Here is a 288,358-nt window from a genome sequence, read left to right as displayed (position 1 = left end):
TTTTAAGATTTTATTTATTTATTTGACAGAGAGAGACACAGTGAGAGAGGGAACACAGTAGGGGGAGTGGGAGAGGGAGAAGGGAACCTGATGCGGGGCTCGATCCCAGGACCCTGGGATCACGACCTGAACCGAAGGCAGACGCTTAACGACTGAGCCACCCAGGCACCCCTGCACTGCCATTTTAGAAGCATGTTCTCTATCCCTCTCTCCTACTAAATTCAGTGGGGAATCCTGCCCACATTCCAGGTTTCAGAAAACTTCAGCTTCCAGATCATGTCCTTTGAACTACGTGAACCCTATCACTTCACAGACCACATACCTACTGCTAACAGAGAACCTACAACCCCACTGTTTACTTCCCTATATACCCTTACTAGCTACTCATAAACTAGAAGAGCGAAACTGTATCCTATTCAACCTTGTATCCCTGGTCCCTAGTACACATAGTATGGTGGTTTGACTAGAAAGCTCAGTAAATATTTTCTGAATGAATAAAGAAGTAAATATTGAAGTTAATAAATAAAATAAATCACAAAACAAATCATTGTTTTGGTCAGGATGAACTAAAGAAATTTTATATTCCTTTGATCAGAGGGGAGCATGCTTAATGATATCTTCACTTAGAGACTCAGATTGTTGGGGTCCCTCGATCTGGAACTTCACTGGCTATCATAGTAGAGAAGAAAAAGATGTAAAATATATGTGGGAGTTTAAAGGCTGTCCCTGGAAGTGACAGACACAACGGCTGCTCAGATGTCACTAGAATGACACAATTCTACTCTGTCCCCAAAGGAGGAGAAGTAAAACCACAGAACACCCTGTTATAAAGTCACCTCCTACCACATTAGACTGTGAGCTCCTTACGGGCATAAAATACATTCTATGAATCTATGTATATTAAAAAAAAAATGTTGCCCATAGCAGTTACGCAGTGCAGGTTTTTGTAATGAGAGAGTAAATAATCTCACATGGATCTTAAACATCAATGCAAATAATGAGATGATTTCAGACCAAAAAATATATTCATAGGGGCATGTAGGTGGCTCCATCCATTAAGGTCCGACTCTTGATTTTGGCTCAGTTCATGATCTCAGGGTCATGAGATTGAGCCCCATGTCAGGCTCTGTGCTCAGTGGGGAGTCTGCTTGGGATTCTCTCTCCCTCTCCCTCTGCCCCTTCCTGCTTGCTTGCTCTCCCTGTCTAAAGGAAAAAAAAAATATGTATATATATATATATATATATATATATATATATATATATATATAATTAACTAGTTCTAAAAGACTTCTAATTTAATTAAAATGTTGACTCACTTCACTTTGATTTCCCACTTCCTTAAATTTCTTCACTTCCAATGAGGGAAACATGAATTGTATTATCTGGAGCCTCCCCCCAGTGTGCAATACAAACACTCTGAGACTTTGCCTGAGTTCTTCCTCTGTCCTTACTCTGTGTAAACAGTTGAACTTGCTACAGTAGAATACCATTATCCACAGATGCTCATTGTATGGGTGGTTTCAGAGAACTTACTTTCTCCATGGGAAGTCAGACGCCATGTTTTCACACCACGCTCATTATCTGCAGTGTGCATGTTTTCATCCGTTTCCATCCTCCCTAAGCACAAACCTCCCTCTGACATAACAGAACTTTCGTGCACTCAAATCTATTTCTGCAGAAAAAATTACTGTTGCTGAATACCCGCTCTTGATTCCTTGCAGTGGTTGTCAGTTTCTTGACCCCACTGAATGAGTCCAGGGTGGGTAGAACCTTGACCCCACTGAATGAGTCCAGGGTGGGTAGAACCTTGACCCCACTGAATGAGTCCAGGGTGGGTAGAACCTTGACCCCACTGAATGAGTCCAGGGTGGGTAGAACCTTGACCCCACTGAATGAGTCCAGGGTGGGTAGAACCTTGACCCCACTGAATGAGTCCAGGGTGGGTAGAAACTTATGGAAAGGGAAATGAGAGATATTTCAAAGTATTAAGCCTAAACATTGATGCTGCATAAATACTGTGCTGTGACAGCATCTTCTTGATATAAAACCCGGAAAATGTTCAAGTTATTCAGGAGATATGAAAAGTACAATAAAAGGAGGAAATTATAACATTTTTCCTAAATGTCATGTGTGAATGTCATATAAACATACAGTAATGCAGAGAGGAAAAGTAACCGTTAAACACTTTTTTTCCCTAAGTATAGACTATCCTGTGAGAGTCTCTTCTCTCTGACATTTTATTCTGGTAATTTAAATTTAAAATGACACGGCTGTTATGCCATTTCTGATTCTGCTACCTAAGTAGTCAGGCTGCACACAAAGCCAGTGATAACATGAAGAATATTATGATTTTGGTCTCATTTCAAGTTCACTTTTAAGTATTTGCAGTTAAGTTATAGTAGCTTAGTTCAAGGAAAAATTGGATAATATAAACTTCTTCCTTCTTCCCCAATAGGGTCCTCTTTTCTCTTTAATAAAACTCGTTTCCTTCTGGGGACTTGTACTCTGTTTGGCTCCATTCAGAATTGGGGGATAATGACATAGCACAAATAATATGCTTGAACAAAGAGACAAATATAAAATTTACCATACAGTATGCCAAGAACAGACTATTTTCAAACGTTTGAGCACTGAGAGAAATTGACTTTAGTAGTCCAAAACTGAACCTCATTAAATTCTAATTAACATTACATAGAAAACATACTCCAAATACAATTTATTAAAAGTAAAACCACAAATAAGAACACTAATTATGTAAACCTCAATATATCTGGAAATTATAGGGGCACCTGGGTGGCTCAGTTGATTAAGCATCTGCCTTCGGCTCAGGTCGTGATCCCAGGGTCTTGGGGTCAAGCCCCACATCAGGGTCCCTGCTCAGTGGGGAGTCTGTTTCCCCTTCTACAGCCCCCCTGCTCCTGCACTTGCACTCTCTCTCTCTCTCTCAAATAATAAAATAAATAAAATCTTAAAAAATATATATCTGGAAGTTATAAATTATATTGATCAGTGACTCTTAGGTCAAAAATCAACACATTACAGCTATTAGGAAATGGTTAGAACTGACCATTAAGGGAGATCTCTGCAGGCTAACATTTGAGAAAAAGAGGGAAAAAAAAAATTTACCTTATATATTCCATACAAATTTACTCTTTTGTATACATTCATCAGAAAATGAATTATTAAAAATATGGATAAAGAGAAGCACTTGGCTGGCTCAGTTGGTAGAGCATCTTGATTTTGGGGTTGTGAGTTCAAGCCCCAGCTTGGGTGTAGAGATTACTTAAAAAAATAAAAATAAATAAGAGTTTAAAAAAATATATGGATAAAGAGCTAAATGCTTTTTTTTCCTCCAGAGCAACTGGACAAATGTCAAAATCAAGAAAGAAGACAATAATAAATAGGAAAACTCAAAAAAAAAGAGAGGATGAGCAAAAAAGGAAAATAACATTCAGTAAAGAGAAATAATAAAACTAAGAGCTGGGTCTTTGAAAAGATTAAACAAAAACTAACAATATAGATCAGCCTGTTAACCAAAATTGATCAAAATAAAATATAAAAATATGCAAATAAATAAATACAGAAATAAAAAGGACATCCAGAGCTAACAGACTGACAAAAAAATAAAATATTACTGGTTACATACTAATAAATTTGGTAATATTTGGAGAAATGGATATATTTCTGAAACAGAATAAAATGCTGTAGTTGTTAAAGAAGAATTAGGGACTTCTAAAAACAGATCAATAATCTTTTAAAAAATTGAAATAATGAAGAACACCGCACTATCTCAAACCAAATATACTGATATTTTTCAAGGATATTTTTTCCAAGCATTCATGAAATAGAATCTCTCTATTACAGAAAGTATTCCAGGGTATACAAAAGAGATAGAAAACTGATCAATTCATTTTATGAGACTCAAAAAGAAAATTACAAGCCAATCAATCTCAAGATAATGGATTTACACAATCTAAGTAAAGAATATTTATAAAATCTAACTGCATAGTACATCAGGATCAAATTAATTTTATAATCAGAAATACAAGAATGATTCAGCATCAGAGAATCTACCAATAGAAATCACATTAATGGTTACATAAATGATAATATTTTATGATTATGTACTATTTCCAAGAAAAGCATACTATAGTGTCATTTACGTCTTTATGACAGAACATTCGGGAAAGTGAAATAGTAGGATAGCTCATTCAACTGATAAAACAAATTGCAAACTTCCCAATGTTAACAGAGAAACTTTCAACTTATTTCTAGTAACATTCAGGGGTGCTATGGTGTGAATGTTAGTGTTCTCCCCATTCATATGCTGACATCCTAATTCTGATAGGTGATGGTGTTCGTAGGTGGGGCCTTCGGGAGGTGCTTAGGTCATCATGAGAGGAGCTCCCCAGACCTCCCACCATGTGAGGATACAGAGTGGAGGTGCAGCTATGAACCAGCAAGCTGGCAGCCCCCAGAACTGTGAGCAGTACATTCCTGCTATTCCCAGCCACTCCCTTGGCAGTATTTTGTTACAGCGACCAGAATGGACCGAGACAAGGGACATGGCAAGAAGGCCCAATTCAGTATCTGCTTTTATTTCCAACCATGAATGGAAAAAATGAATACAGCTAACATGCTACTCCTACCCAAAATAATCTATAAATTTGGTGCCATACCTATAAAAAAATCCCAGTGTTTTTTTTTTTTTAATCAACTCAATAAAGCCAATTTCTGAAGGTATAAAGAGATACAAAGAGCCAAGTTTAAAAGGACAAAGAGGAGAGAAGGACATATAGCATTCAAACTCATTTCAAAATAAATGAATTTTTTGGTAGACATGATATTGGTTGAAGAACGAAAAAGCAAAAGGATGGACCAGACAGATGATATTTAGAAATATGAGATACGATCAAGGTTAACACCCACAAAACATGCGGAAATAATGTATTGCTAAGTAGATGGTGTTAGAAAAAAAGTATGCTATCTTTTTTTACTTTATGCCATGGATAAACTGCATCCCTTTACAAATTGATGGAAACCAAGATATTTTATTAACAATTTAAAGCCAGAAAATTAGTAAAACCAAGAAAGCAGGGGAAAACAACTCCTGGAGAATGTAATTTTAACGAAAGAGAAATGTCTTGTTAGAGAACACGCAGAAAGCACAAGCCACAGAGCAGACTGTTGATGCGTATCACTACATCATTTGTAAGGAGTTCAGTTCGATCCAAGGGCACAACAGACAAAGTCAGCAAACAGATGACAACCTGAAAAAACGCACCTGCGGGACTAAGCCAACAAATAATTCGCATCTATTAAACTGAATCATGCCACCCTGCCATCTAATTAGAAGCCACTCAACAACCACAAATAAGGCGAACATTAGAGAGCAGCATAGCATCTAGCACTGGCTGGGATGGACGGAGGCAAAAAAACACAGTTCTGCTGGCGGGGGGGAAATGTACCGGGAAAGGCATTTTGGAAAGGATTACTGAAGTTTAAAATGCATAAACACGAGTCAGTGATCTGTCTTTGAGATACAGATCCTAGAAAAAATCCTGCAGAAGTATATATTAAGACAGGTATAGATAAAAAGATATTTATCAAAGCATTGTTTGTGATAGAAAAGAGTTTGATGCAACTTAGTTTTCCGTAATGGGGAGACAGATAAATAAACATGGTAGATGCACACTATGAAACGCTTCTGTAAAATACAGCAGCAAAAACGATGGTAAAGATAAACACATAGCGATATAGACAGGCCTTAAAAATAAAGAGTTGAATGAGAAAAAGTAAGGACATAAATATGACTTGTTACATGGTACTATTTACTGTTAACTGTTAAATACTGAAGTTGGTTGAAACACATGTAATCACAAATAATACCACCTAGTATAAAAGGACATGTTCATATGCAAGGCGTAACTGCAAACCATTAAGAGTGATTTGGTCATGGCAGATGGGGTAATTCTTAAGAATCCTTTCACTGAAAAGAGACTACATCAAGTGGACAAATTTTCATGGACAAAAAAGCTATTCTTCTTTGTTTTTAAGATTTTTATTTATTTATTTGAGAGAGAGCAAGAGAGCAGGAGTGGGAGGAGGGGAGAGGAAGAGGGAGAAGCAGACTCCCTGCTGAGCAGGGAGCCCGATGCGGGGCTCGATCCCAGGACCCCAAGATCATGTCCTGAGCCGAAGGCAGACGCTTAACCAACTGAGCCACCCAGGTGCCCGAAAAAATATTATTCTGAGTTGACGCCACTTTTACGGATCTGATTGAAGGTACTGGAGGGAATGTCAAGGCAGAAGAATACGGTGCCTGGAAGTGGGCAGCTCTTAGACAGCTTTAGCAGAATCCAATGGCCAAATGGCCGAGAATACAAAAACTAAATGTACAGCCTTAGGAAGATGGGCATACAAAAATGCAGATTTCAGTCTACATCTTGGAGGAGGAGCTGTGGTCACCAGACTGGCTATGATCAAGCTCCAATCTGCTCAGGGAAATGTCAGACAGCCACCCCCAAAGGACTGCAGGCCAAAGGCTGACGAAATGATGCAGGCCGACCCCCACAGTAGGTCTCCAAGACAAGCAGACTGACAAACAAGTTGCAATAGCAAGGGCCACCTCTCAGCATAACCCTGAAATCACAGGAAGAAGGCTTTGCAAATTTCTGTAGCTTTAGGCACGGAGGGATGCTCTAAACAGAACTCAGATTACTCTAGAAAAATCGCTCATGGGTACAAAAAGCTATCCTAGAATCTTGCCAAATGAATTATTCTAATGGATTCAAAGCCAATGGATCCCATATTAGAAACTTACCTAGTGAAATGTGGACGCTAGAATCTAACCAAAAGCCCTCTCCTCCCATCTAGTGATGAATCTGGAGAATGCAGACTTCAACCCCCAGAATGAGAATGAAATGCAGAATGGTGTACAATGGGAGATGCGATGCGTTAAAAGTTCAACCCAGAAGGATGAAGTCAGAAGTGCTGCAATAATTTTGCCTCTGAAACACACGATCAAAATAACCTCTCAGCAAATGTTTGCCTAACACTGGACATCCCAGAAACTGTTCCTGCAAATGCCAGTAGGAACCTCAGTTAGTCTGATGAACACACCTGGACACCCAATGCAATACACACACTTTCCTTCCACACGGTCATTTAGTCTTTTTCTTACTTCGTTTTTGTTTTCATTTGTAACAAGGTCTTGCTGAGGATGAATTCTGTGCAGACCACTCTAGTTGACCGTTCTCACATAAGCTACACCTAGAGCTTTCTTGGCAATATTTCCATTGCTCCTTTTCGGCGCTTTCCATATCTTCTGAATGTCTATGAAAATGACAATGCAGCACAGAATTGACCTTTTTCCAAATGGTTGTTCTAATTAATAATTCGTTCCTTTGTTCTAATAATTCCCTACTGTTGAATAATAAATAATCTGGACTAACATTAATATGGAAGGATATTCGTCCTTTTTGTGATTATGAAAAACTAGAAGCTAAATAATAATCAGCTGTTAAATAAATCATACCTTCCATATAATTAACAAAATCATAAAATTATATTTTTTATAACATGTGAATATGCTCTTGATATAGTAAATGAATAAAAACCAAGATGGACTGCTATATGAATCCATTTTATAATATGTAAAATGTATGTATGGGAAATACAGATGTGTCTATAAAATATATGTATGTACACATATGTAAAGCATGTAACTGAGTGACATAAATTTGCATAAAAAAGGGTAAGAGTAAACATACAATGATGTTAATACACTGATTTTCTCTCAGCTGTGCTATTACGAGTGATTTTTGGACTTTTTTGGTACTTTTTTCGGTTTTTCAATTATAGGTATATATTAATTTTAGAATGGAAAAAGAAAACAAGAGAAATTTGATGCCACCTTCTGCTATCAATCCATCTTACAGGAGATGAAAATTAAGGCCCAAAGCCACACAGGCAATTGTTGGAAGAGCCTGCGCTTGAATTCCCGTCTACTGACCCCCGCGTGCTGCGGGGTCTCCAAAACCAGGCTGTGAGCCCTGGCGTTTGGATGTTTGGTTTTGTGATCCTCTTCTGCATCCATTTATTATTTGACATTTTCCCCTGAAATACTAACAAACATCGCTCAATGCTGCATCTAGCAGCTGCTTTTCAGGGGACAGAATAAAAACTAACTCACAGCTTTTCAAGAGGCCACCCATCATGAGCTACTGACATCTCTAAGAACCGCCACAAGCTTAAATCAAACACAGTCCCCTAGAAGGGACAGCTCTCCAGAGACTCTTCTTTAGCTCTGAGACCTGCATTTCACAATCCTTCCAGGCACCATTAAAAGCGGAGTGTAAAAGCGTTGAAAACTCACTTGCTGTTTTCAATGTATTATTTATGCAAGAGAATATGTAATTTGGGAAAAAAGTGAATCTGAAATCTGAATAATTTAATATACACATCTTTGTTAAAAATTTTAAGTATCCTTTTCCCACTTTAGCCATTATTAAGTAAAGAACTATGAAATGAACTGACAGGGCTAGAAGGACAGGGAGACAAACAAAAGCAAAGATTATTTACCATTCTTCGCCTGATGGAGAGAACTGTTCCACTATTTCACTGAGCACCTTATTCTGTTGGTTCTAAATGTATGCTGCTGTGTGGGCCCCCTGTTTTCAGCAGCATCTCCATTTTGGTACAGAAACCCTGTCTCAGGCTAAGATCAGATACTGGAGCTGAGGGGCCCCACAAGACAGAGACTCTTCTTGATCCCTCGCTTAAGGCAAGTCATATAATATTATAATGAACTGCAGGTGAGTGAACTGGAAGTCCATACAGCTCAAGTGAAATAGTGAATGTATCGAAAATAACAAGTGGACAGAGGGAACCCTGAACCCATGCCTCCTGCCACATTACTGTTCAAACCAGTATACGCTGCTCCGTATTTTCAAATTTCTGTAACTTCAAAACCCAGAGTAGAGTACTGATAACAAAAGATGAATTTCAGCAGGAAAGACAGAGCATGAAAATAAAACATTTTTTAAGAAGGTTCAGACTCCTCTTTTTCCCTAACAACATACATTTTTTAGAAACAATTACGATAGCATGTTGAAGACCGTCTGAACACTTGAGAGTCATGCAGAGGTGGAGAAAACTGTGATGTGGGTGGGAAGCCGAGAGCTCACAGGTACGAGTTCGGCATACTACAGTGTTCTCAAGGGTTCCACTCCTGTCTGGGCTTGGAAGGGATCTGAGACGGAATGAGCAAGCAATGACTACTATATCTGCGTTAATATTAGCATTCATGTGGTCATAGCCCCGATGCGAGAAACCCGGGGAAAATTGTCAAGAAAGAAAACATCTACCTGTAACGACGAAGTTGGACCATGAATGAGAGGATTAAATTTTTCTAGGAGATGCGTAGTTCTACGTGACAGAAACGAGAGAGGCGTATTTTCTAATGGAGACATCGTATTAACTAAAACAATGTGCATATGCGTCGTGTGCATCTACTGTAATCTCCGTGTTTTTTCACCAGGACTGCTGTGCTATCACAGGCTACGAAGAGGGAAACGACACAGATCTAGCCGCTCTGCTCACGGAACTTAGATTCTGAACAGAGATGGATGTCAAACTAATAATCGTACAAGTGAGTATAACCAAAATTAAATACTCTGGAGGAAGCTAACTGCTTACTATGAGAGCAGACAAGAGGGAAACGGAGTTTAGACTCGCGGGAAAGGGCAGCTCCTACAGACTGAGGAGACATTAGCGGGTCAAGTGTGCGCCGGATGTGTGTGGGGGGGGCGCCACACTTGGGGCAGAAATGAGAACGTCCCCATGGGAGGGCACCTCGCTCAGGAGTCGGAACCCGGTCTGCTGGGAGCGCAGCTCGCATCTCGAGTCTTCTGAGGCTGAAATGACAGGCAGAGCGCAGACTCCGCAAGACCCCGTGGACCATATGGGAATCATTTAATGCTGTGCCCAGTGATTAGGAATTTCTTAAAATTTTTTTAAAGGAGGGGTTGTCTAAGTCATAGTACAGCTAGTTATCGTGGTGCACCTACAGACCTTTCTTGGAGGACAATCAAATTTTGCGGTGGGCAAGCAAATCAGTAATTTATAAACTATGCAGCCACTTCCAAGTCACTTCCCTTACGGAGAAGGGAGCAACCCACACCCGGACACACACTGTCACTATCAGCCATGGAACTTGTCCCAGGAGGCTGACTCCCCAGTCACACCAGTAAGCTTTCAAATGAGAGAGGAAAGATTCCTGGAAACAGCATGCTATTGGAGGGTCTGAGGACTATCTCTTGTGACAGGTGAATTTTGACAGTTAAAAAAATATAATTCCATCATTTGATTCCCTGAGAAATAAAATTCAAAATAATGTCATTAGTAATTCACCTAGGGTACAAAACAGGAAAAAGGTAAAGCACAGTTTGCTTTGTTAGACAGGAGCATTATAAAATATACTGTTTTGATGTATAAACAGAAGGGGATAATAAGAATGTGTATGGTGACGAGGGAATGACGAGTCACATTTTTCGCTGTGAGTAGGATGACTAATAGCTTTGACTTGCCCAAGAAATTTGCAATTTATGCCTAAGGTCTTGGCATAATTATTAATAAAGCCTTTATTCTCAGAAGTTTTGCCGTCTGGATTTTAAGCTGTATGGTTGCTGTGATGGTGAAGTATGTGGGTGTTCTGCAAGGCTACAGTATATGTATGTATATATGACATATCGGTTCTGTTTCTCTGGAGAATTCCGGCATATTTACCATAGCTATGAACATATGACCATTTGGACAATAATAATTATAATATTAAAAACACTAACTATCTTACTACTAACTGATGATTCCTATTTGCCAAAGTTTGCATTAACAAAATGAGTAAATTAATTCCTACCTCATAGTCTGTTTATTATGAGTATTCAATGAGATCCATTTTGTGTCTGGCCATTCTGCACTCAAAAATTAAAAAATGAAGTTATTTTTAGGAAAAAACCGTTAAGTTGAAAAAGTTTTTTTTCCATATATATTGAAGCCAGATATACATCTCCTTGAGTCAAAGATCACTCTTCAGTTTATGCTCCTTCTATGGGCTTCTCTCATAGGAGGTCAGCTCTTCTTCTGGCCGAAGTGGGGTGGTGCCCTCCCCCTCAGGCTTCTCCCCCAGTTCTGAGGAGAGGGACCTCCATTCACGGATGTGACTGCAGCAGGGGACACAGTCCCTGCACCAATCTCCCCTGGGACTTCTGTCCACTTTGTTCCTTGTTCTAAAAGCAGGAAGTACCATACTCAGCCTTAAGAAACATGTCTAACAAGGGGCCAGAGAGAAAATGTCTCTCTTCAAAAGCTTCCAGAGGTGCATTTTAGTTCCTAATGGATTTTGAACTAAGAGTAGCAATAAAATCCCCAGCTAAAAGCTCAAACATAAGCCAGAAAGTAGTGTTTCCTTAAAACCATAAGCACTTAAGGCTATTTCTACAAATTCTATTTGATAGAAATTTAGCCAATTGGTGAATTTAATCACAATTGGTCAATTTCATATAAAATATTCATTTAAAAAATAAGTGTTCATCCTCTACTCCATGAAAAGCACTTTACTTAATACTCAGGGGTTAGGGGAAAAAAAGCTCAAGTTGTGGCTCTCACTCCAAGCCCTAAGTTCAAATAAGGTGGAGAAAGATTGGTGAAAATCACTGTGATACAAAATAGAGATAAATGCCATGGGAGTCACGAAGATCAAATTTAGTGCTGTTCAGAGAGAGGTGATTTGTGGCTGGAGTATTTCATTAAGGAGATGGCATTTAAGTTGTACCTTAAAAAATGGGTAAATTTGAATGTGTGATGATGAAGAAGAAAGACATCACAGTTGGAGGGTACTTGCACACCTCAGAGTCAAGAAATGAAAGGAACTTATGGGAGAACCACAGGAGCTCAGTGTTACTTGGAACCTGGAGCATGATACAAGGGGTAGTGGGGCCCAAGGTGGATCTACCTCTGTCCCGGCATACGTCTGTAGCGTGGGTTTTCAGGAGGTGACAGAAACTCAAATGAGGTTCTGGTTTTGGTTTTGTTAAAGCTGCTACTGCTTAAGTGACCACAGAAAGATAAATATGGTGACAGTGTTTGGAACGTCTTGGGCATTTGAGTCTTATTAAAGAATTGATCAGCTTCTTTCCAAGTCCATGTGACACAGAAAATTTGAAAGAGGAAGACGTCAGGGGAATGGTGAGAGGAACAGTGATTTTATAAGACCACAGACAAAGAGTAAAAAGAATATGGGAAGGGAGGAACTGTAAGATGATTTCACTGTTGTAATCCTCAGTAAGGGCGAGAGTTTCATCTGAAAGAGGGCAGTCAGGACAATGGGTGGGTGAGTTTTGTGCAAGGGGGGCGTGTGATGGCGAGAGAAAAGGAGGTCAAGGAAAGACAGTTATGGCATTTAAAAAGCAGGAGCATTAATGAAGGTAAGATGGATACACAATATGAGAATTTTAGAAAGTAAAAGGAGAACGATATCTGCAAATTTTGGAAGTAGGGAGCTTCACAAAAGAGAAACATTTATTTGCATATGGTTAGATGCAAAGGGGAAACATCTAGTCATTTTTTTTACTCTATCAATTTATTTTTATTAATCAATGGCTTTATATAACTTGCAAGGAGTGAATTTATGTGAAAATAAGTTCAAGTCATCTAAAATATTCTGAACTTGCTTTTGGGGAGGTATTATTCTCTTAAGTATAACCTTTCATTTTACACATATTTCAATTTTGAATATTTTATTATTTCTTGCTAAGTTATCACCCATGAATTAAAATGATCTCTTCAAATGTTTGTAAATATGTAAATGTAGAGATATATTTGTCTCTTTTTTCCATTTATATTTTATTTTCATATTATCTAGAACCTCTAAGCAATGTTAAATATCAATGCTAATAGTAAGATACTTGCTTTGTTTTTCCTCTTAATGGTTTGTAAATCTTCATTTGCCACAGAGGTTGCTCTTAGCCTTTTTAGGTTTGTAACTATATTTTATAATTATTTTCCTAGACTGATTTGGTCAGTGATTTTATTAGGTAGGGATGGTTTCTATTTTTTAATCACTCTTGATATATGCTGATATCATATTGTTTTATCTCATATTTGTTATATTACTTCACATTTGTTGTACTCATATTTTGATGGACTTTGCCGTGTCTTCCCCATATGCATGCTCCATGTTACACCATGGTAGTTTCTCCTGTTCAGGAAATAGCAGGGACATTCTCTCTCTACTGCTCTAAGAATAGGATGAAAGAATCAAATGTAGAAATCAATAAAGTTAAGACTTTGCTCCTGTATTTTAAAAGTCGAAGCTCCAAAAGACCCAGAGCATTAGCAGTGATTTCAGAAAAACAGATAAAGAGATGGTTCTTTCATTCCATGGCTAAATGAGACTCTCTGGAATAAGGGAAATACAAGATTTGCAGGGAAATAGTGAAGTGTGTCCTTGGGAAGGAGGTCTTCCTACCCTCCTGGGTCAGGGGATGTGTGTGGTGCAGGGTAAAGCAGGCTAGGGATGGCCAAGACAGTGGACAGCCCACAGGTGCTTCAGCTCAGAGGGAAAGCATACCTTGTTTCTCAGAGTCTGAATACCTATGTGACTACCTGTGTTTTCCTCTGCGAAGGGTTCCATAAATAAGAGCAATGAACAAATAATAGCTTAGAGGAGAAACCTCTGTGCACATGAGAGAAGAGAAAGTCCTATTATAAATACACAAAAGGTATTCAGAAGTTGATGAGGCAAAGAGAAAGATCAACTCAGAAGGACAGACGATCTGCATGGGCAACGGAACAAGGGGAAGTGACAATGGGCAATAAACATACGACAAAATGTACAGCCTCACTAGAGGTGAAGAGATGCCAATTCATCAACATGAAATAGGTTTTCGCTTGCCGAATCAATACAGATAAAAAGAATTAAAGAAAAACCATAATGAACTTTACTCCTGGCAAATTTAGAGACTAGACACTCCAATGGCCTTTCTATGACAAAACAAACAAATTCTGGATGAAAACCAGTGTTTAGGTATTGTTGGTTTCACAGTGGTGTCTGAGAGCCCCTGCTTCCCCAACTATAGTGAGGAGCAAATAGAGCACCATTCAAGCTAGAAATGCAGTGTTGGCCTAAAGGCAATCACACGGATCCCTGTTGTCACAGGACGTGGAACCTCACTGGCTACAAAGAGAACTCTAGCTGAGACTGTGACCTGAAGGGTGGATTGAATCCCAGATACCTTGCAAACCCAAATCCCCCTGAAGCAAGTTTAAATGATCTGTGGAAGAAAGTATCTCTAATCAGGCTCCTGGGATTCTAGAGATTTCAGTTAACTAAATATGAAGTACAACAAAACTCATTCAAAGTTACAAGGAAACAAAATACCATGAGCATCAGCAGACTGCAAGAGAATGAGAGCCTCCCAGATGTGACAAATGGATATGATCTCATATAAAACATAAACATATAAAGAGAATAAAATGTTTATAATACATAAATGATGGACCATCACCAACACATAAAAATATTAAAAATAATAGATGTATGTGAAAAGGACGAACATCTAAAAATAAAAATTAAATGTCTGAAATGTAACAAAACTTTGTGGAGAGTTTCACCATTGCATCAAACACCGCAGGAGACAGACTTGTAAACCACATGATCGCCATGAGAAACCTACGTGGAGTGGGTCACAGGGAGACCGAGAGATGGAAGCTGGGAATGGAACGAGCTGTGAGATCAAAGGAGCAGGATGAGGAAATGGTACAGCGCAGAAAGGCCGCCATGACAGCCCTGCCACCTAGAAGCTTGGAGAAAGCCATACGCCCTTTCAAGCAGAGACACTAGAGATGCTACAGCAGACAGTGGAAGAAGGGATTAAAAAAAACCCACAGTTAAGGATATGCTAGAACAGAAATGCCACCTACGGATGACGGTCGTCCATGTTAGCAGCTCCTCTAACGTGTTCACCATGGCAACGAGAACTGCTTGTGAGCCGGTCCTCTCCAGGTCAGGATTAAGATGAGATGAAATTACTGAAGCTGCCACCCAACTGACTCAAAGGAGGATAAATTCCAGAAATCACAGAGGCCAGGAGGCAACATTGAAGCGTTAGGACAAAGTCAGTTTCCATCATCACAGTAAGTGGCAAGGTTAGAGTAGGAGTCAGGCACACTTGACCCACATGGAGCTCTGGAGATGGGGAACGTGACATATTTATGGGCAAGATGGATACATATCCAGCCAATGAGGGTGTTTTCAGTCTATCCAGCTAGAATAAATGAAGATTCTATGATCAGGTGGCTGAGGACGCCAGTCCAGTAACGGTCACAATAGCTTGCTGTCTGGTTCCCTGACCTGTGGGATAAGAGATATAGAGAGATATATGTCATGAAGAAGGTCAAGTGGAAGCATCTGGAGCCAAGAGAGGAAAGGAAAAAAAAATCCTATTCTGGAAAAAAACGCAGGAGTTAACTTACACTTAAACACCTGCAGAATGCAGGGATGGGTGAGTCTCATCGCGTTCTTATTTCATTCACTAGTCTGGTCCCTGCACAAGCCAGACAGATCCTAAAGGATCTCAGTGGCCTTTTGCAAACTCATCCAAGTAGTAACCCTCATAGCATTTATGCACCAACTTTGCTAATATATATGAAGACTGCCTCATGCACATGCTAGGTAGCCCACTGATCTAGCAAATGCACCCCTTTCTAGCCCTCTCACAAATTAAAACCAGAAACAATGTGCTTTCTCATGGGATGGATGAAAGTATACACCTCTGGTCATTTCTTGAGCCTCTGTTATTTTTCCAACTCCTGTGATGCTATAGGCAAAGGGGATATGGACGACTTGGCCATGCAAAAGAATATCATACCTGGCTCACTAAACTATAGCATCATGTTATACAAATCAGGTGAGCCAGGTGGTTAAAACATTGGAGACACTTCCCCAAAGGGAACAGTGGGTGTGCTACTGGGTCCCAGCAGAGACGGAGGGACTGAGTGGTGGTGAGGCTGAATCGGCCCATCGTGAGCTGGCTTCTGTCAGACCCACTAGGCTATAAGGCTGGGCCATCCCAGTATCAATCCATGGTAAGATGTACACGGTGAATGCATGTGCAAGTTCGAGCCCAGACTCTCATGCCATCCACCATTATTACACCAGCCCCTCTCCTTCCACTCCCAGCATGGCCATATGGGAGGTGTCTCAGCACCAGCTGATGGATGAAGAGGACTGTGAACCTTCACACACAGGCTGGCTTAGTATCTGGGCACCTGGACTGTGGCTGCATTACAGCCTCACTCACGGCACTCCCTAAAGACACCACTCCCAACAGGCATTCCTGCAGATGGTGTACATACTTATCCACTTGGTATGCAAAGAGAACTAGCCTCAGATTAGAATGGGTGTATGACTGGTCAGGGACTTGGTTGTTCAGAGGCTTGGAAGGAGGACAATTGGAAGATCGAGAACAAAGCATGAGGATGAATCTGAAGAAGTGGGCATAAAATAGGAAGGTTACTTTTTGGTTTTGGTTTTTGCAAGTTCTATGCTTATGTCAATCAGAGCACATCCACTACAGAAGAAGGAACAACTGAGGGGACAAAGAGACTTGGCCAGTAGACATCAGCTGTCGGCTGTAACCACTACCCTAGTACTAGCACAACCATGGATGGGCTGCCCACGCTCACAGGAGTGGAGGGTATTTATAGACGCAATAGCATGGAGTCCCACTTGCTAAGTCTGATCTAGTCTCTCTTGCAGGGATGCATTCAACATTCCATCAATGGAGCTCAATTGTGAGCCCCTGATATGGTGGTGTTCTAAAAGACCAACCAGACAGTGGGTAGCAAATCGACTTCTGTGGACACCATTCTCCCTAGAAAGGGTGATCATTTGTGCTGACAGTGGTCAACACATATTCTAGGTAGCAGTTTATCTCTCCTTCCTACAAACTACTTTTCTTGCCACAATAGCTAAGGACTCTGAGAATGTTTTGCCAATGAAAGAGGATCCCACATAACATAGCATGGGACCAAGAGATCCACTCACAGCGAAAGAGCTCTGCCATTTGTCCTATCAGCTACCATTCCTCTCAGTGCCTCATCAACCAGAAGCTGCCACACCAAGAGAGCCGTGTGCTTACTTACTGTATAGCTGAGGTGTCAGCTTGGAGAATGTACCTTTAAAGATGTTTCTCTAAATCAATTATCATCATATGGGATTGCAACTCTGATAGTTAAAATGCATGGCCTGTCACAAAAACAGACACATAGATCAATGGAACAGAATAGAGAGCCCAGAAATGGACCCTCAATTCTATGGTCAACTAATCTTTGACAAAGCAGGAAAGAAGGTCCAATGGAAAAAAAGACAGTCTCTTCAACAAATGGTGTTGGGAAAATTGGACAGCCACATGCAGAAGAATGGAACTGGACCATTTCCTTACATCACACACAAAAATAGACTCCAAATTGTTGAAAGACCTCAATGAGACAGGAGTCCATCAAAATCCTAAAGGAGAACACAGGCAGCAACCTCTTCGACCTCAACCGCAGCAGCTTCTTCCTAGAAACATTGCCAAAGGCAAAAATGAGCTATTGGGACTTCATCAAGATAAAAAGCTTTTGCACAGCAAAAGAAACAGTCAACAAAACCAAAAGACAACCGACAGAATGGGAGAAGATATTTGCAAATGACATATCAGATAAAGGGCTAGTATCCAAAATCTATAAAGAACTCACCAAACTCAACACCCAAAGAACAAAGAATCCAATCAAGAAATGGGCAGAAGACATGAACAGACATTTTTCCAAAGAAGACATCCAAATGGCCAACAGACACATGAAAAAGTGCTCAACATCGCTCGGCATCAGGGAAATCCAAATCAAAACCTCCATGAGATACCACCTCACACCAGTCAGAATGGCTAAAATTAACAAGTCAGGAAATGACAGATGTTGGCGGGGATGTGGAGAAAGGGGAACCCTCCTACAATGTTGGTGGAAATGCAGGCTGGTGCAACCACTCTGTAAAACAGTATGGAGGTTACTCAAAAAGTTGAAAATAGAGCTACCATACGATCCAGCAATTGCACTACTGGGTATTTACCCCAAAGATACAAATGTAGGGATCCGAAGGGGTATGTGCACCCCGATGTTTATAGCAGCAATGTCCACAATAGCCAAACTGTGGAAAGAGCCAAGATGTCCATCAACAGATGAATGGATAAAGAAGAAGTGGTATATATATACAATGGAATATTATGCAGCCATCAAAAGGAATGAGATCTTGCCATTTGCAACGGCATGGATGGAACTGGAGGGTGTTATGCTGAGCGAAATAAGTCAATCAGAAAAAGACATGTATCATATGACCTCACTGATATGAGGAATTCTTAATCTCAGGAAACAAACTGAGGGTTGCTGGAGTGGGGGGTAGGGTGGGAGGTATGGGGTGGCTGGGTGATAGACACTGGGGAGGGTATGTGCTATGGTGAGCGCTGTGAATTGTGCAAGGCTGTTGAATCACAGATCTGTACCTCTGAAACAAATAATGCAATATATGTTAAGAAAAAAAAAAGAAGAAGATAGCAGGAGGGGAAGAATGAAGGGGGGGAAATCGGAGGGGTAGACGAACCATGAGAGACGATGGACTCTGAAAAACAAACTGAGGGTTCTGGGGGGAAGGGGGGGTGGGATGATGGATTAGCCCGGTGATGGGTATTAAAGAGGGCATGTTCTACATGGAGCACTGGGTGTTATGCACAAACAATGAATCATGGAACACTACATCAAAAACTAATGATGTAATGTATGGCAATTAACATAACAATAAAAAATTTTATAAAAAGAAAGAAAGAAAACCCAGAAAAAAAAAAAAATGCATGGGCCTGGGACTGAATAGTAACACGAGAGTCACCTTCACTTTCCATCACTCCCAATGACCTGCTTGGAGAAGTCCTTTTTTCTTTTCCACGATATCTAGGCTTTTTAAAATCTGTGGCCCCCTTCCTCTAAGCCTCCACAGTATATGGGAAACGCTCCCAGGAGACACTGCAAGAGTCCCACAAAATGTCAAACTATGGCTATGGCTTGCTCACTTTAAACTCCTTGTGCCAAGCATCCACCATGAAAGGTTCATTAGAAGGAGGTAGCACTTCTATCAAAAAGAAGGTAGGGTAAAATATGACTGCCACCTGGCAATCCACTTGGGCATCTCTTCCAAGCACCTTGCCCAGATTTGATGAGACATGAACAAGTGTGGTAGCCATGTACTGATCAGAGCAAGGGGACACGTGGCTAAGACACTTCCAGCCCACAGGTCCAGATGACCTACGGAGAAGTCACTAGGACAAGCCTAAGTGCTCACCAGGAGCGAGGGAAGCCTAGGATGGATGGTGAAAGAAGGAAATGTTGAGTGGCAGGCATGTCTGGAGCAGTTTCAATGGTCTTTCAATTCTTGCAGCTCATCGTCCCCCTTTATCTATCACGGCTTCCTCATGCCCACCAGGGTTTGATCCTGAAAGCACATCCCACAAACTTCCTGCACATAAATCTCTTTCAAAATCTGCTTACCCTGTGACAGAGATATACCTCATTCAAGTGTAAGATTTTATGTAATCAGGAAATAATTTCTACCCAAATTGATCTATAAATTCAACTATAATAAAAATACGAAAGCACACTGAGAAGAACCAGACCTATTTAAGAATGCATTAGTAAGACAAAAGTTCAAGAACAATCAAGATAGTCCTTAAAATGCAAAATAAGGAGGATTGGCTCTATCAGATATTATATGTAGATATGTACATTTAAAGACACAATAAACAATAACTTAAAATTAATTTAATACAATTATTTAATATTTATAAATTTTTATAGAGCAAACAATTATAACCTGGTGATAATATTTTGGAATAGGAAGGAACCTTCTGAACATTCTTTGTTAGGCAAAGCATTGGGCTTAGTTCCAATTCTTCATATTTGATCTGTGGTGCTGAAGATCATACCATGCCTGTAATTCATAAGTGCAAGCTAGCATCAAAGGCCTCTTAAGACAGGGGTGATAATGAGATGATATGTAGATACACACAGATACTGGGGCAGTTCGAAGGGATGCAGAAGTCAAATGGAGGAACTCTCAATGGCTATAGCTGGAATAAGCTGATCAACAAAATAAATATAAAGTAGTACTGGATTCTAAGTCAAAGTATAAAAAGGTGTCCATGACTCACACTGATATAACTAAGTAATTGAATAAATAAAACTGAACTGGATGCTAGATCAGAAAAAGAACATTAGGTAAAAGCCAAGGAAGTCTGACTATAGGTTGTAGGTAATAACCATTTATCAGTATTGGCTCATTTGTACTCTACTAACTTAAAATAACTTTTAATAACGATGTGTGGTACAAAAAAACTGTCTGTGTTATCTCAGTTTTTCTGTAAAAATAGTTTATTTTTTATTACCCACAATGTCTTTTGGAGCTATTATAATATCAATACATTCTTAAAGAGGAAATTATTGACTTTTTTATATAATAAATTTATAAGTATAACCTGAATAGAGTTTCTCATAATATCCATCAACTACCAAGAGACAGCTTTGGGGCATCATGCATAGATTCCATCCCCCCTTTTTGAGGAGAAATAGTGCCACAGAAAATAATAAATGAGATTCTACATAAGAATCCAGTCATTGATGTCATAAATCTACATATGGCTGAAAATTTTGAAATACTATTTGTTTTTGAATGGTGAATTCTGGAATATATGTATTTCAAATAAAAATCTACTTGTAACTGACTTTATGAAAAGTCAGGGCATAACTAAGTGGACATCTACAGACTTGGTAGAAAGTTCACATGTAAACATCCCACTATCCCTTTATTGCATGCATAAACTAGTCAGTCATTCTCTGGCTTCCCCACTGATTTCACTCATAGTTCAAGAATTATTATGGTGTTCACTAAACCAATTGCTTTAAGTCACTAAGTTTAAGGTAGTTTGATATATGGCAAAAGATAACTGGAACACAAACTAAGTTGCCATCCACTTTATATATATATATATATATATAGAGAGAGAGAGAGAGAGAGAGAGAGAGGACTTTATTTTTACAGCAATTTTAGGTTCACAATAAAATTGTACAGAAAGTACAGAGAAGGGCGCCTGGGTGGCTCAGTCGTTAAGTGTCTGGCGGCTCAGGTCATGATCCCAGGGTCCTGGGATCGAGTCCCACATCAGGCTCCCTGCTCAACGGGAAGCCTGCTTCTCCCTCTCCCACACCCCCTGCTTGTGTTCCCTCTCTCGCTGTCTCTCTCTCTCTGTTGAAAAATAAATAAAATCTTTAAAAAAAAAAAAGAAAGTACAGAGAAGTCTCACGTACCCCCTGCCCCTCCCAGCACACACAGTCTCTTTTCTTTCTCTTGATGTTATTTTTCACAGAGCCGTTTTTAATTTTAATGAAATCCAGCTTATTATTCTTTCACTAATTGTGCCTTTGGTATATTAAAAAGAGTCACTGCTGTACCAAGGTCATCTAGATGTTTTTCTTATTTTATCTTCTACAAGTTTAATGATTTTGCATTTTATATTGAAGTCTATGATCCCTTTTGAGTTAATTTCTGCAAAGCTGGAAGATATGTGTCTACTTTGATTTTGTTCACATGTAGATGTCCAGTTGTTCTGGCACCATTTGTCAAAAAGACAATATCTTCTCCATTGCATCGTCTCTGATCCTTTATCAAAGTTCAGTTTACTGTATCTGTGTGGGTCTATTTCATCTTCTTTATGTTCCATTGACCTATTTGTGTATTCTTTTGCCAATAGCACACCGTCTTGATTACTGCAGCTTTACAGTAAATCTTAAAGTTGGGCAATGCCAGTCCTCCAACTTTGTTCTTGTTCCCATTTGTCTTGCCTATTCTTAGATTTTTCCTTCTCCACATTTACTTTAGAATCAGGATTTCAATATCTGCAAGATAACTTGATGGGATTTTGATTGGGATTACACTGAATCACAGATCAAGCTGGGACAAATGGACATCTTGACAATATTAAGTTATCCTATCCATGAATGTGGAATATCTCTCCATTTATTTAGTTCTTTTTTGAAAAATTTCTTCTTTCAGCAGAGTTTTGTTGTTTTCCTCATACAGATCTTGTACACATTTTGCTAAACTTATATTTCATTATTTATTTTTGTTTGGTGCTAATGTAAATGGCATCATGCTTTTAATTTCAAATTCCATTTGTTTATTGCATGTATAAAGAAAGGTGACTTTTATGTATTAACCTTCTATCCTGGGAACTTGCTCTAAAAGCTTACTGGCTACAGGAGTTTTTGGTGGATTCATTAGGATTTCCTACACAATCATGTCATCCGCAGACAAAGACAGTTTTATTTTTTCCTTCCTAATCTGTACGCTTCCTATTTCTTTTCTTGTCTTATGACATCAGCGGGGAATCCCAGTATGATGCTGAAAAGGGATGCTGAGAGGATTATCCCCGCCTTGTACCTGATCTTGGTGGGAAGCTTCCAGTTCCTCATCATGGAGCCAAATGTTAACTGTAGGGTTTTTGTAGGCACACTTTACCAAGCTGTGACACTTCCCCTCTATTTCTGGTTTGCTGAGTTGGCTGTGTATTTGTCATTTATCTGGACTCCCTTCTCATTTCACTTTTGCCATGGTACAAAATGAAGATGGAAGAGGAGTCACCATCCAAAAATATTAAATGGTAAGTATATGAAATCAGCACTTAGGTCCAAACTTAAAACAAAGGCCCTACTAACCCCATATATGTTGATCTCCTTAAAATCTGTTCGATATACAGTATCTCACTTGGGTGAAAGAAGTTATGAAATGCCTAGTTCTTTTAATTTGTTTTATGTAACTTATGTTGTGCATTAATCTGGAAAGTTAATATTTGAATACACTCTTGGGGCTTTAAAAGCTAATATAACTTTCCTTATTTCTCACGCTTCAAAATGTCTAGTTGAAATGACATAACAAACAAGATGATTTATTAAGCCAGAGTGTTCATTAGTTGCTCAATAATATGCAGTTTTCTGAAAGTAACCAGTTTTCAGAGGATGCTCATCAGGGCACAGAAAACACATCTGGCCAAGAGAACAGAGGAGACAGAGAGAGAGAGAGAGTGCTCAAGGACAAAGAGCTGAAGCATCATGTACCCTGTCTTGTGGAAAATGAGCAAGGAGCCAAAACTATGCAAACTGTATTGGAAGGAAGCAAGTCCTGCTGAGAAATCAAATTTCCCAGACTGTACTAAAAGTACTTACTTCCAGCAAATCTGTAAAGACTGAGGACATTCTGCCTCTAACAAGGCCCCTGAAGCACTTGTTGGTATTGAACACAACAGAACTAGGAGGATTTGAATTGGAATTCAATCTTCAAAATTCAAGAAGATTGAATCCAGTTCAGATCAGAACACCCCCCTCGGTCATATTCATTAAGATCTGTCACCAGCACTTGTTGGTATTGAACACAAAAGAACTAGGAGGATTTGAATTGGAATTCAATTTTCAAAATTCAAGAAGATTGAATCCAGTTCAGATCAGAACTCCTCCCTCAGTCATATTTATTAAGATCTGTCACCAAGTGTTCAGTGAAGAACTAACACATCCTCCAAGGGTCAACATACACATGCATGAACCTGTATTGTTTAGCATACAGGTTCACGCATGTAGATACGTTATCAAAACAATACATTACCACCATGCAGTTTGAAGACCATAACTCTTCACAAACTATTTTCACACTCTTACAAAATCACACAAGCGCATATATACATCATACATACATACACATGTATAAAAAGTTCTTCAAGCATTGTTGCATATCAGAGTTCTAGGTATAGACCACACAGTCTGGTACCAAATTCAGCAGCAAAATTAGGTAAGCAGCCCTTCATGTGAAATCTTGTCTCAGGAGGGATTTGTTCTTTTTCCTGCATGATTTTTTTCATATCTTGTCTGTGATGTCATATAAATTTTTGGGGTCCTTTTATATGCAGACCATTTATCCGACGTAAAACAAATAGGTAGTTAGACAATAATTTTAATATAAAATTTCCCATTTTTCCTAAATATTATTAGGCAGAAATAAATTTTCAGATATATTTACTTATATATACCTACATAGAAGTAAATCTTTGGCAGGCTTTGATTTATAAAAATTTGTACATATATTCTTCATCTAATTATGCTTAAATTCTTTCTTACTTACATTATTCTAACTACCACTCAAAAGGAAATTGTCAATTCCTAAGAAACAGAGCCCCACTTTGAACAGAGCAGAAAAATTAACAACTTACTGTGTAAGACCTATGTTCACGATGAGAAAATTTTAAATGAGGAGGCAGAGCAGAGAAAAAAAATCACCAGTTCTGAAAAGACAGAGAACCCAGGGGAAAAAGCGATTTTCAGCTTCTGAGGGAAATGGTCCCACATAAACTCGAGGTGATTATAACAGATATGTGTTTCAGTTTTTGTTCCTCAGAATATAATTTTAAGTTTTAAAATGTGTATCCGGCCATCTCATGAAAAATATCTTAAAATTTTTATGATATTATATTTTGGCTCCATTTAGGGCATTCTACTGTTTATTAGTTGCAAGTTTTCAACTTTGTGTATCACCAGGGCTCAGAGTGGGAAGTGCAGTCCCATTTCAGGGCAGCGACTGTGTTCTGTTTCTGCTGTGATTTCAGAAGGCTCCTGTACACAGTTACGCCAGCCGACTCTAACATATGCACAAGGACCTCTCGCATCTGTCCCCACATGGTCGTACTAATCACAAGCACTGGTATCGTTTTCAGGCTTCTTGAAAATCCAATTTGTAATTCCTTAATTCTGTAATTCTTCTGTAATGCTTTTAACAGCCCTATGATAGATGTGATTTTATTTTACCCATTTTTACAAATGGGGCACTGGAAACACAGAAAGATTTAATAAGTTGCCCAAGGTCATACAGCCAATAAGCTTCAGAACCAGCCTCAGAGGCAGCTGTAGCTGAAATGCGTGCTCTTAATGACCATCTTACGTTGTTCTTCTGATGTGACCTGCATTCCTCTAACTGCCTCACCTAATGTGATGTCAGTTACCATATTTCCTCTCCAGCAAAATGCCAACAGTTCTAAGGAAATTTAAGAAGATATTTTTAGGGGGGAAAAGGGAAAGAAGAAAAGAAGGAAAAAAGAAATGAATAGGAAGAGAAGAGGAAAAGAGAGAATGGCCAACAAGTTTCCTCTGATGTCAATTAGAAAATATATTTTTATTTAAAAGCATTAAAATTAATATGCCAACAACAACAACAACAAAATACATGCTCTACTTTCCTTTTTATACTAGGTTCCTTAGTGAAGAAATAGGAAAGGAAACCATTGTTGTACTTGGTATTTGGGTTAAACTATTATTTGGATGAGCCAGGAGCTTAAAGAAAAACAACCTTAAATTTCATAGTACATATTGAAGGGAGCAGATTTATGATGGGCGGGGGGGAAGGAGGAGGAGGAAGGAAATTTAAGAAGAAAAAGAGCCTCAAGTCGTCACAAGATTTTGGTTACATCAGAGGATTACTGTAATATTACTTGACCAAAAGGTGCATGATACAAACATCATGCTCCAATTTTCAGGATAACAAAAAATTAACAACCGCAATAATATTCAGGAGCCATGGTGATAATAAGCTGAAATCCCTATCGATACAACAACACAGGTATACTGTGGATGTGACTGAATGAAGACTATACTTCTATATGGTCTGTCTCTAGCATTTCTACTGTGTCTTCAACATAATTCAGCCAGTGTTTTCCTGTGAACTCTAAGGCACTACACCAGAGAGAGACGCACTTGCTGATGAAGCCCAGCGCCTGGTGAAAAGGCTCCTTTGAGACCCCATCATTTGTTTGGATGTGGGGGCCACCTCTGAGATGTGGGGGTCACTGTTGTTTCCTTATCCCTGAACCTGTTTTCCTTGTAGGATGGGGACCGGCAGAGAGCACCCCCTGCCCTCACCAGGCACTCCAAAGTTTACACACACACACACGTGCGCGCGCACATGCACATGCACATGCACACGTACTTCCCTTTGGGGGAAGTATTTCTCCATCTCCTAGCCCCTGTCATTTTGATGGCATTCAGGGCAAGCCTGGCCCCTGATTGTACTTTTTTCCCCACCTTGTCTGACTTCACACAAGGAAAAGCTGTCTGCAAGAACAGCAGGTAAGAAGAGAGAGGTAAGAAGACAGAGAATCTCTCCAGTCCCTATTTCATATTGTGTGAAAGGCCGCTCCAGCCCGAAGTCTCCTAATTACATGACTCTTCAAATTCATTGTTCCTCTAGTCCTTTTGTCACATTTAATAAAAGGGAGGGAACAAGAAAGAAGGAGAAGACAGATTACTGTAATGTTCCTGGCTAACATTAATACTTTAATTTCTTTCCCCATATTTGTCTGCCTAATGTAGTCCAACATTTAGGAACTATGCCAAATTAAAATGGCAACAAAACAAAGCCCGTGGATTTACTCTGATCTTAACAAAACAAAATTTAGCATTAGTTAGTACTTTTTCTTAACCGCACATTCTGAGCTATTTCAGATTTCCGTGGATTCCAGGCCACTTCCAGCAGATCTCAGATGGGGCCAGCCCAGCACTCGGAATACACACAGCACAACTGAGCCCAGTATTGGTAGGTGCATCCAGATCTCTGGTTGCCTCATCACCCAGAGAGCACAAATGCGGAGTGCCACTACAGATGACGTGTCTTCAAATAAAATATTCAGACTCAATCAGGGTGTGTGTCAAAAAAAAAAAAAAAAAAATCTGAGAAGAATCTTAAAAGCACATATCCCTCAGGCCCTACCCAAAACCTTCTGGAACACACCCTTTCACGGGTTGGACCCAGGGATTTTTTTATACATCTTCCAATGTGACTGTGATCTTCACATCTGATTAAGAATATCTGGCATTTTCTCTTGGTACATGTGGCTCAGCAAAGCAAAAAGAGGTTCACTTTGCTCTGGGACTAGCAAGACTCTATCATGAATGTGATAATCTGGATTTCAGCACAATGGTGGCACACAAAAAATACGTGGTATATGCATGAATGAATGAGTGAAGGAGTGGTACGTTATGCATCACAATCAAGCTGCCTAAACTGGTTTGTGAATTTCCCTAGCAGACAAGAAAGGAACACAACTCCTGTTACTGTGAAGGGTTTCTATAAAGGGCAACACTGGCCCCTAGCATAATATGGCATTTTCAGTCTCTTTTTGTATCAGGAGAAACTATTAGACTCTAAGGCACCTTTTAGTTTAACAAATATTGACTATTCACCCGCTTGGATGACACATTTTAGAGGCCTTGGCAGAGTACGGGATGATGGCAGGAGCATAAAAGTGGCTACAGTAAGGCCCCGGATCCCACAGGCTTATCCTCATGCATGACCCTCAGGATGCTATGATGAATCAGTTTACTGGGGCCATAAAAGCAGGGTAACATTATCATCTACGTCAGTGTACTTTCAAAAGGGAAAGGAAACGGGGTTAAAAATGACCTCATAACAGTAAGCATAAACCAGAACTGCTCCAGGAAAACGAAGAGGTATGCTCCCTTTACCAAGAAAGAAAGTAAAGATGCCTGGATTTTAAGGCAAAAAGGCTCAAGCTCAAGTGCGGAGTCTGTCAGGGAATGCTATTGAGCAAATCACTTTGGTACTCAGAAATTTCGTTTCTTCACTCAAAACATGGAGATGACCCTTTTTCTCTGATGAAAGATCAAATGATACGTGGGCTATAAATTGAGACAGCTCTAATTAAACATTTAAAACTGATGTGGGAAACAAAGGCAGAAGAAAAATTATTAAATTTGCCTATTACCTACAGCCCACCAACAAGTCCTGGAAACAGGCAGAGTGACCTTCCTCTAGGGACTCAGCTGCCGCAAGCAATGTTAATACTTTGCTAAGGACAAAAGGCAATCCTAGCCTTAGCCCCTTTTCCCCCTACCAGGATCCTGTAAGTCCACTTTAAGGTATAAAAATTCCCTTAGAAACTTCCTTTATCTCTAAACCCCCCAAGATACATGTTGGCAATCACCCCCCAAGCATATGACCCACCGATATACATCTGAAGGGTCTCAGGACTAAGGTTTTATTAGACGGTAAAAAATGACCTTTTCCCAACAATAGCTAGCCCCTTCAAGGTCCTGGAAACTTTGCTTCCAAAATTCCTTAGAGACCTATGCTCTCCCTGACCCCCTCCCAACTTGAAAGTCTATAATGGGCCACTCCTCATGACCCCTGTGCAGCTCTGTCTACCCCATGGTCCGGTCCCCGTGCTTTAATACAATCACCTATTTGCACCAAAGACGTCTCAAGAATTCTTTCTTGGCCATCGGCTTTGAACCCTAATAACATCTTTCCTACACCAAAACCACAGCAGATGTCCAGACAGAAGCCCCTTGCTCCACATTTTCTCTCTTAATTCCACCCAAACTGGAGCTTTATAGAGATGGGTCCAGATGTCAGATGCATCACGACTGCACGAAATCTAAGAAGATATCTTTCTTCAGTTTATACTTACACAGTATTTCTAAACATTTCTGGACATTTGTCTGGACAGGACATTTCTGAATTAAATGAAGACTTTCAGTGAGGGATTTCAGTGGGCTGAAACACTCCAGTTCAATAAATTTTACGTTTTCATTAGTAACAGAAAATGTACATTAAGTCAGAGGTCTGATAAGTTTGAAATACGCAAGCCATAGGCATTCCATGGCAGTCCCAACAGAGGTGTGGTGAAATTTCAGGGACATTCTGTCAGGAAGCTGAGCTGGATTTGCAAATGCGCAACAAAGTTTAACCAAGTGTGTGCTCCCCAGTATGCTATGATTCTCCAGTCCCTTAATTAAAGAGTTATTTGACTATTTGGATGAGGCCCTCAATTCAAGGATGTTCATCCAGCTCTTACCAAGTGAACAGTACCTAGTTCGAAAGAAATCCTGCACAGTTATTCCAAGCAAACACTTACCAAAAAAACAAAGATCTGTCCTTTTTCCTGATTTGTACATAGAATTGATATTGAGCCATTTCGGCATAGTTTTTGGATACTACCTGTCACTCTCACATCTCCAACATGTACTCACTTCCTTCATATGACTCACGGGACTCCATAAATTGTGGCATCCTCTGCTGCCCTCGATGATGGGAGTGGTAACCATTCACCTTGAGCTTTTCCCATATGCTTCACCACTAAACATGTTAACTTTTTTTTTTTTTATAGCAGATGGCATAAAATATATATTCCTCAATCTAGATGAAATTAGCTTTTTTGCAGTCATCTCTATGAGATAGTTTTCCTGAGATATCAAAGTGAATTTTTTAGTTACTGAACATCGCCATATTATTTTTCCAACTACATTTTAACAAGGACATTAATTATTACTTCACTGATTTATATTTTAGCATATTTGCTTCACTCAAAAAAAAATCCCTTTTCTCCTTGAACTTTCTTTCACCTATACTTTGCCTTGATCACACTATGCGATCTGCTTACTTCAGGGGCAGCTTACTAAGGGCATGCCTGGCCACAGGCTGGGGAAATCTGTGCCTTAAGAGCAAAGCTGGTTTAGGTGCAGGCTTTCCCAGGGCGTTTCTGTGCATCAGGTGCCCCTGTTTCACACACTGTGCCAAGAACAATTATAAAACATGTTCCCCAAGCAAGGACCCTGGAGCAAAAATAACCTCTTGACTGTGGATTGCTGCGTTGAAGCTTTAAAGAATGTGAAGGTGACTTACCTCATTTCAACACTAAAAGGGTTTTTAATACAGACAATGTTTTCTCCCAGAATATTAAAGAAAGGTCCTGAAAAAGACAAAGTTAAGTGAGGGGGAAATAAAGCATGAAAATGCTGCTTTAAGAATAGAGAGGATATTATCCCAGGACGGTTTTTATTAAAACATTTTCCTTCACACTATAATATTCTCTTTATGAACAAAGAAGTAGGCTTGTCATTGGCTATCATCTGGCTTCATTAGTAGGACATTCAAGGTCCCTCAGGAAATGTCCTGATAAGCACCCAGAGTTTCATTTTTTTTTAAATTTCATGCTCATAAGTCTTGCTGTGTACCTATGCTTGTGAATGTTCATATGTATGTCTCAGTTTAATGTAAGAAACAAATTCTTTGCAGTTCCTCCAACACACCATTTTATGTCTCTCTCAGGCTCTATCCCTTCTCTCTCTGCTCCCTCAGTCTTGAAGAGCCCTCTCCTACCTTGTCGACAGGTAAACACAACCGCCTTTTCAAGACTCGGCACAAATGTTACCCTTTGGGGAAGTATTTTTACCCCATTACCCATTTTGTCCCTGAATAAAATGTAACCACTCATTTACTTCCTATCATGACACCTGAAATTTTTCAGTACACTAGTACGCTTAACCTGCCTCTCCCTAATGGGAACACAAACTCTTAACGGCCAGTTCACTTCGTTATTGTATGGCAGGGCATACCACAGTGCCTGACAGACAGCTGGTATCCCACAGTTCTAGAATGAATAGAGGTAATATGAATGCCATAACGACATAATGATAGGTAAACTGGTTTTCCCCATCATTTTTCTTCTCAGTGTGTTTGTTTTTTTATTGTTGAGTTGCAGGAGTTCTTTATATGATAAGGCTATTAACCCCTTTTCGGATATATGATTTGCAAATGTCTTCTCCCATTCAGTAGGTTGTCTTTTTGTTTTGATGATGGTTTCCTTTGCTGTGCAGAAGCTTTTTAGTTTAATGTGGTTCTATTGTTCATTCATTTTGTTTCCCATGTCTCTGACATCAGAGCCACAAACACATCGCTAAGACTGATGTCAAAGAGCTTACTGCCTACGTTTTCTTCTAAGAATTTTACAGTTTCAGATCTTACATTCATATCTTTACTCCAATTTGACTTAATGTTCATGTATAGTGAAAGCTAGTGGTTTAGTTTCATTTTTTACATGCGGTTGTCCGGTTTTCCCAGCACCATTTATTGAAGAAAAATTTATCGAGGAAAGACATTTCAGTGTATGTTTTTGACTGCTTTGTCATAAATTAATTGTCCACATGTACGGCTTTACATCTGGGCTCCCAATTCTGTTCCTCTGATCTGCTGTCTGTTTTTATGCCAGTCTCTAAAGTGCTATGGTTCTGACAATTCTTTTCTTTTTCTTTTTTTGTCATTTTGTAGAAGTAACAATTCTAATACTTAAGTATAGTAGCATCTTTTTTTTGAGAGATTATTGAGTGGAAAGCAACAATATCATATTTATAAAATAGATGAAGATGTCTAAGCCTTGGTCTTTGTACACAGGAAAGCTGCCATTTCATCAATGGAAGATGAAAATCCTGCCTTAATGGTTTGTATTCCAGGACCTGCTCTACCCCAGCAATTCCAATAAGGTCTGGGAAAAATAATCTGGATATATATATATTTTTAAAGATTTTATTTATTTATTTGACAGAGAGATAGAGAGAGAGTACAAGTAGGCAGAGCGGCAGGCAGAGGGAGAGGGAAAGCAGGCTCCCCACCGAGCAGGGAGCCCGATGCGGGACTCGATTCCAGGACCCTGGGGTCCTGTCCTGAGCCGAAGGTAGACGCTTAACGACCGAGCCACCCAGGCGCCCCTAGAAATAATTTCTTATAAAGGAATAGCTCATGGCACCTATAGGTCAGTCTTAATCACATCTGCTTATAAAAGGTTGTTTGCCATTTATCAGTGTATATTATAACAATAGTGAAATTTTGAAAGTTTGCCCTTAAAGCAAGACTTTGACAAACACTTTTCAGTTTCTGGTTTTTTCCTAGCTTTTTTTCATATTACAGTTTTTAAATATTCTCCACATCCTACCTTTTTAAATTTTTTTGATTTGGTAAAGTTAATTGGGTAATACTGTCATTGAAAATTCCATTAAAAAAACTGTTCATTTTCACCAATTTTGGAAATTCATACTAAGTAAAATTGTTTAGTCATATTAATTTTTATTACTCTGTTCTAGTATTTCATTTAATACATCTTTTCTCAAAATTTTCCAGAGACTTGGGGAGTAAATTATATTAGCTTAAATCAACAAATATTACTATAATATTGATTTAAAAGTGGGGCGCCTGGGTGGCTCAGTCGTTAAGCGTCTGCCTTCGGCTCAGGTCATGGTCCCGGGGTCCTGGGATCGAGCCCCGCATCGGGCTTCCCGCTCGGCGGGAAACCTGCTTCTCCCTCTCCCACTCCCCCTGCTTGTGTTCCCTATCTCGCTGTGTCTCTATCTGTCAAATAAGTAAATAAAATCTTAGGAGAAAAAAAAATATTGATTTAAAAGTATAATTATCAATGCCTTTGTCCAAGAAACATAGATTTCCATAAGAAAAATAAGAAACCCAAAAATATACAAACTAGGTAAATTATGACCTCCGTAATCCAGAGATATCTGACAGAAATCAACACAAAGAAGAGAATAAAGGTGGCAAAAATCACTTACAAGAAAGAGTATGATCCAGTGAGAAAAATAACTGAAATTTAAATAGCATTTTCAAATAAGTTAATAAGGTGCATGGAATATATATATATATGATATATATGACAAAAATGATATATATGATGATATACATACACACATATATGACATATTTATATATTTATACAAATTTACATACACATAATTGCTAGTGTGAAGTGTAAGTATATTTAGCAATGGAGAATAATGTTTTACAAAGTTCACTTGAAATTACAAATATTGGTTGTTTCCTAAGCCATTTCCTTGATATAAATAGAATGTAAGATAATATGTTTCTGCTAGAATATTGAAAGGCCAATAATTATTGTCAACTTTTAAAGAAAATTTTATATTTACCAAGAGTTGGGTTAAAAATATCTTGGTCATATATTAAGTACTGCCCTCTAGTTACAGTCTGGAATATCAATTCACCTAACTATTTTATAAATTCCTAGTCAATTTAAATTAAAAATAAAACACAGTTGAAGAATTTATGTTCTAATACTATGCAGTCCAATATGGTAGACCCTAGCCAAGTATGGCATTTAAGTCAATAAAAATTTAATAAAATTAAAAATCTACTTTCTCATTTGAACTGGCTATATTAAATGTTAAGTAGTCACATGTGAGTAGAGACAGCACAGATATGGAATATTCCCATCCATTCTACTGGGTTGTTCAGGTCTAGTAAGAGACATGCATGCCAACAGTTAATCACAATACAATATAACATGAATGATACAAGCAGGTTTAAGGTGCCAAGGTAGTACAGACATGAGCGAACACTGAATTAAGCGGACAAATGAAGTAAAGAATAACATCAGAGAAAAGATAAGTTTAAAACTTTAGAGGAAAATAGAAACATAAATCACGCTTTGTTTTAGGTTGTATGTTCTCGAGAAATGGCAGAACATAACTATGCCACATTGATCGAGATTGTGCTCTTTTAGGAACAAAAGAAAATCCTTTAGGGGAGATAAGAAAAAATGCGTATCAATTATGCCAAATTTGCACCAACATGATTACAAAAGAATGTCTTGGGTAGGAATTTATTACTGCGGTAACATAACATGAATGGACTTTGTTTTGCCCCTTTGTGTGTGAAACATCTCCTCCAGAGGAAACAGGATGTTAAATCAACTAACCAACAATATAAGATTTCTCTTGGTATCAAAGTTGCACATAATAAGCAAGAACTTTACATTTTACTATATATTTCTAAAATCTGCTTTATAGCATCAGATGGAACAGAGAAAAAAGTATTCTCTAAAATAAAAAGTGCTTTAATTATATTTGCTTTGGTAAATAAAAATGCAAATGGAAAATATTTGTTTTTTTTAATATCTTTTTGAATAATTACCATTATTTACTTATATATAATTATTACCATAATTACTTTCCATTACACAAAGATTTGTTAAATTGGTTGTAACTCCATCTGCTTTTATTTTTCAGAACACTTGTGTTTTTAAATATTTCTGCATATTTACACAATGGTTATAGACAGCCAGGTTCTCAGAGACAAGTGGCAAATTACTCTATTTCTGCTTCTTCATATAAAAAAATAGATATGCTCTGAAGTCACTTTTCCCCAAAATTGTATGAATTTATCTAGGCTGTAAAGCCCTATTTTAAATATTTACAAAATCATAAATTTCATTGGCCACTATCAGTCTTGTTAATCACAGCTTGTTTTCCAACTAACCAGTGGTGATGGAGAATTTGAGGAACCTGAAGTTTTCAAGTAGGAGCTCAGCATAATATAGTCCTGAAGAATGTGGGCTTGGGGCCAGATGTGGGGTGGAGACCGGGTACCACTCTTACTGATGGTGTAATACTGGGCATGTGACTGAGTCTTTGTGAGCCTCACTCTTCTCACTCTGAAGTGGGGAGTCCATCAGTCATCCAACCAATATTTATAAGGACCTATCTATGCCAAGCACAGTGGAAAATGGTGAGATGATAATATGAATTAACTTACAGAAATGTAAATATGAAAAAGTCAAAGTCACTCAAAATGTTACTTTAACTAGGGTTAGCCAAGGCAATAGGTAAAATTAGGAAAATTCATAAAATTTTCAAGTACCATGTGTTCACAATAATTCTCAATTGTCTTAAGTTTTTGCTCTCTTTACAGAAACTAAAAATGGCTATCATAGGTTATAACTTATAGTTTTTTAATGCTAAAGAGATTGTGGTGATATCTAATCAGCAGATTCACTTGGAAGGAAAGAGCTTGTTTCGATAGACAAATAGTGGTGAATGAATGACATAAATTTAAATATAATATTGCAGAAGTAAATGCCTTATAAGTTCTTGCTTTAACTGTTTCTTTTTATCCCTGGGCTAGAGAAATACTGGTCTTCCATTCATTTGCTGGGAGAGCTCTTATCTGAGGTGCTTATCATTGTGCCCAGAGCATAAGGTGTGCTCACTCTGTGCGATTTTAGATTTTTGAAAGACGTGTGCTTCCTAAGGTAGCTACGGTCATTCAGTTGCTGGTGAAGTAACTCTGACTCAGTGCATTTCCCTGCTTAATATTTTATGTAAATTTAATGTATGCGTCTACAAAACTGAGGGTCCTTGGTGTTGTATCTCCCTCCCTTATGACAGCCCACTTCCAGCTTGCTCGAACATCAACCGCACATCCGCACATTATGCCCTTCTGTGTCCCCAGCTTACGTGGAATATTGAGACAGAAACTGAGGAGTCAGAGATTACGTGGCAGCCACAGTTTTGTATAGGAATGCAGAGCATTCCTTACTGCCCAAACCACAGCCAGGAGCACCCAGCAGAGGCAGTTCTTCAACCCCTGTGCCCTCTGGGGGATGGTGGGGGCCCTGTGTTCACCGGGACAATCTGTGCCATTTGTACCACATGGTAGGAGCCCCAGAATTCCACGGCTTCCTTAGAGTGTCTGGACATCTGCTCGCCTCCCTTGTGGGAGGGGGAGAGAAGGAAACAGGGGAGGTGACCAAGAGCCTGGGGAGAGAAAGAGGGAGGGGCAGGGAGAGGAGAGACCCTAGTTCTGGATGTAAATAAATCCTTTCTGGAGGGGGATGCAGATGAGAGAGGAGGGAAGGTTCCCGGCTTCCTTCCCTTCACTCACCTGGAATGTGAGCAAATGGATGCTGGGAGAAAAACCTGAAGTCCCTCTGGAGGTTTCTATCTCTAGGGCTGCAATGAAATCATCCCTTAACTTGTGCTCTTTACCCAGAAAACCTGGACTGTACACCCAAGCTCATTCCTTCTTCCTCAACTTTCTTGGCAGACTTGCTGTCCTTTATTGTACTGGGGACATTTCTTCTCCCTGCATGGCTCCTTGTCTCTTTAAAAAAAAAAAAAAAAAAAAAAAAGTTTTTGGTTCCCTCAGGAGAGGAGTAAAATAGGATCCCAGTTTTCTGCGGTTCTATCTCCCAAAGATCATGGCATAAGGAAAAAAGGCAATCTCAAATGTCTCAAATATATACTCTGCATCTGGAACTGGTCTAACCATTTTATATCTCGTCTTATTTGACCTCAATCATTATGAAAGACAGATGTTATTTACTTTTTGTTAAATTGCTTTTGTGAAGTTACATACTCTTGAGACTGGGAATTGCAGGATTCCAATCCAATTCTTTGGAGAATATATTTTCCTTAACTTGAAAATAAAGAACAATGTATCCCAAACACAAAGGATTGGTGATATTTACCAATGATAACTCAAGATTAAATGTTACAAATCCCACTTGTAAGAAGGGAAAATGTATCATTTGTTCACTTTTCATGACCTCTCAAACTATTTATTAAAACTTTCAATGTAAAAGCTGAAGAAAATTTTGATGGTTTTAGGTAAACATACACAAGCTTGTCATCATAGATGTATGTGTTCAATATGACTTAGAAAACACAATTAATTTTATGATTCCAAGAGAGATCTATAAAAACAACTACTCATTGACATTTGAAACAGACAACAATGATTTGTTCAATCTGGAGAGCCAACACAAAATTTAATGATGCCCAGAGCCTAGTGTTTTTGTGCAATGTAATCAAGGGGTCCATTGAGGACTGCAGGATCTTCAGGACACAAGCTCAGAGAAGCTGTAATGAGGTGCTTGCCCTGGTTCTGACAACTAAAATAATTTTCCTGAGAATCAGCCCACTTTCTCTTCTACTTCACAACTGTACTCTTTGCCTCACAAAATGACTTCTCCACGGCTGACCCCGTTTCATCATAGTTGTTTGTGGGCTTCACTGAGAGCATAGCACACAGCTCATGGCACGGCCTCCCTATCCACTCCCCGCTTCTCAGGGATGGTCGGTGCCGACTCTTCAGCTACCTCTCAGGTCTCCACAATCATGATTCTACAGCTTTCATGTCATGTCAACATACTAACTTCTCCTTTAATTTCAGGGTTTGGTTATGACTCCCCCTGTTATAAAGGAGGCCTGACCTCCACAACTGTCCCCCTCCATGGGAAAACACACACACACACACACACACGCACGCACGCACGCACATATCTCTCTTATAAACCTTTCTAGTATGGTCCCAGTATAATTTTAATTAGGTAAGAATTAAAGATTGCATCATTATGTGTAGTAAACACTATAAAGTATTTATTGTAGGATGTATTTTGTTAGCATTCTTGCGGGGTGCTTCTAGGTTTAAGTGCAGTATTTATAGGCAGTATTTAACTCCAAATTCTGCCTCATTTGGACAAACTTTTGTGCAGTATATTAAAACAATCAGGTATTCCATCAATTTAATCTTCTTGAAGAAAATTCACCTGAAACTCAATCTCAATTTTTTTTTGCACCAGATGAACATTGCTACTTTGGAGTATCATTTAAACACTTTCCAAAGGACCCCCACTTTCTGTGTGTGTTGGGTCCCCTGTATCCTGGATATCATGTCTTCCTCCTTCTTGATTTATCCCCTTTGTTGTGGGGATTATATCCACCAGTAGTTTCCTGAGAAAGAGTACATGAAGAAGATGGGAACGTGTTGAGGCACCGTCTGAAGCTTAGTTCTGTCCTAAAGTTAAAGAACACAGTTTGATGAAGTATGTGTAATGAGAAAAGGATCAAGAGCCAAAGAGCTCACACACGCGACTTGCAGAAGCTCTATTCCTGAGGCCAAACCCATGAGGATGAGAGGTTCCACGTCGCTGTCTGCATTCCAGTTCCACATACAGCATCATGGCTAATGTGGGCAGTGGGCTCTGGGAGAAGACTCTCAGCCTTTGGGTGTGAGGCTTGGAAGCTGCATTACTGGGGAATCAAGCCCCTGCCCAGTAGGGATCACAGCTAGGGGAAAGGAGCACTATAACATGCAAGAATCTTGGCTTCATTCCTTCTGGTAAGCTTACTGTTCGTGGAAAAAGAAGCACTAAACCCTCACCTGGTAGGATCCGGGCATGAGGGTCTAAGGGCAGTGATTGGCCGAGATTAAGCACTAACAGGTAACTAATTTAGATCTTTATAAGAGACGTGCTCCTTCTTTGGGATATCAGCCTATAGGAGATCTGTTTTGGATAGGTTAGTCCTTATTTTGAAGTCCTCTTCCATAACCTGAAAGGCTTTTCTCCAAGCAAAAGACACTCAGAACCTATAAAAGCTGTGGCATTCCCATGAGAGGAACTGGAAGGGGGTTTAGACATTGTCAGGTGGCCACTGCCAGTGGAATATCAGGGGCCACTGAGGCAAATGGGAGAGAGGGCTGTTCTTCATTTCCAAGTGCCTGGATATCTCTCCAACACTCCAACTGTGTGTAAGGGAATCGACAGTTGGACAGTCAACACTCCTGCATGAGCATATGAGTCAAAAGATGACTCTGAGGCTACAGGACAGGGATGGTTCATTCCACCAGAATGACTAGTACCACCTTAAACTCACTGGGAGTGGGTGCAGTGTTGGGATCCTCCTCATGCATGTCTTCGAATAAAATGTGTCCTCTCCTAAGAGCCCCTGCAGCCTGTGGAACGGGTGCTGAGTCTGACTGCACACATCCTTGGGTAATCATGAGGGGGGCATACGATATCCTGTGTGTGTGTGTGTGTGTGTGTGTGTGTGTGTGTGTGTGTGTGTAAGAGAGAGAGAGAGAAAGATACACTGGATTATGGCTTCTGGTTCTTCTTCCTTTGATGGAGGAAACGACTCCATCCCAAATAGTTAATAAACAAGGAACTTTCTTCCATTCAACTAATTCCCTGGTTCTCATATTTCTTGAGAAGAGTGGAAGTTCATTCCTGTGAACAAGCAGAAGTTATACATTCCAATGGTTGTGTACTTAGCATCTAATAGACATTTCAATATCCAAGTTTTTTTTTTTTTTTTTTTTAAGCTGATTCTTTCATTTGTTTTTAGAAGCATATGTTGGGTGGGTACCAAGAAAACTTCCTCATTGCACCAAATGTCGTACATAAGGAACATATGGCAATATGGATGGTAATACCACACGTACATGTCAGATCTGCTGAAGCAAGGTTTCTTAAGAAAAATTCAGGCAGATGGAAGAGTGAACAGGTCTGTAAGTTTCTCATTGCCCATTGCTTTCCAAAGATCACCCAGGACTCGGTCTGGCCTGGACACCAGGCATGGACAAGGGAACCCGCCCCCAGGCTGCAGGGCTTAAAGCTACAGGGCCATGAACACCAGACACTCAGCTGGTGTGACCAGGTGCCAGGATACGACAGTAGTGTGATACCACAAAACCTTTCTCCAGGCCTACAGAGCCAGATGGACATTCATGGCTGCTGAGCATCGATGTTCCCTAGTGTGGCTGGAAGCTGGAGGCTAAAATGCAGAGCCTTAACCCTTGGGCCATGGAGTTTTGCAGGAAAGCAGTTTCCTCTCACGGAGGCAAGCCATCCGGTGATCAGTCCCAGAGAGACTAACCCATATTTAGCCGTAGAGAATTTATGCTGGAAGACATTTTTCATCAAAAACCCAAAGGTCTTTTTCCATGGTCTTCTGACAATGTTCTTTTGAGAAGTGGGATTCTGTCGACTCTTCTATTTTATGTGGCTTTCTTTTCCTTCTTTTTGGAAGCCTACAGGATACTTTTCATGGAGAACTTTTTGTTGCTAACGATCTTAAATTGCACAGTGATATATTTTACTATAAGCCTATTTTTCCACCAATGTGCTGGATAAAAATAACTTTTCCAACTGAAACTCCAGTTTGTCAGTTTTTAGAATTTTACTCAAACCAGACTTTGATGGTTTCTCTCCCTCCACTTCATTTCACTCTTCCTATTACTCAGTAATTACACCCAGAATTAGCCCTCTCTTACTTTATCTTTTCTTTCCTAGTTTACATCCGGGTACGCCAGACTCTCAATTCATCTTCCAATATAGACATCTTCAATTTTGCTTTCATATCTTTAATGTTCAAGAATGTTACATTATGTAACTATTTTATATTAAGTATAGATATTGTTGAATGCAATATCTTCTCTAGGTCTATAAACATATTTTGGATGATTTTTGAAGTTTTCTTTCTCCTGCATGATCTGTTTCCCTCAAACTGTTATGCCCACTTATCTTTGCTTCTGATTTCATAAACATCTAATGATCTTCAGTTGTCTCTTCCTAGTTAATGGTTGGTTAATTAAAAGTAGAGTGAAGTGTCCAATGCACACTTTCAGCTAACTGACTCAACACTGTGTTTCACTGAGGGATCCAGTACCATTTACTCTTTTCTCCCACAATAATGAAGTTCTCTCCCCTACTTCAACCATCAAGAACATTTATTTTTCCTTTCCCTACATGGAAGACAAAAGCCTACACGATGGCATTTTGGAAACCAAGTGAGAAGAGATGGTGTGCGTGTGTCATAAGACTCAATATTCACTATATAAACTTTCACTTTGTCCTCTTGTGTTCAGTGCAGCCCCTCTAACTTCAACCATGATTTCTGATTCAACATAACTTATGTTTCTGGTCTCTAGACAAGAAATCTCCAGTCTTCTGCCAGGGTGAGAGGGGCTATCAACCAGGATCTCAGAGTGCAGAGGGTTCCAGGTGGTCCCAGGTAGTCTTTTTTTTTTTTTTTAAGATTTTATTTATTTGCGAGAGAGAGAATGAGAGACAGAGAGCATGAGAGGGAGGAGGGTCAGAGGGAGAAGCAGACTCCCTGCTGAGCAGGGAGCCCGATGTGGGACTCGATCCCGGGACTCCAGGATCATGACCTGAGCCGAAGGCAGTGGCTTAACCAACTGAGCCACCCAGGCGCCCCGATCCCAGGTAGTCTTTTAATCAGATTGCAAAAAAATCCTCTTTTACCCAACACTTCATAGAGACTGGATGTCTCCAATCCCTGGGCTTTTTGGGGATTGTAGACTTGACTCATTTAGCCTTCATTCAACTGAAGAGCTGAATCAGTCAACTCCTCCATCTGCTTTGTGATTCCAAATTATCATTGCCTTGTCCCCCATTTTCTGTCCTTTTTGATGTCCATCATATGAAAAGCCCTTTCCTCCTACTTCAGTGAGAATCTGAAAAGCCAAGGTGGAGAATTATCTGGTATATTCACCATCTTTGCCTAGAAGTCTTGGCACAAACGCCAGAATAACATCCCCCACAACATTTGCAAAGAGATCTGTGGACCAAGATCCCTGAGCTTACAACAATGTGCTTTAGAGAAGCTGCAGGTCTAACTGTGAATTCCCCACGGGGCTGCCACAGAAAAGAGGACTGTGCGCACTTCTAAAATGTGCATGGGAATCCTCCACTAAAACTCTTTTAATCTACCTGTTTTACTCTATCTTTTAAAAAAGGCAGATCCATAGGCTTCCTCACGCTGGTGGGGATAGGGTGGTAGAAGGAAAAGCTTGAGTTACAGAGAGAAGGTCACATCCAGCACCTTTCAGCACTACTCTCTTCAGAGTGAACTTAGGGGGCACCAGCTGTTGGTGCCAGTTTTATTTCTCATCAACAGAAGGGCAGATATTCATAACCCTGCATTATAAAAACACTACATGGTGCTGTAAAGGGCTAACAATGCATAATTTGCATGGGTTCTGAATATTTTCATTCAGTGCAAACAGAAACTTCCTGTAAGGTACATTTGTCAAATGTTTTCATTGATTCCACTTCTTGGAAGTTATACAGTTTAGATTCTGAAATAATGTGCTAATAGAACTTTGAACTATGAGAAAGCAAAAATGGAGCTGAGTTTTGGCTTATGTGATCTTTAAAACTCTAGTCAATTCAGCAAAATAGAAGTAATATCATGTAAACATCAATCTATTTTTCTTATGCAGCAATTATGCAAAACATTTATTTAAACTTTGTGTTTTTCTTTTTCAATTGATTGCTCTGGCTTTGTAAAAAAAGGCATAGCTAGCCTATACAAACTTTAGACTAAAAGATGCTGATACTTCAAATCATACTTTTTTTTTCCTTCCTGCATGTCATATTCACCAGCAACCCTTTGAAAAATGAAGCCAAATTACTCGGTTAGATTTCTTCACTGGCTAGGATTTTGTGGTGGGGTCTCTACAAGAGAAGATGATTACTTAGGGCATACTTAAAAAGAAAATGTCAGTGTGTCACATATTTTCTTTCATTTACGAAAATTAGTTTCAATTGCAAAATGGAGGCTTCCCAAAATGGAAAAATTATCATTCGTGTTGACACACCTGACATTGAAGTCCAGGAAGGCAAAGTAGCAACCCAGGCATTGTACGTATGGCTGGGGGAACGTACAAAGGGAATTTTCCATGGGATTCCTTTTTCTCACCTATCAGTCATGCACTGTTGTGTAAAGTGTCAACTCGACTAAGCTGGTACCACATTCCCAAGAATCTTCTCTCCTTTATATTTTGGGTTATTTGAGGAGAACTGAAATTTGTGAGATTTGGATGACAGAAGTGAAGCATTAGAAGATTCTTCTCTCTGGATGCCATGATGGTTACAGGCAGCAACTGGCCAATGCACACACTGGTGAATTCCATTTTGTCCCCACTCTGCTACACTCCACAGTAAACTCCTCCCCAGCCGTCGCCTGCTGGCAACAGTGACCCCAGGTCCCCCAGCAGGTGCAGAGGGGACAGACTTCCACGGGCCTCACCCGTTCTTCCCCTTCCCCCTCTGGGAGCCAGATACACCTGCCTCCTGGGCTCTGGTCAGTGGACTTTCATCTTCAAATTCCAGTTCCAGACTCCTACACCCATTGCTCCCACAATGCGTAAGCCTATTCTCGCAATTTTATTTTTCCAGAATACTCATACTAGTTCTGTTTCTCTAATGGAACCATAATAAACACAGAATTCTTTAAATACCAAAACTGTGCTTTACTCTATATCGGAGGTAAATCACATATCAATGAGATACACGATAAAGTTACAGGGAAAATGTCCTGGTACAGTAATTTATAGCAAGTGTAGGACTCCTCAAAAATTTCAGAATAGCAACCATGCTGACCCTATCCTTTTCCTAACTACCAACTACCATGTCCTTTATTTAGATCTGTCTCTTATTTGATATCTCCATTTTTTGCTACTACTATGGTCATCCTTTGTTACTAATTTCTCATTTTTATTGCAAGTGCATACAGCCACATATCAACTTTCCTTTAGAAAGGAATTTCCCTTAGAAAGGAATTGCTCCATATGATATATATTAGTCCATATTCCAAGACAAGAAAATTTTAATATAAATAAAAATATATTAACTTTTAGCAGTTTCAGAATTCAGAAGTGAATTGCAGGGGTGCAACAAGGCACTATGTTGGTAGCGGCTTCTAAAACCTTTACCAGTGAGCCCGCCACACTACCCCTGGTTCAGCTGTTTCTTTCCTTGAATTAACACCAATGAACATGACAATTATGTGGTCTTGCTTCAGTGTTTTTCCCTCTTGCAGTCCACCTCTTTCACATTCTGGAGGAACGATGATGACCTTTTCCGAACCTTGACCGCCACCCCCTCCATTCTGATTAGTCAAAGAACTATTCCTGCTCTAAGCTACACCACTGTATGTCATTATTTTCACAAATTTCTATATGTCTAAAAGAATCATGTTTCCTAAGATTTTAAAACTGAATTAACATTTAAATGCAATTCAGTTTAATGAAAAGAAAAATCCTCAAAAAAATTCTATTTCATTTCTAGCAGTAAAATTGGGGCTATCGGACTATATTAGCCATATAAATTAAAGCATTTAAATTAAGTGCAATATATTTTTGTAAAATGCTATCCATACACTGATAGAAAATGGTTACTTTTCATAGATCATGTATCAAAGTAAGCCAGGTCAGTGTCTTATAAGTTAACTGCCATAAAAGGGGGAAGGAGAGAAACATCCCACCAAAGGAAATTACATCTCATGGAAGACAAAGTCTATTTTAAACTTTTGAGGTTTTAGAGAAAAATAAATCTTTTGGATATTACTGATGTAAAATTACTGATTTATATTCTAATGTTGCTTCTATAACTTCTAAATGGACAGACCCAGAAAATATATGTATGTGTACTTAAACCTGTAGACAATGGACAGACTCTAGGTGTCCCATTCCCAAGCTCTATCTCTTGGTGTTTGTGCCTTTGTGTGCATTCCCTTCCCTTGAGTGTGGACAGGAACTATGAATTGCTTCTAAATGAGAGAATGCAGCAAAGGTGATAATGAGACTCCATTTGCTTGCAGACTCGCTCTTTTACTCCTGTCTGGCCTTGAAGAAGCAAGCCGCCATATTGTAAACTGGTCCATGGACAGCCCACATGATGGGAAAATGAAGGCAGCCTCTAGGAGTTGAGGGAGACCACTGGCAACAGCCAGCAAAAAACCGAAGCTCTCAGTCCCACAGCAGCAATAAACGTATTCTGCCAACACCCGGGTGAGCTGAGAAGTACTTTTTTTCCAGTGGAGCCTCTAGATGAGAACACTTCCTGCCAACATCTTGACTGCAGTCAGGTGAGACCCTAAAGCAAGACCCAGCTAAACTTCCCAGACTTCCGACATACAAAAGCTTGAGACAGTAAATATTTGTGGTTTTAAGTGTTTAAGTTTGTGGTGATTTGTGGCACAGCAGTAGATAATGAATACACTTAATACACACATTTGTATGTGTATCCATGAGTTCATACTAATACCTCCTATTCCAATCCAACACAACAGAGATGATTCTAGCCTTCTTCCTGTCCTCATTGTAATTCCTTTCTCCTATGGTGAGAAATGTGACCCTCATTGACCACTGCATATTTTATTTGCCCAATTTTATTATACACATAAGGTTTCAGAATTTCTAACTTATAAACTACACAAAATGCAAATTTACTAACTATAGCATAATGTCTAAATAGTTATTTTTATCTTTAGCCTTATAATATTCTGTCAAAATACTGTTTTAGGAAGTTTACTTAGGTCAGTTCATCTCTTTTTCATCCATTTTACTGTGGTTATCTTGTTACCTGTAACATAGTTAGGTTCATTTGTTATATTTTGCATACTATTTGGGGTTTTCCTTATATCCTGGTTGACATAAATTACTCATATACTCTTTTTGAGTAAGTGAAACAGTCCCATGGTATTAAGAGTCAAACCTGGACTAAAGGTTATCTCAGTGTCACTGCCTTATTATCCCTACTCCATCGTTCCCATGCCCCCCATTTTTGCATCCCATCCCCACCCACTCCCTACTGGTAACCAGTTTCATTAGTTTCTGGATTATCATTCCTGTATTTCTCTTCTACAGATGAGTAAATACACCTGTATTTTCTTATATCTTTTTCTTTCTGTTTTTCCTTTCTATACTATTGATGTTTTTTTGCACTTGCTTTTTTCTTTCTTAACTTACTATACACAGGGGCTCATTCAATATTAAGTTTATACAGATCTTTGATACTCTGTTATAGCCACATGGTAATCCACTGTGTAAATCTGACAGAGTTTAGTCACCAATTCTTCTAAGTATATGTATCTAAACTGTTTCCATGATTATGAAATTGGAAACAATACTACAACAAATATCTATGTGCATAAGTGTTTTTGTGTTTTTGGAGGTGTATCTTCAGGGTAGTGTCCTAGAAGATCAATGAGTCAAAAGGTAAGTGCATATGTCGATATTTTTAGCTACTGTCAAATTCCTCTCCAGAAAGAATGCTACCAATTTGCTTTCCATTAGAAAATATTGAAAATGTCTGCAGACTTTTGTAATATATTCTTATCAATCTTATTAGGAGAAAAATTGTGCATTTGTACTGTTTTATTTTGTATATATTTATGAATAGTTTAGAATTTTGATATGGTCAAGGGACATTTTAATGACCTTCTTGAGAAATATCTTATATATTTTTCCTCATTGGGTTTTTGGTCCTTGGTCCTTCAAATGATAAGATAGACACACAGACACACAGACACACAGACACACAGACACACAGACACACACACACACACACACACACACACACACAGATATTAGCCCTTACTCTCAGTTTTAAGTTACACACATTCTTCTCTCAGCTTGTTAGGATTTTTTGTTGGCGGTGGTGATCTGTTTTGGGGTTTTTTTTTTTGCTTATTTGCTTCTGGAGTTGATTCTTTTGTCATGGAAAATTTGTATCACTACTATATAGTCTAATATATCAATCTTATGTTGACTTGGATTTTGAGTATTAATAAGCAAGGTTTAAAATACATGGGTTATAGAGAAATTCCCTCAGTCTTCTTATAGAACTCAATGGTTTCACATTTAAATGCCTAATCTATTTGGAGTTTATTCTTGAGAATAAAGTGAGGAACAGAGCTCACTTAATCTTTTTCTGAAAGGTTACTCAATTGTTCCAGTACCATTTATTAAATAGTACATCATCGTCCTAATGTTTTGAGATGCCATATTCATGATATATTAAATTTCCATATGTTCATTGGGTCTATTTCTTGGCTTTCTTTTCTATTTCACTGGTTTGTCTATTCATGGAAGAGCATCACAATGTTGTAATTACGATATGCTTTAATATCATAATGGCTGGTCTTCCATGCAGTTTAACTTTTCCAGTGTTTTCCAAACTATCTGCGCATGTTTATTTTTCAGTATGAACTTTTGAATCACGTTGTCTAACTTCACAAAAATGCTTGTGCATACTAATTAGGATTCCATTATGTTCATAAAGTAAGGAAAACCTTCCTGTTTGTGATGTAACTCTATCCCATCTATGAACAAAGAAAGCTCTCCATTATTTTAAATCTAGTCTTTCAGTAGTGTTGGAAGGTTTTCTTTAAATTTTTTCAAATTTCTTATTAAATTAATTTCAAAATAGTTAATTTTTTGTTGCTATTGACAATTGTTATCATTTATGTAAATGAGGGCTAATAATTTTTGTTTCTATTTTATCTGCTCACTTACTTTATTCTTTTATTGTTGGGGCTAGTTTTATCATTTGCACTCTAGGGTTTCATAAGCAATTATTATGCCCCAATTGGTTTATCTTATCTAATTGCATTGGCTGATGTCACTATGAAAATGTTGAAGTATAGTGGAGAAAGTAGGCATCTTTTCCTTCTTCCCAATCTTACTGGAAATGCCTCACGCCTCTATTTCCCCTGATAATTTAAATACTAGCTTTGGGCTTAAAGTGTGTGTGTTTGTGTATATATATAAAATTGAGAAGTTCTACTTTTCCTTGCTATGAAATAATTTATAGAGCAATGAGATGAGCTGTCTTTTTTTTTTTTTTTTTTTTATTTATTTGAGAGAGAGAGCGAGAAACAGCATGAGAGGGGATAGGGTCAGAGGGAGAAGCAGGCTTCCACTGAGCCGGGAGCCCGATGCGGGACTCGATCCCAGGACTCCGGGATCATGACCTGAGCCGAAGGCAGTTGCTTAACCAACTGAGCCACCCAGGCACCCGAGATGAGCTGTCTTTTAATGTTTGGTAGAATTCCTCTGTGAAATCATTCTGGGCTTGGTGTTTTTGTGTATGTGTGGAGTAACTCCTTAATAATTTTCTTTTTGAAATTAAAAAAATGTGTTCTTTGGTTATATATTCCTCTCCTCAGAACTCAGAATATGATTTCTTTAGGGATGCGGAAGAGCTAAGGGGCAATCTGTGTCATAGATAGTGCTGTATTTTTAAATGTTGCTTCACTGTTACGCTGAATCATTATCTTTAGATATACTTAGAGCTAATATATTTTGTCTTCTCCAAAGATAAACTGATTCTTCATTTAAATATGCAGCATAGCCTCCTTCATATATGCTTAGATCATGAATTTTCAGGCTAGTCAGAATTTATCCTACTGCATCTCTCAAGAGTCTGTCGTTAGCCTCCATTCAGACACTGTCACATAGAGTGAAAGTACGCCATTCTCCTCTGCGAGTCTGAGCACAGTGAAATGGGAGATGGTTAGAATGAAAAGTATGACATCTAATATTCAACTTGAACAAAATAAAAAATATAGAAAAATATAATTAACATCTCAACCAACCAGCAGTAGGTTGAGTAATCCATTTTTTTTAATTTTTTATTGTTATGTTAATCCCCATACATTACATCATTAGTTTTAGATATAGTGTTCCATGATTCATTGTTTGTGCATAACACCCAGTGCTCCATGCAGAACGTGCCCTCCTCAATACCCATCACCAGGCTAACGCATCCTCCCACCCCCCCTCCCCTCTAGAACCCTCAGTTTGTTTTTCAGGGTCCATCGTCTCTCATGGTTCTTCTCCCCCTCCGATTTCCCTCCCTTCATTCTTCCCCTCCTGCTACATTCTTCTTCTTTTTTTCTTTCTTAACATATATTGCATTATTTGTTTCAGAGGTACAGATCTGAGATTGAACAGTCTTGCACAATTCACAGCGCTTACCAGAGCACATACCCTCCCCAGTGTCCATCACTCAGTCACCCCATCCCTCCCACCCCACTCCCCACTCCAGCAACCCTCAGTTTGTTTCCTGAGATTAAGAATTCCTCATATCAGTGAGGTCATATGATACATGTCTTTCTCTGTTTGACTTATTTCGCTCAGCATAATACCCTCCAGTTCCATCCACGTCGTTGCAAATGGCAAGATCTCATTCCTTTTGATGGCTGCATAATATTCCATTGTATATATATACCACCTCTTCTTTATCCATTCATCTGTTGATGGACATCTTGGCTCTTTCCACAGTTTGGCTATTGTGGACATTGTTGCTATAAACATCGGGGTGCACGTACCCTTTCGGGTCCCTACTTTTGTATCTTTGGGGTAAATACCCAGGAGTGCAATTGCTGGATCGTATGGTAGCTCTATTTTCAACTTTTTGAGGAACCTCCGTACTGTTTTCCAGAGTGGTTGCACCAGCTTGCATTCCCACCAACAGTGTAGGAGGGTTCCCCTTTCTCTGCATCCCCGCCAACATCTGTCATTTCCTGACTTGTTAATTTTAGCCATTCTGACTGGTGTGAGGTGGTATCTCATTGAGGTTTTGATTTGGATTTCCCTGATGCCGAGCGATATTGAACACTTTTTCATGTGTCTTTTGGCCATTTGGATGTCTTCTTTGGAAAAATGTCTGTTCATGTCTTCTGCCCATTTCTTGATTGGATTCTTTGTTCTTTTGGTGTTGAGTTTGATGAGTTCTTTATAGATTTTGGATACTAGCCCTTTATCTGATATGTCATTTGCAAATATCTTCTCCCATTCTGTCGGTTGTCTTTTGGTTTTGTTGACTGTTTCCTTTGCTGTACAAAAGCTTTTTATCTTGATGAAGTCCCAATAGTTCATTTTTGCCCTTGCTTCCCTTGCCTTTGGCGATGTTTCTAGGAAGAAGTAGCTGCGGCTGAGGTCGAAGAGGTTGCTACCTGTGTTCTCCTTTAGGATTTTGATGGAGTCCTGTCTCACATTGAGGTCTTTCAACCATTTAGAGTCTATTTTTGTGTGTGGTGTAAGGAAATGGTCCAGTTTCATTCTTCTGCATGTGGCTGTCCAATTTTCCCAACACCATTTGTTGAAGAGACTGTCTTTTTTCCATTGGACATTCTTTCCTGCTTTGTCAAAGATTAGTTGACCAAGAGTAATCCATTTTTTTTAATCTTAGAAATCCTTCTAAGTTCAAATTGAAAAAGATTTGGACTCTGGAGTGCAGAAAAAATATGTAACATATTTCAAAAGCTGTGCTTTTTTTTCTCTACATGACAGTATTTCCTTGAGAGCATAAATCACTTAGGATATTATTTTATTCCATTGGGGAAAAAACAAGATGACTTGTCTATACCACCTTTTTGCAAGTTAATATTGTCAAGCAAATACTAAATTATCTGAGGAAAGAAGAAAATGTAATCATCAGTGGTACAGAGTCACTAGGATTATTTATATAATCCAGTAGTAAAAGGATCTAAGAGATTTTTTTTTAATATGCTAATCCATAATATATGATGCTAAATGTCACCCACTATCTCTATGATCCCAAGACCCTCTACTCAGAAACCCTTTCTAGTTTCTCAGAAACTTGTTACATGCTCAATGAGTGAGGATTTCCCAAACTTTTAACTCCTCTAAATAAACAGAAAAGCTCAGCCAGTCTCTTGGTATTGTTTGAAATTCTAACCTAGCATAGTTTAAAACTAAAAATAAATAAAAGTAACAAGAGAGATGTTATTTTGTTTTCCACCCTCATCTTTGTTAGGATTCCCAGTAGCAGAACATGACTCAATTCTGAGCTGCTGTTGTCTTGCTTTATTTGTAACAATCAGAGACAGAAAAGATGTTTTGGAATGAGGAGAGCTATAAGAGCAAACAAAGCAGGAGGCAGGAGCAAGGTGGGTTTAGAATTTCCAAACCAGACAATTAGCCAGAGTACTCTACTATGTGGGCACAGAAGGAATGATAGTGAAGAACAAATTCCCAATCCCCAAACTCAGTATTAGTGAGAAGACATTGTAATGTGCTTGCCACAGAGATACAGCATTCCTAATTCTTCAGCAACTTCTAGTAGAATGCATTAAATACATTAAGCCTACTACCCCAAACACACCTATCTCTATCCAAAGTGCTCAAGAGCTTAGAAAGAAGTTAGTTCCTCATCTGCTCACCTGTGTGAATTCTGTTTTTCCTAACAAAGATCCTGCCCTCTGAGGAAGCTGTTTGGTGTGAGAATTAAACCATACATAAAGTGGAGAATATTAAATATTATGAAGAAGTAGATACAGAGTACAAGTGATTATGCAAAAATAAACATAAAGGATGAACTAGACAAGATGCATCCTCTATAATAAATGAAGTCACAAGGTATTGATTCTATAAATTGCTTCACCGTGTCATGGGAAACAAATTCCCCAATGAAGTAGGAAGAGAATTTTTAGCATTTGATGAATCTCATTTTAAATCTTGATTCTGCTATTTAGTAGTTGTTGGCAAATTACTTAATCGTATATGCTTGAGTTTTTTCACCTGAAATCGAGGGTAATGTTTACATTATAGTGTTGTGGTGATGTTTAAATGAAGTAATGAATGCATTTCAAAGTCCAGACAATGGTTTTACTCTTAATACTATTGTTAATGTTCACATTCTCAAGTTTATATATCGTTCCTATAGCCCGTGGACCTCAGTGACTGAAGACAACTTCCAAGAAACAAGGTGATAACACATTAGTGAAAGTAGAGAGGGAGAAAAACACCCCAGTATTTATAATATTATTATCCAAATGCCAGGCGACCAGGGAATAGTTTCAACACTCTCATCAGTATGTTAATAAGGAGAAGCAATTTCAGGAGCAAGGAAATGAACCTAAGTCTTGAGGACAAGCAAAGAGGTCATCTTCTAAAAATCCAACGTGGTCACTGCTCTAGCCAAGTCCTACCACCCACCTGCTCCCTCCAGGAGCTCTCTAAGCTGCTCCCACTGTCAATGGGGATAAGATGCTGCTACCAAAGGTTCATTTAAATTGTTGATGTGAAAGGTACTAAGTCAATGCAAAGTATCATCTTACGTAACTCACAGATGTTATTCTCAGATAATCCTGATATGGTTGAGATTTCAGAATATAAATTAATTTAAATTTAAATTAAAAATGACAGATTGTTAAAAAATACTGATAAGATCCATTATAATTCTAGATTTAGAAGGAATCTAAAATTCTGTGATTGTAGTGCTCAGATTTAGAAAGTGAAGTAGCTATATATTTCAATTATATATAACATCATTCAGTTCAGGCCTATAATTCACATTCAATACAATATGTGAAAATTCTACAGATATAATAATTATTATATGAACATGTACTTTATTAAAATAGTCTTATAGGCACAATAAATCATAAATTGCTATTTGTATATTAAACTCAAATATTGCTACAGTAGTAAGTAGATTTTTTTAAGTAATGGAATATTATATTAATGTAATTCATTATATTAATTGTATTGATTATTTTAAAGTAATTTAAGTAATGAAATATGAATATATATAATGGAATGATTGTTCTATACTATATACAACATCATAAATATTCCAACTAGTTTTTTTTCCAAAAGCTAGGTTGGCACTAGCTAATAAATTTTAGGGAGTAGGTATTTATTTACTTAATTCAAATGTCAAATTGGAAAGCAAATGTACTTTCAAAGAATATATCAGGGTATAAGCAAAATATTGGGATATCAAGTGATGTGACTAATTCTCATTCTCTCTTCTTACTTACACACATCAGTTCTGGGCTACCTGTGACAACTTCCCAGTGACCACCCTAAAATCCCCTCAGTAAAGTACAATTGAGTTTATAAGTCGGAATGTGATAAGGGAGAGACCACCAGACCCACCGTGTTTTGTAGTTTATCAGAGTGCAAAAATTGGGGGGGGGGTTTCAAGGGTCTTGCACCTGGATGCAGGTGGAATGAAGGGGGGTCTTATATGGGGATGCAGGTGAAATGAAGGGGGGTCTTACATGGGGATGCAGGTAGAATGAAGGGGGTCTTACAAAGGGATGCAGGTGGAATGAAGGGGGGTCTTGCACCTGGATGCAGGTGGAATGAAGGGGGATCTTGCACCTGGATGCAGGTGGAATGAAGCGGGGGCCTTGCACCTGGATGCAGGTGGAATAAAGGGGGGGGTCTTGCACCTGGATGCAGGTGGAATGAAGGGGGTCTTACAAAGAGATGCAGGGGGAATGAAGGGGGTCTTGCACCTGGATGCAGGTGGAATGAAGGGGGATCTTGCACCTGGATGCAGGTGGAATGAAGGGGGGTCTTGCACCTGGATGCAGGTGGAATGAAGGGGGGTCTTGCACCTGGATGCAGGTGGAATGAAGGGGGATCTTGCACCTGGCTGCAGGTGGAATGAAGGGGGTCTTGCAAGGTGGAGGCCTGGCACTGATTGGACAGCACTTGGAACAGAACAGGTCCTGAGAGCTCCTGAGACAGGGCTCTTGAAACAAGTGTCTGTGAGCAAACTTGAAGGAATATCTTTATAATGAAATCTTTAAAGCGTGTTGTTTTAGTTAGCTCACAGCCTTATATTGCAGGAGGGAGTGTGTCTTGGGAGAAGTGTCTAAGTTAGTTTTGTCTGGCCTCCTACTGTTGTTAAACATCAGGATGTGGAAGTGCGCCTGACACAGCGACGTTTAACAGAGGTGCAGCCAAGTTAGTTCTGATCTCATTATGTTTTCAAGTTATTTAACAGCTTTACAGAGACTGAAATCCTGTCTAAAGTGTGCAGTTCAGCGGTTTGTTGGTGTGCTCCCAGAGTTGTATGATGGCGAAACAATTTAACTTCTAGAACATTGTATTCACCCCAAAGGAAACTGGGCAGTGTGCCTTGGGCAGCGCTCTTCCCTGCTCTCCTTTGATGGATCACACTTGTGAGTAAAATTTCTGATGGCAGGCTTTTCAACCCCTTGAAGAATCATATTCTCCCCATTTCTTATGCTGAAAAATCAGTGGTTGGATCTTTGGATGGGTCAGAGGTTACGCAAGAGCATTTGAGATCACACCTCTGAGCAATGAAACACAGAAAAATACTAAAATTGCTGTTAAGGTCCAGGTGCCAGGAGTGAATTAATTAAACTAAGAACAGACCCCCTTTGTCAATAGACAGGCTGCATAAAATAGGCAGTATTGACCGAATTACCAGGTTTCGTGTATTCTTTCTAGCTTTTATTTTTAGTAACAGCAATGCTATCAGAGGGCTGTGTGGCATTGTAAGTACATTTTCTCCCTGAAGCAAAATATGTTATATCTCCAGTGGCCAATATTCTACTGGAAAGAAATTCTATTTTAAATTGTCTCCCTTCCAAATTTATGAAACTCTCAGGAAAGACGTTTTATGGTTTTAGCAACATTATTAGTATTCGTGCCATTTTCTAAAATATATTATCCTGATTTTTCATGCTGTTTGTAAAGCATGAAATTAAGAAGCTTCAGGACAAAAGAAAGCAGAACAAATTTCACCTGAAGGCATTAAAGTTGTTACAGTGGAAGTATGTGGCCCATTTTCCATAATCCTTGAATTAAATAATCTTAGAACCTCTCGTTTCCAAAGATAGCAATATGAAGGGCTAAAATATGCCCTATATGGGTTCCTAGATCAAGAACTATCCTGATTTAAGTGCCCACCCCTATCTAACTGGTGGACAGTAGCTTTTGTACTGGAACTAGGTACCATTATTATGGGCCATTATTTTTAGATTAATAAATAATAACATAATTTTAGATTAATAAATAATAATAAATAAAAAAACAATAACCTTATTCAATTATGGAATAGTGTTGCCATATTTTGCAACAACTCATCAAAAGTGAATTTCAGTGTCAGGGATAAAATAGTAAAAGAGCAATCACTGGTGAAATCTAAAACAAAAAAGGTTGGGGGACACCTGGGTGGCTCAGTCCATTAAGTGTCTGCCTTCGGCTCAGGTCATGGTCCCAGGGTCCTGGGATCGAGCCCCGCGTTGGGCTCCCTGCTCAGCGGAGGGCCTGCTTCTCCCTCTCCCTGCCGCTCCCCCTGCTTGTGCGCTCTCTCTCTCTCTGTCAAGTGAATAAATAAAAAAACTTAAAAAAAAAAAAAAGAAGCTTGGGATTGAGCCTAGACAGTGAGTCTTTCTTGTAAGGTCTGTAAAATTGAGACCCCCTCAAATATATTCCATCTGCTCTTTCGCTCGATCTCCATTGAAGTCTGATTACGAAGACTAGCTCCTCCAAAAGGTCCCAGAGTGTTGTTTATGTAGAAACTGTAATCTTTGTTTCTATATATGTGCTGTTAAAGAGTTTTAGACTTCTGTATGTCTGGACTGCTATTTTGTTTTCCATTTAAAAATCTAGTTAGTCTCAAATCTAATCACCAAGGAAACGAACTGACTGCCAAGAAAACCGGATGGTTCTCAAAATAATGTGAGTACAAACCCCACAGCAGGTGGGAGGGCATATTTTAGCCAAGTCATAAGCAAAATGAAGTCAGGTGTGGAACTCTCATACCAACATGGGAGTAAGGGTGCACAAAGTAATTTAAGGATAGGATATTTGTAGCTAATCATAATTAAAAAGTAGCAAATGTCTGTTAACATGCAGAAACCATAAGCCAGCAAAGAAGAAAGGCAAATTTTAAAAGCTAGAAGATAAGCATTGCAATAATTGTCTTTGGTTATCTGGATCTTATTTGTGGGTCCTGGGTAGAAGTTACCTGAAAATCTTGGGTGGATGACTATCTGATTCTTAAGTATCCCTAAGCCTCCTCCACTTGAAACCAGTGGCTAAAGAACTATTCCAGGGAGAGGAGGTTTGTGTGTCTCTTGCTGCCATACCAATTGCTAACAATATATTCTAACGTTCTTTCCACTGGGGTTCGAAGACTGCCATTTAATGACGTCACTAGACACAAGGAAATGACATCTACCTGTGAACCCTGAGATGAGGCGTGTGGGCTGAGCCCCTCTGCGGCATTTGGTTGTGACGACATACGAGCACACAGAGTTCAAAACTGAGATGTTCCTAGATACATGGGCTCACCTGTTACTAACTCATAAAGGGAAAGATGCCAAACCGCAGAAAGAAGTTATTTCTTTCTCTTTAAAGCCAATGGCAAGACTTCGGCCATAAACATTCAGGCAGCTCTGGGGAAGTATTTGCGGCTCAGTAGTTTGGTTCTTGTTGTGTGGCTTATTTTCTCTTGTGAGCTTTCCTTTCTTACTGCATAACTCTTGCCTATCTGGTACGGGGAAGCTTTTTACAAGGTAAACTTCCGAGAGCTAGTCAAAAGCGGGAGCAGATAACCTGAACCAATATATTCAGTAACCATTTTATTAAACAAAGTTATAAAAGCTAATTTTCAGTAGGACTTTTCATAAACTAAAACACTCTAAATGTTATTGTGATTGTCAAGGAGGGAGACTAAAAATGTTTGATCATAAAATATTTTATTTCATGGATAATCCTGAAGAATATATAGTGCATGGGAAAGGGAAGAAAGCAATTCTATGGTTTGGTCTATGATGGCTCATCTTCACCTTACCCACCATTCAGGGTCAGCTCAAAACTCCATGAAGTCGAGATAAATCTGGTCCCCATTGACCTCCTCCTCCCCCATCTTGCCATTACCCCTGGTTCATTCTTTCCCTGGAGTATTCTTGAATTAATTTGCATGAGTAAACCTCTTTCCAGTTGTTGTAAGATCCTTGCGACCATCCTGTTTAGTGTAAGATGGTGTTCACAGATCTGGATACGTACGGCACACGTTCCACCTCTGTTCCCACCGCCCTCTCTCTGGACCCCCTGACTCCATATGTATGCTCTGCCTCCAAATTTCACCCTTCCGTGTCCAGATGTTCAAGCCGTATTCATCCTTCCATATTCAGCAGACAGGCACTCTGCAGGTGCAAGTCCCTCCCACCCCCAGAATCTCTAATCAGGGATAAACTGTCTTGGAAGCAGCATAGCCGGCTTCTCCTCTTCTGACACACATCTCCTTTTAACTATTTACTTTTGCTTGGATGAACAGAAACTCTCATTAGACACACTTGGGCTACACGGGGCAAGAGCTTGGCTGAGTGCAGTGACGTCGCTCTGCTGAGGCAAAGGCTAACCTGGTTTGGAATAGTGAGTACATTCTGAAGGTCTGCGCCAGAGATCAGGTGTGGCTAAGGGGACGAGCCTGGGAGACAGGACAAGTGACCACTTGAGTAATTTAGATCATCCCATATAAAGATTCCTGGAACATCTTCTCCATCTCTTTGGGAAACCTCAAGTAAAATCCACATTAATCACTACTGCCTTTGCAATTTGATGTGGAATACGGGGGGAAAAGGAATATGGCAAGGGGCTAACTCAATCCTTAAGGTTAGCATAGGGCCAAAGTAATCTGCCAGTCACATGGAGATTATGTATGATTATTTTTTATCTGTATATAAATGTCAAGTACTGGAAATAAATTTCATGTCTAAAGAAATTGTGAATTCTTCACATCTTTAGCATCTTGTTTGGAGATAACATAATACTAGCATTTATTAGATACGGAGACTGTGCTCAGTATATTCTGAATATATTATGTGGATCAGTTCCGTTAATGCTATGAGTTTGGAAATAACATCTCCCCATTTTACAGAATACAAAACTGAGGCCATGAGTCACCAAAGCTGACTTATCTAGTCAGGGTAAGGGGCGGGGTCAGGACCCAGGCAACTAGGCACAGAGCCCAGTCACTCAACCACCAAGTCACAGTGATTATTAGCTGCTAGATAAATGAGAGGAATATATTCTTGCTGCCTAACAGATACTTTTAGTGAGTACCTCCAGGGTTTATTTTTGAGCTTTGGAGGTAAAATCATAGAGAAAAATTAGGACTTCTTCTCAAAATTTTTTCATATCAGAGACAGCACGTTGGGCCAGGAAGAGCTATGGGTCAGAAAATTGGGGTCCTGACATTTATCTCTTGTTTTGGAGTTTGGAACTCAGCCTCAGAAAACTGACCACATTCACACTCAGACTGTCACCACCAAGAGGACATAATAGGCAGTGAAGACAGGGCGACCTTTCGGTGTTCAGCCAAAATGGGGAGACAGGAGCAAATATGCAGATTCGGGAACAGCGGCAGTACCGCGGTGGGTATCAGTCGTAAGTTGGCTGTGGGATGAGTGGGACACTGGGTGGTGACACTGAGGCACAGATGAGAGCTGTAAATTACCACCTTTCCTTCCCTGTTGTCACTTACCTAAATATTTCTAAGAAGTGAAGAATCAGGGCAGAATGCATCCAACAGAGAAAAGAAAGAAATCAACTCAGGAATGGTATGAATCAAATAGAAAAGAAAGCAAAACAAATGACAGGAAGTGAGAGAAGATCTCATTCAGATCTGCAGGACTGAAATTAATTAAAAAGAAAACAGCTCAGCTGAAAACAAAGCCCTGCTGTTCTTCCTGATTGAATTCACAGTCAATAAAAGTCATTAGGAGAAGAACATAAAAATATATGTATCTTTTTTGGGCTTGCGTTGATGTGCTAAAGGAGCAAATACAGTTTACTATCAAGAAAAAAAAAATCAAGCTTTAAAAGCATGGAATCATGGAAGTAAGAATAAAATCAAATAAGGGGGGGGGTGGAGCAAGATGGCGGAGGAGTAGGAGACCTGGATTTCGTCTCCTCTCAGGAATTCAGCTGGATAGGGATCAAACCATTCTGAACACCTACAAATTCAACAGGAGATCGAAGAAAAGAATAGCAACAACTCTCTGAACAGAAAAGCGACCACTTTCTGGAAGGTAGGACGTGCAGAGAAGTGAATCCAAGGCGTTATTCGGGAGGATAGACGGCGGGGGAGGGGCCTCCGTCGGCCGCTTCTGGCAAGTGATAGAGCCACGGAGCACAAAATCGGAACTTTTAGAAGTCTGCTCCGCTGAGGGACGTCACTCTGGTGGCGAAGTGGGGGGTGGAACCGTCGCGGGACAGTGTGGTCTCAGGACCCTCGGGATCACAGAAAGACCGGGGGTGCCTGAGTGCGGCAGAGCTCCCAGGTATCGGAGTGGGGAAGCCGGCTGCAGAGACGGAGCCCAGGCGCGGGCTGTCAGCTCGGGGTTGCTATAAACCGTGATCCGCGGCACAGTCGGGCCACTGCTCCTCCAGCAGGGACCCAACAAGCGGCAGATCCGGGGAGACTCACCTTCTTCCCCCAGGAGGAGAGGTGAGGGAGCTCACCGCGGAGATCTGCTGGGTTTGGATACTCCACACGGGGTCGGGTGCCAGATAGAAAGGCACGGTCACAGGCCGGGTGAGCGCGGAGTGTGGCCGGAAACCGGGGAGACGGGAGTGACTGGCTGCTTTTCTCTGGGGGCTCGCTGAGGAGCGGGACCCCGAGTTCTCGGCTCCGTCGGGGCGGAGACTGGGAGGCCGCCATTTTCACTCTCCGCCTCCAAAGCTGTACGGAGAGCTTGCAGGGAACAAAAGCTCCGGAGAGCAAACCCGAGCAGATTACTTAGCCCGGACCGGCAAGGGCGGGGCAATTTTGCCTCCAGCAAAGACATTTGGGAACCACGGCAACAGGCCCCTCCCCCAGAAGATCAGCGAGAACGGCCAGCCAAGACCAAGTTTATCAATCAATGAGAACGGCAGAACTCCAGCGCTAGGGGAATACTGCACATAGAATTCATGGCTTTTTTACCATGATTCTTTAGTCTTTCAAAGTTAATTATTTTTTTTAACTGTCTTTTTTTCTTTTTTCCTTTTTTTTTGAATTTTTCTTTTTCCCTTTTTCAACCAACATCTTATCAATCCCTTTTTTAAAAAAAAACATTTTTATTTTTCATTTTTAAAGTCATATTCTATCCCTTCATAGTAGTTACCCGTATTTTTGGCATATATATATAAGTTGTTCTCTCTTTAAAATCTTGAGATAGTTTCTTCTAACAGATCAAAATATACTCTAAATCTCTAGTGTATGGTTTTTTTCTACTCCCCTGCCTGATCACATTCTCTCCCTTTTTTCTTTCTTTTTTTTTTTTAATCCTCTTCTTTCTTTTTTCAAACAACTTATCAAATCCTTTTTTAAAATTTTTTATAATTTCCATCTTTACAGTCATATTCCATCCCTTCATCATATCAACCCTTATTTTTGTACATATATAAGTTTTTCTTTCTTTAAAATTTTGGGAGGGACTTTCTTTTAACAGACCAAAATACACCCAAAATCTAGTGTGTGGCACTGATCTATAATCCAGCCTGATCATATTTGATCACATTCTGTTTTGGTTTTGTTTTGTTTTGTTCTGCTTTTGTTTGTTTTTATCTTTATCTTTATCTTTTTTCTTTCTTTCTTTCCTTTTCTTTTTTCTCTCTTTCCCTTTCTTTTCCCACTGCTTCAGGTCTTTTCTGATTTGTTTAGAGTATATTTTCTGGGGACGTTGTTACCCTGCTAGCATTTTGTTCTCTCATTAATCTATTCTCCTCTGCACAAAATGACAAGACGGAAAAAATCACCTCAACAAAAAGAACAAGAGGTAGTACCGACTGCCAGGGACCTACTCAATATGGACATTAGTACGATGTCAGATCTAGAGTTCAGAATCATCACTTTAAAGATACTAGCTGGGCTTTAAAAAAACATGGAAGTTATTAGAGAAACCCTTTCTGGAGAAGTAAAAGAACTAAAATCGAACCAAGTAGAAATCAAAAAGGCTATCAATGAGGTGCAATCAAATATGGGGGCGCTAACTGCTAGGATGAATCAGGCAGAAGAAAGAATCAGTGAGATAGAAGACCAAATGATGGAAAATAAAGAAGCTGAGAAAAAGAGAGATAAACAACTACTGGATCACGAGGGCAGAATTCGAGAGATAAGTGATACCATAAGACGAAACAACATTAGAATAATTGGGATCCCAGAAGAAGAAGAAAGAGAGAGAGGGGCAGAAGGTATAATGGAGCAAATTATAGCAGAGAACTTCCCTAATTTGGGGAAGGAAACAGGCATCAAAATCCAGGAAGCACAGAGAACCCCTCTCAAAACCAATAAAAATAGGTCAACACCCCGACATCTAATAGTAAAACTTACGAGTCTCAGAGACAAAGAGAAAATCCTGAAAGCAGCTCGGGAGAAGAGATATGTAACCTACAATGGTAGAAACATTAGATTGGCAACAGACTTATCCACAGAGACCTGGCAGGCCAGAAAGGACTGGCAGGACATATTCAGAGCACTAAATGAGAAAAATATGCAGCCAAGAATACTATATCCAGCTAGGCTGTCATTGAAAATTGAAGGAGAGATAAAAAGCTTCCAGGACAAACAAAAACTAAAGGAATTTGCAAACACGAAACCAGCCCTACAACAAATATTGAAAGGGGTCCTCTAAGCAAAGAGAGAGCCTAAAAGCAACATAGACCAGAAAGGAACACAAACAATATACAGTAACAGTCACTTTACAGGCAATACAAAGGCACTGAATTCCTATCTTTCAATAGTTACCCTGAATGTAAATGGGCTAAATGCCCCAATCAAAAGACACAGGCTATCAGATTGGATTAAAAAACAAGACCCATCGATATGCTGTCTGCAAGAGACTCATTTTAGACCCAAAGACACCCCCAGATTGAAAGTGTGGGGGTGGAAAACCATTTACCATGCTAATGGACATCAAAAGAAAGCTGGGGTGGCAATCCTTATATCAGACAAATTAGATTTTAAACCAAAGACTGTAATAAGAGATGAGGAAGGACACTATATCCTACTTAAAGGGTCTATCCAACAAGAAGATCTAACAATTGTAAATATCTATGCCCCTAACATGGGAGCAGCCAATTATATAAGGCAATTAATAACAAAAGCAAAGAAACACATCGACAACAATACAATAATAGTGGGGGACTTTAACACCCCCCTCACTGAAATGGACAGATCGTCTAAGCAAAAGATCAACAAGGAAATAAAGACCTTAAATGACACACTGGACCAAATGGACTTCACAGACATATTCAGAACATTCCATCCCAAAGCAACGGAATACACATTCTTCTCTAGTGCTCATGGAACATTCTCCAGAATCGATCACATCCTAGGTCATAAATCAGGTCTCAACCGGTACCAGAAGATTGGGATCATCCCCTGCATATTTTCAGACCACAATGCTTTGAAACTAGAACTCAATCACAAGAGGAAAGTCGGAAAGAACTCAAATACATGGAGGCTAAAGAGCATCCTACTGAAGAACGAATGGGTCAACCAGGAAATTAAAGAAGAATTTAAAAAATTCATGGAAACCAATGAAAACGAAAACACAACTATTCAAAATCTTTGGGATACAGCAAAGGCAGTCCTAAGAGGAAAGTATATAGCAATACAAGCCTTTCTCAAGAAACAAGAAAGGTCTCAAGTACACAACCTAACCCTCCACCTAAAGGAGCTGGAGAAAGAACAGCAAATAAAGCCTAAACCCAGCAGGAGAAGAGAAATAATAAAGATCAGAGCAGAAATCAATGAAATAGAAACCAAAAGAACAGTAGAACAGATCAACGAAACTAGGAGCTGGTTCTTTGAAAGAATTAACAAGATTGATAAGCCCCTGGCCAGACTTATCAAAAAGAAAAGAGAAATGACCCCAATCAACAAAATCATGAATGAAAGAGGAGAAATCACAACCAACACCAAAGAAATACAAACAATTATAAGAACATATTATGAGCAACTCTATGCCAGCAAATTAGATAACCTGGAAGTAATGGATGCATTCCTAGAGATGTATCAACTACCAAAACTGAACCAGGAAGAAATAGAAAACCTGAACAGACCTATAACCACTAAGGAAATAGAAGCAGTCATCAAAAATCTCCCAAAACACAAAAGCCCAGGGCCAGATGGCTTCCCAGGGGAATTCTACCAAACATTTCAAGAAGAATTAATACCTATCCTTCTGAAACTGTTCCAAAAAATAGAAATGGAAGGAAAACTTCCAAACTCATTTTATGAGGCCAGCATTACCTTGATCCCAAAACCAGACAAAGACCCCATCAAAAAGGAGAATTACAGACCAATATCCCTGATGAACATGGATGCAAAAATTCTCACCAAAATACTAGCCAATAGGATCCAACAGTACATTAAAAGGATTATTCACCACGACCAAGTCGGATTTATCCCTGGGCTGCAAGGTTGGTTCAACATCCGCAAATCAATCAACGTGATACAATACATTAACAAAAGAAAGAACAAGAATCATATGATCCTCTCAATAGATGCAGAAAAAGCATTTGACAAAGTACAGCATCCTTTCTTGATCAAAACTCTTCAGAGTATAGGGATAGAGGGTACATACCTCAATATCATAAAAGCCATCTATGAAAAACCTACAGCGAATATCATTCTCAATGGGGAAAAACTGAGAGCTTTCCCCCTAAGGTCAGGAACGCGGCAGGGATGTCCACTATCACCACTGCTATTCAACATAGTATTGGAAGTCCTAGCCACAGCAATCAGACAACAAAAAGAAATCAAAGGCATCCAAATTGGCAAGGAAGAAGTCAAACTCTCACTCTTTGCAGATGATATGATACTTCGTGTGGAAAATCCCAAAGACTCCACCCCAAAACTGCTAGAACTCATACAGGAATTCAGTCAAGTGGCAGGATATAAAATCAATGCACAGAAGTCAGTGGCATTCCTATACACCAACAACAAGTCAGAAGAAAGAGAAATTAAGGAGTCGATCCCATTTACAATTGCACCCAAAACCATAAGATACCTAGGAATAAATCTAACCAAAGAGGCAAAGGATCTGTACTCAGAAAACTATAAAATACTCATGAAAGAAATTGAGGAAGACACAAAGAAATGGAAAAACGTTCCATGCTCATGGATTGGAAGAACAAATATTGTGAAGATGTCAATCCTACCTAGAGCGATCTACACATTCAATGCAATCCCCATCAAAATACCATCCACTTTCTTCAAAGAAATGGAACAAATAATCCTAAAATTTGTATGGAACCAGAAAAGACCCCGCATAGCCAGAGGAATGTTGAAAAAGAAAAGCAAAGCTGGCGGCATCACAATTCCGGACTTCCAGCTCTACTACAAAGCTGTCATCATCAAGACAGTATGGTACTGGCACAAAAACAGACACATAGATCAATGGAACAGAATAGAGAGCCCAGAAATGGACCCTCAACTCTATGGTCAACTAATCTTTGACAAAGCAGGAAAGAATGTCCAATGGAAAAAAGACAGTCTCTTCAACAAATGGTGTTGGGAAAATTGGACAGCCACATGCAGAAGAATGAAACTGGACCATTTCCTTACACCACACACAAAAATAGACTCCAAATGGTTGAAAGACCTCAGTGTAAGACAGGAGTCCATCAAAATCCTAAAGGAGAACACAGGCAGCAACCTCTTCGACCTCAGCCACAGCAACTTCTTCCTAGAAACATCGCCAAAGGCAAGGGAAGCAAGGGCAAAAATGAACTATTGGGACTTCATCAAGATAAAAAGTTTTTGCAAAGCAAAGGAAACAGTCAACAAAACCAAAAGACAACTGACAGAATGGGAGAAGATATTTGCAAATGACATATCAGATAAAGGGCTAGTATCCAAAATCTATAAAGAACTCATCAAACTCAACACCAAAAGAACAAAGAATCCAATCAAGAATGGGCAGAAGACATGAACAGACATTTTTCCAAAGAAGACATCCAAATGGCCAACAGACACATGAAAAAGTGTTCAATATCGCTCGGCATCAGGGAAATCCAAATCAAAACCTCAATGAGATACCACCTCACACCAGTCAGAATGGCTAAAATTAACAAGTCAGGAAATGACAGATGTTGGCGGGGATGCGGAGAAAGGGGAACCCTCCTACACTGTTGATGGGAATGCAAGCTGGTGCAGCCACTCTAGAAAACAGTATGGAGGTTCCTCAAAAAGTTGAAAATAGAGCTACCATATGATCCAGCAATTGCACTACTGGGTATTTACCCCAAAGATACAAAAGTAGGGACCCGAAAGGCTACGTGCACCCCGATGTTTATAGCAGCAATGTCCACAATAGCCAAACTGTGGAAAGAGCCAAGATGTCCATCAACAGATGAATGGATAAAGAAGAGGTGGTATATATATACAATGGAATATTATGCAGCCATCAAAAGGAATGAGATCTTGCCATTTGCAACGACGTGGATGGAACTGGAGGGTATTATGCTGAGCGAAATAAGTCAAACAGAGAAAGACATGTATCATATGACCTCACTGATATGAGGAATTCTTAATCTCAGGAAACAAACTGAGGGTTGCTGGAGTGGGGAGTGGGGTGGGAGGGATGGGGTGACTGGGTGATGGACACTGGGGAGGGTATGTGTTCTGGTAAGCGCTGTGAATTGTGCAAGACTGTTGAATCTCAGATCTGTACCTCTGAAACAAATAATGCAATATATGTTAAGAAAGAAAAGAAGAAGAAGAAGAATGTAGCAGGAGGGGAAGAATGAAGGGGGGGAAATCGGAGGGGGAGAAGAACCATGAGAGACAATGGACTCTGAAAAACAAACTGAGGGTTCTAGAGGGGAGGGGTTTGGGAGGATGGGTTAGCCTGGTGATGGGTATTGAGGAGGGCACGTTCTGCATGGAGCACTGGGTGTTATGCACAAACAATGAATCATGGAACACTATATCTAAAACTAATGATGTAATGTATGGGGATTAACATAACAATAAAAAATTTAAAAAAAAATCAAATAAAGTTGGGTGCCTGGGTGGCTCAGTTGTTAAGCGTCTGCCTTCGGCTCAGGTCATGATCCCAGGGTCCTGGGATTGAGTCCCACATCGGGCTCCCTCCTCGGGGGGAAGCCTGCTTCTCCCATCTCCCACTCCCCCTGCTTGTGTTCCTGCTCTCGCTATCTCTGTCTCTTTTAAATAAATAAATAAAATCTTTAAAAAAAAAAAAATCAAATAAAGTTTAGAACTTAACTGAGCCCGACTTTTCAGCTTTACAGCTCTATCTTCTCACCTGCTGCTTTTCTGGACTTTCATACTCATGAAGAATTCACTTCCAAATGGATAATTTTTATTTTCTTGATCAAAAAACCAAACTATAGGCATAATTTTCAAAACATGCTTTCCATAAAATTTAGAGCTGCCAAAGTTCAGAGAAGGGGCTGTTTTCAGAGAATTCAAAACTGATTCAAATAAAATAATTGGCAGGAAATATCATTCATGATTGATGGCAAGGTATTTTCATTTCAATTCCTTGAAAGTGAATCACAGTAAAGTCTTCCAAGCATTGTCTTATTCAGGATAATCTGCAATACAGATGGGCAAGAGTGGAGGCTGAAAATAATGATGCAATGTAACGAATGATCAGCCTTCGCTACAAAGAACCTGCCAAGTGCCTAGACTTGGAGGGCAATCTTCCTCGACCAGATAACCCTGCCTTGTCCGGGTACACGGCACAAGGCAGGCAGACCGTGTCCTGGGAGGACTGGTGAGAACATCTGCCTACAGCTGGTCTTACACCATCTGTTTCTTCCTACAGTTTTGATCACAAACCCATTTCTGTCTGTATTATGAATACAGCTCACACATCTTATTTCTCTATCACAATCATAACCACATCTCTATCCGCGTCCTCTCTTCATTCTGGATCAATGAAAACAACACCCAGTTTGCCAGTTAAAACACAAATTAGCTCTTGTCTCAAAACCTGGCCTTCCTTGACTTGAGGCTACACACACAGAAAAAAGTGCCTCATTCATTATTTTGAACAAATGGAAAAACTATCGCTTTAGCTTCACTGATGACAAAAGATCTAAATCAATCAATAACATCAATACTTGAGATAAGTATCAGCAGTAACTCATCACCCTTGAACTGCTTCATGAGAAGCCACCTGCTTGGTGCATATTAAAAATGCATATTCCTGGGCTCCAGCCCAAACCCACTCTGTCCAAATGTGCATTCAAGTCAGCTTTTTGGAATTCATGGGAAAATGGAGTAACGTTGTATTTATACTCCAACTATAAGCAAGACACTGAAAGTTGTGTGGTGTCTAGAAAAAAAAATCATTTTCTATGAATTGAAAGAATTCAATCAATACCTGGGAAGCAAAAAAAAAAAAAAAATCTCTTGCTGCAGAGGCAACGCTATATATCATTCAAAGATATTAATTTATCAACACAGAGAACGTACATCCTGAAGGCAGTGACCAGTATTAAAAAAGTCACTAAGTAATACTAATTAGGTAGCATGCTAATCTCCACGATCACACTATCATTATCTTGGACACGTTTAGGGATGCAGAAAATTACCATGGAGGCTTGTCATTCAGCTTTTTAAGGTTTCTTAAGCAAAGGTTGAATTTGAATCTTAAGCTGGATCTCAGAGTATGGCTAAAAATATCAAGGCTAATATTTGGTGCTCTCCTAATAATTTACTCAACTTCCCTAATATCAGTGCCGGTGATATTAGAGTGAAAGAGAGGGACCAGGCCCTTGCTCTCATGGATGGTAAAGTAAACAAACTGCAAATGAATAAAGCAATATTCATTAATTAATAATTAGCAATAAATAAATATAGATCATAACAAGGGGTAAACAAATGCAGTGCTAGAATGGAGTGCTTATGGTTGGGAAACATATTTTGGGTTGGGTGGCAGAAGGAAAGATCTAAGAAAGGAAAGGCCTAATAAAACCTCAGAAGGAGAAGATCCAGATACCAGCCAGTATCCTGGAAAGAAGGTTACAGGCCATGAATTTTATAAAGGATGACTGATGCCATTTATTAAAATATCTGCACGCAGGAAACAATGAGGATAGTACCCTCTGGCTGAGGAACTTCACTTCCATTCTTGACACGCCTCTTTCATGAGTTCTCTCCACAACATGAGAGGGACCCAAGATCCAACCCCCTCCCCAACTATCTTTCTAGAAATTGTCTTGAAACAAGTAGAGAAGGGGGCCCTCCTACTCACAAGTCAATTCGCTTCTAATAAAATTTGACAGAAATGTCTACATTCTGCAAACAGAAATAGCAACAGTAAACAAGTTAAAATAGAAATTTTTAGAGAGACGCAAATACACATGAAGAACAGAAGTCACTGTAAATAAGTACTATGCCTGAAAGGAGATAAACACTTGAAAAGTACACATCATATTATTAATTCATAGTGTTTAACTTTTAGAATATCTGACATGCAAAATTTTATTTATTATGAAGGCAGAGCTATAATTTTTTCCATCATCTGCATGATTGCCAGGGACATAGAAATCATAAACATGCTTATATATTTATGAGGCTTTCAGTATACATTTGAAGGACTATATGAAAAACACATGGGGGACAAGATGTGAAAAGGTGAAGGAGAGTTTTCATTCAAGATTGAATCAAACTACAACTATAAATAAAGGATCTTTGCTTTCCACAGTTAGTGTTAGCCTAGCATTTTCTCAATTTTTACCTGTATTCCTACTAGTATTTTTCCTGTGCTCCATGCAATTTTTAAACACTTTCTTGTGGTCTTCACTTAGTTTTAAATCCTTCATCTTATCTTCTTGGATAAAGCTGCCAGGTAGTATCTGAAACTAAAGGTTCCCTCTAGACTTTTTGTGTTTTCAGTATTGATTCTAAAATATGCAGCAAGATAAATCTCATCTTGTTTTGAAGCAGTTTTGTTTTGTTGCCCACAGGTTTCTGGTACATTGTGAAGACCCATCTTGTGAATGTGAGAGAATTACACCATGTGAAGAGTTGGGATAGAAATTTGAAAATGTAGGAAATAACATCTGTAGAGGCCTTGAAACAAGAGAGAAATTAGCATATTCAACAAACAAAAAAACTAGTGGGCCTGTAGTAAATGAGGGAGAAGGGGGGTTGCGAGAGATGGGGTTCCATCTCTTGAGGCAGTTTCACAACATGCAGGCCAGTAAAAAGGGCAATGGAAAAACAATGCCTGATTTACAAATTAGATCAATCTTTATACAGTTTGTGGACTAGACTGAAGGCAGATAAGAACAGAAAGGAGACCAGAAGGTTTGTTTGCCTCTCTAATCTCCCAACACACACACATAAACACAAAAAGCAAAGAGAGGAGCAAAAGAAAACAAAACAAGCAAGCAAATAGGAAACAACAACAAAACCCTAAGTGACAAAGATGAATTATGTGGCAAGATACGTGAAAAATAGCTTCAAGAAATCCAAAATATGAGCACATAAGGCACAAACAACTACCTTGTCCAGAATCACCACTGTCTTGAGCAATATCTCCTCCTTGTTTCCTGCCACAGTTTGCCTCAGTAAGTATCAGAGCATGCCTAAATATTTACCAGTGATCGTGCAGAACCATCAAGATACAAGGAGTGTATGATCTGCGGAACACCTCTCTGCAGGACAGTGTTGAATATGTCCTAAAATTGACCCAGAGATCCACCTGAGTAGACTCCCCACAGCCGAACAGACTCGGAAGGGGCAGCTCATTATCACTTCATTACAAGCCAGAGAAGAAATCTGGACTCAGTCCTTTAATATACTCTTTGGTTCCAGCTGCTTGATGTGAAAGCTCATACTTTAATGGCTTGGAAGACTGAGTGGCAGGCGAGGCACTGGGAAAATCTCAAAGGGAGATGTTTTGCCACAGAAGGGAGGAAGCTCTCAGGAATGTGATAAAGGAGGAAGGAAATTTACTTTTCTTTACATGTTTCTTTCTTTCTTGGGTCCCCCCCATAAGGACTTCCCATTTGCCACATTGCATGCAGCAAACTGATCTGATAAACACATTCATATAGAAGATACTTAAAAAGCCAAAATACCCAGGGAAAATTAAAGTGGAATTTCTGGTGTCTATGTGGATATTATTTTTAAATAATGTGACATTATAGGATTGACTTAATATAAAACCCTCTGGAATAGAAGTGACATTCCTATAAGTGCTAAAATGAGGGGAAAGCAGAATTTTAGCAGCTGGAACTTTTCAATGAAAAGTTTTGTATGGTCTATAACTAATGTAGACAGCGTTGGCTGGTGGTACAGAGCACAGGACCTGGGTGTAGACAGTCTGGTCTGCTGTGTGTTACTGTGGACTCAATCTCTCTGATCATCAGTAGAGTCAGAGGAACGACCTCACAGTCATTTATGAGGATTACATGAGCTCACAGTTTGTAAAGGACTTGGAACGGTGATAAGCAGGTGGTGGTCACAATATTAACCAAGTGACTCTGTGCTAGACCAGCACGAGCTCTCGCATGTCAGCAAAGTGTATCAATTTTTTATCGTAATATAAAACCACTCTTCTCAAATACTCCATTTGAGCCATAATTTTCCTACTGAAACTATTAAAAACCATAAATGATTTTTGTTCAGATACTACTAAATACCCAAAAAGCAGTGGAAGAAGGAGGAGACCAGAGGTTTCTAAAAGCACGGTACTGATCATCTGTGCTCTCCTGAGCAAAACCTCAGATAACTTATCTGTAACACAGAAACAATGATCATTTTAACTGCCAATGACCCTTATGGGGCTAAGACCACCAGAATCATTTGATAATCAAGTAAAATTGGATCTATCATCTACTGCAATAAATGCCAACACCACCTGGACAGAGCCTTAGCAGATTTTAAGAGGGATGGCGGTCAGGGCACGGGGCTGGCTCAGTCCGGAGAGCATGAGACTTGATCTTGGGGTTGTGAATTCAAGCCCCACGGTGGGCCTAGAGCTTACTTAAAACAAAATAAAGTTAAAAAGAAAAGTGATGGGGGCCAGGTATTTATGGCTTTGGGGATTTGCCTCAAGTAGTTTAAATGGGCCTTTCAAGGGGTGTCATGAACTTTGGCAAAAATTCATGGTATCGTAGATGGGTTGACACAGTGAGGGGAGGATCCTGAAAGGAGTCTTAATAAGCAAACAGCCACTTGATGAGCAAGTGATTTGCCTATTAGAACGATCTACTGTCCCCAGACAATAGAGGTTACTTGCCCAGATGAACAACTACTGTCCTTGGAAGAAGACTGTTTGATCAGTCTGCTAGTGTATAAATTGATTTTTAGCCAGCCATCGCAGCCAAAAAGACATTTACTAGTTTATAGCCTTATCTTCCTGGGCAAGGATTTCCTGAAACCAGGAATAAAGTCACACTGATGAAGGCCTCCTTAGTTGTCAGCCTCAGAGGTAAGCTGTGTACAGATGCAGACAGTCTCCATTCTCACTTTCCAAAAAGGAAAATAACTTTACAAGGCAGAAACACATAAAAGGTAACAGAATGGAGGACGAGAATGGGACTTTGGAAATCACCTCATTCACATCAATCTCCTCAAGCCCCGACTGATGGATGAAGAAGATGACAGTCGGAGAAAAGCAAATGATGTCCCCACGCTTTGCTTCCGGAGTGACACAGTTATGTCACCTCTCCGGCAAGACCCTCCTGGTGGGTCCCTGACCTCATTAGCTAGTCCAAACCCATCATCAAAATCCAAACTCCCCACACAACACTGCTGCTCTTAAAAGTTTCATCTCTCCCCAGCTTCCAACCAGGGACAAGGTTCCAATATTTATCAAGCAGAGAGCTGACCACAGGAACTAAAGATGCACAGCTGTGTGCAAACAGGGCCATGTGCATGCACACGCATATGCAAGCACACTAATTCAAGAACATCCCAAGAAGCCACACAGAAATTTAGATGAGCAAAATCTGCATTCAAATTAAACTAACAGGGCGATATTCTCAGAGTCAGCCTCCCTTCCTCACCAACTACAGAGTTGATCAAGATTCAAAAGCACTGCATATCCAGGAGTTTCCTTTCACCCCAAATTGCCTGCCAGAAAAACAAAGCAATTTGCATTTTGGCAGATTGTTTTACAGAGTTATTAGGGCAACTGAAAATTCAAGCCACTAAATTATGCATAATAACCAAACAGCTAAATTCCCATCTTGATGATAATTAAGCTGATTATAAATAAGCATCCACTCTTAAGTGTGTATTTAAGGAAAGCCCAGCTTTTCTTACAGAATTCTGTTACTTAATCAGACTGGAAATGCACTAGGTTCTAACCAGTTCTTCCTTAGATGTTTATTTTACGAACTAACTGTGGTTAAATTTTTTATCTAAAAGGTTTTTTTTTTTTCATTTTTATTTATTATTTTTTAAAGATTTTATTTATTCATTTAAGAGAGAGAGAGCAGGGGTGGGGGAGGACAGAGGGAGAGGGGGAGGGAGAGGGAGACGGGGAGGGAGAGGGAAAGCAGATTCTCTGCTGAGCACAGAGGCCAACTGAGGACCCTGGGATCATGACCTGAGCCAAAGACAGAAGCTTAACCAACTGAGCCACCCAGGTGCCCCCTTTTTTTTTCAATTTTAAACTCAGAGTGGTTGATCAGAAAGTACTAAGAGCCATCCCATTTGTTCTGTAAGGAGGCCACACACCCAGTGGTTAGAAGTGGGGCTCTAGAGTCAGTTTGGCACGCTGCAAATTCTGACTTTTTTTTTTTTAATTATTAGCCACATGACCTTGAAAGACTCACTACCCTCTGTTTCTGAGTTCCCTCATTATTAAAATGAGGCTTCTGTTAAAATTTTATATGAGATAATATGAGAAGTACCTAAGCACTTAATAAATATAAATAATTATGTTCATGAATATCAAAAGCTTTCGTAGCAAAATACTAATAAACTCAGTGGAAAGCAGAATTTCCCAGCTATGCAGAAAAGTATCCCATAGTTCTGTATGTCTTTTGTTGAAAGCTCTACAACTGTTTCCTACAATGGCATGCATCTGATTCCCCACTCTTATAAATGAAGCATTTGCATGTATAATTAACATACTTTCTGTAGGTAGTTATGGAATGAATGTGATGTGGGAAACAAAGGCAAAAGAAAAATTAAATGTCCTTACTACTTACAGCCCACTGACATGTCCTTGAAATGCAGAGAATGCAGAGTGACCCTGACCTTCCTTTCTCAGAGCTCAGCTGCCTGAATGTTGACACTTTGCTAAGGGCAATAGGCGATCTTAGCCCAACCCCACCCCCCACCCCCAGCATCCTGTAAGTCTACTTTAACATATAAAAATTCCCTTGGAAACTTCCTTTATCTCTACCCCCTCCAAGATACAAATTGGCAATCATCCCCGAACATAGGGCCGCCCTGATATACATCTGAAGGGTCTCATGACCAGGGTTTTACTAAATAGTAATAAATGACCTTTTCCTAACAATAGCTAGCTCCCTCAGAGTCCTGGAAACTTGCGTCCAAAATACCTCGGAGGCTTGTGCTGTCCCTAAACCCCTCCCAACTTGAAAGTATGTAATCAGTCACCCCTCACAACCTCACTGCAGCTCTGTCTGCCCACAGGTCCCTACGCTTTAATAAAACCACCTTTTTGCACCGAAGACATCTCAAGAATTCTTTCTTGGCTGTTGGCTCCAAACCCCAACATTTCCTACATCAAATGGACTATCTCTGTTGTTGCTGTCTACCTGTGCATTCTGACTGTCTTCCTCATGGTTCAAAGTGGCTGTCATCACTCTGGGGAGCATACAGTCCTGACACCTTCGGCTTCCACAGGTGAAGCTCAGGATGCCTGGCCTGCTGGCAAACTCGTGGGTAAGGGTGAGGTTCCTGGCTTCATTATAATCTAAGGCCATGTGAACTTTTCATCCAAGCATTACTAGGTGATATATATCCACTACATCTTTCATAGGATTTCAACACAATATAAATTATAAGAGCAATATGCTATAAAAGAATACTTTCTTACTAGAAACAGGGGGCACCTGGGTGGCTCAGGTGGTTATCTACCTCCCGCTCAGGTCATGATCCCAGGGTCCTGGGATCGAGCCCCATGTAGGGCTCCCTACTGAGCAGGGAGTCTGCTTCTCCCTCTCCCTCCATTCCTCCCCCTCCCCCTGCCCGTGCTCTTTTGCACACACACTATACACAGACACACTTTCTCAGATACAGCATTCCACCTAAAGATCTAGGAAAGATTAAGACTTCTCTGTTAGAGCTATTTATTTTAAGGCAGAAGAGACTATAATACCTTTAAGAGATGATCTAAAGTTTATCATCACCTCAGATTCCCCCATCTTCCCTCAACCTTCCTGATGGGACGGTAGCCGCACTTTAAAACACCCATCAGCACAGCTGTACCATGCACGGTAGAAAGGCCAATGTTAAGAGCAAATAGAGTAAGTGTCATCTCTGCAGTAGAATTACAAAAGGTCATTGAGGAAGGGTTTTCCACCCGAGTCTGACACTGTGCCTGAATTCCAACCCAGAGCTCCATTCTTTGAATTTCTAGATAAAATCTTTTAAAATTTTTAGACTTCCTTAACTGGTAACATGTGGTGTCATTCTCAATCATCATGTTCTTAGTAGGGACGAGTGTAAGAACATATTCTACAACCACAAGGACAAGCCGAGAGAAAAGCCATAGTGTATAAGAGGACATTTAACAGGTACCTGCTTGCCAAAGTCAAAGTCCAGCATATTGGGGTTTATCACACCTGCCTGGGATCTAGAATGTGTGTGGCGCAGCTTCCAGAAATGGCCAGGCTATTTAAAGGACAAAGAAAGCATCGGTCATAGACCTACCTTGCCAACTAAACCATTTGGCCTTTCTGTATAATCAGTGTAATCTGTGTAATTTAGGGGGGAAAAAAAAAGAGCAGGGAAGTGCTGTGTACATCCTCTCCTTCCAGCAGTTTCATAGCCGTGAGTAGGCTCCAGGAGAAATGAAGCATTAGTGTAAAGAGGGGGTCATTTTTATTAAAAGGTTCATATTTTATAGCTATATACACCCTATAAAGCAAAACTTAAAAGAGCCACCATTATGCTTGCCTTATGAGATATTTCAATCATCTCTTAAAATAATTAAGACTTAGAGGATGCCAATAAATTTCTGTTTTCAGAACCCAGGAAGACTTATATTTATAGAAGATTTCAGGAAGTTATGACTTTCAAGGGCTTAACATTTTTGAGTTTCATTTTAGAAGGAAAATACATGTCCTTGATACAAAGTGTGTCAGTCTCAGCCATGTCTCTCAGGCTCTGGAAAACACTGGCGGGGTCACCTTTGGGGGGTATTTAAGCCTCCTTATCTTCCTCTCCTTTTCATTTCCTTATTGTTGCTTCACTTATACTAGGAATCTATGGCTTGAGTTCTGGAGGTCTCATTTGAGACAGGCTAAGAAAACACAATTTAAGAGAAATAATACACTGCAGCCTTAAACGACCAAAAAAGAAAGAATCCTCCATACAAAGGCTACATCAGTGGTGATTTTTCATATTTATACTTCATTAAACAAATAGGAACATTATACTTGTCTCCTATTTACATAAAAGGAGAAAACACGTTTAAAATCAGTAAAATAATACTAATTTACTCATATGAAACTTACTTTGCGTTTTAGAACTACAAATTTGAGTAAATAAGAATGCTGAAAGGTCACTGCACCAAAAACAAGTGGATTGAAAGCAGTTTATCAAATGGCATTTCTTCATTGTACAGAAATAAAACAAAACTCACAGATACAGAGACTAATATGGAGATTGCCACAGGGGGGTGGGGTTGGTGGGGGGAGGAAGTAGGTAAAGGGGTTCAAGAGGTACAAACCTCCAGTTATAAAATAAATAAGTCACTGGGATATAATTACAGTGATTATAATCAATAATACTGTAGTGCATAATTGAAAGTTGTCCCCCCATAAATCTTAAAGTTCTCATCATAAGAAATGTTTTTTGCAATTTTATATGTTGATGGATGGTAACTAGACTCATTATCGTGAACATTTTGCAGTGTATACAAATATCAAATCATTATGTTCTACACCTGGAACTAAAAATAATGTTGTCAATTAAACCTCAATAAAAAAAAGAAATACCTTCAATATTCCTGTTTTTAGAAGAAAGCTTTGTCATTTCAATCATTTCCAAATGAATCCCCAGAAGATAATCATTCATTACCTTCTGATAATACCACAGGTTCTTTTAATCTGGTTCATTTATTCAAAGATATTAAACTCTATTCCTTGATGAGCCAAGTAAGCACTTCTTTGGTATTTTGCATTCTAACTGGAGATAGACTTAACCGAAAAAGAAGGAACTGCCAGAATTTAACTGAAAATGAGTATTGCTTCCCTGTCTCAAGAGCCATTTATTTTAACCAGTGAATATGAAACATTTATCTTCAAAAGTTCCAGCTGAATGGGCTAATCTCTGCTCTGGGGAAAGAAGATTTATTTTCAGTGGGAACATCCAGATAGACGGGAAATTACCCCAGAGGAAGAATAATATTTCTTTCCTTTTATTTTCCACCCCAAAGCCAAAATCCTGCCCCAAACAATAACCAGAGTTAAAAACCAGAGTTATCATTATGGTTTCCCATTTAAAAACGACTGTCCCATTCCAAAGTTTTAAATTTCTTCTTCCATCTTCTTGATCCACCATCTTGAATAACACTATGGATTAGGTTTGGAGATAATCATGGATTTTTCAGAATACTAGAGCAATCATGTAAAACACACTTTCCCAAGTTTAGAGCAATAGCTCCCCAGTGTTCTTAGAATAAAATCCCAATTCCTCCTTACCGTAGGGGGAAAGGCTCTATGTGACCTAGGCCCCTCTCATTACATCTTCCCTTAGTTCACGTACTCCAGCCACACCACCTGCTTTTGTCCATCAAACGTGCCAAACTCATTCCTCCTCAGGGCCTTCACATTTCCTGTTCCCCTCTGTACTTTGCATGGTTGGCTCTTCTCACTCTGGTGGTCTCAGTTCAGATGTTACATTCAGAGACCTCTTCCGTGGGGATCTTCTTAGCTTAAGTATTAACCTCACCCTGGTTACTCTGTGATTTTTTTTTTCCTTTATATAACTAATTAGAACCTCCAATTTGCTTATCCGTTTATTTTACCTCTTCATTCTATCTTTCTCAACATGTCTATCTTTCTCAACATGCACATAATCTCATGGGAGCAAAGTTGAGATCTGGTACTTATTTTATTGTTCACTTGTGAATCCCCTAAGCCAGGAATGTCCTCACCTATTTGTTGAATGATGGAGTGTGTGAGTGATAAAAGACATGCCATGCCCCACACTGGGGTGAAATCCAAAATCTATGCCCTATAAGCTATACTGGTACACATCAGTTACCTTCACAATAACATGGCCTTCATATACCCCCTTAAACTGCTGTTGAGATTAAATGCGGTAAGGGACGTCATAGCCTCAGCACTGTGCTTGGCATATGTTACTCATCCGTAAGCTAATAATAATAATAGAGTTATTAAATTACCTCACACTGATCTGGACAAATGAAATGTCATCTGAATTGTAAGACAAATCTCAGTATCCTTCCCACTAAAGAGTAAATGAAGAAATTCAATATCACAAAGGCAAAATCATAATCACTGATTCCTGGAACTGAAGATTAAAACTAAAAGTCTTGCCAATGCATCATTCCATCTTTCATCAGGCTATCCAAACTATGAATAGTGCTTACGCTAAGTTCTCAAGCACATAGTGGGCAAAGGATTCACTTGCAAAATTACTTCCATACTGTCTGGTACTATCTTCCCCCTCTCTCTCTTCTCTTACCGTCTCCTCTCTCTCGTTCGTTTTTCTCTCAGTCCTTGCTATAACTGCCAAATTCTGCTGCTTTCTTTTCTGCCCTTACACTGCTAATGTCTAAATTTATGTTGTCATTAACACAATTCTTAAAAGGTAACAGTGAAAACTCTGGAGGAGGTAGACTCATGTGCTCATCCTGGGTGACCTGAAAGAAGACCTTCGCTGAGTTTGACTGTTTTCTGTTTTTTTTGGTTTTTTTGTTTTAAAGAGACAGAAAGAGAGAAAGAGAGGTGATGGGAAGAGGAAGAGGGAGAGAGAGAATCCTAAGCAGGCTCCACACCCAGTGCAGAGCCCAACATGGGGCTCGATCCCAGGACCCTGAGATAATGACCTGAGCTGAAGCCAAGAGTTGGACACTTAACCCACTGAGCCAGCCAGGTGCCCCAACTGTTTCCATTTTTTAAATCAGTCTTTCACATAGAACCTCGATTTTAAAAAGACACCATAAAGAGAAAGTAGTGGGATAACTCTTCTCCTTTTCCAAGTGGAAGTGTGAATAAACACACACACACACACACACGCAGAATAATAATCACCTCCTCACTCAAGCCTATCCCTCTTCTTATATCATTACCACTAAAATTCTAATAGAAATTAATAGAAGCAATATATCATAGCCCAAAACAAATAATCTTTTTCAAGGCAAGATGATCTTGTTTTTCTTTATAGCTCCTAGCTTTTCAAACTAATTGCATATTGTGCATGTGCCTGTAGCAAGCTGAACTATAAATAACCCACTTCCCTCTAGCTCTCTTTGCATTGTGTGCTTTTTCCTGTGAATTACCGTCAAAGCAAAGATCCAGAAAGAAAATGAGTTTATGTATTTGGGGAGAAAAGTCAACCCTGGCCCACTATCAATTTTTTAAGGGCTGCTTATTAATTTGGGATGATCATAGCTTAGGTTTGTCTGTATTTATGTTAGAATTTGGACCACTCAGATTTGGGCCACTTTGATAGCGTTACACCAGTCACACTGTACATTAAAACATTATGTTCAAGGGCGCCTGGGTGGCTCATTCGGTTAAGCGTCTGCCTTCAGCTCAGATCATGATCCCAGGGTCCTGGGATCGAGCCCCACATCGGGCTCCTTGCTCGGTGGGAAGCCTGTTTCTCCCTCTCCCACTCCTCCTGCTTGGGTTCCCTCTCTCTCACTCTCACCCTCTCTTAAATAAATAAGTAAAATCTTTAATAAAAAAACATTATGTTCAAAATTTTTTTTAAATGTTAAGGGAAATGAAATAAAATTAAGGTTTGAAAAGCGGTACACAGTCTTGAACTCTAGTGAACATTTTAGCTCAATCATGGATTCTGTGGTCTGATCAAGTCATTTACACGACCCTGTGATGCTGGTGGCTGCTGGATGGAGTTCCTTGGCTCCTGGTGTAATTACACAGGTCTCCGTGTGACCACACAGCCTTCTCCTCCTGCATCCGTGTGTCAAATTTCTCTGACCTCCGCTTACAATCACACTTGTGACTGCATTTTGGGCCCACCCAGATGATATCCAAGTTATTCTCCCATCTCAAGATCCTGAAATTAAACATATCTGAAAACATTTTCAAAATCCTTTTTTTTCCCCATATAAAGTAGCATTCACAGGTTCCAGGGATCAGGTGGTGTGTATCTTGGGTGGGGGGTAGAGTGTTATTCGGCCTGCCACATTTCCCTGCCAATGACAGATCAGTTCTGACTACAGAGACAAGGCCCTATGCCTCACAAATAAAAGATTCATAATTAATCAAATAAATCTGGCACAGCAGAATGGGCAGTGAAAAGTCCTGCCTCACAGCTACATCTGAAAATATAAAAATCTGTTCAGTTGTCAGTTCTCACAAATCCGATACACCCCCAGTTCTCGGATTTCTCACACACTGTAAAACACAGCTTTTATCACACATGATGATTTGACCTGCCTTCTGATTTACTTTTGCAATTACAAGATTTTTTCATTCCTTGAGAAGGAACAATGTATTGAAAGTAACAGAACCTTTGCACCCAATTTAGTATCTATATGTAGATGGCTCTTACACTTCTTAGTATTTCTAGAAACCATTTTCAAGTATCTAAGAAAATGTAATTCCTTTTATACATGTTGTAAAGCAGAATTTGGAAAATATATCAGTTTGGCATATGCATTTTGATACATCTCATGATCACATCTGTAACTCAGCAGCACTCTTTGGGAGAGAGAAAATGAAACAGAGAATAGAACACAAAGGGCTGTGTAGTAAGTAAATGTAACGTATCTGAGGGACTACAGAGTTTCCCTTTACTCTTGACCTTACAGAAATAAAATTTTTAAAAACATTATAAAGCAATAATAAATAATTGCATGCCACAAATTGAACAGCTTAGGTGAAATACACAAGTTACTAGAAGGACACAAACTATCAAAACTGACTCAAAAAAAAAAAAGAGAGAGAGAGAGAGAGAGCATGAGAGAAAATATGAATAGACCTAAAGTAGGTAAAGAAATTGAGTTGGGAATTTTTAAAACTTTCCATAGAGAAAAGCCCAAGCCCAGATGGCTTCACTGATGAATTCTAACGGTTTAAAGTAGAATCAATACCAGTTCTTTAAACTTCCAAAAATAGAAGAGGAGGGGTACTTCCTAGCCCATTCTTTGTAACTACTATTACCCTGATATCAAAACCAGACAAAGACATTACAAGAAAAGAAAACTGCACACCAAGGTTTCTGTGGATACAGACATAAAAAATCCTCAACAAAATACTAGCAAACCAAATCCATATAAAAATATTATATACAACAAGTGGAATTTATCCCAGTAATATAAGGTTGGTTAAACATGCAAAAATTCACTAATTTAATAACATTGTATCAATAGAACAAAGGACAAAAAAACATACAACCATTTCATTAGATGCAAAGAAAGCTTTTGGCAAAATCCAACAGCTCTTTAAGATAAAAAGAATCAACAAACTCATTAACAGTAGGGAACAACCTCAACTTGATAAAGTGTATCTATGAAAATGCCATGGACTTTATAATGTTGGAAGATGGATAGCCTTCCCTCAGATCAGAAACAAGAGAAGAATGCCCATTTTTCCACTATTATACAGCACTGTATAAGAGATTATAGTCAGGGCAATTAAGAGAAAAGAGGCAGGGGAGAAAGGAGAAGGGGAGGGGGGAGGAGAGGAGGGGAGGGAGGCGAGGGAGGGGAGGGGAGGGAAGGAGGGAAGGCAGGCATCCTGATTGAAAATTAAGAAGTAAAGTTATCTCTACAGATGATGTGATCTTGTATATAGAAAATCCTTAGGAATATACAAATAACTACTGGAACTAATAATAATAAGCAACTTTAACAAGGTCTCAGTATTCAAGGTCAATGTTCAAAATAATTTGTATTTTTATACTATCAATGAACAATATAAAATGAAATTGAGAAAACGATTCCATTTACAATAGCACCAGGAATAATAAAATACTTAGGAATGAATTTAATAAAAGTGCAAAACTTACCCTGTGAAAACTCTAGAACATTGTTGAGACAACTTAAAGAATATCTAAACAAATGGCAAGACCTAAGATGACAATATTCCCCAAACTGATCTACATTTTCAATGTCATTCCAATGAAAACTCCAGTTTCTCTTTTTGCAGAAATGACAAGCAGATCATAAAATTCATATGGAAATGCAAGGGGCCCTAAGTAGCCAAAACAATGTTGAAAAAGGAACAAAGTTGAAGGACACACACAACCCATTCAAATTTTACTATAAAGCTACAGTAGGAAGACAAAGTGGGACTAACATAAGGAAAGACACACAGATCAATGGAATTAAACTAGGAGTTCAGAAGTAAACCCTCACATTTATAGAAAATTGATTTTCAACAGGGTTAAATCTTGTCTTCTTTCAACAATATAATTCAACAGGAAAGGAAGAGTCTTCAAAAAAGTAGCACCGTGACAACTGAATACCCCAAGCCAAAGAATGAAGTGGGACCCCTCCCTCACACCACACATAAAAATTAACTCACAATGGATCAAAGACCTAGAAATTACTTTTCCTAAATGGAAAAGCTAAGACAATAAAATATTTAGAAGAAATAATAGGAGTAAATCCTCATGACCTTGGAGCAGGCATTGGTTTCTTAAATATGACATCTAAAATACAAGTAACAACAAAAAAAAACAGACAAATTGCACTTCATGAAAATTTAGAACTTTTGTGCTTTAAAGGACAACATAAAGTGAAAGACAACCCAGTGAATGGGAAGAAATATTTGTAAACCGTATGCCTATTAAGGGACTTGTATAGATTATATAAAGAATTCTTATAACTCATAAAAGATAAATAACCCAGTTAAAAATGGGCAAAGGGTCTGAATAGACATTTCTCTGGAGAAGATATATAAATGCCCTATAAGCACATGAAAAGATGCTCAATATCATTAGCCATTAGGGAAATGGAAATCAAAACCACCGTGAGATACCACTCCCTTCTAGGATTTGGAGTCACTGACCTGGAATCCTCCATTTACCAACAGAAGCCAATTTCATCTATCTTGAGGTGACTACACTGCCATCTTCCTATGAAGCCGGTCCTACGTTATATATAACTGGAAAATGCTTTTTCTTAATGCAGATCTCACTACTTCTAAGTATGTGAGATGTGCAGAGTACAAGTACCCCTGTTGTTTTGTCCTCTTCAAGTATGCTTTTATTCCACAAATTGCTAGGAACTAAATTCTCCTTCTCACACTTTTTTAAGTAAAAGCAGGGGGCGGGGGGAGGTCCTCTTTTAACTTAAGTGTCTGAAATTGCAGAAAACACACCATTTCACTGAGTGCTAGTTTGCCAAGAGCCAATTCCATGTTTCTTCCCCCTCTGGCCTTTCCTTACGTAGAGCAGTCCCATCTCCTTGCTCTAGTCCCTGGGAAATCATGGAAAAACAAATAGAACTATTAGGTGCAGGGAAATCATAAGAAAACAAATATAGCTATTGTTAAAAAGAGCTATAAACTTTAATACATGCATTAAAAAAACATGCATATTTGGCTAACTGATCATTTAGGAAATTATCAAGTCAATGAACCTGATTTTGTGGATTAGATTTTAGCAAATGGACCTAGACTCCAAGTTACAAAGTGTGTTGGGGAGAAAAGTGGGGGACACCGGGATTTGGGTGGGGGAACACCAGTCAGTAGATTGGACTGAAATGTTCCAGGAGACAAAGTGGAGGCAAGGGTGCAAGCTTTCCTACCCAAAATGCATTTACATGTTAGCAGCACAGACCAAGGACTTAGACAACTTCCTTTCTACAGTGCTGGTGGTGGGGGAAGAGGAAGGGAGTAGGGGAGGAGTGCAAGGGCCATCCAGGGTGGAAAGAGAGTCAGCACCTCTCTCGTGCACCCAGGGAACACAGAGCGTAGGACAGACTAACTTGAGTAAGTGTTAACTGCAAAAGGGCTGAGATTTTACTTTACTTGAAGTTAGAAAACCTTAGTCTTTTATAGTGGGCTCTAGGCAAGTCTTCCTGAGTTGCCCTGGAAAGAAACATCATTTTTATACTGGACAGTAAGCAAACATGTCCACTGCTCCGGAGGGAGATACTATCTCTATTATCCAAGACTCTTCACAACACAAACATCTTTGAACAGATATTCCAGAACAAAAGCCACTGGTGCCTTTGCTCATAACACATGCAGAAGTGTAAAAGACTGGGAAGAGTTATCTCCCAATGGATAGGATTTAAGGTTAATATTTACTCTTATCCAGCATCGTGGTGCATGGACAAACAATTTTTTTCCCCAATATCAGTGAGAATCAGATAAAAACTCTGAGGTTCTCCTTGGTTTGGAGGAAAAAAATTCTGAGACAAAGGCTCAACTTAATTCCTAGCTCCTGGTTTCTGAGCCAGCTCTTAACCATTCCTGATTCTCTGCTTTCTTTATTCTCCTGGCTTTACACCTGATTTCTATTTCTTTTAGTCTTTGATTAATTTCATGACTAAACAACAATGAAAACCACTGATATTATTATATTATCAACCTGAATCTTTGGTTACCTTGGCTCACCATAGCTATTCCATACTGAATGCCTTGTATGAAACACAACTTCAGTTTTGTGCACTGTTAATTCAGTTATTGTCCTTAAGTCCTTGCTCCAGAGATAATTTTTCAAGATTCCTCATTCATAAAATGAGAAGGAAAAAAAAAAAAAAAAGGAAGGTTCTCTATGTTCTGAACAACTATTATAAACCAGTAGTTGGGGTGGTGGTGTTATTCTTTGAAAATCTTATTTGCAATTCCCTCATTTTGAGAGAAAAGGAGAGTAAGTATCAAATATGCTTATCAAAGGACCATAGCACTCCTCTCACAAGTCATCCAAAAATACAAATGACTTATGGAGCAGTGTCTCCAACAATATTTACTCATATCTATATAATCCTGGCTCTTCGAGAAATTTCCCATGAGTATGCCCCTGCATTAGTCACTCTTAGTAACTGGCTGACAGACACTGGGACCAAATCTGTTCAATATTTCTTATTCAGCATTTAAATAATCCTACTACCAACAAGACTCCAAGCATGAGTACAGACCTCAAACATATCCCCATATGAACAAACCCAGCTAGCTGAACAAATCCCATAAACCATCAGGGTCTACTTTATAAAAGTCAAGTGGCTTTCTCCCTAAGTTTCTGTCAGAACCTTTCTAGTTGTCTGAAATCCTTTTGCCCACTCAGGAAGAATGTTAGTACTAGTTGTTACAATGGAACAGACCAGAGGCTGACCACTAGACTGGCAAAGAATCCACCCCCCTCTATATAGGAAATCTAGCATAACCAATGCACAGCTCAGGACCTACTGTTGAGCCCACTTTCCACTGCTCAGCCTGCGACTTCTGTCCAATTACTTTCTCCTCATTTCCAGGCCATAGGTAGAATTCCGTTATTCTCCAATTGGCCATACATTTGGTTAACATGTTCACTATGAATTCTCATGTATGTCCCACAAATTCTGCTAATTGGTGGTGAGGCTTTCATCCTCCCTCTTCCAAAAAGCCATGCTCCTGTCATGAAAATTATCACAAAAAGGGTGGAGGGGGGGGGCGGAGCAAGATGGCGGAGGAGTAGGAGACCTGGATTTCGTCTCCTCTCAGGAATTCAGCTGCATAGGGATCAAACCATTCTGAACACCTACAAACTCAACAGGAGATCGAAGAAAAGAATACCAACAACTCTCTGAACAGAAAAGCGACCACTTTCTGGAAGGTAGGACGTGCGGAGAAGTGAATCCGAGGCGTTATTCGGGAGGATAGACGGTGGGGGAGGGGCCTCCGTCGGCCGCTACTGGCAAGTGATAGAGCCACGGAGCACAAAATCGGAACTTTTAGAAGTCTGCTCCGCTGAGGGACGTCACTCTGGTGGCGAAGTGGGGGGTGGAACCGTCGCGGGACAGTGTGGTCTCAGGACCCTCGGGGTCACAGAAAGACCGGGGGTGCCTGAGTGCGGCAGAGCTCCCAGGTATCGGAGCGGGGAAGCCGGCTGCAGAGACGGAGCCCAGGCGCGGGCTGTCAGCTCGGGGTTGCTATAAACCGTGATCTGCGGCACAGTCGGGCCACTGCTCCTCCAGCAGGGACCCAACAAGCAGCAGATCCAGGGAGACTCACCTTCTTCCCCCAGGAGGAGAGGCGCGGGAGCGCACCGCAGGGATCTGCTGGGTTTGGAGACTCCACACGGGGTCGGGTGCCAGATAGAAAGGCGCGGTCACAGGCCGGGTGAGCGCGGAGTGTGGCCGGAGACCGGGGAGACGGGAGTGACTGACTGCTTTTCTCTGGTGGCTCGCTGAGGAGCGGGACCCCAAGTTCTCGGCTCCGCCGGGGCGGAGACTGGGAGGCCGCCATTTTCACTCTCCGCCTCCAAAGCTGTACGGAAAGCTTGCAGGGAACAAAAGCTCCCGAGAGCTAACCCGAGCAGATTACTTAGCCCGGACCGGCAAGGGCGGGGCAATTTTGCCTCCGGCAAAGACATTTGGGAACCACGGCAACAGGCCCCTCCCCCAGAAGATCAGCGAGAACAGCCAGCCAAGACCAAGTTTACCGATCAATGAGAACGGCAGAACTCCAGCGCTAGGGGAATACTGCACATAGAATTCATGGCTTTTTTACCATGATTCTTTAGTCTTTCAAAGTTAATTATTTTTTTTAACTGTCTTTTTTTTTTCCTTTTTTCTTTCTCTTTGAATTTTTCTTTTTCCCTTTTTCAACCAACATCTTATCAATCCCTTTTTTAAAAAAAAACATTTTTATTTCTCATTTTTAAAGTCATATTCTATCCCTTCATAGTAGTTACCCATATTTTTGGCATATATATATAAGTTGTTCTCTCTTTAAAATCTTGAGATAGTTTCTTCTAACAGATCAAAATATACTCTAAATCTCTAGTGTATGGTTTTTTTCTACTCCCCTGCCTGATCACATTCTCTCCCTTTTTTCTTTCTTTTTTTTTAATCCTCTTCTTTCTTTTTTCAAACAACTTATCAAATCCTTTTTTAAAATTTTTTATAATTTCCATCTTTACAGTCATATTCCATCCCTTCATCATATCAACCCTTATTTTTGTACATATATAAGTTTTTCTTTCTGGAAAATTTTGGGAGGGACTTTCTTTTAAGACCAAAATACACCCAAAATCTAGTGTGTGGCACTGATCTATAATCCAGCCTGATCATATTTGATCACATTCTGTTTTGTTTTGTTCTGCTTTTGTTTGTTTTTATCTTTATCTTTTTCTTTTTTCTTTTTTTCTTTCCTTTTCTTTTTTCTCTCTTTCCCTTTCTTTTCCCACTGCTTCAGGTCTTTTCTGATTTGTTTAGAGTATATTTTCTGGGGACGTTGTTACCCTGCTAGCATTTTGTTCTCTCATTAATCTATTCTCCTCTGCACAAAATGACAAGACGGAAAAAATCACCTCAACAAAAAGAACAAGAGGTAGTACCGACTGCCAGGGACCTACTCAATACGGACATTAGTACGATGTCAGATCTAGAGTTCAGAATCCTCACTTTAAAGATACTAGCTGGGCTTGAAAAAAACATGGATGTTATTAGAGAAACCCTTTCTGGAGAAGTAAAAGAACTAAAATCTAACCAAGTAGAAATCAAAAAGGCTATCAATGAGGTGCAATCAAATATGGGGGCGCTAACTGCTAGGATAAATGAGGCAGAAGAAAGAATCAGTGAGATAGAAGACCAAATGATGGAAAATAAAGAAGCTGAGAAAAAGAGAGATAAACAACTACTGGATCACGAGGGCAGAATTCGAGAGATAAACGATACCATAAGATGAAACAACATTAGAATAATTGGGATCCCAGAAGAAGAAGAAAGAGAGAGAGGGGCAGAAGGTATAATGGAGGAAATTATAGCAGAGAACTTCCCTAATTTGGGGAAGGAAACAGGCATCAAAATCCAGGAAGCACAGAGAACCCCTCTCAAAACCAATAAAAATAGGTCAACACCCCGACATCTAATAGTAAAACTTACGAGTCTCAGAGACAAAGAGAAAATCCTGAAAGCAGCTCGGGAGAAGAGATATGTAACCTACAATGGTAGGAACATTAGACTGGCAACAGACTTATCCACAGAGACCTGACAGGCCAGAAAGGACTGGCAGGACATATTCAGAGCACTAAATGAGAAAAATATGCAGCCAAGAATACTATATCCAGCTAGGCTGTCATTGAAAATTGAAGGAGAGATAAAAAGCTTCCAGGACAAACAAAAACTAAAGGAATTTGCAAACACGAAACCAGCCCTACAACAAATATTGAAAGGGGTCCTCTAAGCAAAGAGAGAGCCTAAAAGCAACATACACCAGAAAGGAACACAAACAATATACAGTAACAGTCACTTTACAGGCAATACAATGGCACTGAATTCCTATCTTTCAATAGTTACCCTGAATGTAAATGGGCTAAATGCCCCAATCAAAAGACACAGGCTATCAGATTGGATAAAAAAACAAGACCCATCGATATGCTGTCTGCAAGAGACTCATTTTAGACCCAAAGACACCCCCAGATTGAAAGTGTGGGGGTGGAAAACCATTTACCATGCTAATGGACATCAAAAGAAAGCTGGGGTGGCAATCCTTATATCAGACAAATTAGATTTTAAACCAAAGACTGTAATAAGAGATGAGGAAGGACACTATATCCTACTTAAAGGGTCTATCCAACAAGAAGATCTAACAATTGTAAATATCTATGCCCCTAACATGGGAGCAGCCAATTATATAAGGCAATTAATAACAAAAGCAAAGAAACACATCAACAACAATACAATAATAGTGGGGGACTTTAACACCCCCCTCACTGAAATGGACAGATCGTCTAAGCAAAAGATCAACAAGGAAATAAAGACCTTAAATGACACACTGGACCAAATGGACTTCACAGACATATTCAGAACATTCCATCCCAAAGCAACGGAATACACATTCTTCTCTAGTGCTCATGGAACATTCTCCAGAATCGATCACATCCTAGGTCATAAATCAGGTCTCAACCGGTACCAGAAGATTGGGATCATCCCCTGCATATTTTCAGACCACAATGCTTTGAAACTAGAACTCAATCACAAGAGGAAAGTCGGAAAGAACTCAAATACATGGAGGCTAAAGAGCATCCTACTGAAGAACGAATGGGTCAACCAGGAAATTAAAGAAGAATTAAAAAAATTCATGGAAACCAATGAAAATGAAAACACAACTATTCAAAATCTTTGGGATACAGCAAAGGCAGTCCTAAGAGGAAAGTATATAGCAATACAAGCCTTTCTCAAGAAACAAGAAAGGTCTCAAGTACACAACCTAACCCTACACCTAAAGGAGCTGGAGAAAGAACAGCAAATAAAGCCTAAACCCAGCAGGAGAAGAGAAACAATAAAGATCAGAGCAGAAATCAATGAAATAGAAACCAAAAGAACAGTAGAACAGATCAACGAAACTAGGAGCTGGTTCTTTGAAAGAATTAACAAGATTGATAAGCCCCTGGCCAGACTTATCAAAAAGAAAAGAGAAATGACCCAAATCAACTAAATCATGTATGAAAGAGGAGAAATCACAACCAACACCAAAGAAATACAAACAATTATAAGAACATATTATGAGCAACTCTATGCCAGCAAATTAGATAACCTGGAAGTAATGGATGCATTCCTAGAGATGTATCAACTACCAAAACTGAACCAGGAAGAAATAGAACACCTGAACAGACCTATAACCACTAAGGAAATAGAAGCAGTCATCAAAAATCTCCCAAAACACAAAAGCCCAGGGCCAGATGGCTTCCCAGGGGAATTCTACCAAACATTTAAAGAAGAATTAATACCTATTCTTCTGAAACTGTTCCAAAAAATAGAAATGGAAGGAAAACTTCCAAACTCATTTTATGAGGCCAGCATTACCTTGATCCCAAAACCAGACAAAGACCCCATCAAAAAGGAGAATTACAGACCAATATCCCTGATGAACACGGATGCAAAAATTCTCACCAAAATACTAGCCAATAGGATCCAACAGTACATTAAAAGGATTATTCACCACGACCAAGTGGGATTTATCCCTGGGCTGCAAGGTTGGTTCAACATCTGCAAATTGATCAGCGTGATACAATACATTAAGAAAAGAAAGAACAAGAATTATATGATCCTCTCAATAGATGCAGAAAAAGCATTTGACAAAGTACAGCATCCTTTCTTGATCAAAACTCTTCAGAGTATAGGGATAGAGAGTACATACCTCAATATCATAAAAGCCATCTATGAAAAACCTACAGCAAATATCATTCTCAATGGGGAAAAACTGAGAACTTTCCCCCTAAGGTCAGGAACGCGGCAGGGATGTCCACTATCACCACTGCTATTCAACATAGTATTAGAAGTCCTAGCCACAACAATCAGACAACAAAAAGAAATCAAAGGCATCCAAATCGGCAAAGAAGAAGTCAAACTCTCACTCTTTGCAGATGATATGATACTTTATGTGGAAAATCCGAAAGACTCCACCCCAAAACTGCTAAAACTCATACAGGAATTCAGTAAAGTGGCAGGATATAAAATCAATGCACAGAAGTCAGTGGCATTCCTATACACCAACAACAAGTCAGAAGAAAGAGAAATTAAGGAGTCGATCCCGTTTATAATTGCACCCAAAACCATAAGATACCTAGGAATAAATCTAACCAAAGAGGCAAAGGATCTGTACTCAGAAAACTATAAAATACTCATGAAAGAAATTGAGGAAGACACAAAGAAATGGAAAAACGTTCCATGCTCATGGATTGGAAGAACAAATATTGTGAAGATGTCAATCCTACCTAGAGCAATCTACACATTCAATGCAATCCCCATCAAAATACCATCCACTTTCTTCAAAGAAATGGAACAAATAATCCTAAAATTTGTATGGAACCAGAAAAGACCCCGCATAGCCAGAGGAATGTTGAAAAAGAAAAGCAAAGCTGGCGGCATCACAATTCCGGACTTCCAGCTCTACTACAAAGCTGTCATCATCAAGACAGTATGGTACTGGCACAAAAACAGGCACATAGATCAATGGAACAGAATAGAGAGCCCAGAAATGGACCCTCAACTATATGGTCAACTAATTTTTGACAAAGCAGGAAAGAATGTCCAATGGAAAAAAGACAGTCTCTTCAACAAATGGTGTTGGGAAAATTGGACAGCCACATGCAGAAGAATGAAACTAGCCCATTTCCTTACACCACACACAAAAATAGACTCTAAATGGTTGAAAGACCTCAATGTGAGTCAGGAGTCCATCAAAATCCTAAAGGAGAACACAGGGAGCAACCTCATCGACCTCAGCCACAGCAACTTCTTCCTAGAAACATCGCCAAAGGCAAGGGAAGCAAGGGCAAAAATGAACTATTGGGACTTCATCAAGATAAAAAGCTTTTGCAAAGCAAAGGAAACAGTCAACAAAACCAAAAGACAACCGACAGAATGGGAGAAGATATTTGCAAATGACATATCAGATAAAGGGCTAGTATCCAAAATCTATAAAGAACTCATCAAACTCAACACCAAAAGAACAAAGAATCCAATCAAGAAATGGGCAGAAGACATGAACAGACATTTTTCCAAAGAAGACATCCAAATGGCCAACAGACACATGAAAAAGTGCTCAACATCGCTCGGCATCAGGGAAATCCAAATCAAAACCTCCATGAGATACCACCTCACACCAGTCAGAATGGCTAAAATTAACAAGTCAGGAAATGACAGATGTTGGCGGGGATGCGGAGAAAGGGGAACCCTCCTACACTGTTGGTGAGAATGCAACCACTCTGGAAAACAGTATGGAGGTTCCTCAAAAAGTTGAAAATAGAGCTACCATATGATCCAGCAATTGCACTACTGGGTATTTTCACCAAAGATACAAAAGTAGGGATCCGAAAGGGTACGTGCACACCGATGTTTATAGCAGCAATGTCCACAATAGCCAAACTGTGGAAAGAGCCAAGATGTCCATCAACAGATGAATGGATAAAGAAGAAGTGGTATATATATACAATGGAATATTATGCAGCCATCAAAAGGAATGAGATCTTGCCATTTGCAACGACGTGGATGGAACTGGAGGGTATTATGCTGAGTGAAATAAGTCAAACAGAGAAAGACATGTATCATATGACCTCACTGATATGAGGAATTCTTTATCTCAGGAAACAAACTGAGGGTTGCTGGAGTGGGGGTTGGGGTGGGAGGGATGGGGTGACTGGGTGATGGACACTGGGGAGGGTATGTGCTATGGTAAGCGCTGTGAATTGTGCAAGACGGTTGAATCTGAGATCTGTACCTCTGAAACAAATAATGCAATATATGTTAAGAAAGAAAAAAAAAGAAGAAGAATGTAGCAGGAGGGGAAGAATGATGGGGGGGAAATCGGAGGGAGAGATGAACCATGAGAGATGATGGACTCTGAAAAAGAAGCTGAGGGTTCTAGAGGGGAGGGGGGTGGGAGGATGGGTTACCCTGGTGATGGGTATTGAGGAGGGCACGTTCCGCATGGAGCACTGGGTGTTATGCACAAATGATGAATCATGGAACACTATATCTAAAACTAATGATGTAATGTATGGGGATTAACATAACAATAAATAAAATTAAAAAAAAAAATTAAAAAAAATAAACTTACGTCTGTGTATCAGTAATAAGTCCATTTAAAAATATTATTTTCTGAAAACTGTCTGTGATTCTCATAGACTGGATTTTCATTTGGAAGTTTAAATTTCCTCCATTTGCTCAAGAACTTGCTTGGCTTCAAAACTGGCAAATTTTGCTAAAGAAGATCATCAAAATTGTCAGGCAGCTCTGAGCTATTGTGACAATAATTCAAACCTTGGGATTTACGTTGCAGAGTATCTTTTAGTGAAAGTTTGGACTTTCCTTGACTTGTGTTCTTGAAGAAGAAAGTGGCCTATAACTTGAATCTTCCCTCCTGTCTTCGAAAATGGAATCTTGCAAGTTATGGGGTCGATAGCTACCATTTAAGTAGTACCAAAATACTGATACGAGTCCTTCTTTACCTGAGCTACTTATGTATTACTATGTCCTTTCTTTGAGTTAAAGCATTGAAGATACCTGCTAAGTATGAATCATATTATTTGGAGAAAATATCAATATTATCCACAACCATAAACTCAGTCCTGTCAATATGATCACATCGGCAAGAAGACAGGGCAAAAACTAATTCAGGTCACACTGGGGAAGGGGATTAGGAAAGGACCATACAGATGGGACATTGTCTGCAGGTGCCTATGTAAACACCTGAGGGAGTCAGAAGGTAGGAAGAAGGAATATTTAAAAAGGAAATCAAACAGACAATAAAACCCCAGCTGAACACAGGGTGAAACTAAGAGATTACTGACATCCTTTTCTGATGAAGGCCTTACAAAGAAGCAGGAAAATAACAAATTATATTGAGTATTGAGTCACTGTTCTAAGGCCTCTACATTTGTTATTTTATCTAATTCACAATAAGCCGCTGAAGGAAGCAATATTATTAACCTGATTTTACAGGGAAAGCCAATATCTGGAGAGGCTTAAATGAGTTACTGAGATCACCCACGTGACCACTCACCAACCCAGGATTCCAACCCAACCAGTCTCATTCCTGAGCCGGACCTCTGAGCAGCTAGGTAATATGCTAATAAAATCAATAGTTCTCAGCTGGGGTTTTAGGAGTATCTCAAAATGAAAAAAGAGGCCAAGATATTTTCAAAGGTGAAGCCTAGGCTGTAGGGTTTTAGTTTTTTTCACAAGGTGAGCCACTGACTGGGATGGGGCAGAGTTTCTGGAATCAGAGTTTTCAACAGTAAGGCAAGAATCTTGGAAGAATGTTGATGAGCAAGCTGTTAGTCTAGATTCATACACTATTTTTGTTGGACCAGCAGTTTATCTTTCAAGGTGCAGTATTTCCTGAAGCAAGAAACCAGGTTATCTTTGCTTCTTCTCTGTACGCCTTCATATAAGAGAAGGGGGGTGGCTTATCTTCCAGTAATGTTTAACACGGAGTCCGTAATAGCTGTGGTCTCACTTCTCATTACGTATATCTAAAATAAAACAGGCTTGAGGGGATCAAGAGGAGTTTCCCTGAAACCTCAGGATAAGTGCCTTTTTGTTTTAAGAATTAAAATTCCCAAGGAGCACAGCCATTTACACTAACCGAACCTTTTAAAATCACAGAAAACCTTCCTGCATGGTTGTTAATACAAATCACACAGCACACACTTATGCTTGGTTGATAATAACTATGTCTCTGCTGTTGCTGATTCTGCTTTGATGCATGTGATCTGCACATCTGGCAAGCTGCTGTGAATAGGAAAACAAAACAGACAAAAAACCCCAAAACATAGGGATCCTGTGGTCTCTGTGCAAACTAATACAAACTAATGTGAACTTTCATTTGAAGCAAACCTGGGCTTGATTTTCTGTTCTTACTTCTTCTGAGTATGTGATCTGGAAAATTTAACTTCTCCAGACTCCTGTTATGAGGATAATAGTAATGTCATCTACCTCACTGGGCTGCAGGGAGAACAAACGAGATAATGCATATAAAACTCACCTTTGCTCATAGTAGAAACCCAAATAATGTTAAGTATATTGAGTAACGGTATTAAGATTAGTGCTGATTACTGTTCACTTACTATTATTATTAATTTGAGACTGACAGAGAGGAGACAAAGAAGCCCACATGGTAAGAGGGTTACATGTGAAAACCTGGTGCTATCTCATAACCATATTAACCATAATGCACATTTCTTATTCTGACAGGGGTCATACTCCTTCAACCCATAATTTGAAACTGTTTATGCAACACTGCAATAATATTGTATACTTTGGGGTCTTTGCATCTATATAGCTATATGCAATATATATCTACTTTAAATTTACATTAAAAAATAAAATTCAGTAAGTCAATAATTTTTTTAATTTTTTTATTGTTATGTTAATCCCCATACATTACATCATTAGTTTTAGATGTAGTGTTCCATGATTCATTGTTTGTGCATAACACCCAGTGCTCCATGCAGAACGTGCCCTCTTTAATACCCATCATCAGGCTAACCCATCCTCCCCCCCCAAGAACCCTCAGTTTGTTTTTCAGAGTCCATCGTCTCTCATGGTTCGTCTACCCCTCCGATTTCCCCCCCTTCATTCTTCCCCTCCTGCTATCCTCTTCTTTTTTTTTCTTAACATATATTGCATTATTTGTTTCATAGGTACAGATCTGAGATTCAACAGTCTTGCACAATTCACAGCGCTTACCAGAGCACATACCCTCCCCAGTATCTATCACCCAGTCACCCCATCCCTCCCACCCCCACCCCCTACTCCAGCAACCCTCAGTTTGTTTCCTGAGATTAAGAATTCCTCATATCAGTGAGGTCATATGATACATGGCTTTCTCTGATTAAGTCAATAATTTTTATTTTTTTATTTTTTTATTTTTTTTTTAAAGATTTTATTTATTTATTTATTTGAGAGAGAGAGTGAGAGAGCACGAGAGGGGGGAGGGTCAGAGGAAGAAGCAGACTCCCTGCTGAGCAGGGAGCCCGATGTGGGACTCGATCCTGGGTCTCCAGGATCATGACCTGAGCCGAAGGCAGTCGCTTAACCAACTGAGCCACCCAGGCGCCCCAAAGTCAATAATTTTTAAAAGACTTGCTAGAATCCAATTATTCCTTCTACATCCAAATATTAAACTCATTATTTTAAGCCTTGATCCACTTGTAATATTATCAGTGAAGTTCAAAATTCTTTCCTGCAGCAAAATTCTTTCTGATGAGAAGCTAAAGTTGACTGAAGTTAATGGGAGTTGGGTATGAGTGAATGATGTCAGTCTTTGGTCTCAGATAAGGCTCCTTCTATTTCCTCTTCATCCAAGGAAGCTTCTTACTCACTTTCATCTGAAGGCAGAGTGCTGAATACTGATGAGACAAGGCTCCATCTAACCTCAGTGATTAATATGTGGACAACTCACTTAGATTTTAAACACAGAGTTTGCATTTCCATGGGGTCAGTTAATCTGTCAAAACCAATAACAATTTTCTTTCCACAGACGAAACAAGCCAGGTCCCCAACCATATGCCCTACCGTGATATGACTTGTGTATTATTAGTACTAATTCAACTCCTTTTTATGAAGAATGTGTTTTGAAGTTGTTGATAAAGAGAAAAAGGACAGAACTGAATATCATTGGAGATGTACAGGAAACAACAAAAAACAGAGTTATTACCATATCCTGAGAGGTGAATCTGGGCTGGCTTTGTCTTATATTTTAGTTTCCTTCAGTATATACAGAAAAGCATATATATATATACCCTTGTCAATACTGTGGATTTTTTTCTCTCTGCTTAATGGAAATTTTCCACAAAACCCCTATTTTTTTTACAGAGAAATATAGTTGTAGGGCTCTGAATAAGACTTTGTTGTTAAAAACAACCAAGTGACAGGGACGCCTGGGTGGCTCAGTCAGTTAAACATCTGCCTTCGGCTCAGGTCATGATCCCAGGGTCCTGGAATCGAGTCCCACATTGGGCTACCTGCTCAGTGGGAAGCCTGCTTCTCCCTCTGCCCTCTGCTACCCCTGCTTGTGCACGCACATGCTCTGACAAATAAATCTTTTTTTTTTTTTTTTAAAGTAAGTGGCAGAAACTCAGAAAAATTAAATTGCATTTGTTTCCCGCAAGTAAGGTGAGGAGGTGTATCGATGTTTGGGAGATGGATGGGGAATGAGCAGAGAGGGAATATTTGTACAAATACACCTCAAAAGCAGGATTGTTCTTTCCCTCCTTCTCTTGTCCCCTGGGTCCCTGAAGTAATGCAGAACCCTACTGGGTGCCCACACACATACCCTCAAGAACATGGAAGAAGACAGCTTCCAGCCATGACCCATTATACCTCCAATGTGCTCTATTACCAGACTATGAGTTTCTCAACCCAGGACTTATCTTTATACTTATATCAAGTAGCACATTGTTGATTTGTGAGTTTTTTTGTTTTGCTTTGTTTTTAACTCACAACTAACAAGGAATATTCCCCTCTCCTCTCCCTGGGGTGAAAAAAAATCAGATACAGCTATAAATGAAGAGGGACCATCACTACAAAAGTTGGCAACTAAAATGGTACCAAGTCTACCCTGGACTTGCGGGCATAGATTAGTGATTCTCAGCAGGTGGTTCCTGGGCCAACAATATCAGCGTCACCTGGAGACTTGTTAGAAATGGAAATTCTCACCCAAGACCTCCTAAAGCAGAAACTACGTGGGCAGGCTCGGCAAGCTATGTTGCAATAAGCCTTCCAGGGGATTCTGATGCATGCTAATGTTGAGAACCCTTGCCCCATTACGGCTCTGACAATCAAAACAGAGGAGATGTTTTGGGGAAGGAAGAACAACATGTGTGTTAAGACAGTGTGGTACAAGCACCAGAAACCCAACTCAGAAAAACAAGAATCAAAGAGGTACACTGACTAATGAACTCACGGAACATCTAAAAGCTGGTTAAGTCGTTCAACAACACCAAGGACCCAGTTTCCTTCTATTTCTTCTCTATACTCCTCACCTTCATCTTCTTTAGCCTGAGGTAATCAAAACAATAAACTATGGTCAAGAGATGCTGATAATTTAAATGTGCAGAGTAAGAATAGAGGGGAGAATAATGTTAGTTGTTGTCTCTAGCTAGTGGGACTCTGGATGCTTTTCAGTTCCCTCTGTTTATAATTCTGTCTTCAAATTTATCCCCCAAAACTGGTACCACATTAGTCCTTACTAAAACCAGGAAGAGAAGGCAGTTAGGAAGGAAGGGACACAGGAAGAAAAAAGAAGAGGAAAGGGGGAAAGACAGAAAGACAGACATAAAGACAGAAAAAAGAGAAGGAAGGAGAAAGAAAGGGAGGGAGGGAATGAAGAAAAAAGATGAAAACAATCCTTCTTTTAAATGTTTTCTTATGGATTTCTTAGTAATGCAAGCACATTTCCCGTGGCCTTCACTAAACCCTGCAGAAAATGGTTATTATGGCGGATAGGAGACAGCACCTACAACCATGCACCTATGTTAAAACAGACTGGTCATGTCAGCATGTGAAATGTGTGTGGGCTCTCTTGCCTTTCACTTAAGGCACTTGCTTTTATTTGAATATCAGGCAGGCAAATAGAATATTCAAGAATGGAAAACTGCAAAAATTTTATTTTATTTATTTATTTTTTATTATTTTTTTTAAAGATTTTATTTATTTATTTGACAGAGAGAGAGACAGTGAGAGAGGGAACACAGGCAGGGGGAGTGGGAGAGGCAGAAGCAGGCTTCCCGCGGAGCAGGGAGCCCGATGCGGGGCTCAATCCCAGGACCCTGGGATCATGACCTGAGCCAAAGGCAGACGCTTAACGACTGAGCCACCCAGGCGCCCCCAAAAATTTTAATTACATTTAATAAACAATGTTTCCTATTCATAGCATTATTATTTTCAGTTTTCTTTCTTCTGTTTTGAGATAATAAAAAGATTAGCTTCCAGGTAGCTTTCATGTAAACTTCCAATAACTCAATATTTACGTTTTCATAATGTGTCAATTATCCAGCAGGATCCTCTATTAATAATAGAAAAAATGCAGAGAGAAAATACATTATTCTGTATTTCATATGAAAAAAGTATATCCCTTTCATTAAATTGTGATTTCATTCTTTTCCAAAAAAAAATTCACTATAATATAATTTTCATAACAGAGGAAGATCCTGGTGACACACCATTATTAAAGTACAATTATGTGAGTTCATATTTCATGGCCCATTCTAGAAACACTTTTTTAAAAACCAACAGTCTCATTTATACTAGATTACAAACCTTTCTGATTAAATGTGTACTTGATTCACAAATCAGTTCCGATTCAATGGCCAGATTTAAATCTTTCTATAACTTTTTTATTTTTACTAAATGCTCAAAAAATTGTTGGTCTTATGGGGCTCCTGGATGGCTCAGTAGGTTAAGCCTCTGCCTTAGCTCAGGTCACCTGCTCAGCGGGAAGCCGGCTTCGCCCTCCGCCTGCCGCTCCCCCCTGCTTGTGCTCACTCTCTCTCTGTCTCTGACAAATAAATATATAAAACCTTAAAAAAAAACATTGATCTTAAAAAAAAAAAAACAACAATTTTGCTCTGAAGTAAAAACGCAATTCATATTCCAAGTTTTTTCTGGTGTTCAGCCCCAGGCACCTTGGCTTCTCATTGTGCTGCACTGTGATGTTCTGTACAAATGGGCAGCATTCCCAGAGGTGTTAGAGGTACACTGTTAAAGTAGGATAACACTTAGACAACACTCCAGACCGTTTCCTACCTTGGGGATCCTATGGACACATTCTACAGTAAACACTTGGTTTAAATCAGGGGTTTACAAAACCTGATTGACCATGGAAACTTTTACTATTCATATCCCAAATAATTACCATTCTGGATCGTATCTGTAGAGTTTTGCTTTCAACTTTACCTTACCTTCACTCTATAAAAAACCGCCTGCCTCATGCTAACATGTGAAGCTTTAAGTGACTTAATAGTACATTTTTTCCAAAGGGATTTGCAATGGACCAGAGCCTTCCAAAATTACATTGTCGAAACACAAAGAATGGACACTTTAATGGTTGAATTTCCAACCCTGGGGCAGGACCATATAGGAGATGACTATGTGTTTCCGTGGCACACCTCAGTCTAACTCACCAAATCTCTCTCTCTCCCCCCCGCCCACACACACACAAATGATGAAATAATAATACTTTGGGTGAACAGGCACTACCAAAGGTGCTGAATAAACGTAAGATGCAAAAATATATATTTTTAGAATGAGGTAAATTCAAAGCCAAACAAGACCATACATCATTCACGAGTACAGATGGATATAGTGCAAAACCATTGTGCAAACTTGACGCACTCAACAAATCCACAACTCTGACCTGTCCTTCCTTCCCTCCTCCCTCTTTCTCTCCCTTCCTTTTTTGCTTTTCTCATTGCTGTTTTCTTTTTTCCCTTCTGTCTCCACAGAGAAGCACACCCCTTCTCCTATCAGATCAAGAGAGTGGAAACTGAGTCGGCATGCTCTGTGGTCGGGCTATCTGCGGACTTCGCTACAGCTCTAGTCAATTCTGATCACCGTTTTGGGGTTGGGATCTTGACTTCCCTTCCACAGGGTCTGGGATCTGAGCACTGGGGAAGTTCCACAATGTGCACATGCTTCACAGGTGTGTCCCTGGCTTTAGGAATCGTGCGCCATCAGCCTCTGCTTTAGATCCTGATTGACAGCTGTTACAGGTCACAGGGAATCTGTCACAGACATACACCCTGTTGCCCACTCTGTGTGCTGTGGGAGCTGTCGGCCCTGCTGCCCCAACACTTGGCCTTGAGAAGGCTGTGGGACCATAAGGCAGACCCCACGTTATGAAGATAGGTATTTCCTCTGAGAGGCTCCTCTCAGGTAGTTCTTCCCTCTGTCTTTATGAACAGAAAGCCCCGAGTATCTCAGGGGGATTCTCTGGGATCTCACACCCTGCCCCCATTTTGGAGACGGTACCCCCAGCCCTCACTGGAGTGGAGAATGTTGGGGGTAGTGGAGTGCTGCTGAATGCCTGGCCCTCCTCTAAAGGGTATTCTGTCCCACTCTTCCGTATGCTGGTTTCTCCTGTGCCTGGACTATTGAGGATGTTTGTCTCCCTTTGTTTCAACTGGGGTTGAGCACAGCAGTGGGTGTCCTCTCTTCTGAAGGGTCTTGTCACTTATACTTAGTTATATAAAGTTACTTTTGTCCTCAGCTCTCTATTGCTTTAAAAATAAACTATGATTATGTCACTTGTTTGGGTTATTAGGGTGAGAATCACAGTCTCTTATGAACTTCTACATCCAAAATGGAAGTGAGTCTTTGCAGTGCACTTTTTATTCAGACAAGTTCTATTCTTAGGACTCAAAGTGGGTCACAAATCAGACTTATTCCTTATGTACCCTACAAAACTGAAAAAACTGAAAGATTAAGAAAATCTACAAAATAAATGCTCTGTGGCTTATGACAGATTCCCTCAAATTGTGAATTTTGTGCTTAACTCAGTTGCACTACTGATGAGTTTATTGAAGTAGAAGAATAAGAAGAGAAAAAGAATAAAGAAGAAGAAAGACAGAAGGAAAAAGGTTATAGTTTAGCCAACCATACATTTGTCAAAATCTTTTTTCTTTTGTATTTGTCTCTGGGATTGGGATAAAGGCCACAAGCTCCCATGCACACAGCTCCTATTTCACTGTGTCCATAAAGCATAGGGACTAGGTTGACAAGCACTATCAGAGATTCATACAATTAAAATATTTGATTCCAAGCTTTTTAAAATGCAAACTATATAAACTCTTGATATTCTCCCTCTGATCTTTAGCAGACTTTTCTATAGTCACAGGACCTCAGTGGGTAGGAAGCAAAACCCTTATACTTCATCATTAGATCAACTGAAAAACATACAGGAGACAGTAAGTTATTGTAATTACTGACTGAGCCAGAAATACACCAGTGTGACACTCAAGGAAGTAAATGTTGCCTACAAATACAAATGGTAGATTAAAATCACTTATATATAGGGGCGCCTGGGTGGCTCAGTCATTAAGCATCTGCCTTCAGCTCAGGTCATGATCCCAGGGTCCTGGGATCAAGCCCCACATCGGGCTCCCTGCTCCATGGGAAGCCTGCTTCTCCCTCCCCCACTCCCCCTGCTTGTGTTCCCTCTCTCGCTGTCTCTCTCTCTGTCAAATAAATAAATAAATAAATCTCTAAAAAAAATCACTTATATATAAAATGGCAAGGATTTTTTAAAAGATTTATATATTTATTTGAGAGAGAGAGAAAGAAAGAGAGAGGGAGCAAGCGAGGAGGAGCGGAGGGAAAGGGAGAGAAATCCTCAAGCAGACTCCCTACTGAGCACAGAGCCCAATGTGGGGTTTGATCTCAGGGCCCTGAGATCATGACCGGAGCCAAAACCAAGAGCCGGATGCTCAACTGGCTGAACCACCCAGGCTTCCCTAAAATAGCAAGGATTAGCTCAGAAATGCATCAACACAGGCAGGTCCCTTTCCTGGTGCTTCTGGTCAAAGGTCAGAGGATGTGATAAAGTTTAGTAAGCATTAAGTTTTCCTTCATATCTTCTCATGGCTTGAATACTCATCTATTTTTATCACTGAATGATATTTCATTGTCTGGATGAAACACAGTTTATTTATCCATTCACCTACTGAAAGACAATCTTGGCTGCTACTTAGTTTGGGCAATTATGAAGAAAGCTGCTATAAACATCGGTATGCAGGTTTTATTGTGGACATAAGTCTTCAACTCATATGGGTAAATACCATGGAGAGGGACTGCTGGATCACATGGTAAGAGTATGCTTAGCTTGGTTTAAAAGGAAAAAAACAAAACAACAACAACAACAACAAAAAACCCTGCCAAATTGTCTTCCAAAGTGGCTGTTACTATACATTCCACCAGCAATGAAGGAGAGTTCCTGTGGCTCCACATCCTTGCCAACATTTGGTGTGGTCAGTATTTTAGATTTTTGACCATTCTTAGGTGTGTAGTGGTATCTCATTGTTTTAATTAGCATTTCCCTGACATGATTTTGAACATCTTTTCATATACTTATTTACCATCAGTATATATATATTTTTCAGGGAGGTTTCGGTCATATTTTTTTCCCATTTTTAATTGGAATTGTTGGTTTTCTTACTGTTGAATTTTAAGAGTTCTTTGTATATTTTGGATAACAGTACTTTATCAGATATTATCTGTTGCAAATATTTTCTCCCATTCTGTGGCTTGTTTTCTCATTCTTTTGACTATGTCTGTTTCAGAGCAGAGGTTAATTTGTGTTGTTTTAAGCTATTAAGTCTGTGGTTGTTTGTTATAAGAGTGATAGAAATCGAATATTGCAGGTGATTATAAAATGATTCAGTTAAAACTCACCTTTGAGAATTCTGAAACACCATATCACATGAGCTCTTAGCTCATCCATGTAAGAATTTCTCTACTTTTCTGTGGCCATTTCTCAGACAATATCAATATCGTTTAAGTATTTATATAAATTCTAGTTAGTTAACATACAGTGTTATACTAGTTTCAGGTGTACAATATAGTGATTCAACACTTCATACATCACCTGGTGCTCATCACAAGTGCACTCCTTAATCTCTATTTATACCTAGATGTTATTTAAAAAGGTGAATGCTTGAGCTTTTTTCATTTATTTATGTCTTCTGTTTTGCTTCTCTGGGCTATATTCGTAAATCACTGATCATTTGCCATCTAAATTTTGTTTCCAGTAGTCTTTGTGTATTTTCACTAATGTACTAGTCAATTTTCATTCTGTACAAACACAAAATGAGAGCTATTTATCGGGACTTTTATATCAAAATTACACTTTGAAATAGTATGGCCTCTATTACTGACCTTCTGTTTTCACCTCAATACTGTTTGTTTTACTCTGTAAATAGGGTATTGTACTTCAGGACCAGGGTATGCCAGAAATTCAAGTCTCTAGGGAAAGAGGCTCTTTGTGTTGTTTTGTACCTTTAATTACAAACAAATATTATAATTAAATATACTTTTTAGTATATGGAAATGAAGGTCCACCTTTACTTTTAACTTTAAATATTTCTAATATTTTTAATGTTTAATATAGAATTTTATTTTATTTTATTTTATTTTATTTTTAAGATTTTATTTATTTGACAGAGAGAGACAGCGAGAGAGGGAACACAAGCAGGGGGAGTGGGAGAGGGAGAAGCAGGCTTCCCGCGGAGCAGGGAGCCCGATGCGGGGCTCGATCCCAGGACCCTGGGATCATGACCTGAGCCGAAGGCAGATGCTTAACGACTGAGCCACCCAGGCACCCCTAATATAGAATTTTAAAAAGCAACTAGGAATAACTACAACTTAAGCACATCGTATCAGCTAAAAACATATGAGGACCCAAACAGGTATAAAATTAGACATGGCATATTTAAGCATTGCCTTTTCATATACTATAACAATAAGAAAGTATGATTTCAGGAATAAATAATTAAGACCTGAAACAAAGAGTAACTGCACTAAAATTCACTTAAGGACACATTCAGAGGCAGATGTGGGAAATTTTGTGAACTGGGAGTTTGGTTGTCTTGTTTGTATTTCCTCTTACTTTCTCATCCCTTTAAAAGCATCTCCACATTCCCTTAACATGTTTTTCTGCAGGAAAAATTCTGACCCTGTCACTTCTCTACTTGAAAAATGATTTACCCCAAACCCTCTGAGGAATGAGTTGGACTCTAAATAAACTGGTTCCAATCTACCCAAGGAGCATCAATCTTTACCACCATTCCTATCCATAAACACTGCTTTCCATCCGATGGAGTGACTCACTCCTCCCAGAATACATGTGCTTTGCATCCCCCCTTCCCACTGGTCATGCTTTCTCCTGAATACACTTCTTCCCTCCTCTGGTACATCACTGTTGAAACCAGTACCATTCACCTGAAATCTTACCCTCTCTCTGAAGATTTCCTGATTGTTCCAGACATAATGAACAACCATTTCTCCCCAACTTCCATAATACTGCAGGCTGAACTGATGATTGTACCTTCACATTGTGTTGTTTATTATTTTGTAAAATGTCCTATGACTCTACTAGATCAGGACCTCCTTGATCACAAAGTATATGCTGTTTATATTTGGCTCTGTAACACATACTCTGTAATACACAATGAGTATGTTACCTAGTAATCTCTCATGAAATATTTATAAAACTACTTGTATCTATAGCCCTTCCTCCAGCAATCCCATGTTTGAGGAACAGTATCAAGAACATGTAATGAGAGCTGTGAATCCAGCACTTCACGAACCTCACACCAAAAAAAAAAAAAAAAACAAAACAAAAAAACCCTCATTGGAGATTCTTCCCAGAGCTCATTTTATTCAATTCACTTCACATTTTCCTCTCATCCCATCACATCCAATAGGACTTATACCTACTAAACTCCCAGCTTTTCTGAGTAAAACTTTCTCATTTTCCTAGATTTAGCTTTTCTATTGCCTTTTAATTTGACAATTAGTTCTCTGATTTCATATTATACTACAAAACTATAGGAATCAAACCAGTATGGTATTGACATAAAAACAGTCATGTAGATCAAGGGAACAGAATAGAGAGCCCAGAAATAAGCCCAACTGATTTATGACAAAGAAGCAAAGAATATACAGAAAGAAAGAACAGTCTCTTCAACAAATGGTATTGGGAAAACTGGACAGCCATATGTAAAAAGAATGAAACCGGACCCCTATCTTACACCATACAAAACATTAACTCAAAACGGATTAAAGACTTGAATGTAAGACCAGAAACTGTAAAATTCCTAGAAGAAAACACAGGTGGTAAGCTCTTTGACATCGGTCTTAGCATTGAATTTTTGGATCAGACTCCAAAAGCAAAGGCAACAGAAGTAAAAATAAACAAGCGGAACTACATCAAACTAAAAGACTTCTGCACAGCAAAGGAAACCATCAATAAAATAAAAAGCCTACTGAATGGGAGAAGATATCTATAAATCATATATCTAATAAGGGGTTAATATACAAAATATACATTAAAAAATGCAAACAACTAAATAGCAAAAAACCAACCAACCAACCAACAACAATCTAATTAAAAACTGGCAGAGAATCTAAATGAACATTTTTCCAAAGAAGACATACAGATGACAGACAAGCACATGACATGTTCAATATCATTTATCATCAGGGAAATGAAAATCAAAACCACAATGAGATATCACCTTGCATCTTTTAAAGTGGCTATTATCAAAAAGACAAGAGATAGTGTCAGAGGATGTGAAGAAAAAAGAAGTCTTGTACCTTGGTGGGAACATAAAGTGGTTGCAGCTACCATGAAAAAAGAGTACAGATGTTCCTCAAAAAAATTCAAAATAGAACTACCACATGATCCAGCTATTCCACTTCTGGGTGTCTATCCAAAAATGTTAATTTGAAAAGATATATGCACCCCTATGTCCACTGCAGCATTATTTATAATAGCCAAGATATGGAAACAACCTAAGTATGCACTGATGGATTAATGGATAAAGAAGAAGTGATACATGCACACAGGAATGCTTCTCAGCCATAAAAAAGAATAGAATCTTGCCATGTGTGACAACAGAGATGGACCTTAATAGTATAAGGCTGCATGAAATAAGCCAGACAAAGACAAATACCATATGATTTCACTTATATGTGGAGTCAAAACCAAAACAAACATTAAAACTCATAGATAGAGGGGCGCCTGGGTGGCTCAGTCAGTTAAGTGCCCGACTCTTGGTTTTGGCTCAGGTCATGACCTCAGTGTTGTGAGATCAAGCCCCACATTGGGCTCTGTGCTCAGCGGGGAGTCTGATTGGGATTCTTTCTCTCCCTCTGCCTCTCCCCACTGCTCTCTCTCCCTCTCAAATAATAAATAAATCTTAAAAAAAAAAAAAAAAACCTCATAGATAGGGAAAATGGATTGTGGTTACAGAGGGGAAGGGGATTGGGTGAAATGGGTGACGGGGTCCATTGTATGGTGATGAACAGTAACTAGAGTTACTGCAGTGATTACACCTTGCAGTCTATTCAAAAATCTAATTATGTTGTACATCTAAAACTAATATAATGTTATATACCAATTTAATTCAATGAAAAAAGGGTGACAATTAACTCAATATATAAAGTGCTTATTTTGTAAAGAAGAAATCTAATAGAAAACTCAAGTTTCTTTCTTCTCCATTGAATTGTTCATGTATCTTTTTTTAATAGGATCACTGATATTTTTTTTTTAAGATTTTATTTATTCATTTGAGAAAGAAAGAAAGAGGGAGTACAAGCAAGGGGAAGGAGCAGAGGGAGAGGGTGGAGCCTGATGGGGGGGGGGCCTCAATCCCAAGACCCCAGGATCATGATCTGAGCCGAAGGCACTCAACCGACTGAGCCACTAAGGTGCCCCTGTATTGTTCATGTATCTTAACAGTCGCAGTTTTGAAGTGATGTCATTGTTAGTATAGTTGAACTCATTATCTACTCTAGCTCTTAGAATTTTTATATGAACAGGAGAGGTTCAAAGTGACATTTCAAGGTGTGTAGATAAACCATTTGGATTGAGTACAGTCTGGGCCCCCTTTAAATGGCAGTGAGTGGAAGCTGCCTACTCTGTGCACATGGAAGCTTGGATAAAGAAACTCAGTGTTTGAAAGAAATCTGGTCAAGCTGACAAAAGAGGCCCATTTGGCATTAGGAGACAAAGGATTGTGTTGACTTGAGCAAAAGGGTAACAGCAAAAAGAAAGAAAAAAAAAGCACACAATTACCATTCTTTTACAAAACCAAGAGTTCACTGATTTCCAATAAAAATTAAGACTGAGAGCTGAAATTCAAAAATTTGTGAGGGATCACTTAATGAATTCGTTTCCTTCCAATCATTAAAATTTCCACCAAGTTGGGAAGAAGATGAGCCGAGGAAGACAGCAGGAGTTAGCCGTCAAATGCGTCAGAGGAAACAGTTCTGCAGCATTGCAACCCTCAGGAGTTCCAGAAGAACCTGGTCATCCCGATGGCAGTCCTCGCTCTAACTTCAGTGCTGCCGCTCGGCTGGGGTGCTCCTCCCTGGCCCCCCACCCGCCACCCCTGCCTGTAACTCTCCTCCGTGGGGAGAGTTTCAGCTTCACGTGTCCTCCCTCGAGGATCCTGTTCAAGCTGAGGTCAGATTGCACAGGAAGCTCTTCACTTAACCTTTCCTCTCTATTATAGAGTTTTACAGAAAGAATAAAGGTCACTGCACTTGTTTAGTCAATGGGTTTTAATTTTATCTTAATTACCTTCAGGGCCTGTTATTCGGGTCAAAACTTCATTGGCTTACACAAAATTCTTTCCATTGTGCCTTTGATGATTTGCAAATATTTTTGCAAATTGCACCCAGTGGCTGTTAATTTTGGCAGTTGTTTTCTCTTCTACTACCCTAGATTCTCTTGGAACCAGGGCCCTAAGGGGTTGAGGAGACTGGTTCCATCACATTGTGCCCATCACTCCTCCAAAGTCAACTCCCTCAGTCTTCTTCCTCCAAAGCCCTCCACATCTTGTTGCCAACAATCTGTTCCTTGTGTCTTTAGCGAAGGAAGAGAAAATTGTCCTTTTGAGTGATTTTTAGAGGAAACCTGAAAAATAATCTTTTTGGGGAAGCCTTCCTTTTTTAACATGGTATTAGTAGTGAAGAGTGAAAACAAAATAATAAAATGGAAACAAACACCTTGATTCAAAAGTAGACATTTTGTCAAATTAATTGAGAATAAACCTTCCACTGAGGCAGGAGGGAAGGGTGGCTTGGGAGACAAGTTGACCGAAGTAAAGCCATTTTGGTTTTAGGCTGATCTTTAACCTAAAAGTCAGGTCATAGAGTCACAAGATCCAATTCAAGGAAAACCGCAAGACCCCACTCTCTCTGGCAGTAAAAGCCACAAAGGCTGGAAGTTCTTAAATTTGCTTCCTGTGGGTAATTCTGTAACTCTAGGACAATGGAAAAATGAACCGCCCAATGTAAGTAATAAATCTAAACTGAAAGAGTAAGCCTCTCCCTATATGGTTAGTTAATTTTTAAATATTTATAAAACTCTTCATTAGAACACCATTTACCAAAATAAACTCAAAATGGATTAAAGACCCAAATGAGAGACTTGAAACCATAAAAATCCTAAAAGAGAACACAGGCAGTAATTTCTCTAATATAGGCTATAGCAATCTTTTTTTTTTTTAGATATGTCTCCTGAGGCATGGGAAACAAAAGCAAAAATAAACTACTGGGATTCCATCAAAATAACATGACTATGAGTGATGGGTCTAGGAGTATATTCAAACTGTGTCCTCTGTTCTGGTTTTTCTTTATTGTCTTCTTGAATATATGATTTGCAAATATTTTCTTCCATTCTGCAGGTTGCCTTTTCACTCTGTTAATGATGTCCTTTGATGCAAATTTAAAATTTTAAATAAAAAAAAGGCTTCTGCACAGTGAAGGAAACAATCAACAAAACCAAAAGACAACTGACAGAATGGAAGAAGATATTTGCAAATGACATATCTGATAAAGGGTTAGTACCCAAAATCTATAAAGAACTTATACAAATCAACACTTAAAAAACAAATAATCCAATTAAAAAATGGGCGAAGACATGAATAGACATTTTTCCAAAGAAGACATCCAGATGGCCAACAGACCCATGAAAAGATGCTCAACATCACTCATAATCAGAGAAATGCAAATCAAAACTGCAATGAGATACCATCTCACACCAGTCAGAATGGCTAAAATCAAAAATGCAAGAAACAACAGATGTTGCTGAGGATGTGGAGAAACGGGGACTCTTGTGCACTGTTGGTGGGAATGCAAACTGGTTCAGCCACTGTGGAAAACAGTATGGAGTTTCCTCAAAAAGTTAAAAACAGAACTACCCTATGATCCAGTAATCACACTACTGGGTATTTACCCAAAAAATATAAAAACACTACTTCAAAGAGATACATGCACTCCTATGTTTATTGCAGCATTATTTATAATACCTGAAGATATGGAAGCAACCCAAGTGTCCATAGATGAATGGATGAAGAAGATGGGTATATACACACACACACACACACACACACACACACACATATACATATATGCAATGGAATATTGCAATGCAATGGAATATTACTTAGCCATAAAAAGAATGAAATCTTAACCATTTGCAACATGGATGGAACTAGAGGGTATTATCCTAAGTGAAATATGTCAGAGAAAGACAAATATCATATGATTTCACTCATACATGGAATTTAAGAAACAAAACAAATGAACAAAGGGAGAGAGGGAGAGAGAGAGAGAGAAACCAAGAAACAGACTCCTAAGTACGGAGAACACTCTGATGGTCACCAGAAGGGAGGTGGGTGGGGGGTGGGGGAAACAGGTGATGGGGATGAAGGAGTGCACTTGTCCTGATGAGCATGGGGTGATGTATGGAAGTGTTGAATCACTATATTGTGTACCTGACACTAATATACTGCATGTAAACTAACTGGAATTTAAATAAAAAACTTTAAAAAAACTTCATTAGCGGCAAAGGGGGGGTCCTCTTCCCCATCTGGAAGGACAGACCACTACTCTGTGAAGTAGCTCCTTTTTTATTTCTACACTTAATGGATCTTTGTCCCTTTCTCTAAATGGCTTACTCTTGAATTCTTTTCACGCAAAGCCAGGAACCCTCTTGGCGAGGGGCCTGAGACACTCTCTCGGGGCCTTGGCCTATGTGGCATCACAACCACATTAATTATTTGTGAAAATATATAGTTTTATTGTTTGGTAGAAGCCTTGAGATTAACTTCAAATAATTGTCCATTTAGGAAAATAATACAATCATTTAAAATTATTTTTATTTCCTAATTTTTTATGTGTCTGTATTGTTCTCTTAGGATTTATGTGATTTTTTAGCACGCGCGCATGTGTGTATGTGACAAACGAGCTGGGTTTAAACTGCCTCAAGCCCTTATTCTCAATCCCTTGTCTAGCCCCCTCTTGCTCAGTGACCACTCAGTGGGCTTCTACTATAGCACCTGCTCTCACATAATAACAGTAATAGTAGCAATCATTCACCCCACTTATGTGCCAAGAATAGACACATGCTTCATGCATATTAACACATTTAATCTTCACAACTACTGTAGGTGGTTGGCACTTTTATCATCTTCGCTTTATGGATGAGGAAAGTAAGGTACAGAGATGTTAGGTAATTTCCTTCCTGAAATTAATCTATGTTTTACTTTATTCCCTGTCATAGGAAAGGTCTACTGGTTGTAAATGGGCAAAAGAAGTTTCTTCCAAATGGCACCGTCTTGAGACGCAACTGGGATAATGCTGCAAATATGTCATATTTACCGCCTATGGCTATAGCTCTCCTGACGTCAGTCTTTATGTTTTCATGGATAATCAGAAAGAAGTTTCCTAATCTGTAATTACTTATCTGTATTCTTTTCTTTTCTCTCTTCCTCTGCCTCTATATATATTTTGCCTATTATTTCTTTCTCCTCATTAACTATGAATAATTCTTGTTTTTCGCAGAGGTGATCATAGTATTGAGTGGAAAATATTTTAGAATGTATTTTTTTAGTTTTTATTTTAATTTTTAAATGTATTTTTTTTAAAGATTTTATTTATTTATTTGAGAGAGAGAGAATGAGAGAGAGCACATGAGAGTGGGGAGGGTCAGAGGGAGAAGCAGACTCCCTGCCGAGCAGGGAGCCTGATGCGGGACTCGATCCAGGGACTCCAGGATCATGACCTGAGCCGAAGGCAGTCGCTTAACCAACTGAGCCACCCAGGCGCCCTTTTTAAATGTATTTTTAAGAGCATTAAATCTAAAAAGAACTACTTACACATTTTTTACATGTGTAGATATTCATTTTGTGAAATTCAGATATTATAGACATAGGGTATTTGCACTGCCTTTTTCACTTAAAATATATTGTGGAAAAAATATACTGTGAAAAATTTTCCCACACTCTCACATGTTTATTTACCCAATTCAATGCCTACATCATGAAGTTACTGGTAGGATTAATTAAGATAATGTTTAGAAAGCACTTAATATATATCAAACACTCAACACATATAAGCCATTATTTGTAAAATAACCATCTCCTTCTTCGCTCTGCTGTCTGCCTTTAATATGGAATATGCACCCCCTTGTGCTTGGCTCTGTCTCACTGTAAGGAGAGAAACTGTGCATCCTGACTCAAGCAGCTCATCATGTAGGTAGGGAGGCCACACAGGGAAGTCTGGCAAAGTAAAAAGGACTGGCTTCTGTTTGGAAAGCTCCGATGAGGAACTGCTGCAGACAAAAGTAGTCTAGACCTGGCAGGGAAATGGGGAGAGACCGCCACTCCTGAGCAGCGGTAATGGTAAGGGTTGCTCCCGGTGCTGGACAAACACCAGCCCCCTGCTTCTGCAGGACAAACGGGTCCTCGCCCCTGCTCCAAAGAGCTTCCGTGTCCAGACGTCTTCTGCACAACTCCACTTCCCCGGGATAAAATGTCTTAGCTACTGGATTATCTTCTGGGTATTTGGATTCTGGGTAAATGTTGTTGACTGGGACTGCCTGGAATCATCTGTCTGCTAAGACAATGCATCCTGTTTCACCATTTCATCCCAGCTCTGCTGACAGAAACGGCTCTCCTTTTGCAATACCATTTGATTCCTAGTATCAATGCACCTGTCTCTCATCACTGCATTATGTACAAGTTCTTTATGACTTTTTTTCTTTTTCCACTCACAACACCCTTGAGTTAACATGCACGTCTTTCCAGCCTGGCCCCACTATAGTTTGACTCTGGGTAATTAATTAGATTAATAATTTAGATTACATTATTACTTTAGGTCACTGCCATCTGCTAGGAAATTTGGTCAAATGTAGGAAGGAAACAAAATTTGTCAAAAGAATCCAAAATGGATAGCTGATATTTAGTTAATCTAGCTCCAGATTACACACCTATCAAATGGTGGAACTAACACTCAAGCTCAGACAACCTGCTTTCAGAGGTCAACCATGCTCAACTAGAGAATGCTGACTTTCTATAATTTGTGAGTGCTGTGGTCAAGCAGGTGAATACTGTTTACTTCTAAGTAGTTTGCATTTACTTAAAAAAAACTGTAGTTATATAATTTTGAAGGAAATTTCCACAGTCAATATGTTAATCTTTTTTTTATAGGGCAACCCCAATGCCTTCCCTTAGAAATATTTTACAGCACTGTTATTCTTAAGTATTTTATTACCACCTCTGATACTCCAAATTAACTCCAAAATGAAAATGAGGAAGATTTTCTTAACTAAAAAGGGTAGGATCATTGATACAAAGGGCAACCACCCCCCCACCTCTAGCCTTGAAGACACTGAAAACTTGAATAAACAATCATTGATATTGCTCCTTTGCCCAAGAACATTCCCTGGCAAGCATGCCTGAGCTCTCTCTGTAATTGATTTCATGGGAGCAAAACACCTCCTGAAAATTAACATTATTATTAAACCACTTCAGCATTTTTTTTTTCCTGTAAGTCGTAATAGTGACTTGTGGAAATGGAAAGAAATTTTTTAAAAAATATCTTCTTAGTGAGGTCTGTGGGGCTGGAGGGAAAGATAAAGAAAAATCCACATACACATATATACAATGAAAATATATAATAAATATAACAAATATATTATTAATATATAAATAATTGATATGTATATATGTGTGTGTGTTTAGATAGCAAGCACATGTCTTCTGTACCCTGAGAGTCACACGGTAGCATAAAATGCAAAAGCCTGTGTGTGTGTGTGTGTGTGTGTGTATGTATGTAAACTGCAATTGACATAGGCTTCTTGGAAATTCATTTCAGGAAGTATTTGCTTTCTGAAAAGCCCATTTACAAAATGCTTATGCTATCATAGCATTAGCCCAGAGCCTCTTTACACAGATAGTATCCTTGTGCATTCAAAATAAAGTTCAATTTCCATCTGACTTTTCAGAGCAAAGGTTTATAATGGAGTACATTTGCAGTTAACATAGTCGCTACCATTTACCTGGAGAAGCATTCCTGTGTTAACACATACTCGAAAAGAGCCCCTTTCCCAGTCAGTAGCAAACAGACCTTGGCGGGGCTATCAGAGAGAGCTTCATCAGTGTCCCCCCACCCTCATTACACAAAACACGAGGGGTAATGGTTGGAAGTAAAATATGGCCTAATTCTCAAAGGCTTAAATGAGAGGGGTGGACCCATGGATCAAGACAGGCACACCCCTCTTCCCTTTCAACCACTGCATCTGTGCTGGACCCGATAAGAAGGCTCCCTGATAGGTCAGCTTGAAGGCTTCTGATCTATTCAGAAAAGAACATTTTAAAAAAGAGTCACATCAGCTTAATTTGCATGAAAGAGTCAGGTTACACGAGAGCAAAATTCACTGATCTCATAAATAGAAACTGATAAATTCAAAAGGGCTTAGTATCCTCGAATTTTAATCTAGGGAGAATAGCTCACTTTAATGCTGGGGATTTTCAAGCTTTTTATCCTGTAGTTGATGAGATGAGCTTGCTCCAGGATTCTAGATAATCCTGTCCCCTATGATGCCCTTGGAAATGTGTGTGGATTGCAGAACTGCATCTGGGATGAAGACGGGGAGAGCAAACTTTGCAAATGATTTCTCTGCGACTGCTCCCCACAGAGAACAGAGGCTTTATACCCACAGTGGTGAATGTGGGCTTGACTACAACGTACTTGAATATTATGGCTGAGATGTATGATTTCTTTTTCTGATTTTCAGTATCACTGCAGATATTCAATTTTCCCTAGAGAGGACCACTAGATTATCATTTAAATTACCCACTGAATCATATGCAAGGAAACAATGGCTAATGTTATTTTTAATCATTTAGCATAATTCCTTCTATCATTTTCAACTCACTTGATTTTTTTTATTTTTTTTTTTTAAAGATTTTATTTATTTATTTGAGAGAGAGAGAGAGAATGAGAGAGAGAGAGCATGAGGAGAGGAGGGTCAGAGGGAGAAGCAGACTCCCCGCCGAGCAGGGAGCCCAATGTGGGACCCGATCCCGGGACTCCAGGATCATGACCTGAGCCGAAGGCAGTCGCTTAACCAACTGAGCCACCCAGGCGCCCTCAACTCACTTGAATAGGAGAACATTAAGATTATAAATAAAAACAGCATTAGTTGGAAGCAAGTCCTATTCAAAAAATGTATATAGGAAAAACTTCTGACTTTCATCTGGCCTTGATATAGTAGATATTTCCAATAAAAACTATGTTTTCTAATTTGCAGGGATCAATCACTGTCTTTAGATAGCAAGCATCATGTCTTCTGTACCCTGAGAGTCACGGTAGCATAAAATGCAAAAGCTGATAAAATACAGCTGATGGGGAAACTCCACAAACACTCAAAGAGATACATAGTCAGTCGGGTCCAAATCTAGGCCACAGACACTAAAGGTGCAAGAAATGGTAATTCGCCATCAGATGGAAGGCTGATCAGCCCTCTCCTTTGACGTGAAATGATTAGGAAAGCCTTCTCAGAAAGGCTAAGATTGGATTTGGTCCTTTAAGACGAGAAACAAGCCCGATAAACAGAGATGTGGAGAGGCGCGTGTCCCGGGATTGACAGCATCGCTTGATAAGGGACGTTGTCCAGGTCAGAGTAAACAGCACTGTAACAGAAAAGCTGGAAATTTCAATAGCAGCACAACAAAGCGCTATTTGTCACTCACATCAAAGTCTTTTACAGGTCGTGCTACCTTCCTTCATACCGAAGCTCCGCTATTTGGAGCAGACAGCTCTCGGGTCATTGGGCAGAAGCAACCACCCTGCCTGGCATGGCTGAAGCAGAGGCTGAGCTACATGAGTGGTGCCCTTGAAAGCTGATGACTCCCTCTTCTCTCCAGAATAGATGGGCTCTCCGAACTTGCAAATGGAATAGGGTTGCCAAATTGGAGAGTGCTTGGAGCCTCGGACTGAGAATTCATTTTATCTCACAGGTTAGGGACCACAGACACTAGCCTGAGAGAGGATCATCCAAAAGACACCAAAAAAGAAGGAAACCATGCATGGGGAGAAAAGAGTAATATACCAGCCACTAAAGATGGGACTCAACATGGGACTCTAAAACAGCGATTTAGAGAACTACTAATTTTTGCTTCTTCAGAACTTAATTCATATGCCCGGTGGAGTCGCTCGTGCCCCAACACTTGATCATATTTGACACTGGATACTAATGAACCGAGCGGCAGCTATGTGCGAGGTTGAATCCACTAGTGCAGGATGCACCCGTTTCTAGATCCCAGGTTCTCAGGATGTGCTAGTGAACAAAACAGAAAAAGTCGCTGTCCTCACAGAGCTTACATTCTGCTGGGGGGGAAATATTTTGATTTTTGACTTTCCTAAACTCTGAAAGGGCCCAAGAAATCCCAGTCCTCTTCTTTGAACCAAAGGCCACAAACATGTCCAACCACTTTCCCCAGAGTCAGTGCCCCTCCCCCTTCCTCCAGGGGCCAGGGCTTCAAGAAGCACTTCCCTGCCACAGGAAGATCACTGGGCTGGGGAGAAAGAGAAGCTCCTGTCCCTAAAACGCTGACAGATTTGGCACTTCTAGCCCACACAGTCCCTAAACCACTGAACTGGTAGAATCTGATGTCCCTAATGCACACCCCCACGAGGGCCTAGCCAGACTGGCATCTTCTAGAAGGGCCATGGGGACGCATGATCTCTCCACCCCATATCCTCTATCTTAGGTAACCTACAAACCTCAGGACACTAAAGTCTGTGAAGTCCTATGTTTCCTAGACAACTCAGAGAGCTTCCCTGTACTCCTTAGGCCCTTTTACTGTCCACCCCCTGGTTCCTAATATATTGCTGTTTTCTAGACAGTGTTAGAGCTGGCTGTGTTTCTCTTCTTCTAGACAAGGTTTTTGAGAGCAGTTGTCACTTTTCTGTCATCTACGGTACTAACGAAAAGTACCTTTAAGTTGAGTACTGAAGATATATCTACAGAATATTACTTTGTGTCTTCGTCACCATATGCATAAGTGATGCCAGAGGTTGTTGGGAAGTTATCAAGTGCTTTCTGGAACAATCTCAGCCCCAAAATGGACTTCTGGTCATGTTCCTCCCAGGCCTCTTCCCTGCACACGATCCACCCTAAATCTCTGTGGTGCAGTGGTTATCGAACTCAGCTCAAACCCTGTGGAGAACATTAATGAAACGGGAGGAGACTCGGTGTGACTATAGGTGGGGAGAGGCCACAAGACCTCTTGGAGGCCCCTAGTCTCTCTGAAAGCAGCTGAGGAAAGGCTGGAGTCACACCTCCCAACACATAGACCTTCTCCCAAACACACACCTCTCTGATGTAGCATTAAAAATGCAACAGTAGGGGCACCTGGGTGGCTCAGTCAGTTGAGCATCTGACTCTTGATTTCGGCTCCGGTTGTGGAATCGAGCCCCATACTGGGCTCCCTGCTCAGCATGAAGTCTGCTTCTCCCTCTCCCACCCCCTGCTCTCTCTCTCTCTCTCAAATAAATAGATAAATAAATAAATAAATAAATAAATAAATAAATAAATAAATAAATAAAATCTTGGGAAAAAATTTTTTTTAAGATTTTTATTTATTTATTTGACAGAGACACAGTGAGAGAGGGAACACAAGCAGGGGAAGTGGGAGAGGGAGAAGCAGGCTCCCTGGGGAGCCCGATGTGGGGCTCAATCTCAGGACCCTGGGATCATGACCTGAGCCAAAGGCAGATGCCTAATGACTGAGCCACCCAGGGGCCCCTTGAAAAAATTTTTTAAAAATTTTAAATGTGACTGTAAAGAAAGAGCACAGAAAGACTCCAGTGAGAAGGAAGAACTCTGCCACAGGGGCTCAGAGTTGGCTTCTAGATGCACTGACCAGGCTCCAGTCCCTTTTCTGCTGCATGCAGCTGTATGATCTGGGGCAAGTTCTTTAAACTTCAGAGACTGTTTTTCTGTAACTGTAAAATGAGGATAATAATATTATCTATTATTATAAGGACTGGATGAGAAAATCACTTGGCTTATAGCAGTGCTCAATGAATAGGAGTAAGCAATAGAGTGAAGAACAATAAATATAACTGATATAGCATAAGGATTTGATGAAGGAAGGTCAATGGTATAGGTAAGAACAGCTAGCACAGAATGGACATCTCAGAGATGTCGGGAATCTTTCTGGAACATACAAGTCTAACCAGTCCAGAGCCAGGATTATAAGAGCAGGGGCCTTCTCTTTTTCACCACTGCATCCAGTATTCTTAGCAAAGTGCTTAGGAAGTACTTGTTAAAGATAAAATACGGGGCGGGGCGCCTGGGTGGCTCAGTTGGTTAAGCAACTGCCTTCGGCTCAGGTCATGATCCTGGAGTCCCTGGATCGAGTCCCGCATCGGGCTCCCTGCTCGGCGAGGAGCCTGCTTCTCCCTCTAACCCTCCCCCCTCTCATGTACTCTCTCTCTCTCTCATTCTCGCTCTCTCAAATAAATAAATAAATCTTTAAAAAAAAAAAAAAAAGATAAAATACGGGGCTTCAAATAGCCAACACAATATTGAAGGAGAACAACACATAGGGCTGACAGTACTCAACTTACTGACTTTCTATAAAGCTACAGTAACAAGACTAGAGTTTTGGAGAAAGGAGAGGCAGATAGATCAACAGAAGAGAATAGAGATCCCAGAAGCAGAACCACACAATTGGGTCAACTCATCTTTGACAAAGGAGCAAAGAAATCCAATGGAGAAAGGGTCATTTCAACAAACCGTGCTTATACAACCAGACACACATATGCCCCCCCTCCAAAAAAAGAATCTAGGCACAGATATTATAACTTTCACAAAAATTCATTAAAATCATAGACTTAAATGTAAAATGCAAAATTATAAAACTAAAACAAAATATAGAAGAAAATCTAGGTGACGTGTCTGGTGATGACTTTAAACACACCAAAAGCACAATGCATAAAGGTAAATTTGATAAACCAGACTTTATTAAAGTTAAAAACATTTGCTCTGTGAAAAACAGTTAAGAGGATGATAAGATAAGCCACGGAGTAGCAGAAATATATCTGCAAAATACAAATATTGTGAAGAACTGCTGTCCAAAATAGACAAAGAGCTCTTAAAACTCAACAAGAAAACAATCCCATTTAAAAATGGACACAAGACCTGAACAGACACCTCAACAGAGAAGGTGTGTAGATAACAAATAAGCATATGAAAAGATGCTTAGCATCATATGTCACCATGGAAGGTAAGGTAGGATAATGGGACATACTCTACACCTACTGGAATGGCTAGAATCCAAAGCACCGGCAATAGCAAAAGCTGGGGGGGATGTGGAACCACAGGGACTCTTACTCCTGCTGCGAAAGCAAAATGGCACAGCTGCTTGGGAAGACTGTAGTTTCCTACACAACCTAACAGACTCCTGTCCTACAATCTAGTAATCATGCTCCTTGGTATTTACCCAAATGAATTAAAAACTTAGGACCACATAAAAACCTGTATGTGCATATTTATAGCAGCTTTATTCATAACTGACGAATCTCAGAAGCAACAAGGGTTGTCCTTCAGAAGATGAATGGATAAAGTGTGGTCCATCCAGACAACAGAATATTATTCGGCACTAAAGTGAAACTAGCTATCAAACCACAAAAAGACATGAAGGAACCTTAAAAGCATATTGCTAATGATAGAAGCCAATCTGAAAGGACTACATACCATATGATTCCAACCACCTGACATCTTGGAAAAGATAAAATTATAGAGACAATCAAAATTTAGTGGTTGTCACAAAGGGGTTTGGGGGGGAAGAAGGGATGAACAGGTAGAACACGGAGGAACTTTAGGGCATTGAAACAGTTCTGTATGAGACAGTTAAGGTGGCTACATGTCATTATATGTTGTATACAACCCCACAGAATGTAGGGCACAAAGAATGAACCCTAATGTAAACTATGGACGTCAGTTAATAATAGTGTATCAATACTGGTTCATCAATCACAACAAATGGCCCACAATAACAGAAGACGTAAATACTAGGGGAAATTGTGTGGGTTGAGGGAAAGGGGAGGTATTTGGGAACTCTATGTATTTTCTAATCAATTTTTTCAGTAAGCCTAAAATTTTCCTTTAAAAAAGTAAAGTCTATTAATATAAAAAATGTTTTAAAATGAAATATGGCACAGGTCCTACCATTCATTATCTAATGATGGTGCATCTATTTTATTTGCGACAATACCCAAAGCAAAACAGAAATTGGAAGTAACAATTTGAAAACAAGTTAGAGGTCCATCCAATTCACAGGTAATTTCTGTCCAGTCATTGTGCAGATAAGAGTATCATCAAGACCTTTCTCTCGGGCTGTGTTTAAATACAAAGGGGAAATAAGGCAAGAAGCCCTCCAGGGCTGTGGCCTGAGGAAGGCTTGCTGTCAATCATAAAGACATCTCAGAAAATCATCAAGTTCATCTTCTCAGCCTTTAGTCAATATATCTATGCTCTCCAAATCCTTCTCTTCATAAGGCTTAATGATGCAAAGACAGATCATTAAATTATTTTTGATTCTTTGGATCAATGACCAGCCAGTATTCTTAAATTAAAAACAAAAAAATTCCATCTAGCAGATACCACTTTCCAATGTGTATCACAAACATTTACTAAATGCTTTTACTTTCAACCTATTCACCACTCTTTAGGAAACCCCATAGTGGGGTCCCTGGGTGGCTCAGTTGGTTAAGGTTGTGATCTCAGGGCGGTCAACTCAGGGTCATGGGATGGAGCCCCTGCCTTGGGCTCTGAACTCAGCAGGGAGTCTGCTTGAGATTCTCTCCCTCTTCCTCTGCCCCTCCCCACCTGCTTGTACTCTTTCTAAAAGAAGAAAAAGAAAGAAAGAAAGAAAGAAAGAAAGAAAGAAAGAAAGAAAGAAAGAAAGAAAGAAAGAACGAACGCACGCATAGAACATGAGAGGGATTATTAAAACAGTTGTGAGAGACAATGATATATTTCAATAAAAATAATTACACTATTTTTAAAAAAAATAATTCTGTTATTTTTGAAAACACTACAAATCTCATTAGGTTTTTAAAGTTTTACATTGCAACTTAGAAATCTATAACTTCTCTTTGGTTTTTGTAGAGACTACAAAAGACCTAATTATTTAAAAAACATAATTTACAACTGGAATTCTCTAACAAAATACGATGCATTAGAAATACTTCATGTAATATTTTTTACAATCCAATGCTTGACTGAGCTGAAATAATGTCAGAATTGGCATTTGGCTTCACAGCAGTGTCCAGAAAAATTGGTTGGCAATAAGACTGCCAGTTAAACATAACTTAGATGGTTGATTCTGGACTCTCTTAGGAAGAGCTCAGTCATCTTCATGGGGATGGTCTGGTTCACGTGCCCTTAGCACACATGCAACACCTAGTGACTCCCTGGGAATGCAGGACACTTCCAGGGTGACCGAGTCCTCTATGAGAACCAGAATGGTAGGAAAACCCATGTCAGCTGTTCTAATTACTAATTTAAGTATTCCTATTTAAGGTTATTTGCATTCATTTTCTCTGAGGTACAGTTTTCACAAAATTTCTGAAAACTGTGTTTATTAGCATCCATCTTTCAACAAGGCGATATATACTTCCTAACACTTGGTCAAACGAGCATTAAGAAGGCAATGCACACTTTGCCAAATATTTCATTTTTTTTAACCTGTGTTTTCAGATGATGTGGGACACTGGAGATGACTAAATTCAACTCAGTTCCTGCTCAAAAACAAGGCATAAACAATATTCATAATAAATGTGAACTTAAAATGATTGGTATGGCTATATTTTAGTGAAGACAACACCTTTCCAAGGACAATGCCCCACGTGACTGTGTTCTTTATGAAAGTAGCACGTGGCTACTTCATCAAGCTGTCCCCCACTGGCCAACACAAATCCCACAAACAATAGATTGGCCCAGAGCTGGATGAAGAAACTGTTTCAGGTGCCAGGTGTCTTGGGGTCATAATACCTCACTGGCATGCCGAAACACCGCTGGGATAACAATAATAATAATAACTGCTAATTCTTCGAGAGAGCTTACCCTGAGTCAGACCTTTCTAAGCACTTTATCCATAATAAGTCATTGGATCGTTACCAACAGGGCCGTAAGTAGGTACTGCTGGCTCAGTTTGTAACGGCTGCCAATTTCCATGGTGTAGTCACTCTCATCATGATCATCATCAGTTTCAAGCTCCCACCATGACATATTTATACCAGTCAGATGAATGGATGTCCATGTCTACTTGTGTGTGAGGAGCACAGATGATAATATAATACACTACGATAATTAGCCAGTGAAGTTCTGAGGATTTACACATTTTGTTTTTAAGATACTTTATAAGCCGTGAATTTACAGAATTTAACTTTCAGTAATGACTCCCCTTAATTGGCTTACAAAATTCCCGAACATTTAACAATCCATTCTCGTGGTTTAGTATGGGCTGGCTTTGAACTGGGCAGAGAGGTCAAGCGACTTGTTCAAAGACAAGACATAAATAATATGAAGTATGTGCCTGCACCACACTCGCAACAACTCAGTGGCACAGACATTAAGACTCTCTCCATATTATAAGTGAGGAAACAGGTATGAAAAGGTCACCCAGCAAGACAATGACAGCAATGTATTCAAACCCACATAGTTCCAGAGCCTCTGCTCCAGTCACTACACTAGTATGTCCCAGCTCAGCAAGAAAATAGAAAATCATGACAAAAATCTCTCAACCTTTATGTTCTAACATAAAGCAGCTGATTTAGTAATGAGAAAAAAATTGGAAAATAAGTCAAAATAACTGACATTTTCACCTCAATGTTCTTCTCAAAATGATTTCACAAATACTCAGTGCATTGGACCATTTGATCTCAAAAGTATCTTCATTTGTCCTTGTTTCACAAGTGACAAAATGGAGAACTAAGCCAGTAAGTGACTCATCCACATTGCAGCTAGAATAAGGCGAGGATGAGCGCCAACTCAGGATTTACTTCATAAATGTCAACTCTGCAGAAGGAGCTGCTCGATTCCACAGCTCTATAGGAGTGCTTAAGCCTGAGGAAACAGCATACAAAGGTAATAGAGATCCAGATCATTCTTTGATCTAACAGGCCTATGGCAAGAAATGTTCCATTACTGGCCATGAGACAGGAAGTGGTCAGCAAGGAAGAGTCCACCAGCTTCCCGGCCCCAGAGCCCCCTTCCTGACCCGCTATGGGGGGGCCCCCAGGCTCGGGCCCCATCAGCTGCCCAGGGCACTCTGAGAGCCCCCCTTCCCCACTGCTATGGACCACCCCCCCACGTCCCCAGAGTAACGCAGGGCCCTTTAATCATGGAATCAGTGGGAAGACAGGTTCAGTATTCTGCAATTTAGTGCATCTATTTTTATGATTCTGCAGAAAACTTCACTGTTTCTTTTGTCTACCATCTACATTCCACTTTAACGTTATTAAAAAATAAGCAAACAAAACCTCTACATCTAACTAGAAATGTGAGTATTTGAGACATATAGCCAATTGCAAGTAATACAAAGCATCATGAAAATCTCAAATGCATCTTATTCTTCTTCTACAAGAAAGGCAGAGTGTGGCAGAATTTTTTTTTTTTTTTTAACAAAGAATATGAACTGCTAGAGGATACGCCCCACAAAGGAAGGGGCATCTGTCTGTGTTGTTTGCTGGGGTACGAGCATCATGCCTGGCACATAGTAGCTGCTCAATAATCATGTTAAAAATGAATGCTTATTTAGTTACACATCTAAGTTATTATGAGAATAAAGTCTTTTTCACATCCTATATTGTTTTATTAATATGGGAACTCAACAGAGGTTCTTCAGGGATTTTAATATTTTTTCAGGCAGTAGAGCCTTTCTTGAAATCACAGGTACCCAAACAAAGACATAGATCTGGGTGGGGTGGTATTCTAAACTTACTTCCAAGACCTGTATGGTTATAATTTTACTTTATAAAGACAATCTCTTAAACCTGAAAATAGGACTGATAGATGTTAATTGCCTATCCATGTCAATTTCAGTTATTAATTCTCATTTCCTTCTGATTGTACAATATCCTGAATCACACACTTACAAATAATGGCAAAGGATAAGAATTTTTAAACAGCTCACCTCAGATTCATGACATTTAAAAAAACCTATTGTACCACTAAAGTCTGATGAAAGAGAAAATTAACATACTGATGGTCTTTGATGTCTCCAAATTTGGTAATGACACATTCACTTAAAAAATGAAATAAATGAATTGAATCAAACATTCACCAAGCTTCTGATGTACATCCATGGACAATGTCATGCATGTAATCATCATACAATTTGCCCTCCATCCTTGTGCCACTAGATAAGGCACAGAAGGCTCATTTTACAAATACAAATGTGTTAAAATAAATGAAAACAAAACCATGGACAAATAGAAACAAACTGCCTTTTATGTGAAAGGTCTTTTTTATCATATTATTGCTATCTTCATAAGTTCTCAAACTCCAAGTGTGATTAATAAACCAATAAATACAATGGTAGGTGCCATGAGGATGGTGGGGATAGGGCTTACAAAGATGAGTAAGAACATAAGTTTGAAAACGTGAAATGCCAAAATGGTACAGATTTGTGACAATATGTGAATTTATGGAGAAACTGTTCTCCATGGGCCCCTCACATTGCCACAATCCCTTTGTCTTGACTATCTGTTCAAGGATAGTTGTATAGTGAACAGCACTGGGAGACAGAGCATCTTCCTCTCAAGCAAAAGAGCAGGCTTGTTTCCAACCTACTATAATAACTCATCAGGGAACCAGAGCCATGCTTCTTCCCGTGAGGACTGGATCTCAGCCTGAAGGCAAGGTTCGTCATTCTTTGAGTGACCTATTTCATCCAAGGGTATAATGGCTAATATTCAAGACATGGCCATCAATTATTGCTGATTTTGCACATCTTGAGTCTCTGAGGCCAGAGGACCAGTTATTAGGCAGGACAACCTGCAGAATGGTTTCTGCAAGCGAAAACAGGAAATGTCTTGAATTTACTCTAACAAATGTGCTCACTATCTCCAATAAGTGCCAACAATTCTCTGAGACATTCCCACTTTTATACTTTTGTTTATTCATCTGTACCAGGAAAATACGAGCTAGATTTCACTTGGCTTTAAGGAGAGTAAATCTGCCACTGTAGTAATTAACAATATAGACTTAGAAATTCAATAATTTCCTATTTGCTGTCGATTATTTATTATGATATAGATACACTTATTAATCATTTATGATCTTCTAAGAATATTCCTGTATCATAGTACAAAAAGGTACAAATGCCACGTTTTGCTTTGCTTTAGTAACCAAAACTGGATTTCCTATTTCCCTCTAGACACGTAAAAATAAAAAAAAAAAATTAATAGCTCAAGGTTCCCCTCTCCTTAGTCATCATTCCCACAGGAAGCGGAAGAGAGCAGCTGATTGCTCAGGTTTCCCCACAGAAGCTAATGTGCAGTCTCTGTCATCACAGTTCATGAAACAGACTCCTTAACAGGAAGAAGACAAGCCCCTCTCCTCGAGTCTTCCCGCCGTTCACTCCACTGAAGGGCAGTTTAAGGTGAAAAAGGACCTGTGTGGTTAAATAATCTGTAAGGACTGGGTGAAATAAGAGTAACCAGGTGTCTTGACTGCAGGACTTTCTGAGCCTTTCCTTACTGAGCTCAGGCACGTGGGGAACGCAGAGGGGGAAAGAGTGCACCCATTTCCCACACTTGTTTGATCCAGAATCCCAACATTTACAGAATACGTGTCAAAAATCACTGTTTCTGCTCAAGTTAGTCTTTACATACAAGTGACCTGAGTCTCAGGGAAGAGCCCCGTTCAGCATTCCACGAGTGCTTGTCACAGAATTCATAAACGCTTTCCCCTCAATACCCATTCTTCTGCCCATTTTCTGGTTTGAGAACACTCCTTAATCTAATCTCTCAGATCTTAAGAATTTTATATCATGTTAGGATAAAAAACATTGTTTCTATATTTTCACCATGCCATTTTTCTTAGACTTCTAATGAACAGCAACAACAAAAAGCTAACACTCTTATCTTCAAAGACGGAGAAAACTCCTTTTTCATCTTTGCTTCCTTTCCTCTGTCTGGTGTAGCTCTCTCTCCCCTCCCACCACATTCCCGAGGCTGCCACACGGCGCTATTTCCTGTGAAGGATCTACTCCTTCACACGACTTAATGCCCAGTGTTAATCCTGGTGTATAATTTATGCCACGCTTTCCATCTATGTGCACAGGAGATCAGTTTGGCCATTAGGGTTATAATGATACCATGTGGTCACCACATTCCAAACACGGCACTATTTTTACTTAACACCCTTATTAAATTCCCACAAGCATAAAACCTTATGTAATCCCCACAACCACCAATAACGTAGGTAACATTAGGACTGCTGCTTTATAAACCAGGAAAATTCGATGTAGAATGTTTCAGTTACTTGCATAAGGTTGCACTTCTAATGAGTTGCTGAGTTCAATTTAAACAGGGGCTGTGGGACTTCACAAACACACTCTTAACCACTCACTACCTGGCTTTTAACTCGCATAGCAACTAAACACCAAGCTGTTGGTCAGACACTGATGTAGTCACGAAGAAAACAGAAACAATTACTGGGTAGATGTTTAGCACGCCCTTCAACGGAGTTTATTCTCTTCTACTCTGCCTTCTCTCACACTGCTTTCTAAAAAGCATCATTTTTATCCTGTCTCTCATAAATTCCACACAAACGTAATGACTCTGCAATACTGATAAACTTCTATGTGCATTGCAAATGAGCAAATGAAGCTAAATATCCAACCATATACTCAGCAAATATGATGATTTTCACTTTTATTTAATAGTCTGACAGCTGGAAAGAAAAAAAAGTATTTAAACACTGGTACAATACCTTATTCTTCCTAAGCAAGATAACTACAGATGGTAAGAAAGGCGGAATTCAATGTCATAACTAGGCTTTTGAGAAATGATGGCTATTATTTCTATCAACTTATAACTGGACTTTGGATTTAGAATGCAGCTATGACTCAGCATGGCTAAAACGTTATATTCTGCTTATTTTTAAACTTGAAAACGTACCAAGAGAAAGAAATTCCTTTTAGGGGAAAAAAAAAACTGGTTAGATTCCTTTAACAGTGATAGGAGTTGAAAATTAGAAAAGAAAAAAAATAGTTATAATCATAAAGGATTAGTCTCTTCTCATTTTTTTAAAAATTTTTTATTGTTATGTTAATCACCATACTTACATCATTAGTTTCTGATGTAGTGTTCCATGATTCATTGTTTGTGCATAACACCCAGTGCTCCATGCAGAACGTGCCCTCCTCAATACCCATCACCAGGCTAACCCATCCTCCCACCCCCCTCCCCTCTAGAACCCTCAGCTTGTTTTTCAGAGTCCATCGTCTCTCATGGTTCATCTCCCCCTCCGATTTCCCCCCCTTCATTCTTCCCCTCCTGCTATCTTCTTCTTTTCTTTTTTTTCTTAACATATATTGCATTATTTGTTTCAGAGGTACAGATCTGTGATTTAACAGTCTTGCACACTTCACAGCACTCATCATAGCACATACGCTCCCCAGTGTCTATCACCCAGTCACCCCATCCCTCACACCCCACCCCCCACTCCAGCAACTCTCAGGTTGTTTTCTGAGATTAAGAATTGCTCATATCAGTGAGGTCATATGATATATGTCTTTCTCTGATTGATTTATTTCGCTCAGCATAACACCCTCCAATTCCATCCATGTCGTTGCAAATGGCAAGATCTCATTCCTTTTGATGGCTGCATAATACTCCATTGTATGTATATACCACCTCTTCTTTATCCATTTATCTGTCGAAGGACATCTTGGCTCTTTCCACAGTTTGGCTACTGTGCACACTGCTGCTATAAACATCGGGGTGCACGTACCCTTTCGGATCCCTACATTTGTATCTTTGGGGTAAATACCCAGTAGTGCAACTGCTGGATCGTATGGTAGCTCTATTTTCAACTTTTTGAGGAACCTCCATACTGTTTTCCAGAGTGGCTGCACCAGCTTGCATTCCCACCAACAGTGTAGGAGGGTTCCCCTTTCTCCGCATCCCCACCAACATCTGTCATTTCCTGACTTGTTCATTTTAGCCATTCTGACTGGTGTGAGGTGGTATCTCATGGAGGTTTTGACTTGGATTTCCTTGATGCCGAGTGATGTTGAGCACTTTTTCATGTGTCTCTTGCCCATTTGGATGTCTTCTTTGGAAAAATGTCTGTTCATGTCTTCTGCCCATTTCTTGATTGGATTCTTTGTTCTTTGGGTGTTGAGTTTGATAAGTTCTTTATAGATTTTGGATACTAGCCCTTTATCTGATACGGCATTTGCAAATATCTTCTCCCATTCTGTCGGTTGTCTTTTGGTTTTGTTGACTGTTTCTTTTGCTGTGCAAAAGCTTTTTATCTTGATGAAGTCCCAATAGTTCATTTTTGCCCTTGCTTCCCTTGCCTTTGGCGATGTTTCTAGAAAGAAGTTGCTGTGGCTGAGGTCGAAGAGGTTGCTGCCTGTGTTCTCCTTTAGGATTTTGATGGACTCCTGTCTCACATTGAGGTCTTTCAACCATTTGGAGTCTATTTTTGTGTGTGGTGTAAGGAAATGGTCCAGTTTCATTCTTCTGCATGTGGCTGTCCAATTTTCCCAACACCATTTGTTGAAGACACTGTCTTTTTCCCATTGGACATTCTTTCCTGCTTTGTCAAAAATTAGTTGACCATAGAGTTGAGGGTCCATTTCTGGGCTCTCTATTCTGTTCCAATGATCTATGTGTCTGTTTTTGTGCCAGTACCATATGTCTTGATGATGACAGCTTTGTAATAGAGCTGGAAGTCCGGAATTGTGATGCCGCCAGCTTTGCTTTTCTTTTTCAACATTCCTCTGGCTATTCGGGGTCTTGTCTGGTTCCATACAAATTTTAGGGTGATTTGTTCCATTTCTTTGAAAAAAGTGGATGCTATTTTGATGGGGATTGCACTGAATGTGTAGATTGCTCTAGGTACCATTGACATCTTCACAATATTTGGTCTTCCAATCCATGAGCATGGAATGTTTTTCCATTTCTTTGTGTCTTCCTCAATTTCTTTCATGAGTATTTTATAGTTTTCTGAGTACAGATCCTTTGCCTCTTTGGTTAGATTTATTCCTAGGTATCTTATGGTTTTGGGTGCAATTGTAAATGGGATCGACTCCTTAATTTCTATTTCTTCTGACTTGTTGTTGGTGTATAGGAATGCCACTGACTTCAGTGCATTGATTTTATATCCTGCCACTTGACTGAATTCCTGTATGAGTTCTAGCAGTTTTTGGGTGGAGTCTTTTGGGTTTTCCAAATAAAGTATCATATCATCTGCAAAGAGTGAGAGTTTAACTTCTTCTTTACCGATTTGGATGCCTTTGATTTCTTTTTGTTGTCTGATTGCTGTGGCTAGGACTTCTAATATTATGTTGAATAGCAGTGGTGATAGTGGACATCCCTGCCGCGTTCCTGACCTTAGGGGGAAAGCTCTCAGTTTTTCCCCATCGAGAATGATACTCGCTGTAGGTTTTTCCATTGGTGGCTTTTATGATCTTGAGGTATGTACCCTTGATCCCTATACTCTGAAGAGTTTTGATCAAGAAAGGATGCTGTACTTTGTCAAATGCTTTTTCTGCATCTATTGAGAGGATCATATGGTTCTTGTTCTTTCTTTTGTTAATGTATTGTATCACATTGACTGATTTGCAGATGTTGAACCAACCTTGCAGCCCAGGGATTAATCCCACGTGGTCATGGTGAATAATCCTTTTATCTTTTGAATAATCTTTTGAAACAGTTTCAGAAAACTAGGTATTCATTCTTCTTTAAACGTTTGGTAGAATTCCCCTGGGAAGCCATCTGGCCCTGGGCTTTTGGTTGTTGGGAGCTTTTTGATGACTGCTTCAATTTCCTTAGTGGTTATAGGTCTGTTCAGGTTTTCTATTTCTTCCTGGTTCAGTTTTGGTAGTTGATACATCTCTAGGAATGCATCCATTTCTTCCAGGTTATCCAATTTGCTGGCATAGAGTTGCTCATAATATGTTCCTATAATTGTTTGTATTTCTTTGGTGTTGGTTGTGATCTCTCCTCTTTCATTCATGATTTTGTTGATTTGGGTCATTTCTCTTTTCTTTTTGATAAGTCTGGCCAGGGGGTTATCAATCTTGTTAAGTCTTTCAAAGAACCAGCTCCTAGTTTCGTTGATCTGTTCTACTGTGCTTTTGGTTTCTATTTCATTGATTTCTGCTCTGATCTTTATTATTTCTCTTCTCCTGCTGGGTTTAGGCTTTATTTGCTGTTCTTTCTCCAGCTCCTTTAGGTGGAGGGTTAGCTTGTGTACTTGAGACCTTTCTTGTTTCTTGAGAAAGGCTTGTATTGCTATATACTTTCCTCTTAGGACTGCCTTTGCTGCATCCCAAAGACTTTGAACAGTTGTGTTTTCATTTTCATTTGTTTCCATGACTTTTTTAAATTCTTCTTTAATTTCCTGGTTGACCCATTCATTCTTTGGTAGGATGCTCTTCAGCTTCCATGTATTTGAGTTCTTTCCGACTTTCCTGTTGTGATTGAGTTCTAGTTTCAAAGCATTGTGGTCTGAAAATAGGCAGGGAATGATCCCAATCTTTTGGTACCGGTTGAGACCTGATTTATGACCTAGGATGTGATCGATTCTGGAGAATGTTCCATGGGCTCTAGAGAAGAATGTGTATTCCATTGCTTTGGGATGGAATGTTCTGAATATGTCTGTGAAGTCCATTTGGTCCAGTGTGTCATTTAAAGTCTTTATTTCCTTGTTGATCTTTTGCTTAGACGATCTGTCCATTTCAGTGAGGGGGGTGTTAAAGTCCCCCACTATTATTGTATTGTTGTCGATGTGTTTCTTTGCTTACATTATTAATTGCCTTATATAATTGGCTGCTCCCATGTTAGGGGCATAGATATTTACAATTGTTAGATCTTCTTGTTGGATAGACCCTTTAAGTAGGATATAGTGTCCTTCCTCATCTCTTATTACAGTCTTTGGTTTAAAATCTAATTTGTCTGATATAAGGATTGCCACCCCAGCTTTCTTTTGGTGTCCATTAGCATGGTAAATGGTTTTTCACCCCCTCACTTTCAATCTGGGGGTGTCTTTGGGTCTAAAATGAGTCTCTTGCAGACAGCATATCGATGGGTCTTGTTTTTTAATCCAATCTGATAGCCTGTGTCTTTTGATTGGGGCATTTAGCCCATTTCCATTCAGGGTAACTACTGAAAGATAGGAATTTAGTGCCATTGTATTGCCTGTAAGGTGAGTGTTACTGTATATTGTCTGTGTTCCTTTTTGGTCTATGTTGCTTTTAGGCTCCCTTTGCTTAGAGGACCCCTTTCAAGATTTCTTGTAGGGCTGGTTTCGTGTTTGCAAATTCCTTTAGTTTTTGTTTGTCCTGGAAGCTTTTTATCTCTCCTTCTATTTTCAATGACAGCCTAGCTGGATATAGTATTCTTGGCTGCATATTTTTCTCATTTAGTGCTCTGAATATATCCTGCCAGTCCTTTCTGGCCTGCCAGGTCTCTGTGGATAGGTCTGTTGCCAATCTAATGTTTCTACCATTGTAGGTTACCTATCTCTTCTCCTGAGCTGCTTTCAGGATTTTCTCTTTGTCTCTGAGACTTGTAAGTTTTACTATTAGATGTCGGGGTGTTGACCTATTTTTATTGATTTTGAGAGGGGTTCTCTGTGCCTCCTGGATTTTGATGCCTGTTTCCTTCCCCAAATTAGGGAAGTTCTCTGCTATAATTTGCTCCATTATACCTTCTGCCCCTCTCTCTCTTTCTTCTTTTTCTGGGATCCCAATTATTCTAATGTTGTTTCATCTTATGGTATCACTTATCTCTCGAGTTCTGCCCTCGTGACCCAGTAGTTGTTTCTCTCTCTTTTTCTCAGCTTCTTTATTTTCCATCATGTGGTCGTCTATCTCACTGATTCTTTCTTCTGCCTCATTTATCCTATCAACTAGCGCCCCCATTTTTTATTGCACCTCATTAATAGCCTTTTTGATTTCGACTTGGTTACATTTTAGTTCTTTTATTTCTCCAGAAAGGGTTTCTCTAATAACTTCCATGTTTTTTTCAAACCCAGGTAGTATCTTTAAAGTGATGATTCTGAACTCTAGATCCAACATCGTACTAATGTCCGTATTGAGTAGGTCCCTGGCAGTCGGTACTACCTCTTGTTCTTTTTGTTGAGGTGATTTTTTCCGTCTTGTCATTTTGTCCAGAGGAGAATAGACTAATGAGAGAACAAAATGTTAACAGGTAACAACCTCCCCAGAAAATATACTCTAAACAAATCAGAAAAGACCTGAAGCAGGGGGAAAAGAAAGGGAAAGAGAGAAAAAAGAAAAAGAAAAAAAAAAGAAAAAGAAAAAGATAAAGATAAAAACAAACAAAAACAGAACAAAACAAAGAAAAACAGAATATGGTCAAATATGATCAGGCTGGTACATAGATCAGTGCCACACACTAGATTTTGGGTGTATTTTAGTCTGTTAGAAGAAAGTGCCTCCCAAAATTTTAAAGAAAGAAAAACTTATATATGTACAAAAATAAGGGTTGATATGATGAAGGGATGGAATATGACTGTAAAGATGAAAATTACAAAAAATTTTATAAAAGGAATTGATGAGAAGTTGTTTGAAAAAAGAAAGAAGAGGATTTAAAAAAAAAGAAAGAAAAAAAAGGGAGAGAATATCATCAGGCAGGAGACTAGAACAAAACCATACACTAGAGATTTAGGGTATATTTTGATCTGTTAGAAGAAACTATCTCAAAAATTTAAAGAGAGAACAACTTATATATACATATGCCAAAAATAAGGGTAACTACTATGAAGGGATAGAATGAGTCTAAAAATGAAAAATAAAAATGTTTTTTAAAAAAGGGATTGATAAGGACTCTGGCGGAGCAAGATGGCGGAGGAGTAGGAGACCTGGATTTCGTCTCCTCTCAGGAATTCAGCTGGATAGGGATCAAACCATTCTGAACACCTACAAACGCAACAGGAGATCGAAGAAAAGAATAGCAACAACTCTCTGAACAGAAAAGCGACCACTTTCTGGAAGGTAGGACGTGCGGAGAAGTGAATCCGAGGCGATATTCGGGAGGATAGACGGCGGGGGAGGGGCCTCCGTCGGCCGCTTCTGGCAAGTGATAGAGCAGCAGAGCACAAAATCGGAACTCTTAGAAGTCTGCTCTGCAGAGGGACGTCACTCTGGTGGCGAAGGGGGGGTGGAACCCTCGCGGGACAGTGTGGTCTCAGGACCCTCGGGGTCACAGGAAGACCGGGGGTGCCTGAGTGCGGCAGAGATCCCAGGTATCGGAGCAGGGAAGCCGGCTGCAGAGACGGAGCCCAGGCGCGGGCTCTCAGCTCGGGGTTGCCATAAACCGTGATCCGCGGCACAGTTGGGCCACTGCTCCTCCAGCAGGGACCCAACAAGCGGCAGATCCGGGGAGACTCACCTTCTTCCCCCGGGAGGAGAGGTGCGGGAGCGCACCGCGGGGATCTGCTGGGTTTGGAGACTCCACCCGGGGTCGGGTGCCAGATAGAAAGGCGCGGTCACAGGCCGAGTGAGCGCGGAGTGTGGCTGGAGACCGGGGAGACGGGAGTGACTGACGGCTTTTCTTTGGGGGCTCGCTGAGGAGCGGGACCCCGAGTTCTCGGCTCCGCCGGGGCGGAGACTGGGAGGCCGCCATTTTCACTCTCCGCCTCCAAAGCTGAACGGAAAGCTTGCAGGGAACAAAAGCTCCGGAGAGCAAACCCGAGCAGATTACTTAGCCCGGACCGGCAAGGGCGGGGCAATTCTGCCTCCGGCAAAGACATTGGGGAACCACGGCAACAGGCCCCTCCCCCAGAAGATCAGTGAGAACAGCCAGCCAAGACCAAGTTTACCGATCAATGAGAACGGCAGAACTCCAGCGCTAGGGGAATACTGCACATAGAATTCATGGCTTTTTTACCATGATTCTTTAGTCTTTCAAAGTTAATTATTATTATTTTTTTTTTAACTTTTTTTCTTTTTTCCTTTTTTCTTTTTTTTGAATTTTTCTTTTTCCCTTTTTCAACCAACATCTTATCAATCCCTTTTTTAAAAAAAAAACATTTTTATTTTCCATTTTTAAAGTCATATTCTATCCCTTCATAGTAGTTACCCGTATTTTTGGCATATATATATAAGTTGTTCTCTCTTTAAAATCTTGAGATAGTTTCTTCTAACAGATCAAAATATAATCTAAATCTCTAGTGTATGGTTTTTTTCTACTCCCCTGCCTGATCACATTCTCTCCCTTTTTTTTTTTTTTAATCCTCTTCTTTCTTTTTTCAAACAACTTATCAAATCCTTTTTTAAAAAAAATTTTATAATTTCCATCTTTACAGTCATATTCCATCCCTTCATCATATCAACCCTTATTTTTGTACATATACAAGTTTTTCTTTCTTTAAAATTTTGGGAGGGACTTTCTTTTAACAGACCAAAATACACCCAAAATCTAGTGTGTGGCACTGATCTATAATCCAGCCTGATCATATTTGATCACATTCTGTTTTGGTTTTGTTTTGTTCTGCTTTTGTTTGTTTTTATCTTTATCTTTTTCTTTTTTCTTTTTTTCTTTCCTTTTCTTTTTTCTCTCTTTCCCTTTCTTTTCCCACTGCTTCAGGTCTTTTCTGATTTGTTTAGAGTATATTCTCTGGGGACGTTGTTACCCTGCTAGCATTTTGTTCTCTCATTAATCTATTCTCCTCTGCACAAAATGACAAGACGGAAAAAATCACCTCAACAAAAAGAACAAGAGGTAGTACCGACTGCCAGGGACCTACTCAATACGGACATTAGTACGATGTCAGATCTAGAGTTCAGAATCCTCACTTTAAAGATACTAGCTGGGCTTGAAAAAAACATGGAAGTTATTAGAGAAACCCTTTCTGGAGAAGTAAAAGAACTAAAATCTAACCAAGTAGAAATCAAAAAGGCTATCAATGAGGTGCAATCAAATATGGGGGCGCTAACTGCTAGGATAAATGAGGCAGAAGAAAGAATCAGTGAGATAGAAGACCAAATGATGGAAAATAAAGAAGCTGAGAAAAAGAGAGATAAACAACTACTGGATCACGAGGGCAGAATTCGAGAGATAAACGATACCATAAGACGAAACAACATTAGAATAATTGGGATCCCAGAAGAAGAAGAAAGAGAGAGAGGGGCAGAAGGTATAATGGAGCAAATTATAGCAGAGAACTTCCCTAATTTGGGGAAGGAAACAGGCATCAAAATCCAGGAAGCACAGAGAACCCCTCTCAAAATCAATAAAAATAGGTCAAAACCCCGACATCTAATAGTAAAACTTACGAGTCTCAGAGACAAAGAGAAAATCCTGAAAGCAGCTCGGGAGAAGAGATATGTAACCTACAATGGTAGAAACATTAGATTGGCAACAGACCTATCCACAGAGACCTGGCAGGCCAGAAAGGACTGGCAGGATATATTCAGAGCACTAAATGAGAAAAATATGCAGCCAAGAATACTATATCCAGCTAGGCTGTCATTGAAAATTGAAGGAGAGATAAAAAGCTTCCAGGACAAACAAAAACTAAAGGAATTTGCAAACACGAAACCAGCCCTACAAGAAATCTTGAAAGGGGTCCTCTAAGCAAAGAGAGAGCCTAAAAGCAACATAGACCAGAAAGGAACACAAACAATATACAGTAACAGTCACTTTACAGGCAGTACAATGGCACTGAATTCCTATCTTTCAATAGTTACCCTGAATGTAAATGGGCTAAATGCCCCAATCAAAAGACACAGGCTATCAGATTGGATTAAAAAACAAGACCCATCGATATGCTGTCTGCAAGAGACTCATTTTAGACCCAAAGACACCCCCAGATTGAAAGTGAGGGGGTGGAAAACCATTTACCATGCTAATGGACACCAAAAGAAAGCTGGGGTGGCAATCCTTATATCAGACAAATTAGATTTTAAACCAAAGACTGTAATAAGAGATGAGGAAGGACACTATATCCTACTTAAAGGGTCTATCCAACAAGAAGATCTAACAATTGTAAATATCTATGCCCCTAACATGGGAGCAGCCAATTATATAAGGCAATTAATAACAAAAGCAAAGAAACACATCGACAACAATACAATAATAGTGGGGGACTTTAACACCCCCCTCACTGAAATGGACAGATCGTCTAAGCAAAAGATCAACAAGGAAATAAAGACTTTAAATGACACACTGGACCAAATGGACTTCACAGACATATTCAGAACATTCCATCCCAAAGCAACGGAATACACATTCTTCTCTAGTGCCCATGGAACATTCTCCAGAATAGATCACATCCTAGGTCATAAATCAGGTCTCAACCGGTACCAGAAGATTGGGATCATTCCCTGCCTATTTTCAGACCACAATGCTTTGAAACTAGAACTCAATCACAAGAGGAAAGTCAGAAAGAACTCAAATACATGGAGGCTAAAGAGCATCCTACTGAAGAATGAATGGGTCAACCAGGAAATTAAAGAAGAATTAAAAAAATTCATGGAAACCAATGAAAATGAAAACACAACTATTCAAAATCTTTGGGATACAGCAAAGGCAGTCCTAAGACGAAAGTATATAGCAATACAAGCCTTTCTCAAGAAACAAGAAAGGTCTCAAGTACACAACCTAACCCTCCACCTAAAGGAGCTGGAGAAAGAACAGCAAATAAAGCCTAAACCCAGCAGGAGAAGAGAAATAATAAAGATCAGAGCAGAAATCAATGAAATAGAAACCAAAAGCACAGTAGAACAGATCAACGAAACTAGGAGCTGGTTCTTTGAAAGAATTAACAAGATTGATAAGCCCCTGGCCAGACTTATCAAAAAGAAAAGAGAAATGACCCAAATCAACAAAATCATGAATGAAAGAGGAGAAATCACAACCAACACCAAAGAAATACAAACAATTATAAGAACATATTATGAGCAACTCTATGCCAGCAAATTGGATAACCTGGAAGAAATGGATGCATTCCTAGAGATGTATCAACTACCAAAACTGAACCAGGAAGAAATAGAACACCTGAACAGACCTATAACCACTAAGGAAATAGAAGCAGTCATCAAAAATCTCCCAAAACACAAAAGCCCAGGGCCAGATGGCTTCCCAGGGGAATTCTACCAAACATTTCAAGAAGAATTAATACCTATCCTTCTGAAACTGTTCCAAAAAATAGAAATGGAAGGAAAACTTCCAAACTCATTTTATGAGGCCAGCATTACCTTGATCCCAAAACCAGACAAAGACCCCATCAAAAAGGAGAATTACAGACCAATATCCCTGATGAACATGGATGCAAAAATTCTCACCAAAATACTAGCCAATAGGATCCAACAGCACATGAAAAGGATTATTCACCACAACCAAGTGGGATTTATCCCTGGGCTGCAAGGTTGGTTCAACATCCGCAAATCAATCAACATGATACAATACATTAACAAAAGAAAGAACAAGAATCATATGATCCTCTCAATAGATGCAGAAAAAGCATTTGACAAAGTACAGCATCCTTTCTTGATCAAAACTCTTCAGAGTATAGGGATAGAGGGTACATACCTCAATATCATAAAAGCCATCTATGAAAAACCTACAGCGAATATCATTCTCAATGGGGAAAAACTGAGAGCTTTCCCCCTAAGGTCAGGAACGCGGCAGGGATGTCCACTATCACCACTGCTATTCAACATAGTATTGGAAGTCCTAGCCACAGCAATCAGACAACAAAAAGAAATCAAAGGCATCCAAATCGACAAAGAAGAAGTCAAACTCTCACTCTTTGCAGATGATATGATACTTTATGTGGAAAATCCCAAAGACTCCACCCCAAAATTGCTAGAACTCATACAGGAATTCAGTAAAGTGGCAGGATATAAAATCAATGCACAGAAGTCAGTGGCATTCCTATACACCAACAACAAGTCAGAAGAAAGAGAAATTAAGGAGTCGATCCCATTTACAATTGCACCCAAAACCATAAGATACCTAGGAATAAATCTAACCAAAGAGGCAAAGGATCTGTACTCAGAAAACTATAAAATACTCATGAAAGAAATTGAGGAAGACACAAAGAAATGGAAAAACGTTCCATGCTCATGGATAGGAAGAACAAATATTGTGAAGATGTCAATCCTACCTAGAGCAATCTACACATTCAATGCAATCCCCATCAAAATACCATCCACTTTCTTCAAAGAAATGGAACAAATAATCCTAAAATTTGTATGGAACCAGAAAAGATCCCGCATAGCCAGAGGAATGTTGAAAAAGAAAAGCAAAGCTGGCGGCATCACAATTCCGGACTTCCAGCTCTACTACAAAGCTGTCATCATCAAGACAGTATGGTACTGGCACAAAAACAGACACATAGATCAATGGAACAGAGTGGAGAGCCCAGAAATGGACCCTCAACTCTATGGTCAACTAATCTTTGACAAAGCAGGAAAGAATGTCCAATGGAAAAAAGACAGTCTCTTCAACAAATGGTGTTGGGAAAATTGGACAGCCACATGCAGAAGAATGAAACTGGACCATTTCCTTACACCACACACAAAAATAGACTCCAAATGGTTGAAAGACCTCAATGTGAGACAGGAGTCCATCAAAATCCTAAAGGAGAACACAGGCAGCAACCTCTTCGACCTCAGCCGCAGCAACTTCTTCCTAGAAACATCGCCAAAGGCAAGGGAAGCAAGGGCAAAAATGAACTATTGGGACTTCATCAAGATAAAAAGCTTTTGCAAAGCAAAGGAAACAGTCAACAAAACCAAAAGACAACCGACAGAATGGGAGAAGATATTTGCAAATGACATATCATATAAAGGGCTAGTATCCAAAATCTATAAAGAACTCATCAAACTCAACACCAAAAGAACAAAGAATCCAATCAAGAAATGGGCAGAAGACATGAACAGACATTTTTCCAAAGAAGACATCCAAATGGCCAACAGACACATGAAAAAGTGTTCAATATCGCTCGGCATCAGGGAAATCCAAATCAAAACCTCAATGAGATACCACCTCACACCAGTCAGAATGGCTAAAATTAACAAGTCAGGAAATGACAGATGTTGGCGAGGATGCGGAGAAAGGGGAACCCTCCTACACTGTTGGTGGGAATGCAAGCTGGTGCAGCCACTCTGGAAAACAGTATGGAGGTTCCTCAAAAAGTTGAAAATAGAGCTACCGTATGATCCAGCAATTGCACTACTGGGTATTTACCCCAAAGATACAAAAGTAGGGACCCGAAAGGCTACGTGCACCCCGATGTTTATAGCAGCAATGTCCACAATAGCCAAACTGTGGAAAGAGCCAAGATGTCCATCAACAGATGAATGGCTAAAGAAGAGTGGTATATATATACAATGGAATATTATGCAGCCATCAAAAGGAATAAGATCTTGCCATTTGCAACGACGTGGATGGAACTGGAGGGTATTATGCTGAGCGAAATAAGTCAAACAGAGAAAGACATGTATCATATGACCTCACTGATATGAGGAATTCTTAATCTCAGGAAACAAACTGAGGGTTGCTGGAGTGGGGGGTGGGGTGGGAGGGATGGGGTGACTGGGTGATGGACACTGGGGAGGGTATGTGTTCTGGTAAGCGCTGTGAATTGTGCAAGACTGTTGAATCTCAGATCTGTACCTCTGAAACAAATAATGCAATATATGTTAAGAAAGAAAAAAAGAAGAAGAAGAATGTAGCAGGAGGGGAAGAATGAAGGGGGGGAAATCGGAGGGGGAGAAGAACCATGAGAGACAATGGACTCTGAAAAACAAACTGAGGGTTCTAGAGGGGAGGGGGGTGGGAGGATGGGTTAGCCTGGTGATGGGTATTGAGGAGGGCACGTTCTGCATGGAGCACTGGGTGTTATGCACAAACAATGAATCATGGAACACTATATCTAAAACTAATGATGTAATGTATGGGGATTAACATAACAATAAAAAAAATTTTAAAAAAAAAAAGGGATTGATAAGATGTTCGTTGGAAAAGGGAAAAAGTAAAATTCAAAAAAAAAAAAGTTTAAAAAAAATTAACTTTGAAAGACTAAAGAATCATGGTAAAAAGTCATGGATTCTATGTGCAGTATTCCACTAGCACTGGAGTTCTGCCGTTCTCATTGATCGGTAAACTTAGTCTTGGCTGGCTGTTCTCGCTGCTCTTCTGGGGGAGGGGCCTGTTGCCGTGGTTCCCAAATGTCTTTGCCGGAGGCGGAATTGCCCCACCCTTGCCCAGTCCAGGCTAAGTAATCTGCTCAGGTTTGCTCTCAGGAGCCTTTGTTCCCTGCAAGCTTTCCGTACAGCTTTGGAGGCCGAGAGTGAAAATGGCAGCCTCCCAATCTCCACCCCGGAGAAGCCAGGAACTCAGGGCCCCGCTCCTCAGTGCGCTCCCAGAGAAAAGCAGTCAATCCCTCCCGTCTCCCTGGTCTCCGGCCGCACTTCGTGCTAATCTGGCCTGTGACCGAGCGTTTCTATCTCTGGCACCCAACCCCGTGTGGAGTCTCCAAACCCAGCAGATGCCTGGGGTGTGCTCCCACGCCACTCCTCCCGGAGGAGGAAGGGGAGTCTCCCCGGATCTGCCGCTTGTTGGGTTCCTGCTGGAGGAGCAGTGGCCCGACTGTGCCGGGGTCACGGTTTATGGCAACCCTGAGCTGAGAGCCTGTGCCTCCAATCCATCTCTGCAGTCGGCTTCCCTGCTCCGATACCTGGGAGCTCTGCCGCACTCAGGCACCCCCTGTCTTCCTGTGACCCCGAGGGTCCTGAGACCACACTGTCCCGCGAGGCTTCCACCCCCCGCTTAGCCACTGGAGCGACGTCCCTCAGTGGAGCCGACTTCTAAAAGTTCTGATTTTGTGCTCCGTGGCTCTATCACTTGCCAGAAGTGGCCGACAGAGGCCCCATCCCCCACTGTCTATCCTCCCGAATATCGGCTCGGATTCACTTCTCCACACATCCTACCTTCCAGAAAGTGGTCACTTTTCTGTTCAGAGAGTTGTTGCTATTCTTTTCTTCGATCTCCTGTTGAGTTCGTAGGTGTTCAGAACGGATTGATCCCTATCCAGCTGAATTCCTGAGACCAGATGAAATCCAGGTCTCCTACTCCTCCGCCATCTTGCTCTGCCCCCCCCCCCACTCTTTTCAAAAGACATATCCCAGATTTGATACATGAATTTATTTAATGAAATCTTTTTTTAATTGCAAGAACAACTATTGTAATGAATAATGGTAGTCTATATATTTTAATCTGGTAAAATGACAAGAGATGAAATACTTTCAATTTAAATATTTCATTATAAAGGAAGGAGGAGAGGATAAAGGAAAGAAGAAAGAACATGAAATAAAAGTAAAAGGATCCAGCATTTTTCTCACAGAACACTGAAGAGTTTCTTTCAAAAGAAAAACTAATTACTGGAACATGATTTTGTTTCATTTTTGTTTTTATCTCAACTCAAAGTACAAACTATAAATAAGAGCCCATTATGCTAAGGAAACACAAAAAAGAGAGGGATGGAAGTAAGCCAGATTCTTAAAAATAGTTTGGGGTTTTACTTAGTGTATGAAAAAGAAGCAGAACTGAACTCTTATCACGCTGCAAATGCAAAATGAGAATGATGTAGACGTCAATAATCCAAGTTTACAAAGAACAGTGGGTGCTATATCCAACTCTGTAATAATACCACTGACCCTGGGAAGCCATTTTACAAAACTAAGTCTCAGTTCTATCGCAAAAAAACAGAACACGGTGCAGGTGAACACTATAAGTCCTACATTCCTGACTAGCTCTGAAAAGACAAAGCAAGGAAAACAGCTATAAAGTTCCCATTATGATCTCAGCCCTACCACATCTTCAGTGGTGGCATTATTATTTTGCAATGCCATGAAATCCTCTGTCCCTTGTTCCCACCAGGAAACTCTGCTAATTCAAAAGACTACAATCTAAACAAACATCGATTAAATGACTAATTTATGTGCCCAATACTGCCGAGAGTCATGGGAGATGAACAACAGAGTCAGCAGCAATTTCTGCTCTCAATGCTCTGACAGTACTCTCAGAAAAATAAGAAAATCCAAGTAAAAATGGCAATTAATGAACGACACTGTAAATAACCAACTTTCCAAAATAGAGACGAATGCTGTAAAAGTTCAGAAAGGACACTGAAGCGTCTGGGTGGCTCAGTTGGTTAAGTGTTTGACTCTTGATCTTGGTTCAGGCCTTGATCTCAGGGTCATGAGTTTGAGCCCCATGCCCGGCATGAAGCCTACATTTAAAAAAAAAAGAAAAGTTGGGAAAGGACAAGCACTGATGTGATGAGATCATTTTTCAAAGTATTAACCTGCACGTGTTCCTCCTGCCTTGTCATTGGCGCCCTCACCACTGGTAGTCAGCCTTTCAAGTCTTTCTGACTTCATCCTTGATACCATTTTAACTAGCTGCTCTAGCTTCTCCTTATAAATCTGCTGAGAGGTCAGCATGCTAGAAAATCATACTATCACCCTGCTGACTTGGATCACTGACTTAGATAAATACTCCTTTGTTTTGGAATTTATCAAGTGCAAAAGTGGGTGTCTGCGCTCCAGCTGACCAGTGTGCTGAAGGGATGGGTCTCCCCGGAGATATGGAGAAAAATGTGAAGTCACCAGCATGTGAATTTATAATCCATCCTCATTCTGTTTTGTCTGACCCCCATCGTTGCCTGACTTTAAAAGCATATCAGTAAAAGATGATGAATAGCAGGAAGGGGCTTGTCAAATCTTCATGTTTCTCTCCAAACTCATTGCAAACTCTGAGATTCTCTCAAAGAGAATACTGACTTGTTCTGTTCTGACTGTGCCATCATTGATCATGAGGCTACTGTGTTCGAGGTCCTGCCAAAAAGTGGGAAAGGTTTGGAAATCTGTGTTCTCAAAGTGGCATATGTTCTCCTATTTCTGAACAGCGTATGTTCCTATAGCTGGGCACACTGTCATCTGCATTGCAGTCTACCTACTGAAAACTTGTGTTAATGGGAAGAAAGCATGGAACCTGGAAGTTAGAGAAAAGAACAGTGCCAGGTGGTATGGTTTACCTGGCATCCTCCAGACTGAGAGACACTAAATGTGAGGGACTCTTACACAGCCATTGGAAACAAAAACTCTGTCTATATAACAATACACAACTGAGTGTCACCCTCTCTAGATGAAAAGGCCCCCATGATCCTTCACTTTACTCTGTTTTCATTCTTTACTCATGATAATTTGATTATAATGAAAGGTCTAACCTAACTAGGGAATTTGAACATTGCAGGTCATGGAAAAGAATATTCTTCATTCTGAATTAATATATTGACCTTCTTGCCCATTCATCAGGATCTTGTGAGTTTAGTTAACATGACCCAGCATTCCTTACTCTAGCCAATATAGAGGGCTCTAACAAAGACCAAATGCTGGACTGCAGATAAATTATACCAAAATACTGGCATGCAATGAGACCACTTAGTAACCAGTCATTCACCTATCCTCTCTTGATAAACCACACTCATTATCATCAACTTATGAAATGCTCTGTTTAAGATTAAAATATATATATATATATATAATATGCACAAATTATAAATACACAGTTTGATAAAATTTCACAAATTGATTGCACCCGTGTAACCAGAATCCAGAAAGAGAAAACTATGATCACTTCAAAGTCCCCTCAACACCAAATCCCATTTCAGGATAACAAGAATTTTGACTTAACTACCGTTGCTTAATTTTGTCTGCTTTTTAACTTCATAAAAATAGAATCATAAAGTATATGCTTTGTGTCTAAATTATTCTCAATTACTTCACTCAAAATTATATTACTCTAATCATCCATATTGTCATATGCAGGTTTGTCTATTAAAATTATTCAAACCATATATATAATATAGCATTGCACAAGTATACTACAGTTTATCCTTCTTTTGATAGACATCTGTGACTTGTGTTGTTTTCAATTTTCAAATATCATGAGCAATGATCCTGTGAATATTCTTGTCATGGCTTTCCTTGAGCACATGTAGACATTTCCGTTAGTGGAATTCCTGAGGCATCAGACACACCTACCAGCAAACACTTTTCCAAAGTGACTACACAAATTTACGCTCCCCCACCAGGAATATATAATAGTTGCAGTCACCCCACATCCTTGCCAACTTAATATTCTCCTTTAACTTTCAATAATATCTTTTTGTGTTTTTCTAGCCCACTGATTTCTTTAGATATTTTCAATTAAAAGGCACTTTATGGCATTAGTTTTGAAATTGGTCTTTAGTATATGAACTTTCTTGACATAACACAGTGTGTAAAACAAAGGGCAAATGTATCTGTTGAAATCATCACTGGCAAATGAAAAGTTACAATAATCACTTTCTAGCAATTTCTGCTATATTGTAAAATGGGAAAGCTAGAAACCTCATTTTCTTTAAAATGAAGCAAAGAAATTTTACTAGACTATGAAAAATAGAATCATCTTTTCAAATGTATTTTTAATACCCTTGGATAGAAAAATATGAAGTTTCTAATGAAAATTTACTTACAGTTAACAGTGACTAAAAGATCACCTTCACTTTTTTGGAACACAGCTGCTGAAATGAGAAGTTTTTGAATCTGAAAATAAATGCTGGATGCAAGTATGCACAATACAGAAAGGGCAAAATACTACTTCTTCCATCTTATTAAGACTAAATAATGCATTTAAAATTAAATTCAGCTTTTATAGCTATGTTCCTATAAGTCTTAAGACAAAAGCAAAACCTACAGTTCCTGGAATTAATCTAACACAACTGTGACCCTGATGATCTGCAATTATTTGCACATCGAGGCTTTTTTTTTTGGCAAAACCCAGAATCACTACTAAATAGATATTACTTTAAGCATATACCGACAAAGACCACTAAGCTCCAGATATCAAGATAGGATCTGAAAATAATGCTTCTGCTTCACAAGAAAGAGAACATCCAGTAAACATGAAAAAAAGTATATTAGTGTCGATTTAACAGCTTTTTTGCTTTCCCTCTGTTTTCTGTAAAGTGGCCAAAAACCATTTAACCTATTCTTCACTACCACTGAGGTTGTATGAATGTATGCATTATGGCAAGATTAGAGAGGACCAATAATGCACTGCCATGTTAACTTTCAAAGGACATTTTAAGAAATATTTGCCCCCAGCAGAAGCAACCATTAATTTCACTGGCTCTTAAGTTGCCATAGTGGGTTTTAAGCAGGAAAACAAAACAATCTTTAATTTTGTAAAGACCGTGCTGGCTACAGTATGGTGTATAGAGCCCATGGAGAGGCTGGGATGGGAGCAAACAGACGCTCACTAGGCCGCTGCAGGTAACACAGGCGGATGACCGTGTTTGAGCAGCGTGGCTGTGGGACGGCGGCGAGTGGGGTCCCATTCAGAGTTTAGTGCAAAGATGAGCAAAGAGAAACCTCTGGCACATTGGATAGGAGGTGTGAGAGTCTAAGAGCACTCAAGGAGGGCCCCACACTCTTTCTGACCAATTACAACAACAGAAGGGGCCAGGGAGAGAAAGAAGGAGCCAAGCTGAGATGGAATAATGGAATTTTACTGAGGGCGTGCGAAGCCTGACATAAATTTTAAACATCTAAGTGAGGATTTTAGAAGGCTGTGTATATATACAACCAGGGCTGGAGATGCACAATGAAAAGTCATTAGTGAATAGCTGATATTTACTGGATAAAGTTGCCAGGAGACTCAATGTGGACGGAGAAGAGGAGAGACCCAAGCACCGAGCTCTGGGGCTTCACACCCTCAGAAGGGTGGTGAGATGAGGAGCCACCATGGGAAACAGCACGGAGAAGGAGCCACCGGAAGGTAGAGAGAGAAAACACAGTGAACCAGAAGTGTGGTGATCAAAGTCTCCAAAAGAAAGAGTACTCATCAGCGTCAGATCCTGCTAATCCATCGAGAAGAGGCTGAGGACTTACTTCTAGATTTAGCGAGCAGTCTCCCTGGAGTTTACACTGTGTTGAGAAGTCAACGGGAGCCAAGTTTGAGAAATACTGAGAGAACAAAAGGACTTGGACACAGTGAGTAAAGCCAACTCTTCTGAGAAATTCTCCTGCAAAGAGAGACAGAGAAATGGGGCAGCGATTGGACGCAGTGGAATCCAGAGCATTTTTATAAGATGGAAAAAAATCAAAAACACCACATTCATGCAGAAGGGAGAGGGGGTGGCTGGAGCCAATCTCTTCGGTGGTCCAAAAGGGATGGGATGGACCTGAAACAAGACCATGGACGCTTCCCCCAAAGTAATAAATCATCAGCTCTAGGCAAGGATGGAGAGAAGGTATGGGAGATTTGTGAGGAGAGAACAAAGTATCTGAATGTCACCTAACAGAGGGGAAGAGTGAACCACCACCTAGGGAAACACAGGGATCACTAGTCAGCACGGAGAACCCCTCTGAGCTCAGTGATAGTTAATATAAGGTTAAACGAGACTTTCTAGGTTTTCCCTTAATCCTGCCCAATGGCACAGAGGCAAACACAAGGTAGGCAAATATTTGGATTTAACCATGGTTGGTGTTGGACCTCGGTGGCTCAGACTCCTTATTTTTGTATTTCAGTCATGTATTCAAGATGAACCATACTGTACATTTCACAAACTGTTCTTGTTCTTCGTATGCAAGGGTTCCTATTAGGGGTACTCTGTCATACTTGGTGGCCATACACTGTACCCTGAAGCATATTGAGATTTCTTTTATTCTTAATGTTTTAAATATTTTTATTATATTATCATATTTTAGTTTCTCAATGTGGTCTTACTTGTTTCTAAGCCAAAAAAAAAAAAAAAAAAGTACATAAACTCAAGGAAATGCATATTCCTTCCCTTCTTGATTGCTTTAACACAACCTAAAACACATGATGGGCACCTTATAAAGCTTAGAAAATTTTGTTTTCAGGAGATTAAAATTCTTAACCCCAGTGAAACATATTTTCAAGTATTCATAAGGCCTACCGGATTGCTTTGCTACTCCTTCCTTGCCCCAAGGCAATGGGTTAACAGGCAGCAGGGGTTGGCTACCTTGTCATTGGGGATGTCATGGGGAAAATTTGCTCAAATGTACTAAGACCCCAGACATTATCGGGTGCTATCACTTCCATTCCTACGGGCAATTCTGATTTGAAACTCTTTCTCTCCTACCCAGGATGTATTAAAAATCAAAGTGCTCTATATCCTTGATTCTTAAGATCATTTTTCAGTTTTATTTTGAATTTGAAGTCATAAAAATATGGAAACCAAGTTTCTTTGTAACCCTAGGCTTTGCTTAGAAGTGTGAAATCTACTTTAAATGGTTGAACTTAAAAGATTTATAAATTATACTCCATTTATGAATAAAGAAGATTCCATGATAAACAAAGGCTTGAATCCAAATAGAAGCCAAGAAAGTACATTTATAAAAAGAAATACTGTATTCAGTATTTTCCTTCACAGTATATTCCTTCATAATTCTTTTCCCTTTGTCTTCTGAAATTAAAAATTACAGAAACAGAATGAATTTGTCCCCAAACTCCCTTAGGCTGGAAACCATGACCCAGAGAAGTTATTTATCTTGGCAGATTTTCCAACTGCAATGAAAATCTATTCTCTAATTCAACAGAATCACATAATCTGGACTGGAGGAGACCACTCGATCTTCCACATTAAATCACTGTTAGACTCACTGCCTTCTTGCAAACATATTTAGCTTTGTTACTGTCCCTGCTAAGACTGTTGCACAAAGAACCAGTCACCATTATCCGGGAAGAAGCTGTCAAACGGACCAACACTGGTGAAATGTCAACACTTGTGGTTCTCAGCGCTCTGCAGCAGTCTGACCATCTCGGCTTTGACAAGCCAGGCCACGACGTGGACTCACACGGAACAGGTATCATTGTAGCTGGGATGATCCACTCCTATACTTGAGTATTTGACTTTATAAAATTGATGCAAGCCTTTATATTTATCCTTAATTTCCCTGTATTAAGGACAGCAATTTTTCCAGCCTGTAAATATATTTTTAAATTTATGTGTGGTTGCATTCACACATAAAATAAAAATTCTCTCTCTCTCTCATCTATCTATCTTCCTCTAAGTGTTAGGAACAGCTAACAGTGTGATGAAATGCTTCCTGTGACCTCATGGGGCTTCCTATTTAATGGATTTCTCATTCTTCATCCAAGTCATTAACTTAAAAATTTCCAAATGAAGCAGGTTCATAAAATAGCTCATGCATCAGTTTTTCTGGGAAGTACTCTCTGTCCTCCGAGGCTAAAAAAGCCCTTTGTGGGGCACCTGGGTGACTCAGTTGGTTAGGTGTCCTACTCTTGGATTTCGGCTCAGGTCATGGTCTCAGGGTCATGGGACTGAGCTCTGCGTTGGGCTCCACATTCAGCGGGGAGTCTGCATAGGATTCTCTCTCTGTCCTTCCCCCTCTGCCCCTCCCGTGCTGTCTCAAATAAATAATAAATCTTAAAAAAAAAAAAGTGCCCCACATTGTTGTTCCAACTGCCCAACGTGCTCAGGATTCAGTTCACAATCTGACACCAGCCCACATCGCTGCTCCTGTGACAGTCTTTCTCCCCTACAGACTGGTGAGTTCCTTGAGCACAAGAACCATGCCTGTCCATCTCAGCATCTCAGACACCAGGCACTACGCACGGCCCGTGTTAACTGCCGAGTCAATTCTTGCTGAGCTGTTGAACTGAACAAAAATGGGGCAGGTACAGAGAACTATAACCCTATATCCATTTTACTCAACAATAAATTCTGTGTTTCTCCAGCTTTCTCTTGAACCAACACTGTTGGACTAGTAAATCCGGCAACAAATTCATCAACGTTTGCTGCATTTAGTATATATTTTTCTCTTCATCGTAGCCACAGACTTTTTATGAGAAATATTCTTTCCAAAATCATTAGTTCTTTGCAAACCTCTTGGTCAATCTAGTGGGGAGGCTCTTGCTTATGACTTTCCCTCCTCCTTGCCCTTCTTCTCTGCCCTACTGACTACTGCTCACTCCTGTGTCTTTTTCAGGGAGAAGACCTGACCCTTGTTAGACAAGATGGGAAGCGCTGGCCAGGCATTTAGGTAAGAAACCTCATGTCCCTGTCATGACACATGGTCCCTGTCAAACTGATTTCAGTCCTATAGTCTCAGCTTCATGAAGGCAATCTCCATGTTAATCCTCCTGGTTTCTATGTCCCCAGTGCCTAAAATAAGATGGTGCCTCTCACAAAGAATATATTACCTGAATATAATTCTCCAAATGAATTATTGCTCCATACTATTTCATAAAGCATCACAGATATATTTTCTGAATAGCTAGTGACTCTAATTTAGAAGAAAAGTTCCTCAATGTTAAATTGGATACAAAAATCTTAGTTCATGAAAGGTTATATGTAGTTAAAATTACAAATGTTGTCTTATGTGTAGGTAAATGTATAGAATGTGACTTCTCCTCATTTTTTTTTCAATGTTTTATTTCAGTGTTTTCCCACATGAACCTATTGCCAAGCAAATAATGCATGCCCTTCTCTGATAATCTTATAATTTATCAGACTGATTTTCCTTAGGCTGTTAAACAAATAATGCATACAATTATGTCTTTGTTACTAATCATTACTGTTTAACTCTTCTCTTTAAAGATTTATTTTATTTATTTATTTAAGAGAGAGGGAGAAAGAGGGAGAGAGAGAAAGAGCAGGGGGAGGGGCAGAAGGAGAGGGAGAGAGAGAATCTCAAGCAGACTCCATGCTGTGCACAGACCGTGATGCGGGGCTCGATCTCACAACTCTGAGATCATGACCTGAGCCGAAATCAAGAGTCGGACGCTTACCTGACTGAGCCACCCAGGCGCCCCTGTTTAACCTTTGTGGTGGTAAATTTGTCATTGACTATGTCAAACCTATCAACCCAATTAAAATCTCTTTGAGGGCAGAGTCCATGTTTGTTTATTTGTTTGTTTTTAATCTTCATATATTACATATAGAACTTAGTCAACAGCCCAATGATTAGTTGAGGTAACTACCTAATTAAAGTTGAAACATCTATTTAAATTATATGCAGGTTATAATAAGTGAAATTTTCACTCAGTGCATGTTAAATTTACTCCAGTCACTCCCTTGTTTCTAAGCTCTACCCATATCCTAGATTTTGCTGAATTCTACTTCAAATAAAATGATTGCTATTCTGAAAGCATTATATCCAGCTACTTTCCCTCAAAATGGCAGACTAACACCATCCAAAAAAATTGATGAAACCCCTCACTTCTTCCTGCCATTACTGCGAGCATTTTATACTGTCCATTAAGATGACTGGTACTAACATAAGGGGAATTTCTGGTAGCAGTAACATCTCTAGGACATGAATGTATTAATTATCTATAGGTTGGGTCTAGTTTCTACATCCTTGAAATATGTTAATATTTCTCTTCTGAAATAACAGGAGACAAATAGGTATGCAAAATAATGAGATAAAGTGAAAAATATGTTATTAAATATACAAAGACATGTTTTTTTTTTTTTTTTTTAAGATTTTATTTATTTATTTGAGAGAGAGAGAATGAGAGAGAGCGAGTACATGAGAGGGGGGAGGGTCAGAGGGAGAAGCAGACTCCCCGCTGAGCAGGGAGCCCGATGCGGGACTCGATCCAGGGACTCCAGGATCATGACCTGAGCCAAAGGCAGTCGCCCAACCAACTGAGCCACCCAGGCGCCCTACAAAGACATGTTTTTATAAGTTGGACAATGCACTAGTTACCACACGAACCTAGAAGATCCTAAAAACCAGAAACCCGAGGGCATGCTTTGTGCAGTCCTGGGAGTTTAAAAATGGGTTTCTGTCATGGGGTTCACAGAAAAGAACATTTTGTATTAACTTGCTTTGTCCAGAAAAATAAACTGATTCCTTGTTCCCACGCTGCCTGTCCTGCAGAGGTGTTTCTAGGCTTTAACCGTGGATGCAGGTCGTGTCTCCACGGCCCGGGCACCAGCACGCAGGCATGTATCTGGTACAAGCTGTTCCAGAGTTGGTTGTAACTGCACTGCAATGCACCCAAGGCACTGGGAAGACGGTGATCTGGGAACACGCCTGGAATGGATGCTGCAAAAGTGGGTCACTGTGAACATAATCACTGCAGACTTCCACGGAGATTCCACGCGGTCTCCAACTTTATCTGAACAGGCCATCGTGGGAAATGGCCCCTCGTACATACTGAGGAAGCAGCACAAGTCTGTTCACCTAAACAAGGTGGCAGCTGGCAAATAAACAGAAGCCATAATTCTAAGTAATCTATCAGTACAGCATTCGTGGTAGTATTAGTAACCGTCATATTATTTATTGAATGCACTGTATGTACCAGGTATTATTTTATTGAATATAGTCAATAATACTGTGAAGTAAGGATTGTTGTTAGTATTTTAGCAGGAGTATGGAAAGACCAGATGGTACTTAAAATCTCACAGCCTTGGGGCGCCTGGTGGGGGCTCAGTCAGGTAAGTGTGTGACTTGTGATTTTGGCTCAGGTCATGATCTCATGTGTCCTGGGATGAAATTCTGCGCTCAGTGCAGAGTCTGCTTCAGATTCTCTCTCCCTCTCCCCTACCCCTCCTCCCACTTGTTCTCTCTCTCAAATAAATAAATAAATCTTAAAAAAAAACACACACACACAGATATTAGAGGCTAAGAATATAAAGCTTGAAATTCAAAAGGGAAATGTTAACTAAATCATATACCACCTTGTTTAGAATACTTTAAAATCCATTTGTTTGATGTAAAAGATGCTTTAGCTTTTATATCCATTCCTAATGGTTATAAAGTCAATAGCTAGATGATAAAGATAAATATACATAAATACATATATAAAATATATTTATATATCCTAGTGGATCTTAAATCTACATTTACCCAATCAGGATGTATAATATGGCAGGTTTACTTCACCAGAATCTTTGATTTTTCTATATTTCATTCTGCTCACTCTATTTTATTTAATCCTTTTTATCATGCAGATAGGGTAAAAATTAATCTGAGTTTTGTCCTTTTTTCATAAATGTGAAACTACCCAGAGCTGTGCTTAGTTTATCTATATATTTACCATATAATTGAACCATGTGAGAGACCCTAAGCCAGAGAAGAAACCTAAGGTCACCTAGATGCTTGATCCACAAATACTGTGAGATACAAATGTGTATTGTTTTAAGCCACTAGAACTAGGAATATTTCATTACCCAGTAAGAGATCACTTACACAGTCCTGAAGCTTATTAAACATAGGTTCCATGTTACTCTGAGCTAGAAGATCCACTGACCAACGTTTAGCAAATGCAACTGTATGTGTATTCTGAGTTCCCTGAAAAAAACATTCCTTTCTTGGATTTCGTGAGCTTTCTATACAGAGCCCTCACAGTATTCTGGAAGCTATAGCAGGCAACAGTCTACTGTAAAATCTCCCAAGATCATTTTAATCTATTTGGAGTTTTGCAGTGGTTTGAGATCAATTCCATGGGCTCAAACTTTGGTCACTTCTCCCATTGCTCTTCCATGTCTGACAATTCCTCCTTTTATCTGTCTTCTGCATAGTGACCCAAAGACCCCATTCTTCACACTTCCCCACACTTTACCTCCTTTCCAGTAAAATAACAACTGTGCAAAAACTCCCTCAGCTACCCACACCCTATGCCTAAGTCTATTTTTGGCTCTAGTGCCAATCATTTCTATTATATTAATTTTATTCATATTTTACTTCTCTTTATTATTTACAGGATCCATTTATGGATTAAAAGAACACAAGCAGAAGTGCATTCCCTTCTTCTCATCCACAGAATTAATTTTTCTTTTCACAAATATGAAACCTAACTTTATGGTGCTTTAGTTATTTATGGTTTACCTGTTTTGGAAAATAACATTGTATTTTGGATAATGTTATTATAGAAAATGATATTATTTTCCTAATATTAAATTACCATGACATTTCCTTTAGCTCCCAGCTAGTTGAGTGAATAACTGCATTGTAATTTATTTTGCCTGTCTCTGCAATCTCTGAAAACTCCTATCTTCTCAATCTTAGACATTTATGTCTTATTAAACCCAGCCAGCTTGCTGCCAATGCCAAATTTCATGACCTGAAATACATCATCTTGAATGTACACTTGCCAGAGTCTAGACCTAGGATAATCATCTTTATGTCAACTATAAATGCCACTATGTCTTTTGATGGTCATGTCCCTACAGTGAGGGAAACGTTTTCCTCGACCCTCTTTGGGTTCCTAGCTAGATCTGAAGAGTAAACTGATAAAGACAGATTAGTAGGAGCAAAGCACACAAATTTATTCCATCTAAGTCTTAATGTGCTACAGGTGCCTTCATAATGAAGACCCCCGAAAACAGACCTGAGGGTTTTATGCGAGGTCCAGTGAAGAGTGCATAGTCACGGAGGAGTATGAAGGCTTTGTAGACAACTGGAGGAGACTCGGAGGAGGCCTGTTTGCTAGCACTCTTCTTCATGTCCCTTTAGCGACAGAGACAAGGATGCTCCTTTCCTCTAGCTGTAAGGAGGGCACCTTACACCAGGGTTCTATGGCCCATTTCAAGGAAGAAGGATGAGGAATGCAGGAAGCAAGTGACCTTCTTGCTTCTCCCATTTCCTCAAACTCCTTTAGCTCAGCTCAAAATAGTCCATATACCAAAGTGCCATGTTTTGGGGTGGCATGCCCAGAACCCCAACATCAAGGTGTCAAGGCAGGTCTAATTTCTGGTCTGTTCTTGTGTGCCTCCTTCTGTCTTATTGATTCTTCATTCATATGCTGGGAAGGGTAGCTGCCCAGAAACTGTTTCCGGGCATTCCTATAAGGCATTCCTTCTAACATGAGTCACTTGGGGATATTTGCATCCACTTGCATTTAATGCTTATTTAAGTAAAATGAAGGCTGACACAGAGAGAGAGAAACAGAGAAGCAGAGAGGAGGAGGGAGAGAGAGAGGTGGGAAGGAGAGGGAGTTGGCGTCTATGCTAATTCTCAGCTTGGAGGGGTAATAGGAGCCAGTGGAGCAGTACATACAGAGTGAAGCTCGAGGAGATGGAGGAGGGCGGTTGTTCCAGAATTTGAAAGAATGGGGTAACTCTGAAGAAGCCCGGGGAGCCTCCTATGCATATTCCGCTTCCCAGAAGCCCCATCTTCACTTCCCACTATGACCTGCATGACTCCCAGCTTGCACAAGTCACCTCCACGATTCCAGCACAGTCAGCATCCCTCACGCCTTACAGCAATTCTCACGTTAGCAGAAACACAGAGGGAACTTGAGAATGGGCCCTTTCTTCTAATGGCCTTTTCAGTGGCTTACTGCCAGAAGAAATACACCATTCAGTGTTCCCCTCCTCGAGCATCCACTGAGGGTCTGTGCAGAATGCTTTCATGCACACTGAGAAAAAATACAAGGATATGAAAGAAACAGTGTGCCCTGTTTGACCTTGAAATCTAGAAAGAGGCTATATTAAGCATATTTCTATTTCCGGTACTGCACTAGCATAACTGATTCTTGGACAAATTCATACATTGTAGAAATGAAACACCTTTAGAAATCACCTAATCTTGCGTTCTGATTTTACACGTGCGAAGCTGGAAAACCCGCGAGGTTCAATGGCTCAAGCGTGCAGGCCAGGAGTCTAGATAAAAAAGCAGCAGATCCAAGGAGCTGCCCCATCTTGCAGGCTGTACCGTGCCCTACTCAGGAGCCTTCACTTTGGACAAGATGGGATTTAAATCCCAGCTCTGTTTGTCAATGTTCCTTCACCCTCTGAAAATCATTTCTGTCATGTGTGAACAGGTTCATGTCACTCTGCACTTCTTGAAGGTGTGACTTAAGTGAGATGATGCGTGTAGAGCTCTTGGTGCAGACTGACTCATCGCCAACATCGAACACACACAGATTGCCACCAGCTCCTAATATCACCTTCCTGACTTCCAGGTCAATGTTCTCAGGGAGGCACTGGGTCTCGTGATAAGCTTAAATGTTTTCTAGGCAATTATCTAGGTGATCCATGAAAGGAATGGGTACATCTCTCTTACGGGCCTTCATCAAATTGTTAGCCAGTTCCATAAGCTCAACATCTTAGGGCTCCAACCACTGCCTCCCCCAGCGCTCCTGCCAAACAAAACCCACAACAGCTAACTAAATCTCAATGTATTGGAAATTCAAACTGAACTGGGTGTCTGAAATTCTGATTTGCTAAATCTGGAAACTTGACCTCATGGTCTAAATCAGTCAAAGTAGATCTTCCAAAGTTCTGCCATTGCTGTATAAGCATAGACAACTTCAGTCAAGTACCAATTAAAAGGCCTATGTGGGTAAAACTGCCGTATTATCTCAGGTATATTTACTCAACAGTTCATTATTTGAGTAAATTTAGACACACCAAAACTTAGACCTCTGGGAGTAGGCATATCCCTTAGCTAGAAATCTCACTTATCAATATCAGTAACTTCCTTGTGTGAAATGAAATGGTAGTGATTCACAAGGGAATTCTAGCTCATAAAATCATTTTACCCCTTTCTTTAGCTGGAAGGGCAAATAAGAACTTTTTAAAAATAATAAGTTTAAGGCTCCCTGTTGAAAACAGGGAAGACTTTCCCTTCTCCCCTTTTCTTAGAGCATTTAGTTTTAATTGCAGTTTTCATTGTAAGTTCTTAGTCTCTTTGAAATGTAGGTAAATCTTTTTTAAAGCTAACGTTTATGACCCACAAATGACTTTACCAAGGACCTAGCAACCATCTCCTCCAAATGCAGGAATCAAACAGATAGTGCCATTCTTTCCCAGTTTCGGGGCGGGGGGGAGGGAAAACCTGTCTTCAGTCAGTGCCTTGCTCAAAACTGCTTCCTGTCATAAAGATATGACAAGTTTATTTTTCCTTTGCATAAAGCCAATTAGCAAACACAGATGGTCACCTCAATTACCTGGTGAATTTAGGATGAACCATGTGTGACAAATGGTGCTGTCAAGTTCTCTTACTTGATTGCTAGTTACTGTTTATCTTGAGAACATGTAACAGGTTGTGTCTCATTGTTTTATAAAAGCCTGAGATGTCTTCTGTCTTTGCAATCTTTTAGTGGATCACCTGAGATGCACACCGCAGTTGGGCTTAAGGTTTATTCAATAATAAAATTCTTTTCTTTCTTTTCTACTTTAGCAGAGAGGTTTTCTGGTTGAGAGGATATTTTGTACTAAATTCTATTTGCTCACATTATTTAAATCCAGGTCATGGTGAGTGCCAACAGGTTGCTCTGGTTTATTGTATTTATTTTTGGTACAAAAGCTGAAGGGAATACGGCCTGTGAAATTCATTTTTTAAATGAATAAATCAAAAGGAGTTTTTCAAAAATTAATGCTAATTTTCTGTGTAGCCTAGTCTCTGTCTATAGCTTAATATTCTGCCCTTTTACTTTTCATCTTTGTTTTGGAATATCTTCACCTTGCAAAAAAAAGAAAGGTACAATATAAAGTACATTTTCCTCAACAAGCAACCCTTGTTTCTATAAAGACAAGAAAAAGTCATTATCTGCAATGAGGAAAATGAAAAAAACATCACTTATTTAAGTTTCTGGACATTTAGAAATAAAATTGTTTTTATTTACCAAAGTTTTTCATTTTAATCTTTGCTTTACATTCTATTTCACATATAAAGCAGGCACAACCTTGTTGATAGAGGCTATGTAAATAGTAACTATTGATATTCTTTTTTTTTTTTTTAAAGATTTTATTTATTTATTTGACAGAAAGATAGCGAGAGAGGGAACACAAGTGGGGGAGAGGGAGAAGCAGGCTTCCCGCCAAGCAGGGAGCCCGATGCGGGGCTAGATCCCAGGATCCTGGGATCATGACCTGAGCCGAAGGCAGACGCTTAATGACTGAGCCACCCAGGCGCCCCACTATTGATATTCTTAAAGGTTGTTTCAGTACTGGTATGCTTTACTGAGAAAAGAAATACAAAGTAATTCCAACAAATTTTGCTCAGAATCTTTCAGCCTAATTTTTGTTCCCATCACCTGCTATTGGCAAAATAGTAAGTGGGTGGAACTTTGTACCATAAACCAGTAGGTTCTTTGAAAATTATTCATACTGTCATAACGTTTGTAATAATAACATACTTACATCGGCCAATATGTGTTTCTATCTTCAATAACAAAGGAAAAAAAAAACGTGTTTCATCCCTTTCTCATCCAGGCCACAACAGCTGATATAGAAAATTTTCCTCCATTAGCCTACACTTAATTGGTCCTCCATATTAAATAATTCACCTAAAATGCAAAACAGCAATTGGTAGGATTATGAAGCTAAAGATAGGGCATAATGCATCCCCTATCATAACATCATAATGGCTAAAAATTTTGGTTTGTAAATGTTAACTTTTCTTTTTTTTTTTTTTTTTACATTTTTTAAATTTATTTATTCATTTGAGACACAGAGATACAGAGAGAGAGGGCACATGAGCAGGGGGAGAGGCACTGGGAGAGGGAGAAGCAGGCTCCCTGCTGAGCACAGAGCCCAATGCAGGGCTCGATCCCAGGACCCTGGGATCATGACCTGAGCTGAAGGCAGATGCTTAACCATCTGAGCCACCCAGTTAACTTTTCTTTCAAGGGAAGTGTATCAAACTATTTATATATATGCTATATATAAAATCATATATATGATCTATATCTCAAACTAAATATATATATTTCTTCTCCTAGAAATGAATGCTATGTGATTTTGCTCATTAACCTTTCATTTTATAAAAGGGTGAAATCAATAATCTATTTATTCAGCCAACCGAAAGGCAATTTCAAACAATTTCATGTGAGATTGAATTTTTATAGTTTTTTTCTCATCCTACAAGTTCTAACAAAAAATAATATCTTTTCAATTGCTAGACAAATATAAAATGTTAAACCTTGGCAGCCTTTCAAATACATGAAATAAAATCTCCTACCTACAGGTGAATAATCGTCTTACTAAAAATACTGCTTTCTTCAAAACCATGAGGCAGTTTTTAAGGCAGTGGATTACTGGCACGCTCTAAATCTGGACATGAATGAGCTTCTGTTTTTAAATATTCTGCAATGCTGACCTGAGAATCATGACCACTTCAAGTCTTGTTATAAGTCTATTATTGGCCACTGACACAGAAATAATGATAGAACTTTTTATTTATTCATGTTACTAAGGACTGTGTCCAAAGATACCTGAAGGGCTGAACAAATAAAAATTGAAATAATCAAACCAACTATTGGCTGTCCTCAAATAATCTGTTGAGGATTCATAAAAATCTTTTTATGAATAGGCTTAATTTCTCCTTTAAAGGATAGGTAATTTCTGTGAGCCTTTTTATAATAAAAACAATAATATTAAGCCCACTGTCCATGGTCAACTGGGAAATCCAAACTATATATGCTCCAGATAGTACATACCATGAAGTCCTTTTCTTAACATAAATGTTAACTTTGAAACAGAGTAATACATTCAACTGGCAATTCAAACAACCAAAGTAAAGAGATAATGTTTTTAGAATGAGAAACACCAGTGCAGCCCCTCAAAGATGGACACTTTTATATACTTCTGATTCTGTTATATAACTTTGTATCTCCTTCCCTTCTCTACTTTTTAAGTTAGTTTTCATTCCTTTATAGGCCAACCTAGTAAAATTAAAGAATATGTTTTAAATGTTATTTTGCTATCTAGCTTAGGCAAAATCATTTCTAGCTCTTCATTATGTAAAATAGTATTTTATTACTTTCTCCAAAAGCCACTATATGATCCCCAGTTTCTATCAATTTTACCTTTATTTTTCACAGTGTTAAGGCTGACAACATATGCATTTCTTTGTAAACAAAAATATATGCCACATATTTTGAGTAGAAATTGATTTGAAAGCTTAAAACTAATAAACAGGTTACATTAACATAGCTGTACAAATTTATTGATCAGTTAAGTATCAAAGTGTTTGCTAGCACTGTTTGATCTTTTCTAAGGGTCTATGTTCAGGAAAGCTATGCTCTTTGAAGGAAATTGCTCTTGGGTAAAAAGTCAAGTGGATCTTATTTTCTACAACTTATCAGTTGATCATGCTATGTTTTATTTTCTTCTCACTTGGATCATGACTTGACTGCACATTTTCCCTCCTCCCTTGTCTCCAATGACCTTTCATTTTTTTCCTTGCTGACAAAAAAAAAAAAAAGTTATCGAATTCTTGACATTATCACATCCTTTAATGTACCTATTGCCCCAAGTCTCTCTTTTTTCCAATCTTTTGATCATAGTTGATCAGCTATATACTATAATCCCCTAATAAGCTGATGATTTCCATTTACTTCACTGCTGAATCTGAGCCACTACATCCTACAATCTATTGCTTTCAACCTTGCATTTCTGGAATTCATCCTTGGGTTACGTACTCAGAAAATATGTATGAGAGTTACATATTCTGAATCCTTGAGGTTCTTTGTTATGACTTCACATTTGATTGATATTTTTAATAAATAAATGATTTTAGGCTTAAAAGTATTTTTTCATGGACCTCTGAAGGACTGTCCAACACTAAATTCTGGCATCCTGTGTTGGGGGCTATCTTTTCTTCCTGGGTGATTTTTTTCCCCAAGTTTTTCAGAATTATTTTGTTTCTCCTTAGAGTTTGAAAACTTTATCATACTGGGTCTAGAACTGGATTTTTTAAAACTCCCTTTTCAATCTAAAATTGCATGCCCTTCTTCAGATCTAGGAAATGCTTTATTTATTTGAGTCTGTCTTCTCTTTCATTTTCTTTGTTCTCTCTTTCAGGATCTCCTACTGGGAAAGTCATACCTCCAGGGCAGACCTCTTGAATTTCTCTCTTTGTCTCATAATCTTCAACTCTTTGTGTTTTACATTAATGTTCCAGAAAGTTCCCTGAACTTTAGATTTCAATTTATGTAACTGTGAAAAAACAAAATTCGACCAAGTGACTTTGAAGATCTTACTGGTTTAATTAAATAGTTCACAAATCAGGCAGCATCCCATGTAGCAAGTGCAGGGGTGCTGGTAGGAGCTGTACAGAACAGGAGGTTTTTATAGGAAGGAGGGTGGGGCAAGAAAGTTACTGGCAAAAAAGAAGGATTGTTCCAGGCAAGGTCACTTTCCCCTAGGTGGGGGAATATCAGGGATTGTTTCATGCAGATGACCTCACCTTCCTTTGGAGTCAATGGAGAGAGCCTATGGGGTGCATTACTGCCTTGGCATTGATGAGAAACTTTCTAACTGACCTGTTAAGACTCCATTTCTGGAGGAGACTGAACCTGCCATCAGATCAGGGACTGAGCCCCAGTTTGCCGACTCAGACTAAGTGATGTCATTTTGGGCCTGTGGTTTTCTTTTTAATATAATAAGTGTTTAAACATTAGCAACTGTATTTTTAACAGTCAACAGACACTATGTGCTATTTGATTATTCCTTTTTCTTAGCATATTATGTTTTATGAATACAGTATCTTCTTGAATAATTCTAAGGGTAGGAAATAATTTTTCTCTTCTCTATCTTGCATTATATGTTCTCTAAGGTAAGTTATTTTGTTTAACTTCCATCTTTTTCAACTGCTTAAAGATCTTAAATTGTTTTCATGCTCAAAAGTGAAACAAACAAAAAAGATGATTCAAGATATCTGTGTTTCATTCCGGTGATGTAAGGAGCTGTATGTGGTACACCTCTTCCCTGACTGAAAATGCTAAAGGGAATTTCCAAGTACAATGGGAGGGGTCTGTGACTGGGAGGCCTGCCTCAGGTGAAGGATCAGAAAGCCAGCTGAGGGGAGCCTGGGTGGCTCAGTCGGTGAAGTGTCAGATTCTTGATTATGGCTCAGGTTGTGATATCAGGGTCCTGGGATGGAGCGATGTGTCGGGCTCCACACTCAAGTGGGGAGTCTGCTTGATATTTTCTCTCTCTCTCCCCCTCTGTCCCTCCCCTTGCTCTCTCACTCTCTTTCTCTAAAATAAAAATTAATAAATAAATCTTAAAAAAAAAAAAAAAGGCAAGCCAGCTGAAAAGTCCACCCCCTACAACCTCAGGCATCACTACAGAAGCTCTTTATTCTGGGGTACCAACATCCAACCTAACATCCCTAGCTCTTCCATCATAGTTATTTAGTGAGAAAACCCCGTTACTTTTAGTTTGTCTCTGTTCTTGTTATGTTGTTTTTAAGGTAATGTAAAGGTCAGGCTGCATGAAAAAGGAGGGAAAGAGAAAATGGATAAAATGGCTGCTGAATGCACAACCATTCTGCACACAGAGGTCCACTTTCTCTCCCTGTTTGGAGTCACACTTCTCATTTCTGCTCTTTGAATGGATTTACAGCAAGCCTAGATCTTTCTGGGATTTCTGAATAGATGGGCTCCCATGCAGCATCTTCACACATACTTTCCTTGATTTCATCTACAAACTTGTCATCACATGATATTCGGATTTCAGAAAATTTGTTGACATCATTCTCCAGCATGGAACTTCCTTCTTTCTCTTTATCAGAATTCTGTATTCATTCCATGGGGGCCTTCAATGCATGACCTCAATCTACTCCCTTTAGAAAACTAACATCTGAATAGCCAATGTTGATGTGTTACAGTGGGACCATTCAACCAGGTACACAAGCCAAAATGGCCCAACTAACATTTTGTTAACACTGTTACTGGAATATGTAAATAGGCAAGAGGTCCCATATAGAATTAACTCCAGAAATTGAATTGTTCCTCAGAGGTTATTAATTCATATATTTATTCAATAAATACTTTGAGCACCTGCTATTATATAACAGATTTTATTTAAAATGTTAGCGAGAGCAATGCCAAAAGAGACAAAAACTTCAATCAAATAACACTGAATTAACATAACTATGAAGGCCATCTGAAATGGGAAAAAAATCACATAAGCACAGCTTATGGGGTACATAGAGAAAGACAGAAATTGACCTAAGATAGTTTCTTCCTAACAAAGCCTGCAGGAGGAAAAAATTCTAGGGTTGTTTATATACAAATACACACAAATCTTCAAGTAGTCAGGCTGATCCTTCACTCTCTAAGAGGAGCTCTGGCAAGGTAACCAGGCTCCCTGAGCACAGGATGCTACTCACCATATTAACAGAATTCTACACTTCAGAAAAAACTGTATCATGTTTCCCTGCTGAGCTCCACAGTCTGCACTGAGACACATATGGGCAGAGTCTGGTTCCATCACTTTAAAATGTCTATAACTTAATATGAGGATATTATTTAATTTCACTGCACTGAGTTCTGCTCCTTAGGCCTGGGAACCCACATTATGCTATTTCTCACACAAACCTGAAGGTTTGCTTTATTTGTCCCTTTTCAGTTAGAGAAAAAGGACTACAAGCCCAAAAGAATTTTCATGAAAATGATGTCATAAAAGGTCACTATTTAGAGAAACATTTCTCAATTTATCCAAAAACTACCTACTTGAATTAGTAGTGTCATTGAAATCTTATGTGTACAGCTCAGGAAAGTATACTTTCCCACCTGCTTAATAAGTAACTTCACATGGGATCAGCAGGGAAAAAAGGTCTCCCCATAGTGGCAAGAAGTCTGTACGAATATGATCTGAAAAGCAAGACTTTACAGAAAGAAAGATAATTTTGTGCAAGACAGTTGAATCACAGACCTGTACCTCTGAAACAAATAATACAACATATGTTAAAAAAAAAAAAAAGAAGAAGAAGAAGAAGATAGCAGGAGGGGAAAAATGAAGGGGGAGAAATCGGAGGGGGAGATGAACCATGAGAGACTACAGACTCTGAGAAACAAACTGAGGGCTCTAGAGGGGAGGGGGGGGAATGGATTAGCCCGGTGATGGGTATTAAAGAGGGCACATTCTGCATGGAGCACTGGGTGTTATGCACAAACAATGAATCATGGAACACTACATCAAAAACTAATGATGTGATGTATGGTGATTAACATAACAATAAAAAATTTAAAAAAAGAAAGATAGTTTTGCATCAGAGAAGACTGTAAGGTTGTGTTTGGTCACCAACCAAAAAAATTCTCAATGAATTATACGACAGGTGCATTGTAGGTCATTTGGACATCTGCTCCATACTGTCTTCACTCCAAGATACAGTCAATCAAAACAGACTCTATCAGAAATATTTCTGATCATCCAGTCAGAAGGGATAGGGGAACCTGGGACCATGTGCTGACTCTCAAAGTTTCTCCCCAAAAGTGACACATGTTGCCCAAATTCTTATTCCATAGGCCAAAGTCACCTAGCCAAGATTAATATTAACAGGGATGAAGTATAATTTTTCCCCAGAGAATAAAAGCAAATATTTGTGAATAATAATACAGTCTGCTGCAGTAGATACAATGAAAGTTTCCTATATCCTATAGGCATACCTCAGCTTCCCTGTGTACATCCTATTTTCTAGATGCATTATATATTTTATCCTTACAATAATCCTGTGGAACAGACAGCTATTGTTATCCCCGCTTTCAACATAAGGAAGCTGATTCAAAAGAACAAAGTGAGCAAAGACAAAATTCTTCCAACTCAGTTACCTGAAACTAGCTTGAGTTCATTGAATCATACTGTGTACCCTGTTAGTGAAAATACTTAAACAAAAGCAGAATGACTACTCTGTGGGAGTGTGAAAGAGAGTATCTATAAATTCTGTGAATAACTAGGCAACATAACCTTTACAATTCCTTTTAACCCTGAGATTCTATGATTCTGCAAGTTGCCCAAGGTGACACAGCTAGTTAGAGGCTATTAAAGGCAAAATGTGTCTTCTGAAGAAGTGACCTCATTCACAGGAAAAGGAAAAGAGACTCCAATGTGATTTAACAATCTAGTATTCCAGTACCATTACTGTGATACTCCAATGTTGAAAAAGTTTTATCACAGATCACTTCTCAATCAGCATGCAGAAAGAATCTGTTCATTTGGTGACTGAAATGCTATGGATTATTACTGGTATCACATGAATTTTCCAAATACCCTGAAGATTGCTGTCCTAACATGATTATGAATAAAATATAGGCAACAGCACCTCTACTATTCCCCAGAGATAAACATTTTCTTGACTTGCGTAACAAATAAACAAATGTTCTAATGAAAAGTGAAAAACAAGTACATCCTAAGTCATTGTTTAAAATAAGACTGTCTTCAAACTGATGAGCTATATGAGGTCTGATATTCTAAATATATATTAAGGAATTTTATAAAGAGATGATTCACATAGTGATGACTATCCTTTCTTACCATATGCCCCCAAGGGTTTTATAGCTTTAATAACTCAAAAGTGCTGTAATTCTAATATGGTTACTTCACACAGTGATTTGAATTTTTACCATTTGTCAAGTGTAAATATAATAATGAAATAAATACAGGAAGTAAACCTAATAATTAAGTCAGTATACTTTTAAAAAATCCATCAGTTTAATTTAATGATTCATAAATCACAATAAAAATGAAAAGAGTAAAATGTATTTGCTTATTTTAAATGCATTTATTCATTCGTTATTCATATTAGAAGCCAGGGATTAAAGGCTTTGGAACTAAATAAATTAGCAGTTTGCTTACATCTTGTAAATAAATAAAATAGTGTTCTCACCTTCTGGTACAACTAAAGATTTGTCAATTCAAGAACTACAGATCTGAAAAACTCACCAGAAGCACATCCAGGGCAGCTCGTCCATGAAATTTTAAGACATCATGTGGCACGTCAGTATAATCAGATGAAATTCCTTTCAAACTGGCTATTAGCCAGTAACTCAGCAAATAGCCTTCTTCAAACCTAGATGATCCCAAACATTTATAATGTATTTGAGGGAAGAAGCACTTCTAGAATAGTGTAATGAGTACTTCTGAAAATCTGTTCCTCTATTAAAGCAATGACACATTGGAAAAAAATGTCTCCAAATTACTCTTAACTCTTAAAATTAACTAAAGGCTTACAATAATTAAAGAGGCATTTATTCAAGAAAAAGGACTTAATTCCATGAAGAACAGTTAACTTTATGGCGTTTTAGCTATACTTAGTCCTTTTTCCTTCTCCCCAGATCTGTGGTAGCTTTGAAAGTAAACAGACATATAACTATCAAAGCTGTAAAATTAAGCATTCCAGCAAACACAGTAAGGGGGAGAAAAGGATTAAAACTCATGGAAAAAAACCCTATTCTCCAGAGAATTCTCATTATTTTACATATGTGGAAGTTCCCTGAAAAGCTTCATTCTCAGGGATTATCTTTATCTGAACTGAATCAGCACTGACTCTCTGCAAATAAGTCTATCCCAGCATTTGTCATAAAGAATCAGTGGTAATTGTTTAACATTGCAACTGCCTGAGGTAGTGATATCAGTTGGGGTGAACAAATGGCTGATCGAGAAAGTTAAAAGAAAAAGTAAAGAAATGTGTGGTCCATAAGGTGCTGTGAAGAACTCTGACATATCCCTAGGGATCAAAAAGATCATACAATGAGCATAAAATGTGCATGCTGAGGAAAGACCTAAAAGGGCTGTTATCTCTCACTTCTGATAGACCTGAAGGACCTGCACAAGCAGAAAGTGAATGCACAAACAGAGTTGTAAACAGCCTGCTAAAATATTGAAAGTATGCCCCAATCACACATACAGAACCCCCTGACAAAGGCTAGGAGACTTGCCAATTCAAATTAATTGAGAAAAGCTCTGTCTAAGCATTACCTGATGACAATGCAAACCAATTAGAGATTTTAGTAGCTGTGTACAACAAAGAATACAGACTTTATAGAATTACTTCAGAAAATTAAAAAAGAAAAAAGCAACAGTAAAAACAAAAAGCAGAAAGCAACAACAAACAAAAAGCAACAATAGTCCTAGGGTAGGTTTCTGACTTTCAAAGCTGATACACAATAATATTGAATTCTCCAGTTTTCAATAAAATATTATGAGATGCATAAAAAGGAAACATGATTCATACTCATAAGAAAAAAAGCAGTCAAAAAAAGCCCAGAGGTAAGACCTATCAGATAAAGACTTTCAATTTAAATTATGGATTTGAAGTAAATATGTTCAAGTAATAAAGAAACCATATCTAAGTAATTAAAGGAAAAGTATGAGGACATCTTACCAAATAGAAAATATCAATAAAGATATAGAAATTATAATATAAAAGAGAACAAAGTAGAAATTCTAAAAAGTATAGTACTAAAATACACAACTCATTCGGAGGTTCAACACCATATCTGAATTGGCAGAAGAAAGAAACAATGACCTTCAATATAAGTCAATTAATGTCCAATTAGAGCAAAGAGAGAAAGAATCATGGACACCATCAAACAATGGGATACACATCATTATTATCCCAAGAGGAGAGGACTGACAGGGCAGAAAGAATGTATGAGAAAACGATTGAAACCTTTCCAAATTTGATTAAAAACATTAATCTGCACATGCAAGAATGACAAAGAACTCCAAGCAGGATAAACTCAAATACACCCATATCAGCACACTCATAGTTAACAAGTCAGAAGTTAAGAAAAATAGAATCTCAAGCAGCAAGAGAAAAGGGAGTCAACATGTACAAGAAATTCTCAACAAAGAAAATAACCAACTTCTTGTTAGAAACCATGGAAGCCAGAACAGCGGGATGATAAAGGCAAATTACTCCTAGACAAAGACAGTCAATCTAAAATTCTATACCTAGCACAACTGTCCTTCAAAACCAATATTGACTGCTTTTTTTCTTCTGAGTATGAATCATATTTCCAGATAGACAAAAGCAGAGAAAATTTGTCACAGCAGACCTGCCCTATAAGAAATACCAAAAGGAGGGGCACCTGAGTGACTCAGTGGGTTACACCTCTGCCTTCGGCTCAGGTCATGATTCCAGGGTCCTAGGATGGAGCCCCGCATCAAGTTCCCTGCTCAGCAGGGGGTCTGCTAGACCCTCTCCCTCTGCCCCTCCTCCTGCTTGTGTTCTCTCTCTTTCTCTCTCTCTCTCAAATAAATAAATAAATAAATCTTAAAAAAAGAAGTATTAAAAGGAATCCTTTAGGAAAGAAACTAGAAAGTAACCTAATTCCATGGAAAGAAATAAAGAGTACCAATCTATTTAAATAGATACATAAATAGGAAAACAGTATAAATGTGTTTGTTTGTAATTCTATCTTCTTACATCAGTTTTAAAAGACAACTGTACAAAGAAATTATAAAACAGTGTTGATAGGCTTATAATATATAGACATAACTTATAAAAATAGAAAAGAGTAGAGCAAGAACAAGCTAATATTGGGCCAGTTTTGGTGTATTACTTAAACTGGTGTTATTCTAAAACAGATAACTTTAAATTAAGATATTAATTTTAATCCTAAGGTAACCACTAAGAAAGCAATTCAAAAATAGAGTAAAAAAAAAAGGAATTAAAATGGTAAAATAGCGTATATCTATGTAATAAAAAAGAAAGCTTAAATTGAGAAATGGAGGAATAAAAAAGTCATGACAGAGGAAACAAATAGCAAAATGATATATATCCCAACTTATCAGTAATATATTAAACATAAAAAGATAAAACACTTCAAAAAAAAGTCAGCAGTTGTCAGAATATATAAAATAACATGACTAGACTGAAAGGCATCCAGATTGGAAAGAAAAAAGTAAAACTATATTCATAGTTGCACAGATGATATAATCTTATATATGAAAAATGCTAAGGAATTCATATGAACACACACACACACACAAAGACACACACACACACACACACATTGTGCTTTAAAGGATTCCATCAAGAAGGTGAAAAGACAACCTATAGAATGGAAGAAAATATCTGTAGATCATATATCTCATAAATGATGTTTATCTATAATATATAAAAAACATAACTCAAAAATAAAAAGACCTAATCAAAAATTGGGCAAATGTTAGTAAGTGACTAAAATAAGATTGCAGAACACAAAATTAATATATAAAAGTCAATCACTTTCCTATATACCAGAAATGAAAAAGTAGAATTTAAAATTGAAAAACACAGTATCATTTACATTTGCACTCCAAAAATGAAATACTACAATAAAAGACAAAAACTACAAAACAGATGAATGAAATCAAATAACTAAATATATAGAGACATACTCCATGTTCATAGATAAGAAGACTCAATGTTGTCAAGATGTCAGTTTTTCCTAATTTGATTATAGATTCAACAATATCCCAATCATAGTCTCAATAAGTTTTCATAGATATTGAGAAATTGATTCTAAAGTTTGTATCTAGAGACAAAAAGCCCTAAGAGCCAAGTCAATATTGAAGGAGAAGAAGGAAATTGGAAGACTAACGCTACTCAGCTTCCAGACTTGATGCAGTAATCAAGACAGTGTGGTATTGGCAAAAGAACAGACATACAGATCGATGGAAGAAAATAGAGAGCCCAGAAGTAGGCCCACATAAATATAGTGATCTTTGACAAAGAAGCAAATGTGATACAATGGAGCAAAAATAGTCTTCAACAAATGGAACAACTGGACATCCACATGCAAAAATTAATCTAGACACAGACTATACACAACTCACAAAAAATAAGTCAAAATGGATCACAGGCCTTAATGTAAAATCGCAGAACTCCTAGAACATAAGAAAACAGACATCCCAGAATATGGTAATGGCTTTTTAGACACTACATCAAAGGCATGATGCATGAAAGAATTAATTGATAAACTGGATTTCATTAAAATTAAAAATTTCTGCTCAGCAAAAAAACAATGTCAAGAGAATGAGAAGACATGCCACAGGCGAGGAGAAAATATTTGCAAAAGACATCCGATAAGGGAAAGTTATCTAAAATATACAAAGAACTCTTAAACCTCAACAATAAGAACACAATCTGATTTAAATATGGACCAAAGACCTTAACAGACACCTCACCAAGATTTACAGATGCAAAATAAGCATATGAAAAGATGCTCAACATCCTAGGTCATCAGGGAAACGCAACAAAGAAGCACCAGTACATACCTATTAGAATGACCCAAATCTGGAACACTAACAACACCAAATGCTAACAAGGATACAGAGCAACAGGAACTCTCATGCATTGCTGGTGGGAAAACAAAACAGTACAACCACTCTGAAAAAGAGTTTGGCAGTTTTGTATAAAATTACACATACTCTTTACCATATGATCCACCAATTGCGTTCCTTGATATATACCCAATAGACTTGAAAAGTTATGCCCACACAAAAACCTGAATACAGATGTTTAGACCAGCTTTACTCATAAATGCTAATATTTGGAAGCAACCAAGATGTCCTCAAGGAGGTGAATGAATCAACAAACTATGGTATATCCAGACAAAGGAATATTATTCAGCCCTTTAAAAAAATAAAGAGCTGTCAAGCCATTAAAATACATGAAAAAGAGGGTGCCTGGGTGGCTCAGTTGGTTAAGCGACTGCCTTCGGCTCAGGTCATGATCCTGGAGTCCTGGGATCGAGTCCCGCATCCGGCTCCCTGCTCAGCAGGGAGTCTGCTTCTCCCTGTGACCCTCCTCCCTCTCATGCTCTCTTGTCTCTCATTCTCTCTCTCTCAAATAAATAAATAAAATCTTTAAAAAAATAAAAAAAAATACATGAAAAAAACTTGCATGCATACTACTAAGTGGAAGAAATCAACCCAAAAAAGCCACACACTTACTGTAAGATTACAATTATATCACATTCTGGAAAAGGCAAAACTATGGAGATAGTAAAAAGGACCAGTGGTTGCCAGGGGTTGGATGGAGGGATGAACTGGCAGAGCACCAAGGATTTTTAGGACAGTGAAAATACTGTATACAAAATCATAATGATGTCTACATGTCCTGATACATTTCTCCAAACGTACAACATCAAAAGCCCAGAAACAGACTAAACCAATGTAAACTATGGATATGGGCCAGTATGATGTGTCAATGTAGGCTCATTGACTGTGACAAATGTACCACTCTGGAGGGGGATGCTGATAATGAGGGGAGGCTATGAAAGTGTAGGAGCAGGGGCATATTGGAAATCTGTCTCTTCCTCCTACATTTTGCTGGGCACCTAAAACTACTCTAAAAAAAATAAAGTCTTAATTTTTAAAATAGAGTGAGTGATTTGAACATACATTTCTTCAAAGAAGATATATAAATGGCCAATAAGCACATGAAAATATGTCGTTAGGAAAATGCAAATCAAAATCACAGCATGCCACTTCACACTTACTAGGAGAGCAATAATGAAAAAGAGAAAAAAGGAAAATATGAGTGTTCGTGAGGATAAAAATTTGAAACTTCATGTACTGCTGGGGGGACAGTAAGATAGAGTAGCTGCTATAAATATACTGCAGATGATTTTTAAAAATAAATTTTAAAAAGTATAAAAGCACTAGTAACATTATTCTTTTATTGATACGTAACTGACAGAAAATATCCTATTAGTTTTAGGTATACATCATACTGATTTGATATTTTTACTTTATGAAATGATCCCCACAATAATTCTAGTTACCCTCTGTCACCAAAGTTACTGCAATATTATTGACTATATTCCCTATGCTGTACATTACATCCCCATGACTTATTTCCTTTATATATGGAAATTTGTATCTCTTAATCTCCCTCACCTATTTCGTCTACCCCTCAACCTCCCTCACCTTCGGTAACCAAGAGCACTAGCAAAATTATTAAACAATGTTTAAAAATATTAAATACAAAGGATAAATTTTAGAATATGCACTATGCTTCTTCGAATTAACAGCAACATGAAATAAAAATGAAATATATTTCAATTATCAGATCACCATAAATTTCAAAGATCAATAAAATAGTGTCAGTAATCATTTACATATATAAATAAATTTGGCTCTTTGGAAGGTAACTGAATCTATTTTGCAAAATGTAAAATACTGGGGAGGCTGGGTGGCTCAGTTGGTTAAGCGACTGCCTTCGGCTCAGGTCATGATCCTGGAGTCCCGGGATTGAGTCCCGCGTCGGGCTCCCTGCTCAGCAGGAAGTCTGCTTCTCCCTCTGACCCTCCCCCCTCTCATGTGCTCTCTCTCTCTCTCATTCTCTCTCTTTCAAATAAATAAATAAAAAATCTTTTAAAAAATGTGAAATACTTATGACCTTTGATCTAGCAATTCTATATGTAGGCTCTTATCCTATAGAAATACTCACATATAGATATATATCAGAGATACACACAAATATCACGGCAGTGTTGTTTGAAATAGAAAAACTAGACTTAACCTAGAGTCTCACTGAAAAGGGACATCTAAAATATGAACTACTGTGTAAGCAGCAAAAGTAGAATGGCATAGGAGTATACCTACAGGCATAGAAGTATCCTTAAAGCATATCATAAAATGAATAACGTATGTGTCATAACAATATGTGCAATGTAAAAATAGCTGTGAAACGTGTCTATGTGAATCTTTGGGTGTGTATAAATAAAGTATACAAAGGCACAGAGAAGGACACTGGTGAGCACCCCCAGTGGTTAGCAGCCATTCATGTAACATGTGCAGAGAGGTCTGGCCATGGCTGACATCTTAATTTCATGTTCAACCTATGTTCCATCTTTCGATTTGGGTTCATCTTTTGGAGCGGCAGCAAGAGGGAGGGGCCATTTCCAAAACTACCATGCAAGAATGACCAGTGCTGAGGTTTCCTCCCAAGCAGGAAGTAGAGATGGAGTGAGGAGCAGACAGCAAGCACATAACACAATTACCACACAGCCGAGCCTGCAGGACCCGGAGAACCTCAGAAACACTCCAACACGCAGGCTCACTGCTCTGACTACCGTTTTTGCCCCCACACCACTCCTGTGACCACAATAACCTCACAGCTTTTACTGAGATGTCATAATAACATCATTATGAACAGCTGCTGTAGAACCATACTTGCAACAAGCCATTCTGAAACAAAACCGAACACCATACTGCCTTCTTAGCTTTTCACTTCATTGATCACTTCTAGCCAGGAACACTGTGCCCCAGAGTAATACTATCTCCTTTGAGCACGACATGACTTAGTTGTTCTCCTGACTGTTTTAAACTAATCTCTTCTGCATCATCCAGTACAACACTCATATATTACTCAAACCCAAAGATACAGCTCTCTAGCTGCATACTCACTTGCTCATAGAGCCACACGTGAATCCAGGTTCTGCACCTGTTGGCCCTGGCCATGGTGGGCAGAGACCCCACTCTGAATACACGGTTTAACTCTTCTCAAACTCAGCCCCACACTTTTCATCCATCCCCTCCTTGTTTCACTGTTTCCTTTCTTTTGACGTATTTGCCTTGACACAGCATCACCCCTAACAGGAGGTAGGGCTCCAGAACCATGACCAGGAGATCAGCTCAAAATTTTAAGACTCTGCAACCATTTCTTATTTTAGGCAATTTTAGCATAAAATTTTAAAATTCTTCCTGAAGTTTTTTCCCCCACAAGATCATGTGCTTATGATTTTACAGGCTTGTCAAATAACCAAATTATACATTTTTCATATATATTTCAAGTAAAATAAAAATTCAAATAAAAATCAGTACACACCATATATACACACACCATATATATTTATATACTATATTTATATTTATTACTATATTATGTTTTTGTACTGTATTTATATTCTCTCTATATATATACACACACATATATAAAATAACACATTCCTATTATTAGCAATATAATAACATACATTCCCATGGTGGAAAAGACTATGATAAACAGAAATTTTCCCTTTTTACTCTATGGATTTCTGCATATTATTTTCACGTGGAAATTACTTTGTGTGTGTGTGTTTAGTAGAAAACTCCAGGTGCAATTTTGTGTCCAGTTTCAAAACTAATGATTTATACAAAAGGCTAGTACTAAAACAGAAGGAAGGAGAAAGGATTCACAGGTAGGAGGAGAAAGGCGAAGTTCCAGATTCGTCAATGTTTAGAAAGCTCAATATTAAGAACCAAAGGGACAGTTATTACTTTACCATGTATTGGCATTATGTTAAATTACTCTAGAAAACTTTTAACTTGAATTATTTATCTTAATCCTCACAACATATACTAAGAGCTATTATCACTTCCAAATTAAGGAATGGAACTTTGAAGGAAGTAAATAATTGAGGTTCATACCGTTGGTTAAGGGTTAGTGTCATTATTCACATCCTGCTTTTCTGGCTCTAGGGAGCTTTTAAACACGAAATAAAACTAACATATTTGACAACTTGGCATGGGAAAAAAATACCAAACATCTGTATGCAGAAAATCCAGCTGTGAATCCCAGATTTTCCACATAGACCCTGAGGGCTCATTAATTCCTAACCTCAGGTTTCTTGACTCATAAAGGAGTGAAGTATGAAATTAGGTACAAGAGTGTCTATTCTTGAAGACACATCTGGCTGGCTTAACACACAGGCCATGAAGAATCAGTGATTTAACACAATAAAAATGTATTTCTCATTCTCAAAAACCTAAAATGGAGTCTTTGAATGGTAGGCACGTCTCTTCTAGGTTCCAGTTAGAGACTCAGAGTCACTCTACCCCATGGTTCCGTCATCCTCAGCCCACGGCTCACAACAGAACCCTGTGTTTCATCTCCACTCTAGATAGACTAAAAGCTGTTCAAAATAATGCTAATTTCTATTTGTGACACACTTCCCAAAGGCACCACCTCGACTTGCTAAAAATTATATAAAAATTTTAATATTCCTCAGAAAAAGAAGAGAATTATTTGCAACGTTTTACATCAAACATGTACAAGGTGCTCTGTTTTTCATCCATGTTCTCATGTATGTATCTACGGAGAGACACAGACATCAAAGCAGCCCCCTGGATTCTCCTCACCAAATAACGGGGAACTGCAAAACGTGCACGGTCCCATTTATCAGCACTTTCATAGTTCCATCAGACACTCCTGCATTTATTTTAGGATTTCCTTTGCTGTATCAAATTGGATGCTGAATTAAAATTTTCTAAAGAGTTAAGTCTGAATTATTCCTCAATTAACTTGTCAAATTACTGAAATCTGAATTATGCCATCAAGGAATACTATTCAAGTGAACAACCATCTTTTTGAAGCATTAGCTGTCTGTTCTTTCTAGCATGACAAATATAGCTACTGGGGCATCCAACTTTTGATACTATTAACTTACAGTCTAATCAACAGGAGAATCTAGAATTCTGTCCATTATGACAAAGAACTCAATGATGCATGTTTGAGAAATGACAACATCGTGCAAGGATGTAGCGATTTGGTTAAACATCCCAAGTTCTTTGTAACCATCAGATCCACACCTCCAGGGATAGTAATATTACCTCTACTCTTCCAGGAAAATGGATTTTTATTTCTACTGTTGAATTTGCTAATTTGCTTCTTCCTTTCTTAGGAACTTTGCACTGGTTATTTTCTGCCTGGAAAAATTTACCTGAATCTTCTGCATTCTTTTATTCTTTAGGCTTTAGGTCTTTCTCTTTTTATGTAATAACTTTATTTTAGAGCAGTTTTAAATTTATAAAAAAAAATGCATAGATAGTACAGAATGTACCAAAATGTCATACAATTTTAATCAAAAGTATGCAGCCTCCTCAGACCAGCTTCAATTTGTCTATGATACAATTTGTCAATGATACAATTAATCATGGTATTAGTCTGTTGTTTAAGGGGAATATAAGCTCAATTGAGCCAAATATGAATCTGGGTCATGTAAGCATTCCTGACTACTGATTGGATTTGGGGAAAATTTGCAAAAGGAGAATATTGAATGAGCACAAGTTGGTCTTATTAAATCCTTTTGTAGAATGCCCATATCTATTTCTTAGCTTTTGAAGACATTTCATATTTTTACAATTTATAGGGTAGTTTGAAGGTAATCTCAATGAAACATTTACATAAATCAATATATAAAGAGCGATTCAGAGTTACAGAGTATAAATAATCAAGGTTTTTGAATCTCACAATTGTATTACACATTAACAATTTAAAATAGAAGAAAAAATTGAAAAGATCTCATCATATGAGGAATTTTACTTTGAACATATGAATGAAAAAATTATAATCTTGATTAGTAATTGTTTAATATTAAACCAAAAGCACCAGACAAAAAGACCAGGCTCTGCAAGGCCAAGACTACAAAATTAAACCAATTTATACATTTCTATGTGTTTTCTGATACACAGTCAAACATCATTGGCAAGAACTGAGAAAGAAAGAAGAGATTTGAAATATGATTACATGTTCAGCTTGGCCAGGCAGAAATTATACAGTACTGTAATTCATAATATTCAGATTGTGGGGTTTGGGCATTAACTTGAATCTCTGACTCCATTTGTCAAATGTAGACTAAAGTGTCCATCTGTACCACATGAGTAGTAGGTGAAAAAACGGAGAAAATGGATATGCATACGTTTTGCAAATGTCAGAATACTATGCAGTAGTCAGCAATAAAGGGAGTGAGCCTACCTGGTCTGACCCCACACACCCTCACAAAAGAATTCTGAATTCTTCTATGAATATTTGCTGGAATTTTCTGCATTTAGAAAAATCTTTAAATACAGCTCTTAATTCAGCTCAAGTCCAAGGGTTAAATTCCACCGTTGCCTGTAACCTGGCTCTTGGGAGTGATGACTCTCTAGAGGCACTGACATTTGGGGGTTTTAGGAGATTGCCGGTTAAAGATATAGGACCTGGACAGGGGGAAAAGAGGGAAAAGTTTCCTGAGGTGCAAGACAGAGATCAGGGGGGAAAGTTAGGGGGAGGAGAGAGAGTTATGTACAGACGGGCAGCTGGAGGACAAGGTTGGGAAGGGTTCATTAGGAAAAGAGTCTAGTTTGCTAACTGCTCATTAACATTGGGCAAAGCATCTTTTACTAAAAGAATTTTTTATTCAGAGTTTCATTTCAATGAAAACTGCTGCCCAACTGGTCCTGAGAAATCTTATCCCTTTATTTTTTTGAGAGTACTTGTCAGGTGCACAATTTTGTTCAAGTCCCATGTTCCCCAGAATGGCCACTGAAGGTCTCAATCATCCTTAGTGAAGTTATGCCATTTAGGAAGGTAAGTGCTAGAGTTAGTATTGTATGTATAAGCAGCAGAAGTTTTTCCTGGAAGAGGACAGGATTTACACATAGAAGACCCCACGAGAGCTGGTAACCACAGAAAGGAATATAATGCTTGTACCCCTGTGTCTCAGGTCCCCCGTCTTATGGATGGCCTCTCTGAACATGGACCCGACAATCTCCATTTTGCCTAGCAGGCAAAAAACCAGAGAGAACACTCTCTGGGTCAGAGCCAAGATCTCAAAACAAAAGCTCAAGAAGGAAGGAGAACCTCGTCTGGTTTTACTGATGACTCACCAGTTTGTCCCGAAGGACCAGTTTCAGGGAGAACAGCAAACTCACTAGTCTGTGAGGCTGAGAGGGCCTCCGCCCACGTTCTCTCTTGTATTCTTCCTACTACAAGCACTCTTAAACTCTTAAACAGCACAACACAAAACTAACACAAAACATAGCAAAAGGGATGAAAAGGAATGCCCGATTCCACCAGAAAGTCCAAAGGGGAACCGATCACAAAACCAGATACCAAACTACAAATCCGATAGCAGTTGGCCGATAAAGGAACTGATCACAAAGAAAGAGCAGCTCAGAGCCACTGCTGACTGACCACGTTGGAGCAGACAGCAAGCTGCTAGCCAGAGGGCACCAGGGATCTCTGTGGCTCCCACGCCTGGCAGGACGCTGGGCTCCGAGAGAGAGCAGTGAGGAACCTCCAGAAAACTGTGAAAATTAACAAATTCACATCACTAAGTCAGTGAGTGACCGAATCAATACATTGTCCACACACATCAAGAGATTCGGTACAGCCATCTGGGATTAGAAGTGGAGCCTGATTTTCAGTAATTCGATAAACTAGGCCGTACTGAAAACCTCTCTCAAAAAATTCATAGGGATTTAGATGCTGAATGAAAAATACCAGTGGTTTTTTATTTTTAAAAGTTAACGACTGGATGTGCAAGAAACAAACAAAAACCTTCATGTACCAGAATTAGAGTATAATGAGAGATAGAGCAATCGGTATGTGAGTGAATATTTCCGCAGCTGTGAAAGAATTCTGGATTCAGCCAAAGTCAGGGGTTAGATTTTAACACCCACCTCCCTAAGAAGTGAGACACCAGGCCTCACTCAGACCCACGGAACACTGGGAGTTAGAGCTTAAACTGCTGTGGAAAAAATCAAGACCACTTGAAGGGATACAATTCTAGTTAAAGAAAGAATAAGTAAATAACTTGACACACTGACCCAGAAAGTATACAATACATTTAATGTTCATCTTGGACTTGAGTAGGAAAAAAAAAAAAAATACAACTATCTTATGGAAAATTGAAACCATACTTTACAGAATTTGGAGTCCAAATTTCCCATTTATTATAAAGAAAAAAGAAGTCAAAAATTATTTTAAAGACTTGTCCCAAACAAGCAATGCCCTCTGACAAAATCAAATTCAAAACTGTTCTGGAGTGACAGTTCAAAAACAAGCCAAAAGGATTTTATGAACAAATAAAAATCAATGTGTCCTTAAAAATGACCTCACAGAGTAAAATCTACAGCACATAAGGAAACAATACATCATGATTAAGAGTCAGAAGATTCTACAATTTCAGGAATTAGAATACTCAAAAAAAAAAAAAAAAAAGATAACAGAACAATCCACATCAGCCTATTAAACAAGTATGTGTGAAATTATCAGCTATATACACTTTAAAAGTATAGAACTCACAAGGATAAAAGAGACATTGAGAAAAAATAACACATTTTTTTTTAAGATTTTATTTATTTATTTATTTGACAGGGAGAGCAGGAACACAAGCAGCGGGAGTGGGAGGGGGAGAAGCAGACTCCCCCCCGGGCAGGGAGCCCGATGTGAGGCTCAATCCCAGGACCCTGGGATCATGACCTGAGCCGAAGGCAGATGCTTAACGACTGAGCCACCCAGGCGCCCACAAACACATTCTTTTAAAGAACTTACTAGAACATGCAGACATGGAAGGTGAAAATCTTGAAATCCAGAATGCAGTGCAAACAACCACAACTGATGACAAAAATGAACGAGCCCGGTGATATCTATACTGTAAAGGACTGAGTTGGAACAGCAGAGGAATCAGTAAGTTGAAGATTTTAACAACAACAAAAATCATTAAATGACCAAAGAAGTAAAATTTTATCCACGATCCTATTTTTGTAAAACACTGGTAATTACAACAAAAACAACAATAAATAAAACCGTGTGTGAGTGTGTGTGTGTGTGTGTGTGTGAGAATGGAAAAAGTATTGAAGAATAAACTTTAAATTGTTAACTGAGGGAAGAGAGGATATATGTCAATAATAGATACAAAATAATTGAGATAAAAAGTATATGTAATTTTTAAAGAGACACATATAAAAAGAAGATGGCCCATGTTTTTAATGGAAGTCACCTCAGAGTGGTTTCAAATGATCTGTAACATTGTATAGCAGGGTAAAAGGTTTTATACTGAGCATGGACCACTTACAATTACACAATTTAAAAGGGCTATTTGATAATGAAAAAAACCTTATTTCCCCTTATTATTATTCCATCCCTTGCCATCCACCAAGCTCTTAAATCTTTAACAACAGAAGTGGGGAAAGCCGTGTTTGTGCACAGGATGGCCTCTGTATAGCGGAAAGCTGAGAGTTTTTATTCTGTGTCTCTGGGCCTTTTCACATCTTCACCTGTGACAAGCTGGCCCCGACTCTGCTCATCACCTGACATCAGACACTGGATTGAAAACCTTCAGCCTGAACCACTGCAATCACCATTTCCAGAGATATTTTGTAGAAAGAGTTTCCCTAAAAACATGTTTTCTTTAGTTATCACAATATTTTCAGGTAAAGACGACCAGAAAAAATCATCTTCATACAACTGATATTCGTTATCGAGTAAATGAGGTTCTTGTTCATCAAACTTCTGCAAAGCTTAAAATTTATTTTGAGCATGGGTGATAGACATTGGGGAGGGTATGTGCTATGGTGAGCACTGTGAATTGTGTAAGACTGTTGAATCACAGACCTGTACCTCTGAAACAAATAATACATTATATGTTAAAAAAAAAAAAAAGAAGAAGAAGATAGCAGGAGGGGAAGAATGAAGGGGGGGGAAATGATGGGGGAGACAAACCATGAGAGAGGATGGACTCTGAAAAACAAACTGAGGGTTCTAGAGGGGAGGGGGGTGGGAGGATGGGTTAGCCTGGTGATGGGTATTAAAGAGGGCATGTTCTGCATGGAGCACTGGGTATTATACGCAAACAATCATGGAACACTACATCAAAAACTAATGATGTAATGTATGGTGATTAACATAATAAAAAAAAGGAAACAAAGTATTGAAGGAAAAAATTTATTCTGAGCATTCTCATACAACATAAATTGAACATATGAATTTTTTATAATTTAAGTTGCACATAAATACTTGAATAAGAGGTACATAATATTTTAGGGTCCTCCATACCACTCCCATTAAAAAAATGCACCCTTATACACACAAACACACACACACAGACACACACACACACACACACTCCTCATTAGTTCCAGGCTTAACTGCACCTGACAGATACAAAAAGCACTGATTTTTATAAGAGATAGTGGAATTCAAGTGAAGGTGTTGTATTTTGTTATTTGTTTTTAATTACCTGTTTTAGTTCAAACATCTTTCTTAATGCCTGAAACTGTCAGGGATGAGCTAGGGACATATGATGCATTTTATTACAGGTGCAATTAGCTATCTTGCTTTCACATGGAGAGGCCGAGTACTTTGACTTTGAGGCAGTTGGGGATTTCCTTATTTGGATTTTAATGCCAACATTAAATACCTTTAATGTCCCTGTTAATGAATCTGCATTCAATTTCTTCTCCTAATGGAAGATGACATTCTGCCACCAACACCTGTTGCAGCCACCTTTCTTGAACCGGATGCCAAGAAAAACTGTGAGATTCTCTGGAATCACATCCATTTACTACTAATATTAGCATCTATTTATTCAATCATTTCACATCAAGGCATGAGTTTGAGTCAACCCTCAAAAACTTTTGCAGAATGAAGAGCTGGTTTGATCAATGCTCATTTTTTGTAATGGCAGATTCTCCAAGCTTATTTTTACTAATAAACAACGGATTTCAGGAGTAAGTTGGCTGAAATGCAGTGGTAGAAATTACAGACTCTGCGGACAGCAAATGCACAGTAGGCACTCTTCCTAGAAATGCAGATCCTTTGCAGCTTTGAAGTATTATCTCTTCAGATTTGAGTGATGTCAGTGGTATTATATTTATACAGATGGTGAGTTGAGTTTTCTTCCCCTGTTTCAAATCTTTCAGGTAACACCTACTCACCAGAGTAGCACTAATCACCACCTCCATTCTCAATTTATGCCCCTTCCCAAAAATACAAGACACTGTGAAACACAGCAAAACAGAGGTTGCCATAACACCTGGGAAAAGTATCAACAGGGACTTCTACCAGGAGTGCCAAAGAAAACAAGGTTACATGGGTAACTTAATTCTACTAAATGAGGACATGAGACAGGAAGTATAGGCAACAATGTTACAAAAACCATAGATCAGACTTGAAAGATAGTTTAGCCTCTGGAAAGAGAAGGTACAGCCTAGAAGTGGCAAGTTGCTGATGATAAACACTTGGCTGAGATGAGAAAAAGATCTTTGCTAAGGGTAACTTGAGTTAGATTGTGGAGAATATTCAGTATTTCCCTTCTAAGAGCCATGTTATTCAGTCCGAGCTTTCCTTTATCCCCGCTCTTAAGAAATTAGGAATTTGCAACAGCTCTGAAATCTTGAATTTCCTTATCTAGAAAACCCAATAACGCTCCCTTGCATTTGTCTTAGACTATTTAGCCCTGGTCCTCCTAATTGATAGGTGGTGCTATGGAATGTGTGTGAGGGGAAAATTGCTGCCCCTGGATGGATGGTGACAAAACGGGACTCCCACAAGCTACCACAACCACCCAAGAAGGAACACGGCTTTGCAAGCAGTGACCCTTGCGAGATGCGTAAATCCTTCATGGTACCGGGCTGGCTTGGGAAGAGTTAAGCAATTTCAACACCTCCTGATTTTATTTAATTTTGCCTTGGTGAGTCAGATTGCTGTGCTATGAGTCTAATGCTGTGTAGCCACTTCAACAAACATGCATAGATTATCTCGAAGCTTCCACAGATTACAAGTCTGGGTCCCACTGGGTCCTCTACTCAGGGTCTTATAGGCGGAATCCAGGTGACAGCCATCTCCCCTGAGGGCCTGGGTCCTCCCTAAGCTCCCAGGGTTGTGGGCTGAATCCAGTTCCTTGAGGTTGTAGGACTGAGGGCCTCGGGATTGAAAAAACAAGATGGAGAAACTATGGAAAAGCCTGAAACGGAAATTCTATAAATAAAAAATGAAATAACCAAGAGAGTACTTAATGGATGAGATGATCAGCAAATTATACACAACTAAAAAGAGGCTTTTTAAACTGGAAGGTAAACCAAGATAAAATATATCAAAGATAAGATCAAAGATAAAGACTGTTTTTTTACAAAGGCATTTAAAAAGAAGATGAAAATAAAGTCAAAAGCAGCATGGACATAGTGACATGAGGAGCAAGGAACAGGACAAATTCCTGACAATTTTTAAAAATTACTGAAAGATATTAACAATGAAGTGAAAGATAAATTTTGAGATATTAACTACTACATTTTAAAGATGCTAACTTACAGAATCAAGAAGTATTATATATCACAAACAAGATGAATATAAAGATCATAAATACCATACAAAATTGCTGACTATTAAAGACAGAAAAGAAAAAAATTAAATGCAACCAGAGCAACACACATATTACTTCCCAAAGAACTGTGAGCAGACTGATGGCTGGCTTCTTCACGGAAATAATTAGAGCTAGAAGACTATGGGATGTTATCTTGAAACCACAGAGCTGATATCTGTAGACCCCTGTCAAGAGAAATACTAAATAGTCCTCTTGGAGGAAATGTGGAAGAACTGAAGAATAAGGCATGGTGACTGATCTAAACTAATCACAATAAACATTGTATAACGCAGCAATGACAATATCCTTGGAGCTTTAAGTATTTGGTAAATTTTTTAATGGCTTATAAGGAGAAGTGGGTTTAAAAGTATTAGAATGTTCCAAAGCCCTGGAATTTAAGAAAAAAAAAAAAAAAAAAAGGTCATAGATGCAGCCGTATGCATTGGCACTGCTTCTTGGCCAGCCAAAACTCAAGGTTTCTAGTCACCTTTTTTTTTTTTTTTTCTATTCTATCTCAAAATCTTCCCTCTATTGTTAATCCTCTAGATGTCAAGCTCTGCCTTTGACCTTTATGAAGAATTTCCCAGCTGCTCACCTCGCTTTCTAATTACAGCTCTCTGCATATTTAAACTACAGTTGAGATTTTGGGTATATTGTTTAGATTAACTGTTAATATACAGCACACATTTTATTTTTTTAATATTTTATTTATTATTTATTTGAGAGAATGAGAGAGAGCACAAGCAGGGGGAGCAGTAGAGGGAGAAGGAGAAGCAGACTCCCCGCTGAGCAGGGAGCCGACGCGGGGCTCAATCCCAGGGCCCTGGGATCCTGACCTAACCAACTGAGCCACCCAGGCGTCCCACCATTACACATTTTTAAATGCCAATACTACCACCACCTTCAGACACTAAAGAAAAAGATTCCTGCTTGGATTTTTTCTATCCTTCATATATTCAATCAGAACCTGGCCCGGAACATCACTGAATAAATATTTGAATGAATGAATGAATGATGAATAAATCAGAACTGATGGCAATCCACTAGCAACTGAACACTGAGAAACAAATTCTCCCTTTTGAGGAAAAAATGTTTGTTGACACATTAATTTAAATTGGGGAGTAAATTTTTTTTTATGTCATTGGAATATTCATGTTTTGAAGATTAAAAGGGTGAATTGAGTTGTGTTTTTTTTTAGAGAAACGATACAATACAGACATACAATCATTATGGTCATTATTGGAAATTAGCCAGCTCATGGCCATTAAGCTCCCTTGGGTATATTTAATTTAGAAAGAAATATAAATGTGGTGCTCACAATCTAACCCATTATAGGGTTTGGAATTTCAGTTTGAAATGTGAGGCTTTCCAATCTGGAATTTTGGCTTTCATGGAACACAACTTTTAAAAATTACTCTTTTGGGGCACCTGGGTGGCTCAGTCATTAAGCATCTGCCTTCCGCTCAGGTCATGATCCCAGGGTCCTGGGATCGAGCCCCGTATCGGGCTCCCTGCTCGGTGAGCCTGTTTCTCCCCCTCCCTCTGCCTGCTGCCTAACCCCCACCCCCGCTTGCGTTCTCTCTGTCAAATAAATAATTAAAATCTTAAAAAATAAGTTACTCTTTTAGAGCTCTCAGATTTACACTGTGAATCATCACTGTTAGCAAGAATTTCAAAGTGAACATACCTAATGTCCCCACTCCTACTAGAACAGTACTTTAAAAACAACTGACAATTCCATGCATTTAACTTTTGGTAAAGCCCAACTACTAGATTCAATTTTATAGTAAAAATCTAAGTCACTGGTTTTAAACTGACATCTTAACAGCACCAGTTACAAAACTCTTACAATATGTCTGTGCTTCTAACTGTTCTTGTTACCTGTGATTATCAGCAGGATAATGACTAATACAGGATGGAGAGAGTTTTATTTCACTCATGTAAACAACACCCGAACCATACATTATCCATAATAGCATGTTATAGATGCAATTTTCAAGCATGTAATTTCATGTAACCAAGCATTAAACGTAAGACCAACTCTCTCATCTCTAGCTCTGTGAATTATGGTTTTATGTCAGAGCCCAGAAAAACGTACTTACTCTTTCTGATATTCTAGGGAAAAAAATCTACCCTGTGGCAAGGACCAAGTTTTTTAAATTTCATGAGCTGTATAAAAGGCAAAGCTTAAAAAATATTCATACCATATAGCAATTTCCATACATCACAGAGTCAGTGAGCGTTGCCACATGATTTACATCTAGAAAACAGGCAAAAGAGTATATTATATAAGATACTGGTTTCCAAATATTGTGTATAGAATATATTCATTCTGTCTGGATGTATTTCTTTTCAATAGTACCAATTTTAGTCAGAAAAGTGAAACATGCTCTTGTACTGGCTAAAGAGGACACCATCTCTTCTAGGAGAGATGAGCAGGACCTACAGCCTTTCTCACAAAAGCAGGGCTTTTGCCACATTTGCCTAGAGTCAAGCTGTTTTCCCCTCCGAGAATGCACTGACAAATCTCAAATCTGACTGGACAGAGCAGGGGTCTACTGGGAGCACTGGAAAGCTCTAAGGTTCTATTATTTAAAAAAAAAAAAAAAAAAGGACACTGCAACCAGGCAGACATTGTTGCAATAAGTTCTTCTGCAGTATCTGAAATTACCATTAAAAATAATGTAGTTAAGATTTTTTAGTTGCAGATTACAGGTATCCATCTTGAATGAGCTTAAGTCATTAGTTTAAGGATACTAAGGGATCTTAGAAAATTCAGGAAGACAAATGGGACCTGGCCTTAACAATAAGCTAGAAAACAGAGCTCAGCACCCATCATGAGGATTTTGCCATCTTCTGTGTACACCTAAGTCCCAATCTGCTTAGCTGCTCATCCACCCAGGCCTGCCCTGCATGCCCACCCTCAGGCCAGGTGCCGTGCAAAACAATGCAACTCCTTGTACAGGAAACTGACGGGGAAGTCCTAAAAGGGTACATGACCTAAACTGGGTCAGTCACTCCCTGACTCCAAAATTTGTAAATGAGGACCAAGAATGAGAGGCCAATATATTGTAGGGCTGCCAAATATAAAAAATAAAAATACAGGGCTCCCAGTCACATTTGAATTTCAGATAAACAACAAATAATTGTCAGCACATATTTATACCAAAAAGTATGCATAATTTATCTGAAATCCAAATGTCACTAAGTGTCCTGTATTTTACCCCACAGCCCTAGTATCTCTGGATGATGCTGGAACATGTAAGCTAAGAAATGGTGAGCGCTGTGAATTGTGTAAGACTGTTGAATCACAGACCTGTACCTCTGAAGCAAATAATACATTATATGTTAAAAAAAAAAAAAAAAGAAGAAGATAGCAGGAGGGGAAGAATGAAGGAGGGAAATCAGAGGGGGAGATGAACCATGAGAGACGATGGACTCTGAGAAACAAACTGAGGGTTCTAGAGGGGAGGGTAGTGGGAGGATGGATTAGCCCGGTGATGGGTATTAAGGAGGGCACGTACTGCATGGAGCACTGGGTGTTATACACAAACAATGAATCATGGAACACTACATCAAAAACCAATGATGTAATGTATGGTAATTAACATAACATAATAAAAAAATAAAAAAGAAATGAAATGGTCAACAGCCAATGGCCATTCTGTACAAAAACCTCTGGTCTTCAACCTTCATTACCTCTTTGCAGAATGTAAGGTACTAACAAAAATCTCCCTCTTGAAACATTCTACCTCTTCTTTTAAAAAGTCAGCGTAATTTAAAAATGTGCTCACGGGGTGCCTGGGTGGCTGAGTCATTAAGCAGCTGCCTTTGGATCAGGTCATGGTCCCAGGGTCCTCGGATTGAGCCCCACATTGGGCTCCCTGTTCAGCAGGAGGTCTGCTTCTCCCTCTCCCACACCCCCTGCTTGTGTCCCCTCTCTCGCTGTGTCTCTCTCTGTCAAATAAATAAATAAAATCTTTAAAAAAATAAAAATAAAGAAATAAAATAAAAATGTGCTCACAACACTGATGAGCTCTTTTAACTCTGGTGACCTACACAGTTAGATTTTTAAAGAGCAGAAAGTGAAGGGAGTAGTTCCACATTCCCTCACTTCTACAGCTATTCCTTCTTTCCTACTCTGCAGGAAAACATAAAACCACAGAAATTACTTAGAAAAATTCTTAGAGAAACTTTAATAACTTTGTTTCCAGAGCTTATTCCCTAATTGTAGGTCAGAGAATCAGGATGATGACACTCCCCAAGGCGCCACTAGGTCAGCCTGCATGGATGCATGCAAGAAGAGCCGAGTACAAACTGGAAGTTTATTGTAAGATTTCAGCACGAAAGTTTAACTGGTTTTGGAAAGACATGTTAATTCTAACATGGGATTGGTCTCACTACCAGTCTGAGTTACTGGCTATTTCCTAGGAGCCTTTAACAAAAATCCAGTTAAGTGCACATTAGCTAAACGCAAATTTCCTAGGACTACCCAATGTTAACAAAAGAAAGAGTAAAGGTTAAAATAATTCTACAGGGCTTTACTCAGCGATTTCCAAGTTTATTAATTAAAAGTATCACCGAGATGGGGCTCCTGGGTGGCTCAGGCAGTTAAGTGTCAGACTCTTGACTTCAGCTCAGCTCATGGTCTCAGGGTTCTGAGATGGAGCCCCACATTGGGCTCCCTGCTCAGCATGGAGTCTGCTTGAGATTCTCCCTCTTCCTCTGCCCCTCCCCCTGCTTGTGCTCTCTCTCTCTAAAATAAATAAATAAATCTAAAAAAAAAGATAAATAAAAGTTTCACTGAGGTAACTCAGATAAAAATATCCAGCTGCCATTTAAAAAAAAAAATCATTGCTTGTACATATCAAATATGAACATTATTTATAAAATCTAATTTTTACTTAATTAATAACTTTGAAAATTTTTAAAATATACAAAACATTTCCCTAAAACTTATTAGTGGTGAAGCTCAGGACATGGTAATCCTGCTGTGAAAAGACTTCTTCAGAAAGATTACCATTTATATAAGCCCCAAGTTTAAAAGAACTATTAAGACATTCTGAACATCTACACAATGAATGAGGTTTAGAGAAATGTGGCATTTTGCTAAACACACTAAAGTGTTATTCAGAAAGCAAAAGCATTATTAATCTGTAAAAAGCAGTGAAGTATAATCTGCAAAATACTGGGGACTGGGAAAATGTTGCCTCCAAAAATAATGATGTAGAATAAAAGTTTAACCTTGAAAATATTAAAAACAAAAGAAGCCCTTTCAATAACTGGCGAGTTAGTTAACTTGATTGATTTAAACACTTTTTCAATGAAAACAGTAATGAAACAGTAATCAATGATTCTAGCCAAAGTTCCTACGTGGACATAAAATCGAGACCCTTGGATTTAGGTTCAGAGCGCCTGGAGAAAAAATGTGGTTATGCCCATGTCAAATAAGTAATCTTGAGCGATTCACTTATGTTCTCAGTTCCTTCCCCCGACATAAGGGATGACAATGCACAGCAAATTAACTGCTATGTTATTTATGAGGCGCAGGTAAATGAGCTGTAACGAGGTCGTGCAGCCCCTTGGCCGTTTTCACAGGCATCAGCACGCCCCAGGCCTGTTTGGGCCACGCTCCACAAACTCCATTAGTCCTCTCCCACAGGCTCACGGCTTGGCTGCATTTCAGTCTTCACGGCATGGGAACGTTGCCAGAAGTTATAAATGCGGCTCCCAGGCCTGGCCTTTCAAAACCCGACATGATCATCTGTGCTGTCCTCCCCCTTGGACAGTCCAATGCAGAGAACCAGCGGAAGACTCCAGACCTTAGAGGAGCTTGGGGAGCCACCAGCCAGAAAGAACATAGGTTCCTGCATGGCGGCGTGAAGGTGAGCCCCCTGCAGACCCATGTGCTAGAAATAAAGCTGCACTGTGTCCAGTGACTGAGATGTCGAGGTTATACCAACGGTTGGCCAATGTGATTTGTACACAGGCAAAGGATAATTCACAGATCCAAGCTGTTTTCAAGTCAACGTGTGCCACAGAACCACTACCATAAACGGAAAGATGATTACAAAGCATAGACTCAACTGCTGCCAGACCGTTAATATCATTGTGATACACTGACTTCTTATAGGATAGTCCAACATGATATAATGAAGTCATAATAACTAACATTTCTAGAACATACACTATATGCCAAACACTACGTCAAGCCTATCATGCGATTGATTTCAGCTGACACTCACCTCAGGAGCACCTGGGTGGATCAGTTGGTTGAGTGACAGACTCTTGATTTCAGCTCAGGTCATGATCTCGGGGTCATGAGATCAAGCCCCTTGTCCAGCTCCACGCTGAGTGTGAAGCCTGCTTAAGCTTCTCTCTCCCTCTCCCTCTGTGCCTCCCCCTGCTTGTGCACCACCCCCAAATAAATTAAAAAAAAAAAAAACTGACATTTTTTACTGACATTTTAAAAATAAAAAAATTAAAAAAAAAAAAAATGCCTACGAAGTAGGCATTATCATTGTCTCTCCTGATAGAAAAATCAGGCTCAGGGAGGTTAAATAACTCGCCCGTATTCATCCAGCTTTCTGTAGCAGCAAGACCTTGAACCATGTCTAACAACCAAACCTGAACAGTTACACATTCACTGCATCACAGGATGCAGGAGAGCTGGAAAGGCAGCTGGGACGCCAGGAATCCAACCGCAGCTCCAATGCTATAATTCACTGCACGGACCCGAGCAAGCGATTTCACCCCACCGCACCGCAGGCTTCTATGGTTTGTCCTAGTGGTAATTTTTTTTTTTTTTTTTTTTTTTGGCCCAGGATTTAAAAAATTAAATTGCTCAAAGATTAAACACTTTCTAAATCAGCTTTGCTCATGCTTATGCGCTTACCCCTGAAATACAGGATATTTCTTAAAATTCTAACCTTGTGACAGCAGATGAAGGATGTAAAGCACACATCAATCTGTGTTTGAGCGTCTAGCTATGCAGAATACTATTCTGAGGGCCTCTCGGGGAAAAGCAAAAGTCACACTACTGTGTTTAGGATTTTGAAACAAAATCCCCTTCTGTGCTTTACAATGATTCAAAGATAATTTTGGTAAGAGAGAGAGATGCACCTAATAGGAGAAATAACTTGTTTTATAAATAGGGCTGCAAAGTGTCTTGTATATTCAGGACACTTCCTATAATTAATGATTTTTGTCCTGCTTGCTATGTTGACTTTGTCAAAATGTCTTAAATGCCTTGGATTCAGCCTTTTTCAATACTTTAAAAAAAAAAAATCAGCAGTCAGTTGTTTTTAGGCTATAATTTTAATGTTTAAATCTCTAAAATGGCAACACTAGGTGAGAATCATAGCACCACAAATAAAAATTAGGATAATCCTTGGGTTTTTCCTACAGGTTTGGCTGAGGAAAAGACCGGAATGGGAGAATGCGAATTAGACATACTTGTTCATATTCAAGAAAGGATAAAACTGTTCTTTGGCTAGAATTCCAGGTCCTGGACAATTAGCGATCTTCAGAAAAAGCTTCAGATCAGTACCCCTTCTCTGATTGGCTGACAGCCCCTGGTCTCGATAAGAGCAAATCAGCAAGTACCTCACTCCAGTGTCCATGTTTCTGAAAAGCAGACGTTCATAATAGCCTTCCTCCCAAATCACATGAACACAGACTCAAATCTGTCAAGCCCTAAACACTTGTGCTTCTTAGAATTCATTTAGAATTCACCAAACTTTATAAAAGATGGGCAAGATTGTGCCTTCCAAGTGCATCTGTCCCTTGAATCAGGCAAATGAAAAGTTCTCTTTTATCTCAGATGTGAACTCAATTTATTGATTCACATATTCCCCAGTCTTTCAATAGTTCAGCACATTTACAGTGAGCTATGAGTTCACATTGGTGAATGACAGACACGTCCATTAACATGATATGCAATCTCCAGTTCTTCCACGGGTGGCTGTTATCTTTTTATTTGTATACGTTTGAAACCCAGAATGCCAAAATGCTTGTTAGTGTATATTTGTTAGTGTATATTTGTTAGTGTATGTGGATACATTTTCTGAATAGTGAACATTTCTTAAGGGAAAGCCCTTCTGAAGTAAGTAATTTGTACAGTGTGCAATTATTCATTCAATATCCAAAAGGGTGGAAATAAACCAGCATATACTGACAGCTAAAAATGTCACATGTATAATTTATTCAACTAGTACCAAGAAAGTGATAAAATAAAAACTTTAACAGAGAAATTCAGATGCAGATGAAATAATCACAAAAGAAGTTGTAATAACATTCTGCACCGTATAAGGTTATCAGTTTTGGAGCTCAAGTGACTGTACCATACCAGAAGTATTTTCATATTCCAAAAGTGACCAGTTTCCACAAGGAAATAATAGAATTTTTAAAAATGTAATAGCTCATGTTACCATTACAGATATTATTAAAGATCTAAATGTCTCTTTTTCTATGGCATAGCCAAGGAAGCAAGTAATCACAACACAAAATCAATTATTTTGCTAGTACAATAATTTTTCTTGTGAAAAAGTCTCTAAGGCTATTGTGAATAAAACAGTATCCACTTGAGACTTCCAAAAAATTATTTGCAGAGAGTTTCATAGTGAGTTAGGAGTTAATAAGATTTGCATTGTTTTTGGTGAGAATAACGGACATTCAGGTGAAACTTTGTGTAAAGGTGTGGACATGTTTATACAAAGTTGAAGACTGATTCTAGGGAAGGTGTTGACTGCCCTGCCCACATTTTGCATAATGTTGTTCAAATGGCATCTTGTATCCTATCAACACTGAAGTCATTATTACAAAATTATTTTCTTCCTTCAGTAATTATACTTTTTGAATGGAGCAATTACAGTAATTTTACAATTTTGTTACCAGTAAGTATTTTTCAATTCTCTTGCATTCAAAAACCAATTTGGGGTCTGTAAAAAATGCAGTTGACGGATATTCACATGCAAAAGAATGAAACTAGTCTACTGTCTTACACCATGCACAAAAATTAACTCAAAATGGACTGATGACTTGAATGTAAGACCTGAAGCCATTAAACTTCTAGAAGAAAACATAGGTGGTAAGCTCCTTGACATTGGTCTTGGAAATGAGTTTTTGAATTGGATCCAAAATCAAAAGCAACAAAAGCAAAAATTAGTAAGTGACACCACATCAAACTAAAAAGCTTCTACACAGCAAAGGAAACCATCAAAAATGAAAAGGCAGCCTGCTGAAGAGAAGAAAATATCTGCAAAGCATATATCTGATAAGGGTGTAATATCCAAAATACACAAAGAACGCCTACAACTCAATGGCAAAAACAATTCAGTTAAAAATGGGCAAAGGATCTGAACAGACATTTCTCCAAAGAAGACATACAGATGGCCAACAGACACATGAAAAGATGCTCGATATCACTCATCATCAAGGAGATGCAAATCAAAACTACAATGAGATACTACCTCATGACTGTTAGAAAATGGGTATCATCAAAAAAGACAAGAAATAACAAGTGTTGGTGAGGGTGTTGAAAAAAGGAAACCTCTCTGCATTATTGGTGAACGTGTAAATTGGTGCAATCACTATGGAAAACAGTTTGGAGGTTCCTCAAACATTTTAAAATAAAACTATCATAAGATCCAGCGATTCTACTTCTGGGGATTTATCCGAAGAGAACAAAAACACTAACTCAAAAAGACATATGTACCCCGATGTTTACAGCAGTATTATCTACAATTATCAAACTATGGAAACAGTCTAAACATCCATTGGCTGATGAATGGATAAAGAAGATGTGGTATATACACACAATGGAATACTATTCAGCCATAAAAAAGAATGCAATTTTACCATTTGTGACAACATGGATGGAAAGGGCATTATGCTATGTGAAATAAGGCAGACAGAGAAGGCAACTACCATACAATCTCATATGTGGAATTTTAAAACAGCAACAAGAATAACAAAATCAAACAAATACTGAGAACACATTGGTGGTTTCCAGAGGTTGGAGGTGGAGAGGGGGAGAAAAAGGTGAAGGAAGTCAAAACGCACAAAATTCCAGTTATAAAATAATGAAGACATGGGGATGTAATGTACAGCATGGTGAATAGAGCTAATAATACTTCATTTCTGAAATAAGTGGTTAAAAGAGTACATCTTAGAAGTCCTCATCTCAAGAAACAAACCTTATAACTATGTGTGGTGAGGGATGTTAATGAGATTTATTGTAGTGACAATTTTGCAATATATACAAGTAATCCAATCATGATGTTGTACACCTGAAACTAATATAATGTCATATGCCATTATACCTCAACAACAAAATAGAAGGCAAGCAACAACAATATAGAAGTCAAAAGCAAAACAAAACACACACAATAAAACAAATGCAGTTGAGAGATACCTGAGTTTACCTGAAGCACTGAAATTATACTTCACTTCTGCTTAAAAAACGCTTGTTGACTTTTTAAATAATCTATTAAGGCCTACTTATTTCTTGTTCATAGTTCCCAAAATCTCATTATTAGTAGGATCATGCCATTTGAGAAGTGCAACCAGTGTTACTCAAGTATTTCATTGCTTAAAGACATTTGTTGGGTACATTCAAGAAAGAACTGTAATGTTGTAGGCATTCAGTATCAAGGCTGTATTCAAAAGCCACAACATCACTTATTAACAGGGAAAGAAATTCCACTTTGAAGTGGGTAATTATTATGTCATGAAAGATGGTATTATGTGCTTCAACAAATCAAATTTATAGAGCAATTCTCAGAGTTGTTAACTTTATGCCAGTACATGTTCACTGTCCTAGCTCATGATGCTAATGATGAGCGTGTGCTTTCTTATTAATAAATATTCAGTGGGCAAAAGCATGAAGTAAGTTGAATGTGACCACTGGAGAAGCTATGTTGTGATAGAAATGGAACACATAATGCAATGGCATGGGAATTTTATCAACAAATTTTGCAAAATGAGGATTGTTAGAAAGAAACAATTCATTGGAGAAATATAATAAAGAGGTCTGTTATTTAGAGACATAATGTATTTCACGTTAACAACTTTTTTTAATATAAGTGTGGTTCATGCAATATTTTTATTTTATCTCAGTGAGCATACGCATAGGCAATTAGGAATAATTCACACTTAACTATGCATCCTGCACTTTTTCTTTTTTGCTAAATCTGGTAACAGTCTCTCTAACATTGTTTTTAAATGCAAATAAAGCAACTGAATCACTCTGGATATTAAGAGAAACTACCCTTTGAATAAAAAGTCTGTTTTAAATGTAACAATATCAGGAAAAACAAATGAAGAAAAAGCTCATTTCTGCTGGATCAAGTAAGAATGAAGAGTTACTCCTTGAGGGTTCCTCAAGGAATAGCTGCATTTTGAGAGGATGCTTCAAGGCAGAGTTCAGCCTTGACAACGTGAACAAGTCAAACAATGACGTCAAGATTTATGAATTCTGGGGCACCTGGGTGGCTCAGTCGGTTAAGCGTCTGCCTTCGGCTCAGGTCATGATCTCAGGGTCCTGGGATCAAGTCCCGCATCAGACTCCCTGCTTAGTGGGACGTCTGCTTCTCCGTCTCCCTCTGCCCCTCCCCCCACTTGTGCTCGTGCACTCTCTCTCTCAAATAAATAAAATATATATAAAAAAAAGATTTATGGGGCGCCTGGGTGGCTCAGTTGGTTGAGCGACTGCCTTCGGCTCAGGTCATGCTCCTGGAGTCCCTGGATCGAGTCCCGCATCGGGCTCCCTGCTCGGCAGGGAGCCTGCTTCTCCCTCTGACCCTCCCCCATCTCATGTGCTCTCTCTCTCTCTCTCATTCTCTCTGTCTCAAATAAATAAATAAAATCTTTAAAAAAAAAAAAAACTATTAAAAAAAAAAAAAAAAAGATTTATGAATTCTAAGCCATAGCCACACTATGGGGAGAAAAAGTTCCCTTCCTGAGAAACTCCCAGCCTGGGCAAAAGGTAAAATAACAGGGAGATGGGTGACTGATGAAATCCGATCTTTTCCTTATACCCATGACATACAATAAACTAGATTTCTTTCCACTGTTAGTAATTTGTATTCTGATTATGCCATATAGGTGGGGAAACAAAAAAATGAGAGAGTCTTTTGGGGATATACTTACGATAGTGCAAAATTAATTTTATAATTATAGTTCAGATAAGACCTGGGACAATGATCTTTGACCAGGCACAGACCTTTCGTGGGTAATTTATTCTTATCATTTCAAGATTATGTACAATATGATTCCCCTTTTTTGCTTGTTGATCTTGCAGGCAAATCCTCTTTCTCTACCACGTACCTCTGCCTTCAGAGCTAGGAGTTTCTGCATTCAATCTAAACTGGAATTTATGCTACCTTTACATTTTAACATTCATATTTTATAGTTTAATTTGAACTCAAGTAAGGTATGGGTTAGCGGCTCTGTGAAATATTGAGTGGCTTATGGCAGTGTTCTAAAGGTTCTTATTTTGAACCGTGTGAGTGCTTTCAAAATACAGCTTTGACAAATCATCTGGAATTTTATCATTTGTCTTTAGTGGGCATTTATAAAAATAAACTGTTCCTCCATCTTTGTGATTCATCACTAACTGTGCTTATGAATCTATGTGGATCACCAAAGAAATAATCCTGCTGTATGTGGATCATAGTTATAGGTGCTGAGAAAGAGGAAAGGAGGGAGGGAAGGAGGGAAGGAGGGAGGGAAGAAGGCCTACTTAACCTGTGGGTGAGAATACAGTGTATAAGGAGACTCTCAGGAGCATCATTCCATCATACATTCATCCTACACAGATTATTCGGCCACCCAAATACTTCTAAACAACTTGAGACTGGAACTGTCACACATCCCAGTATTAATTGAGATTTCTTCCAATAATGTCACTATGAGGAATATGAGATAAGGAACCCATCCAAAAGCTCTGTCAAATCTGCCCTGGATCAAGTTCTCAAGTTAGGATGGGGGAGAAGATGAGAACAGAATTTCTCTTTCTTAATTAGATTAAATCCAAAGGGTAAAAATAGCTCTGCATCTTGTCTTGACCGCCCGAGCTACTCAGGCTCTAACACCGTCATGGCAGCTCAAGCTTGACCCCAGCTTCACCAGTATCTGGTCACGGCTCAGTGAGAGTGCTGCTTTCTTGCTTACAAATATATGAGAGCATGTAGGAAGTTCCAGGATTTTGCCCAGGTTGACATGCTTCACAGCTAGCTCCCTGTTACACTCAGAAACAGTGTCTTGGCTTCAGTAGTGGCTTATTACTCTCCATTATTATTTTAAGGGTCAATTCTGAGGGAGCTGATGAGCCCTCTGTCCTCAAATCCCTGCCACAAACCCCATCAGCCTCAGAGTGAATGATCTTTGTATCTAAACATTAATTTTTATGCCCATGTCTTTCCCCCATTAGATAACAAATCTTGGTAAAGTCTGGGCTCATCCGGGTTTTGCCCCCACTCAGTGTCTGCTACTTGATGCCTACTTATACTTTATCCAACTTTAATATCTACCTTTATTTCTCAGTCCACCTCCCTACAAAGTTAATATGGCCATTTTCCACCTCCACTGCCTTCATTGAGCTTTTTGTTCCTGTGACATGAATTAGATAACACATGTTCTAGTCAAAGAAACACCTTTGGACATGTCCCTATAGCTAGTGACCAAATGGTGACCATTCTGTGTCTGTAAGAGAAAATGAGAGGCTTAATATTTCTAGTCTTTCTAAGTTAACATGCTTTATATTTTCAGCCCTCTAAATAACATGACACCCATCCTCAGGTGAAAGCCTACGGACCTGGTATTTATTCCTCAGACACCTTTGTATGCTGTGTGCTACCAAACCAATGTTGAAAATAGTTGGTCAGTCCTCGCCTGTAGACCTTTTTTATATGAACCATACATTCTTCACCTACGTAATTTTTAAATTTTCAAACACTTAAAATTTGGGGGAAATTCCAGTGTAAATTGTTTTCATAATTTGAATAATTGGAAGATCTGGAAACACTGGCCTCTTCCCCATGTGACATTATCCCCATTGCCACAGTCTGCACTACTCCCTGCTGTCCACAGCCAAGTAGAGTGTTCACTGCAACACTCTTATTTTTATAGTAAATGTAGGCAGAAAATAATTTTTTTGTGCCCAACTCTCTCAGAAACCAGGAAATAAAACAGGGACATGTTTAGGAAAAACAGAAAAGCATATATGCTTCTTACAGAACTCCAACCTCTTTTTTTTTTTTTTTTAAAGATTTTATTTATTTATGAGAGAGAGAATGAGAGAGAGAGAGCATATGAGAGGGGGGAGGGTCAGAGGGAGAAGCAGACTCCCTGCCGAGCAGGGAGCCCGATGCGGGACTCGATCTGGAGACTCCAGGATCATGACCTGAGCCGAAGGCAGTCGCTTAACCAACTGAGCCACCCAGGCGCCCTCCAACCTCTTTAATAGACAAAGAAAAAAGTCTTCTGGTGAAAGAAAGCCTCCTGGCTTCCTGCACTCATGCTACCTGTGTAGCTCCTTTAAGTATCATTCTCAGATTATTTTATAGACAGAGGGTCAGTGAACTATGGCTTGCTGTCCAAATCCAGCCCATTGCCTCTTTTTGTAAATAAAGTTTTACTGACACACAGTCATGCTCATTCACTTACATATTGTCTTTGACTGCGTTCACATACAAAGTAAGAGCTGAAAATCTCCACTGTAACTCTCTTACCCCAAAGACATTTACTAACTGTCCCTTTACAGAAAGTTCATTGATTCCTGCTATAGAATGGACAGTATCCAGGAAAAAGCTGGCAGCTCCAAATTTGATGGATCTTAAAACCAAAAATATGAGGGCACCTGGGTGGCTCAGTCGGCTTGTGCTTGCTCGCTCTCTTTCTCTCCCTCTCTCACTCTCTCTCAAATAAATAATCTTAAAAAAATCAAAAATATGACTAGCAATAATATAAAACAGCATATAACCAAGTACCAAATTTCTTGAGAAACATTTATAAGCACAGTAAAACTTAAAAGCAAGAGATGAAGATTAACTGAACAGTTTGGGAAAGAATTCTAAAAGACACATTGGTGAGGACAGCTACTGAATATATTTTAAGGATATATTACAATTTGCCTCTGTTAGAAAGCTCTTCTATAAAGCTCTTGCCTAGAAACAAAGAAGAAAACAACACTTTTAATTATATTTCTATGGAACATATATGGAGATAGATGACATTGGTAAAATGAAAGACACAGGAACTGGAAAAGGGATGCCTTTCTTTAACAGAATTTGTATGTTTTCATTTTTATGTTTCCCAATGGAATGTGAATTAATATATTTTGACTTTTAAAATTTGATGAATGAAAATAAGATATCATCTCAACATCAAAATAAGACATTGGCAAAGATGTGAATACATTCTCTATGTACATATCACTGTCAAATTAAATCATTTTATGAAATATTTAATAAAGTTCTTCAATTTTTCTAATAATTTCAAAATAAAGCCATGACCAAGTAAAGCAGTTTACCAAAGAGAAATTATGTCTATGGAAAAATCACTATGAGAATTTCCCATTTACAATATGTCAATATAGCACTACATCTATCAGACTTTATGTGGAATCAACAAAGTAGGGTGAAAACAGATTCTTCATTTTCTAACTATGATAAATAAACAGAAGGAAGACTTTTTTTTCCAAAGAAAAAGAGTTTTTTGAGAGGAAACTGTTAATTATGATTTGGTTTATAAATTTTATAGTCTTTCAAAAGATGAACATAGAGTCTGTTCCTTAAAAAAAAAATCAATTCTACAGGATGCTAAAGACTTACGACTCTTAAATGAAGTGAACTAGCAGTAATCGTGTTCGAGTCAACTCTACGGCAAATGAATCAATACAAGATGATATCTATACACCATTTATCTCCTGGTGTGATATGAAAGAAAATCAATCACATAATCACATTATCTCTGAAGTGTCGAGGAGGCAAAGTAAGTGGAACTGGTTATGTGAGACAAAGAATAAGGACAGGCCAGGATGGCGAGATGCTTGACCCCACACTGCATCTTCACATGGAAGAGATGGTTGAAAGAAAAATATGCCTCTAGAAATGACTGACATCCATGAACATAAAGATTCTCAGGTCTTCTTATGTTTGTGAGTCTTCTTTTCTCATTTGTAACTATTTTCTTGCAGAAATATACGAACAATAGGAGCTATAGTTACAAAAACAAGAATTCAGTGGTGAAAATTAATTGTGTTGATGAAGGACACTATACCTCTCTGTTCCTAAGAAATTAAAAACACCAAAAAGCAGCAATGTGGAGGCTTTCTGGAATAAAACACATCTACCCTACTTCTGAAAGATGAACTGAGGTCATCCAGTTGAGAAGGCTCTAGGGATGGTGGAGGAAAGAGGGGAGTGCTGCAGAAACACAGCAAAAAAAAGGGCGCAGGTAAGTAATACCATCATCCACTATGTCACCAAACCTCAAAATGGAGAGTCATCTTTTCCACATTATATCCGCATTGTGTCTTCAGTATCTTAGCGTCACTCCTTTTTTTTTTTTTTTTCCATGCCCAGAAAAGAGTGTGTGGGCCCTGGTCCCTAAGTATACTAAATACCAAGCACAGTGCTCAGAACAATTCTTAGAACAGAGTAGGTGCCTGATCAATCTTTAATTGAAAATAAGTAAAAAATAAACAAATAAATAAATGCTTATATTGCAAAATGTTTTCAGGTTTTCCCATTTGTTTCTTGCCTCATTCACTGCAATCGATTCCTAACTAGTCCCCCTGCCTACTATTCATTTCTCTCCTCTAAACTGTGAATGAGATTATAGCATTTTTTATGATTCAAAAAAACCTTTTTATAATCTTCCAATGATTGATCTTCAATAACTCTGACACATTGCTGTGATGACATAAAAAGAGTAAAAACCACTTGAAAAACAATTTTACACTAAATAGTAACACCTTCTCTTCATTCTTTCTTTTTTTTTTTTTTTTTAAGGATTTTATTTATTCATTTGACAGAGAGAGAGAGAGAGCACAAGTACGCAGAGCGGCAGGTAGAGGGAGAGGGAGAAGTAGGCTCTCCGCTGAGCAGGGAGCTGGATGCGGGGCTCGATCCCAGGACCCCAGGATCATGACCTGAGCCGAAGGCAGCCACTTAACCAACTGAGCCACCCAGGCGCCCCCACCTTCTCTTCATTAATTCCACTCCTGGAAATCTATTTATGTAGGGATATAATCCCAAATATAGGATATTAATGTCCCAAAGTTGTTCATTATAACAAAAATCACAGGAGTAAAAAATTCTAATAATCTAAATATATAATAATAGGTAGACACTATTTAAATTCTGCGTTTTCTCTCAATGCAATGATAGTACAAACATTAGAAGTGATAACATTAGAAGTGGTATTAATGTACCAGTGCTCATATCAGCACAAGTTAAAACAGAATTTAAATTTTCATAAACAATTTTAATACATATCTGAAATTTTACATATTTCATAACTCATATTCATTTATTCATATGTAATTTAACTTATACATTTGCATGTAATATGATATATATGTATAATAAGATTATATATGCACATAGAAAATTGTGGAAAACAACACAATTAACACTTTTAACTTTTTCTTCTGAAATGAGAAAATTTTCAGTCATCGTCATATGCAGTTAAGGCCTGTCTGGATTATTGTAATGAGTGTGTATTTTAATAAGAATTTAAACACTAAACATCAAGAACTGCCAGGGAAGATGGCAGAGTAGGAGTATCCTAGGCTCAGGATCCTTGTCCCAGGATCACACCCACACCAGGGTAAATAATCCAGGAAATGACTCGAAAACCAGCAGAACAGACCCTCCGCAGCTAAATGGAGAGAAGAGGACGCATCGAAAACAGTAAGAAGGGCAGAGGCACAGTGGGAACCACGCTGTCCCAGACTGTCCACAGGAGGAGGGTCACTGCAGGCACGGAGAGGGGAGAAGAGCAAACCCTCCCCCGGGCACCACAGGCTCAGGGGATCTGCGCTGGGAAGACGAAGCCCCATAACGTTTGGCCTTGGAAACTAGAGGGACTTAATTTCTCCAATTCTTATCATCAGCAAGGCTTAACACCTGGAACCTTTTTAGCCGACTGAGCCACCCAGGCGCCCACCTGGAACCTTTTTAAAAATCAGCTGCCCAGCTCTGCAAGAGCCCAGAGGGTGAGAGGAAATGGAGTCCCCCCGCCTTAAAGAAACAGCACAGCAAAGAGCCTACTGAAATATAACAAAGAAGTACCAATTTGAAAAACATGCGGGGTACACTAGAAGGGGATCTGTTTACTCCTCTCGGAGTGTGTGCTGAGCGGGACAAGATCTCTGGGAGACTTCTCAAATAACAAAGCCCTGGTAGGTGCCATTTCCCTCCCCTGTCCCCAAGCCTGGAGACATGGACCCTACAGGAACAAGCATAGCACAAACACTCCACCTAGCTTGCTAACAGCTCTCACCAGCCCCTCACACTTCTGCTGACCCACCCTCTCCAACCTGCTCTCAGCAGCAGTCCCCCAAATCAGCCCCAGGTCCCCTCCCACAGCCAACCTGCACAAACCTTACTAACACTGTGCATCCTGCTCCCACATTTTCTGCAGACCCATCCACCCCTCCTGCAATCCACATTCAGGAGTCTTCCAAAGTGGTGCCACAAGCCTCCCAGTGTGCAAGCAGCAACAGCAGGAACCAGCACCACTCCAAAGTGATTCCTGCCCCAAGGAAAGGAAAAGATAACCACACACACACACACACACACACACACACACACACACACACACACCAGTCTGACTGCAGCCTGAGCAACAGGCAGTGGTAGACATCTGGTCTCACTGCAGGCCCTACCCACCAATGAAATCCTCTCAGAGGACAACACAGGGAGAAACCCCTGCAGCTCAGTGCTACTGCATCTCTGGCAAATGCCTGGCCTGACCCAACCCAAACCCAAGATGGCTCCAGACTAGCCTATTAACAACACAGGGACTAAACACTGCCCACAACAGGCAAAGGGATCCACTGGACTAAAGTGGACTAAAGAGACAACTGGATGCACACAACACACACAGGAGACAGGCCGAAACCACCAGGTTCTGATGAACAGGGGACACTGCACTTCAGGGCACTACCCAGCCTCCTCTTCATAAGACCACTATTTTCAAGAGCAGGAGAAGTAACGGACTTTCCTAATATAGAGAGAAACAGACACAGAGATTTAGACAAAAGAGGAGACAGAGGAATATATCCCAAATGAAAGAACAGAACAAAATGACAGCAAGAGACCTAAACAAAACAAAGATAAGCAACATGCCTGATAGAGAATTTAAAATAATGATCATAAAGATATTCACTGGACTTGAGAAGAGTGGAGTAACTAGAATTCAAAACAAAACAAAACAAAACAAAACAGACTTTTATATATAGAACAAACTAATGGTTACCAAAAAGGAGGTGGTTAAGGGAATGTGTGATGAATCAGTGATGGGGATTAGGGACTACTCTTGTTGTGATGAGCACCAGATATTGTATATAAGTGTTGATTCACTATACTGTACACCTGAAATTTATATTACACTGTATGTTAACTAACTGGAATTTAAATAGAAACTTAAAAAATAATTATAATTTTTTAAAAAGACTGGAACACATACAGAAGAACAAATGAGAGATGGAGAATTCAATAACTGAAATTGAAAATACATAGATGGGATGCACAGTAGACTAGAGGAAGCAGAACGGATCAGTGACCTAGAGGACAGAGTAATGGAAAGTAACCAAGAGGAAGAGGAGAGAGAAAAAAATAATAATAGTAAATGAAAATAGATTAAGGGAATTCATCATGCCATCAGGCATTAAAAACATTCACATTATAGGGATCCCAGGAGAATGGAAAAAAGTGGGCAGAAAATTTATTTGAAGAATAACAGCTGAAATCTTCTGGAATCTGGGTAAAGAAACAGAAGTCCAGATCCAGGAGGAACACAGTGCCCCCAACAAAACTGACCCAAGGAGGTCCACATCAAGGCATGTAGTAATTAAAATGGCAAAAGTAGTGGCAAAGAGAGAATTTTAAAAGCAGTCAGAGATAAGAAAATAGCTGCATAGAGGAGAAAAACCCCATAAGGCTATCTGCTGATTTTTTTCAGCAGAAACATTGCAGGCCAGAAGGGAATCGGATGATATATTCAAAGGACTGAAAGAAAAAATCTGCAGCTAAATATATTCTATCCAACAAGGCTATCATTTAAAATAGAAGGAGAGATAAAGCGTTGCCCAAACAAAAGTTAAAGGAAGTCATGACCACTAGGCCACTACACAGCCATACAGGAAAGCTTAAAGGGGATTCTGAGTGAAAAGGAAAGACTATAAGCATGAATAAGAAAAGTAGGAAGCACAAAAGCAGTAAAATTAAGTATATCTATAAAAATCAGTCAAGGGATTCACAAAATTAAAGGATGTAAAGTGTGACAAACATATACCTAAAATGTGGCAGGGAGAGGAATAAAAATTTGGTGCTTTTAGAATGGGTTCAAACTTAAGCGACCATCAACTTAATATACACTGTTACATGCACAAGATGTTACACATAAAACAAAAACCAGTAACAGATATGCAAAAAGTGAAGATAAGAAATCCAGTATAGCACTAAATAAAGCCAGTAAAGCACAAGAAAAGAAAGCAAGGGAAGAAAGGAACAGAGAACTATAAAAACAACCATAAAACAAGAAACAATATGGCAATAAAAACATACCTATCAATAATTATATTGAATTTAAATGGACTAAACACTTCAACCAGAACATATAGGGTGACAGAATCGATAAAAAAGGAAGACCCATCAATATAGTGCCTACAAAAGACTATTTTTGGACCTAAAAACACATGTAGGTTGAGAGTGAAGGGATATAAAAATATTTATCATACAAATGGAAGTGAAGAAAGATCAAGGATAGCAGTACTTATATTGGACAAAATGGACTTTAAAACAAAGACTGCAATGAGACAAAGAAGGATACTATATAATCATAAAGGGGACAATCCAGCAAGAAGATATAATAATTGTAAATATTTATGCAACCAACATGGGAGCACCCAGATACATAAAACAATTAATAACAAACATAAAGGAATTAATCAATAGTAATACAATAATAGGAGAGGACTTCAATACCCCACTTACATCAACAGATAGGTCATCTAAACAGAAAATAAACCAGGCAACAGTGGCTTTGAGTGACACATTGGATCAGATGGATTTAATAGGTATATTCAGAACATTCCATCCTAAAACTGGAATACACATTCTTTTCAAGTGCACATGGGATATTTTCCAGAATAGATCACACACTAGTCTCAACAAATGAAAAAAGACTGAAGTCATACCATGCAACTTTTCTGATCACCATGCTATAAAATTAGAAATCAACCACAAGAAAAAAATCTGCAAAGACGACAAATACATGAAAGTTAAATGACATGCTACTAAACAATGAATGGGTCAACCATAAAATCAAAGAAAATGAAACACAATGGTCCAAAATCTTTGGGATGCAACAAAAGCAGTTCTAAGAAGGAAGTATATGACAATACAGGCCTACCTCAAGAAGCAGGAAAAATCGCAAATAAATAACTTAAACTTACACTTAAAGGAGCTAGATAAAGAAGAACAAACAAAACCCAAACCAGCAGAAGGAAAGAAATAATAAAGACTAGAAAAGAAATAAATGTTATAGAAACTAAAAAAAACAATAGAACAGATCAATGAAACCAGGAGAGTGTTCTTTAAAAAGATAAACAACATTGATAAACCATTAGCCAGACTCATTTAAATAAAAATGAAAGAAATCAACAAAATCAGAAATAGAGTAGAAATAAGAACTGATACCACGTAAATACAAAAGATTGTAACAGAATATTATGAAAAATTATATGCCAACAATTGAACAAGCGAGAAGAAATGGATAAATTCCTAGAAACATATACATACCAAAACTGAACCAGGAAGAAATAGCAAAGTTGAACAGACCAAGTACCAGCAATAAAATTGAATCAATAATCAAAAAACTCCCAACAACAAAAGTACAGGACCAGATGGCTTCACATGCAAATTCTACCAAACATTTAAAGGGAGGGGGGATTTAATAGCTATTCTTCCCAAACTATTCCAGAACATAGAAAGAAAAGGGAGAAGAGCTTCCAGATTCATTCTATGAGGCCAATATCACACTGTTTCCAAAACCACATAAAGACACTACAAAAAAAGAAAACTACAGACCAAAATCTCAGAAGAACACAGATGTAAAAATTCTTAAGAAATATCAAGAAACCAAATTTAACATGCAATACGTGCCCTCCTTAATACCCATCACTGGGCTAACCCATCCCCCCACACCCCTCCCCTCTAAAACCCTCAGTTTGTTTCTCAGAGTCCATAGTCTCTCATGGTTCGTCTCCCCCTCTGATTCCCCCTGCTTCAATTTTCCCTTCCTACTATCTTTTTTTTTTTTTTTTTTTTTAACATATAATGTATTATTTGTTTCAGGGCTACAGGTCTGTGATTCATCAGTCTTACACAATTCCCAGCGCTCACCATAGCATATACCCTCTGCAATGTCCATCACCCAGCCACCCCATCACTCCCACCCCCCACCACTCCAGCAACCCTCAGTTTGTTTCCTGGGATTAAGAGTCTCTGTTGCATTTCTATACACTAATAATGAAGCAGCAGAAAGAGAAATTAAGAAAACAATCTCATTTACAATTACACCAAAAATAATAAAATACCTAGGAATAAATTTAACCAAAGAGGTGAAAGACCTGTACTCTGAAAACTATAAAACACTGATGAAATAAACTGAAGATGACACAAAAAAAATGGAAAGACATTCCATGGTTCATGGCTTCAAAGAATTAATACTATTTAAATGCCCATAATACCCACAGCAATCTACAGATTTAATGCAATCCCTATCAAAATGCCAATAGCAATGTTCACAGAACTAGAACAAAGAATCCTAAAATTTCTATGGAACCACATAAGACTCTGAATAGTCAAAACAATCTTGAAAAAGAAGAACAAAACTGGAGGTATCCCAAAACCAAATTTCAGATTATACCACAAAGCTGTAGTAATCAAAACAGTATGGTACTTGCACAAAAATAGACACACAGATCAAAAGAACAGAGAGCCCAGAAATAAACCCAGGATATACAGTCAATTAATCTTTAACAAAGGAGGCAGGAATATCCAATGGGAATAAGTTTCTTCAACAAATGGTGCTGGGAAAATTGGATGGCTATTTACGAAAGAATAAAATTGGACCACTTTCTTGCACCATACACAAAAATAAACTCAAAATGGATTAAAAACCTACATGTGAAATTTATAGTTTGCACTTTTCTGTATGTTCAGTGATTTGCTTTGTCAGCGTCAAGATTTGTTTGTTGCATAAAATATATTATTTTGGTGAGAATTTTTGCATCCATGTTCATCAAGGATATTGGTCTGTATTTCTCCTTTTTGATGGGGTTTTTGTCTGGTATTGGGATCAAGGTAATGGTGGCCTCATAAAACGAGTTTGGAAGTTTTCCTTCCATTTCTATTTTTTGGAACAGTTTCAGAAGAATAGGTATTCATTCTTCTTTAAATGTTTGGTAGAATTCCCCTGGGAAGCCATCTGGCCCTGGGCTTTTGTTTGTTGGGAGATTTTTGATGACTGCTTCTATTTCCTTAGTGGTTATAGGTCTGTTCAGGTTTTCTATTTCTTCCTGGTTCAATCTTGGTAGTTTATACGTCTCCAGGAATGCATCCATTTCTTCCAGGTTATCTAATTTGCTGGCATAGAGTTGCTCATAATATGTTCTTATAATTGTTTGTATTTCTTTGGTGTTGGTTGTGATCTCTCCTCTTTCATTCATGATTTGGGTCATTTTTCTTTTTGATAAGTCTGGTGAGGGGGTTATCAATCTTGTTAATTCTTTCAAAGAACCAGCTCCTAGTTTCGTTCATCTGTTCTACTGTTCTTTTGGTTTCTATACCGTTGATTTCTGCTCTGATCTTTATTATTTCTCTTCTCCTGCTGGGTTTAGGCTTTATTTGCTGTTCTTTCTCCAGCTCCTTTAGGTGTAGGGTTAGGTTGTGTTGTGTACTTGAGACCTTTCTTGTTTCTTGAGAAAGGCTTGTATTGCTATATACTTTCCTCTTAGGACTGCCTTTGCTGTATCCCAAAGATTTTGAACAGTTGTGTTTTCATTTTCATTGGTTTCCATGAATTTTTTTAATTCTTTAATTTCCTGGTTGACCCATTCATTCTTTAGTAGGATGCTCTTTAGCCTCCATGTATTTGAGTTCTTTCCGACTTTCCTCTTGTGATTGAGTTCTAGTTTCAAAGCATTGTGGTCTGAAAATAGGCAGGGAATGATCCCAATCTTTTGGTACCGGTTGAGACCTGATTTATGACCTAGGATGTGATCGATTCTGGAGAATGTTCCATGGGCACTAGAGAAGAATGTGTATTCTGTTGCTTTGGGATGGAATGTTCTGAATATGTCTGTGAAGTCCATTTGGTCCAGTGTGTCACTTAAAGTCTTTATTTCCTTGTTGATCTTTTGCTTAGATGATCTGTCCATTTCAGTGAGGGGGGTGTTAAAGTCCCCCACTATTACTGTATTGTTGTTGATGTGTTTCTTTGCTTTTGTTATTAATTGGCTTATATAAGCAACTTCTTCCTAGAAACATCGCCAAAGGCAAGGGAAGCAAGGGCAAAAATGAACTATTGGGACTTCATCAAGATAAAAAGCTTTTGCACAGCAAAAGAGACAGTCAACAAAACCAAAAGACAACCGACAGAATGGGAGAAGATATTTGCAAATGACATATCAGATAAAGGGCTAGTATCCAAAATCTATAGAGAACTTAGTAAACTCAACACCCAAAGAACAAATGATTCAATCAAGAAATGGGCAGAAGATATGAACAGACATTTTTCCAAAGAAGACATCCAAATGGCCAACAGACACATGAAAAAGTGCTCAACATTGCTCGGCATCAGGGAAATCAAAATCAAAATCTCAATGAGATATCACCTCACACCAGTCAGAATGGCTAAAATTAACAAGTCAGGAAACAATAGATGTTGGCAGGGATGCGGAGAAAGGGGAACCCTCCCACACTGTTGGTGGGAAGGCAAGCTGGTGAAGCCACTCTGGAAAACAGCATGGAGGTTCCTCAAAAAGTTGAAAATAGAGCTACCATACAACCCAGCAATTGCACTACTGGCTTTTACCCCAAAGATACAAATGTAGGGATCCAAGGGGGTACGTGCACCCCGATATTTATAGCAGCAATGTCCACAATAGCCAAACTGTGGAAAGAGCCAAGATGTCCATCGACAGATGAATGGATAAAGAAGATGTGGTCTATCTATCTATCTATCTATCTATCTATCTATCTATCTATCTACAATGGAGTATTATGCAACCATCAAAAGGAATGAGATCTTGCCATTTGCAATGACATGGATGGAACTGGAGAGTGTTATGCCAAGCAAAATAAGTCAGAGAAAGACATGTATCATATGACCTCACTGATATGAGGAATTCTTAATCTCAGGAAATAAACTGAGGGTTGCTAGAGTGGTGGGGGTGGGAGGGATGGGATGGCTGGGTGATAGACATTGGGGAGGGTATGTGCTATGGTTAGCACTGTGAATTGTGAAGGACTGTTGAATCACAGATCTGTACCTCTGAAACAAATAATACAATATATGTTAGAAAAAAAAAAAAGAAGATAGCAGGAGGGGAAGAATGAAGGGGGGGAAATCGGAGGGGGAGAAGAACCATGAGAGACGATGGACTCTGAAAAACAAACTGAGGGTTCTAGAGGGGAGGGGGTGGGAGGATGGGTTAGCCTGGTGATGGGTATTAAGGAGGGCACGTTCTGCATGGAGCACTGGGTGTTATACACAAACAATGAATCGTGGAACACTACATCAAAAGCTAATGATGTAATGTATGGTGATTAACATAATAAAAATTAAAGAAAAATAAATATATAAAAATATATTAAACATGATTCCAAAATTATGTGGGAAAATAATTAGGGCCTAGTTTGTGGATTACCATCTCCAAGGTTATCCTTTCTTCATCTACTAATTCTTAAGGTTATCACAATTTATCTCAATATTTAGCCCTTGCTGGTCATGTTTTTTTTAACAAATCTTTTAAATTATTTAATAGGATCTTAAGGTGTAAGCACCATTGTTGCAAAAAATTTTCATTTGCTGAAGTGACATTTGCAAATCAGCTAATATTTAAAAGAGCAAAAAGAAGAAAGAGTCTATTGATCCACTGACATTTTAACATTAGAAGAGGATTTTAGGAAGACATTTGGACAGAATTAATGATTTGCGGTAAAAATCAGATAGCTTTATATTAAAATGGAAACTGATTACTTTTTGTATATTTGTCATTCACTTCATCCTGCCTCTTTCTCATAATAGGGGCAAAATTATATAATGAACAAAGAATCGGTACTTTTTCACTTATTTAGTTCTGTATCGCAGGTAAAATATTTTTTGTAGTTTTTTTCTTTTACTGAGACATATTTGACATATAACATGATACTAGAACACACTTCCTGAGCCATCTGATTGACTGCTTTGTGTACACCTTTCGTCTATCGATTTCTTCCCTCATGTCTGATAATTTCACACAGTAAAGAATGCTCTTGAACCAACAGCACTGCTATCCAGTGCTCTGTTCCTCTTGTTGCACTGACCACAGCGGATCCAAAGTCCTGCCTTTGGTAAACAGGGGAAACACACACCTCCCACAGTCCCTGGACACAGTAATAGGCTTCCTTGCTTACCAACTCAATTTTTTAAAAATATTTCTTCAAATTCTGCAAATAAAATAAAAATAATAGAAATTTTAAAGCCCTCCTGTGTTTGGCATGATGACAGCTCTGTTCGGCTCCCCAGTATTCCCAGAGTGACAGAGGATGCCATTCGGTGTTTAAGGTCCCTATGGTCACAGCGCCCGGATTCCAGGCTCCCCTGCTCATGAGACAGGAGGGGTTTACTGCTTTACACACCATACCAGTCACAGGATGGTTCTGCACAGCACCCACCAGTTTGAAATGAGAATTGTGGTGGGCACTTCTCACAACAACAAGAGGGGATTCATGACACGAAAAGACGGTGAAAGCCTTATGCCAAGACATTAACGTGGTTTCATTACTAGCTTCAGAGAAAATGTTTTTTATTGAAATAGGAAATATGAAATGGAATAAGAAAACACATTTGGATGCATGAGTGAAGGTTTATAAATATTGTATAGAAACATATATGAAAAAATAGATTTTAAAACTTTTCCAAATATGCCTACTGAAGTAGATCCTATTTTATTTCGAGACTTACTGGTTGTGTGGAAGCTTGTGTATCTCTGTGTAATCAACTGATTTCAAAACATATTCGACTGAATTTTTCATCAGGCTGTTAACTTTTGGAGTTAACTTTTCTGGGTCAGATTAAGAAACTGATCTTATTTGTTACTGTTGACAAAATGTCAAGTTTCTGTTTGTTTCTAAAATCAGGTATTTTATTACTATTTATATCACATTAGCTCAAAATTGTTTAGGAACGAAGTTTTGTCTTTGTTTTTCCTTTTAATTTCCAAGCATTTGTTGGTTTTTAAATGCTATGCTTATTTTCTAGATTTTTTTTTACATTGGGTTTTTAGTAGCATTTCTACTGTTAGAAAACATGAATAATTTAGTGCTAATATAATTCAGAATTCCTCTATCCCTAATTTTTAAAGTCTGTTTGATCTATTAAAAGCTGATGAAACAAATTTAAAGTTTTATGTTATTATTATGTGTTCTCTATTTTTCTGATATATTTTGATGTGGTCACTCATTCACTTATTGCTATAGTCAAGAACTCTTTATTAAACATCAAATTATACCTAGTTCTCTTTGAGGAAAGGGGAAAAAAAACTGGGAATAGACCAATATAAATTCCTGCTTTATAGCATATCCGTTCTATTAGGAAAAGCAAGGAAAAATACATACATAAAATACAAACTCTTTAAATAAGGAGACATGCAACTGGAAAAAATAAAACAGGGACGGAATCAGGGGCGATAAGGAATACAGTGTTGCTATCCAAAATCAGATGGAGAAGAAAAGAACAGCAAAAATCCGGGTATTTCAGTAGATGCTTTAATAAAAGGTGAGGAAGCAGAGGGCAGTAATCGTGGTAATGAGATTGCAAGAAAGAGGACAACAATGATGGAGACCCAAGGAAGAGCTTACTCTTGGAGCATTATAGTCAAACAGCAATCACAGCAATGTGGCCACAGCACCTTGATAAACCTGGATGTTGGTAGGAGAGGATGCAAGAAAGGGAATGTGGAAGACCCCGTGGGGGAAGACAGGACAGGTGGTGGTCCCTGCCCGGTGCTGTCCTGCTGGGTGTTTTATCAACACCAGTGATCAGTAACCCCCTCCAGTACCCAACTACAACAGAATCTCTGGGCTAATAATGTGCATCTTCATTTTCCTTTCTTTGTTCTAGTTCTTTTTCCGGTTCTTTCTCTTCTCTTCTTTCCCTCCTTCCCTCCCTCCCTCTCCCCCTCCTTTCCTTCCTTCCTTCCTAGTTTCTCTCCCTCCTCTCATTTGCTTGATTTTGTTTCCTTTAAACTTTCAAGGTACTTCTCATATCCAGCCAATGATAGGAATCACCAATGTGTGCCAAATTCACCCAAAAGCTGGAGGTTTCATTTAAATTCCATATTAAAAAAATAAAATAAAAGAGAACTGCAGACATTTTCACTATCCTCTGCACCAGGGATCTTGTCTACCGCATTTCTTTTCTGAAAAGAAACCTCCAGCTCAGGCAAACCAGACATAAATGAGAGTAATCAAAATAGAGGGATTGAATGAAAACCTGAATTCTAATAAGATGCCTCAACTCCAAGAACTCACGTGGCCAGATATACAGCTTGGCTGCACCCTCACAGCCCCCTCCCTAGGAGCAGATCAGAATGTTCCACTACAGGAAATTTGCCCTAAAAAAGATCAAAGACACATGAACTCTGCTATGACACAGAAGAGTAAGATCACCCAAAATAAAGTTCACCAGTTGTCCAAATATCTATATAGATTCAAATCAGTGTGTTTAGAAACTTACATTTAAAATAAACAGGAGACTTTAAATTATTGATAGTAACAGCAAAGGAAACAGAGACCAAAACACCATTTTATAGGCAGGGGTGCCTGGGTGGCTCAGTCAGTTAAGTGTCTGACTTAGGCTCAGGTCATGATCCCAGAGTCCAGGGGATTGAGCCCCACATCGGGCTCCCTGCTCAGTGGGGAGTCTGCTTCTCCTTCTTTCCCTGCCCCCTGCTCATACTCTCACTCTCTTTCTCTTTCAAATAAATATTAAAAACTTAAAAAAAAATAAATAAATAAAAGTGACCATAGTTAATGTAGGCAATATGCAGAGCAGACATAAATTAGTTACCTGTAACTCCTTCCCCTGTGGATTGAGAAAATATTCCACTGGCGGGTGGGGGGGAAGGGTAGAAACTAGTAAAGACACTTGAAATTTTAAATATGTACACGAGAACTATACTAATAGACCTAAAATATAATTATTGAAGATATCACAAAAAAAACAGTAAAAACTCTATTAAAAATGGACAAAGAGTTGAATAACCATTTGTACAAAGAAGATATACAAAGAACCAATAAGGGAACAAAATAAAAAACAGAGAAAGAGAGAACACATCCCAACACATTCTATGGGGCCAGTATTACTCTAATACCAAAACTACAGGGGAAAAAAATCACAAGAAAATAACTACACAAAAAGTATTCTTCATAAACATATACACATATAGCCTGAACAAACCATTTTTTAAAACCTTCAACATGTAGAAAGTTACATATCATGACCAAATATTATTTATTCTAGAAATATGAGGTTGATGTAACATCAAAAATCAATTAATTTAATGCACCATATTAATGTAATAAAGAACAACAACCACAAGGTCATTCCAAAAAATGCAAAGAAAGCATCTGACAAAATCCGACATCTATTCATATTAAACACTCTCAACAAACCAGGAACAGAAGAAACTTCTCTAGTGTATAAAGAGCATCTACAAAAACCTACAGCTAAAATCACACTCAGAATGAAACAAGGGATACTTCTGCCCTGAAATGGAAAAGAAGGTGAGTATATCCATCCTCATTACTTCTATTCAACATTTTACTGGAGGTTCTAGCCAGTGCAATAGAACAAGAAATAAAAATTAAAGTCATCCGGATTAAAAAGAAAGATGTAAGCATTTATTTGCAAAGGACATGATCCCATACCAATAATCTATAGACTAATACTAGAATTAATAATTTTAACATGTTTGCAAGATATAAGAATGACACACAAAAACCAACTGTATTTCTATATACTAGAAATGAACAGTTCAAAATTGAAATTAAGAAAGCAAGGGGCGCCTGGGTGGCTTAGTCGGTTGAGTGTCTGACTCTTGATTTTGGCTCAGGTCATGATCTTGGGGTCCTGGGATCCAGCCCCGAGTGAGGCTCTGTGCTCGGTAGGAATCTGCTTGAAATCCTCTCCCTCCCTCTCCTTCTGCCCCTCCCCAGCTCTCTCTCTCACAAAATAAATAAATAAATCTTGGGGGGAAAAAAGAAATCAATACCACAGCCAACTAATATTTTACAAGTGAGTCATGAATACTTAATGGGGAAAAGACAGTATCTTCCATAAACGGTGTCTCCCACATAACTGGTTTTGATTCACATTTCCTTGATGATTAGTGATCCTGAACATCTTTTCAGGTACCTGTTGGTCATGCATATGTCTTCCCTGGAAAAATGTCTATTCAGATTCTCTACCCATTTTTTTAATCAAATTATTTGTTTTTTTGCTAGTGAGTTATATACATTCCTTCTTTATTTTGGCTATTAACCCTTTATCTCATATATGGTTTGCAAATATTTTCTCTCATTCCATAGCTTACATCTTCCTTCTCCTGATGGTTTATGTTGTTGTGCAGAAGGTTTTTAGTGATGTAGTTTCCACCTGTTCATTTCAGCTTTCATTACTTGTGCTTTTAGTGTCATATCTAAAAACTCCCTGCCAAGACCAACGTCAAGGAACTTCTTCTGTGTCTTCTCCTAGGAGTTTTATGGTTCTGGGTCTTACTATTTTTTTTTAGATTTATTTATTTCAGAGAGAGAGAGAGCATAAGCGGAGGGAGGAGCAGAGGGAGAGGGGAGGCAAACTCCCCACTGAGTGCAGAGCCCCATGGGGCTGGATCCCAGGCTCCATAGATCATGAGCTGAGCTGAAATCAAGAGCTGGAAGCTTAACAGATTGAGCCACCCAGGCGCCCTTCTGGGTCTTACTTTTAAGTCTTTAATTCATTCACATTAATTTTTGTATAACATAGGGTATGGGTCCAGTTTCATTCTTTTGCATGTGAATATCCAGTTTTCCTAACATCTTTTATCAAAGTCATAATTTGCATGTAGATTACCCTTTACCAAATGAAACAATGCTTTTCCCCATAACTCACATGGCTAAAGAGTTCATGATGGTATATCTACATATTATTGATAGAAGAGCAAACTGAAAAGCAGTCTCTTAGACATTTAATTTCTGTGTCATATGTGTGTCACATGTTTGTTATATATCTAGATATGCAGATATGGGATTTATGGTTGGCTTTTTATATCCAGATATTTTGCATTACAAAGAAACATTGCATAGCAATTCCCTGATGTTTTGGTAGTTTCCAAAATACATATTATGAAACAGAAATATTGCCAAATGATTATTTCATAATAGGAAATACATGGGCTTATATATGCCCACCCAGACCCAAGGTACAAATATTTGAGTCTGACTAGAATATCAATACTAGATCTGAGATCTTAGCTGTCTTTTCATTTACCTCTGAGACTGAATACCCTAAGGACAAGTGGGTGTGGGAGCACATGACATATACACAAAATTTCAAGAAGCATTTACCATCTTGATCACATATTCACTTTCTTCCAACAGAAGGATCTAATAGTGGTTTATTTTTGTTTGTTTGTGTTAGGGGCATTTTAATTATGCAAAACAAAAGCAGGAAAAAAATAACAAATTCAAAACATATTCATAACTATTATTCTTAATCTCCTAATTAGAACATAAAATATGAGTATCTAACAAAAAGTGCTAGTGATATATAAGTTCTTAATAAATATTTGATTGACTGTAACTCTATTGACAGACTCCTGAAAATTGTATTAATGGCCTATGATGAGGAAATGTTCAGATATAAATTCTTGATAAAGCAAACAAAACTGCATTATTAACTTAGTGGACAATGGAGGGTATATAAGTAACTCCTTTTATTCTACTGGTGACCTTGTGTATAAAGACTCCTCATATGTTAATACCAGCCTGAGAGATGTACACACTCGTTCTCATCATCTCTACGTAAGAAACGTCAGGCTTAGCTGGTTAAATAAAATATTTTACGTGAGAAAGTTAATTAACCAACCCAAAGCAGCACCACTACAAGGTGGCAAGTCTGAAATTCAAACCTAAGTCCCAATTCCAAACTCAGAGCTTTCCCCTCAAAAAGCTGGATAGAGAAGAAAAAAAAAAAAAAAATCTGGCAAGAAAAGCAACTACTTGAATGAACGGCTACTGTTTCCTCATCAAACCATATTCCACCTTCGCCTGACTGTCTTAAACGGACTCTCAATAAAAAATTATATAAAGATCTGTGAGGTTTCCATTAAAATGTTTGTTTAAATATGTGATGTTTTCGAAATATCTCTCCTTCTGCCTGTGATTCTCGCTTGTGACTATAATGAACATTTATCTTTGTTGCTTCTGAAAAGGTATGCTCTTTGTGTTCAGTGAGCTCTTTTATGTTTGTTCATTAAAAATGTGCACAAAGGACAATCCCACTAATTGCGCCTGGCAGCTGGCCCACCTTGCAAGGACCCCCCGCTTCCTCCCTCTTCTTTGTTGAGGCAAAGTTGGCCCCGCAAAGTGAGGCAGCACTGCCCAGCTCCAGATGGTGATGAAAAATCACGGCAGATTCAGTGGTTAGGAGTCTGTTCCTAAGAACCCACACTGTACCATTGTAAGCAGGTGGCAAATAACTGACCCCCCCACCTTGTCGCAGCACCATTTCGAATATAGCAGCTGTTTACACAAATTTCCCTTATTCTCTCTGCAACATCTTGAAAAGTTCAACCTTTAAAAAATTAGTAGAAATCTCAATTTTCTTCAGAGATACATTGCTTATTGTACCTTAACTGGTGCAGAAAGAAATACAGTATCTATTTGAATATGAATAAAACCGTTGGGATTGTGTTTTTGCTGATTGTTACAGGTATTTAAGCTGTTGAACACATCTTTGTTCCAAAACATAATAGAAATATATATATATTTTTTTAAGATTTTATTTAGTTTTTGACAGAGAGAGACACAGTGAGAGAGGGAACACAAGCAGAGGGAGTGGGAGAGTGAGAAGCAAGCTTCCCGCCAAGCAGGGAGCCCGATGCAGGGCTCTATCCCAGGACTCTGGGATCATGACCTGAGCCGAAGGCAGACACTTAATGACTGAGCCACCCAGGTACCCCAAAATACATTATTTTAAAGAAATTAGTCTACAATTGCTTAGTGACAAAAAGTTAGATTTTTTTTTTTTTTTTTTTTTTTTTTTTTTTTTACTTTTAAATATATTTTACTTTCACACAAATATAACTTATCAGCCTGGTTTCCTAGAGAGTGATAAAAATATATTTATACTACAAAAACTGTTTATGCTTCTTTCAAACTGTTAATTCACTACATCTATTTCCTGTATGTAATACTTTTATTAAAATAAAATACATATAAGGGAAGGAAAAATAAGATGAAAACAGGGAGACAAACCATAAGAGACTCTTACCTGTAGGAAGCAAACTGGGGGTTGCTGGAGGGTAGGGATGGATGGGGTAACTGGGTTATGGCCATAAGGAGAGCACTTGATGGAATGAATATTGGGTATTATATGCAAATGATGAATCACTGAACTGTACCTCTGAAACTAATTAAAAAAAAAATAACTTGAAAAAAAATAAAATAAAATGTATAATGCATTACATGTAAAATAAAATGACTGAAACCTATTTCTGTAAACTTGGATGGATTTCAATTATGTGTACATCACAACACCGGGTTCGGTCCATGACAGGAAGCAAACACTAGAATGCAATGTGTGGTAACATTCCTTAAAGGTCTGTGCTATACTGCTCAAGAGAAGGCTGAAAGCCCATGAAGAAGCTGGAGAACCACACGAAACAGTCATGCAGACAACATATTTTGGTTTGTGAGTGACAGACACGGAAATCAAACCAGCCCTAACCAGAGACTTACACCAACTCCCATACCTGTCATGTCTGTGGGTACAAGGTGAGTCTCACTTTTCCTTTCTCATGTCACACCCCATTCTCTCTGCTTTCTCCAGCCCCCTCTGTGCCTCCCTTTGCCCGGATTTCTTCTTTCTCCAGTTCCCTCACGATGTATCCAGACCTCGGCATCTTTCTCCAGCTACCTCTCTCATCTTCTGTCTTCTACCTCTATCTTCTGTGTCTTTCTCAAACTATATTTCCCTCTTTCCAACACTTTTTTTGTTTCCTACCCCACCAAGAGTTACATATGACAAAGAGTAATAGAGAAGAAAATGAACAAAAAATTAAAGATTGAAATTTAATGTTTTCCAGATACAGGTAGTGCAATATAGGTTTGGCAACTCTACAACAGAGATGGAGGCTCACTCCCTCTTTCTCCTATACTATCCTGAGCCACATGGATTTCTCTCCTTAAATGTGATTTATGGTTCAAGGTGGCTGCTAGAGCCCCAGCCATTACAAATGGGAAGAAGGTGAGGCAGTGGAATAGAAGAAGGATCTATACCAGAAAAGGATCCTCCTTTAAAAAGCTTTCTGAGAAGGCTTTCTCAGAGATTCTCCTACTGGGTAGAGGTGTGTCAAAGGAGAGGTCAGCCGATCTCCTCTTACATCTATTAGGGAGGAAGAAATAAGGAGATTTAAAGGAGGTGGCTAGAAGTTTCTGTCCCTCACTGTCCTCCTCCAGTCCGTCTCTGTGACAGAAAGCATTTGTCAACTGCTGGTCTATAACACAAAGAAAGTTCTAGAAATAATTACTGAATATTTCTACAGTTTTCTCATTTTCTCCTTAATGTCCTAAATTAGCTAGCCTTAGGGAATCCTGTATAGCTGCAACTGTTATCCAAACCCGTTGCTCAACTTGCCTCTGAGAGAAACTCTTCGTGATGTTTTGCTGCATTTATCTTATAAAATATCTCTGGGAGGTAGAATCTATGCGACTGGACCAAAGCCAGGAGTGGAGGGGTTCATGGTGGGGTTGTCTGCCCTGGGGAATGCCTGAAAGGCCTGTGTTTACCTTCTGCTCGAAGGGCAAACTGCAAATCCAAAAGGGATGCAGGCTTTTGTTCTTTGTGCTGCTATAGTAAGAAATCAAATCTCAATACTAACACTGATAAGCAATGCAAAAAATTAACCATTTATTAAGTACTTACGTACCAGACATTGTGTTAGACATTTTGGTTACTGTACATCTCTAAAAGTATTTGACATACTTAGTAGAAGAGATCACTGCATCAGCATCTCCTGGATAACACACATTCCTGGCTCCATCTAAAACCTACTCCTTTGGAATTTCCCGAGCTTGTAGCTCACGTTTAGTAAATCCCCTGGGATATTCTAATGTTCAACTAAATTTGAGAACCACTGCACTAGATTAAAAACTTTTTTCAATAAACAGCATCAATTTCAGAGAGAATGGATAATACCATAATACCCAGAGAAGAGCTACACAACAAAGTCCTGAAATGTTTGCAATTATGAGAAATTTATGGGGCGCCTGGGTGGCTCAGTCGTTAAGTGTCTGCCTTCGGCTCAGGTCATGATCCCAGGGTCCTGGGATCGAGTCCCGCATCGGGCTCCCTGCTTGGCGGGAAGCCTGCTTCTCCCTCTCCCGCTCCCCCTGCTTGTGTTCCTGCTCTCGCTATCTCTCTCTCTGTCAAATAAATAAATAAAATCTTTAAAAAAAAAAAAAAAAGAAATTTATGGAGGGGGCCAGGCTGGCTCAGTCAGTACAGCGTGCAACTCTTGATCTCGGGGTTATAAACTCAAACCCCACATTGTGTGTAGATTACTTAAAATTAAAATCTTAAGGAGTGCCTGGGTGGCTCAGTCGGTTAAGGGTCCAACTCTTGATCTCAGCTCCGGTCTTGATCTCAGGGTCGTGAGTTCAAGCCCCGCATCGGGCTCCATGCTGGGCATGGAGTCTACTTAAAAATAAAAAATTTAAAAAAGTTAAAAAAAATTAAATCTTTTTAAAAAGGAGAGATTTATGAATTTACAACCTGGAATTTCTAAGATTTGAAGCTTTAAATAGGGCTGGTGTATACATCTGCTATAGTTTGAGTCCTCTATCAAGTTGGTTCAGTAAGCTATGTATGGTTATCATTACAGAGTCTGTGTTCAGTGATTCTCAATTAATTCTCCGTGATCATTAGCATTCCGAGTTTAAGAATTCCTTCAAGAATTAGTATTGTCAAAACCAGCTTAACCAAATGGGTAACTGTAACAAGATAATGGTGTCTAGAATGGATGGATCCAGTTGTCAAGACATTTAACAGATGCTTCTTTATTAAAAAAAAAAAAAAAAAAACTACTACAATCTATGTGTATCATGTCTTTTTTAGATAGATTCTAAATAATTATTTAGATTCTAAATAATTATTCCATAAAATCAGAGGCTGTGAATAACTCAGAAAAGAATTCCCCAAATCACAAATTTTTCAAAAAGACATTTTTTTTTAAGATTTTATTTATTTATTTGAGAGAGAGAGAGTGCACAAGTGGAGGCAGGGGGAGAAGATGGAGAGAGAGCAGCAGACAACCCGCTGAGCAGTGAGCCCAACAACTCAGGGCCGAGGACCCCGAGATCATGACCTGAGCAGAAGACAGACGCTGAACCAACTGAGCCACCCAGGTGCCCCAAAAAGACATTTGTTGGTGAGCTATGCAAAATGAGCAGCATGCAATTCAGCCTTTTCAAGGACACGAAACAATGGCCTTAAGACCTGTGAAAAGCAAAGGCAAACCCCCAGCATACAATCACTAACTAGTAGCAGCAAAGGCACTATCCTGCGTGTTCAGTTTAAAGACAAATTGCTCTTTTACTGACAGCCACTCTTGGCCGCGACCTGTCTGAATGATTTAAGGAAAGTGTACGGCTGCAAAATTAGCAGGAAAAACACATCCATCTCAGAAGGAAAACTTGAAAAGTTACAAATATTTTTCTCTAAAACAAAAGGGTTATGGACACACCTGATAATCAAGATTCTTCACAGCAGGTTAATTCCCACGTTCTGAACCTCTCTGTATATCAGTGGCCTGTAAGGCTCACTCACAGTTTTTTTGTATTTCTGCCCAAGAACTCTTTTGACATAAGATTAATTGTGACATTAGGTTAATTTTGCTTCGCCTTTCTTTCAACTTTATTTCCCCATCTTTTAGAAGCAGTTTCCTGTTTATTTTAGAAGCTTAGGAGGTGCTGACAAGTAGAGTTTGCTCATAATGGCATAAAGATTGGGAGTAAGAGCACCCGTTTTCAAATTCAGGTCACGTAAACTTACCAATTCCTTTTAAATAGTCTATGAAAAATCACACTGCAGCACCGTGCACGCTGTCTGGCACAAAGCAGTCCGTCTGCTCTTCCCAATATGCACACATAATGCATCCTGGCTTAATTCATAATGCCATATTTCAAGCTCTGATATAAAGCACAGCTGGTCTTGGCATAAATTATACGTGTTTAGGGGGCACAGCCCTTACTGTCCCCTTGTTTCCAGGTGTCAGATCACATTTATCCCGCACACAAGATCTATGTTCAAATTCCATGAAAATGAGGGATTTCTTGAGATATTCTTGTAAGCCACAGTCTTGCCTCACACAGAATATTGAACTAAATCCAATAAAATGTGTCTTCTTCCAAAACTTGTTTTTTAACCAAAATAACTTTGTGATTTTATGAAAATATGCATCATGCCAATTATGGTTTACTGCAAGCCATACTAATGATCTGAAAAGTTCCATATGAAGTATACCCACAAAGCCCATGGAATGCTTACTTTATCTTTTAACAAGCAGCATGAGTAGAATTTCACTGCCCCTGCTTTTCCAATCTACAAACAGAAAAAAAAAAAAAAATTCCCCCAAAGAGAACTGAATCACATAGCACCAGATACCATAACACATATATTTACTCACTCAGTAAGTATTGCACAAATGTTTTATGCAGAAGAGGAAAATACACAGAGCTAGATTGAGTCAGACTCTGGATTTAAATCTTGGCTGTTGTACTAAGCTCTAAACCTACATAAGCCTCAGTGAAGTTACCAATAGTTATGTTCCACAGTTATTATAAAAACTAAAAGAAATAATGTATACAAGTCTCCTGCCCCGGAGACCGACACAAGGTTGAAGTCAACAAATGCTAGTTCCCGGGGTGGCCTTGACTTGTGTTGACCAATACCCAGGTCCTTTCCCTCCACGAAACTGGAAATTATACTTTCCAGCCCTGTTGTAGTTAGACAGCATCGTGTGGCTAGTTACAACCAATGTACTACGAAAAAATGTGCCAGCCAAAGTAAAAAAAAAAAAAACAAAACAAAAAATACAAAAAACAAAAAACCTATTTCTGATAGCAAGGCTGTAAGATCAAGCAGTGTCCTCACCCCCAGTTGCATGTGTCACAGAGCTGCACTCCATACAAAACCAACATGCGTGAAAAATAAATGTTTATTGTGTGAAGCCAGAAACTGCTCTCACCAGTGGGTCACTGCCATGAATAAAACCTAAGCTTTGCAGCACTGGATAAGGAATTGGAACGAAGATGGAAAAAATGATTGCAATCAGAGGATGCAGTAAGAGAAACTGTCACCAAAGGTAAATTAGGAGGCAGACTGTCAGGCTAATGGACTTGTCCTTTTAGGAAAAGACAGTAGAAAATCGAATGGTAGTAGCATGTATCTGGATGATACTGGCAGCATTTGGAAACATGCTACAAGAAATAAGTGAGTTCACGAACAAAGTCGTGAGATTAATGGCAGAAATAAATGGGAATAGAGAGCAGTGTCCTTCTGCCTGAAGAACAAGCTTGTGTCAGGTAAACGCTTCCATCGAAAATAACCGAAGGTCCTCAGAGAGCAACAGGACATTATCTGAGGGGGAAGAGAAACGCCTTGTTATGAGCCCAGCATTCTGCACTGCTTTGCTCTACGATGCACTTGTCAGTGTCTATCCATGCAGACAAAGAAACTAAGATGCTCAGTGAAAAACAATGACACCTTAAAAGCATCTAAGCTAAGCTGAGCCTTAACAGTCTCATAGATTTAGGAGAAAAATAATAATCAAGTTCAAGGAACAAAACAAGCTGGAATTAAGGAGCCAAACCTCAGAATAAACAGTATCACTTTAACTTTAAGGAGTCTGCAGATTCCTAAGTTGAATGGGGCCAAGAAATGGAGAAGTAGGAGGTGATGCTGAAGGCAGAGCACCCAGTCCCGCAGCACGGGTGTACCCGGAGCCCCCAGGTCTATCCACAGGCTCGAAGAATCACTAGAAGGCCTCGCAGGATCCAAGCCATCACCTTGGCAACATGGTTATTATGGCCAAGGATACAAGTTGGAATCAGCAAAGGGAAAAAGGAGGATGAGGAGAAGTCCAAGAGCAAGTGGGAGCAAGCTGTCCGAGTTGTCTCCAGGGCAGTCGCATGGGCCACGATCAGCTCCCCCAGCTGCACTGGGTGATAACATGTTCAAAGTGTCGCCGATCAGCGGGGTCTCCTCCAAGGTTTTGACTGGGGGCGGCGCCTGCCTCACTGACCTGGTATTCAGACCCCAGCCCCTCAGAGCAAATGCAGAGGTTCACTAGAAGTCACAGTGTGGATACTGTTGGGATGATCTTCTCTGGCCATGTAGGTAGGGGGTGGCCCAGACACTGAGGCATACAAAAACATCTGTGTTGGGCAGAATATTCCAACAGCTCAAAGGTTATTTCCCCGGGGCCATTCCTGAAAACAGGACTTTCTGTGGAATGGACAGACTTGAGCAACCCTGGTCTGCTCTTAATCTCTTCCTGTGTAACTGGGAAAAAAAAATTGAAATTGAGAAGGCCCCGAAGATGGTGGACTCAGATAACTAGCATAAAGCTTTAGCAGGGGCCCCAGAATGGCAATGTTATAGGAAGACTACTAGCACTCTTGAGAGGTCACATCCTTACCTCTGGAACTTCTGTGTTCAGTTACATGGAAAAGAGGAATTGAGGATGCAGGTGGAATTAAGTTTGCTAGTCAGCTGCCCTTTGGGGGACATTATGCTGAATTATCTGGGCGGGTCCAATATAATCACAAGGGTCCTTACAAGCACAAGAGGCAGAAGGAGGAGTCTTAGAGATGGAAAAAGTCATGTGATGAAGCAAGCAAAGTCTGGGGTGAGGCGCTTACAGGACTGAAAGACGACAACCTTTGAAGATGGACCATGAGCCAAGGAATGAGGACAGCCTCTAGAAGCTGGAAAAAGGAAGAGAATAGCTTCTCCCCTAGAAGTTCCAGAAGAAACACAGCCCTGCGAAAACCTTCATTTTAGCCAAGTGAGACTCACTTCAGATAGCTTTTCTCCAGAGCTGTAAGATAATTAATTTGTGTCGTTTTAAGCCATTAAGTCTGTGCCAATTTGTTTTAGTAGTCACAGAAAACTAATGTAGTCTACCCCATAGGATGTTAAGGATATAAATCCTTTTCTCTTTCCCTTTTTTTTTTTCTTTCTTTTCTAATAAAACTTATTGAATAGCTTCAATGCTTTATTGGATTGTGACCATGTGTGGAAGTGGCCATATTGGAAGTGAGAACCACAAAAGATGTGTCGTTGGCATACCCATACTAACATGACACAATGTGGCCTTACTTTATTAATTTATTTAGAGAGCGGGGGTAGGGGCAGAGGGAGAGGGAGAAAGAGAAAATCTCAAGCGGACTCCACACTGAGCAGGGCTGGATCCCACGACCCTGAGATCATGACCTGAACCAAAATCAAGAGCTGGATGCTTAACTGACTGAGTCACCCAGGTGCCCCCACTCAAAGTAGCCTTTAAAGCAATGGACATAAGAGATAAAGTTATAGGAGTCAAGCCACAAGTAAGATTTAATAATCCCAAATCTGTTTACACATAACATAGCCTCAAACGTATAAAGGAATACTGACAGAATTTAAAGGCAAATTCACAATTAATGCATATTAATATTTTTTCATTAGTAATCAATAAAGCTAACCAACAAGTACGTATATATGGAACAATTTTAAAAATTGGCATATTCTAGGCAAGTCTCAAAAAGTTTTAACAGACTGATATAAAATGTTTTCAGCTCTCTGATCATAGTTCAAACTTGTTAGATATCCACAGATGTTTGGAAATTAAATGGCTAATAAAAAACCTCAAAGGTAAAATGAGAAATTAAAACACATAAAAAATTCACAAAATATTACATATAAAATTGTGTAGGAAGCAGCTAAAGCCCTGTTGTAAAGGACCTAATAACATTGAATGTGTATGTTAGAAAATTAGGCTGAAAACATTACTTAAATATCCACCTCCAAAAGTTAGAATGATAACAGTATGTTAAATTCAAAAGAATTAGAATAAGAAAAGTAAAAACATGAATTAATTTAATATGAAATGAACATGGAGACTGTACAGTCTACCAGAAATCAAATACAATCAGGTGGACTGAAGAGTAACTGGGGAATTTCCTATTTTCATCTCTTTATTTCTATCTCTAATAATGACAAGGGAATATGAGCTATTTTACTGCATAGAAAGTAGATTTCCTCAGCTAATATGTTTGTGTTCCAACAAGTCAATTGTCAAAAATCCTTTTTTTTTAATTGTTAGGCTGTAAAGGGTAAGGACATAAGTTATGATGTCAGAAGACTCCCAGTTTCAAATGATTTCTTCCACCGAGGGTTGCTTTGCCATGGCCATGGAACTCATTGTCATTACGCATCAACGTTGTCATCTATACAGTGAAGATTATACTTTAAATCTTGAGTTTATTATGAGGGCTCGATGTAAAGCCGCATAGTGCCTAGCAGAGGTAAACAGTCAGCACTGGTAACTATTACTGTTTTTATGCTAGGATAGACTTTTCATCTCAAACCTGAAAGTCCCACAGCCTACAACAGTACAGTTAAAGGATGTCACGCAGCCTTGTTTATCTGAACCACAAATCACATAACACTTCAAATTTTTCTTTTAAATCTTCTCACAAAAGTTAAAGGTAATGTTACTGGAACTCCCAAGATTCATTCTCATTTTTCATGTGCAGAGGAGTCAATAAGGACAGAGAACTACACATTTTCTCTTTTTAAGAGAAAGAATGCAAAAATACTGGTTGTCTCCCATTACATTAACGTTAAACATCTTCATGCAATGAGATGTACTTAAATCTTATCAGCTTGTTTTCCTTCTTCCTTGACATATTTTGAGAGTTCTACTAACATCACAGGCAAAATCTGAATTGTCAAATTAACACTTAACGCTGTCAAACGTTAACCAGAAATACACCTCAAGTGCTCTGGCGTCATCAAGAATCCAGTGAAGAGGAAACAGATCCCAGAGATGGAAGAAAAATTTATGTGATTCCACAGAGGTTATGCTCAGTAGGGAGACAAAATGTATTTGCTGCTTCAATGAGCCAGTTAAATTCACCAGTCTTGATGGAGTTGAATGAGCTCAAAAAATGTTTTCTTAGGCTTTTTCCCCTTACATAGTCTGTTGCTGCTTTATTTCCTGGCCATATTCTTACGAGGTGCAATGTTCAGGAGTTAGAATTCTAAGCATTTCATAAACATATGGTGTAATTGCCAGATTTTAGGAGAGATTATATAGGTGCCTTAGGTGAATGAGAAAGTATGATTTACCTTAAACCAAGCAGCCAATGCATTAAGAATAAACTAACCCAGATATATTCAATACAGAAACCAGACCAAGAGGCAAAACAGGAGATCTGAGGAAAGTAATATGTCTTAGATGAGAATGGGAGATTTCCCACAATATGCAACATTCTGTCGTGCTTCACGTTTATGTAAGGATAGGGAAGCATTATTTCAATTTTTCAGAGGATGAGTCAAAGAGATACAGCAGACCTTGCATGAGGTTGTATATTCTAGTACCTGGAATATGATTTATTTTTGTCAGTTTCCACTCCTCTGACATTCACTAGTGCACCATGCAATCTCCAAAATTCAAGATTCCTGTTTTCAAGGCACAGCCTAACAAATTTTAAGAGAAAATAAGAAGTCAAGTTCATATAAATTAGTGTGATCTTGTTTTGAGTTAGAACACCACTGACTCTTGCTATGAAAATTAGGTTCATAATTAGGACGATTATCTACAACAAGAAACTTTGGCATTTAGCCTTTTCTCCTTCTTGTCCTCAAAATAATCCTGTGTTTTTCACAGGAACAAAAGTTGGAGAAGCAACGCACAGAGAAATGCAGACTGTTTAGTTGTTCTATACAGAGAGGCCTGTCCCCAGCTCTGACATGTAGCCCTTCCTTCCTCCAGCCAGAAAGCGTAATAGACAAGAAAGTGACTAGCTAGAAGCAAAATGTGAATTTGCATGTTGATACTTTTCACTCTGTTACTCTTAACTTCTCCCACACCCTATGTCACTCCCCAAGAATCCAATTTCCTCATACTATTGGCTGTTAGATTTCTTATTGAGGGTCCCCTAAACTTGACCTGTCTTACAATGTCACATGCTCGAAAGTTACAGCTCTTATTTCTTTTCCAAAACCTATTTATTCCACCAAAAAAATCAAAATTAAATATCAAGAAAAAAAATCTGATTAAACTAAGTCACCCTAAACAAAACTTTCTTATAAGACAACTCATTTCCCTAAATTTCTTAACCTTTCCCAATACATTCTCCTTTTAATTACAATGATTTTTAGATCATATCAATCTCAACAATAAGATATTTGGTAACAGATTGTATTTTTAAACCAGTGATTTTCATTTTTTTTTTTTACATTCAATAATATTTCCTTGAAGTCTGTGGATGTGTGTACTATTGTAAACCTGCCTCTGAAATCAGCATGGTAGGCCCACAGACATCTGTTTCCAGTCAAGATGGAGGAAAGGAGACTCCCCATGCCCTCCTACCAGAAACAGCCAAATAACTAGATAAAATACACGAAACGTTGCTTGGGATGACAAAAGGCAGAAAGGATGGTGGTGCCTGGAAGAAACTGATGAGATAAGAGGATTGCTCTGGTTTACTGTCCTGAGAGGGGTTCGAGACCATGACATCGCGGGAGAGAGGGAACTAAGGCAGAGACAAGCAGACTCGGGTTGAGGAAATGCTACAGAGAATACAGGGTCACCAAAGCAGACAGAGTTCTAAAACCAAAGTGCCAGAGAGGGAGCATGTACAAGATGCACAGAGTACTTCCCCCGTACCGAAAAGGGCATGTGTATAAGGAAACTACCAGAGATGGGGGCTGGGGGGAAGCCATCCAGAGGACTAGAAGGGACAACGCACAGCAGGAGAAGAGAGCTGAGTACAGTACTTATCCACCCCCCTACCACCACCACCCAGACTGATTCAGCTCCACCCAAGTCAGAGGGAGCTGGTCAGAGCACACGGAAGGCTCCTGCCTTAGCATAGGGGACAGTCAGCCCCAGGATCAGCACTGCTCTGCCCCTCTCATAAATGTTAAACGCAAGACTCACAAGAGCAAACCACTTCCAAGGAACTTACCTTCATCCAGCACAAGTTCAAGAATATTTATAGAAAACCAAAAATATCCAAAGAGGTAAAATTCAAAATGTCTGGGAACCAATAAAAAATTACCAGGAGTGAAAAAAAAAAAAATGGCACATAATGATCAGGCGGAAAAAAATCAATCAACTTTAACTGAATAAGAACTGACAAAGATAACTAGAATTTGCAGAAGAAGATGTTAAAACTGTTATCACTGTATTCCAAATGCTCATAAATTTAAGAAGAAAGGTACAGAAGATATCAAAAAAGACCCAAATCAAATGCAAAGAACTGAAAACTACACTATCTGAAATAAAAAATACACCGTGTGGGAGATTAGACATTACAGTTTAAAAGAGCAGTGAATTTCAAGGCAGAGCAACAGAAACTGTACAAATGGAACATATAAATTTTTAAAAACAGAAAAAAGAAAAGAATACCAGTGCTCTATAGGATAACTTCAAGCTGTGAATATACCTGGAAACTGGAATCCTTAAAGGAGATAAAAGGGGGAGAGAGACAAATTACTTGAAGAAATAATGTCTGGGAATGCTCCAAATTCAAGGAAAGCTATATAAATCAATACATCAGTACACTCAACAATATCAAAGCAAAAGAAACACTAAAAATGCCACCAAAGCATATCATAATCAAATTCCTCAAAACAGGGATAAAGACAGAATCTTAAAAGCAGTCAGAAAAATAAAAAAAAACTTGTTACTTATGGTAAAATAAAGATGACAGAAGATTTCTTGTCTGAAAAAAAAAAAAAAACTGCTAGCAAAAAACAATAGAATACTTTTCAAGCATTGAAAGAATAAAGCTATCATCCTAGATATATCAATCCAGTGAAAATATCTCTGAAAAAAAAGTTAGTAAAGACATTTTCACATACATAACACCTGAAGGAATTAATCACCAGAAGACACAGTACAGGAAATGTTAAAGGAGTTCCTTCAAAAAGCAAGAAAATGATTACAGATGGAACTGTAGATCCGCTCAAAGGAACAAAGAGAAACAGTAGTGGTAATACATGGTCAAATATATGAATTGTATTTTGTTTAAATATATTGAAGCTAACGGACTGTTGAATAAAAGCAATATATGGGGGGATAACATGTGTATATGTAAGACATATGACAAAAATAACGTTATGTATGACCCAAATCACAAAAAACAGGAGAAAATAAATGGACAGTACCACCACAACCTTCTTACATTGTAAGTGATAAAATAGCACTTGAATACTGACTGTGATAATTTAACCATGGACTTAAATAACACAAAAATTATAGTCAGCAAAGAGATAAAACGGGAGAAAAAATACTGAATGCAAATATGGGAAAGAGAAACAAAGAACAAACAGAACAAATACAAAAAATACAGTAAACTTACAATAGCAATGTTAGTGGTCTAAACATTCTACTTAAAAGACAGAAATTGTCAGATTTCATTTAAAAGCAAGATTTAATACTATATGCTGACCACAAGAAACCCAAGTTAAATATGAAGGCATATATAAATGAAAAGTAAAAGGATGTCCCTTTATTATGCTAACCCCCCCCTCCCAAGAAAGGGAAGCTGGAATCACTAAATAACACAAGACAAGACAGAGTTAAAAAGTAAAGCATACCAAGAGGGATGTAAGTAAGTAAATAAACATCATTTCATAATGATGAAAGGTCTACTCATCAAGAGACCAAAACAATCCTAAAACTTGAAATACCTATAGTCGTCAAGATTCTCCAGAGAAGGAATTGACTCAAGTGATCGTGGAGGTTGGTAAGTCCAAAGTCCAGAGTAGACAGCATGCTGAAGACCAGCGAGCCACAATTCAAGTCTGAAGGCACTCTGATGGCAGAATTCCCTCTACCTTGGTGGAGGTCAGTCTTTTTCTTAAGGTCTTTTCCTGATTGGATGGGGTCAATGCACATGATGGAGGACAATCTGCTACTCAAAGTCTACTGATTTAAATGTCAATTTCATCTAAAAATACCTTCACAGAGGCACACAAAATAATGTTTGACCAAATATCTGAGTACCATGGCCTACCCAAGTTTACACATAAAATTAACCATCAACCTTACAACAGTACCTCAAGCTACACGAAGCGAAAACTGATAAAACTGCAAGGAACAATATACAAATCAGAAATTAAGGTCACAGATTTCAGTACCTTTCTCTCAATATACAATAGAACATGAGACAGAAAACAGTAAGACTACAGAAGACTTGACCAATATAATCAATCAACTTGACCAACTTGATGTACAGAAAATGCCACACAACAGCAGAATGTGCATTATTCTCAAATGCAAACAAAAGATTTATGAAGATGTACCTTATTCTTATCCATAAAACAAGTCTCAATAAATCTAAAAGGATTCAAGCCATACAAAATGTGTTTACTTTTCATCATGTAATTAAATTATAAATCAATTACCAAAAGGTCATGGGAAAATCCAAAAATATTTGAAAACTAAATAATACACCTCTAAATAACCTGTGTGTCAGATAATTAATCAAAACAGAAACTGAAAAGGATTATGACTTGAATAAAAATAAAAAGATAAAAAATTTGTGGGATGCCACAAAAGCCACCTTTTGGGGGGAAATTATAGGATTAAGTGCCTATACTGAAAATGAAGGAATGTCTTAAATCAATGATCTCACCTCCCATATTATGAAATTAGGGGAAAAAAGAGCAAATAAAACTATGTAAAAGAAAAAAAAACAATTAAGATCAGAATGGAAATCAATTAAATAGAAAATGAAAAAGCAATAGTGAAAAGCAATGAAACCAAATATTCTCCAGAGTGTATGAAGAAATTGACAAACTTCTAGCCATACCACTTGAGGGAAAAAAACAGATAACAAATTACCGTTATCAATAATGAGGAGTTATAACTACAGATTTTGTAGTTATCAAAAAGATAATGAGGGAATATGAATAATGTTATGCTAACAGTTTTGATAATTTATATGAAATGGAAAAATTCCTTGAAAGACAGATAGTACCAAAGCTCAATTAAGGATAAATAAAAAGGTACAAACTTACAGTTATAAAGTAAATAAGTCACGGAGATGTTATGTACATCATGCCACCTATAGTTAATAATAATGTATTACATAAATGAAATTTGCTAGGAAAGTAGATCTTAAAAGTTCTCATCACAAGAAAAAAAATTGTGTAACTATGCTCTTAAGAGTTCTCATCACAAGAAAAAAAATTTGTTTAACTATGCATGGTGAAGATGTTAACTAGACTTATGGTGATCATTTTGCAACATAAACAAATATCAAATCATTATGTTGTACACCTGAAACTGATACAGTGCTGTAAGTCAATTATGCCTCAATAAAATAAATAACCTGAATAGTCGTATATCTACTAAATAATTTGAATCAGTAATTTAATTCCTCCCCACAAAGAAAACTCCAAACCAGACAGATGCACTGGTGAATTCTACCAACATTAAAAAAAGAAATCACACCAATTCTATGTAAACTCATCCAAAATACTAAAAAGAAGGGAGTAACTCCTTATTCATTTCATGAAGTCAACATTACCCTGAAGCCAAAACCAGACAAAAATATTACAAGGAAAGAGAGAATCCAAGAGGATTCTCAGGTCCTTTGTCTTTATTTGTTTATCTCAGGCCCTATTATGCTCAGATCTTTCAATCTGGTCCCCTACCTGGAATAAATGCCACTTTGTTTTAATGTGTCATCATATCTATACAGTGTTGATTAGCTCTACTAAAATTTCATAAAATTCAGAAAATCTCATACAATTTCAAATAAAATTTGTATCTATTCATGACATATTGGTCTTTACTTCCTTTTTCTAGACAGTTTTATGTCTTCTTTCACATCAGTCTGCCTTGTCTGTTATTTTCTTGTCTTATTGCATTGGCTACAACTTCTGGCACAGTGTTGACTAGGAGTAGCGAGAAGGGACGTCTGTGCATTATGCTTTGACGACTTGTTTTGTTATGCCTTTTCTGTTAGGCAACACCTGTTTGTTATGCCTTTTCTGTAAGACTAGATTAGCCTTCTTTCTAGAGTATGTATTTTCTGAGATGTCTAGTGAATGTTTCCAGTGTTCACAAATTTGTCTCCAGTCTTGCTGCAGTTGTAAGTTAAGCATCCCACAGCCCTGTGCAAGAGTCACAACTCCCATGTTGTTTTTATTTCCCTGGTAGCTGTGCTTTATCAGGGTATTTTTGGTTTTGTTTTTTGAGAGGCCTCTTGGATTCTCACTTTGCTCAGGTACAGTTTAGTATTTGGACAAAGAATCAAGGGAACTCCTATGAGGATAAATAAACTGTGGTACATTTAGACAATGTCGTATTATTCAGTGCTAAGAAGAAATGAGCTATCAAGCCATTAAAAGACATGTAGGAATCTTAAATGCATATTACTAAATTAAAAAATCTGTTTTGAAAAAACTATTTACTGTATACTCCAATTATAGGACACTGGAAAAGAAAAAAAATTGCAGAGAGTAAAAAGATCAATGGTTGCCAGAGGCTAGGGGAAAGGGCGAGATAAATAGGCAGAGCATAAGGGATTTTTAGAGCAGTGAAACCACTCTGTTTGATACCATAATGGTGAATACATGTCGTTATACATTTGTTCAAACCCACAGAATGTACAACACCAAGAGTGAACCCTAATGTAAACCACAGGTTTGAAGTGATGAAGATGTGCCAATGCAGGTTTATCAACATAACAAATGTACCATTTTGATGGACAGTGTTGTTAATGGGGTGGCTAGGTGTGTGTTGCCAGGGGATATATGAGAGCTCTCTGTACCTTCCTCTCAATTTGCTATAAACCTAAGAATGCTCAAGAAAGGAAGGAAGGAAGGAAGGAAGGAAGGAAGGAAATCGGTCAGTCAGTCAGTCTTAAAAAAATACACATGGCATTGTGCTAAGCCCTGTTTGAGAGCCTAGCAGTAAATGGGAAAATCAGTGAGCGCACTTCTTCTGGAAAACAAAAATGAAAACGAAACAAAGCAAAACAAATTACAACACCAAGTGCTGGTAAGACTGTGGAGCAACTGGAATTCTCATACAATGTTTGTCGAAGCGTGAAAATATAAATGCACTTTAGAAATCAGTCTAGTAATTTCTCGTAAAGGTAAATATTCAAGTACTACTCTACGGTCCAGCAATCCCACCTCAAGGTATTTATTCACAAAATGTGAAAACATAGGTAAACAAAGGGACTTGTGTAAAAATGTTTGTAGCAAATCTATTCATATTAGCTAAAACACTGGAAAGCTCCCAAAATGTCCATCAACAGAAAAATGGATAAATAAATTTTGGTGTATCTTAACCATGAAAAAATACTTCACAATAGAAAGAAACTGCAACAGGGCGCCTGGGTGGCTCAGTCGTTAAGCGTCTGCCTTCGGCTCAGGTCATGATCCCAGGGTCCTGGGATCGAGTCCCACATCGGGCTCCCTGCTCAGCGGGAAGCCTGCTTCTCCCTCTCCCACTCCCCTGCTTGTGCTCCTGCTCTCACTATCTCTCTCTCTGTCAAATAAATAAAATCTTTAAAAAGAAAAAAAAAAAGAAAGAAACTGCAACACCCAAAAACATGGATCAACCTTAAAAACATTATGCTGAATGAAAGAAGCCAGACACAAAAAGAATCCATATTGTGTGATTCCATTTATATAATGTCCTTTAACAGGCAAAAGTAATATATGAGCCAGTAAATTAGAACATGGTTACTGGGAATAGTGGTGACTGATTACCTGGGGTCGACAAGACAGATTTTTCTTGGGTGATAGAAATACTGTAGATCTTTAAATTATACAGTACATGAATGAATGCATTTATCAAAACTCATATTATTATACCTCAAATTCTGTATGGCTTAATGTATGCAAATTATTTCTCAGTTAAAAAAATATATAAAATAAGTACATCTGTTCAGAGTCCAGCTATATTAGATATAACTGCAAAGTTTGGTGAATGGTCAAATAAATAAATTTTATTTAAAAATCATTGCAAAAAACATGGTGAAAAGTCCTTTTTAAATTGTTTTTTCAAAAAAAATTAGTTGTGTGGGGGACATGATTATGTTATAATAATTAATCATAATTATAATTTAGGAACAACCAGAATTCACACATATATAAATATGAATAAGGTAATTGCTCTAAAATTAGAGTAATTTTTCTCCACTCAAAACTGACAGAAGGCAATGATATGCTCAAATTACTTCTGTTCCAAATATGACATTAATACAGAATAAAAGCACTAATAACAAAAATTATAATGATAATAATAGTTAATATGTATTGGATTCACTATGTACCCAAACTTGTTCCACGTACTTACCATATGTTAATTCATTTTATTCTTACTACAGTATTTGAGACAGATAATACTATTAGTTATAATTCTTATATGAGAACATTGGGGCATAAAGAGATTAAGTAATTTGTCCATGACAAAGCAGATGGATTAAAACTCAGACAATTTATTCCAAGTTCTGCTGTTCACCAGTAGAATACACTGCCTCATGATAAACATATGTCAATACAGATGCTCACACCAGTACTGGATTATAGTAGTGAATCAAGATGCAAAACATTGATTAAGGAGACATGCCAAAATCAGCACTGCTCTCTGAATTTCCTTTAACACCAGAGAACTTTCTATCATAATTCATACATGATGTTAATTCCCAAAATAATCTCTGTACCCACACATCTCCCTTGAAAGCCAGACCTATATCCAACTGTCCTACTTGACCTGTCCATGTGGATATCTATTAGGTACATCAAACTCAACATTTTCACAACCATGAATATTCATTTTCCCCACCTCACCCCGCCCCGCAAACACAAATCTCTTGTAGTTTTCTCCAACTTAGTCAACTTAATAAATAGCATTCCCATCATGCCAGTTGCTTGAGCTATAAACCTGGATATATTCTTCCCTCCTCTCTTCTCAAACAATCCACATCCAATTTGTCAGCAGATCCTGCTGGTTGTTCCTTAGATACTTATTCAAAATCTGTCTACGTCTCTCTCATATATCCCTGTTCCAAGCCACCATAGTATATTGCCTGGCTTGTTTTAGTATCGTCTAAATGGTCCTTAGCTTGCACTCAGAGTGATTCTTCTAAAAAATAAATCAGATTATGTCACCACTTGCTCAAATCCTCAAGGATAATCCCATCACTCAGAGAAAAGGCCAAAGTATACACAATACACACAGATCTGTACGGAGATTTGTACACAAATCTCGGCTATTCTCTGACTCTGTCTCCTGGTTTCTCTGTGCTCACATCTTTCCAGTCACAACTAGCCTCCCGCTGCTTACAGGATATTCCAGACACAATCTGCTCAGGGTCTTTGATTTGTGTTCCTCTGCTCAGGACTCTCTTCCAGATGTTGACAGAGCTCATTCCCTCATCTCAAATGTGGTCTTCTCAGGGACCAACCTCTTTAAATTCTTTAAACTAGGGTGTCTGGGTGGCTCAGCTGGTTAAGCATCTGCCTTTGGGTCATGTCATGGCCCGGGATCCTGAGATCGAACCCCACATTGGGCTCCCTGCTTAATGGGGAGCCTGCTTCTCCCTCTCCCTCCCCTGCTCATGCTCTCTCTCGCTCAAATAAATAAATAAAATCTTTAAAAAATTCTTTAAACCCACTCCTTGCCAGGTTATCCCTTTTTCCTTTCCTTGCTTTCTCTTCATGGCACTTATGATATTCTAAACTACTATTACTACCCTCCCATTCTTTTTCAATTATCTGTCTTTCTTTGGTGGAATGTCAGCTCTGTGATGATGGTGATCCCTGCCTGCTTTATTCACTGCTATACAAAGTTCCAAAGCCTAGAACTCAATAAAAAGTGGTTGACTACATGAATGGATGATGAACAAGCAGGTCTACCCTTGTATGCCATGATCCACCAGGGACACCAGACAACGAATCTCTGTTAGAATTCCTGAGTTTCCATATCATTTCTCTGTGCTATGCCCAGGGCCTTATTCCCCCCGCACTGGACCAGGAAATACCTTCCTTTCTGTAGCCCATCTCCCCTTCAGCAGGCACAGTCCTAGTTTTGTTGTTATAATTCTGGATGGTTAATTTAACACTTACTGGGTGGTCACTGTCCTCAGAATTCCATTTTGTTCAAAATCGGGAAGAAATCCTCAAGCCTCAGCTCACCCTGAGGACCCTTTCTGATGGCCATGTTACCCTCTGGAAGAGGGAGTCGGATACAGTGATACGCACTGTGAACTGGAATTGTGAATTATCATTATTCTAATTCCAACCTCTCCTCCTATGTGTGTCTATTTGCTCTGCAGCATGATAATGTGCCTATTCAGGTCTTTTAACTATTTCTTTGTGGGTCAGTTGTAGGACGTACTGGTAATCACCAGCTTCCCTTCCCCTTAAATCAAAGGCAGGCCCGAACCCCATACAGTGGAATGGAATACAGAGTCTGTCCCCAGGTCTCAATAAAACTGGACGTTAAAGGCTAATGTACATTTTTATGACCCCTGTGAGCCCTGGAAAGAGGAGAAAAGAAATTAAAAGCCCCTCAGAGCAACACTGAGGAACCATATACTCCAAGGGCAGGGCAGAGACATTGTTAATGTAGGAAATATTATTTCTAAATATGAACTAAAAGCATATAGTCTCTTAAAATATTAATGTTTGTCCTTGGAAAGAGGTACTTAGCGGGCAGGTCAGTACTGACTATGAGGCAGGCTGCAGCTTTCCCTGGAGGGTGGACTGAAAGGAAAGGGTCCCCGGGGCCCACATCCAGCATAGCTCCTGCACTGGCCAAGCCTCCCAGCTCCTCGCGAAGCTGAGAGCTATGGAACATCAGGTTTGGGGGTGTCTTGAGATGGTGCCAAGCAGAACGCAGGCTGGTCTGGCTCAGGGCCGGGGCACGGGGGAAGAAACCGAGAAGCAAGCTCTCTCCCTGTGGGAAAAGGTGTGAGTTTTAGATGGGGACCGGCGGCGGGGCGGCGCTTGACAGGAGGGTTTCTTAGAAAACCCACGTCAACCCGAAGTCAACAAACCCAGCTCATGAGTGAGGGGAGCATCCCCTGGGGACCCCCTTCCTGAGACTCCAGGAATGACCAATTAACTGGAACTTTAACCTTTAATTTCTTACAATGTGATTTCCTTCATAAATTGCCCTGAGCTTCCTGCAAACAAAAGTGTATATTAAATGTGAAACAAATCAACCTTTTGGCTACATGCTCTCTACCTGAGTGTTAAGAATTACAATTTATCCCACACCAAGGCTGGAGCTGAATATCATCATCAGAGGATGAATATTTAAGATATACATGCAAAGCTAAAACATACTCCAAAATTGCAAAATAGTATTGTGAATCTGTAACTTTAAAAAGGGTAGTGTCAAGATTTTGTTTGTTATCACTTTGGCATTACAGAAAAAGTAATTCTCAACACTGTCACTTGCTAATTCCCCCTGCAGGTACTAAAATGAATATTTGTCATAGTAAATGGATGCTTACTTCTAACTGAGATCAGGGGAGGAGCACAGTATGTTTTGGTTTGGCTAAACCTCATTCAGTTATAGTCAAGGATGATGTCACAAATTCTTAAGTCTCCCTTTATTGCTAAAAATAACCAATTAAAGACAACTCTTCTTTAGACTGGAAGATTTGGTTGATGTTGACAGTGCAATTTCACAGAAGCAATCCCACAAACCGAAGCTGTGTGCGCCAACTTGAGGAAGAGGATTTCTGTGTATTTGCAAAAGCCAACTTACTGCCCTTCACTCTGATTTTTATTTCTGGTTTTTCTGTTTGCATGTCTGCCCCATAACACAGCCACTTGAGGAAAATGTTCTTAAATCTCTGACCTAAAATGTCAGAGTGGAGCTATGTAAGTGATTCTCATGATAAGAAAATTACCTGTAGATTCCCAACTGCATCTCAGATTTATTTAATTGCACATCTACCAATTTTACCAGTTTTTTCCTCCAGGTACAGGACACAATCACCATGTAAGAAACGCCTGAGTACAGGAGACATCATGTGATTGAGTCCTTCAGTGTTTTCCAGGAACAATCTCTTATCTCTAAAGCAATCATTGGTTGTTGGCAAGTCTACTTTTGCATTAACATGCCATTTGTTACGTATCTACTTCAGTATTTGCATCAGCAAAGTGTAATATTAAAACTTTTTTTTTTTTAGGAACGCCTGGGTGGCTCAGTCAGTTAAACGTCTGCCTTTGGCTCAGGTCATGATCCCAGGATCCTGGGTTTGAGTCCCATATCAGGCTCCCTGTTCAGAGGGGAGTCTGTTTCTCCCTCTCCCTCTGTCCCTCCCCCTGCTTGTGTGCACTCTCTCTCTCCCTGACAAATAAATAAAATCTTAAAAAAAAAAAAAACTTTGTTTCAAGAATTTTTTAAACAGATTATCTGAACGTATTGTGTAAGTGTATGATAATGAATTTCCAATCTTTGGGCCTATCATGCAGATTTTCCATAGCTTAAGAAGGATGAAAGAAGCACATTCTCTCTTTGCTACTCTGAGTAGTTTTGTGATGTGTCCTAGGCCACAAATACATTCCAAACAGAAAACTGGCATTTATGAGTAAAACGTGGTATGCTTCCAAAATCAAAGATAGCACTTCCATGTTTTTTCTGGTTTTGATGATATTTGCATGATGCTAAAGTAAATATTTAGCTATTAAGCTATTAAAGGCCAAAAGCTAAAGTCAAGTAACCAACTTTGGCCCTATACTAGAGCTGAAGGCAAAATTTGGTGCATTCCTACTGTATATCTACGCAGACTTGGATGTTAGCCATGCAGGGAATGAAAGATAAAGAAGCAAAGGAAAAGGGAACTATACTATGCCCAAACTCCTCAGCTACAGAGGAAAGAAGGTACCTGCATATCGAGCAAATAGGATCAAGACTCCAGGTGGTGATCACTGTCACCAGAGAGTGACCCATGACAAAGCCAAAAGTAACACTACACTGGACTATGGGTGTAAGAGTAAATGCATGAAAAACCCTCTAATTAGACCATGGATTAGAGAAAGTGCTTCCTCTAAAGGGGGAATAAAAAGGACAGTCCACAAATAGATTAAAATTAGATTACTTTGGTTATATGTTGATGAAATTCTAACTGTTGAACACATCAAAAATGGCCATAAACTCATAAATTGGTATAGAGAAGAAATAAGATTAATACTAATATCAAGACTTTATTTTTATCTCTTTTTATTTTGGCTTAAAAGGGGGGAAAATCTCCCTATTTAATTAAAAGCTTATGATATTCTCTTACAGTAGCAATCAAATAAATGGTAAAATGTTTGCTACCTTGCATAACACAGCTGGGGAAACAAGCAAATATTCAACATCAGGACACAAAAAAGTAGAAGATGCAATGTTTAACTAACTATACTAATTTAGAAAGCAAATAACACATTTTTAAATGATGCACTCATTTCAGACACTCTCACTTTACATTTTTATGCTGTTAAGGGCTTTGTGATAAAACTTTCTATGTGACTTTGTTATAATGTGCAACTTTTTTCCTAACAGCACAGCTCTTAGATCAATGAGAGAGTATCACAACTCACAACCACTATTTTGTTCTGACTTAACATAAAGGATTAAAGTTTCCAATCAGATACATAGTAGATTAGAGACCGTATCCAGTGCTTTGGACTGAATTGTGTTCTCATGCTGAAGTCCTAACCCTAGAACTTTGGAATGTAATTGTGTTTGGAGATCAGGCCCATAAAAAAGGGGAGGCAAAATGGGGTCATGGTGGTGGTCCCAATCCAACAGGACTGATGTCCTCAGTGTAAGAAGAAGGGCAGCTGAATTAAAAGGCCACAAAGACTCAGTGAGTAGGTGGCCATTTCCACACCAAGCAGGAGTCCTAGGAGAACCCAAAGCTGCCAAACACCATGATGTTGGACTTATACCCTACAGAACTGTGAGAAAATAAATTTCTGTTATTTAAGCCACCCTGCCTGTAGAACTTCCTTTGGCAATCCCAGCCAACTAACACACTCACAGAAAGCATGCTCTGGGCTGAGTGTGAGAGCAAAGGGGTGAGTCTGCAGCCTCTACCCTGGCTGTTCCTGTGGCTTCCAGGAGTGTACCCCTCCACGCTGGATGGGAACCATGTGTGCAGAGACGACCTACCTCTCTACATGCCTCCCTACCCATCATCTCTCCATCCATGGAGCTTCTCTTATCTGACTTCAACTTATCTATTCCTTAGAACATTGCCTCTAACCAAAATCTAGCTACTTTGTCTGGGGCTCCGGAACCGTGAGATGGATTTCTGTTGCTTAACCCAGCCAGATCTGTGATGGTAGCCCTAACAAACCAATACAGCCAGTATCAAACTTTATTAATAATTTTAAGAATATAAGCCAGCAAGAGGGACGGGAAAAGCAGACAGGGAGAGGTCTACTACATCCTACAATATTCCCAGGGCCTCCTTCTTAATTAAGCATGTAATTTCTGGACAGAATAAGAGATAAAGTCCTCATGTCAGGGTTGCAGATTGCCTTTCACAAAACAAGGAAGTGTTAAAATTATGAAACACCTACATTTTATATCCCCAAGAACTCTACACCTTATGTGACATTCTCCAGGGAGTTATGCTTCAGAAATCTGTACTTTGTTGAGTTTGTTTTTCACCAGTAAATGCAAAACAGAAACATCCCACTCAAAACACTGGATAGATAAGAATTTGCTTCCTAGCAAATACTGGTATATTTGCCTAGAAGTAATGCTTACGAGAAGAGTGCACCCGTTTTCTGCCTGTTTTTTGTTTTTGTTTTTGTTTTCCCCTCCTGGAATACCCCATGCTAATCATGGGGGAAAGAGATCACAGACCAGCTGCTTTAACTCCCTCTACGCACATTCTCTCCCCTGAATTTTCTGGCAAATTTCCTTTAGGATATCAAAAGCCTCTCTGAAGCTTTTGACCTAGGAAATTACTAATTCTAACTGAGCCATAGCTGAAGTAGAATGAACTTGAATTTAAATTCTCCCGTGATCATTTCAGATTTTCATTTGTAATTTTTGTATTTGAATTTTATTATTTCCACATCTTTATGTAATAAACACATGTTCACTGGGAAAATTAGAAAATTACCTAAAACAAAAAATATTAGCGGTAAGTACTACATATATATATACACACACATATATGTATGTGTATATATATATGTATATCCCAATATTTTTCATATATTCACACATAAAATTTACAAAAATTAGCTTTTCATTTCATAATCTGCATTTTAAAATTAAAAACATATTATGAACTCATTTCCAGTCTACTGAATATGCTTTTACAAAATAATTTTCATGGCCATTTAGCATATGTTTGTACAATATCATGATTATATACCAAAGAAGCATATATATTTATTTTTTTTAAAAATTTTATTTATTTATTTAATTGACAGAGAGAGAGAGACAGTGAGAGAGGAAACACAAACAGCGGGAGTGGGAAAGGGAGAAGCAGGCTTCCCGCGGAGCAGGGAGCCCGATGCGGGGCTCGATCCCAGGACCCTGGGATCATGACCTGAGCCGAAGGCAGACACTTAAGGACTGAGCCACCCAGGCGCCAGCGAAGCATATGTATTTTAATGTAATGGTTGATGAACCAAAAGTGCACAGTGATTCAGCAGATTAATAAAGTACATATAGAATGCATTTGACCATTCCTCTTGATTGAAAGAGTCAAACAGTACAGCCACCCAGTGGTAAACTTTGATACACCAACCAAAATTTATTCTCCTTTGCTTCCTAGACGCACAGCAAGGGAATATCCTTGGGTGGGTATTTTCCAGCAAGAAGAAAAATGTTCTCACTAATTTCTCAGCAGAAAGAAAACGCACAGTGAGAAGGACTGATGTGTGCTACGTCCAGGGCACCCACACTGCTGTGGGCTGGTGCTTCCTCCCCAGGGGGAGACCCAATGCCCATGGGGCAGCAGCCCTGTTTCCATCACAGGGGTGAGCACCAGGTGCTAGGACAAAGCCATACGCATGACCACCATGCGCTAGGTCTGAACCAACATCTTGGTTGCTGGGTGCCTGCAAGCGCAGAGCTGCTCCACACTGCCCAGCAGGTTAAGCGACTGCATCGCTGGTGGATCTGGCCTGACCCTAAGGAATACACTTCCTTCTTAGTGAAGTGAGAATGACCCACACACAGATTTCTCTCCCGCAGCACGCTTCTGAATCTCCTTTTCCTGAGCCTGAGCCTCTGCTTCCAGAAACAACACGCCTTCATGTCCCTTTCTGAAGCTCTGCAAATCTTGTGAACACACAGACATTTCTCATTTTGTCCAGAATGTCAGAACAACTTTTTTTTTTCTTCTTCCAATTTTACTGAAACATGACAAAATGAGGCAATGCTCCTCTTCTACCAATGGGAGCCCTTCCTCCCCAGTGAATTTCTCAACTTATCATTGGTGGCAAAGGACTTTTCACATCATCATATAACGTTGCTACAAGAAAGGATCTTGTAAATCATATAGTTAACTTCAACTTTTTATGAATGCAGAAACGAATACTTAGGTAGTTTGAAAATTTGTCCAACATCACAAAAGTAACTGCAAAACTGAGATTACAATTCAGAAATCCTATTTCCTAGGTAAGTATCCTTTCATTGGCTCCAAAATGCAAGCATAGAAAGGAGGAAAGAATTCTATCCCAAAAATTCTGACTGTGAATTTTACCTTTCCCACCATCTTTTATGTCTAAGAAATTTCAATGCACACAACTCATTCCATTCAACAGGGCTAAATTTTAATTGTTCTTTCATTCAAAAACATTTATTACACACCAAAAATGCATCGATTACTTTGCCATGTGCTAGAGATGAATGGTTAGCAAGATATGGTTTCTTCCCTAAAAGCGATAATCTTTAGTAAATAGCGAAGTACAACATAGTATTCCAAGTGGGATGCACTTTGTACAGCAGGGATAAGTACAGGGTGTTATGGACTTAAATAATTCAAGCCCCTTAACACAATTTAAAAAGTCAGAAGAGCTTCCTAAAAAAAAGTTTTCAAAAGTAACATAGTCAGATAAAGGAGGATGGGGAAAATAGGAAAAATAAAAACCATCAGATTTAATCAAACTTTGGACAAATCCTTAGCCTGTCCCTAACTCCTCAGGACCATTACCTACTCTGGCCTTCCTTATATGCTCTTTCTCCTAGTGAAATCCCTGTTTTAAGCAACAGGATAAGGCTTGTTACAGCAATTGTAAACATTAAAATCCTATTCAGTCAAAGAAAATAACTGGAAAAAACCTTTGTTTCGATCTCTACTTACATCTCGTCTTTACCAAAGCATTATTATTCTCTACAAAATGTAACCGTATGATGCATAAGATATTTGGCCTTCTTGTGCATGAAGGAGTATGATTTTAAAACGCTGCTGGGTAGATTCTTAAAGATTAATGAGGCATTCAAAAATTCCTATAATTTTGAGTGGGGAGAAAAATTGAAGAACTAAATAGGCCTGCAGTGTAGTCTCTGGGTCATGAATAATCTTCTCTAAAGTGTCTATAGTTAAATAAGGACTGTCTCTCACTGAGAGGATAAGGGCAAATTATTTCACATACTGCTGGAAATTGGGTGAAAATCTCTTAAATACAGATATTCAAGTCTCTTACATTTTATTAAAGGTTTAAATAATAATTTAAAAATTTATGTTCCATGCTTTATGATGAAATAACACTTATATTTTATATGCCTTAGAATATTTCCATAAAATTTAAAATAATTTTCTATAAATTAGAAATCAACATAGGATGAATGTTTAAAATATATATAAAATAATGCACAAAGTACTTAATGTGTTAATACAATTCAGTATTTCTCAGAGAAAGACAGTTATATGATCTCACTGATATGTGGAATTTAAGAAACGAAACAGAGGATCATAGGGGTAGGGATAAGTAAAACAAGATGAAATGAGAGAGGAAGACAAACCATAAGAGACTCTTAATCATAGGAAACAAACTGAGGGTTGCTGGCGGGGGTGGGGGTGCAAAGATGGGGTAACTAGGTGATGGACATTAAGGAGGGCACATGATGTAATGAGCACTGGGTATTATGTAAGACTGATGAATCACTGAACTCTACCTCTGAAACTAATAATACACTGTCTGTTAATTAATTGAATTTAAATTAAAAAAATAAATAAAATTAAATTCAATATTCCTTTAAAGGAGATACAGGTAAAATATCAAATTTTACTAATCAGATGCACTATATTCAAAGCATTTCAAATTGGCATAAGAAAGTTTTGACCAAAGCTCATTAAGAAAAAAACCATGAATATATCTAATTATTTCCTGCCTATTTTTAAGAAAAAAAAAAACTTACTAAGGTATCAGAATGGATAAAAACACTAGACCCATCTATATCCTGCCTATACAAGACTCATTTTAGACCTCAAGACAACTGCAGATGGAAATTGAGGGGATAGAGAACCATCTATCATGCTAATGGACATCAAAAGAAAGCCAGAGCTAATATCATCCTCAATGGGGAAAAGCGGAGAGCCTTTCCCTTAAGATCAGAACATGACAAGGATGTCCACTCTCGCCACTTTGTTCAACATAGTACTAGAAGTCCTGGTAACAGCAATCAGACAACAAAAAGAAATAAAAGGTATTCAAATTGGCAAAGAAGAAGTCAAACTCTCTCTCTTTGCAGATGACATGATACTTTATGTGGAAAATCCAAAAGACTCCACCCCCAAATTACTAGAACTCATATAGCAATTCAGTAATGTGGCAGGATACAAAATCAATGCACAGAAATCAGTTGCTTTCTTATACACTGACAATGCAACTGTAGAAAGAGAAATTAGAGAATTGATTCCATTTACAATAGCACCAAAAACCATAAGATACCTCGGAATAAACCTAACCAAAGAGATAAAGGATCTATACTCTAGGAACTACAGAACACTCATGAAAGAAATTGAAGAAAACACAAAAAGATGGAAAAACATTCCATGCTTATGGATTGGAAGAATAAACATTGTTAAAATGTCTATGCTGCCCATAACAATCTATACCTCCAACGCCATCCCAATTAAAATTCCAATGACATTTTTCAAAGTGCTGGAACAAACAATACTAAAATTTGTATGGAATCAGAAAAGGCCCTGAATAGCCAAGGAAATGTTGAAAAAGAAAAACAAAGCTGGGGGCATCACGTTGCCTGATTTCAAGCTATAATATAAAGCAGTGATCGCCAAGACAGCATGGTACTGGCACAAAAACAGACATACAGACCAATGGAACAGAATAGAGAGCCCAGATATAGACCCTCAACTCAATGGTCAAATAATCTGAGACAAAGCAGGTAAAAATATGCAATGGAAAAAAGACAGTCTCTTCAATAAATGGTGCTGGGAAAATTGGACAGCTACATACAGAAGAATGAAACTCGACCATTCTCTAACACCATACACAAAGATAAACTCAAAATGGATGAAAGAACTCCATGTGAGAGAGGAATCCATCAAAGTCCTAGGGGAGAACATAGGCAATAACCTCTTTGACATCGGCCACAGCAACTCCTTTCAAGATCCATCTCTAAAGGCTAGTGAAGCAAAAGCAAAAATGAACTTTTGGGACTTCATCAAGATAAAAAGCTTCTGCACAGCAAAGGAAACAGTCAACAAAACAAAGAGGCAACCCACAGAATGGGAGAAGATATTTGCAAATGACACTACAGACAAAGAGCTATAGATCTATAAAGAACTTCTCAAACTCAACACCCAAAAAACAAATAAATCAAAAAATGGGCAGAAGACATGAACAGACACTTCTCCAAAGAAGACATACAAATGGCTAACAGGCACATGAAAAAATGTTCATCGTCATTAGCCATCAGGGAAATTCAAATCAAAACCACATTGAGATACCACCTTATACCAGTCAGAATGGCAAAAATTGACAAGGCAAGAAACAACAAATGTTGGAGAGGTTGTGGAGAAAGGGGAACCCTCTTACACTGTTGGTGGGAATGCAAGTTGGTATAGCCACTTTGGAAAACAGTGTGGAGGTTCCTTAAAAAAATTAAAAACAGAGTTGCCCTATGACCCAGCAATTGCACTACTGGGTATTTATTCCAAAGATACAGATGTAGTGAAAATAAGGGCCACATGCACCCCAAAGTTCATAGCAGCAATGTCCACAATAGCCAAACTGTGGAAGGAGCTGAGATGCCCTTCAACAGACGAATGGATAAAGAAGACGTGGTCCATATATACAATGGAATACTACTCAGCCATCAGAAAGGATGAATACCCAACTTTTAGATCAACATGGATGGGACTGGAAGGGATTATGCTAAGTGAAATAAGTCAAGCAAAGAAAGTCAATTGTCATATGGTTTCACTTATTTGTGGAACATAAGGAATAGCATGGAAGACATTAGTAGAATGAAGAGAAAAACGAAGCAGGGGAAATTGGAGGGGGAGACGAACCATGAGAGACTATGGACTACAAGAAACAAACTGAGGGTTTTAGAGGGGAGGGAAGTAGGGGTATGCATTAGCCTGGTGATGGGTATTAAGGAGGGCACGTATTGCATGGAGCACTGGGTGTTATATGCAAACAATGAATCGTGGAACACTACATCAAAAACTAATGATGTACTGTATGGTGACTAACATAACATAATAAAAATAAACTAAAAAAATTAAATTTAATTTAAAAAATTAAATTAAATTTAAAAAATTAAATAAATAAAAAAAAAGCCAGAGTAGCCATACTTATTTCAGACAAACTAGATTTTAAACCAAAGTCTGTAACAAGAGATGAAGAAGGACATTTGTAAATATTTATGTCCCCAACTTGGGAGCACTCAAATATATAAAACAATTAATAACAAACATAAAGAAACTCATAGATAATAATACAATAATGGTAGGGGACTTTAACACCCCACTCACAGCAATGGACAGATCATCTAAGTAGAAGATCAATAAGGAAACAAGGGCTTTGAATGACACACAGGACTAGATGGATTTCACAGATACATTCAGAACATTCCATCCTAGAGCAGCAGAATACATATTCTTTTCGAATACACATTCTCCAGAACAGATCACATACTGGATCACAAATCAGCCTTCAACAAGTACAAAAAGAATGAGATCATACCATGCATATTTTCAGACCACAACGCTATGGAACTTGAAACCAACCACAAGAAAAAATTCGGAAAGACCACAAATACATGGAGATTAAAGAACATCCTACTAAAGAATGAATGGGTTAACCAGAAAATTAAAGAAGAAATGAAAAAAATACATGGAAGCAAAGGAAAATGAAAACACGACAGTCCAAAACCTTTGGGATGCAGCAACGGCAGTCCTAAGAGGGAAGAATATAGCAATACAGGCCTTCCTCAAGAAGCAAGAAAAGTCCCAAATATACAACCGCACCTTACACCTAAAGGAGCTAGTAAAGAAACAGCAAATAAAGCCTAAAACCAGCAGAAGAAGGGAAATAATAAAGATTAGAGCAGAAATAAACAACATAGAAACAAACAAAAAACAGTAGAATAGATTAATGGAACTAAGAGCTGGTTCTTTGAAAGAATTAATAAAATCGATAAGCCCCTAGCCAGACTTATCAAAAAGAAAAGAGAGAGGACTCCAATAAATAAAATCACGAATGAAAGAGGAGAGAACACAACCAACACCACAGAAATACAAACAATCATGGGAGAATATTATGAAAAATTACATGCCAATGAACTGGGCAATCTGGAGAAATGGACAAATTCCCAGGAACATACAAACTACCAAAAACTGAAACAGGAAGAAATAGGAAATTTGAACAGACCCATAAGCAGCAAAGAAGTTGAAACAGTAATCAAAAATCTCCCAACAAACAAAAGTCCAGGGCCTGATGCTTCCCAGGGAATTCTACTAGACATGTGAAGAAGAGTTAATACCTCTTCTTCTCCTACCATTCCAAAAAAATAGAAAGGAAAGGAAAACTTCCAAACTCATTCTACGAAGCCAGCATTACCTTGACTCCAAAACTAGACAAAGACCACACTAAAAAGGAGAATTACAGGCCAATATCCCTGATGAACATGGATATAAAAATTCTCAACAAGACACTAGAAAATTGAATCCAACAATACATTAAAAGAATCATTCACCATGATCAAGTGGGATTTATTCCTGGGTTGCAGGGGTGGTTCAACATTCTCAAATCAATCAATGTGATATACCACATTAATAAAATAAAGGATAAGAACCATATGCTCCTCTCAATAGATGCAGAAAAGACATTTGACAAAATATAGCATCCATTCTTGACAAAAACCCTCAACAAAGTAGGGATAGATGGAACATGCCTCAACATCATAAAGGCCATATATGAAAGACCCACAGCTAATATCATCCTCAATGGGGAAAACTTGAGAGCCTTTCCCCTACAGTCAGGAATAAGATAAGGATGTCTGTTCTCACCATTACTATTTAACACAGTACTGGAAGTCTTAGCCTCAGCAGTCAGATAACAAAACAAAACAAAAAAGCATCCAAATTGGCAAGGAAGAAGTCAAACTTTCACTATTTGCAGATGACACGATGGTCTATGTAGAAAACCCAAGAGACTCCACCAGAAAATTGCAAGAACTAATACGTGAATTAAGCAAAGTCACAGGATATAAAATCAATGTACAGAAATCTGTTGCATTTCTATACACCAACAAAGCAGCAGGAGAAAAAGAATTCAAGGAATTGATCCCATTTACAAATGTACCTAAAACAGTAAGATGCTTGGAATAAACTTAACCAAAGAGGTAAAGATCTATACTCTGAAAACTATAGAATACTTATGAAGGAAACTGAAGAGGACACAAAGAAATGGAAAAACATTCCGTGCTCATGGATTAGGAGTACAAACATTGCTAAAATGTCTATACTACCCAAAGCAATCTACAGATTTAATGCAATCCCTATAAAGATATCACCAGCATTTTTCACAGAGCTAGAACAAAGAATCCTAAAATCTGTATGGAACCACAAAAGACCCTGAACAGCCAAAGCAGTCCTGAAAAAGAAAAGCAAAACTGGAGGCATCACAATTCTGGATTTCAAGCTCTATTACAAAGCTGTAGTCATCAAGACAGTATGGTACTGGCACAAAAACAGACAAAAAACTCAATGGAACAGAATAGAAAACCCAGAAATGGACCTACAGCTACATGGTCAACTAAACTTTGACAAAGCAGGAAAGAATATCCAATGGAAAAGAAGACAGTCTCTTCAACAAATGGTGTTGGGAAAATTGGACAGCTACATGCAAAAGAATGAAACTGGATGACTTTCTTACAACCATAAACAAAAATAAATTCAAAATTGATGAAAGACTAAATGTGAGACAGGAATCCATCAAAATCCTGGAGGAGAACATGGGCAGCAACCACTTTGACTTCAGCCATAGCAACTGCTTCCTAGACACATTGCCAGAAGGGAAACAAAAGCAAAAATAAAACACTGGGACTTCATCAAGATAAAAAGCTTTTGCACAGCAAAGGAAACAGTCAACAAAACTAAAAGGCAGCCTATGGAACTGGAGAAGATATTTACAAATGACATATATGAAAAGGGCTAGAATACAAAATCTATGAAGAATGTATCAAACTCAACACCCAAGAAACAAATAATCCAATCAAGAAATGGGCAGAAGACATGAACAGACATTTCTCCAAAGAAGACATCCAGATGGCCAACAGACACATGAAAAGATACTCACCATCACTCATCATTAAGGAAATACAAATCAAAACCTCAATGAGATATCACCTCACACTTGTCAGAATGGCTAAAATCAACAACACAAGAAACACCAGGTGTTGGCAAGAATGTGGAGAAAGAGCAACCCTCGTGCAGTGTTGGTGGGAATGCAAACTGGTGCAGCCACTCTGGAAAAGAGTATTGAGGTTCATCAAAAAGTTGAAAATACAACTACCACAATCCAGCAATTATACTGCTAGATATTTACCCAAGGGTTACAAAAACACTGACTGGAAGGGGCACATGCACCCCAGTGTTTATAGCAGCATTATCAACAATAGCCAAACTATGGAAAGAGCCCAGATGTCCACTGACAGATGGATAAAGAAGATGTGGTATATATACAATAGACTATTACTCAGCCATCAAAAGGGATGAAATCTTGCCATTTGCAATGACATGGATTAAAGTAGAAAGGTATTATACTAAGTGAAATAAGTCAGTCAGAGAAGGACAAACACCCTATGATTTTACTCATATATGGAATTTAAAAAACAAAACAGATGAACATATAGAAGGGGGAAAAAAAGACAGAGAGGGAGGCAAACCATAAGAGACTCTTAAAGAAGAAACTGGGGGTTGATGGAGGGAGGTGGGCAGGGGATGGGCTGGATGAGTGATGGGCATTAAAGAGGGCACTCGTGATGAGCACCGGGTGTTGTATGTAAGTGATGAATCACTGAATTCTACTCCTGAAACCAATACTGCATTGTATATTAACTAAAATTTGAAAAAAAAAAAGAAATTAAGAAGGATTTTATGATAATTTTATGGTGATATTTTAGCACTAAAAGGTAATTACCAAGGTCTTGCTTTTAGGAATTGAAGTCATTCTCTTTTGTCTCTAACTCTGAATATGTGAGGATTTTTATTTTTAAAGGAAAAAGCTCAATGATAATCTTTAAATGATTTTAAAGTCACATATCAGAGAACATATATATTAAATATATATATATGTTCAAAAAAAGTTTATATTAATGAAACTGAAAGATTTGAGATGTGAACAGATATGGAGAAAATTACCCACTGGGAGTTATGCGCTTTACTGCAGTGTGGTTTACGTGCTTTCCTTCTGAAACAACCCAGTAACCACACCAAGGTCAGCTCTGTCCTTACCTGCTCTCATCGTGTCTATCCCGGTCAAGACTCCTGTCTGGATCCTATTCCTCGGAGCCAGGGAGTACCTCCAACCAGTCTGCTTATTCTGATTACTCTGTGCCAAACTCTCCTTTCCTGACTTGACTCAATCTTCCTATTTCTAGTGGCTGACTCAGATTTGACCTGTCTCCTGCCTGGATCCAATAAATGAATTTTGAAGAGGTCCCATGCATCTGGTCTTCCTCTTATGACCTCATTACATTTCTGCCATTTTACTTGGAGCTAAATAATGTCACCGGGTCCAAGTGACCTCGGTAACATGAGAGTATCCTAAGTTGTTAAAGAAATCACCACAGTTGACATACATCCAGTATGTAGATTCATCTGTTAATTCTTAAAAAAAATTCACATATATTCTTTAGCTTTTGACACTAATGAGATATATTTAAGGTTATCCAACTATGACCTAGAGACAAGATTCAGCATGTTTCATCATTAATTCTATTTGCAAAATACTTCTCTGGCTCTCCGCTTTCTGGTCACATGGTAAGATTTCATGTCCCTACACCTCTGAAGTTAGGCATGGCCATGTGATCTTTCTTTGGCCAGTAAAATGTCAGCAGAAATGTCAATCAGGCAGTAGCTTAAGCAAACAGTGCTATATTCAGGACTCTCTCCCTCTGCTAGATGAATATGAAACCATGGGTTAAGAATCCCCATCAGCCTGGGTAACAGGTGGAAGCAGTCCCCTTCTGACCCTTGGAGATAGAGCATAAGAAATAACCTTTCATTGAATTAAACTACTAAGATTTTCATGCAGTTTAATACTGCAGCAGCATCTAGCCCATTTTTACTAACACAGCCACTAAAGAGAGCCTAAATGAATTAGCACATGTATATACTCGACAGGCGCTATAACCTAATCAGTACCTGGAGAATACTTTGGGCATGAAGCAGTGAGGCCAAGTTCAAAGTTGCCATCTATTTAATTTTACACAGAAAAAGACAGGCATTTCTCCTTCTTTTGTCTGAAAGAAATTATATACTCTTTTTTTAAGATTTTATTTATTTGTCAGAGAGAGAGACAGAGATCACAAGCAGGGGTAGGGGCAGAGGCAGAGAGAGAAGCAGACTCCCCGCTGAGCAGGGAACCCAATGTGGGGCTCGATCCCAGGACCCTGAGATCATGACCTGAGCTGAAGGAAGATGCTTAACCAACTAAGCCACCCAGGTGTTCCAAGGAATTATATACTCTTACTCTCCAAAACAGCCTTTCTTCTAAAATAAGGGTGCAAGAAATCAAGGCCAGACTTTTCATCTCAAGATATCTGTAAAAGCTGCAACTCTCACAGGACAAAATCAAAGTTAAAAACATCATTTGATTTAATCACACAAGTCACATCATCTGTTAACTATGTGTAAACTGATCCCTCCATTGATGAATTAGGTATGTGTTTATTTGAAGATTACGATTTAATATACTTTACTAAATTACAAGCATTGTGTCTTTACATGGCATTCTAAATGACCATAATGATACCCGATGCAGGTCATCCAGTGCGACAGTCAAGAAAGAATTCTTAAGGCATTTCACGGTGCAAACAGGTGCTTTTATTAAAGCGACAGGACCTGTGGACAGGGATGGTGAGGAGTGACTGATCATGTACTTGTTAGTTAGTGGGGGTTGGGGGTAAGTAAGTCTCTAAGGTATCTGCACACATTGAAAGTGAGGTTTACAGGACCTTGGAGGTCTGGCGTTGTCAAGATAAGATTACCCTTTATTATCTAGTAAAACAGTATTCATGAGACCCTTAGGGAATGTCACGTTTTGCATGTCTCAGATGAGTATCAGTTGTAAGACAAAACATTTTTGGCTTTATTCTTTCTGCCTTTGTTTTCCTCATCAATTACTAATACCTACATATTTTATTTATTCACATATTTTACGGTAAATAATTAATAACCTCATGATTAAACCATCCAGTGTTCAAATTTCTTATAACATTATTTTTGAGCAAAAAAAAAAAAAAAAAAAAAACTTTTATGAAAGCCCTTCCAAAGCAAATTTATGTTAAATCTGTACTCATGACTTGTAAATGGTTTTTTTTTTGTTGGTTTTTTTTTTTTTTTTTAAGATTTTATTTATTTATTTGACAGAGAGAAACACAGTGAGAGAGGGAACACAAGCAGGGGGAGTGGGAGAGGGAGAAGCTGGCTTCCCGCTGAGCAGGGAGCCCGATGCGGGGCTCGATCCCGGGACCCTGGGATCATGACCTGAGCTGAAGGCAGACGCTTAACGACTGAGCCACCCAGGCACCCCGACTTGTAAATGGTTTTTAAAATTCTCAAAACAGGAAAGTATTTTTTGAAAATGAAAATCCTATTTGTCCAGAAAAAATGGAGAAACAAAAATGCAAGAAGCATATTCAAATTAATGACTGTGTTCGTAGTTATAACACATTGTTTGTTATATTCTTCTAACTTGTTTTAAAATTGTTGATTTAGGGGCGTCTGGGTGGCTCAGTTGGTTAAGCGTCTGCCTTCCGCTCAGGTGATGATCTCGGGGTCCTGGGATCAAGTCCTGCGTCAGGCTCCCCGCTCAGTATGGAGACTGCTTCTCTCTCTCCCTCTACCTCTCCCCGGGCTTGTGCAATCTCTCTCTTGCTCGCTCGCTCTCTCAAATAAATAAAATCTAAAAAAAAAATAAAATTGTTGATTTATATTTGAAGCTATATAAGGTCATTAGGGATTTTCTTCTATAATGTTAGCCCCATTATACCATGAGATCATCAGTGATATAACTGCATAAAGAAAATTTAAAGACTATAAAACTTGAAAACTCCCCCATTATAGCAGAGTGGGAAAATTATTTACAATATCTATAACAAATCTTCTTAATAACAGCCTTTTTAATCAAAATCCTTTGGCTGGGGGGCACCTGGGTGGCCCAGTTGGTTGAGCATCTGACTCTTGGTTTTGGCTCAGGTTGTGATCTCAGGGTCGTGAGATCGAGCCCCACATGGGCTCTGTGCTCAGTGCAGACTCTGCTTCAGATTCTCTCTCCCTTTCCCTCTGCCCCCCCACCTCTTGTGCTCTCTCTCCCTAAAATGAATAAATATTTTTTTTTAATTCTTGGTTCATCATTTTAACTATAAGAACAAGATTCGCAAACAAAACTTTCTTGAGAATTTCTTGCTGAAATACATTTTATAATGGATAAATGTCCTGAATCTCATTAGAGAAACATAAGTAAAGAATTAGTACAGAATACTGGCTTATTACTCTTGACTACTTACAGAGGTCCCATTTTCTATTACAGAATATTAATGCAGTTTAATTGAATCCACTCCTAAACCAAGGAAGAAATTAATAGCAAACTTACCACTTTAGGGTCGCTTGGGTGGCTCAGTCCGTTAAGCACCCGACTCTTGATTTCCAGTAGGTCATGATCTCAGGGTCCTGAGACGGAGCCCTGCGTCCAGCTCCGCACTGGGCACAGAGTCCGCTTGAGATTCTCTGTCCCTCTCCCCACACCCCTCCCCCCGCACCAGGCCTATGCATGCGTAGGCACACCCATGCACTCTCCCTTAAAAACACTTACTATTTTAAGCACTATATCAAATACTTCATAAGTATCAAGAAAAATACACACAAAGAAAATAGCTCCTAGCATTCTGCCTCGCTAGGTAGACCTCAAATATTGTATTAAAAAAAAAAAAGAAAAAAATTTTGGTGAGCTGTAGAGAATTGCAATTTCAATTGTGAGGTTCTTGCACTGTTCATTATTACCAAATTTGGTTATCCGGTGTCAAGAATTTTTTCACATTTAGAGTTTCTACTTACTTGCTACTAAAAGGCTACATTATTTAAACTTTCCCCGATTTATTCTGATTTTGTGCTGCTTTACAGCAATTTTTCTTATAGATCTCCAGTGTTGAGATATTCATTTACACTCCTTGGTTTAAAGAAATGTGGGAAAGTATGCTCGACCCTGTGACCCATGGATCTGCAGTTTACATGCATTCATTGTTTTGTTTTCGCTTGTGTTACTGTTTATCTTGCTTCTGAAAACTACTGTTAGTATAAAGTCAAATGATTTGAGGAATTTTGTGCTAGTTTTTTTTTTTTCTTTGTTGCTTGATGTATCAGGCACCAAGGCTCACATTTTCAAATGTCTTGATACTGTAGGAAGTTGAGCTCTAATGAAACAATTCTACAACTAACTGAAGGTAAGGAGAAGCTGCAAGATACACGGGCACCTAAACATCGCTTTAAATCAAGCTACGGCCCATTAGACTACAAATGAAAAGGCATGAGCATCCTAACGCAAAGCGAGGTGAATGCTGTTCATCTGCCACAGGCTGTAATTAATCTGGAAGGCCACTGCGGCACTCCCCATGATGCCGGGTACTAGCCCCCTTCTCTCCGTGCTCCCTGCCACTATCCCCTTTCAGACCAGCGTCATCTCTCACCCTGATTAATATAGGAGCCTCCAAACTGGCTTCTGTGCGGTGTAAACATGTCTGTGCTCCTCCCGCCTGACCATCTATCAGCGCGGGCATCTCCGGCGTTCCCTGAAAACATGGTCTCTCAGCTTTGTTCACACATCCCCAGTCAAAGGGAGCTCAGTGCCACACATTCGATTTTCAATGAACTAAACTTGTTTCCAAAATTCCAGGACATTGCCTCCCCGTAATTTCGTGTCCTGATTGTAGTTCTGCTCAGGGGCACTACCCGGGTCCAAGCTCCCCTTACCGCTTGGTACCTGCGAGAACCCTGCTTCCTAGCATCCTCTCCATGTTTTAGGTCTAGGTATCAACCACACGGCCTGCTTTTCAGACTCATTCACAATCCTTCTTCCTCCTGTACGCACACTTCACTTGCCAGTATTGTAATTAGCAAACCACAGTGATGAGACGACTTCTGGAATGGCTCTGGACCCTCCACGCTGATAACTGGTGAAAAGTGTGAAAACAATGCACACAGCTATTTCAAGTCTCTGTAAATGCAGCAAATGAAGATAAACTTATTCCAGAAAATCCACTGAATCTTGGTCAGAAGGGCAAAGTTCTTGGCATTTAATCTATAACCCACTCCCTCCGTTCTCTCCAGCTCAGTGTATTCGAAACTCTACCCTGGCAGGCCCGGCCAGCAGACGGGCTCCCTCTGTCTCCAGCTCCCAGTCTAGGCCTGCAGCTCTTCCACCAGAGGGTCAAACACCCACATTTAGGACACCCCGGCTCTCTGCTGCAGGAGCTCTACTCCAGGCAAGAGCAGCTGAGAGGCCTGGGGCTCTGCCCCCACCCCACCCGTAGGGCAGAAAGACACCATGTGTGTGTGACAGACCAGGAACACCAGAGCTCCTATCGCACCTGCCCTGCAGGCTGCCTGGGAAGCTAAGGTGTGGTATCCAAGAGAAGGCAGTAACTGTCCTGGCATTTCCTTGAAGGTTTATGACTATTCTTATTATCCCGGAATATGATTCATCTGAACTTGTTGATGCAAACTCATTTAACAGTTAAAATGAACAAAATAAAACACTCTTTTGTGCTTTGAATGCCTCTTAAATATTGATTTCCACTTTTCTAGTTTATATACGCTTTTTAACCTAACCAAGTAAACTTTTCCTTTTATAACTTTTTAACTTTTACTCTGCCTCTGCCACATTTTTCATGTATATTTCATCAACCTAAGTGATGCCTCTCATCTCCCTTCTCTGCTGTCCATCCCCAGTGCAGATGCTCAGTCTCTTATCAGGACATAAAATAAACTCCTCACTTCAGTTTCTGCCATAGGAGATTACAAACATCTCTGCCAAATTCATCTAGCTTCCTAAGAAGCCACTTTCCTACTAAGAAATGTCCAAAGATTTCTTACAGCCTACAGAATAAAATTCCTACCCTCACGTTCTTGCTCTCCATCATCTGGCCTCAACTTTCTTCTCTAATTCCCCACCACTGAATGATATCCTAGGAATGAATGAAAAACCCCTTCAGGAAATGATGACTGAGAAATCACACCTGACTGAGTTATTAAAGATTTTTTTTAAAGCCCAACCTGAAAGGGTTAAATGCCTAATCAATTTAATAAAAATGTCAAATGGATCGAATTATTATTATTTATCCCATTTATTGAAATTCTTGTTTAAGAAAGTGCTGAAGAGAAAAACATTTTTGTCTGTTTCTCCTTAATTCAACTCTGGTTGCTGGAAGCTCTTATTACAATATGGAGGATATTTAATAACATAATCTTAAAAACACTTCTTGTATAGCAGTGTTTTATAAATTCTTTTTGTCATGATGCATTTCGTAGCAGATTGGAAGTTTATTTTTGGAGCAGGGAGGGTAATTGCAAAATGATTTAAAACATTTTAAACTCTAAGACTTTTAAGACTGAAATGTTTAAGGGGAGAAAATTACAGTTTTCAGGTATATTAAAAATATTCTGAGTCATAAAAGATCACTACAAATGAACAGGTCATTTTTATACTGAGGACCGTATCTTAAAGGTGCAAAGAAGAAAAAAATCACAGTTTAGCTCAACCGATCTGTCTGTACTAAATATCCACCACCTCATTACTTTAATAACTAGATAGAAAATTGAGTCATATCATACTATTATGAATAATTACAACATAAATGAAGTTACAATAAACTTAGCTTAAAATATTAAAGCAAAATAAATGTAAAACTAACTTTTGAGTTCAAACTGATCTACTATAATTTCAGGGCCTTAATTTCTTCTTTAACATAAAAAGCGTTGGTCACAAAAATTTCAGAGGTCCCTTAAATTGTTTATCATTCAGAGTACTTGTAGGATCAAATAAAATAACAAAATAATAATAATAGCAGCATCATGAATAACATATATTGAGTCCCGAAAATACACCAAAATCTATGCTAAATCCTGTCCATGCAGTATCTCGTTGAATCCTTCCAACAAACTTACGAGGTTGACACTTTTCCTTCCACTCATGATGTGAAGGGGGAGACAAAGCACTGAAGATTTAGGGACCTTTCAAATGAGAAACTCAGGGTCCTGAACAATAGACTACACTTCTTCGTGAAAGTGCCAAACTTGGAAAATCCTTGTAAATTATATGGCAACCACTTACTCCTCCAGACGCTCCCACACGTGCTCTCTCTGATGGCCCTGTGTGAGGGGGAAGGCCATGGTTTGTGCTCAAAGAAGGTGCACGGGGAGGAAAACCTGCGTTTGGACTCTGGTTCTGCCACTTTTCAACCACATGGCCTTTCATCAGTCCCCTAGCCTCCCAGTGTCAGGTTTCCGAGACCAAGAAATGAGAACAATTAGGGCCCACCCGTATGACTGCACTTGTCTTTAATTACCTCTGTGAGAGCTCTATGAAGCCCAATCTCCAAATACAGTCTCATGGTGAGGGTGAGGGTGAGGACTTCAAGTGAAGGGGCGGGGGGGCAGATACAATTCAGCCAATTAGATTTACCTGCTAGAGTTACAGTAAAATTTAAACAGTGTAAATCACTTCTGTGGAATTAGGAAGCCTGTATGTTCTAGTATCTCGGTTACACATCAGTACAATTTGGGCACCCGGTACCTTTTCCTATCTATGAATTAGTAAAAATATACATATATTTCAAATCTGATGTAACAAGAAAACGTTAACACATAAATAGGTTTTGATTTTTATAAAGACCAAAGACGAGCACTATTCAATTCAACTACTTAAGGCTAGCTTTCGTTTCATTAAAGGACGTGTAAGGAAACACACAAATATCCTCACTGATGAAATAAATCCTAATCCTATATACACTTCAAATCACGGCCCATCAGCTCAGTGGACTGCAGAAACACTCTCAACCAAACTCACTCACTTTGCAGATGAGGAGGGAGCCTGAGGCGGGTGATGTGACTGGTCCCAAGTCACAAAGACTAAGGTTAGTTCCCGGCAGAACAGGTGCTGATTTGCAGCTCACTGCCCTTCCCTATCCCACACCATCACCTGCAGTTTTCCCAGGATCGTGGGCTTGATGGTTTCCCAGTGATTATTTTAGAAATAACACTTACTTCATGTCTGGAGAGTTTCACGAGTAGCTGCCTTCCTAATTGGCCTCTCATTTTAACCTAAGTCCAATTTAGGCTAAAACATTTTTTTTTTAAATCTGTGACCTCATCTTACAAAATATTTTTTAAGCCCCCGTGAGTACCTGAAGACAAAAATCTCACCAAATAATACACATTTCCCTAGATGAAACACATAATATGTATTAACCTTACAACCAAGATTCATTACAGCTCAAATGATGTAGTACATGTGCGCACTTCCCTACCACTATGCGTTTCTCACCATCACTTGATCAAACAGCAGGTCTCAAATGAATTCTCAAAATGCTTCCACGTTATTGGCACATCTGTCTTAAGAGTATTAAGTAAAATGAAAACTCAATTACAATTATCTGGGGAGTCCTTGGGGTACCATCTGCTAAGGAAAACCCCTTCAAAGAGCCATGCATTGTAAGAACTTTCTTCCGAAGTTCTTCCAGTGAGGAACTAGTCCAGAAGTAATGTCGTCCTTCAGGAGAAGCCATGATGTGACCCGTCACACTTGATGCCTTACACGCTCCCCTCCAGCAGACACACAGGCATTGAAATGGGAATGCAAGCATGAAATTCTGCTCTAATCCGATTTGGACAAAGTGGGAGCCATGGGGAGAGCACACACTTTGGACTCAAAGAGAACAGCATTCAGGTAGAGACGCCATCATTTCCTAGTTGTGTGACCAGATCGGTAAAAATGGTGGTAACGGGACTGTTGGTCTGTCACAGATGTAAAATGAGGTAATGTATAAAATAGATGTAAGCCCAGTGCTTGACGTGGAATAGGCATTTTTTTCACGGAAGTAATTATTGACAGAAAAATGAGGACAAAAATAAGGACAAAGATGATTTATTGCTTTGCAGACAGACTGCGCTGCATGGTGGTCCAGAGAGAATTTTTATCACTGAATTTAGAAAAACAATGACTCGAGCCCCCACCTGGAGCCTTTTTTTTTTTTTTTTTTTTAAAGAGGCTATCTTAAAATCCTCAAGAGGGGATAGAACACATTTCATGTATTCACTCTTGGAAGTGGAGCGCCAAGGAGGTTTCAAGTAAGTTCAAGATGATTCCCTGGCGGAAGATCGCGTTTGGCTCAAAGTGCTCAGTAAGGGATAGGGGCCCCTGGGGTGTGTGAAACAAGGACGGAAACGCAATCTGCTGCCAAGGCAGGCAGTAAGGGGGGACTGCCCATGACAGATGGTGGAAAACACTCTGTTCCTACCCCCACTTCCATATTTTAGGCTTTGTCAGCCAGAGGTTGAGAGAGCAAGGGATCGATGCTGCCAATGAGAAGGCATGCATTTTCCCCGCCACCTTCGTCCACTCAGCACATTGGCTTCTGGGGACCCTTGGGGGTCAAAAACCCTAACAATAGGAAAATGAACCTTACAATGTAATCAAAACTTTGGGTGAACTACTTAACTTTTTAGAACCTCAGTTTTTTCCAGCAGTGAAAAGAGGCAATTATTTAAAATGCCTCACTGGACAAGGTGCGTGCTGACCTAAATGCTTAACGTTAGCATTATCACCACCCACACAGAGCGTTTTTGTGAGGATTATGTTAAAAACAGCCATGAAAGTACTTAACAAAACCTGACACATTGTGGGTAAAATTAACTCTTCCACTTTGTGTCATAACTGAGCCATTCAGCCCCACAAGCTGCTTACTGGAAGCAGGGCTGCTTGCTGAGTTAACAGGAGCTTGCAGTACAAATCTAAGTCCCAGGACAAACTCTGGAGTGCGGCCACAGGAATGTGGTCAAGCAAAACCACCTTGGGAATACCACGAACTCTCTCCTGGTGGTACAAGAGTCAACTGTGTGTATTTAAGTCTTGAAACAGTTCTTGTGCATTGATTGTGCGTCTGGTCAATGGACTGAGGGGTTATCAAGATGATCAGATGCAAACACACTGAACACGCACAGAGGAAACACCACTGTTGGGGAATGCAGGATTCATGAGTATGGAGTGGTCTACACTACACTCCAAAAGTTTTCTTCTTTTCTTCCTTCTGAAGATAGAGTTTCAAAACCATTAATTGTTTATTATGAGCAGGAAAAAGTCAACACCATCAAATTCTAAACAAGTTATGGGATTTGGAATAACTTTTGTCTTGAGATTACAAAGGAAGAGGCATTCTTCACATTTGTGAGGAAGTGTATGCTTACTTCCAAGTAGAGAAGAAAAAAAAAAAAAAAGAACAGTGGCAGAAAGTAATCTAATTATTTCAGTATTCTTTTGGCCTCCACAGCCATCTCTTACTTGGGGCTGTTGAGGTTGGTTTGGGGACAGACGCATTTGATCCAAGTCGGTCCCCTTATTGACCAGCACAAGTTCAAATGAGAAAATACCAAGTCCCAGGCTACCTTACACAGGAAAAAACATTATACAATTGCAAAGAGAAAATATCAAAGGATCTACTACATGCTGTTTTTTAAGATAGAATCTTATATAAAAATTCAAATTTTATATAACATTTATAGGTGTACTATATTTTATTCTGTAAATTTTATTTATATTAATAAATAAGCATTTTATGGATTTATAGTTATTCTGTTTTTGCAGTCTATAAAAATTTTATGTGTTTCTATGTCCCACTAGTTTCTACATAATTACATATATTCTTTACCTTTATGTACATGTGTATCTATATAAATGAACAGGATGTCCCATAGTCTCCCAAAGATGTCCCAGTTCTTCTTTTCAGACATTCTTTAGTACCTGTGCCATGGCTATGGGCACCTGGGATTAAGGAGATCAAAGCTTCACATATGTTTATGGTTTCACTTTTCCTTTGAATGCTTTATAGGACCCTCTCTAAAGTCCAACAGAGTTTTGCACCAAAAGGCCATCAGCCACCTTCCGTCGGAGAGCCCAGCCCCCAGCCCTTCTCCAGGCTTGGTTCCACCACCCTGCCCTTCATGATCCTCCACTGGAAGGCTGACCAGGAGGGAGAGGACCATAATTAGCAGATCTGTGTGGTCAGCAAAGTGTGCTCTCAGACCCTCTGAGCAAAGGTATTAAAAGGGAAATCACAAGCAAATGTCTACCTGATAGAGTTGGAGAATTCACTCTGGATGCCTCCCTTTGCCATCCTAGTTGGTGCTCCTGAGAGTGTTACTCTCCTTCTGCACATTGCGACCTCTCCCTTTGTGGATGTGGACCACAGTCGCCCCCCAGACAAACACAAGGTGTGGTGGGGGGGGTGGGGACTACAAGCATCGCTTCCGTTTGCCCACTCAGCTCTTTTCTCCTTCAGGACCCTTGCCCTGGCAGATTCGAGAGAAGAGATTCTGTGAAAAATGCTCTATACCAAGGGAAATTTGTCCATAATAATTTTTTTTTAAGATTTAATTTATTTGAGAGCGAGAAAGAGAGAGCATGAGAGGAGGGAGGGGCAAAGGGAGACGCAGGCTCTCCGCTGAGCAGGGAGCCCGATGCGGGACTGGGATCATGACCTGAGCCGAAGGCAGACGCTTCACCGACTGAGCCACCCAGGTACCCCTGTCCATAATTCTTAATTGAAAAGTAAATTTTATGACCATTTCTGAAAATAAAAACTCTGCAGTGGTTAACACTGGCAGTTTTGCCTTGAGTGAGAAACGATTCAGACAGCTCAGTTGCTGAGGTCCTGCAATCCTGTAGTGTTCAGTTCTACTCAGGATAATTGGCCCTGTCTGTTTCATGGACATTTCTATCCTTAAGACCAGACATCTTAAAAAAAAAAAAAAAAAATTAAGTTCTACTATGGCATCTGCCCAATGAATTCTACCTAATTTCATTCCTAAAAGGCTCATCATTTGGTCAAGTAACTCAGAAAAACCCACCAATTTCTTTCTTGACTTAGTATAATGAATTACTATTACATTTATGGCACATTGATTTATTTCACTTAGCTGTCCTTCATTTGCATACGAACTGCTCTGACCACAGATAGGTGTGGATGGTAGCATTGGTAACATTCAGAATCACACAGTTGTGTGGCCTTCACCCTGTCCTACATGACCTGACAGGGTTATAACCAACAGTGTGTGTATAAATCGAAGGACGAGATTGGAGAAGGGCCGGAACACAACTTCGCACACCCTGACCCTGACTCCTGCAGGTGAGGCCTGGGCCAAGCCCACCCCCTCCCATCGGTGCCACAAGGCTCCACACACTCGGTTCTCCGTGACAGGGTGCAACTGCCAGGGATCTCAAGCTCTGAGGAACTTGATTGCCACAATGTGTCATTTGCAACATTTAAGAACTGTATGCTCTGTAATGTTTTGGCAATCATAATGCTGGCTCACATAAAATGAAAGAGATTTATAACTAGAAAAAAAATGGGGATTCCTAAGTCTAGACAAACAACAAAATACAAGCAGGTATCTTAACTCTAACTCAGAGGTAAGTGATTGCTGACCACTGTAGTTTGTTAGCACAAAAACAGGGACTAGAAGCCAGGGCTGCCAATGTGTAAACTCCTACAATTTCCACACCCATAGTCCTTCCCCCTTGCTAGCCTCACCCCCGGCCTGCATTCAGTCACGCTGAGTGCATATAATAACGGCAACAATAGACTAATATTTATCCAGCACTTAGTATATACTAGACAATGTGCAACATGTTTTGCATTTATGTATTTCCTCATTTAATCATGCAATAGTATGAGCAAGGTACAATTATCCCCATTTGACGGATGCAGAAATTTGGGCTGGGAAAAGCTAAGAAGTTTACTCAAGGTCACACAACCAGAAAATGCCAGTTAACCATCCATGTTTCGGGAATAATCTGTGCCTCTATTATACTGCTGTTGTCATTCCTTTCTGGAATGCAGTCAGTCTCTTTTTACCTTTCGCCTGCAACAGCTAATATAGCCGCTATCCGAATGTATCCTAATTGCTTCTCCAGAACGGCTTTACTGCAGCCAGCAAATAATATCTTGATTTCCTTGGACTCATTTCCAAATGCAAGCAACAGTAAATTTAAAGTCATATAAACCAAATCTAAGAGAATTTTTTTTTACTTGAATATATTACTTACATGCCTAAAGGAATTCTTGCCATATCAGAAAAAATACAGTTTCATAAAGCAGTGAGGTATGTTATATTTGATCCTGAAACAAAAATTAGTTCCCCTAAAAGTCGTAACAATGACGATAACTAGAACTCAGTGATGCTAAGGTTCATTTCCTTAGAAATGCCATTCAGTGGAGCAAGATTGAGAATGTGAATTCATATTCATTTTAAGACACAAATAAAACAAACTAATGATGTAATGTATGGTGATTAACATAATTTAAAAAAAAGAAAAAAAGACACAAATAAAACAAGCCACAGAAATGGTCAGCGGAAGATCATGGTAGCCCCTCCAGGTTAGTGGGGGGCAAGCCACAAAATTACCACCTGAAACTAAAGATCATTAAAAGGAAGTACTCTGATTATGAACAGACATAGACTAGTATTCTGGACCTAAAAATCTAAACCAATGGTGGTCTCTGAACTGGTATTGACTCTCATCACACTCAACTCCACACACACAACTCAACACACACAACTCCAGGATCATTATTCTGGAATAATTCAATTCTGTTCTACCTGTGCTTACTCCAGTTAAAGGCAACCTTTAAAATTCAGACTTTTATACTTAGAGCCTCTATTAGAAAGACCGCAGAAAGCGGATTCCAAGGAATCCAGATAACAGATGAGTACCTTTGGAAAGGTCACGCTCTCGCCACAATGGAGCTATCTCATCTAAGTGAATCCTGATGCCAAAGAATATGAAAATATTTAAGTAAAAGAAATCATATATTTTGAGAAGAACAAAATATCCACTCAAGGGATAGAGAGGAAATAAATGCATTTCTGCAAGGATCAAGCTAAGCTGGGTGAAATAGCATGTATTTTTACAGCTATTGCAAGATGCTTTCACAATTATACAAACACAATTACAAGGATTTTAAAACAAAAAAAAAAAAAGAAAATAAAACAGTGTCTAGAAACCAGAGAGGGAGACAAACCATAAAAGACTCTTAATCACAGGAAACAAACTGAGGGTTACTGGAGTGGAGGGGGGTGGAGGGATGAGGTAACTGGGTGATGGACATTAAGGTGGGCATGTGATGTAATGAGCACTGGCTATTATATAAGACTGATGAGTCACAGACCTGTACCCCCGAAACTAATAATACATTATATGTTAATCAACTGAATTTAAATTTTAAAAATTCAAGAAAAAAAAAAGTGTCTAATATACACTATCAAAAAGTGCCTGAGGAAATTTAAGGGGACTGGGGACATTTATGCAAAAACCAGCACAGACTGAGCTTTTGATTGTCATTTAGAGGCCATGGAGTGCAATCCCCTCCCCAGGGCCAGATCCTGTACATATAATCAGTCTTTGAGTATTTCTAGCCATGAGGAGATCTGTGGTTCATTTAATTTTTCATTATCCCTAATTATTAGAAAGTTCTTCCTTAACACTGTAGAGAATCCTTGGGAAAATAATCTTCATGAAGCAGAAGATCATCAGATAGCAAGTAACAGTAATTTGTTCTCATGACAACCAGACTAAGATTATTGCCAATGGGTTTTCAACAAATCAGAGAGATGCACGTGCCCCTTCCCACAGGATAGAATGCATATATATGACCAGGGAGAGGAAAGCAGAATATCTGAAAATCTCATGCATCAAGCCCCTTTGTTTAGATATCATATGTACTTTATTTTTAGATATCAGTGTCTCAAATGATGAATGGGAATTGGGCTTAGATATGGCCACAAGGGCACAATTTCTGAGTGGAGAGAAGCAATTCAAGGCTTCAGTGCCTTCCACCTGCACCCCACCCCACCCCCCCGCCAACCACCGAATGACTGACTGATCAAAGCTGGTGAATGCCCAGCTGTGGTTACGGTCCCACAGAAAGTCATCTGTCTGTCCCTTGAGCTGTGCCAGTTCTGGGCCCAGTGCAGGTTACACAGTTGAGGAGTGCCACCTTCATACAGAGAGCATGATAAAAGTGGGGGATAATTATTTTTTTTTTTGCTGGGCACAAGATTTGATATAAATGTAAGCAATGCAATATTTTGGCCAATTTCTATTTTTTTAGTGTCTTGAAATTTCCATTACAATCAAAATAGTAAAAAATGCCTTTTGTGCAAACACATGAAATTGTACACATATGAAATGTCTACAGTTCCTTGTATGTCAATTAAATTGTTTCAAAAAAAAAGAAAATGTGGAAGCAGTTATCTGAATAAGATAAACTATGCTAAGATAGCAAATCAGCTGCTGAGCTCAATACAGACTTCCTTCACGTGGCATGTTTATCGTGGGTTAGCACGGTTACTCACAGACCCCAACTGGTGGAGGATTCCCCAACCTTAGCTTCTGTATCTTGAATATGCTGCTTCCTCGATGCAAATGGTGGGGACTGCACGGATGTATCGTATAGCAACAACCAGATGTCAGAGCTCAGAAATCATCCCCCACCGCCGCCCCGCCCTCTGCTCTTGTTGTGCTGCCCAGAACTAACCTCACGGAAATGCAGCGACCAGGGTGCCAGGAGAAACAGCAAGCTCCAGATTGGTAAGCGCTGCTAAGGTCCATTACATGACCACTTAGGTAATAAATGCCCTTTACTCTCCAATCTAAACATGCCTAACTCTTTCACATGTTCTCCAAATGGCCTGGTTTCCTCAACCCTTCTCCTGACTTCCTTCCAATCACTGCTCTGTTTTAAAGATAATTCTTAACACCGGTATGTGAGCCCCCTGATTTCACAGACAGGATTTGGGGACCGTGTTTATTTTGCAAAGGAAAAAGGTTATAGCTTTCACTAGATTCTCAAAGCAGTTGTCCTGAGAACATTTAGGGATTGCTACTCATGTAGCTCATCATTTTCTTTCCAATAAAACATCCAGTTGATGCACTGTTCTAGCAAAGGTCTGAATAGCATTGCTCTACTACTTACTCTGGATACAGTAAATACAAAGATCATCATAAAATAAGCAAGATTCACGTTCAATTTTTGAATATACTGCTGCCCTTATGGACCAAAAAAAAATTTTTTTTAAAGATTTATTTTAGAGACAGAGAGAGAGAGAACACATGTGCAAGCAGGGGGTGGGGCAGAGGGAGAGGGAAAGAATCTCAAGCTGACTGTGCTGAGCACAGAGCCCAATGACAAGCTTGATTCTATGACCCTGAGGCCCTGAGGCACAATCTGAGCCGAAACCAAGAGATGGATGCTTAACTGAGCCACCTAGGCGCCTCTGACCAAAAAAATATTTTAAAAGGTATACCGCTTGCACTGCTGACAAATTTTGCCTTTTCTTAGTCAAATGGTTTAGAGTGGTCTTTGTTTTTATCGATCTTTAGACTACATGCAGAGCTATCCATTTTTGTTTTCATGGGCTCAGGACTTACACCATTTTGAATACTGATTCTAACATAATCACACCAGCTGTCTTTCCCATCCAATTTCATATCTTCTGCATGCCATCAACTCATTCATATAAATCATCTTTGCCCTGGATGAGTTCAGCGCAAAGGGCCAAACCACAGAACACACAGGTGACAGTTCCCTCCAGGAAGATATAGTCACAGCATACTCTGGGTATTTCCCTCTTTAGATACCTTCTCCCATATGTGCAGTTGTCTTTGTTTACCTTCTTAACATGGTGTCATCACCTCTTTCCTTATGCTATTAGTGGCTCTTTCCTTTCAAATAAGTTCTTTAAAAGTCCCATCCCCTAAAGGCACCCTGATAGCTCTAAGATCACTGACTTCTATTCCGATGATGCTTTCCTTGATTTTTTTCCTAACCTCCGGCACCTAAAATACACTTTTAATATTAACACTTTTACTATAGAACTATCACCACAGAGGATGTGAAGCAAGATACCTAACATCTCAGGACTTCTTTAAAAAAAAAAAAAAAAAAAGGTGGGGAGCTATGATGGACTCAATGGTCTTAAAGTTTCCTACAACTCAAGAACTGCATGATTCTGTGACTTCAGCTAAACCGTTTCTTGCAAGGAGTTCAAGGAAATTCATTGATGGAATTGTACTGATTCGCTCAATAAACTTAGGCCTGAAGACGTTATGGAGTTTTCTACCTTGATACCCATATTCTAATGCAGAACTAGGAAATACTCCACAATACTCAGATTCCCTTGGAAAAACACCAGCCCTCCTCCTTGCCAGGTACTGAAATGGCCCATGTGCCAAAAGTAGTAACTATTTAACGTTGGCTGATGCCTCCTACTTTAGGTTGGCTGTCTGCTGCAGAAGGGTAAGTAGGTCCAAAATATTACAAGGTTAACTGTGTCATAATTCAATAAAATGTATTGTAATAAATGTTATAAGATTGGGATATAGGAAAAAAAGAAATGTCATATGCTTGAGTCGATTATAAATGTTCAGGCAGGTGAGTACAGCTGCAGCTGGTGGGTAATGCTTGTCCTGCCGACCACCACGGCCTCTGTATGAAGCCCCAGAACTGCCCATTGAGTATCGAAGCACCAAGTCTGCAGCACTAACCTTCTTCTCCCACGAAGGTCATACCTAATCACACGATATAGTGGAACAGTCTTCTATTGAATCTAAAAGCACTTAACAGTTACAGGAGAATGCCTTCATTTCAAGATAGAAAAAAAAAAATCAATTCTACCTTGCCTCATTAAAAAGCACAGGTACACCATATAAATTGAAGGATCATGTGGCTTTACATATTTTTCAAAATATATTCCATATTAAGGAATCATTAAGAGCTATATATAAACCTTACTCCAATCCAGTAAGTAATGCCTCCAGATAAAATGTGAGTTGTTTACACAAATAATTGATCATTACTTTCTTCCTCTTGCCTCACTTTACACAAACACGGCTTGTAAAGATAATCTCCAAGGGACACCTACAGACTTAAAGTAAATGAATTTCACTTAAAAATAAGTAAACACTATCTTTTTACTGGCCTATTCTTAAAGAGGATTCTCGTCAAGAAGCAAGTTTGAGTTGAGTTTTGATTTTTGTTGTGTGTTTGTATTTGCTTTACATGAGTTTGCTTTGGTTCTTATTCATTAAACAGAAATAAAAAACCTTTCATTATCATTTTCACCAATTAATAAGGCAAAAGTGTTTTTCAAATGATAAGCATATTGATAAATAGTTATAAATGCATTAGCTTAAGAATATTTCATCGGCAGGGGCGCCTGGGTGGCTCAGTCGGTTAAGCGTCTGCCTTCGGCTCAGGTCATGATCCCGGGGTCCTGGGATCGGGCCCCGCATCGGGCTCCTTGCTTTGCGGGAAGCCTGCTTCTCCCTCTCCCTCTGCTGTTCCCCCTGCTTGTGTTCCCTCTCTCTCTCTCTGTCAAATAAATAAATAAAATCTTTAAAAAAAAAAAAAAAAAAAAAGAATATTTCATCGGCAACTACTATGTTTCCAGCACTAGATAAATTACTTAAAAGTAGATGGCATGGGACATCAGAAAAATGGCGTAGGACATTCCAAGGGCCTATCTCTCCTCATAAACACCAAAGAAAGAAGCAAAGACTCTCAGAATGAACTTTGTTGAAACTGTAGAAATTCGTCAAAGGTTTACAGCAATGAAGCTAACAATGAATCAAGAGGAAAGTGATTTAAACCCACTAAGAGAACAATGTTAGCATTTTAACTCGCCCAAGTCCCTACCCCTAGGCAGATCTGTGATGGTCTTAAGGCAAGAGTCCACGTTTCCAGTGTGGATTCCTGAACCCAGTGGGAGCAGAGCAAATCTTGTTCTAAAGGAATTACACTTGCCTGTCTTGAGCCCCTACCTGGGTCTCCCTGAGGGACCTATGGAAGGCACTCTCCTTTATCTGGCTTCACCCCGAAGTCTCTCGAGGTGGATAACTGGCAGGGCTGAGGGCATTCCTTGATAATGCTGACAGACACATGGACAGGTCACTGCCAACAGGGGACAGGAGGACAGCTACAGCAAACAACAGACACCAAGAGCCGGAGAGGAAAAGCTGGAGGGAGACATACTTCCAATAACAAGGCTTTGAAAAGTTCCTGTGTATAATGGGAATTCTGGAAAGCCACACATAGCCAAGGTACCGCACGTGAGAAAAAAATGAGAAGACCCAAAGGGTCTTTCACCTCCTGCTGATGGCTTGGCTCAGGGTAAACAGAAAGTGATGCTAAGGCCAAGTCGTAAACAGCATAGCTAAACATAGCCAGTCAACACAGCCAATTGTCAAGACTGGGAGAGGGCTCCTTCATTTAATTTTTCTGCTGGATTCCAGGCATGTTAGGAAATCGTGGTCCAAGCAATAGCTGATTACAGGCTAAAGGAACAGAAACTCCAGAGACCACAAGAGAAAGAATATTTACAAAAACATTGTATAAAAGTCACTAAGCAAACACACCACTCTAACCCACAGCAAGCGAAAGCAACACACCCTGAAGACAGAAACGTCAGATACCCAGAGTCCCCACATCATATTATTCAAAATGTCCACGTTTCCACAACAGTGTCAACCATGCAAAGAGAAAAGAAAATAGGGTCTATCACAGGAAAAGAAGAGAGTAACATAAACTATTCCTGAAGATGCAGAGACACTGGAAGGAAAATCAACTGTCTTGGGCACCTGACTGGCTCAGTCAGAGAAGCATGTGAGTCTTGATCTCAGGGTCCTCATGAAGGGTGTAGAGATGACTTAAATAAATAAAACTTAAAAAAAAACAAAAAACAATCAACTGTCTTAAATTTGCTTAAACAGCTGGAAGAAACCACACACAAAGAACAAAGGAAACCAGAAGAAAGATGTCTCAACAATTTTAACAAAGGGATGGTAATTTTATTTTATTTTTAAGGAATGGAAATTTTAAAAAGGAACAAAATAGAAATTTTGAACCTGGAAAGTATTTGAAATGAGAAATGGCCTCAAAGCTTTCAACAGCATATTTGAACAGGCAGAGAAATATTCAGTAAACTTAAAGATAAGGTGAAGTAGCAGAAAGACGAATGAAGATAAGTAAGCAGAACATAAGATGCCTGAGGGACACCGTCAAGTGTACCAACATATACATAATAGAAGTTCCAGAGAAAGAGGCAAGAGAGAGAGGGAATTAAAGAACACCTGAAGAAATAATGGTTAAAAACTTCCCCAACTGATAAAACAAAACAAAACAAAAACCATAAATCTATACATCCAACTATCTCAATAAATTCCAAACAGGATACATTCGAATAGATACACACCGAGACATATTGTAACCAAAATGTTGAAAAACAAAAACAGAGAATCTTGGAGGCAGCAAGAGAGAAGTGACTTATCATTTACAAGAGATCCTCAGTAAGATTACACTGAATTTCTCATCAGAAGCCATGGAGGCAGTGGGAAAACTTTATAAAGGGCTGGAAGATAAAAACAGGTGTCAGAAAACTGGAATTCCAGATCCAGGAAAACTAACCTTCACAAGTGAAGATGAGGTTAAGAAATCCAAGATAAACACAAGCTACAAAAAATGCTAGAAGAAGTCCTTCAGGCTCAAATATAAGTCACCAAAGTACAACCTAAAACCATCCAAAGAAATAAAAATATTGTTAAATAAAACTATATAGGTAAATATAAAAACCAGTATTAGTGCATATTTGGTTCATAACTCTTCTTTCCTATGTTTTTTAAAAGACAAATGCATGAAACAATAATTACAAATATATATCAGTGGGCACACAATGTATAAAGCTACAATAAATGACAATAAAAACATAAATGGGGAGGGAAAGGGTAAGAGTACAGCTATGTAAGCTACTAAAGCTAAGTTCCTATAAGTTAAAATTAGATTTTTATTATAAGATATGAAGTATAAAACTGAAGATAACCACTAAGAAAATTACAAAAATGTACACAGAAAAGGAAATGAAAAGGGAATCAACGGTTTATAGCAATGAAGCTAACAATGAATCAAGAGAAAAGTGATTTAAACACAGTAAGAGAACATTGTTAGCATTTTAACCCCCCAAGTCCCCACCCCCTATGCGGATCTGTGGTGGTCTTAAGGCAAAAGTTCACATTTCCAGTGTGGATTCCTGAATGCAGAGAGAGCAGAGCCAACCTTTGACCTTGACCACAGAAACACTGTTCTAGATACGTCTCCTGAGGCAAGGGAAACAAAAGCAAAAATAAACTACTGGGACTACATCAAAACAGATATCTTCTGCACTGCAAAGGAAACAATCAACAAAACTAAATGGCAACCTACAGAATGGGAGAATATATTTGCAAATGACATACCCGTAAAGGTTTAGTGTCCAAAATATATAAAGAACTTATCAAACTCAACACCCAAAAAACCAAATAATCCAATTAAAACATGGGCAGAAGACACGAACAGACATTTATTCAGAGAAGACATCCAGATATCCAACAGACACATGAAAAGATGTTCAACATCACTCATCATCAGGGAAATACAAATCAAAACTACAATGAGATACCATCTCACCAGTCAGAATGGCTAAAATGAACAAGTCAGGAAATAACAGATGTTGGTGAGGATGTGGAGAAAGGGGAACCTCTTACGCTGCTGGTGGGAATGCAAGCTGGTGCAGCCACTCTGGAAAACAGTATGGAGGTTCCTCAAAAAGTTAAAATAGAGCTTCCCTACAATCCAGCAACTACACTACCAGGTATTTACCCAAGGAAAATGAAAATACTAATTTGAAAAATACATATGCAAAAATAAGTAAGTCAATAATAAATAAATAATAAATAAATAAATAAAAGAAAAATACATATGCATCCCTACGTTTACCACAGCATTATTTACAATAGCCAAGATATGGAAGCAGCCCAAGTATCCACTGATAGATAAATGAATAAAGAAGATGTGCTGCTTGTGTTCTCTCTCTCGCTGTGTCTCTCTCTGTCAAATAAATAAATAAAATCTTTAAAAAAAAAAAAAAAAAAAAAGGGGCGCCTGGGTGGCTCAGTCGTTAAGCATCTGCCTTCGGCTCAGGTCATGATCCCAGGGTCCTGGGATCGAGCCCCACATCGGGCTCCCTGCTCGGCAGGAAGCCTGCTTCTCCCTCTCCCACTCCCCCTGCTTGTGTTCTCTCTCTCGCTGTGTCTCTCTCTGTCAAATAAATAAATAAAATCTTTAAAAAAAAAAAAAAAAAAAAAAGAAGATGTGGTACATATACACAATGGAATATTACTCAGCCATAAAAAATGAAATCTTGTTAACTAATTGTGATAATCATTTCACAATATATGTAAATCAAGTCATGCTGTGCACTTTAAACTTACACAGAGCTATATGTCAACTGTATCTCAATAAAACTGGAAAAAAAGTAAAGAAAAAAATATGACCCAACTATATGCTGCCTACAAGAGACTCATTTAGATCCAAGCACAAAAGTAAGTTGAAAGTAAAAGAATGGAAAAATACATTCTATGCAAATAGTAACCAAGGGATAACCAAAGGATAACTGCGGAGACTATACAGAGTCTATGGACAAAAGAGATTTAATCAAAAATTGTTACAAGATACAAAGAAGAAATCTATATCTTGATAAAAGGGTCAATATCAAAAAATATATAACAATTATAAATGGATAAGCCTCTAAAGAAAGAGCTCCATAATATCTGAAGCAAAAATTCAAAGAATTGAAGGGAGAAATAGAGAGTTCTACAACAATACCTGGAGACTTCAATGTCCTACTTCAATAATGGATAGAAAACTGAATGGAAGATTGAGAAGGAAATAAAGGGCTTGAACCACATCATAAAACTTAATCTGGCAGATTATATAGAACCCTCCACTAAAAATCAGAATATAAATTCTTCACGAGTATACATGGAACATTCTCTAGGATAGATAATATATTAGACAACAAAGCAAGTTTCAGTCAATTTTAAAAGACTGAAATCCTGGAAGGTATCATTTTAAACCACAATGGAATGAAGCTAGAAATCAATAAAAGAAGGAAAACTGAAAATTGACAAATAAATGGATATTACATAACACATTACTAAAACTAATGGATAAAAGAAGAAATCAGTAGGAAATTATAAAATACTCTGAAATGAATAAAAGCAAACACACACAGCAAATCAAAACTTACAGGAGGCAGCAAAAGCAGTACCCAGCTGACAATGTACAGCTGTAAACATCGACATTAGAAAATAAGAAGGATCTCCAATCAATCACCTAAAATCACACTTTAGGAACTAGAATTAAAAAACAAAATAAACTCAAAGGTGGCAGAAGGAGGGACATAATAAAGATTAGAGCAAAGAAAAAGGAAATAGAGACTAGAAAAACAATAGAGAAAAGTCAACAAAACCAAAACTTAGGTATTTGAAAAGATCAACAAAATGGACAAATACTTAACTAGACTGATGAAGAAACACAGGCAGGAGATTCAAATTACTAGAATCAGAAGTGAAAGTAGGAAATGTTACTATTGACCTTACAGAAATTTTAGAAATTACATATGAATCCTATGAATAATTATTGTATGCCAACACATCGGATAACCTAGAAAATTTGGACAAACTCTGAGAATCACATAAACTATCAGAATGACTCAAGAAGAAAAAAGTCTGAAAAGACCTTTAACAAGTAAAATGATTGATCAGTAATCAAAGAAATGGCTAGGACCAGAGAGTTTCACTGATGAATCCTAACAAACATTGAAAAAAGAATTAACACCACGCTTCAAACTGTTCAAAAAAGTAGAAAAGGAGAGAAGACTTCCTTACCCTTCTATGGAGCCAGCATCACCATGATACCAAAACCAAACAAAGATACCACAATGAAAAGAATCTACACTCTAACATCCCTTCTATTAACAGATGCCCATAGCTTCAACAAAATACTAGCAAACCAAATCCGATAGCATATGACCAAGTGGGATTTATCCTATGAATGAAAGAGAAGCAATCAATTTAACACAACACACAAACAGAATATGGGAAAAACCACCACATGATTATGTCAATGGGCACAAAAAAAGCATTCGACAGAATCCAACACCCTTTCATGATAAAAATATTCAGTAAACTAGGATTAAAAGGGAACTTCCTTAACCTAATAAAGGGGGTTTATGAAAAACCAATAATTTATATAATACTCAATGACTGAAGACTGGATATTCTACTTTGAAGATCGGGAACAAGACAAAGATGCTTGCTTTCTCCTTTTTTATTCAAGATTGTGCTAGAGGGCCCAGCCAGAACAATTAGGCAAGAAAATAAATGAAAGTCATCCAACTAATGAAGTTAGAACTGAAACTCTCTCTATTCACAGATGATATATTATGTAGAGCATTCCTAAAGAATAAGAAAAAAACCACACAAACCATTAGAGCTAATACATAAGTACAAAAATGTTGCAGGGTGTAAGATGAACACACAAAAATCAGTTGTATTTCCATATACCATTAATGAAAAATATGAAAACGACATGAAGAACACTTAAAACAGCATCAAAAATATAAAATGTTTGGAAATATATTTAACAAAGGAGGTATAAGTTTGTATATTGGAAACTATAAAACATTGCTGAAAGAAACTAAGATTCAAATAAATAAGACTTCCTGTGTTCATGAATTAGAATTCACGTAAGATGGCAATGTTCCTCAAAGTGATCTCCAAATTCAATATTGTTTTAGATGTTAAGATGTTAAGATGGCAGTATTCCTCAAAGTGATCTACAAATTCAATCCAACCCCTATCAAAATCTTAGTGCCCTTTTTTTTTTTGCAGAAACAGAAAACCCAATCCTAAAGTTCATATGGAATCGCAAGGAACTTCCAAGAGATAAAGCAATCTTGAAAAAGAAGAACAAAGTGGGAGTCCTCACACTTTGTCTTCAAATCCTGCTACAAATTATTCAAAACACTGTGGTACTAGCATAAGGTTATACATATAGACCAACAGTATAGTACAGAGTTCAAAAATAAACCCATATATCTATGGCCAATCAATTTTTGACAAACATGATGAGACTATTCATTTGGGAAAGAATAATGTCTTCAAAATAAATGCTGCTGGAAAAACTGGACGTTCACATCCAAATAAATGAGGTTGGACCCTTGGCTTACATTACATGCAAGTACTAACTCAAACTAGATCAAAGCTTAAATATAAGAGCTCAGACTGTAATATACTCAGAAGAAAACATATGAGCACATTTTCACAATATCCAATTTGGCAATGGATTCTTAGAAGAAAGCATAAGCTTATACAATAAGAGGAAAAAATAAATTCAAATTCATCAAGATTAAAACCTTCTGTGTATTGAAGGATACTATCAAGGAAGTGGGAAACAACCTACAAAACAGGACAAAATATCTGCAAATCACATCTCTGATAAAGTTCTAGATTCTAGAATAAAAACTATTATAACCAGAGCTAAGGTTTATGTTGAATGTTTATGGGAAAAGTAGATATTGATCTTTTATTATTAGCTAATGACAGATTATGTTGTGGTTAAAAAAATAATAATACATCAGTGGTTTACAATGACAATATTTTTTGCTCACGTATATGTCAGCTGATAGCAGAGTTCAGGTTGACTCCATGAAATTTTTATTCCAGGAATGAGGCCGAAGGGGCAACTTCTCTATCTCTAGTTCTTGGCAGAGGGAAAAGAAAATAGGGGAGCCGATCCTAGGCTTTTAAACTTCTGATCTATATGGCATATATCACTGCCACTCATGTTCCTCTGGCCAAAGCAAGTAATTCAGCCAAGAGTGATGGCCATGGGGTCAGGGGTTTACTCTCCCTCTGGGAGAGATGCTGCAAAACCTATGTCAGTGAGGATGGGTAATCCTATCAAGGGGACACACAATACCTGGAAATTACATCTAATCCACCATTTTAAAGGATAAGCTATAGAAAACAAAGGAAAAATTCCTGATAGTGTATAAAACAGGTATCTTTAGGTCCAAGAATATGAACTTTTTTTTTCCCCCAGTCTGGTAGATATTCCTATAAAAATGCTATAATAATTGACTTTCCCACCAGAAATGCATGTAAGCTTTATCCAATGCTAGTATTATCAAACTTGTTAAATGTTGCCACTCTGGTTGGTAGAAAGAAAACACTTCATCATTCTTCTATTTCTTGTTTGATTTATGAGAAAAATTGAGAATTCTAGGTATATTCGCTATTTATTTTTCCTAATCTACACACTACCTGTTTAGATAATTTAAGAAGAATAAAGTTTTAGTCTGAGCAGAAAACGGAGTCAAACTGTTAGAATTCTTTGTTATCTGATAAAAGCCAGATATGAGGCTTAGCCAGTGTGGCAAATGCCATAAGTAAAGAAAAAGGACCCTGGACCTGGGTTTATGCTTGACACAGCAAGTGCCAGAATTTATTCTGTCTCTTTTTAATTAAAATATGTTTAAGTACCATCCCAGCAAAGATGTAGGTTACCAGACATGGGAGAGTTCATTCTGGATAAAAGCCTAGGTTCTACAGATTATAGAGCATTCCTCTATAGTGCTCCCTCTGCTGCATTTCCCAAAGTGTATTCTATAGAGTATTAACCTCGGTAGATGTCACAGAGGAAGAAGGGTTGGGTAAATGATGTGGTCTGTACTGGATCCCATCCTCCAAGAAAGACTCACTAGCTGCGTAAGCTTCGTTGAGTTCGGAACCTCTCTGGGCTCGGTTCCTCGTGTTGACAATGAGGGTAATTTTAACACCCATGTTGTAGACTTGTTGTATTAAACATGTTAATTCAGGCAAAGCCCTTAGAATAGTGCGTGATACACAGTAGGCACCTGATAAATTTGGGTTATTTTCATGGTTGTTCCATCAACATTTAAAGGCTCTGAAAAGCTCTGCAGTAAATCAATCCATTTGGTTTTGTGCAGCCAGTTTTCTTCAAATGATCTGATACCAGAACAATTATTTCTTCACCCAACGTGTTGCCCTTTGGACAGTGCTATGCGATCTACCTCCTTTTACTTAATGCCAGACCAAGCGAGTAGGAAGGAAGAGGGAATGGGGTGGGAGAGTGACCATGCTTCGGGTTGCTAAGAGAATCAGGCTGTTGTTGGGTTCTCCTACAGGTGTCGGCCTGGAAAACCAATGACCCTTGTACCAGATCTCAGCACAAACATTTAATTCAGCAACGTCAAACATTATCATTATCTCTATCGGAAAAAATAAAACACTCCATTTCTTCTCTTCTGTGTTCCTCTTCTTACACCAAGAGATATGCTATGCACACTTTTGAATAACAAACCTGCTGGATGATTTCAAGGAAAAGATTTCAAGTCCATGCCTTCTCTCCTTATCTGCCCCCCCCACAATAAATAAGGCATACATTTCTATTCCCTAAGAGTAGAGTCCAACTTCTTTCCTGTATTTAAAATCAAGGGTAGGATTAAATCTAACATATATTTACTTAATATTGATAAACTTAATTCTGGTGTAAGGGAATTCTTGTGTCAGATACAGAACTGCCTTCCCTGGTGCTATGACTGATATGACTTACCAGCGTTGGTTTAATAAAAAGTTAGAGAGGTCTGTCCTTAGTAAAAAGAAGAGCATCTCAGAAACCCCTCAGGAAGAGCAGGCTGAGAAAATCTGGTGCTTTCCATCTGGTAAAGCAACCTGATACGTAAAAGTTTCCCCACCTGTCACAGAAACACAGATCATTAGATACACAGCACTCTGGGACAACCCTGTTACCCAGAGTCGATAAAAAGAAAAACTGCATTTCGTATTTTATCAGAAAACACAGGAAATGTAAATTAATCTGATAAAGGATTTTAATCTGCTCACTATAAATATATCTGGCAAATGCATTTTGAATCTGAGTATTTAATACTAAATGAAGGTTCAAGCCACAGGAAGCACTACAGCCCAGAAAATGATCTGCTCAACAGCTCTCCCTATTCCTCAAATCCAGATTCCCAGGTTACAACACTGCTGATTGTCTACTTCAAAACCATGAGCCAGATTAGTATTAATCTGAAGGGAGAGAATGTGCGCAGCTTTGATGGCTGAGAAATCACACTTGCTTCTGGTTTCTGGAGTATTCATGAAAAAGGCCATGCTTTCCACAGAGGGCACACATCTTACCCTTTCTGCTCCCTTGACGCTGGGGATCCTGATTCCCTGCCCCTTGCAGGTCTACACTGCCCGAGGCTCCCGCCTGGCTCTCCCCACCACACGCACTGCCATGCAGCTCCTCAAGGCTCTGTGTTCCTCAGCCCGTCGTCCTCCACCATCCTCCCACCATCCGACCCTTCTGCTCATCCAGGACTCCCAGAATGATCTTCCTCAAGTACAACAAACTCCCTCAAAAACCCTCCATGTTGCCCCATTACTTCCTGGATAGAATTCAGACTGCTCATTTGCCATGCAAGGTATTTTGTGACCACTCTCCTCGCTTCCTACCTCCCAGCTTCATCTCTCTGCACTTTCTCGAACATTCTCCCTCCCCTGCCTCTTTGCTGCTCTGGGATGTTCTCCCTGCTTCTTGCTATGGCCAATTCCCACTCACCCTCAGAGTTCCTCTCAGACCCCTCCCCCAGAAGGCTCTCTCATGCACACTGGCACATGCCCACAATCACTGTAGGTCGGGCATCTTCTGTGTTCCCTCAGTGCCATACCAGTATGATCTTGGTAGCTAAGAGTGTGCACTGCAATGCCTTCTTCCTCCCCTCCTCCATGCTAGATGATCAGCTCCTACCGACTAAAGACCGAATCCTGCGAGCCCTAACCCCTGGCACCCATTTGAGCAGTAATGGTTTCCTACGTAAAGTAACAAATTGCATTCTGAATACCAATTCAGTATTTGCTTATCTCTTTTGTGACTAACGTGATGTACACTACTAAAAAATACCAAAATAAAAATGAGTAATAAGCAACAGGTAAGAAATAAAGTAGCCTTGAAATTGAGCAAGCCTTTCTTCCATTTAAACCATTCAGCTAAGCAGCCGTCCAGATCACTGAAATAGGTGGCGTTCCCGTGCACCATGAATGGAAATACCACAAACCGCAGACTTCGACCCGCCTCCCCTATTCAAACCTCCTAAACTGTGGACAGCGAGTCTGGGCTTTCTCGGCACCACCTTGCTGGTGGCTGCTGGGGTCACATGAACAGGACATGCGCTGCTTCCCGTACAACGGCCTCCAGAATCCCCCAAGGACACCGTCTCAGAAATCAAGCTGGATGGGCTTCTCAGGTCTCCAGGGTAAACTAAGTCACATCGTTGGGAACTTTTTCAGAGACGCCGCCCCTGCAGATCCATCCCACCATCTGCACTCCAGGTCTTGTCTCACAGAAGCTCTGTGACTTCATTTTTTTTCCTTCGTGGAAGCGGCCATCACACTAAGTTTCAGTAGAGGGGCTATGTTGGAGGAGACAATGACAAAAGTATTCTTATGGTGGCAGTACTGCTGTCCATCAGAGAAAAGAGGTTAATGTACGGCTCATGTCAAAGAAATCAGCAACTGATTTATTACAACATGGAGGAACGGATGAGCAAAAGAAAATAAATAAAATTATAATCACCACCAGAACCAACAAAAGACAGGAAAAGGAGACTGGTGTTGGTCATAGGTGTTGGCAGAGGAGGGGAATGTCTGCTCACTAAAAGTCAAGCTGCTTGAGCATGAGGACCTTTTCTTCCTGAGTCTTTTAACCCAAATGCCTGGAAAATTCTTGGCACACAGCAAGTACTCAAAAGATATTTCAGGGGCACCTGGGTGGCTCAGTCGTTAAGCGTCTGCCTTCGGCTCAGGTCATGATTTCAGGGTCCTGGGATCGAGCCCCACATCGGGCTCCCTGCTTGGTGGGAAGCCTGCTTCTCCCTCTCCCACTCCCCCTGCTTGTGTTCCCTCTCTCGCTGTGTCTCTCTCTGCCAAATAAATAAATAGAATCTTTAAAAAAAAAAAAAAAGATATTTCATTATTAAATCAATGCATGAACAAATGAGAATATGGTTTTATTCAGTAACTAAAATGTAGACTGGATAATAAAAGAAATAGAGAGTGTACATTTTTATAGAACATAATAAGTTTGGCTAAGGAGAAACAATAGGTCTGACAGAGCCCTCAATTATACCCCTTTTGTAAAATGACCGGCCACCTAAGACTACTCTATTATTTCAGAGTCTCATTCATTACAAGCTGAATTTTCTCTCCTTCTCTGGAAATGTCTTTCACCTGGAAGCAAGAAGGAGGAGAGAATCTCCAGAAGTCTCAGCCATGTCCTTTCCCAGATCCCGGCTGAGACCAGGATCACGGCCCTCCTCATGCTAAGAGCTGACTGGGAGCCCCAGAGCATCCTCCCCCACGCCCATCTCCCCGGAACAGTGGGAAGGAGAGCACCATGAGAAGAGAGCGGAGTTCTGCCTCCCCAGGCCCCACAGATCCTCAGGACATGACACAGCCCTCAGATACCAGTTTGCATATAGGAGCGGCAGCACTTCTCAAGCACAAGGCTCTGGAGTGAAACTGTGTTAGATCTGTACCTAAGTATATGCCAGGCCAGCTGTGGGGCCTTAGAGAAGCAACATAAACCTTCCAGATGGCAGTACTCACGTGGACAAACGGGGGGAGATGTTCACACCTGCCTCATCATATACAGAACGGTTTATATAAATAGTGGGACTTTTTTAGTAAGCAATCCTAGAACAAAATAAGTGTCTTTTAACTAATAGCTAATGCTGTTATTTAAATGATGTCAAATTTCTTGCAGGAGAAAGGTAGTGATAAAGATACAGCCACCTTTATTAATTTTCTTACACTCTGTAACCAATAACTCTGTGTGTCTCTGTGTCCAAATCTCCCTTTTCATAAAGACGTCAGTCATACTGGATTAGAGGCTCCACTACTAAAACCCCATCTTCACTAATTACATGGGCAACAACCCTAATCTGAATCAGTGACATTTTGTCATGCAAATTTCCACTTCCTTCAGAGAGGCTGCTGGAGGCGGTGTGTTATCCATCCATACAAAAGGCAAAATAATACTTATTCTGATCACAATCACTGCCAGTAATAAAGCACTAGCTGTGCGCCAGGCACTGTGCACCAGGCATCGCCCCCATCCTGACCCTTCAGGGCAGGGTTACCACCTCTCCATCGTACAGAGGCTCCTCGCGACTGACTTGCCCCAGCTCACACTGCCGGCAGGTGGAAGGCTGGGACTAAGAGATAGACTTTCTCAATCTCGATCCCAAGAGATGAACTGCCCCCCCCTCTGCCACTCGGTATGCTGCAGGGCATCAGGAAAGATCCACGGGCGATGTCAGGGCTTCCTGGCTGTAAACACCACCTGTGCCCACACAGTGGCTTGCCAGGTAGTACAAGACAGACATGTTATCTTATCAAAGACGTATCCTCTTAGACTGGTATATGCCTTGCATCATGATCTTGCGTGAATTATTATTTTCCTCATCTTTTTGTCACAGGTGCTTCGGAGATGGATCACGGGGATAAACAAGACCACCACTGCCAGCATCCAGTTTACTGACCTGCGGGCTATCCTGAGCGGGAAGGGTGGGAGGAGGCTCCAGGTCTGGTGGTAATTAACTCTACCACTTTCCTCCCAAGTTTAGATGATATTCTTTGGATTGAAAGTTAAAAGCAGTCCAGTCCGCCCTCCCCCGGGGCAGGCCAGCCGTTGTCCTTGCGAACCAAGCTTCCGAGCTAGGCACCTCTGCCTGGCTCTTCAAACAGATCTAAGATTGTACAGGGGCAGCACTTCCGGCCAGAATGGTTCCCAGTGCCCTCCTCAACTGATAATGTCACCCCTCTTCCTACCTTGATGTCAAGAGTCAGTTTCCTGGCATATCCCTTTCCAAGCCCAGGACAAAGTTGGTCTGAAGCTTCTACTCAACAACGTTCCCAAGTGCATTTCAGTTACTATGTTCTCACAAAACCCACTTTTTTTTTCCTCCTGATGACTGACTGCTTTAGGCACCAGAAATAATAAAAAATAAGGTTGTTCTCAAATAATTTCAGCTGAAAATGTTCTGGGGGAAGGACCAGGAACTGGCCTCGGCACGGGGGGACATCTCACTCCAAGCAAGCCACTCTCCCATGTATGGGGTCCAAAGGCAGAACTGAAGTCCTGGGGCTTCTCTATGGTAACCTATTAAGGTACGAGCATACACAGGTACCCAACGCCAGTCACAGAGAATGTCAGTTTCAAACAGGACTTGCTTCAAGTGAAGCACATAGGAAACATCAAAATAGTCAATGATCTTATTTCTTTAAATCACTTTATTCTCTTAAGATGGTTTGCAGTGAGCAAAATCAAAGGCTATTACTAGCCCTGATACAAAACGGACAGGAGTATGCCCCCAAGTCATGTTAACATCTTTATTAAACTAGGTGCAACTGCATACAGTAATTGCCAAATGACTATAGGGTGACAGTGAAATCCCAGGGCCAGGGGTGAATAATGTAAAGATTAAGTGAAGAACCACCCCTCAATGACCCTCAGTCCAACCAATCCCCACCTGCCAGGTGTGCTGGGCTCCGCCATGCCTCATCATCTCCAACTCACGGCTGCCGGCCAAGAGCTAGCCCTCCACCTGCCCCAGCCAGGGCCTCCCTCCCCCCCAGTGTGTGGTGTCAGCATTCAACTTACTACCCAGCAAAGGGAACCCACTGAAAACATGACGTGCCCAATTTAAACACTGAACTGAAGGTCCTAAAGGAATGTTTGGTCCTCAGCGGGATTCCCTGGAGATGATATTCTAGGGCCTCTCACTTGGTGTTGACTTGGGACTGGTGGCACCACTGTTCAGAAAATGATACAGAAGTCCCTACCGAGGTGTGTCCTTCAAATATAACCAGGATCCTGGGAGCCCCAGAGCAGGGATGGCTGTCCTGGCCTGGGCACTCCCTGCTCATCCCAGCAGGCTCCACCATTGCCCAGGGACACCCAGCTCAACTCTGCACCCTCCCCGGTCCTGCCCACACCCCAGCCCCGGTGCTGGTCTCCCCAGAGGCCGACTCAGCTGCTCACGTCCTCTCCTCCTTGATTCTGCAAGAACAGGCCCTGCTACTAGCTGAGAAGAGCCCCCCACCTTTTCAACGAGACAGAACACTGACCCAACCCAGAAGGACTTTCAGTTACTGTGCCCTGCAGAGAGATAAGCAAATACTGTGCCCTGCTCTTCATCCAAGTTTGCTGTTTTCAAATGAATTCATCAAATTACAACCCCAAATAACTGCTCCCAGGTTCAACCTCAGAAGTTAGCTCTATCAAGAAGATGCAAAAAATTTAAAAATTAGAAACACCAATATTCCCTTAAATATTTGATATGAAAGAACCCAGAGGACACTTAAGCCAATTCATTTATTGTATACAATTTGTTATAAAAGAATGTCAGTGAAGTCTCATGGCTTGCCTAATATCGAACAGGTAGTTATTGGTAAACCCATGAAGGACCTTCTATCCCTAAATGTCTATGAATAATGAATACTTGTTAAATAAATTCTGCACTACACGATGAAATAAGAGATCATGTTCCACTTCCATCCCAGTCCCCGTGTAGCAACTCTTCACTGAACTGCGGTTTTAATAGAAAGTGCTTTAATTTAAAGACACGATTGGATTTCAGGCCTTGGGATGGGGTTTGTGAAGTGTCAAGGTTAGACAGGCCTTAGAACCCTCCAACCACCACTGAGAGATTAAAAGTCAGCCTGGAACAACCAAGACAAACCCTAAAGAAGAGGGATTTATGCCACAGCGTTACCGTGAGTTTGAACAAGACACAGAACGGCCCTAAAACAGAAGGCATTATTTATAATCCACAATGTGTTTGCCGAAGTTCGTGAGCCAAAACCTAACAAAATGCCTATAAATTATTTTGTTGTCCAAATCCCCAGTGAAACCTGAAATTTCCTTAACCTTCTTGAAACTATCCGTTCCTCTTTTACCCACTCCCCCAGGACACAATTAAGTCAGCAGAGAAACTGTGAGTACGGAAAATACACACATATTACGGGAAACAAATATGAATTAAGTTTCAGCCATCAGTCCTTTGATGTTATCATCTGCATGAGTGAACCGGCCAAAAGAGAAATCACTTGGCAAGAGATTTTCCAGCCCTAAGATGTTCCACATGCTAATTAAAGGCTCTGTTAGGGGCCTGACCTTCAAGGACGAGGTGCTTATTAAACCCCTTTGGTTTCTCCCTCTGACTGAGACAGGATTAGATAAAAAAAAAAAAAAAAATCGTACTTAAATGTTAATAAGAAATTATTTTAGCTCAGAACTTTGATGTTGCTTGTGCACCGTGGATATGAGATTTCAACTTAATACATAATTGACAGGTTGCTCCCCATCCCCCATCCCAAAATGTAGTTAAAAGTTTATGGGTTTTTTTTTTTTAATTTTCTTTTTATAAAACATTCTATCCTGGCTTTAAGCAGATTTAGCTTATTTTATTATAACTAAGTAGATTTTCTTTTTTGCATATAATTTACATAAACACAAGAACTATTAGGATCTAAGCTAGAAGACCAAGAGACTTTCCAAAAAAAATATGACTCCTACAAAACCAAAGATCAGGTCAGATGCCAGATTAAATGAAATAATAAAGCTGTTACAGCAAATAAGAAAAAAGGAAAACATCAGCAAGTACCCAATAACTCCATCATTAAAGTATTAATGAGGGTAGGCATGGTGTTTCTCTAGCAGACGGCCGAGAATCGTCTACACTAGAATCACCTGTGGCTCATTTTTTTAACTATGGATACCTGGCCCCCACCCGCCATGTCTTGCATGTCTTAGTAGTCTGCATTTTAATAAATTCTCCCCTAATTAAAAACCACTGTTCTTGACAACTGCTATTACAAAGGGACACAGGGCATTATTTCCCAGTCTCCCCAAGTACCTTCCATCTTAATATCCACAAAAGGATTCTCCCCTTGAAGGGAAAAAAATTATTTTGTCCAATTCCTTTACAATATCTCCATGTACAAAGTAAAATCCATAACTATTTTAATAAGGAATTTTGATATTTTCCAATAATTTCTAACACATCACCTTGCTCATTTCTTTATTTAGCAATATAAAACCCTGAAAGCAGAGAGGCAAAATCAGGGGGCATCTTATTCCCATGTTTACCTATACTGTCCATACAGGGCTCCTGGAAGAGGGGACGATCACTATGCAAGGGTACGTTCAGAAAAACTTAGATACATCTCAAAAATGGAGTCTGCAATAGCTGCAAACCATTTATCCTAATACTGAATATGATAAAGGTTTCTTATAGGGTGATGTGGAGAAGTCAGTGGTGGAATCAGTGGAGAGGTACAATGGGGAGGATGCTACCTCCCCGGATCCTACAGCCCTAGACTTAACTGCAGCTGTGAGCATCCCGCTCCACTAACATGCTCCCAGTATACGTTTGCTCTGCGAGGCACCATGTGACAAATACAGCCCCTGAAAGTGAAGACCTAAAATGAAGTGTGCTTCAAAAGGTTGATTTGGTTCTTGATAGATCATCACACTCATCTTCCCAATCGGTCTAGACAAACACATCTGCCATTACTTGTACAAAGGGGACATCTCTGCACATGAATATTTATAGACCAATTCTAGAACAATCACAGGAAAGTTTAGGACTCCTGCAGTAGTATCAGCATAAAGCTTTCTTTTCCTTATTGAAAAGATGGTTAACAAAATTAATTCTGCATTCATGCCAAGAGGTAATGAAATAAACATGTTAGTTTAGTGTTATAATGTGATTTTTAGAGTCAGAGAGTCAGGAGTAATGTTTTATAAAATACACGCCTCATTGACGTCAGCCCCAAATAACAAGTTATTACTTCTGTTCATTAAATGCATACAAGTACATCAGGCAAAATTAGATTATTTTATAGCAATCTATTTTAATTTTTTTACCAATAAAGTATTGGAGCATAATTCCTCTTCAAACACAATTTTAAATTAATAATTTACTCATTTAGAAAAAGACACAGCAAGGAGCGACCGATTTCAATGGAAGCTTCTTGCTATTAACACAACTGCAAGTTATTGTGATTTGTCACCCTTGGAAAACCTTCATGATGGGAAAATCTTCATGTAGAGGAATTGGCTCCTCACAGAGATTCTTTTCTGGAGGGGTGAGGGGTGGTGAGTTGAAAGTGGAAACAAAGTCTATCCTTACAACACTGACTGTCAAAGTTTCCTGATGGTTAAAAAAAAAAAAAAAAAAAAAAAAGTCCTTTGGTAAGATCTGGCAGTCAGGGCAAATATAGAAAATCCAGAGTTCAAAATCAGTGAGGGTGCTTCTGTGTGAATGGAGCTACCTAGTAGCCTCTTTCTCTGTGACTAGAAAAAAAAAATCGAATTCCAGTGAGTTATCTCCACTGGTGCTTCAGTACAGTTTGCTAATGAGGGAGGAGCTTTCTACTCTAAAACCTCCCACCGTGGCAGCACAGTCCTCTGGGCACCTGAAACCATTTCTATCGGCATTATCAGTCGGTCAAGCATCTGCCTTCGGCTCAGGTCATGATCTCAGTGACCTGGGATCGAGTCCCACGTCGGGCTCCTTGCTTATCAGGGAGTCGGCTTCTCCCTCTGACCCTCCCCTCTTTTTGTGCTCTCTCTCTCTCTCTCCCTCTCTTTCAAATAAATACTTAAAAAAAAAAAAAAAAAGAAGAAGAAGAAAGCAAGCCGCCAATCTGAAAAGGCTGAGTTCTGTATGATTCCAACTCTATGACATTGGAGGAAAGCTAAAACTAGTAGATAATTAAACTATCGGGTTGCCAGGGGCTAGCAGGGGAGGGATGAACAGGGCCGTGAAACCGTTGTGTATGATGCACTTAAGGTAATACGTCATTTGTCTAAATCCTTAGAAATATCCCAAGAGTGAATGCTCAGGTGAAATATGGACTCTGCGTGAGAATGAGGTGTCCACGTAGGGACATCCGTTGTAACAAACGTGCCCTCTGTTGTGGGGTGTTGATAATGGGGGGGCCCGTGCATGTGTGTGACGGCAGAGGGTGCTGGGGAATTCTCTGTACTTTCCTCTCGCTTTTACTGTGAACCTAGAACTGCTCTAAGAAAATAAAGTTGTTAAAAAAAAGAGGTAACTTGGGCTGATTTGTAGTGAATGGACTAAGGGGGCAAAAGTAGAAACAAGACAACCAGCTTGAAGGCCTTTTCAGCAGAACAGGAGAGAAGGGGAGGTGGACTATAGTAGGGTGGTAGATAAGGATGCAAGTTAACATTTTCTTCTTTTATTATTTTTTTTTTTTTATTTTTTATTTTTAGAGACAGAGACAGTACACACAAGCAGGGGATGAGGGGCAGAGGGGAAGGGAGGGAGAGGATCTTGAGCAGATTCCATGCTGGGCATGGAACCCCATGTGGGGCTCAAGGTCACGGCCCTGAGCCCAAATCAAGAGTCGGAGCCTTAACCGACTCAGCCACCCAGGTGCCCTGGAAGTTAACATTTTAGAGGGTTAATCACAGAAACTTCCTGAATGGACTGTATGGGAGTGAGCAGACAGTAAGGGACAGAGACCGGGGAGCAACACTTGGGGGAGAGCCATGAATTTTGCTTTGGGTATTACAACCCCTCTCAAAATAGAGATGTCAGTAGACGTGTCATACATAGATCTGGAGTCCAGGAAGAGATCAGGAAGGAAAGATAAATTTGGGGTCATAAGCTTATGGAAGGCAGTAATGCCATGGCCATGTGGGGAATTCACAACATGACTCAGGGAAGGAGTATAGAGACATGAGGTTGCCCGGGATCAAGACCTAGTCAACTATAAACTTTAGAAGTCAGGCAAAGGTTAATGAGAAAGAGAAGCCAATAAGACAGAGGGAAAACAGAAAAACACAGAGAAAAAGGTACTGCAGAAAGGTCAGCTCTGTGTCTAAACGAAGGCTAAAAATTCCCCTAATATTAACTCCTTTGGCTTCAAAGTTCTTCCACTTATACAAATACTGCTTGAGGGAGGTCACACGTGTAGTCACTCTCAACCACGCTCACCGTAGGACATGACCGGGAGTGCTAAGATTTGGAATGAGAAATAAGCGTTCTGGCTACCAGGACGCCTCCTTCTGAAGCTAGGACTCTACACAGTCCTGGGATTCTAATAAAAGATAAAGAAGCAGGGCGCCTGGGTGGCTCAGTTGGTTAAGCGACTGCCTTCGGCTCAGGTCATGATCCTGGAGTCCCGGGATCGAGTCCCACATCGGGCTCCCTGCTCGGCAGGGGGTCTGCTTCTCCCTCTGACCCTCCCCCCTCTCATGTGCTCTCTCTCATTCTCTCTCTCAAATAAATAAATAAAATCTTTAAAAAAAAAAAAAAGATAAAGAAGAAGCAAAGACCAATTTTCTTCCCTACCCCATAGGAGCCAAGCAATGGTAAAAACAAAAACAAAAAACTAAGAAACTGGCATACAGAGTTGTAAATTCCAAAATCGACAACTTCTGCCCCCTGCTATGGACACAGCGCCAATAAGCAGCACAATCAAGGTTCAAAACGAGAACTGCATCGCATGAAATCCAAGCTCTTTCTACTAATCCACACTTCCTCCAACTCCTAAAATCTACTTAGATAACCACCCACTGAGAAACCAGCCTCCTTTGCTCCTAATTCACACCCCTACTCGTAATCTAGTATTTGCACATGTAAAAGCCCATATAGAACACAGCCAAAGGTTAGTATTACTGGTATTTTATGTATTCAAACCAAGGACTGGAGTCGGCCAAAAATGTCGGTGTTAACACGTGGTTCCCGGTCTGGTCAGAAATCCACTCAGATCTGGATGCCTGCTACTTGTCAGACACTGAGTTCCTGCAGATGTATTACTGTATTTATCCACCACAGCAACCCACAGATGTTATGTCCCCACACTTTTTCGGTTACAAGACTGAGATTCAAAGAGAAGAAATAATGTTGATAAGGTTGAAAGCTGAGCAGTAAAGAACAGATTTGCTTTCATGTAAGCAAAGCAATTAGTGAAATTATTCCTAGTCACGGGCTTTCTGCCACCAGATCTAAATCCAACAATTTTTAAAATGTGTTGGACTTCAAACAGTTCATATTTTTCCAGGACAATCTACTAAAACTGTCAAGGGAGTTAGTCCCTGTACCCCCCACCCCGGCCACCCACAGATGGTATTCAGAAGTTCCAGGATCAGTACTTCTTTAAGCATCAAAATGGCCCAGGGGCAATGGGTCACACAATCTTCCTTCTCCCAATCCAGCTCGTCAGCAGTAAGCTGTGCCAACAGGGCAGAAATGTCCATGGTTGCAAAATAAAGCACTCAGTCCAGACCCTGAAGGTTTGGGCCAACAGGATGCCAAATGGCTTGTATCCTTTTCTCTTCACACACGTCCACCCTCCTGGGAATGGTCTAGCTCTTGTGCCTTCGAGTAAATGTGATCCTCACGAGGATGGACACTCGCTTTTGGTGCAGACAAGCTGTGTGGGCAGAGAACATGTTGCCAGCCCCCCAGGGATAAATGGCATGCTAACACGTGTCGGGACAAACTGGGACATTACGGTGCCCTCGTCGGTCACTCACGGAATCAGCCACGGGACTCCTCCTGGGCTCTGTTTTGATCTGTGTGTCGTTCCGGGTGAATACCTCTCTCCTCAAAGATCTAAGTGTCCCAGAGTCCGCAGGGAAGGGTGGGGTTCCACACAACTGAGCTCTGCACTGGCCCGGCCAGCGACAGCAGAGTCGGGGCCTTCCTGGTCAGACTAACTTGCACAGACGCTGGTCTCAAGACTCAGGGAGGCAAACACGCCCCTGGCTGTCCTTATTTCCAACTCCTTTTAACTTTTCTATTTTCGTAGGGTCATAATTAAAATTATGGCTCTTTTGTTTACCTGATATAACTAATATGGGTATTTCTTTCACAACTTTACCTTAATTTCTCGTAAGAATCCTATCTTGTGTCTAATAGGAACTCTGTGAAAAAGACATTACAAGTTGACAGAAACTGAGAACCAAGAGGCATCCCCAGGTTCTGGGCTTGTGGGTGAC

Source organism: Halichoerus grypus, chromosome 7 (genome assembly GCF_964656455.1).
Source record: "Halichoerus grypus chromosome 7, mHalGry1.hap1.1, whole genome shotgun sequence".
Lineage (NCBI taxonomy): Eukaryota > Metazoa > Chordata > Mammalia > Carnivora > Phocidae > Halichoerus > Halichoerus grypus.
This window is presented reverse-complemented; position numbering follows the sequence as displayed.